At 44.0% G+C, this 216,721-nt stretch overlaps 12 protein-coding genes across 25 annotated transcripts; 7 read left to right on the top strand and 5 right to left on the bottom strand.

Annotated features, from left to right (window-relative positions):
- Positions 1 to 1,613: 1,613 nt before the first annotated feature.
- On the top strand, positions 1,614 to 8,188 carry f10 (coagulation factor X). Its single transcript, XM_088912485.1, has 8 exons — positions 1,614 to 1,837; positions 2,192 to 2,352; positions 2,484 to 2,508; positions 4,653 to 4,766; positions 4,860 to 4,991; positions 5,830 to 6,026; positions 6,876 to 6,993; positions 7,446 to 8,188. Exons 1-8 carry the CDS (start codon positions 1,777 to 1,779, stop codon positions 7,997 to 7,999), a joined length of 1,362 nt encoding a protein of 453 aa, XP_088768611.1. The 5' UTR covers positions 1,614 to 1,776; the 3' UTR covers positions 8,000 to 8,188.
- A 49-nt stretch (positions 8,189 to 8,237) lies between these two features.
- On the top strand, positions 8,238 to 20,615 carry prozb (protein Z, vitamin K-dependent plasma glycoprotein b). Of its 2 annotated transcripts, none has more exons than XM_088912483.1 (8): positions 8,238 to 8,448; positions 13,688 to 13,851; positions 14,740 to 14,764; positions 15,739 to 15,852; positions 16,591 to 16,725; positions 17,478 to 17,590; positions 18,340 to 18,457; positions 18,693 to 20,615. In XM_088912483.1, exons 1-8 carry the CDS (start codon positions 8,238 to 8,240, stop codon positions 19,223 to 19,225), a joined length of 1,413 nt encoding a protein of 470 aa, XP_088768609.1. In that variant the 3' UTR covers positions 19,226 to 20,615. The 2 variants fall into 2 exon arrangements, with proteins under 2 accessions (XP_088768609.1, XP_088768610.1); XM_088912484.1 differs by lacking the exon at positions 8,238 to 8,448 and adding an exon at positions 11,262 to 12,122.
- On the bottom strand, positions 20,616 to 32,859 carry pcid2 (PCI domain containing 2). 2 transcript variants are annotated; one of them, XM_088912487.1, is made up of 16 exons: positions 32,809 to 32,859; positions 30,123 to 30,303; positions 29,622 to 29,716; positions 29,368 to 29,457; positions 27,493 to 27,566; positions 27,069 to 27,156; positions 26,456 to 26,475; positions 25,806 to 25,860; positions 25,466 to 25,569; positions 24,424 to 24,499; positions 24,194 to 24,335; positions 23,233 to 23,333; positions 22,551 to 22,624; positions 22,095 to 22,220; positions 21,059 to 21,182; positions 20,616 to 20,849 (listed from the first exon to the last, which is right to left on the bottom strand). In XM_088912487.1, the coding sequence occupies exons 3-16, from the start codon at positions 29,655 to 29,657 to the stop codon at positions 20,760 to 20,762; spliced, it is 1,200 nt and encodes a 399-aa protein (XP_088768613.1). In that variant the 5' UTR covers positions 29,658 to 29,716; positions 30,123 to 30,303; positions 32,809 to 32,859; the 3' UTR covers positions 20,616 to 20,759. The 2 variants fall into 2 exon arrangements, with proteins under 2 accessions (XP_088768613.1, XP_088768612.1); XM_088912486.1 differs by having other exon boundaries at positions 26,456 to 26,497; positions 27,091 to 27,156.
- Positions 30,819 to 56,363, top strand: cul4a (cullin 4A). 3 transcript variants are annotated; one of them, XM_088912479.1, is made up of 20 exons: positions 30,819 to 31,441; positions 33,992 to 34,107; positions 38,225 to 38,329; positions 41,604 to 41,672; positions 41,957 to 42,030; positions 42,341 to 42,503; positions 43,088 to 43,177; positions 44,338 to 44,420; positions 45,579 to 45,646; positions 46,075 to 46,193; positions 47,270 to 47,462; positions 47,799 to 47,903; positions 48,385 to 48,495; positions 48,896 to 48,981; positions 49,213 to 49,320; positions 49,416 to 49,529; positions 50,729 to 50,834; positions 51,620 to 51,792; positions 52,569 to 52,721; positions 53,898 to 56,363. In XM_088912479.1, exons 1-20 carry the CDS (start codon positions 31,306 to 31,308, stop codon positions 53,991 to 53,993), a joined length of 2,268 nt encoding a protein of 755 aa, XP_088768605.1. In that variant the 5' UTR covers positions 30,819 to 31,305; the 3' UTR covers positions 53,994 to 56,363. The 3 variants fall into 3 exon arrangements, with proteins under 3 accessions (XP_088768605.1, XP_088768608.1, XP_088768607.1); XM_088912482.1 differs by having other exon boundaries at positions 30,820 to 31,441; positions 38,225 to 38,284; positions 41,605 to 41,672; XM_088912481.1 differs by lacking the exon at positions 38,225 to 38,329 and having other exon boundaries at positions 30,820 to 31,441; positions 41,605 to 41,672.
- A 5,809-nt stretch (positions 56,364 to 62,172) lies between these two features.
- lamp1a (lysosome associated membrane protein 1a) lies at positions 62,173 to 76,588 on the top strand. Of its 2 annotated transcripts, none has more exons than XM_088912477.1 (9): positions 62,173 to 62,533; positions 68,189 to 68,304; positions 68,580 to 68,796; positions 69,807 to 69,968; positions 71,200 to 71,402; positions 71,744 to 71,866; positions 73,565 to 73,631; positions 74,201 to 74,368; positions 74,741 to 76,588. In XM_088912477.1, the coding sequence occupies exons 1-9, from the start codon at positions 62,473 to 62,475 to the stop codon at positions 74,878 to 74,880; spliced, it is 1,257 nt and encodes a 418-aa protein (XP_088768603.1). In that variant the 5' UTR covers positions 62,173 to 62,472; the 3' UTR covers positions 74,881 to 76,588. The 2 variants fall into 2 exon arrangements, with proteins under 2 accessions (XP_088768603.1, XP_088768604.1); XM_088912478.1 differs by lacking the exon at positions 62,173 to 62,533 and adding an exon at positions 65,878 to 66,134.
- A 1,803-nt stretch (positions 76,589 to 78,391) lies between these two features.
- grtp1a (growth hormone regulated TBC protein 1a) lies at positions 78,392 to 102,730 on the bottom strand. Of its 2 annotated transcripts, XM_088912475.1 has the most exons (8): positions 101,847 to 102,730; positions 99,307 to 99,458; positions 95,465 to 95,623; positions 91,553 to 91,677; positions 88,456 to 88,552; positions 81,501 to 81,673; positions 80,454 to 80,639; positions 78,392 to 79,416 (listed from the first exon to the last, which is right to left on the bottom strand). In XM_088912475.1, the coding sequence occupies exons 1-8, from the start codon at positions 101,930 to 101,932 to the stop codon at positions 79,324 to 79,326; spliced, it is 1,071 nt and encodes a 356-aa protein (XP_088768601.1). In that variant the 5' UTR covers positions 101,933 to 102,730; the 3' UTR covers positions 78,392 to 79,323. The 2 variants fall into 2 exon arrangements, with proteins under 2 accessions (XP_088768601.1, XP_088768602.1); XM_088912476.1 differs by lacking the exon at positions 95,465 to 95,623.
- Positions 102,731 to 111,586: 8,856 nt separating this feature from the next.
- On the bottom strand, positions 111,587 to 119,106 carry adprhl1 (ADP-ribosylhydrolase like 1). 2 transcript variants are annotated; one of them, XM_088912473.1, is made up of 7 exons: positions 118,734 to 119,106; positions 114,952 to 115,116; positions 114,722 to 114,847; positions 113,962 to 114,102; positions 113,734 to 113,861; positions 112,874 to 113,006; positions 111,587 to 111,849 (listed from the first exon to the last, which is right to left on the bottom strand). In XM_088912473.1, exons 1-7 carry the CDS (start codon positions 118,945 to 118,947, stop codon positions 111,692 to 111,694), a joined length of 1,065 nt encoding a protein of 354 aa, XP_088768599.1. In that variant the 5' UTR covers positions 118,948 to 119,106; the 3' UTR covers positions 111,587 to 111,691. The 2 variants fall into 2 exon arrangements, with proteins under 2 accessions (XP_088768599.1, XP_088768600.1); XM_088912474.1 differs by lacking the exon at positions 114,952 to 115,116 and having other exon boundaries at positions 118,734 to 119,063.
- Positions 119,107 to 120,429: 1,323 nt separating this feature from the next.
- Positions 120,430 to 137,136, bottom strand: dcun1d2b (DCN1, defective in cullin neddylation 1, domain containing 2b). Of its 3 annotated transcripts, none has more exons than XM_088912472.1 (7): positions 137,118 to 137,136; positions 131,978 to 132,194; positions 131,226 to 131,394; positions 130,064 to 130,194; positions 127,024 to 127,106; positions 126,067 to 126,163; positions 120,430 to 125,704 (listed from the first exon to the last, which is right to left on the bottom strand). In XM_088912472.1, the coding sequence occupies exons 1-7, from the start codon at positions 137,118 to 137,120 to the stop codon at positions 125,625 to 125,627; spliced, it is 780 nt and encodes a 259-aa protein (XP_088768598.1). In that variant the 5' UTR covers positions 137,121 to 137,136; the 3' UTR covers positions 120,430 to 125,624. The 3 variants fall into 3 exon arrangements, with proteins under 3 accessions (XP_088768598.1, XP_088768596.1, XP_088768597.1); XM_088912470.1 differs by having other exon boundaries at positions 137,114 to 137,133; XM_088912471.1 differs by lacking the exon at positions 137,118 to 137,136 and adding an exon at positions 135,366 to 135,458.
- Positions 137,137 to 137,830: 694 nt separating this feature from the next.
- slc9d1 (solute carrier family 9 member D1) lies at positions 137,831 to 161,983 on the top strand. Of its 2 annotated transcripts, XM_088912468.1 has the most exons (13): positions 137,831 to 137,899; positions 140,776 to 141,364; positions 143,126 to 143,305; positions 144,427 to 144,618; positions 145,051 to 145,179; positions 145,680 to 145,772; positions 148,980 to 149,166; positions 149,693 to 149,810; positions 152,373 to 152,568; positions 153,549 to 153,699; positions 153,832 to 153,911; positions 158,067 to 158,216; positions 159,331 to 161,983. In XM_088912468.1, exons 2-13 carry the CDS (start codon positions 140,924 to 140,926, stop codon positions 159,442 to 159,444), a joined length of 2,031 nt encoding a protein of 676 aa, XP_088768594.1. In that variant the 5' UTR covers positions 137,831 to 137,899; positions 140,776 to 140,923; the 3' UTR covers positions 159,445 to 161,983. The 2 variants fall into 2 exon arrangements, with proteins under 2 accessions (XP_088768594.1, XP_088768595.1); XM_088912469.1 differs by lacking the exons at positions 158,067 to 158,216; positions 159,331 to 161,983 and adding an exon at positions 155,162 to 155,293.
- Positions 161,984 to 162,832: 849 nt separating this feature from the next.
- Positions 162,833 to 188,872, top strand: tfdp1b (transcription factor Dp-1, b). 4 transcript variants are annotated; one of them, XM_088912464.1, is made up of 13 exons: positions 162,833 to 162,996; positions 163,876 to 163,980; positions 165,276 to 165,368; positions 170,560 to 170,626; positions 175,865 to 175,968; positions 178,524 to 178,645; positions 179,430 to 179,595; positions 180,076 to 180,222; positions 181,714 to 181,782; positions 184,170 to 184,321; positions 185,042 to 185,208; positions 185,696 to 185,774; positions 187,322 to 188,872. In XM_088912464.1, exons 3-13 carry the CDS (start codon positions 165,357 to 165,359, stop codon positions 187,464 to 187,466), a joined length of 1,230 nt encoding a protein of 409 aa, XP_088768590.1. In that variant the 5' UTR covers positions 162,833 to 162,996; positions 163,876 to 163,980; positions 165,276 to 165,356; the 3' UTR covers positions 187,467 to 188,872. The 4 variants fall into 4 exon arrangements, with proteins under 4 accessions (XP_088768590.1, XP_088768591.1, XP_088768589.1 ...); XM_088912465.1 differs by having other exon boundaries at positions 162,844 to 162,996; positions 165,280 to 165,368; XM_088912463.1 differs by lacking the exon at positions 162,833 to 162,996 and having other exon boundaries at positions 163,769 to 163,980.
- Positions 188,873 to 190,907: 2,035 nt separating this feature from the next.
- Positions 190,908 to 199,863, bottom strand: LOC148835700 (potassium-transporting ATPase subunit beta-like). The gene is made up of 7 exons (XM_088914810.1): positions 199,752 to 199,863; positions 196,225 to 196,353; positions 195,131 to 195,244; positions 194,694 to 194,893; positions 194,297 to 194,353; positions 191,756 to 191,851; positions 190,908 to 191,069 (listed from the first exon to the last, which is right to left on the bottom strand). The coding sequence occupies exons 1-7, from the start codon at positions 199,861 to 199,863 to the stop codon at positions 190,908 to 190,910; spliced, it is 870 nt and encodes a 289-aa protein (XP_088770936.1).
- A 2,004-nt stretch (positions 199,864 to 201,867) lies between these two features.
- Positions 201,868 to 214,275, top strand: grk1a (G protein-coupled receptor kinase 1 a). The gene is made up of 7 exons (XM_088913605.1): positions 201,868 to 202,793; positions 204,952 to 205,079; positions 206,542 to 206,699; positions 207,417 to 207,500; positions 208,580 to 208,704; positions 210,966 to 211,167; positions 211,786 to 214,275. Exons 1-7 carry the CDS (start codon positions 202,092 to 202,094, stop codon positions 212,076 to 212,078), a joined length of 1,692 nt encoding a protein of 563 aa, XP_088769731.1. The 5' UTR covers positions 201,868 to 202,091; the 3' UTR covers positions 212,079 to 214,275.
- The last annotated feature ends 2,446 nt before the right edge of the window (positions 214,276 to 216,721 follow it).

Genomic DNA, 216,721 nt, shown 5'->3' with positions numbered 1-216,721 from the left:
TGAATAGACAGGCCTTGTTTGTATGTCTTTTTATGGGCCCATAGTGTTGACAGTTACAGCAACACACAGAAGAAATCAAATCTGTTTCAAAAGCAGTTGTCTTGAAAGATCTTTCAAATACAGCCAGAAGGCCGTGTGTCTTTTTCCAAGCTGATACAACACAAATCTGGGTGATGTAACAGAGGCCATCCACTTCATTGCAGCAACTATCTCATCTAAATATCCAACTCCCAAAGCAAGGCTTTTATCTGTCTCAGATCCGTTACATACTGAAGGCAGAGGAAGGACGTCAAGGCCAGGAGGAGGAAGTGAAACATTGACAGGAGGTTTTGGGAAACTACTGCCTGTCAAGGAGGAAGAATCTCCTGCAAACGTCTCAGCAGCTTCACACCATACGATGACGACATGAGACAGGAAGGCAGGGACAGAAGAGTACTGAGCTCACTCAGTAGGCCCGGGGCCTCAAAACACTGTGTTGCTGGATTTCTTGATTTGCGTTTTTCCCTGTTGTCATACCTCTTTTACGAAAAGGTTTTTAACTGGGAGGCTTTATCAGCGTGTGGGGTACAAAGGAAGCAGCAGAAAGAAAAAAGTCCCCAAGATGTGAGAGGAAGGCTCCACAGCTGAAACATTGTGTTTTTTCTTCCTTCTTTTTGCTTTTCAGTGTGGCATTAACCTCTCCTTGTTCCCATGAGCAACTGCTGAAAACGTGATCTTTTCCATGGAGCTGAGATTACTGACAGGAGATCGCTGACCCTCACAGAACAAACACTACTGTTATTGTACTGTGGCTGACTCGGAGTTCGGACAGCCAACTTTTTGCAGTTGCTCTAAAATGTTCACATCTCCAAAGGGTTTGATGTTCTCAAGGGAATTCATAAAACCTTAATGTTCCCCCAATTTAAAGTGTATGGTAGCATTGAACTTTTGACAGTCCACATTTGTTGACAACATCATTTTTAACTACAGTCCCACACAATTAAGAAATCAAGCATGAACAGTAAAATTTAACTATCACCACTGAAACCATTAAAACCATTAAACTACTAAAACCATTCAAAACTATTCTGAATTCAGAAAATGTTTCCAAAGTATTTTTTGCTGCTGTGCAGCTTTGGTACAGTAGGTTTTGTTTATTCCATCTACTTAATACAGTATTTGTACAATGTGGCCAATACTTTTTTTATTAGAAATACTCTTTTTTTAGTAATCCAATAGACTAGGATATCATAAAGAAAAGAAAAAAACCATGAAGTAAAAATCGTGGGGTTTTTTTGTGCTTTTAGACACACATTTGATTTCAAAAGAAAAGAGCTTGCCCAGCTCAGTTCGTCTATCTTTAAAGCGCTTACACGGACTGCAGGAATCCGACAGAAGAAGAAAAATTGACATTGTACTGTAGGTCTAGGTTTGTCTGCAAAGTACATTAGCTGAACGAGCACGACATACAGTAAACGCTAATGACAGCAGAGTTTGACAAAGAAACGGCATGTCATCGTGTAAAAACAAGCTGCTAACCTTGTCCTGCTGAGGAACAGGACAGTACTCTTTGTGAGATACAGTACTGGTCACAGATAAGCAGAACGAGAAGAGCTAGCGATGGCGCAATCAGACCCACTGTGTTCTTTTCGTTGGTAGGAGAAAAGGTCCTGACGTGGAGACCTGTGCGTTTTCACTGTTTTTAGGCCTCTCTCGTTTCCCCTGTCATGCTGATCTTTGAACTTTTTGCTGCCATCTGCCTTCAATCTGGAGGGCTCGATTCCTAGCTAAACTGCAATGGCTCGGCTTTTGCAGATCTGCCTTTTCTTCGCTGCGCAGGCATCAGTAGGAGCCGAGGGTATGTTGGCTTTCGTAATACTGTCACAAGATCTGTTATTTTTCTTTGTTAAAATTCTTTTTGTTCAGCCGGTGGTTTTTTTTTCCCTCGGATGTTTTTTTTTAAACGAACCTTAGTAGAAGAACCCAGCTCACAGTTTGTAACTATAGTCTGGGATGACATTTGGGGGAAAATATTTAAAGAAGTAGTTTAAGGTGAGCCATGCTAGAGGTATTTATCAATATTTGATACCTAAATACAATTGTAGGCTGTGGGCCAAAGAAGATTCGCATAACTGCCACGGCTAGTGTTTTCTTTTTCGACTGAAGCGTGAAATATCAAAGTATAGTAAATGGACATAGCCTGTGTTTTCAGTGTTTGTGGACAAAGAGAGGGCAAGCCAGGTCTTCAGCAGGAACCGCCGGGCGAACACTCCCTTCGAAGAGTTTCGGCAGGGCAACATAGAGAGAGAATGTCACGAAGAGAGGTGCAGCTACGAAGAGGCGAGGGAAGTGTTTGAAAACACCGAAAGAACGGCAAGTACAGTTCTGTGCAAAAAGGGGCGCTTAAACGGTGGTCACTTGATTAATGCCACCATAAACTGGAAGAAGATGGGCTTTCTTCGTACTGTACAGTACGTGTGACACGTTTTTTTCTCTTTTCCTAGGATGAATTTTGGAACGTGTATTTTGGTAAGAACCCCAGATATGAACATTTGTGTGTCATAAGCTTTATTAAAAAAAATTTAAATACATCGGGTCACAGGCAAGGTGGATTAAATGAACACAGACCGTCAGTTACATGTGAATCTCCAGGGTTGTGATATTTGGTAGCTTATGATCTCACACCTGAACTTGGTAAATAAGTGTGGCGGTTCATACTGTATTTCTCTCTTGATTCGTTATGTGAGTTAGTGGATGTTAAAATATTGCATTTTAATGGAGGGAAAGTGAGAATCAGTGACATTCTGTCCCTGTGTCCATGCAGTACTGTACGTTGGCACAAGGAGAATTAATGCAGTCTTGAAAATACTCACATAGTGTCAGCACTCCCTATTCTTTTGTCATCAAAATGTTTTATATAGAACACTAAATTATGAAGATGTACACTACTGGGGAATGTATCTGGGTAGTTGGACCAATGACATTAGGAAGCACAACAATTAGTAATTATCCCTTAAATAATTGTAAAATGCAGATTTCAATGTACTGCTCTTAATGGAAAAATAAATAAGGAGTTGATGATACAGCCTCACAAATACATTTTACTGAAGGATCAACACAATGTTTGGGAAAGACTGAGTGCATAATCCATAATGTATATTCTATAGTGTGCTTATTTCAATGAAAAAAACAAATTACTGAAACAGAAACTGCAGAAATAAACAGAAACTGCAAAAAAAAATTACACTGTTGGAATCCATTCTGGATTAATTTAAGTGAAATGCTTAGATACAGACTGATGTATCCACCCTTTTAAAAATAGTAATCTCTTATTTGTTTATGTTATTTTCTTGTGTGTATTGCATGATATTTTAATTTTATATATCAAAGAAAGATAAGCAAATGCCAGACATGTCTGAGAATTAACAATATATTGTAGGAAAGTGTATTGGAGGAAATTGGTTTTTAATCTTCTTTAAACACACAATGGTACTAAATCATTTAAAGTTGTTTCTAAAAATTAAATAAAAACGGTATATCCATTGGATTTTATCATTCTCATCGTTATTCTCCCCAAGGTTTCTAAGAGAAGGAAATGCGACTAAACTGGGCCTCTTCACTTCCCTCTCTGCCTTGTGTTGGTAGATGATTGATGATCTAAACTGGGGCTCCATTCCTCAGATTCTCTGGACAGGCTGTCTCTTAATCAAACCGCTGCTGGGCTTGAGGGCAGTTTAGACAGGAATGGGCTCGTTCAAGGAGAGCCTGGAAGGGGTAACTCCTTCAGAATTCTGAATTCTGTGAGATTTTTATTATACATTTGCTCCAAAAATAAATATACTAAAGACCTGTCCCAAACAAATATATACAGCATACAGTACATAGACGGTGATAAACTAACAAATGCATTGAAACATTCTGTGGTGAAGAATTCCGTCTTAAGGCGGTCTCAACCTCTGAATGCAAAATAAAGCAAATAAAGGCTAAAGCTCAGTGAGTCCAGCTGCAGACTCATACGGATGGAGATATACTGCACCTGGACCTCACAGGATATCCTTAGTAGATACCAGGCTTTGCAGGGGATGTTGGCTAATCTCTCAGCTATGACAGCTAGCAACCTCCTCTGTACCTCCGCTTTGGAAGAAGGAAGACAACAACAGAGAAAGTAAACACGAAATGAGATAAATGGCTTCCTGAATGGCCCTGCAAAGACCAGTGAGAATAAAATCAAATGGTGCCATAGGGCTGAGAGAGCACAATGGCAGAAGGTCAGAGAGATGTACAACCAGGAGGAGAATGAGAATCTGAAGTGTAAATTAGCGGAGTGTGATCCTCTGTGTGGAACCAGTAATACACTCAGATTCAGTCCAGACAGCAGACCCTCAAGGCAATTTAGGCACATCAGTAGAATCAACTTGCGATCAAGTGATATTCAGCAAGGAAGAGTGAAAGTATTTTTCTTCGTGAAGAACTTGCTGACTTGATGGGGGGCAACGTGTTGTGCAATAATCAAGAGTCTTTGTAATTTTCCAAGGACCATATTGATGAGGGTTAAAAGACACTACCATTCCGTGTAGTAGCTTCTTGTTTCCAACCAGCAGTTGTTTTCACATTGTGTCAGTCTACACACACACGTGTCATCATCTCAGAACTCACAAACCCCTTTCCCCCAGACGGCGATGCCTGTAAATCCCAGCCCTGCCTCAATCGTGGGAAATGCAAGGATGGCATCGGAGCTTACAGCTGTCTCTGTGAAACTACCTTTCAAGGGAAGAACTGTGAAATCGGTAGGTGGGCAAGTACACTATATTATAAACTCTGAACCATTAATCATTCTGGAGTCTGACCCTGATCTGTGATCTTTTCTGACCCCCAACCAGAGATTCCAAAGCTTTGTGAAAACAACAACGGGGGCTGCCAACACTTCTGCAAAGTGGTAGATGACAAAGTCACGTGTTCCTGTGCCACGGGCTATTACCTTGATGAAGACAGGAAGAAGTGCTTGTCTGACAGTAGGTATTTTCAACACAGGACAGATAACTCGCACGCCGTACTTTGTAAAAAACAGTACCTGTAGCTATATTGTATTTGGGATCACTTTACACACCAGTAATACAAAAAAATCGAGCAATTTATGAGGCACTGGTACAGCACTGTAAAACTGAGGAGCAGAAATTCCATTCCAGTGGGCTGCCAGTTGTGAGTTGCAGGGTGATATGGCTGCTGGCCCTAATTTTTGCTGTTATAAGAGGGATAAGAGCCAGCGAGCAGAGGTAGAACTTCTCATAATGTCGGACTCGATCCCGTTAATCAACGAGCACTTCAGAGAGAGCAGACAGAGCAAGAAAGTGGCAGCACAAATCCAGAACTGTCTGTCATCGGCAGTAATCAGTTTATTACCAAATCAAAGTTGTTGTCAACTGGCACAGTATACCATACAAGTCTAATTCTGGGAATTTGGAAAATGATAAAAGGATAGTAAACACTGATGCACAGTAGGTCTAACTGCTACTGTTCCAAAGTGGCTTCTGTCTCTGATATGGGTTTTCCTGAAATTAATGTGATGAAAGATTTGTTCTTTCAGCAGGGATTATTGGCACGCAATTGTGAAGGTGTATGGAGCTCATTATGAAACCTCAGAATATTGTTACATCAGAGTCTCATTGTTTTTGTTTAATCTCAAGTGTTACCTGGGGCGCTGAAAAAGAAATAAATGACTAGTCATTTCGTAAACAGGACTGCAGGGGCTCTTTGCTACATGCTGCTACACCAAACATGTGGCTTTCACCTGAAAGTCCTCCTAAATGTTCAGTCATGAAATTCAACTTTCCTGCTTTGTTTCCACTACAGAAGAGTTCCCTTGTGGCGTTCTGAAGACTTCACTGACCAGGACATCCTTAGTAGATACCGACTTTAGCAATGATACAGAGATCCTGAACAGCACGGTCACACCTGATATTGAAGATCCCATTATATTAAGCAGTGCCAACTCAGATGGGAGGATAGTCAATGGAAATGAATGTCCTCCTGGACACTGTCCCTGGCAGGTGAGTAGGTCAGGCAAAAAAAACACATCATTTTAATACTGCCAAGATGTGAATGCAAAGCTTACGAATAAAGCTAACATTTTACAAGGCTGTTTGTTAAAAATTCTGAACCCCGTACAAAAAGGTACCTTCCAAGGCCATTGTAAACTACTTGTATTTCTTCAGAGCACACTCCAGCAGCCAAGCCACAGATAGATTGCTGTATTTTTTCTTCTATCTTTTGAAGGTGGACTATAAAGAACACCAGGACTGAAAGAAATAACATATATACTTTCTATAATGATCAGGAAATTAGCAGTCATCCATTTTTCCTCATGCATTTGCAAGCTGCTTATACATATTTGTTTTGCTGCAGCACTGTATATGCATATTTGAAGACATGCAGCTCAGATGTTTTCTCTCCTTCTGGTACTCTCCACCTTGTCCTGCTTTGATCTCTGTGTTAGTTTCTCCACACGCTGCTTTTGGCCGTGCTGATCGTCTTGCTTCAAAAGAGAAGAAGCACAGAAAGCAGAGTGGCTGAGAGCACTCACAACAGGATATCGAAGGAGCAGAGATAGATGCTACAACATCCTTTTCAGTTGTTGCCTTGTAAATTTGCAGTCCCAGGTGTATAGTTGAACTTGTTTTTCAGCCAGGGGTAAGTCAGACAACTGAATGAAATTAAGACAGAATTTGAATGAAATTAAGAAAAAAAATGAAAAATAAAAAAACCACCGGTTATGAAGAGTACATAAAGCTTACAGGACTGAACCAACAATACACTACCTGGATGCAAATTGTAAATAATTGGTACAGTATGTCATTTGCTCTTTCATGTTATTTTTCTTTTTGTTTTTACTTTTTTAGGCTCTTTTAATAAATGAGGAGGGAGTAGGATTTTGTGGTGGGACCATTCTGACTGAACATATTATATTATCAGCCGCGCATTGCATGAGAGAGTCTAAGTCCTTTACAGTAAGGCTTGGTATGTGTCTGTTTTTTTTTAATTATATTTGAGGATTCAATAGCGTACAATGTTTGTGTTTCCTTATCTAATTTTTCCTCTTTCAGAGTGAAGTATATTTAATCAGTCAGTATATTGTTTAGACCAATAGTCAAGTTACATTGTAATAATGAGTTACCCAGTTCACTTGTGTGAAGCCGTTCATACAGTGTAAATGGAGTTTGTTTGCCCTCAGCTCAGCGTGTTAAGCCAAATGTATTATGATGAAAACATAAAGCTTTTTTTAACATATTGAAAAACAGACCTAATATGCTTTAAAATAAATATTCACTGTTTCTTCAGAAAAGGTACCATGGGAACTTTGATTTTCCAAAAGTATTGGCTAATAATAATATATACAGCACTAGAACAACTGTTCATATTTATGCCCTAAATTTCATATAAATTCCAAATTTAATATCCCTAAATTTCAGGGGACTATGACACAGAAAAGACTGATGACAGTGAGGAAACATATCCCGTGGAGAAAGTGATCATTCACAATAAGTACGTCACGGACACCTACGACAACGATATAGCCATCATCAAGCTGAAGGCGCCCATCAGATTCACCAAGTTCATCATTCCGGCTTGCCTTCCTGAGAAGGATTTCGCCGAGAAGGTCTTGATGAAGCAGAACGACGCCCAGATCAGCGGCTTCGGGCGCACTCACGAGAGAGGCAGGCAGTCCACCATCCTCCAGAGGCTCACAGTCCCCTACGTGGACAGGCACGTGTGCATCGAGTCCAGTCAGGCCCTGATCTCCGCTAACATGTTCTGCGCTGGCTATGACAAGGTAGCCAAGGATGCCTGCCAGGGGGACAGTGGTGGTCCCCATGTCACACAGTACAAAGACACGTGGTTCATCACTGGGATAGTGAGCTGGGGGGAGGGCTGTGCCAGGGAAGGCAAATATGGGGTCTACACACAGGTGTCCAAGTTCCTCCCATGGATCAAAGCAGTTATTAAGTACTTCGGTAAAGCATGACCTTGCCTTTGCTTCTGATTTGTTCACGATTTTACACCGGGCAAACAGAATGACTAATACTACTAATTTCAGTATCTGATGAATTGAGTAATGTGTGAATTTTAAGCGTGGCTCTGTATCTCAGTCTTTTTCCATGGCAGTGGAATAACCCTGAAAAGAAATTAAATGAAGATGCTGTTTACAGAAAGCATTAAAGGTCTCGTTTGCTGATTTTGTACATCTGGGGCTTGAATACCGGATGATTGAAATGTTAGCGGTGCTTGGTATGTCAGTAACACATCTATGTAATACACTAAAAATATATCCTAAACAATGTGCTTTTATCCCTTTCAGATACTTGTTTTGCTGTGTTAGTTATGGAACGTGGCTGCCTTCCTCTAGTTCTCCAAACAATAGCAACGTCCTCTACACATCACCAGTTTCCCAGTGCTGTTTCACTCCCTGTGCAGGTGAATTCCTTCATGCCAATCTAACATCCCTGAGAAACTGCAGATCTCACTTGAATGATACACTGATGGGTGTATTGGTGATAGGCTTCTACTTTATCAATTTCTACATAGAGCTAAATTAAATCGAGCGTCTTTCTGAAATAAATCTGACCTGAGATAATTGCAAATGCAAAATCATCGTAGACGTGACACATTCATCATCAGAATGCTGCTGGTTCCCAGTGAGGGGGGCCCCCACCTGGAGCCTATCTCAGGGGAACAAGGTGCACTCCAGCACTACTCTGTGAATGGAATGCCACTGCGTCACTCACACTACACACAACTGTGAGACCCTGGGAGGGTCGGAGTCAACCAGAGAAGAGCCACACAAACACAGAGGGAACATGAACTTCAGCCAGATGCCTCCCCAGTCCAGAGCTGAACACAAGACCTACAGGCTGTGAGGCAGTAGTGCCACACACCAGCCCACCATACTGATCAAAGGACTTTTATAAGTGATTTTACTCATCAGAACTGAAAACGCTGAAATAACAAATTCATTTTGATTTGTGTCATGTCATGTCATTTGCCAAACCGCTTTATACCGTACGGTGTCGTGGGAAGCCGGAGCCTACCCGGCGAGCAACGAGCGCAAGGCAGGGTACACCCTGGACAGGACGCCAGTCCGTCGCAGGGCCAGTGCAAGCCAGTCATACATGGGGACAGTTTGGAGGCCACGGTAAAGGCCGAGGAGAGAAATCTGGCCCGGACACCGGGATAACTCCCTACTCTTCTCGAGAGATGCCCGGGGATCTTTAATGACCACTGAGAGTCAGGACCTCGGTTTAACGTCTCATCCGAAAGACGGCGCCACTACAGTATAGTGTCCCCATCACTATACCAGGGCATTAGGACCCACACAGACCGCAGGGTGGGCACCCCCCCGCTGGTCCCACTAACACCACTTCCAGCAGCTTTCCCAGGGGGTCTGCCATCCAGGTGCTGACCAGACTCAATCTTGCTGAGCTTCAGTGGGCTGCCGGCTGAGAGCTGAGAGCTGCAGGGAGATATGGCTGCCGGCTGATTTGTGTCATTTGAAATTAAATTAGATTCTAAGATTTCTTTAGAGCATAAAGGAGTACAAAATCAGCCCATCTTTAGGCCACTTGGTTCCTACTATCTTTTTGATCCTTGTGCGTCTAACAGTATTTTCAGCTCTAAATGTCCTTGTTTGTCACTATCCTAGATGTAACAGTGTCCCCTGGTTCCTTTAAACCTTTAGAATGCCTCTAATTGATTATTTTGTCAGTTTCATTTTTTAAAATATTTTTTGTCAAATCTTTTCGTCTCCTCTTTTGCAGGCTGAAAATGCCAACAGAGTCATTTTCAGACCATTGCACTCCACAGTCCAAACGGCTCCTGACCGTTATTACGGTAGTTATTACAGTTTCTTTCCCCTTTTAGTCTGGTAGTTTTAAGGGGACATAGAAACATTGGAGGAAATGTTGTACTGGTGGAAGAACCACCTCAGAGTGATCCTAGGAGTTATTTTAACCTCTTTTATTTCTGTTAAAGAATTTATATATATTGTAATGATGTTTCCTGACAAAAGGGAAGAGTCCCAGTTCCTAAAACTGAGCCCCACATTCTCATTGTGGTTCAAATGTAGAGAACATATTTTACCACTTTCCTCTCGTTTTTATTGCATTATTGAATTATCTCAAAAAAAGACTTTGACAAGTCTACATCAACAAATCTTGTCCATTTATTTTCCTCTTCAAGTTCTCTTCACGCATTTTGTGTGAAATTTTACTGTTAATCCATTCCGAATTCCAGTACCCGAATACCTGCTGTTCACAAACAATATCAGCGGGCTCATTCTTTATTATAATTGTACTTTCTGGAATTTATTTTCTAAACCTGTTCTGAATGACTTTATACAAACACAAATTAAAACATATAAGTAATCGTACCGTGATATGGCTCTAATCTCTGTCGCTCCAGGGGGAATGATCATTGTACAAAAAAAATGGATACCAAAGGTTCCCAGTTACAGGGGTGATCACAAAGTCATACAACATATAAATTCTGGCAAACTACACATTTGCAGCAAAAATGTTTGAATACAAGTTAAGTAGTTTGTTAAAAAGTAACCAGGTAGCTCGGTTCAAAGCTAGATTAGACCAAAATTCAGATCCCTGTTCATTAAAAACATTGAATTCAGGAGAAATAATAGCGACTGAACTCTGATCTTGAATTGGTCGATAGAACTGTATGTTCCAGTCAAACAGACCAGCAAAGCAGGTAGCTTTTAACAGAAAAACAATCCTCAGCCAGACAAATGATTGCTTACTGTTAAAGGTCAAACCTGGAAAACAGGCAGATCTTCCCATTTAACCCCAGAATACATACAGTCTGGAACCAATTTAATAGAACATAACATCAATATCACTACTTTATCAACAGCACATTTTTCTAAAAAGTGAAAAGTAGTTTTCCGTGGACAAAAACACAGTGTCAGTACCAAAATTAAACTGGTGTTGCATGTGATGTTCTGTGCTTGAAATGTCCTTTGAGAAATATAATTGCACCCTTTCCTTACATTGAAGTGCGCATTGCTTCATTTGGTGCACTTCACATGTGTATTCATTGTACTGTCTTTACACAAATAAAACTATAATGGGCAGAAATGAAACCTCGATAAAACATGTACACCTTACATGAGCAATGTGTAGGTGTTTCATCATAAAACACACAGTAGAAAAAATTACAGCATTACAAGAAATTAATATTAGGCACAAATCTTTTTGACATCTAGATAATCATGTACTAATAAAAACACCCAAAGCCTACAGTACATATATTCAACCACTTGAAAACACTGACACCAACTGGACAAAAATGCAATTTACAGGAGGATAACTTCTCACAATTCTCTCCATGTACATTAAACTATGTCACTGATCAGGCTGAATAGCAGTAGCAGGGGTGCAATAGGATTATGTGAAATGATTTCTCACTATACATTTTCGTTAGACACTTGCTATCTTTAGGATTTACAGTATATTTATTTCTTGTTTATTTAGTTCTGTTTACAACTTACAATTAACTGAACATCTGAAATGTCTGACCGTAATAAACTTTATACAGCACCCTTAAAGGTGGCTTCTCGAAGCTCTTTAAAGAATGACAGCAACAATGAACAACTTACACAGGATATGCACGATGAGAATACCCAATGAGTGGAGACAGTAGATAGGGGGACTGAATACAGTAGGAGCACAGGGGTAAAGATCAGAACCTGTGAACCTGACTAGATTACAAACTATACCAGATTCTAGATTATTTTAGCTTCTCTGATTTAGTGTTATGTTTAAAAACAAAATAGTGCAATGTTTATAATGGTATTACTAAGGATATTCTTTCTTTTCTATCAGCAGTTGAAAAGCAATGTTTTAAAACAGTGAGCAATGTAAAGTCCACCCCTGCTTTAAACCAAACATTGCCCCCATGCAGAAAGGTTTTGCAATACTCTGAGTGAGAATTGGTGATCTTTGTCCTCAGAGTGAAGGTTTTGTTTTAAGCTCGTTGTACAGTAGCAGCTGAATAGATTGGTGTCATCATGGTGTCTTGGGACTGGTTTTTATGTTTGACACTTGTGGGGTTCTTTTCCATAACTGGTGCTGATTATGAAGGTAATACTTTTCTATTGCTATTTAAAAATGTTTTTGTAACGTCAACATACGTATACACTAATGACATAATGACTACATATACACTAACAGTGCAGTGTGTTACAGTTGGCATGACTGATTCTTGGATTTAAGATTTTAAAAGTAGTGATCAGGAACAGTAAAGCATTTATTGTGTTTTTGTTTTTTATTTGATTCTTGTAAAGAGTTTTGAAGAGTTTTCACTTTGAAACGAGATGTAAGCTTCATGAATCTCTAAGCTTCTTATCAGGAAATTTTGTGATTTTGTGTTCAGCATACTAATTTCTACTGTTAAAGTGTTGAGTTTTTTCTTAAGTCAGTATTGCTGACTTAAGAAAAGTAAGTTGCACAGTACAGCAGGAATCATTTCAGAGTAAGAGATCAGACTTAAACCAAAAATGTTTTTCTCAAAAGTTTTTTTTTATGTTTTTGGTTTCTTTCATTTCGGTTTTAGTTCTTTATGAGAATATTCCACTGGCCCGTTTCAAGACATCTTTCCCGTTTTCATTTCGAGACAGAAGACCTCAATGAGAGAAAGACAAACACAACAGCACATTCCTGTAGTCATGAGAGAACTTTGCTGCTTTTGATTTGGGATTGAAAGCTATTGCATGCTACACCTGACACTGAAGACGATCGTCTTCGTTCTGGTCTGCATTTGGCACTGTCACACTTCACTTATAGTCTGTATATACCACTGCATTACAGTACAGTGTGTGTATATCATCTAATACATTCAGCAAGAGAAACACGAGCATCTAATAAATGGACTTCGGGGAAATAAATTGTAGCAGCTACACTGACATTTCATTGAACAGACATGGCAAATTCATGATGCTGATCAACATTTCTCATGAGCTGGGTTAATCAACAGAGAGTGGAAATCGCAGGCTAGTTATAAAGGGACTTTGTGCTTGGGTTCACTTCCCAGCCTGCTGTCTGCACGGAGTTTGTATGTTCTCCCTGTGCTTGTGTGGGTTTCTGTTTGTGCTGGTAGGTGTCTGTGTGCACTCTTCGATGGACTGGAGTCCTGTCCAGGGTGTGTCCTGCCTTTGTGTCCGTGGCTTGCCGGGGCAGGCTCCAGCTCCTCGTGGCCCTGTATCGGATAACGCAGTGAGGAAATGGGATGGATGATGTTTGTAAAAAGGAGATAAAACTCAATTGTTTGGTAGAACCAGAAAATTTAAATTTCGGCATCCGCAGCTAAATCGACAATGTAATTCAAGTAGGCTGCAAAGGAACGCGTAAAGGCTGAAAAGAGAAGAAAGGGAACACACCACCCGAAGAAGGCCCCACAGCCGAAATGTTGTGTTTCCTTTCTTCTCTTCTCAGCACGGAATAAAGCTTTACGTGACCCTGAATCGACAATGGCAGGGAAGTGCCATGTGAGAACTCTTCCCGGCTGAAGGCACCGAGTCGGGGGTTTCGGTGTTTCTTGGTCGTGACACAGACAGTCCCCGCTTGATAACGTTGTGCACTTGCCTCACGCTCATTGCTGTGGTGCTGTGGAAGGAAACAGGTCACTGCAGAGCGTCACTTTTCTTCAGTCTTTCAGACCCCGGAGGACGCCGCCCAGATCTTCCGAAGAACCAAGCGTGCGAACTTCATGCTAATCGAGGAGATACTAAAGGGCAACTTGGAAAGAGAGTGCCATGAAGAACTCTGCACCTATGAGGAAGCCAGAGAAGTTTTTGAAGACACAGACAAAACGGTTCGTATTTTTCTTCGTGCATGGACCAAAGCTGCTTTGTTCAGGCATTGTGTTAAACCTACCTCAAATATGTGAAAAGCAGATTAATGGTACTGCTAGTGGTAATGGTATCTGCAGTAACTCACTCGCTGGCCTGGTTAAGCCCTTTCCTCCAGGGGTTACAGACTGTACAGATGCAGGCACAGGGCCAGCGTGCAATTTGATTCAAACTATGGTATTAGTGTGTATGCGCTGTAGGTGATTTAAGACAGCCCTCTTGCTTTTGCAACAGCAAATGATTGTCAGGATATAAACTAAATGTCACACATGGATTCAGCAGATTGAAAGTATTATGATAGTTTATACTGCTATTACCAATTGTACAGTAAATACAAAAAAGGTATGGATGGGGTCTCAGTGTTGGCAGCAATGGCACAAGTAAAGTTTATTTCTAAGTTGAAAATTAGAAGAAATCTAACATTTGGGCTGATGAGCCTTCTTTGGATGTCATCCGTTTTTTTTGTGTGTAATTATTATCTGCAACGATCTTATTACTTTTTGAGTATTCCAATTTGTTCAGATACATTAGGTATCTAATTAGAAAAAAACTACAAACTTTCACCTTAACTACATATCTCTAATTTCTGCCCTTTACACAGACTAGAGTAAAACTTGAACCCTACAGTAAGTCCCATAAAACATTCCCAAAGCACAACCTGTTCCACAAAACTCCCAGCACACCTTCTAAAAGTCTGTGATCACCCCTCTTTGCCTAACCAAACCATAACAGAACTGTGCTGCTGGCTATTTCTAGAAATTATTTTATTCAGAGTGTCTTCAAACAGAGTTGTAAGGTGTAATGTCCTGCAGAGTTGAACTAAAGTCTGTTTTTTTGTGTTTGTTTTCTAGAACAAATTTTGGGCAGTTTACAAAGGTATGTTTTGTGTTCTTACAGAAAGAAATGTCGGTGATGTTTCATGCATATCTAACTTTCTGGATAGTGACACACATTTCTTCAATATTTCTTATGTAGCTAAAGCGTATTTACGGCATTTCCATATTTCTCTCCTAACCAGCTCTTTAGCTCATTGAAAGTGCGCTTCTCATAATGAAAAATAAAGATTCCCTAGAACGCCTGTGAGAGGCACAGTGGAGCGCTGGCTGGCATTGCTGCCTCACGCCGGGGTGCTGTCTGTGTGGAGTTCGAATGCTCTCCGTGCGTTTGTGTGGGTTTCCTCCCGCAGTCCAAAGACATGCTGGGACGTTAATTGGCATCAGGGATAATTGGCCCTGGTGTGAGTGCATGCCCTGCGATGGACTGGCATCCATCAGTTATTTATCACGTATTATACTGATCCACACAGGGCACACCATGCACCGACACTTAATGATAACATACTGTAATGCAGTATAATATATAGATTATATACTCATATAATGTGTAGATATATATTTAATTATAATGCACCGATAATACACTAAAGACATTTTAGCTTAATTGAAAAGCAAAAAAGGGCCTTTAGCTCTCATGACTAATACCTTATTACTTACAGCCGAGATTTTCACTCCTCGTGCTGAAGGGCTGCTTTCCTCCAGATTTTATATCCTGTCCAGGCTGGACCCCGCCTTGTGCTTGTTGCACGCTGGGATAGGCTCTAGCAAACGGACAGATGTATAGACCAGATCTATTCATCGGGATCTGTAGGTTGCATTCCATCTGAGCGCCATTTAAGAAGTTATTTCCTTAAATACTCATACTCGTTTTCCTTTTTAGTTGTTCATAATCTCCAAAAATGTTTTGGCCTGCTGAAGACAGGAACGGTTTAACATTGCTGTGACTCAAAAGCTAAATCCCGGATTCTTCGCCCTTTGACTTGAGTGTAGATGACGCTGTTTCCCTCTTCCCAGATGGTGACCAGTGCAGTCCCAACCCCTGCCAGCACGGAGGGACCTGCACTGACCGGGTTGGAGGATACGAGTGCAAATGCATGGAGCTTTACAGGGGGGCGAACTGTGAAACTGGTAAACACTGTTGAACTAAACAGCTGACGCGGTATTGGTAGCTACACTGTTTACTGACTGGGAATTAATCTGTCGACATGAAAGCTGTTCCCTCGTTTGCTGTCTATCACGGGGAAAAAAATGTAATACTGATCCATGTCAGTGATGAACACTGTCCTGGAGAGACACTCTCCAGGAATCGTGGCTTTATAGGTTACACCAACACCCCAAGACTTAGCACAATTTAACTGTTACCAATTCAGCAAGTGATCTGTTAAATTAGTACTATAAAGGTCATAGGTGACGCTAATCAGAGGACCCTCCTCAAGGTACCAGAGGCCTGTTAATTGAGCCCAAGTTCTTGCTTAATTCATCAATGAGGTGCTGCCCACCTTTACAAATAGCTCACCTGTAATCCTATCTGACACAGTAAGGGTCGGGACTCCTATATGCCATGTATTTGCTATATACTGTAGCAAGTGCATGTGTTGCTTAGGTCCATTCAGATGCAGTCGATTTTTTTTTTACAACCGCAGCAACACCATTTATATTTCTGTTCGTGGTCCCATGTTGTAAAAGGCAGTTTACACCTAGAGCCAGACTGTGCAAAACAGGACAGAGATGTTTACTAGCTGGAAGATGAGAGGATGGGTTAGAACGTATTGGTTTTGACTACACACGTTTAAACGTCCTGGCCCCGGTTTACGAAAGGTGGGACATGTGCATTCCTGTCCTTGTGTCTGTGTGGACTGATTACAGATGTGTCACAGTGCACCATCGATGAGCCCCACAGCTGTGAGCAGTTTTGCCACCCTGAGTCCTATAACGCATTTGTCTGTTCCTGCACCAGAGGATACCAGCTGCATTCAGATGGGAGGTCTTGTATCCCAACAGGTAGTGTGAGCCATACAGTACCTACTGATCGCTTTCCATTTGTTTTGATGACTTTTTTCATTATTCAAGTCAGTTACATGAAGAAGTTTTAGCAGAACTGTGAAAGGCAAAAGGTCCTCATGACTGAGTAATTCCTTATTACTTTCAGCGGAGATATTCAGTCCTGGCCCTGGATGGCTGCTCTCCTCTGCACCTTAGAGGAAATTCACAATCCTCAAAGAATAAAGACCTGGAAGCAGAGGCAGTACAGATCAGTAAATACACAACAGATGCAAGTCAAGTCATTACCAGTATAAAGCGGAATGACACCTGAAGACAGGGCTGCCCTCCAGGTCCAGGACTGAATATCTGTGAACTAAAGCAATAAAAACAGACCAGCCATCAGTAAATCAGGTACAGCAGTTCTGGGGAGCAAAACACTTGAAAGAGCGGTCATGTACTACTGACCAATGAGAGCTGGCCAATGGCATAGTCAGGCTGGGCCATTTGAAAGGGTAAAGATATGCAAGACAGAGTGTGGATTGAGTTTATTTTGATAAGGTTTTATCAAAGGGGTTACATTCTACCTGCATGTTTCCAATTAGTGGACTGAAATGTGCCATCATCTTTCAGGTGTGTGACACCTCTGGGTTGGTTATGTCACAGAGCAACCTTCCAACATAATTACTTTTCACTGAGATAGAGTGTGATAGATGAGTTTTCACTGAGAACAACAGTAATGACATGGCTGTTCGTGTGACGTCCATCGACAGTGAAATTTCCTTGCGGGAAGGGGCATCTCCTAGCCATTCCTGAGGGCAGCGGAAAGGCCAGATCTTCAGAAGCTGAGGCTCTGCTCTGTCCTCAGGGACAATGCCCTTGGCAGGTGACACCAACACATTTCATTATTACTCATTCAACCTTTATTCTTTCTCCAGACATAGCATTCCGATAATGATGACAGAAACAAGGCCAAGTTCTGAAGCTGATTGTAGTTTTATATTTGAGGCCCGTTTTTAAATTTGCAGACACGGGTGTTCCCCAAGGACCAGGGTTGGGAACCAGTCTAATATATTATGGAACTGCTGTTGGGGATTTTTTTCCCTGCTTCCCCTTAAAAGACAGTCAGGAGTCCCTCTCAAAAGTTAAAAGAAGTTTGTATTTCATGCGCATGGGAAGCAAAACACACAGAGATGCTCGGTGTATTTTTCTCAAAGTAATTCAACTAGAACAGTCCTTAAATATTTTTCTGTTATCACACTTCTCTGTGCTCACAAGATTGACAGTTTTCCAAAACCACATCTTCCTCCCTCCCTATTTGCCAAAGCTAGCTTCTTTTAATACAATTGGTTACTTAGGTTTGCTTTACTATATAACAGTATAGAATTACAGAGTAGCCCTTGTGTCTAACAGTCTTCTAATCCAGTTCAAACCAGTTCTAAATGTCCACTTTAAAAAATATTGCATCTTCAGCAGGAAAAGTGTGTATAAAGTTCACAGAGATCCCCCCCAATACTTCTATGCTTTAGAGATTTCTTATCAGTCAGTCTCTCTGTCGTCTCTTGGAGGCCAAACAAACATTATCACTATCTGGTATGTTGCTCATATATAAAATGATGTCTCTTTTCTGGAAAGGCAATGCTCATCAATGAAGACAACCAAGTATTTTGCAGTGGAGCTGTTCTGGGGCAGTACTGGGTGGTGACCACAGCAAGCTGCATCACAGCATTTCAGAGATTTTACGTTTCTGTCGGTAAGCCTCCAAAACTCTTAGGTCCAAACCGAAATAAAGCCCAGACTTTGTTTGGTATTTTTTCTCTTCTCTTACAGCTGGCAATACACGTTCAGAAATAATCTTAGATGAACATGCAGTACTACCCACCACTACTAAGAGCTGGTGCAGCTACAGTAATTGTAGCGTGATGTTGAGGCTATTTTACTAGCTTAAGGTTTCCTACCAACCCCACAACTGTCCATTCTCTCGCCAGGAGGGCCGACCAAGGGTGGCGAGGGTCAGGGACAGATGTTGAACGTGTCTCGATTTGTGGCGCACGCGAGGTACTCGGCCGAGCACGCGGCCAACGATTTAGCTCTCCTCCGCCTGGAAACGCCCCTCGAGCTCAGCCGACGCGTCTTCCCCATTTGCCTGCCCGAGAAGGATTTTGCGGAGAACGTGCTGATGCTGGGGACGGGAGGCGTGAGTGGGGGGCCGAAGGCGGGGGACGCGGGGGGCAGGAACGCCAGCCTCTTGAACAGGCTCTCCTACCTTCCTCTGGAATCCTGCCGGGAGAGGCACAATTTCACCGTCACCAACAAGATGTTCTGCATGGAAGGGGCAGGGGAGGGCGGCTGCGACGTGAAGCCTGGCTCCCCTGTGATAACCTCTTACAAAGGCACCTCGTTCCTCACCGGCATCCTCACCTCCCCGCCCAGCGGCTACGACTGCAGGCAGGGGTACATCTTCAATAAGGTCTCCAGACACCTGCCATGGATTAACCAGCATACAAGGACCTCCACATAGCCAGCCCCGCGGCGCCGGGAAAGAACTGCTTTCACACTCTCGCCCGACAGCCCTGTGCCGCGCAGCGCAGGGAGGCCACGTGCTGAAAAAAGAGCCCAGGAAAACCGTGAGCGCTGACTAAATCGCTAGTGGATAGCTTAGAAAGGGAATAGTTTGTCATCGCCATGTGTACATCCGTGCAAACTTCAAGTGAACAAATCGACGAAAGGAAACCGACATTGATTTATGACCAGCCTGTTGCGCGGGATTTTACAGCAATGTCTAACTTATGGAAAGAGAATAAGATTCAAACTCAATATATATATTTTTTTTGGGTCAAACAATATTTGTTTTCTCCTTCTGTCAGGAACCGGTAATCATGCTATTCTTGTTATAAACTACGCTCACATTTTACAGCCACATACATTTAGCTACGGAATATAACTGCATATTAAACGATGCATCATTGACACAGGACCTCTTACTTGGCATGCTGAACTGTAGGGTAGTGTTGGAGATTACGCCTGTTGCATTTCTGGGCACATATTCAGATGCAGAAATGATCTTTTTTGATGCGGCAGATGACAACGATGACAGTACTCTTTAAAGAGGAACTGCAACTCTGTTTTTCTATTTTGGCGTTAGGAAGAGCATTGATGAGTGCATTTCAAACCACTCTGAAATTAAAATAAAGTAATGCAGAACCTCCAATTCACATCACAAAATAGACTAAATTTCCAGGTATGCATAGTGCCATATTCTACGATTCAGAACGAGGCAAGAAAACATCAGGCGATGAGAAGTGGCCTTATTACACTGTAAAGCAGCAGGCTAGTGAATACATCTCTTTTAATCCAACAGGAATATCATTCTAGACTTCGAGACATTTTTGCTGACAAATACAAAGTTACTTGTTAATTCTGCATGCGGATCATGCTGGAACGTTTCTGCAGTGAACTGTCTGCTGTACAACCTGTACTTATTCACGCGTACATCCCATTGCATTAGTCATTACAGTGACTAGTGAGCAGGAAGGGCCACTTCACAATTTGTGGGAACTCACGCTCTCGCCCGTTGCAAGACCAGTGGTTCGCAACAACATGGTGATGTACAGTACTTTCACAAAGTTCACGATTTTGTGCTGAATTTGCAATTTGTAAATTTTTTATAACATCAAATTATTTTTTTTAGAGATTTAATAACCGGTCTGAGAAACTGGGTCTGCAGTTTCTCTTTAATAGGTGCCAGAATAGAGTAATGCAAACCCAAGCCAAATGCTCAGTGCCCAGCACTCCACACAGCAGAGGACGCTCCTAGAACTGTAGCTCTTTCTTGTATTTCTTTAAGACTGCTGTCTTATCAGTACAGTACATGCGATGAACACCAAAAGAAATTAAAGTAGGAAACAAAGTTTTTTTTGCATCAATTATTTGCATTTTTATTTTTTTCCTCAATTACAGTAGAAATGAAAATAAAAAAATAGCATTTACACAGAATATACCCAATATCAGCTCCTGAACCAAACCAGTCCCCTCCTTGGCCACAGGTTGGGTGATTAAGACACAGTAGAGAGAGGAGGGAATGGGTTCTGTTTACTGACTACCAATTTCTGATGTTGGTGAGAGATGTAACCCTTGATGTGACCCTGCCAGAGACAAACCAGAAACAAATATCAAATTAATGGATGGGGGAAAAACATTTTATGCTCCTCTACCCATTCAAAGCATAAAATCTTTCAAAACATCCCAAAAGACTAGACAAAATCCCTTCACAGTAGAATCACAACTTGAGAACTAAGCTTTGGGGTCAAACTAATGTACTGTACAACTGACACAGGTACAAGACAGTTCTTACCATGTAAATCAAATTTGCAAGAATGCACTGGACTTCATCAATGTCCACATCTTCCACTTGCATAAACTTTAGAGCCACTAAGAACACATCCAGGGGCAGCTGGTGAGCTTTAAGTAACAGATACCTGAGAAAAACAAAAAGTTATACAGGTTTAGTGTGTTTACTGCAATCCTTTTGACACCCTATAGTCAGTTAATAAAACCTCAAAGACAAAACCCTAGTTTTAACCCTTTCCATTCAAACAAATGTTTCGATATTAAAAGAATATTCACAGAATTTTCCCAAACTCACAACTTTGTGCCATAAAACATTTCTTCATCAGTGTCTTATGATGTGGATCCTGCAGTTTTCACTGTGACACAACATAGTTCACTTGGGTTTTTTTTGAGTACCTTTTTAATGATCCAGAGATCACTGTTATGATATCTGAACCAAACCACAACTGCCTAAAACTCTGTGTTTCCACCGAACATGAAACATGTATTAAATGCCTGACTTAAAGAGGTGTTCACCTCCAAGAACACTTAAGAACACTGAATTCCTACAGGTATTACTAAGGTGTGTGACCACTAAAAGCACTGCTTTGCTTTGGGTAAGAATGTCACGTGTTGTTTCTAGAAAAAGACTCCTTTTCTACAGGCAAACAATGACACTAGTTCTGAGACAAAAGAACAAAGTATATTTCCAAAGGCCAGGAGGGAATATTTCAGATGGTGGGATTTTTTTCCCCAGTTAACAACCTGTTTTTCACCAAGCTGTCTATACATAGACTTAGCCGTATTAAGATAAGGGACCTAATTTTGCAGTGTATGCAAACTGCCCACCCAATAGTCACTGAACTGGATAGCCAGCCTGGCCACAATAAAAATGATGGCCAGTGGAATTTACTCCATTTACTGCCTTCCCTTCCAACACCTCTAAGAGCAGGCAAATGTGTGACACATATGGGTAACATGAAATGTAGCACGTTACAGCACGCTTTTTTCCCCCGCCATCGCTCAGCTCCAGTATGACATTTTTAGTGGGCTTTCCGCACACTTTCTTGAAGAGGTTCCTGTAGGTGATAATTTTCAGCTTCTCGAGGATGAGGAAGATGCCACAGCGGATGAAGAACGTCTCGTGTTTCACCAGTGCTTCGTTCAGCAGCAGCAGGTTGCCCTCACTGCCAACCGGACCCCAGGCAGAGAAGAAGAGAAGGAGGAGGTTAACGTGGCGCACAGGTACAAAGAACTCCAATGCCATCGGACAGAGCAGATTCCTGCCGTGAGGGACCAAGAGATCTATAATGGACTCCACAGAAACTGATACAGATCACCTTCTCAAAAAGAAAAATAAATGCAGCCTGCCACTTGAGTGTAAACGAAGTTTTAGATTTCAGATGGTCTACGGCAGGACTTGGGACAATCACAATAGTGTTAATTCATGTATAGCAGCTTATCCAGTTCTCCTGAGCAGAGACTTAGGTCAGGGAGGAGCTAAGCAGCTCTGTTACCTCACAGCCTTGGTAACATCCGCAAACTGAAGGAGATCGTACTTCCGGAGCAGCTGATGTGTTGGCATGTGACCCTGCAGGGCACAGACAAGCTCAAATCAGGCACTGGGAGAAATCAGGCCCGTCGTCGCTTCCCGATCTCCGTCCACAGTCCTCTCATGTGCTCTGGTGTGAGTCCAGGTTCCCTGGTGCGATTTCTGCCCAGACGACTGTGCCCAGCTTGCGACCCATTCTACCCGACTAGCGAGTTGGCACGGGACTCGGCTGTCCAATCTCCAACACGCCAGCGCCCGTATTTATGGCTAGAGATGTCACGTGACGGAACTATAAATTTATTTAAGAGACAGCTGCCGATTAGTGTTTGACTGAAGCCAAACTTAACGTGACTCATTTGCAGCGGGCTCCGTTTTTTTTAAAACTCGTTTTAAAACTGGGAAGGCTGAAAAATGTCCTTCAGAAATCGCTTCGGAGACAGAAATATTGTCAGCGGATGGGCACAAAGGGACCTGACTAAGTGCAATGGTACAATGTAGGTGAAACCTATAAAATCTGTAGTGTGACCATAAAAAACACTGCTGTTAAAGTGGTGCTCTGCTGAGCACTGTGAAATGCCCATCTCAAACAGACCCTGGCCAGCACCTGTGATGGCAGTGTTGTTTCCTTAAGACACAGCCAGACTCACCAAGAGCATTTTGACCGGGAGCAGATAGATGAGAATCATGCGCTTGTTCTTCTGACAAGACCGGTGGCAGTGATGAAAGGCAAACGACAGGTACTCTTCCGCTAGGGGCAGATAAAGACAAATGACCATCAGAAACCAAGCCTTCACAACACACCAGTTAACAAGCCTTAAAACCTGCAGGTCTCCTTGCTGTTTTTGGATGAGGAGCATCTTGCATTTAAACCAAGTCTTGAAATAGCCAAGAAATCCACAGGATTGTTCAAACTCAGGGCAGGGAGGTATGGAGAGGAGCTTAGTATGCAGTGAAGTGCAATTGTGAAAAAACATTGCCAGAAATTAAAAGATTTGTTAGCCAAAAACTGATTAAGTGAAAGAAACATTCCCAGTAATACAATAATTAGAAATGCATGACCTGAGATGATAAATTCATAAATTAATGATAATATATGAAGTCCATATAAAACACACAAACACAAATAAAATTCACATTTACATAAAACACAAAATAAACAGACGTAATTAAAACAAACATACAGAATAAAGGGAAAAGGCCACAAAAAAGGAAGTGCAGCTATTATAAACACTGAATGGTGATGATCGAATGTCTGGTTGGTGCTGATGGCTGAGGTTCCGAGGTAGATCACCGAATACATTCAGTATGTGGGACAAGATACTTTGGGATAAAATGCACAGACAAAGGCTACAGTTACACAACAATGGAGTACACAGATGGGGACTGTGAGGGATGGTGGCCAAGACTGGCAATATACTGTACACATAGCTATGCATGGACTGTGCTGTCCATGCAGCGACTGCGTAAAACAAGGATCTAATGTACATTAAACAAAGGATAACCTCGTCTATTACTGTATAAAAAGCTGCAGAGAGGAGCCCCAGTGGTTGCACTTGAAAAAGAGCTGCTTGACATCAGTCTAAATTCGCAGTCTAGCCGGATCCACACCTTGTTTGAAATCGCTGTCAAACATGGCTTTCCTCCCGACGTAGTACTTGTAGGTGACTCTCTGGGCGATGCTGTACTCGTCTTTCAGGTTGGAGCTGTCGATGGCCCTGATCAGCGGCTTGCACAAGTGCAGCTTGTTGATCTGGAACACAGGTGACCGGAGAGCGATCAGAGCACATCCCGCAGGGCGCGCGGCTGCGGCGACGCCCACCTCAAGACATCGGCCTTACCTTGAAGTAGATCTTGAAAAGCTGGTTGATGAGAAACAGCATCCCCCACTTTTTGGAGTCGTCAATGCCAGCGCGGCTGAAAAACAATCCAGCGGTTGAAACCTCTTACTCTTCCCAGTCCTTTAAACAGAAAGTTGCACTCGGCTGCATTTTATGGCTCGCGGTTTTAATCCGACAGCAAACCAGCGACAATGTTGCACCAAGTTCTGAAATCCTGGAGCAAACAGTGGTTACAGAAGCCTGTCTTCATCAGATCACTGAAGCCTCACTGGATCTAAGAAGTTGCTTCGTTGGAATATTTGCATTTTGTTTCTAGTCACATGTTTGGGATTTTATTTCACTTACAAAATACAGGGTTAGTCAAAACGCTGTCGACAAGTATAAATGCCAATTATTTTACTAAAGTTTTTTCTCCTCCCCGGATGGAGGAGGATTGCAAGGTAACTGTTAGAAACTTTGATATTCATGCTTTCGTCTGAAACCTTTTTTGTCACAGAAACCCAAGTCATTCATTTGCAATAAACCGTCAAAGTTGTCGACAGCATTTTGACTAACGGTTAAAGCTCCAACATGTGTAAGAGCTGGGAACAGACTGTTCACATTGGTCTTATTATTATGAAGTCAATGCAGGGTTTGACTGTGTAACTGCGGGCTCAACTAGAATATTCCAACAGGTGTGTGAGTCGCCAGAACCAGGACTGGGAACCGCTGCCCCTGGGTATCGGAAAAGGCTCAATTCTAGAGAGAATTCTAGAAAGAAAAGCGCTGAGATTGCACACCACTGCTATATGAAGTCTACTGTTCCCCCCACATACAGCAGAAAAAAGAGCTACCAGAAGACAAAAACACAAATCAATAGACACGTTCTAGGTCTGGGGAGCTGCGCCAGCATGCGTGGGCTGCAAAGGAACGAGTAAAGGTCTATTCCGTGCCGAAAAAGGAAAGAGACAAAACGTTTCGGCTGCGGAGCCTTCTTCAGGCGGGAGTCTGCTTTCCTTTTCAGCACGAAATGAAGAAACGACCCGCAGCGAGCGCTTCTTACTTGTCGCTGGCACAGATCCGGAAGCAGCTCATGAGCTGCTCGGCGGCCTTTTCCAGCATGTCCCCCACCTTGCCTTTGCCTTTCTTAGCCAGCTGCTGCTCCGCCTGGGGAAGGCACACACATTTTCTGCTCACTGCGGGCGGACTGCGGCGCGAGATTTCAAGCCGAAAAGTTGCCCCCGCCCCCCGAGCACTCGGTGCACCTCTTGGCCCAGTGAACACCGCGGATAACACTTTCCTTACCTCTACTGCACTGCCTCACAGGAGGAGAGCGCAAAGAGTGCTTTCACTGAACACCAGCTACGGTCACATCACGAAAGATCACATTTACAAGCACTTACATTGTTGGCGAAGATGCGGAGGTCTAATCCCACTGCATACATTATTGGCAGGGCCCTGAAAAAAACAGGCTAAATAAGAGACCAAAGACTAAGGCCACAGAACTCAACGTAGGAGGGGGATTATGGCATCAGTTGAGTTAAGGTTAGGGTTACTACTACAATTACTACTTGGTCTGGATCTCCAGAAAACAGAAATAATGGAGAGAAACAGTAGAAAAAAATGTAAGGAGCACATGAAGGCCAGCTGTGAGCCAGGAGAATGGAAACTGCCCATTATGTCTCAGTGGACTCACAAGAGAAACCTTCCAATAAGAAAGCAATTCTTTGTCCATGGATTTACTTTACTGCATATCCTTACTTGCACACAAACATGAGCACTGCACCAAACTTTGAAAACTGCATCATTCAAATAAACTCAAGAAGAACCGAATGATATTCATACCTGCTGATGATGTGAGCCGTCCCAAAGTTACAATCTTTAGTATGTTGAGTTTGCAAAATCTTTGGATCAGTTGTCTGATTTTACATTTTGGCAAGCAACTTATGATTCAAAAATGTTACAACAATAAGAATTTGTTATTCAAATAATACCGGTATCAGGCCGTTTGTAAAATGTGTTAAATGTATAGATGAGATTTGCTAGGTCTTACCAGTTTTCTTCCTTGTGAGCCTGGAATGCTTTTAAAAATGATGTAAAACATTAAGGAAAAAGAAGAAGCTGTTAATATCCAGGATTAAAGAGCATATCAAAAATATCACTGCACTATAAAAGTACAGATTTGACACTGGGTCTGAATCTAACACCTTTCGCTCAAATTCAATGCATTTCTGAAGAATATTTTTCTACCGTATGTACTGTAAGACAATACAAAGTAAGCAGTTCGGCTATGTCACACAGAATAGCCACATTACAAAAATGTAAGACATTTATCTCGAGCTGCCAAGTGAATTATACGGTAGCTCTTTGTTACTGCTATATTTTGGCTGTGACAACACCATAAAGGGGTTTTGACAACATCCCGCGGCTTAAAAAGAACTGTATTGAAGTAGCTTTTTGGTATGAGGTTGCATCATTATTTTGATGATGCCACAATGCTTTTTGGGGGCTTTCTTTGATGCAAATGATAAACTAATTCAATCAATCCTTCAGCAAAGGATTAATGTACTTATTCTCAGTAAAGTTCTGTTCACTGGTGTAAATAGCATTCAAACGGTCTAAGATTAATTCAAAAAGTTTGCAAGTATTCGAAAGGTACTGCACACCATACACTGTGTTAAAGGATATTGGACCACTACTGTCTGGCACTTGTATGCTTCCACAAAGTCGTGATTTGCTACAGCATATGTACACCTGGAACAAGAAAGAAAGGGACACAAGGTCTGGATTAACAGAAGGCCGTACAGCATCCTCAAGCAAATACTGAATTCTGTCCCACATTCCCACTGAAAGCAACTCCAAATCTGTTGTATTGACAAAGTTGGGCATTATTTCGTGAATTTCAAAACTATTTGTTTCTGCATGACCAGCATAATTCAGAATAATGGACAGACTGCCTAAGCTTCTTTGACAACCCACCTCTTGGTCAGCTTTAATTTGACTACGTCACTGTGCAGTTAGGCAGACACTAGGGATACTGTGGCACTTAGATACACCACGGTACCAGAGCCTTAAATCCTCCCGCCTTACCTCAGATGTGCTGCAACCATTTCATCATGGGGGGGTTCAAGAACCTGCTGGCACTTCTCCTCGGGGCTGGGGAGCTAAGAATTAAGAATTAGCATGCTTCTTTTAGCACACTGACATGTACCATCAGTCCACACAAGCCCCTGTATTTTGGCCTGTATAATTCAGAAGTGTCCCAAGTGCGTGAAGGGAGTTTTGGTCTCTCTAGTAAGTGAAATATATGGCCGGCTGTGGCCCATGAGAATGCAGGGCAATGGTATTTCCATTTCAGCTGATCAGTGAAGTACTTAACAAAACACCGGCTTCAGCAGTCAATGCAAATGTGTTCCAGGCGTTCAGAGATTGTCAGGATACCCCACAAAGCCTGCTGGATTGAGGCTCAACAGAACCAGGGTTGACCTATCCATGACACATGACGCACATACAGTATATGAACATAAAAGATCTGCAGCTCAGTCTAATAAAAAAACAATTGTTCACAGTTATACAAAACAGTAACAGTAAAACACAAACATGTTCACATCATTTTGTTTTACAATAATGATTCGAAATGTAACTTTTCGTCTAAAGTGTGAAAAAGATCTAGTTGTTTGGGTTTCAGGTTTTTGCAAACATCCATCCACCCATTTTTTAACTGCTTCTTTCAATTGGGGGCTGCGGAGAAGCCGGCACCTATCCTGGCAACAAAGGGCACAAGGCAGGATACACCCTGGAGGGGACACCAGTCCATCACAGGGCACACACAGAGGGACAGAGACACAGACAGAGACACCAAAGGCCATATTTACGATCAGGCAATGAACCTGCCAGTATGTCTGGGGGGGATTGTGGGAGGAAACCCACGTGAACACCCTTTTGTGATGATGACTGTATTAATGTGAAATTGTAAAACACAAACCAAAGAGAAGGAGGAACACAGACGACAACACCTCTACCTCTGGTATCGCTCTACGGGTTACTGGCCACGGGTTACAATAGGAGCATCATGCAATAAGGCTTCAACCCTGTTGGCAGCAGCACTCCAAGACTTCACTGCCTCCACTACCGGCACCACGGAGTCTCGGTGCAGCAACAGGATCATTTCAACAACAGATCTGTCTGTGCCACTGCGAGAGGCCAAGATCATGCACATCGTCGAGCAAGATCATCCTGAATCCTGCAGAGCACCATAGCCTAACCTTGAAGTCTTCCTATTAACCTACAGTATGTACAGCAAAATGCATTAACAGCTCCAGAGAGGGAAGAGAGAAACAGTTTCAACAAAACGATATATTAACGAGTTAATAACTAGGTTGATAGTAATAAAGTGTTGTTGTTTTTTTCTTTAATTTTTAACTGGGCCAAAGACGAGGTGTTCAAGTTTACATTGGAGCTCTTTAAAATTTTTGGAACCTCTGAAACTTTTTTCTTAACTTGAATCCCCCAAAAACGCCTTTTGACTAACCCACCAGTTCAGAGCCGTCAACAGTTGTTAACCAATCCGGTTCGCTGCAACAAACATGTTGCCATGGTCACAGTCCATCCAGACCCACCGCGTTTCATCGCAGGCGGACGGGCGTGTCGGCTAACAGCACAGCCCAGACTCCGTCCAGAAGTCCTTCCTGTGGGCCGAACGAGCACCTTAAAGGAATGAGCCACCTGGGACCCACCCCTGTCTTAGCCAACTCTAACCTTAACCCAACTCTGAAGCTCAATGACCCCTTGCACCTACTGTAACTAGACCTACCCCAGTCCCTCACCCTGATTCACTCGGTGCTGCACACGCAGTCGTGTCACTGACATTGACTTGGCCAATGTGACCAACGAGCAGGTTGATGTTTCATTGCAGGTTCCTGGCAGCTGTGAGGGCCAGTATTGGGACTGTACGGAACATCCTACCTGAAGCCTGGGGTTGGCCACATGGGGGTGTTTGAATGACAAAAGCTCAGCACAGAAGGCTCCGTCTCTGGTGTCAGTAGCTTCAAGTACCTGGGACAAAGGATGCAAAACTAATTTACAGCTCTCCTGCCATCCAGCCAGAAGAGGACACTGAAAGTCAAGGCAGAGTTATCTCACGATAAAAACAAGTCTATCCTCATTCAAGCCTCATAACATATTTTTGAATAGCTGTAAGGTCGTAAATTACACAATACCTGTTGGAGGTACTGATTTATTGTTATGTGTGCCATTGACGATATTCAAGCTGTTTTTTTTTTCCTGCGCTGATGTTGGCTCCGTGATGGAAAGCCTAATGAAAGAGGGAAATAGTTTATTCTTTTGTGAAACGACAAGCATGGACACATAATTATAAGATCAACCAAAATTATTCACGAAACGCGTGATTTAAACGGATAGGAGGATACGGCTTCAAACACAAAAATCATCTGGTGGGTAAAATATGAATTACCCTAACGTTCTTCACAATCCATATTTGTTCGCGTCTTTTACGCGTGCTGCGTTTTCTTTCGCAGAACCAGGACTTGCATTTCCTTTTGCAAGTTTTTTGTCACGACAACACAGTCATACCGTCAGTCATTCAACGACGTTTGGAAACGTTGACGTTTCAAAGAAGAAGAAAAAAAACCCACCGGTAGCGATGCCTCCTCAGTTACACGGTCACTAGACGCGTTTTGATTTCACGTTGGAGTACTCACAATTAGCATGAACACAACCCTGCATATACTTTGCACCTCCAATCCTATTTTTGTCCCGGCATCAGAGATGCACCTCCGCGACTTGGGACCGCTGCTGCACACACTACTGCAGCGAGCAGGCAGGCGCGTAAGGTCATGCGCACGATCTGCTTCCTGTTGGCAGCGTCCATGACCGTGCTACCTGTTAAAGACACAGCATTAATAATTTTAATGTAACTTTCACAGTCTCTGATTGTGCCATACAGCGCCAGGCGTTTTTTCTTTTTAGTAAGGTGTATGTGAAGTCTAAAATGCATTCATGAAATGTTCTGCTTGTGCTTAGGACGCCGTGCGAAATGCAAATGGTGTGTGGTGACAGCGAATCTTAATGCTGTCATCCAGTGTGAATGGCTCAGATCACGTTTTTTTTGCCTCAATATTGTCCGAGAACAACTGGCACCGCGTTCGTGTTCAGTATGCCCAATGATTAAGTTATTCTAAGTCTTTATGAATACGGTATCCCCCCTTTCAAAAAGAACTGTCAGGATATAGTAGGAGCATTGCAAGATACGGAAAAACTGTTTCGGGGTTTTACGAGTCCAGACCTAAACTATCTGGTGCAACTATATCCCTTTAATTTCTTTTTGAACTACTGTCAAGTGCAGACTAGAAAAAAAAATCCTCCCAAGATGCACTGGCTAGGAGGTGGAGAAAGAAGCCATTTTGTTGGTATTTGTTTTCCAAAGATGAAGCTGCTGAGATTGTTCAGTGGAGTTTATAGAGTGGAGTTTCCACATCCGTAAAGAACTGGCGATGGTATAATGACGAACTTTTTAGCGACAGAAAAGCAGGGTGTCGTGGATGTACCTGCCACAGACTGTAGATAGTTTTTGTCCTTTTTTTTTGCGCGTCGGTCAAGTGCAACGTACTTCTTGCTGCACCTACACGAGAATAAATTAATACTAACAGGTTCCAGGAGGCTCATGGCGAGGAAGTAATGTTGGTGGAGTACGTGACAAAAGCACATTGTAGCGACCTGTCAAGGATCGGGGATTCGGGACACCGGACACATGCATGATATAACAGCAAGCCTAACAATTTTCCAAGAGACTTCCTCTAAGAGACACTATCACTCGGGCACTTTGCACCCAGTTCAGAGGAGGAAAGTCTTCGCTTGCACTGTCCGTGCCGTCCATCTGTAACGATGGCAGAAGACATCCGCCACAGCACGAAGGCAAACTTCTCCGCGCTGGCCGAGCACACCAACGGCCTCACTAAAACTTCCACGCTCGCCTCCAAGCCAGGGGCCTCCAAGAAACTAGTCATTAAAAACTTCAAAGGTAGGTCCGGCGGAAAGGACGCGAGCTCCGCAGCCAGACTTGGCGACTGCTGGCAATTGGCACATGTGGGATAAACGGAATAAGCCCAGTTTTTTTTTTAAAAAAATTGTCTAGCTATAATGTATCCTTAAACATTTCTTTTGACTAAAAAAAAATAATACAATAGTAGAATTTAGCCAACTAGGTTGGTTCTAAACGAGCTTTAGCTGTTTAGCGCATCAGGATGACTTTAATTTAAATGCCTGGGACTGTAGTGGTAACTAGTGTCGGTGAGGTTGTTGGGTTTTTTTTTTGTGTGTGTGTGTGTGGCCTTATTACATAACAGTTTGGACTTAATTCCGTGCACATTCTAGAAAGGGTGCCGCAGAGGTCGCCATTCGTACAGGCGCACTCGGGGACGAGTGTAGACTCATTATTATTAACCACCTCGGCTTTAACTTCTTGGACGCCGCCTGGCTGACCCGTCGCTCTCTCCTGCCTGCGAGGCTCTGGAATGAGCGCAGCTCCCAGGGGCGCCGTGGCTCCGAGCCCCCGCACCCGTTCTCGAAAACTGAGAAACCGTTGGTGTTTTTCGCTCATTTTTACCTTCTTCACAAACCTGGCGTGCCTCGCAGCCCGGGCTAAGAGCCACTGCACTAGAGAGGATGTTCGTGCAACGTTTACAAATGGGGGGGGAAATGTGGATTGCTCACATTTTCTTCTTCTTATTCTTTATGCCCTCAATATACCCAATGATAGGGCCGTTTGTACTGAATGAGCGATGTAAACCTACACGAAGCTACACAGGTCAGAAGTTTCTCTAAATACATGAGCTGTACTGCGGTGCTGGACTCAGTGCAGCTACAGTACTGTACCTTACACCCAGCAACACCAACACAAGTAAGAGGGCACTTCTGTACATACAGTATATGTATGGGCTACGGGCGGTCTTTTTTTTCATTCCCCCAAAAGCTTCAGTTCATACATCTTTCCGGAGATGAGAAACCAGACAGGTTCTTTTAATATTCGTTTTAGGCTTTAGATCTTGAGGCTGGCCTGAATAAAATTCTGTTTGAAAAATTTGACGCCGCGTTGCGGTCAGTTTGCTCCTTTATGAACGTTACTGATTTAAGGACTGATACAAGGGATCCTTGGAAAATAATAATAGATACGGTAAGAGGTCTTGCCTTTATGCATTTTTGGTTTTTGTCAGTTAGTGACAAGTATTTTTGCACCCTCAACATCCGTGTTACTGATTACCGATTACTGAGCGCAGAGTGCGTAGAGTCCCGCATTTGGTCAGGTGATGGATAACGAATTCTAGTTAATTAAGGACACGGGGGAAATAACTTGTTTCCAGACGTTATGCAAATCCAGACAAACCTTACATGGACGAAGCTGGAATAAGAAGTGTCCATTGAACCGGAATGCTACAAAAGGAAAACGCAGATGAAGGTGGAAATCAATTTTCCCGGCCGGTTCCTGCCCTGTTTTGAAGGCGAGGGGCCGGAGTGTCGGACAGTGCTTCGGGGTCCTGGCTCGCTTTCCCACCGGTTATGGACACTTGGTGAAAGCAGCTTTGCACGTTGCAGAGCTGAAGAGGAAGAGGCACACAGGTCGTGTCGCACCGTAAATAACTCTAGGGGATCACTGACGCGATTGACGAGCCACTTCAGGCGGCGTCTCCCTGTAGTAGTGGGGGCTGCACACCTGCGTTTTTCTGGAAATGTCAGGTGCCTCTGTTCTTGTGTAAATACGTACTGTTTATTAGGCCGAGTGTACTTTGAGAAAGTTAAATGATTAATACTCCGGCAACGCACCTTTGTTATAGTTCAGCTGGGTAGCTGCGCCAGCATGCGTAGTCTGCGCATCTGTTATATAAACAAAATCAAAACACATCCCCTCCGGAGTCCTTTAGTCTGTTGACTGTGGTTTCAGTGTGTGTCGCCAAGCTCTTCATACTGCTTCCGGGCATTTTCAGCTGATGGATGTTGTCGAAAGTGGGACGAAGTTAGTTGTTGGCCTGGGAGTTACTGGTCAGGACTACCTCACTACCTGAGGATTATCTGGAAAGCGCTCATGGTGGGGCCTACCGAAGTGGTTCACCTCTGAAGAATTGTCCCCCTGTGAATGAGTAGTGGCTGTAGCCCATTAAGGACCACTTGTTACTTCAACGTCCTCGTTCAGAATTGCTATCTAGGCTGGACAATAGAGTACAACTCTTGCAAAGAAGAACAAGATCTGCCAGTTAACGTTTCTGGGTCTTGAAGTCAGGGATAATCTTTTGATTGTTACAGGATGTTGAGTCCAAGCTGTTATCAAGTTGATTATCAGGGTACATCCAGGATGTCAACACAAACCTGTTCCTAGCCCTGAGAGCCTGTGAGTCTACAGTATATTGTGGAAAAAAATGCGAGCATGCTATAGAAATACAAAAATTCTGTAAATCACCAGTTCTGAAATGAGGCTTATTTACTGACACTTTTTTTGGTCATTTTACAGTAGCACTCTGAACTCTGGTGCTCAGTGATTTCATGGGTGTTCTGATTTAATTTAGTTTTGTGTTTTCAGATAGACCAAAGCTCTCAGAAACCTACACTCAGGAAACATGGCTGAAACTTCAGGAAGCTGTCGGAGCCATACAGAACAGCACTTCCATTAAGTACAACCTCGAGGAGCTCTATCAGGTAAGTCTGTCGTTTTCATATCCTGAGCATAAAAAGATGAGCATGTATGATTTTACATTAAGCATGTATGAGTGACATTAAATATTGATTAAATGTTTTTCTTGTCATTTTGATTAGTCAGACTGTGGTGCGCTTGACTGTTGTATAAGCACTAAATCACCTCATTGGTGAGTGTTGATTGAGCACAGGAGATACAGGTGAAAGTCAAGAAAAACACAAGAAGGAACGTCTATGCCCTCTTTTATCAAGGGAAGAGTGCTTTTTCTCATCTTTATGTTGGAGACTGGGCTAAGTCACTTCAGGAGGACTGAGCAACAGTGAGTTTGCAAATGTTTGCATACGTCCGAATAGCTGATCGTGAAGCCCAAGCTTTATGGTCTTAGCAGGAGTGTCTCATCGGTACTGAAGTGCATTTGACTGATGGCAACCTGACTGCGTGGCACCGTGTTGAATCTCTCCTGTTGCCCATCCTGACATGACAACATTCCAGCAGGACAGTGCACATCCTCATGCTTCCTGTGAGGTGAACATGTGACAGTCATACCGTGGATACCCTTCACAGCAGGCTTGAGCCCCAGGCTTGAACTAGGACCATGTGTGACATCTAGCGCTAAACGACCAGTCAGCAGTTGAAGATTTCTTCCAGAATCTGCTGTAATGGAGTCCCACAAGACCGCATCTGTGACCTGGTGCAGCTCATAAATGTGCTTTTTACCTGACTAATGAAATGCATTCGTGAAAAACCAAATCAGCCTCTTAGAATTAGTAGGTTTGGGAAAGCACTTGTAAGTGTGGTATTCCTGTAGGTGAGCTGTACAGTGTTATGGTTAGAGTGTTCTGAAAGTTCAAATTCAAGTTCACGTTTATTTTTCATTCCAGCCATTTACAAGTATACATTGGAATGAAATATCGTTCCTCCTGGTCCACGATGCAAATACAGGCAGGACACAGACAGACATTGAAGACAGGATACACATAGTGCAAAGTGCAGATAGTGCAAATTAGGAAGCAATACATAATGCAATACACACATCACACTGGGGGGATTTAAACCCTGTTTCTGGAACTGGAGAGGGTGCAAGTAGATTCCAGGGTGTTGAGGAGCCTGACAGCCTGCATGAAGAAGCTGTTACAGAGTCTGGTGGAGCTAGATGGAGTCCCACAAGACCACATCTGTGACCTTGTGCCAAGCACGTGTCAGTACCAGCCTGATACTTTTCTCATGAGTGTCATGTCGTTACAATAACATTTTCGAGTGCAAGATTGTAATGTTTCTGTAGATAAGTTTGTGAATTTGTTGTAAGTTTCTTTTCATGTTCAGTATGTCTCCCAACTGCTTCGGTAACATTTGTTAATCGGGCCTGCCCACCAGTTGTTTGCATAGGACTAGATATGGGTGTAGACTTCTTTGCATTGAACGTTCCTGTCTTTCTCATTGTCACACCTGATGTGTTTCACTTTCAGCATTTTCCTACTTTGTAACTTACATTTTGTGAACATAGTTCACTCTTTCTTTAATGCAAACCTTTCCTAGGTTTTGTCCGAGTTAAGTCTGATAACTGGTGTCTCTGGAGAAGCCTGTCAGCTTGGTTGCCCACATTATGGTCACAGATGCGGACGGATTTGTTTCGAGTGCTAGACATCCTGTTTGCTAAGCATTATGGGCATATAAGTCATGTGATTAGTTATAGCAGCTGTATGGTGATGCTGAATCACTTCATGAGGATGGTAGACTAAACACAGGCTGACCAGAGCGATGGACGTGACACATTCTGACCAATACAGAATTGCAAAAGGCAGCACCCTTGTTCTGAGGTGTTGGTACCGCCAGCAATTTTAATTCTTGTTTGTAACCCAAGGGGCTATAGCAATATATAGCAATATCTGCTCTCTGCTCTCATCTGTATGAGATATTTAAGCTTTTTGGTTCTTTTTTTAATTCCTAAATTTCTGATCGGAAGGTACAGAGTTAAAAGTAAAAAAAACAAAAACAGCTGGACAGTGAACTGAAATTCTGATTGCTGTTTTTCTTGAAGCTTCGCTAAAGCACGGTTGTACTGTTTGTAGAGAACAATTCTGTAGATAAAAGTTGCACGCAGGGTGGTCCTCAGTTGCTCAGCTGGCAGAGGAGCTCACGTTTAGCCCAGGCTAAATCCAGAGGTCAAGGGTTTGAGCCTGGGTCATGTGACTCTCCAGCCGCCTGGGTCCTGCAGGCTCGGGGCCACGTCAGTGAGGGAATAGCCCCTCCCCCAGGTGGCGCTGTGCACCCTGTCTGAAGAGGAATGTGCGGGTAGTAGGCACCATCTACACCTCTTCAGTCGCCCCTTGTGGGTACAGGCTCCTCGTTGGAGCCGCGACAGAAAAATCTTTGGCAATTCAAGATCGTGCGAGTGGTAACAAATAAGAAATTGTTCCAATAAATCTCTGGTTACATACTGAGCTGCTTACTGTATTGTGAATAAAGAAGCATTCCTTTATTCGCACCAGACTTGAGCCCCATTCAGCGTTTTTGGTGTGAACTCGGACGGTATGTGACATCAGGAGATAAAAGACCAGTCAACAGTTGCATATTCTTCCAGAAGCTGCTGTAGGAGTGAAGCGGAGTCCCACAAGACCCCATCTGTGACCTGGAGCAGCTGTCAAATGTGCTCTTTACCTTTGCGTTTTTGCAGATGAGCAGTTTTCACAAAGCTGTTCTGTGGATTCCATCATAATGACTAATGAAACACATCTGTGAAAAACCAAATCAGCATCTTAGAGCTGTAGAGTTACTAGGCTTGGGAAAGCACCTGTAAACATGGTATTCCTGTTGGTGAGCTGTCCAGTGTTATGGTCCGGTCGTTCCTAGTATGTGCTGAGAAAACTGATCTCACATTTTGATTTTTAGTTCGTTCATATCCTGCTAGACAGTGTTCTGTTTACACTCTACTGTTGCTGGAGTACGGAAGCGTATTGCTGCTACCAAGGGAAAAAAAATCCTCACGGTTATCTCGTAATTACAAGAAGAATTTTTCTCGTAATTATGACTTCGTAATTATCGTGTATTTTATGTTCTCACGCGATAGCACAATTGTCATATAATACCTATATTGCAAAGGAACATGTTAAAGGTTTATTCCATGCTGAAAAGAGAAGAAAAGAAACACAGCGTTTTGGCTGTGAGGGCTTTTTTTCTCTTTATTTATTCCATGCTGAAAAGAAGGAAAAAAAGTTCCATGAAGCCCTCACAGCCAAAACGTTGTTTCTTTTCTTCTCTGTTCAGCATGGAATAAACCTTTAATTTATTCCTTGAATACTATAGCGCTTTCGGGTTCTCGTTGGTATGCGCCCTCGCGGCTCACCGCATCAGGTCGGCCCTCCACCGCTGGGGCTCGAACCCGGGTCTCCGGCGTCACTAAACAGGGAGCCAGCCGGCTGAGCTAAAGGGAGAACTCCCCTCAGCCCGGCAGCGGAGGTCCCTGCTATTCACCGCCCTGGCAGCCGGCTCGCACAACCCGTAATGTCGGCCGTGTCCGTTACAATACCTATATCGCTACGGGCAGACTTCTAGTTTTAAGCAGTGGAAGTGATTGCACATGTAACTGTTCATAATGGAACCATCAATGCTTTGATCTCTAAATCCCACAAAACAGGTCCTCATGCTTGTAATGATTCTGTTCATATTTGCTGAAAATGGCAAGATTTCGTTATGACTAAACCCCAGTCGAAATCCGTACAAATTCTGCAGCGCTGGACATTGACACAATCATTAAACCGAAAGTGCCAGCCAAGCTTCTACATGCATTCAGTGCACAACGTAGCAGGTTGTACATACATTGACGTAAGCATTGCTATAAGATAGTTATGCTATGAGATAATTTGTTATCTCGTAATGACGAGATAAGGGAACAAATTATTTTTTTTCCCTTAATGGCAGCAATGTGCTTCCGTACTGGAGTGCAAAGCGCTGGAGCCATGTCTGAGTTTCTAAATAAGACATGGACGATTGAGAAGTTGTGAGAAATGTTAGCTTTGTTGTTTACAACTGTTGATGTTTGTTTATGGTCATCTTTCATAAACAAGTTTTTAATTAAAATTATCTTTATACTAATTTTCATCTTTCTCTATATTTTCCTAGGCAGTGGAGAACCTGTGTTCTTATAAAGTGTCTCCTACGCTCTACAAACAGCTCAGGCAGGTGTGTGAAGGTCATGTCAAAGCACAGATCCATCAGTTCAGAGAATATCCTTTTCCTGGCTTGGCGAGAGCACTGAAACACAAGACGTAGTTTCAGTCCTCAGGGTTGTTTTGGTTCGGTTCAGTTGATTTTGAATTTGTCGGGGGACATGTTTTGGAAGTCATCGTGACTATTTGGTAACACAAAGCAGTGGGCGCTTTGAGACCCGGCTTACCTGCCAGCATGTTGCAGGGTGTGAAGCAGTGGGTCTCAGCCTCTGAAACACAATGTCCATCTTTCAGTGAACACATAACCACAGGCCCCCTCTTGCTGTATGGAATAATATATATTTTTTAAAAAACCCTCCAAAATACAAATGCTATTTGTAAACTTATTCTTACATCGATGAAAAATATTTTTTCGTTTAAAAACAGTGAAACGGATTGAAGGTAGTGTGATCTGAACTCGCAGTCAAGCTTCATTTGATTTAATTTATGAGTTTGCCTCAGACCTGACAAATGTGAGCTCTGCTGCATATTGGCCCAGATTTTGACATGTGGGAGAAAGGACGCCGCGCCAGTCCCTGTGAGCATCAAGTCTGTTGCGGTCTTTCTTTCTGATCGTTGGAAGTATGGCATACCCAGCCTCGCGCAGACAGGTGGGCGAAAACGGCACAAGGGTGGCTTGCCTGTTTTGTGGGGTAGACAGGAATGTATTTCAAACACAACGTCTCCAAAGAAAAACTGAGGGAAGATGACACATCTGCCTGAGACAGATTTTGTTTGGGTTGTGTTTTCTTCCATCATGGTATGAGGTTAATGCGGGGAAGGACTACTAAAACGTGTTAAGTTAAACAGCGGTTGATTCGATGGCTGGTAGCAAATACAATTCAGTGACTAAGACACCGAATATCGAGAGAAACTCGATTAGAAGGCGAGCCTTTTTTTTTTTTGCTCGTACATGGATGTAAAAAATGTTGCTTTATAAAAATGCCCTATGTATTTCGAATTAGCTGTATAGACAAACTCTCGCGCCTCCCTTTTGATCCTTAAATGCCTCCTTTAGTGGGGGTGCATCCCACCGGTTGAGAACCCTAGTGACTTAAGTCAGAAACTTGGGGGGACATGAGGTGTGTGGTGACCGGTTGTCACCTCAGGTTTGCACCAAAACGGGCACTTAGAAGCTTCATCACTTCATCGTGGGGAAAAAAGGCCAGACGCAAGCTATTTCTCCTAGTCGCTGACTCTGCTCCCTTTAACAGTTTCTGTTAAACTCACAGCTGCTTTTTTCCCCCCCTTCCGTTATTGCTTTGCTGTTAAATCATCTACTCTAGGTGTATGCAGTGTGCCATTCTTTTTCGTAACTTTAATTATTTGCAGTGCTGTCATCGAAAATAGTTTCTCCTTTAATAGAGATGGTGTGAGCGTGGCATCCTGGAAACATTTGGGCAGTTTCAGGTCGTCTCCCAGAGTCGAGAGCTCTTGTCGGAGAATGTTAAGGGCACTGTCACTCCTGACATTTTTTTTCTGTAGTGGATATGTTGGCTCTTGGGGATATCCCGTTGGAATTCTGGGAAGTTGTGTAGCAAGCAGAATGAGGTGATTCGGGGTAATTATTAAAATCTTGCCCCCAGCGGGAAGCAGCAAGAGCCCTCTGTAATTGACAGAGTCAGGTTTGCCCCCTTTTTTGAAGCATAGCAACCTTCACTCCAGATCAGAACGATCACACTGTGGAGGTGGTGTGTTAGTTCGTGTCCACAGTGCTTAAATAAAATCATCAGGAATTGCATCACGTCCCTCTGCTTTGTTGATTAAGGCCGATAAAGGCATTAAGGCTGATAAAGTTCCTAACTTGTCTCTCATCGTGAGATGGAATTGAGCATGGATCTTCGGAACACACCTCCCGGCACGCGTGGGATGTCTTCTTTTGCTTAATCCGTTCTCCACTTTCTTTACGTCTCAGAGGGACCGATCTTTGGGTACTTGGGCCGTTATCAGTGCTTGTGGCCGTAAACTACGAGTACCTTTTGCCCGCAAGAACTTGAGCTTTTTTTGCCTTGCGTGTCCCCCACCATTCCCCTCCCCCGGCCTGAGAGTAGAGCAGATCCCTGACTCGACCTTATCGGCGACCCTCAGGTTCATGGACGACAGCCCCCCTCGACCGCGATGAGCAGCCAGCGCTGAGGACGAGAAGCGTGAGGCTGGGGGGGGGACAGAAATTCTGTAGTACTGATGTAGAGGCCGTGCGGTGCAGGTCCGTGTGTGCTGATGGTCCACACTGCTCCTTTCTCACTCGTTCCTGGCCCCTAGCTGGAGGGCAGAGTGTGCTTATCTGTGGTCTGCAGGCCTGTGATAAAACAGCTTTGATAGGGAGAAGGAAGGGTGGGCAAAAGGTTAAAAGTTCATTTTAATTACTTCTTAGAAAAGCATGCTCGCTAGTCACTCACGCATCTGTCCCTAGGTGGCAGTATGTGCCTGAGGCTGCCAGCGTCTTAAAACGGTGACTGTTGTGTTGTCTCCTGCAGTAGTTGTGCCAGTTTCGCAGTTTCACCTCTCTTAAAAATAGCTTCATTCTCTGTGGTTCTCACACTGCTTGTTAATAGCATTTCAACCCAACCCAGTGTTAGCTGTGTATACATGATCTTAATTTTTCCACAATTTGACACAATTCAGCAAAGATTTTGTTCCGACTAATGAATGTTTTGCATATTTTTCTAAACCTTTGGTTATTCAACTAGTTGAGTTTAAATTCCCACTGTTCTTCCGGTCAGGCTACAGTACGCTGTGCTAAACCTTTGTCACATGGGATCTGCCTCAGCTGGGTGAAAGTGTTTCTTTTAGTGGTGAAAGACGATGGCGGAGGTAGTTTGAGTCACAACTGGATGTTGTGATAAGGTCAAGTCTAGAACTGCCATCTTGTTCTTGGAGATTGTTCTGACTGTCGTCTTCAGGTGAGGACGAGACCACACAGTTCCCCCCTTCCTGATGCCGTGGGATTCGAAGAAATAGATGTTTTAAGAGAAACATGTTGAAAAGAGACTTAACCGGGAAGTCTGAGGACATTCACTGACCATCTGTTCTGCAGTGTTTTCAAAACTAACAAACAAAACAGCACCCCAGAATGTTAAATAACAGATACTTCTGTCGAATGTGTTGCATTTTTGAGTTTTGGGACCCTGCTGTTGAATTTACGGTGTACGTCAGCGCAGGAAATGTTCCCGAATTTAGACACGCTGCCTTCACATCAGAAACCAGGGCTGAAAAACAAAGAACTAAGATTTTCTGGTGAGGGGGAAAATCCTGTGTAATTTTGTTTTTCTTTTCCTTAATATTGGTTCACAGATTCTTTGGACTATGTTTCTTTTCTAAAAAGGATGAATAAATGTTGGCAGGATCACTGTAGGCAAATGGTAAGTTGATTTTTTTAATCATTTTTTTCCGTCCTAGAAAAGAAGACTCGCAGATATGCTCCATTGTTTGAGATGACGCACATGGGCCTTCTTTAGAAATCTGTGGGGAACGCATGACTAATAAACCTCAGCACCGTACCGATTTTTAGAAATGTTTTGTTCTTCAGAAGAAAGGGCATTAAAATGTTGGTGTTTTAGTGTGACCTTTTAAGACTGTAGATTTTGGTGATAAGTTGGACTGTCATTACATTAAAATAATACATGTTTTTTCATGTTTCTTGCAGATCATGATAAGGAGCATTTTCTTGTTTTTGGATCGCACATATGTGCTGCAGAACTCCATTTTACCATCCATTTGGTAAGTCCCAGGTGATTCTGAAATATATCCTTGGCCATCAGCTGTGATTCGTGGCTCCGGCTGCGACACCAGTGGGGTTTATGACGGATTCAAACCCGTTTCTGGCCCCTTGTTGAGATCTCCCGGATGGTTCCTCGCTGGCTGATATGAAATAGAAGGCGGTATTACTGACGCGGTGACGTCAGTTGATCGTGTGGCCGCAAAACAGGAGCCCTTCTGCCGTTTGTGCTCTGAACTGCGAGCCGGACTCGGTGCTGGGCCCTGTCCCCATCTCTCGCTCCGTGGCTGAGCGCTGGCTGTCTCTTCGCAGGGACATGGGGCTGGAGCTCTTCAGGACCCACATCATCAGTGACCGGCTGGTCCAGAGCCGGACGGCGGACGGCATCCTGGAGCTGGTGGAGCGGGAGCGGGGCGGCGAGGCCGTGGACAGGAGCCTGCTGCGCAGCCTGCTGGGCATGCTGTCGGACCTGCAGGTGTGTGGGCGGGCCGGAGGAACACCCTCCCTTGCGTAAAGGGTTACACCTGCTTGTGCCGTTTTGTTTTGTTATCGCTTTTTTTTTAACCCCCACCCCCCCCAACATTGGAGGACTTCTTTATTTTTTTTTTTCACTCTCTTTTTGTTAGACAATAACAAAAAAAAATAATTCAAAAAACTAATATTCTTAACATCCATTAACAGCCATTCAAGTATGTCTCTAATGGGCCCCAGACATTCCTATGCTCATAAGGTTTCCCCTGTAAATTATAGGATTTTAATTTCATTGCTGATGTCAGGACTTCCAAGAAGTCGACAGGGAATCCCTGCTCAGTGTGGTATTTCCGGGGATAATGCTGTCAAGTTACTGCTCCGAGATGATACTCCTGCGTGCATGGGTGAACAGCACTGATGATGTTCACAAGGTCCAAATGGGGAAAGTTTCAAACAGCCCTATTTTCCTAAACTACAGTAACTAATGGAGTGACGGAGCAGGACAAATATTTTTTTCTTGTCTGTCTTTGAGGTTAAATGCCGACACTGTTTTCCAGATGGCGTTTTTTTTTTTCTGTTTCTTCGCAGGTGTACAAGGATTCGTTTGAGCAGAAATTCCTGAAGGAAACAAATCGTTTGTACGCAGCAGAGGGCCAAAGATTAATGCAGGAGAGAGAGGTAAATGTAACCCAGCTCTTCCATCGTGCATTTTGAACCTGTGACAGGAGGGAAGGACATGTTCACTGCTAAGGACACCAACTACATCTTGTTCAGTCGCTCTGGCTGTTGACACCTGCTCTGCTTGCTTAGTCACACACCTAGCAATCTTACTAGAAAAAGAAATTATAGCATCAGATAGATTAAGCATTTGTGTGAGGCGTTTTAGTGGTATTAATCCAGGAGTTCAAATAATGGTTTTATTTCATACATAGAAAATGCTAACAGTTGTTCATAGAAAAGCAAGAATAAAATGCAAATAATTTTACAAAAACTTTATGCCGTCACAGGATGTAAACTGAGCTTCCTGGACAATGCAACATTATCATCTTTCCATCTTAAATACTGATTTCATTTTATCAAGTCATAGTCCTTTTATACAGTCTCCTGCTGAGTTTTCACTTTTGCTGCTCAAAGAATGAGTTAATCCCCTTGCCTAAGGAATGCTGTAATGCCACTGTTAGTAGAGACCTCACTTGTAAAGTGAGACACCCATGCTCATACAAACTGCATTGCACGAAGGCACTGCAGCTCTGCAGCTGTTCTCATCCCTGAATGTAGGGACACTGTATACATGTCATACAGTATGTGCAAGGTGAGTCCCAAAGCATGTTCAGCAAGATTTATCTCTGGTGTGCAGTAAAGAAGGAACGTGGAGTTAAATGGAGTAAGTTTGGAAATGTGCAGTGGTAGAGGTTTGATCCCAAAGAGTTCATTTTCCAGTGGCCCCCTCAAGCCGAGCTGCTGCTGTAACTGTAGCTGCCTAGTGTGGGCTGGGTATTTCTCCACTGTGTCACCTGAGATGTAGTGCATGACCTCACAGGTGTCAGAGGGGCATCCAGTTACATCTTACAAAACATATTTTTTGTCATTACCTGTCAGGCGTGTGGAAAGCTGCTGGAGTGTAGCGTTGCAGCCAGTCCAGTGAGATTGCGAAATGCACAAGTAATGTTTCTCTTGCACTGTCTACAGTAAGATCGATTTGACTTGATTAAACTGGCAAAGGAGCAGGCGTTTGTCCGCCTCGAACAGCAGCAATAATGTATCCAGGCAGGGGGAGGGGGAAGGCAGGAAAGAACATAGGCTGTTGGCCACAATGTTAGCTTTGTGTCCCCCTGCAGGTGCCGGAGTATCTGCACCACGTCAAGAGGCGCCTGGAGGAAGAGAACGACCGAGTGATTACATACCTGGATCAGAGCACACAGTGAGTGCATGCTGCAGTTATTCAAAGCCTGGCCTTTCAGAAGGGACTGGGATCACTCTGATGGACATGATCTCTGGTCACCACCAGTGAAGGATCCTCCTATTTCACCAGTACCTATGATCACCAGTACTCATAATGTACCAGCAGCTTGATCACTTACACTGCCCCTGGGAGCTGAAGAGCACAGGAGAGAATGTCGCTGATTAACTTGGAATAGCCGGAATGCAGGCGCATTAATCGGAAAGCTAGGGATTTGTCAAAGAAACCCTGAGAGGGTCCATATCATTTGCTAGAATGAAGTGGGTGCAAGTCTTTAATCTTGGCATCTCTTTTGATGACGAGGCTCATTATGGTAACTCATGTGAGCTCATCTTCTCAGCCTCTGTGACGTAAGGCATGTGACTTTTACCAGGCGACAGGCGTCACATGCTGCTGTCACACAGGTCAGATTCCGTCGAGTCAGCAGAATGGTTCTCATCCGGTTGATCAGACAAAGTACTGTGGATGCTGAGTATTGCAACAGTCTCTCGGCAACATTTGGCCTTGATGTCCCGTCGCAGTCAGCGCAAACTTCACTGACTGCTACAGTATATGAAGATGTCCAGTTTCAAGTCATTGGTGAGAAGTAAATGCATGCGCTGTTCAAGGTGAGAAGAAGTCTGTGGGCTAAAACAAATGTCTGAATTTGCCCTAAACAAAAAAAACTAAACAGCCTTGGCACTGAATGAATGCACCTGACAAGAAAAGAAATCAAACACTTCAGTCTGAGATGTTGATATTTCTTTGATGGTATTTTGGTGTTGAAATGACAGCACTGCGGATCCTTATTTATGACAGTACTGTAGTGCTCTTGCCTTGATGAACACCAGAGAGGTTACAAAGAGGAGGAGACCGTTTGCCTGGTGTAGCTCGTGGGGTTGCTAGGAGTAGCCGACACCTTGACTTTTTTCAAGCTGCGACAGCGAGGTGTGAGTTCGTACTTTGAACATGAGCATTCGCGTCATTTTTCAAAGTCCAGGCTTGCTTTTGTTTGAAGAAAAAAGTGCTTGGAAAAATTGCGCGTTATAACTTTGTGTGTTTTTTTTTTAAAAAAAACGGTTGATGTGACGAAACGGTTGATTCGTCCCAGATTTTAGCTGTCTGTTTGTTTTTAAACAGGAAGCAGCTCATTTGTACTGTGGAGAAGCAGCTGCTTGGTGAACACTTGACAGCCATTTTACAGAAAGGTACATTCGTGACTTGCTTGTGTTTTAATGTAATAAACCCTTCATGAAACAGAAATTACAAAGGCCCCGCCTTTCTAATTGAATATTCATCCTGTGAATGAACGTGTAGAGAAGGCTCCACAGCCGAACCTTTCTGTCTCTTTTCCTTTCCTTTTGGCATGGGATAAACTGGTGCGAATGTAAAGTTAAGGACGTAAAATTCATATTCTGCCGAAAACGAAGAGCATAGTTATGGCATCATCCCAACAGAGCTCTCCTTTCTTCGGCCATTCGGCGGGGCGTCGTAACCGCAGGAAAGAACCGAAGGCCCCAGAGACACTGCCCTCCTACGGGCTGTGAGCCGCCCCCAAGCCCCCTCCTGCCTTTGGCTCCCTGGTGCAGACGGTAACCTCCTGCCCTCTCGCTGTCGTGGCTCTGGCCCTCCGCAGGTCTGGACAGCCTGCTGAATGAGAACAGGATCGGCGAGCTCACCCTGCTCTATCAGCTCTACGGCAAGGTGAAGGGGGGCCTCCCTGCGCTGCTGCAGCACTGGAAGGAGTTCATCAAGGTAGGGCTGCCGGCTGCGGTTCTGGTCGCGCTCCTAACGGCCTCCGTCTCTGAACTGGCTTCATCGCTCTGCTCTCCTCCCCACTGAGAGCTGCTGTGTGGGGGAGAGTACTGGTGCAAGCAAAGTGCTTCTGAAGTTGCACAGCTGATGAAGGACTTCCGTCCGAAACGTCCTGTTTCTCCAGACACCTTGTGTACTACACCATAACTTTTCTAACCTCTCTCTATATATACATGCACATGGTTAATAGCTATTATGCACGCAGATAAGGTAGGCCTAGTAGTGATTAATAAATGCGGGCCGCGAGACTTGCTTTTAGCCATGGTTGTGGCCCAGTTGATAAAAAAGGTTGAGAACCACTGATCTAGAGCCACAGTATGTCGAGGGTTGGGTAGAATTCGTTTTTTTGTTATCACATCATTAATTAATGAAGTATGCTATGGTCAGATGTTACGGATGCAGACTTTTGTTTGAAAAACGTTGGGTTTCACTGCTCAGGCGATTCTAAATTGGGTCGACTGGGAAGCTTCCTCTTGAATGGGCACTCTTTGCCGACGAGTATTCAACAGCTACCGCTATAGACGGGGAAAAAACGCCTGAGAATCCTCCATGTCGGCTCATTGACAAGCAGTGGATGGTTCATTTTGGGGGTAAAATCGGTGATTCATGTGGTCTTGGGTCTATGGTCTATGGCAGTGGTTCCCAGTCCTGGTCCTGGTGACTCGCATACTTGTTGGTCTTTGTTTCTGCTGAGCCCTCAGTTACACAATCAAGCTCTTCATAATTTAATAATAAAAGAATCATCTGAACTGTTTGTACCTAGCCCTCTCCTTCAATGTGTTGGAGCTTTGACCATAGTATTTTAAAATCTCAAGCTTGTGCCTAGGAACAAAATGCAGATATTCCAATGAAGCAACTTCAGTTAAGGCTTCAGTGATCTGATGGAAGAGGACTGGAATGGAAACTGGCAGGTGTGTGGGGCACCAGGACCAGGACTGCGAACCACTGGCCTGTGGCCTGCGTCCGCGCGGACATCGTGCTGTTGTGAAGTGCTGTCTGGCTCTGTTTGTTGCCAGAACTTCGGAGCTACCATTGTGGCCACCCCCGAGAAGGACAAGGACATGGTGCAGGACCTGCTGGACTTCAAAGACAAGATTGACCGCATCACCGAGAGCTGCTTCCAGAAGAACGAGTCCTTCGTCAATTCCACGAAGGAGTCCTTTGAGACCTTCATCAACAAGAGACCCAACAAGCCTGCGGAGCTCATAGGTACACCTGCCCCACTCTTCTTACCAAGAACCTGAAGTGTCTTTCTTAGGGGATAACGAGCAGCTCTTTAATCCTTTTGGTATTTTGACTTTTTCTCTGTGGAATGATAATGAGATTATTGACTGTTGCAGATCGTTTAGAACTTGTCAGGAATTAAGATAATTGAAAACTACTGTAAAGCAGTGACTGTGTTGTATAATGGCACATTTAAGTCATAAAAAATAGTGGGTAAAACAATACAGATCTAACCCAGCGTGTTCTTGCATTCTCCTCGTTTCTAACATTCGTAAAATGCTGAACTTCTCTTTGTTCTTCCATTTTTTTATTGGTCCTCAGCCAAGTATGTTGATTCGAAGCTGCGCGCTGGGAATAAGGAAGCGACGGAGGAGGAGCTCGAGAGAATCCTGGATAAAATCATGATCATCTTCAGGTTCATTCACGGTGAGACGGGATCTGCTGCTGCTGCTGCTGCTGCTGCTGCTGCTGTGAGATGGCGGTGGCCCGAAACGGAGACGGTGTCCAGCCCCTGCCTGAATGCGTGGGCGGGTGTCGAGACGTGGTTATTGACTTGAGCTTTTGCAGAACGTTTTCACTGTTGCTTTATTCAGATTAAACGTAGAAAATTAATCTTCAGAACATGTAACTTGGATGCCGATGGTTATTTTTTGGTCCGCGTTTGTTGGGCAAGTAAATGTTAGATCTTAAACAGAACTGTTGTTCTGATGGGCCGGGGTGTGTTCCGCATGTGGTGCCGCTTTTTTTTTCTAAATCCCAGCACACATGATGTCGAGGGCTGCTTTCTTTTCGATCGCTCTCCTTTCGGGGGCTTCGTCTTGGATGATCTCTGCCGTTTCTTGAGCTTGAGTGGTGTCGCAGTGAGTGAGTCCCCCGTGATTTCAGTTGTTTTCGTGCTCTTGAACAGGAAAAGACGTGTTCGAGGCGTTTTACAAGAAGGACCTTGCGAAACGCCTGCTGGTTGGAAAGAGCGCTTCAGTAGATGCTGAGAAATCCATGCTGTCCAAGTTAAAACATGGTGAGTGCTTGGGCAGTCCTTATCCAACACATTTATGAGAGCTTTGAACGAGTGCACGGAAGGTCTGTAGTCACTGAGGTATTATGGGACTGATGTGGCCAGTTAAAGTGTCAGAATGCAGCTGAACGTCTTAGCATCCTACAATACTTTAGACTAATCAGTGATATCAAGGCTGTCTTATTAGAAAAGCCCTTAATAGTGTCCTAGTCATTCATACACGTCTTGCAGTTTTTCCTGCGTTTCTTCAGCCAGTATTTCTAGGGGAGCATATTAGAAATGGAGTTGCCAAGCTCTCTTTTCCCTCGTGTACTGAAGTGCAGAGGAACAGCAGCAGCTGTGCTTGTGAATGCATGTGTTGTGGTGAAGTGGTTCTCTGTTGCTGTCCTTCAATCTTCCTCAGAATGTGGAGCGGCCTTCACCAGCAAGCTGGAGGGGATGTTCAAGGACATGGAGCTGTCCAAAGACATAATGATCCAGTTCAAACAGGTAATTCACCTTTTATAATGAGCATCGCTTCTACCTATGCTTTGTGTCCAGTTTATAAAAGCCAACATTAAAGTTATTTTTGTAGATAAAGAGCTCAGTTTTAAGTAGCTTACTTCATCTGCGCTGATGGAACGGCGAAAAAAAAGCTCTGAGTTGTTGTGGGTGACAGTATTTCAAAGTATTTTTAGGCTTGGTCTTGGAAAAACTGGCCATGTGTTTCTTTGTTTTCAGTACATGCAAAACCAGAGTGACCCGGGCAACATCGAGCTCACCGTGAACATTCTCACGATGGGCTACTGGCCGACGTACACCCCCATGGAGGTGCATCTTCCTGCGGAGGTAAGCGCTTGGCTCCCGGCCCTGCTTGCTCGCCGCCAGCCGGGGCCCTGCGGTGACATTGACCTTGCTGCCGCTCTGTGGCCCTGTCGAGGCAGATGGTGAAGCTCCAGGAGGTGTTCAAGACGTTCTACCTGGGGAAGCACAGCGGCCGCAAGCTGCAGTGGCAGCCCACCCTGGGCCACGCCGTCCTCAAGTCAGAGTTTAAGGAGGTGAGAACGGCCCCGACACTCACTCACTCACTCACTCACTCACTCACTCACTCACTCACTCACTCACTCACTCACTCACTCACTCACTCACTCACTCACTCACTCACTCACTCACTCACTCACTCACTCACTCACTCACTCACCTTCTGTCGCTGACTGGTGTCCCACCCTGCAGCGTGCAGGAGTCTCCGGCTTTTCGTTAACCTGGAATCGTCTCATGTCAAGCAATCACACCATCCGTGTACTTCCTGCAATGTTCCATCTCCTTCTCCGTCAGTCGGTATCTTATCACACGCTTGCAGAACCGTCAAGTGTTCTCAATCAAGACTTGTTGCTTAGAAATGCAGAATACCACAGCATCGTCGCCGTCATCATCGCTGTCGGCAAATTACAACCGAACACAGGCTCCGAGCGAGAGGAAGGCTTTCGGCCCGTCTCGCTGATCTCCTCGGAGGATCTGATCTGATCTAGTCGTTTCTTACAAGCCGCTAGGGTATCGGCTTCAGCAGCGTGACTGTGTAACCTGTTCCGGACTCCGGCAAGCTGAAAGTCAGGCTTGTTAACATGATGGCATATTCTAGCTTTTTCCACTCTTTTGTTTTTTTGGTACAGCAAACAGCAATAGGAGATTTCTATAAAAACAAATTCCATGCAGCATAGAAAATGAAACCTGAGAACATGCTAGTTCTTTAATATCCTATGAGCCTCGTACTGGCAGAGGCAAAGCGAGTTGAAAGACACAATAAACAATTTATAACACGCTGCAATAGCAGAGTATTGAATATCTCAACCACTTACTATAATCGCCCACATGTATTTTTAATTTTGGCACTTACCCACTAACAACCACAGTATGAGGCAGCCTTGTTCCCATCCCGCAAAACCATGGTGATGGGGCAGCGTTACGTGCTCATTTTGTGTCTGATTTGTGTGTTGCTCTAGGTCCGTACTTTAAGCACACAGTTTTACGTATGATATAATCTAACATGTATGTTAAAGTACACCACATAGAAGTGTTGCTCTGCTCAGTTTAAGAACTAGATTTAAAGTTTTAGTTGAGGCTGTCTGCCCGTTTGCGGGAAGGAGTCTGGGTGGAGGCGAGAGCTGACAGTCACTGGTGTCCATGACAGTCTGAGGGGATGATGCTGTGCGTGCTGGCACACACTGGACTGGCACTGACTCTGGGGTTGCTTTCACAGGGGAAGAAGGAGGTGCAGGTTTCACTGTTCCAGACACTGGTCCTGCTCATGTTCAACGAAGGGGATGAGTTCACTCTGGAAGACATCAGATCTGCCACTGGAATAGGTACACTGCCCCATAAGAGTGGCTTGGCCAGTTTTGATGATTTTCATTAATGTGGTCCAAAGGCCCTGAAAACCACCTAAAAAACGTCCCTCGAATTTAATTTCCCTTGGTTGCTTTGTATGCTGTGTTGGTTGTGTAAGTGTACCCATGCTGAAGCTCGTCTTAAGCAGCAGAGTATAAAGACAAATTGTCATGGGAGCAAGGTGTCTTTGTGCTTTGCCCTGCTTTACATGCAGATTAAAGTGCCAGACCTGAATCCGTGACAGTCATTAGTTACTGTCAAAGTTATATAAACCAGAACTAACAAGAAGTGGAGATCTAAGTAAGGATTGTTTGTTTTTTGTTTTTTTGTTTGTATTTTAGGTAGCCAAGAATCCCTTTAATTCTAAAAGACCAAGAGACGTGTCTGAGTCATGTCACCGTAATGTCATGAGTTTTACATCTGTGACATGAGCATTGTGAAGCATACTACTTCATTTGTATTATTTTGCAGGTCGCTGCACAAAAGATCATTTTAGTGATGATGGAAAGGGGTGGGAAAAGGGGAAAAAATGTGTATTTTTCCATGCGAGAGGGATAAATTGCAGTTCCACGGTACATTCTGCATTTTTCTAAAAAGAGGCTTAAAAAGGTTGAGTGAGGAGCTGTTTGCACGCAAGTGCCTGTGAACTGACACATCGGAGGCCGCGGTGTAACAGCCAGTGGTGTGAATGAGCTGTGTCCGAGGGCAGAATGTAATCCGGTCAGTGTTGCTCACCCTGCTCACCCTGTGGCTGTCTCCCCAGAGGACAGCGAGTTGCGGAGGACGCTGCAGTCTCTGGCCTGTGGGAAAGCCCGGGTGCTCATCAAAGACCCCAAGGGCAAAGACGTGGAGGACGGAGACAGGTTCCTTTTCAACGGCGACTTCAAGCACAAGCTGTTCAGGATAAAGATCAACCAGATCCAGATGAAGGAGACCGTACGTAGTTTTCACACAGTACTTCACCAATGACCGGAAGAACCCTTGTTCTCCGTGTGCATTGGAACAAGGTTTTCGTCAGTATGAGTTGAAAGTATGTTTAAACTAGTCAGCGGTACGTGCGTTTCTGGGGGAGAATGAGAATTCGTATGGTGACATTCCATGTTTTATCTCAGTTTAATAAACTGACTCCGTGTAAATTAAATGGCAGTTTAATTGAAAATCTGCCACCAGAGGAAGAGTAATTATACAGCACGTTTACGCAATAGGTTTTTGAGAAAAGCCCGATGAATTGTAGTCTTGTATTTCTAGCTGACAGGGTGTAATGCTGAAAGGATTAGGAATTTCCTCCATTCATCAGTCTGGTATCATAAATACCCCCTTGTTCCGTCTTTACTCAAGACTGAGCACCAGACTCCCGCTTAATGTGGTTTGTTCTGGAAGCTCTTATCACAGCCTGTCTGTCTCTGAGGACTGTGTTTAAGTTGCCTGTGCAAAGTTTTTAGTGGAGATTTGAAGGGGAAGTCGATTCAGGATCTTGAACTGCTAACTGTTAGTCATTTATAGGATTATGAGGAAATCTCAGTATACTTTTTGTGGTATATCAGCTGTAGTTCCAGTGTTACGCCGGAATGTTCTGGGCACTGCACGGGCCACCGAGAATTACAGGCCGTGTGACCTTTGTCCTCTGCCCCGGGCAGCGGCCCGGCCTCCGTGTCGAGGTGCGTTGTGACCTCGGCCGCGGCCCTCACTATGCCCTCTCTCCGTGGCACCAGGTGGAGGAGCAAGTGAGCACCACCGAGCGCGTGTTCCAGGACAGGCAGTACCAGATCGACGCCGCCATCGTCCGCATCATGAAGATGAGGAAGACGCTGAGCCACACCCTGCTGGTGTCGGAGCTCTACAACCAGCTCAAGTTCCCGGTCAAGGTCTGTACACTCGTGCCCTGCGGCGTTCGGTTTGCTGACAACGACGGAAGGGGACTGTTGTGAACAGACAACAGTCTGTTGTGAATTTAAAAAAAAAAAGGATTCTATAACCTGGGTCTCCTTCTGAGCTGACGTTTTTTAATAAAATGAGCCAGTCAAATGATGATGGGTTTTTCTCTCTTTTGTTTTTTTTCCATCAAAACGTGAAGTGTTCTGTTATATGGAAAGCATGACCACATTGCAACACTTCAGAGTGCTTATTTCTGTGCAGAAATGCCCATGTTTTGTTTTTTCTCCTGCTTGCCCATACCTTGTCCAATTTTCTGGGAGGTATCAAATAACTACATGACAGCTTGTTGTCCTTTAGAGACAAAATTGTAAACAGTTAAAGAATCTGATGCCAGTAAGTTACCCAACTACCCAAGTTACTTTGCATACCACAAAATGATAAGCTGATAAAGCCAAGTAAGGGTGAACCTGTCTTTCTGCATGGTTCTGCTTTCTGGCATTGTTTAAACAGCCAGGGCTAATCAAGATTAAACATCCCCGAAGTTTCCATAATTAGGTTCTAATGTGACTTGACCATTCTGCATTCACCCTAATGATGCAGTGCTTGCTACATCAGATATAAAGCAAGAGATTTCAGTTTTCTTATAGTCACTGGCCAAAGAAATCCTGACTACTCTAATCTGATCCGTTGGGTTTGGTGGCTTCATTTATTTTTTGATCAATTGAGGAATTCCTGTCATAGTCTTGCCCCTTGTAGAGGCAGGTTTCCAAAGTGATTTGTAGCGTTTGATGAAGATGATCATCTCTTGGTTGGCGAGTGCCCTGGGCAGATGTGCACCGAGATGAGACGGCTCAACGTTGCGCACAACCTAGAAAAGAGTTTTCTGTGCCGCTCAGCGTAGTGGCCACACGTGATTCCTGCATGTAGGGCAATTACAGCTTTTAAAATGCTTATCTCCAAACCCCATCGGCAGGCAGAGCTCGGTCACAAGACCTGTTTGATTTGATCAAATACTGGACATGCTGTCCTGTGCTATAGAAAGTACTTTCACTAGCATCTGAGAAGGAATCAGTGTTCGCTGTCCGGTCGAGAAATACAATGTGCGTTATTTCCTTGTGTGTATTGAAAGCTCTTTTGCTTTTGCTTTCCCCCGATGCCCGCTGCAGCCTGGAGACCTGAAGAAGAGGATCGAGTCTCTCATCGACCGGGACTACATGGAGAGAGATAAGGACACTCCCAACCAGTATCACTACGTGGCGTAAAGTAAGTGCCGCTGGCAGTCGTGGCCCGGACTGCGCTGCACTGCTGGGCGGCTCTCCGCGAGACGCCGGGCTGCTGTCCCGACAGCCCCGCCCCGCCCCTGCGCGCGCTGTCGGCGGCCGGAGCGTCGCGCTTGCTTTCGCTCCTCGATCCTCGGCTTTCACTGTCGTTTTTGTTTGTTTGTTTTTTTCTCGGTTCGCTACAGCTCTCGACCTTTTCTGGCAGAGCCGGCGAGAAACGGGGAACGTTCTAACGTCTCGTGCCGTTCTGCGCTAGCGGACCATGACTGAGGTTCGCTCTGCAGGGGGAGGGTGGCGAAGTTGGCGTTCGTGCTAGCTGGCCGTGTCGTCGTCTTCAAGTCGAGGCGAAGTTGCGGCTAAGATGGCGCTAAGATTATGACCTGCTTGCTTCTGTTAGGTGGTCTACTCTTTTTGTAGCATCAAAAGAAATGTATTGCTTATAGATGCAACAGATTCAATTTAATTTAATTTAATTTCAGGAAAATTACAAGATTTTTCATGATACACACAGACATCCTTCCACTTTCAGTGCCCGATTAGTCCACTACAGCATGGCCATGTCTTATCTCGGCTGACAGCGAGCACAAGGGTACGCCTTCCTGACAAACGCAGTTTAGGGATACCTGTTGACCCGGATGGCATGCCCTTTGGATTGTGGGTACTAACAGGAGTAGAGCACCTGGCGAAGACCCATGCCACCCTGAGGTGAATGTGCTAGCTGCACACAGAAGAAGTCTGTCCCCGTCCCAAGAGCTGCGAGGCAGCCGCGCTCCCTCTTTCCACATGGCTCACTTTATCGTGCCGATGAACACTTGTCATCGCCGGGAGATTCCACACATGCTTCGCACCAAATCGCACGCGCTGCCCCACTCCTGTCGCAGAGCCTGGGCGAGCAGCGCTTGTTAGCTGGTCTCCGAGTCCTAGATCACCCCACAGAAGCTGAGAGGGGCGGGCAGGCAGGGTGTCCAGCAACATAACTGTCACATGGTCACCTCGCAAAAAGTGTCTGTTACACGAACGGCACGAGGGCGTACGTTGTGCTGCTGAAACGTCGTCACTCCCGGGACTTGATCTAGGGGTGGTGACCCTCAGTCACAACGTTTGGCTTTCTGTACAAGCCCAGCTCATCACGCTCGGATTTCCCCAAGCGTTTGTCTTTTGCGCAGAATGATCTGCCAGTTTTCGTGGTGGTCTGCGCTACCTTGATTCATTGCTCAAGAGGGATCGCCTCTGATGCAGTGGACTTGACACTGCGGAAACAGCCCTAAAGGTGGAGAGGGATGTGATGATCTTGGTGGGTTTTTGTGACTCATACTATTGCAGGTTGCAATCTATTATCGCAAAGCACTGCCCGACAGCTTAGCCCAGCTTCCAGCACACTGCTGGCTCCAACGCGTTGTTCTCCTGACTAGCAGAGCACGGCGATTCCTCTGTTTGCCTTTCCTGCCACGCTACAGGGCTCGGCATTCAACAGGTTAAATCACCTCGTCACATGTTGCCCAATCGGCCTAATCGTCTATTGACCTGATTCAGGGCTTATGCCACAAAGACACACGAGGGTGTCCCAGTCTTTCTTCATTGATTTTGCCAATCAGAACGACAAAAATATTCAATATCCAAAACTGGTATGCTTTAGTATTCTAAAAATATGCATGTATAAGTAGCGATGTTTCTTTTGATGTCCAGTATATTCACACCACCCTTATTTAGGTGATTTACAGATTTGTGCACACTGAGTTTAGTTGTTGAGGTCCTGTTTTTATGGAGTTAAGAGAGCAGTAACTTTTTAATAATAGGATGATGAATCTATAATAAGCCTAAAAAGTGCCATGCAGATCAGGCTTCTCTCACAGAGATGGGTGTATCAGTTAGCAGCACATGCTAAAAAACGTTTGTCTTTTCTAGTGTGTTTCAGCAGTTTTAAGCCAAATCTTTTCGGATTGATGCTAACGAGCTGTTATTTTTATTGTTTTTCTCCGATTAGGTAATGTTGATCCATTACAGTTTTGCCTCTTGAAACATAAATTGTAACCTACAGGGAGAACTCTCAAGTGCAATTTTACTGGTTCACTTTCAGTTGCCCTCACGTGGGCGTGATGAAGATACTATTAATGTAATTGAAAAAAAGGCAAGGTCTGGTAATTGATGGTGAGTTTGATGAGCACCTTGGTATACACTGTATATATGTTGTTGGGTATATGACGGAGTTGATTTTTGAGAATTGTGTGAGTTTTGTTCTGGTGGTATATTGCAGAATGTGATCATGTAGATGGGTGGCATTAATAAAACTGCTGTATTTGCTAAGTACTGTATAATAGCATTGTGGTATTTTATTAAAAAAAGCAATCTCGGTATTTGGTGCCTTGTCTAATTATTCTTCATTGGTATCCATCGCTTCTACAGTCTCGTTAATGTAATCTGTTCCAACCCTTTACCAACATCCAGGTTGTGCTGTTAGGGAAACTGAAACATTTTACAGTACATGCACTTCTGTACAATGGAGAAACAAAAGGTGCCAATATTGCATAGATAATAAAATGAAGGAAATACTGTTATTCTTTCTCATTTTTTCTATTTTTTTAGCTGTTAGCTGCTGTGTATCTAGGTGGATGATCCTGTGGACCATACAAATTCTGGAATTCTGCAAATATAAAGTTTTTTCAGGGCTTCCTTTCCCAACAGATCTTTACAGAAAAAAAAACAGTTGTCAGGAATGTCTTTCTGTCTGCCGCCTGAGGATTGTGTAGAGTTCTTCTGCCTGTTGCTCCCAAACAGCCTTTTCAATATTAGCACATTGCTTTTTTTCCTAACAAACAAAACTTTTGTTTTAACTTGTTCTTTTTGTAAGTTCTGGTTCACAGTGCTCCAGAAATTACAATCCCATTCATGACGTGCCCTAAAATACCCATCATGTGACAGGCATGCTTCGTTGTGACTCCTGGAAGTCATTTGTCTTGAGAGAAGTCCAAGTTCTGAGGCTCATACACCAATTTAAATGTGTGCTCTGCATATATTATGGAACAGGTTTGGTGCTGTCAAATTGACGTATTTTAACCAAACAAGAGGGTCAGGTTGTGACTCTCCTTTGCGGGAACTCCCTTACAACAAAATGAGGCCTTTAACTGCACATCCTGAGGAAAGATTAACCAAAAGCCAAAGTCTTTAGTGTCAAGATGATAATTGCCTTGGTGGCATCTGTTACCTACTGAGCTTTCAACCTTTTTTCCCCCACAGACATGTGAAATAATTTAATTTGCAGGGGTAGTTTTAAAAATGTATACCACATTCCTAGTGTTGGAGGTATACAGTGATTAATTAGTTTGAAATGCTGCTGTTACCACTTAGCCATTCACTGTTGAATTGTCCAGAAGAAAAAGATGCAGTGTTTCAAGAAACCAGGGCACACAAAAGTCCATTAGTTGTATGATTAGGAAGACGTATACAGAAGATGAATCAAAAAAGTTGTTCACTGCCAAGTTTTGTTACTGTAATTATTTAAACATTTAAAGACATTAATAATTTAAACTCTACAAGGAATACAATGCCATTCTCAAAGTTTGATTTTTTGGGGGTTTCCAAAATACTATAATCCAGCCAAAAACGAATGGGACCCTGACCGACAAAAGGGTCTAAACATTTTTAAGGTGAGCAAAAACATCTGATGTTCTTTTAGCTACACTAGCAAATACCCCGACTGCACTTCTTTCCACCCTATACATTTGTTTTATTTGCAAGAAAATATTTGCAAAACTTAAGAACTGACCTAAAGAATTTAGCTTTATGAAGCTTCACAAACGTAGCCTTATTTTCACAGCATCTGCCTAATTGGGTTCTGGTTTTCAAATTAGATTTGCATGCTTCGTTTCAGTCCTAATTGCTTGGAGCAACAAATTAAAAAATCTAAGGACATCTCTGTTGGACCTTAAAATAAACGCTTTACGAAGTTTAAAACTCTGTTCCTTTTTTTTTTGTCCCTGCATGCCACCGTGGAATGTTAAAGACGGCTGCAGAATTTCTCTGCAAGATAAACAAACATAAGAAAGATTACAAAGGAGAGGGGGCCAGTGGGTCCATCCAGCCTGTTGGATAGGAGCCAGTAGATTCAAGGACCTCATCCATCTCTTTCTTGAGAGGGGCCAGAGTGTGGGGCTCACCAGCTCGGCTAAGCTGCTGCTACTTCCAGACTCCCCTGTGCGAATGTTGGTTAGCTGCCCCGTAGTTGTTGGTCACCTGCCAGCTGTGTCTCATACAACCACTGCACTCAGTCCAGTAAGAACAGATAGATCACCTCACTTTCAATTAACCGCTGATCCGGCCCATTCAAGTCTGGTGGCCTGGAGTCTATCCTGGAAAGCTCTGGGCAAACGGTGGGATACATCCTGTCCATCACAGGAGGCACACAGACGCAGACACGCACACTCACAACGGGGCCAGTTCTCCCAGAAGCCCATTAACCTACATATGCGCTATACTGTGTGTAGGGTGAAGTAGCCTTAAACCGAATCGTTACTCAAAAAGCGAAGTCTTGTTTCCAGCTAATTCTTCCTTCTTGTCCGGTTATTAACTACCTTTACAGATTTGTAAATTAAACTGAACTTTTGGGAAGAATGTAGAATGTACCAGTGTGCCTTTGGCCTGGGGCAGGAAACCCATGCGAACGCACGGGGACGATGTGCAAACCTCACACCGAGGAACTGCAGCTAGGGCCCCTGCCCGACAGCAGTGCTGACCACTGCTTTGCTGTGCTGCCCCCGTGGAAAATCACACCAGAAGCACTGCTTATGATCTGCTACTTGAGCACAGGAGCTCAGACAGATATGTTGCAGGAGTTGCCACCGACTTCTGCACCTGCCTGTGGACTTGGCTGCGTTGTCATTAAGGGATCGGTGAAGTGACGATTTTGAGGTTTTGACCTCGCGGCTTGAAAGACTTGCAGGAGCCCAGTGCATGTGTATCCCAAGAGACATCTGGGCTGAATGCCGCCGGCACCACGGTCCTGCTTCAACAGCCCTCAACAGCTCGTCTTCATTGTGCTCTGAAAAGAGAAGAAAGAAAACACAACGTTTCGTGTATTTGCTAAGTACTGTATAATAGCATTGTGGTATTTTATTAAAAAAAGCAATCTCAGTATTTGGTGCCTTGTCTTATTATTCTTCATCGCTTCTACAGTCTCGTTAGCGTAATCTGTTCCAACCCTTTACCAACAGCCAGGTTGTGCTGTTAGGGAAAGTGAAACATTTTACGGTACATGCACTTCTGTACAATGGAGAAACAAAAGGTGCCGATATTGCATAGATAATAAAATGAAGGAAATACTGTTATTCTTTCTCATTTTTTTCTATTTTTTTAGCTGTTAGCTGCTGTGTATCTAGGTGGATGATCCTGTGGACCATACAAATTCTGGAATTCTGCAAATATAAAGTTTTTTCAGGGCTTCCTTTCCCAACAGATCTTTACAGAAAAAAAAACAGTTGTCAGGAATGTCTTTCTGTCTGCCGCCTGAGGATTGTGTAGAGTTCTTCTGCCTGTTGCTCCCAAACAGCCTTTTCAATATTAGCACATTGCTTTTTTTCCTAACAAACAAAACTTTTGTTTTTACTTGTTCTTTTTGTAAGTTCTGGTTCACAGTGCTTCAGAAATTACAATCCCATTCATGACGTGCCCTAAAATACCCATCATGTGACAGGCATGCTTCGTTGTGACTCCTGGAAGTCATTTGTCTTGAGAGAAGTCCAAGTTCTGAGGCTCATACACCAATTTAAATGTGTGCTCTGCATATATTTTGGAACAGGTTTGATGCTGTCAAATTGACGTATTTTAACCAAACAAGAGGGTCAGGTTGTGACTCTCCTTTGCGGGAACTCCCTTACAACCAAATGAGGCCTGTTTTGACCTGGTGGCTTGAAAGACTTGCAGGAGCCCAGTGCATGTGTATCCCAAGAGACATCTGGGCTGAATGCCGCCGGCACCACGGTCCTGCTTCAACAGCCCTCGGCTCATCTTCATTGTGCTCTGAAAAGAGAAGAAAGAAAACACGTTTCGGCTGTGAACCCTTCTTGCACCCAAAGAAGGCTCCACAGCCGAAACGTGTTTCCTTTCTTCTCTTCTCAGCAGGGAATAAACCTTTACTTGTTCCTTTGCAGCCACCGCCTGCTGACGCAGCTCCCCACCTGAACTACTTCATTGTGTTCTGCCTCTCTGGGAAGGAAGTCAGGTTTTAAAAACCTTGAATCTTCCAGAACAGCATGTTTCGGTTAACAAAAGTGAAAAGCACAGAGCTCAGTTTTGCGTTTTGCAATAAAATAGATGATTACCTGTTTGCTGAATGTGTTCTGCGCTCCCTGGTTATGTATTTAAAAAGGCAAACACATTGCACAAATTTCTTTTCCATCTTTGTCTTTTCTTCGGTCGTGCTGTTCGTGAGAGAACAGATTGTTTGAGCACAGGTATCTTTCTTTCGGCACTCTGGCACATCACGTGGCGTTCTAGGTGTGGTCACACCTGTGTAATGATCCAGGGCCTCATAATGTTGTTTTTACTTTATGGAAACGCAGAACCGACAAGTTTCTTCGCAACGTTGCCTTGTGACAGCTCCACGGTATTCCCGTTCTTATTTCCCCAGCTCACGTTGTTGTGTGGGCCTTCGTCTCGTTGATGCAGTAACAAGCCCACCACTCCTTTCATTCTGCTCCTTTGCTGATTATTTCCAGTCCTTACGAAGAGGATCTACCACTCATCTGTTTTCCCTCCACTTATTCCAATATTCAATTCAGTTTATTTTTATATAGCGCCTTTCACAAGGTTGCCCCAAGGCACTTAACAAAGCTGTGTGTGACAGTACATGTCGTTGCAGTACAGGAAGAGAAAAGGCCAGAAGACGATAGAGGAGGAGAGGAACCAAAAACTCCTCTGTAAGGAGAAAAGAAACCTCTAGGGGTCCAAGGTCAGCTGGCTGCCCGACCCCTCTGGGCATGCTAACATTATACACTTCTACAAAAGTGCTAAATGTGGAGTATTAAGTCTTCCATCATGCCCTACTGTGTGCCAGTACCCCATGCAGTTCTCTGTAGACCGGCAAGTCCTTCTAAATGCCAGCTGTAATACAGGGTAGTGGGGGAGCAGGAGCCCCTCCCAGGAAGCAAAGCTGGGGTACACCCTGGTCAGGAGGCCCGTCCATCGCAGGGCACACACAGACACACACTCACACCCTCACACCAGGGGCAGTTTTCACACAAGTCACTTAACCCACCAGCACATCTTTGGACGGGGGTGGGGGAACTGAAGACCCCAGAGGTAACCCACACAAACACAGGGACACGTTCCCATCTTACTGTGACCAAGGTCACACCTCCATTTGTGGGACAAACATCTGCACTCCAAACCTTTCCGTTTCGTTTTTCATTTACCCTGGGACACAACGGGAAACGGAGGGTAAATTGCATGATATCTAGTGACCAGGTGATCAGTTACATAATTTCCAGATTTCTAGCGACCAAGGGGGTGCCTGTCTCTTATTCCCCGGTTGTATAATCAAGAATACTGTAACGCAACGGGGGCTCCGGCGGGCGCCCTTGCCGCATCTGGTCGGCCCCATCCCGACTGAGGCTCGAACCCGGGACTTCCGCGTCTCTCTGCAGCGACCCAGCCCCGTGAGCTAAAGAGAGATCTCTCCACAGCCCAGTAGCTGTAGTCCTGCTATCACAGGGAAGGGCGGTGACGTCACCTGCTCTGGTACGCCGGCTCTTACACAGTACCTGTCGGCCGTAAGCGTTACAATACAAAACCTGTGTTCAAAAACACACTTTTTTTTTCTTTTGGTCCGTGCGCGTTGGTGCTGACGAGAGGGACACTCATGGTCACACAGCAGCTGAGAGAGAGGAGGGGGGAGGTCGGTGCCCGAGCCCCACTGCGCTGTTTGTATGAGTCTAGTTTTGTGTCAAAGGCGTCCTTCCCCGACCAAGAGAGAAGAAAAAGACCCTGCGTACACACACAGACACACACACACACACCACCGCAGCCGGGGGGGGTGTCCAACATCCCCGCAAGTCTTCCAACTCCCAACTTTACGATCGCGACACGGCGAGGAAGACGCTCCAGCCCCCCCCCGGAGAGCGAGGCTCTCGCGAGGGCGGCGCGGTCCCGGGCTCACGTGACCGCGCGCGGGGGCGCGCGGGGGGGGGCTTAAAGGGGCCTCACGTGACTGGGAAGCGTCTTCCTGGTACAGCGGCGGACAGAGGCAGAGAGAGACGGCTTTCTGCGAGCGGGTCTGGGCCGGGTCGATCGCCTTCGGAGTGCGAGGCTGAGACGAAAACAGGGGGATACAGCTCAGGACGAGTGGGAAGGAGGCGCAGTGCGTGGCTCGGCGGCGTGGAGGCCCCTGCGTGTGACTGTCTCGTCAGCTGTCCCAGTCCACGGGGACCGTGTCTTGCGTGATCTACCGTGTCAGCCGCGCTCTGACGACATGGCCCAGCGCTCCGGCAAACGCACTTTCCTCGCCGGGATGGCTCTGCTGGCTCTGCTGGGTGAGTGGCGGTGGTCGTGCGTGGAAGCCGTGCGTCAGCCCGGTTGTTTCGTGCGACACAAGGGCGCAGCGGAGCCGGAGCCGGAGCCGGGCTCGGACGAGACGCGCTTCTCTAGGAGACCCGGCGGCTGCTGTGTAATTGGTTTGGCCGTCCGTACCGGATTGACCGGGCCAGCTAGCCAGAGCGCTAGGCTCTCTTCTCTCCCTCCCTCCCTCTCTCTCTCTCCTCCCCCACTCCCCATGTTTCAAAAAATAAAACCTGACATTGCGCGTCTTTAAGTAGCCGAGCAGTGGCATTTTCAAGGAGGGTACGTAGCACCGTGAAGAGAAAGCTGCCGGAACGCCAGCAGCGAAACGGAGCCTGCTTTCTATTTTCTTTTTAATAGAAATAACGTCCCAATAAAATAACATTTTTGACATTGAGTGTTGCATTAAAAAGAGGAGGAGGAGGAGGAGGGTGCAGCCGGGTTGTTTTGAACCCCCCCCCGGTCGTGTTAAGTCGCGACGTCGGTGGCGCTCAGGTGCGAGCGAGCGAGCGAGCCGCCTGCTGGCCGCGGGCGCGAGGAGGGAGCGGGGCGGCGCGCGGCCGGTCCATTGTCTCGGCGTCGCCTCACGTGACGGCAGAGGCGCTCGGTGGAAGACGAGGACGAGGAACAACAACAACAACAGCAGCAGCAGCAGCAGCTCCAGCAGCACAGTGGCCTCGCTGTTCGCCCTGCGGCGGCACCCGACCCGAGAGGGAGGGGGCTCGCTGGCTGACCGTCTTCTGCGAGCCGTGAACGACGTTTAATAACCAAATAAAAAAAAAAACGCCGGTTCCGGTTCGAGCTTGGACTTACTGGCGCTGACGCCTTTCCAATCACCGGAGTGCGTGCCTACCCGGGTGTAAAAAAAAAAACAAAACCAAAACAAAACCAAAAGGTTCCTGCTTTCTCGGAGGAGGCGATTAAGCGTTAAGGTCTTGAAATGCGCGTAGTGGGTGCCGGGTTCTGGCCCGGTTTCCCGGGGAAAGGGGTGTTCACGCACGATTTGAGCTGCTCCGATATCACTGGGCTCCACGCGTGAACCCGCCCCAAGGAGACGGACCCTGGGTTTTGACAGTCCACCAGTGACGGACACGATTCGTGACAGAAGTGACGATGCCCTGCAAACATACAGGGCGGTGCGGTGGCTCTGGGGCTCAGGATCTGTACTCTGTGGCTGGAAGGTTGCTGGTTCAAATCCCGCGGCCGGCAGAGGAATCCTACTCTGATGGGCCCCTGAGCGAGGCCCTTAACCCCAACTGCTCCAGGGGTGCTGTATAAATGGCTGACCCTGCACTCTGACCCCCAGCTTCTCTCCCTGTCTGTGTGTCTCAAGGAGAGCAAGCTGGGGTACAAATTCCTAATACAAGAAATTGTATATGGTCAATAAAGTGATCTTATCTTGGGCTTCAATTAGATCCAGGTAGTAAAAATAACACTGCAGAGATTCACTTTTTTTTTTGTCACCTGGCTTCTTCCACGTAGGCCTTTAAAATAGGAGGCGCTTCTCTCTTCCTCCCAGGAGATGTGAAGCTGTCCAGGTGTCTAGTTAATGTCGTGACCTCGTGAAGGGGCAGCCAGGTCTGGTGGGGCTGTGCGCTTGATGGAAAACGTGGTGAATGAGAGGCCTTATTTATTTTAGTGAAGTGGATGATTTTGAAACTGGTTCTGCCAGAGTTGTTTATCTTTCCAAGCAAAGGCAGGTATGGAAAACTGACCTTTTGGTATGTTGTTCGGAGGCAACAGGTTGATAAGTCTGTTGACATTGAATGTTCTAAATAAAGCTTTCTGCTTCTTGCGTAATTACAGCGTGATTATGAAGCGCACTCTTTATTACCACACCAGTCCTTACCCCCACGCAGGCCTGGTGATCTTTTTTTTTTGTGTCCGAAATGATATTTTGTGACATTGCGCTGCATTCCTGTTCAGTGTTTATTTTGATCTGAAGGTGAAGTTCTAGCGTGACCGTTCTGCGTCGGCTGTGACGCTTGACGTGCAGTTAATATGAAATCTGAGCTCTCCGCTTGCATCCGGAGCTGAAGCCCGGGCCGGAGGCCGCTTTGGAACCGAAGGATGGGAAGAGCTCTCGGAGAAATGGATCTGTTCCCATTTGCAGCGCAGAAATCGTGCAATAACTTTAGGTTGTTTTTTTTTTTTTTTTTTTAGAACGCAAGTATTATGAATATTTCATGGAAGCTCGGGTGCTTTTGATGGAGGGTCCAATGGAGCGCGCTCCTGAGTGGGAAGATGGTGATGGGGGTTGTGCTTGTCCGGGTGGGTCGGCCTCATCCCGGCGGTCCAGTGTGACAGACTGGGGACGTGGCCTCTGCTGGGAAGGTGGTGTCAATCGTTGTTGGTGTTCTTCTCCCCTGCCGGAAGCACTCGGTGTGAGAGGGGAGCGGAGATCTAGAATAAGTGCGCCGTGTGCCCCCGCAGCGGTTCTGTAGAGGCTGGAGGGCTTCTGCTCTGGGTACAGTTTTCCGGAGGCGCCAGGGGAACGTCTTCATGCAAGCGCCTTGCATCCTGCTTGCTGGAGGTGTGCTCCTTTAAACCTGTAACGGTCTCTGGGGCTCTGGACATGGGGGTTAATAACGGGGTTCGGTCGTCGGTGCTGTTGTTGGAAACCTGTCACTGACACCGTGTAGCTTCGTGTCGGTGTTTTAGGCCTGTTCACCTCCCTCAGCCCTCTGAGCGTTCGCCAGGGTTAGTCTGCTGACCTTCGGTGTGATCCTGCAGGCCAGGTGGTCAGACCTTGACAGAAGGGGGAGTTTTCAAGAGCCTCTCCTTCAGTTCTAACAAAAAAAGCCTGTTTTCTGAAGCTGGCTTGTGCTAGTTTAGGCTGGAAAATGGAACCTTGTTTGAGAACCAGTGTATATAAGCACTTGGAAAGATCCTTGTCTCTGCAGTGGGTACTATCCCAGTACTGCTTCTAGCCCCTGTATGTATGAGAATTTAGGGAATTGGCTCGTGGGTGAAGATTTGAGTGAATCGGTTCTGTGTGTGTGTGTGTGTGTGTGTGTGTGTGTGTGTGTGGATTTTGGTAAAAGGTTGGGCTTCTCCAGTATTTTATAGCTTTTGTCAAACATCCATTTAAACTTGACCTGTGGTGCCTTTTCAAAATCCTGCTGGTCTCTGTGATGTGTTTTGAAATGCGACCATTTGTACTCCTTGTCCAAGGAAAGTTTGGAATGCTTCTGCTTGGCTCCTGTCTTGGTCACTGATTAAACTACCAGAGCATTATGACATTTGATCAATATTGATCTTGTGGACATGGAGGGCTGGGTAACACTTCAAGCTGTGGGAGTCCGGTGAATGTAGAATCACTGGACTAGTATTTGGTGTTTCGCACACTAAAGCATTTAGGTTGGCAATGCACTGGCAGAACTGTACTTTCCTTCATGTGGGAAATCGCTTGAAGTGCCTCCTTGAATGCTCTAATCAAGTTTAGCTGGAGTTATTCAAATCCAAGGCGGAAAACATTCCCAGGATGGGATGCTGGATGTTAAATACTGCAGGGCGTCTAGCTTACGTCTCATGACCATGTCCTGTGTTGAAGAACTCTTTGTAGAGGAGTCTCAGGTGAGTGTGGTGCTGTTTAATGCGCCGTTCTGTTGCCGTTTGTGTGTGTGTGAGGAGAGCATGAATAACCGATGACAGCTGTTGGCTGACCTCGAGTTCGCCGCTTTGCTCCGGCTGGGAAGCCAGTATCTTGTTTAGTGGCCAGAGCGCGTTCCTTTTCCAACTGTTCTTTGACCAGAACTGCTGTTGGTACAGTGCCTCCTGCTCTGTAAGCAGGTTTGAGATCAGTGCCTTGCACTTAGAGGAGATGAGAGGAAAAGTTTTTCAGTGCAGCTTCTTTTAAAGGAAGAGACTTGGAATCATCGAGTGAAGAACTATTAGAAGTGTGAGAACTAGTTTTTTTTGCCCCTACAAGTGTTCCACAGAAATAGCGTGGTTTTGTAGACTGCAGGAATTCACTATTGAGTCACATTGTGGAGTAATAGCTATATCTAAATAGAAATCTTTTCATCTTTGTTTAGCATCGGTGGGTGAATGTAGGTTGTAGGTATCCAGTGTTTACATGTACAGTCCTCGCCCCCTTGTACGTGACCAGAGCTTGAAGGTGGCAATAAGCTAGGAGGGTGCTGGGGGGGGCAGTTCTGTTGCAGAAAGCAGTTCAGCAGCACAAACTGACATTGTGAAATGTTATGTGGAGGATAAGATATGGTAAAGAATGATGAGTTTTCATATGAAATTCCCATGGTCAAACTGGTTCCTCTCTAATAAAGCTCCGCTGTCCCTTCATTCTCTCCTTGCCAAGCTTGTGGTTCTGTGAGAGCTGGTGCTCAAAGCACGCTCACTAAGTATTTGAATTTGTCTTTCAAGGCCTGTTGGGATTGGGATTCAAAGGAGCTGCTCCAAAGTGCTGCTGTAGCTATTGCATTGTACCTTGAGTGATGAGAACACCGAGCTTACAGTTTGTATGTCTTTAAGCCTCATTTGGATCCTGCCTGTGTGATTCAGGCTGAAAAGCTGTTGTCAGCAGCTGTGGGTCAGAGTACAGAGGGTCATGCTGTTGGTGTGACTGCAGGAAGGCAGTGTCATGTTCCACATGTCTTCCTCCTGCATTCACTACAATTTGAGCTTGAACGTGAGGACAGGGCTTCTGTATTTGGAGAGGAACACTGATTTGTGCATTGCACAATTTGTGGTGGGACTCTTGGGTTTACAGTAACATGGGCGGGCTTTACTGGAAAGATTGAGCAAAGCAGCTACTGCTATTCAGATTCACCGTGAGTGCAGTACTGGCAGAACTGCACGTCCGTGATTAGAGACTTGCTGCCTCGGATCGCTTTGTAGCAAGTAGTTGGGTGGTGCAGGAAAAGAGTAAATGCAGCATGAGATTTATCCCATGGTTTATTGCCTCATGGTACCGTTGGGTTTTATAAACAACTGTCTGAAATCATTATCGTGCGCTGTTTGGATGGATGTAGTCTCTTCAGACCATTTTAACTGTTAAGAAGGTACAGTGCACTTGCCAAAATAAAAGTAGAGCACCTCAGTCCCTTTTGCTGCTTATTCTTTTGCTGGTGAAAAGAAGTCTTTCGTGTGTACTCTGGGCTGATTTTTAATTATCCCCTTCTGGACATGAGTTAATCCAATGCTTTACTGCATTACCCGCGCTTCCACACCGTCATAGAGCAGTTTCGTCAAGATGAAGGACACCGCACTGACGTTGCTCTCAGACTGGGCTTACTGCCTTCATCGTGGGGGGTCTGTTGCGCCCCCTTGTGTTTCCATCACAGACTGGCATTTCCTTGAACACGGCTAAATCTGCTTTGGCAATACTAGGAGTAATTGAGGGGGGCTTAATTTGAGCAGGGTTTTCTTTTTCATTTTCCCCCCCTTCATGTGGAGACATTTGCGTTTTCTTATCCCTAGATGGACTCCGGTTAAATTCTGACGCATTCAAATGCTTAAAAAGCCAAGAAGATTAATTCCTTTAAGAAACCTCTGGTGACTGCTGCTATGTAAACACCGGGGGGCCCATCCGTACCTGTATTCCCCAGGTCCTCTGTGGCAAGTTGGCCCGTTCCCTACCCCTGAAATGATCACCCTCTCTTGTCTTTCAGGTTGCCTGCACCCGGTGCACGCTGTGCTTCTGGAGGTGAAAGAAGGGAACGTGTCCTGTATCATAGCTGACCTCTCGGCTAACTTCTCCGTTCTGTATAGCCTTAGCAGTGGCATGGTATGATCCGATTCCGTAACAGATACGTTTCGCATACATCCCTAACTGAGCAACAGGTCCAAGAGCTTCATGGCACTCCCTCTTGGATAACGATAGACTAAGTAACTTGCGAATCGCACTCGTGTTGATAGTTTCCCAGGCTTCAGAAAATGAAAGTCATGAATGTGAAGAGTACGGTTGAGGCACTCCTGAAGTAAATTTACTGTTTGGGTTTTGCAGCAGTTAAATTGATGTTAACGTGTGCTGTGGGGCTTTGTGGTTTTGTTTTTTTTCAGGGCACAGCGCAGTTGGTCCTGCCCAGCTCAGCAGAAGTGGACAAGAGCAGCAGATGTGGGAATACTTCCCTGTCCCCCTTACTGGTAGCCAGCTTTGGAAATGGGCACTCTCTCAGCCTGGGCTTTTTTAGGAATGAGACCAAGTATGGCGTGGGCACCCTGAACGTTACCTTCAACCTCAATGACAACGCAACTTTTCCTGACGCGAAGAGCAAAGGCAAGTGGGAACATGTTGGTGTACTGTGATCGAGACGCTCGTGCCGACTGAAGGGCTGTGCCAGTGAGAACGGGCACTTGGGTTCTCCTGCAGCCTTGCTAATTCTGCCCTCCGTTACTCTGCTCGTATACCTTTGGAAACGCATCCTTCTGCGTTGACTTGAACATTACCAACAGTTTCAGGCAGGTTGGTTGAGGTGTTTCATACTGCAGTTCTACAAGGTCCAGCAAGCCAGGACCAGAGAGAGAATGCAAAGACGAATAGCTTTTTGAATATTTATTTAAGCATCTTTTAATTGTACATATGAGGTCTTGTTTTACAGAGCAGCCGCATTTTCATGGCAGAAACTCTCCCCCACAGGGTTGTGAAGAAATATTTCTGCATTGATAACATTAATGAAATGTGAGCTTCAGTGTATGGTCCCTAAATCCTGTACCAAAAGGGGCAAACTAGTAACAAACCCTGCTGGGTAAAGACAAGTTTAAGCGTGGGAACAAAGTACTTTTTTTCCGGAAGTGGAAGTGCAGTTTTAACTAAGTACCTGACTAAAAATAATTTGCTACAAATGTGGGGTACAGGTTTTTAAAAGAATATTTGAAACCCAACACTGTTTAGTTTTGTTGGGTTGCATGCCGGTAAGCTGGACTTGGCTTCTCCACACTGAATCATCTGCCCGAGTATTGATCAGCCTTTCGCCTCGCTTGACCTGGGTCAGCCGACCTCCTGCGAGGGGGTTGAGGATCACCTCGACCCTCATGAGGAGAAGCTTTCACACAGCCAGAAATGTGGACCCTGGTCACTGTAGAGCAAGTTGAGACCCGGGCCAAGTGCTAGTGTGGAAAAGGTTTTTCTTGAGGATGCATCTTTTGATGTTAACCACCTTTCCACCTCAATTTACTTTTACTTTTTGTACCGGTAGTAGATAATGCAGCTCTGCTTCGCTAGTGCTTTAAAATGTTGTGCCCTTGAATGTGTGTAATGTTCTTTCGCTGCCCCTCTTCTCCCTGCAGATCCACTGAACGTGTCAAGCAGCTCCACTGGTATCCTGGCTCAGCTGAACACGACCTACAGATGTATTAGCACGTCGCGGGTGGTCATGGACAGTGTCAACGTGACATTCACGAACATGAGGGTGGAAGCTTACGTAAAAGCCACTAACCTCAGCAAAGAAGGTACGTGCATTGTGTGTGCTTCTTGCTCCGTTTCAGTCAGGTTCCTTAACCTCACACACTTCACAAGGAAATGGTGCAAAGTAGTGCTGAAACAAAGTATGTGAAACGTGCACTTTACTTCTGTGGCTTTTTTTAAGGGCTGAGGCCGTCTGCTGCTCATGTTTCCACCTGAGATTAACTACTGAAGCGTAGCGATTTACCTGATGGTGGGACGTTTGAGTTGAGTGTGATCTGAGAAACCTGTGGGCGTCTGTGCCTCTAGACCAGTGTTATTGGCTCTGGTCTGAACTGTTATTTAATCTGTGGGTGTGAGATTAAGTAATGAAGAAGGTCTTCATAGAATTCCAGTGGCTTGCACATTATAAAATAGGTTGCATGCACTTGAACATTAAACCGCTCTGAAAAGGCTTGGGGTGTGTTTTCTGATGGAATATTCCATTTAAAGTAATATGAGAAATGCATAGAGCATCACAAAGGATTTGGGGTTTAAGGCTTAGACCCAAAAAAGCTCTTTGAAACGAGTGTTTTCCCATCAACCTCTTTATATGACTTTCTTGAAGCTGGATTACATTAGTAGGTTGAAGCATCCATTGTTCATAAGTTAAAATAGTTGGAAGGTGAGTTAAAGTGCAGTGTGAAATACCCTTCAGTCTTCCCACAAGCTATAGTCATAAGTCATGAAGGTTGGGCAATGCATTCTTAACATGGAGCAATTCAGGAACTTAAGCTGATTTTTACATGCACTTAAATAAACATTGTTAGTGTGACAGGTTGCGCTTTAAAAGTCATTGCCTAACACCGTACTTATTGTTGGTTTCTGAAAGTTTTATTTGAGATACTAGCTAGTCTTCTCCTTGTATAAAAGTGGAGTTTTACATTTTCACGGGTGTTAATTGTCATTTTTCTCTGTAACGATGTTGCTGGGAGTGGTACGGTTGTTGGGCCAGCAGTTTGGAGTAGCCTGTAAGGAGTATGAGTAGCTGAGCTGGCCGGAGTGGGGAATTAAAGGCTGCAGCATTAGTTGAGAGGCAATGGTATGTTAGCCATCCTCTCTGAAGCAGTTATTTTGAAGAGGTCTTTAAGACGTCTTGTTAAACCATCTTTAAAATAAAACTCAGAAGCCTTCTAGATCTGTATTCCTGATGGAAATCAGGGTGCTTCATATGTGAAGGTACGCTAAGATGCACCATTCCACATTGGCAGGACAATAAGGTACTTTTTATTTTTGTAGAAACTGTTTGCGCAGCAGATGCCAGCGCTACCACAACGTCAGCCCCTAAAACGACGCCTGTCACAACCATGCCAGCACCAACCATGGCCCCCGGCAACCCCTTACCAGGCAACTACAACGTGACCAATCAGAACGGCACCTGCCTTCTGGCTACAATGGGCCTGCAGCTGAACTTCACCTACTTCTCCGCTGTGCGCAACAAGGTACAGTGTGCCGCCCCTCTCCCTGCCTCCCCAGGGAGGCTGGTCTTCTGCTGGGAGTGAAGTCCCCAAAACTGGACCTGATTTTATTTTTGTACAGCTGCAACTGCAAAGGTTCAGTAGTGAGTGTGGACAGTGGTGGCTAGGATTAAATGGAAAAGATGTTTACCATGGTACAATGATGAAACAGTTTTGAAAGAAGTGTTAGCGATACTGTTTATTGGCCATTAACCATAGTGACAAGTTCCCTCAAGCTCAGGCTGATAAAAGTAAAGTCTGCCGTCTTCCATTGCATTGCTTGGTTTTGTGTGGTTTGTTTACTCTGAACCCCGGGCTCTTGGCAGACTGTGCAGGACATCGTGAACCTCCAGCCCAACTTCACCAAAAGCTCAGGGTCCTGCGAGGCCAGTTCTGCCACCCTGATTCTGATGTACGAGAGAACCAACTTGACCTTCACCTTCACTCTGGTAAGCAACCCAGTTGTGCCTCAATGCCCACATTGACAAAAGGCAAGGTTTACGTCTTAAAAGGGAGTCATGTCTCATTTTAGTTATGTTGTGGATAAACTACTTTAAACATAGTCATGCAATAGTGCATGCACACCAACACTCCAGCATTATTGATGTTTCTTCTGCTCCCACCTGAATTAATGTTCCTTTCTTGGTTAACTTTGCCTCTCGCTGTGAAAGAAATGTTTCTTTTCTGCCCGTTAATAAAAATGGAACATGTTGCTTGAGCCCCAGAAAGATACTGAAACCTTCACCCGCGTTGTCATGAAATCTGATTTATCTGGTGTAATCCAGAAGGTGGCAGCACGAACCAGTTTAAAATGGACGTGTGCACACTGCAGGGAACCTATCTGGTGTTGTCTGTTCTGATTTTATTGAACTTGTGTGTGAAGGATAAATGATTTCCTGAGAATTGTATTACATTTTATGTTTACACTTTAAGATTATAGAGAATTGTTTGTTTCAAAACATATATTCCTAAATGTAATTTCCAAATATACTTTAAACAGTTTGCACATTACTGCAGCACAGAGCACAGTTTGCTTCTGGCCACAGCTAGATGTCACTGTTTTATAGTTTGTTAGTTACGGTTGAATCGGAATCTCAGACTGAAGGCTGAGGCCCTCCAAACATCATCTGTTCAATCTGACTTTGCTAGTAGCCAAGCAGGTAGACAAATTACAGAGAATATAAACTAAATATAACTAGGACTCTTCCTTCTCTAAATATTTAAAAATAGATTTTGAATGCACTACCTCTTTAAAATTGCACGCTCTCTATGCTTTTTAGTATGAACTTTTTGTGCATTTCCCATTGTCCATGGCACATTTTCTATATAAGTATAGGATTTTCATTTATTAAAGCATTCTTTATTAATTTGGTTATCAGTGGTATATCTTGCATGTTTGTGCAAATATGATTTAATAGTGCTTCCTTTGCTTTTTTTATTCTCCGCTTTACTGAGTATTTTTTTAGTAACACTTCTGATTAAGGGCAGAGGCTTTTCTCTAACAATTCCAGTGTTTAAAGGCTGCAGTGTGTAATCTGTTCTGCTAATATATATATATGCAATGCTTTATTTGAGGCAAGCATCAACAGTGCTTTTGGGGCAGGGTTAACATTTGGAACACCTCGTGTGTGTGTGTGTGTGTGTGTGTGTGTGTGTGTGTGTGTGTGTGTGTGTGTGTTTACATATATACTGTGAAGTTCCTGATTCTATCAGATTTATGCTGAAATCTCTTGCCTCTGTGGCAGCCTGAGCTGGAATGTACCTTAATGCTATTATATTGCACAACTGTTTAACAACCAGCCCTCATCTTTATAATCGCATTTGTTGGAGAGTAATATATTAATGTAGGTACGTATAGCTTTTTCCTTTGCATCCTGTAATGACAGGACAGTCTTTTCTTAATTCCCATGATCTTAAGTTGGCACCTAGGATGTAAAATGAATAGAACCCTTCACAATAGCCACACCGTGTGTATTAGGGGAGAAATAATACTGCAAAATGACGGATCACCAAGCATTAGCTTAGGTGGGTGGATAAGACGGGTGTACGAGGTCATGCCAAGGCTTCTGCCACATGTGCAGCTGCTCATGTTGACCCTGAGGGCGAATCCAGTTTGGTAACACTTCAGTGCATCTTTTTTTCCCCAGAATTCTACAGTAAAGAAATACCACCTCAGTGCTCTCGGTGTCGATGCGTCCCTGCCGGACATGACGGGTAAGATACTCTACTGAGCTCTTTTAAAAATCGTCAGACTTGAACGGGTGAAAGTAGCTGCTTATTTTCCCCCCGTCTAACGGGCAACGGGCAACGGGGTCGGGGAGGAGTGGCGGCCAGGTAGGACGGGCGGTGTTCCTGGAATTCAAGAGTTCGGCTTTCAGTAGCCGATCCTCCCAAGACACTCCAGAGGGTCTAGCAACTGATGGAACATGATGGAAAGAATGCGTTGCCTGGTTTTGGGAGCGCAGAAAGAGAAAAGGTCTTCCAGTGTCGGAGAAGGGGGGCCCTGGGCATTAACTGTGCACCCCTGACAAGTTGGGGGGGGGGGGGCCAGAGAGCAAATCCACCTTTTTCAGGTGGGGAAGAATTTGCTCTTCTCCGCTTCTCCTTCGCTTTTTCTCTGCGGCTGTGGCACATTTCAACCACACTGTAACAGCCGCTACTCGCCACATCTGGCTGCGTGCAACGAGTGAGGCGATCGGCGGAACCGAGAGTAGAGACGTACCGTTTCGTTTCACATCGGCGCATCGACGTAACGGGCGTTTCTGTCTCCGCCGTGTCCGCAGCCCCCTTCAGCGCGAGCAACGCCACCCTGGACAACCTAAGAGGCACCCTGGGGAAGTCCTACATGTGCAACTCGAAGCAGACCTTGGTGGTTTCTGACCGGTTCTCCGTCAATACCTTCCGGCTTCAGGTCCAGCCCTTCGGGGTCAGCAACAGCCAGTTTGGGGCAGGTATGAACCTTCAGAGGCTGCCGAACGGGGGGCTTTGTTTTCTGGGTAATTTTTATCCAACGGGATCCATGGCGAACGTTTGATTCGACGGGATTGGGGTGTAGGATGTCTTGCCGAAAGGCCTCCAGAGGAAAAGGATGTCCTTTGAGTCGCCTCCCCCATCCTGTAGAAAAGAAATTAATTTTCCAAGATGCATAGGGTTGTTCATTCGGTTTATGCTTAAGAGAAACAGTGGCATCTTGTGCAAGCACATCAAGTGTCACGTAGCCTCTTCAGAACTGTTGCTCTGCGTTTCTCCCCTGGAGGACATGCAGGCGAGCCTCATGCTGTAGTTGCAGGTCTCTCTCCTAACCCCGGGCTTTTCTGTTGCAGTGGAGGAGTGCCAGCTGGATGAAGACAATATGCTCATACCTATAATAGTGGGTGCTGCCCTGGCTGGACTTGTGCTGATTGTCCTTATTGCATATTTGATTGGAAGGAAGAGGAGTCATGCTGGGTATCAAACCATCTAAATACATCGTAAAGTGATGTCAAAGATAAAGGACGGTCAACCACTCTTACTAACCAGACTCTCAGAAGAACGCAGTACAAGACCTTTTAATTCTATACATACATTGTAAGGGAGTTTTGTTTTTTTTTTAGTTGACCTAGGTATTGGCTTCTTGACACATGTATATGAAAATGCTATATTTATTAATGAGATGGAGCAGCAGTTTTGAATTGGCACTTTTTGACCTGAATTTGTGAGCACTTCTGGTATTGAGAGCACACCAGCATTGCTTGAACAGTGCTATTTCAGTGATTTATACATCCTAGGCGCCCATATGCTTGAGTCTCGCTCTGTTGTTTAATATATGGTAATGCTACACGTGCTCTTGAATCTGTAACAATTCCAGGTTATTTTGGTGAAACCATAAGAACTGACTAATCTTGATTTGTACGTTGTCACTTATTTTCCCATCTTATGGGAGAGGAATTTTGCAGTATTTTATTTAGAGAAAATAAAACGCACTTATCATTAATTTGTAAATTTTGGAATAATTCTAATGTTGGAAGTGCTAGTTCCAGGAACAGGTCAAGGAAAAATCTTCATTGCACCACAGGAGCTATCAGTTGTGGGGAAATTCTGCCTTTTAAATGCACCCCGTTGCTGTGTTAACTGTTAAGGTTTATTTTTCCTTCACCAGTTTGCAATTCTGATTGGTTTTTCTCCTTTAAGTTATAGGGACTTGGTTCCCCTTTTGGATGTGGTGTACAGTATAACTCCTCAGGCCTTCTTGCTCCTATTGGGTTTGTTGCAGTTACTTTGACTTTCCGTGCAGGCATTGATGGTAACAATGCTAATAAAAGGATTTTGGTTTGCTTTTTGTTCAGCGAATGTTTTTTTTTTTTGTATTTCGGTTGACGTACATAATGACTGACTGCTCTTTTTCCACACCAAGGGGCTAGTAGGCTCCTTAAAAGGGAATTCTTGAATGTCTAACCTGGCTTTACCAGTATTGGCAATGCTGGCTGTTGTACCCCCCTCCACCCCACCCATCAGTTTGTTGTTGGAGTTCAAGTTAATGCCGTTAGTCCCGCTCGTGTGAGAGAGCAGTGTCCTGATCCCCTCGGCCCGGTGAGATCGTGTGGCTTTATCGGACCCGAAACTCTTGATGAAAGGGGTTGACTTTGAGAACACCAAAACATCCTTTCACGGCAGGACAGCGGCTGTAATGAAGGTGTGTTCAACGCCAGGCACCTCTGGGTGGCTTGTATCTGAGATCTCCGTTTTATTCGGCATCATTTTAAAGAAAGGTGCTGTGTAAAGGACTGCGAGTCCCTGTCTTGACCCTCCTCCCGCAGTTGTCTTGACTTGAGCCTGGGTTGCAGCCTGTGAGCTGGCGCTGTTCAAGACCCTGTTTCTCGAGCTGCCTGCAGGTTCCAAAGCCACTCGGGTCAAAACGATGAGCTTTGCGTTGCGCAACATGCGCTCTAGTTTTAATACAGACGAAGTGTTTAACCCTTGCCCAAATCATGTCCCGAGAGAGTGCATGTCGCAGAGGAATGGACAGGTGGATGGGGTGCTTACTAAAAGATGTGAAATACCATTTTCACTAATCCCTGGAATATATTAATTATATTCCATTCTAGTGAATTTTTTTTTTTATTTTTGTAGGGAATGCTTCAATCTTTTTCTATATGCATCTCAGTGAGGTAAATAAAGATGGATGACAAAGATCTTCCTGCCTTCAGTGTAATTTCTAAGCTTTCTGCCTCAAGACGTATACAGTATGTTAACATATTGTGGTGTGCTTATGCCTGAACTTGGACAGTGTGGTTTGGCTACATCTGCATTACAGCCACCTTTTAAAACTAATCGGTATAGAAATGTTAAGTGAAGTCATTTAGAATCCATTTAAAATTCAAATGCCTTGTAGCTCTGAAGGACCATAGTCAAGCCACCAGTGACCAACTGATTTGGCTTCATTTAAAACTTATCATAGCTCTTATTCCAATTGTTTACACATCGCTTTAAAGGTGTTCTGCAGTGCCTCCTAGTCTGCTCCAGTACCATAGCTGACCAAATGTCAAATTATACTCTGGCTAAAGGATTTCCGAAGCCAGACCCCTGCTGCCTGTGCAGTAGGCATCACTGTAGGGATTTAAGCCGCAGTAAATTCCTCTTTAAGTGACTTTGCTTACGAGCATGTGTGAAATACCAGGTGGAGCTACTTCAGATTGTTTTAATCTGTTCCAAGCTTTCAACACGGGGAACCATGTTGACTTCTGCCACTGTGCCGAGAGCTATGTTCTTGGTTTTTTTTTGCATTTGATTACAATTTTAAATAACAGGAATTGATATCCCTACAAATTTCAACACTTAAAAAAAGTTGTGGAACAACTCCTGCAAAGACTTGACTTGGCCACTGAATCCCTGAGAAGAATCTCTTGTGTCCAGTTCCACAGAATCCTATCCATTTACTGAAGGTGATTACAGAGCAAATGACGATCTCCATCAAATTACTAAGCAGGTTTACATCTCAGAAACTTGAGGTTATCTAACTCTACTCGTCACCTCAAGGCTGTGTCACTTCTGGAACAATGCAATTATTTACCATTCATCCTTCCATTTTCTAACTGCTTACTGCTGGTGAGAGCTGCAGTGGCAACAAGACAAGCAGGGCAGATGACTCCCTTTTCACCAGTAACAGTCTCCAGCTCCGCCTGCGGGCCCCCTCAGAGGGAGAATCACACGAGTCTGTCCTCAATCTGCCCTGGGCTCTCTTCCCTGTGGGCTGGGACTGGTACACCCAGGAGCCATTCTCCTGCGATGCCCAGGCCACCTCAACTGGCTCCTAAGCCCACCACCCCTCCAGAGAAACCACAGCTGCCGTGGCTTGTACCTGCCCTCTCATTCTGCCCGTGACCACAGGTGCGGATGGGGCCGAAGAGGGTCGGGAAAACCAAGAGATTCGTTTGAGAACTGTGCCAGTGTGGTTCGGTACCGAGTCTGCATTACTGCAGCAGCCAAGCCATCTCGCCCTCCTGAGCAAGACCACCACTTGAGGCAGGGGCTTGTGGCTTCTTCCTTCCCCTGGAGAGAACAAGCCCCTTTCCCAAATCAGAAACCATGACTTCAGCTTTGAAGGTGCTGACCCCCCATCCTGACTGCAGGCCGTCACAGTGGGCTGCAAAGCTCTCCAGTGCGCACCAGAGATCGGTTCACCTGAGGCAAAGAGAACGGCAGAGATGCAGCCTTCCAGTCCCCATATTGGATACATGCAAAGTCTCAGCTGCACTCTGCTCATGGAGATCAGGACCAGGAGAAGAGACCAGACACACCCTTGGCAGAGTCCGATACCTGCCTCAAATGTTATTTGCTCCTCTTAACACAAATAATGTGGACAGAGCTCTCGATCCATGAATACAGATGTAAGAAGGCACAGGCAAGTGGACCAGCGCCCGCCACCCCCCCACAGGGGTGGCAAACAACCCTGCCTCCACCAAATATCCATCCGCTAAAAAACTACAGCAGACAAATTCATGACTTAATTTTAATGCATATACAAAACAAATCTTAAACAGTGTCCTGCACACATCTACTGAATACAAAAAGTACAGCAGTGCTACATCCATTATAAAAAAGGAATCCTATTTGATAGGTCACGCTACATTTGCAGAAATAAGTATTCAGGAGAAGAAAATTCAAGTATTGTATACATCTAAAATACAGTACAGAACCTTTATCAGATTCACTATTATAAAAGATTAAAAGGAAATCGTCACTGCCTCACCGATTGTAGACAGCATATAAAAAATGATAAAATTTTCAACCCTGAATGGTGCAGATCTTTTCTTACATTAAAAAGAGCAGTCTGAATAGATAGAAATGTCACAGATCTTAAATCATGTTTTTTTTTTACAAACTAAAACAGAATTAAAAACAAATATACAATAACAGTCTGGGAGTGATACAGTAAAAGATCTCTCCCCTAGCAGTGCTGATTGATTTAGATACATAAACTGAAGGGACTGATTTAACTTCAGTGCAGGGTGCAGGTAGATGACCCAATGTTCCAGATCGACAATGGTTGTTAAATGCCATATTAAATATCCTTAATGAACTCTTATGTTCTACAATAGGTAAAGTGCAGAGGCATGAAGATTAAAAAAGAAAAACTTTTATAGAGATTTTTTTTACCCTTCAGAAGTACTCTCTCGGGCTTAAGACTAGTCACAATCAGCATAAATCACCAGTCCACATCAAATATTTACTCATTTGGTTAAACTTATAAATATCTATTCATATACTACAGTGCAGATTTTGTACAACAATCTTTTGAAAGGCCGTAAACTGGTCAGGTACCTAACAGTCTTGGAAATTGGTAAAAATTTTACACTCAGTGCAAAAGATATTGTACTGGAATGTTAAGAATCTTGCTACAGCATCTAGTTGCTCAGTTTGGAAGCAGTCACTGTTCCTGGGACAGGATTCTGGCTCTGCACGTCTCACGGAGCTTGTTGACTGTTGTCATGGAAAGACTTCCAGGCTCTGTAAAGATTTTCTGAAAAGAGAAACATGGCTGTTTATTTCCACCTTGCTACAGGAATGCAGTATCACAGGAGTAACTGTGTCATAAAGCAATTCACTCATAGTTCAACAATTGTGAGGACAAAATCATTTCAGATTGAGGAAATCTGATCATTTTGAAGTATTAAATCAGTGCACTCAAGAAAACGCAGAACTGCACATATTCATTATTTTACCATTTCTTCTTGGTATTGGAGCACAAAGTTCGGCATAATTTTCAAAATGGACAAAATGCCGAGCTTTTCCCCAACACCACATGGAACTCGCATAACATTTTCCAATCTATACAGGCTTATTCACGCACTGCGACTGGGAGGGAATTCAGAGGACGTGCACAGGAAGACCTCTCCTCAACACCCCACAAATCACACTGCTCTGTTCCTAGTTTCACAAGACTAGGCAAACCTAAAAGTCAGCACGTTTCATGAAAGCAAAATGCAACGGTTCATTTCAAATCTCCTCTTCAGCACCACCACCTGATTTCCAAGTAAGCCGACAATTTCAATTGGCATTCATTTTTTTTATACCCTCTTCTAGTTTGGGGGAAAATGCCAGTGCAAACCAGACCGGGGGGATGAGGAACGTATAGCAGAGTCCGCGGGAGAGTTTACTCGCACACAAGTGCTCAGCAAGTCACAGGTCTAGCTGTTGCAGGGCCAGGCCACCCTGGAGAGCAGGATCTCACCCAGACTTCAAGCACTTGGCCAGCTGGGCACCACTGCTTAGAGAATCCTCCTCAGCCAGTTAGCACCATGGACTACAGTCACAATCTGCCTTCTGAGCAACTGCCATCACCAATTGAGCCCCAAGAGACCCCTGTTTGTCACTCCCCCCCCCACACACACAGGAAAGCAAGACCCTCCAGAATGCCAACGCTACAAAACTCCAAGGGTTTTGCTTTGCCATTGATAGACGTTTTGGCGTAATGACAGCTAACCCGTGATGCAAACCCAGCGTGTCAGCTTGCTTGCCATCTTTAGACGCCATCTTCCCCGAAGCAAATAAGCTCACCTGCATGAACGTGTGACAGTCCTCCACAAACGCCCCATGGATGATCTCCTTGAACTTGTCACAGATGTCGGGGAAGTTTTTGCCTTGCAAGATTAAAGCCTGGTTGTGCTTGATTAACGTCAAGGCCACGCGGAAGATTATTTTTGATCCCTCGTAGAACATGCAATCCCAGATTCTCAGAACGGTCTGTGAAGAAACGGAAAGTCGACAGGAGTATGAGCAATGCAGCGAGGGGCGAGGACCAGTCGTTGCTGACACTTTGCAGCTGCCATCAGGGAGGCTGGAAAGAAAGGGACAGCAGCTGCCAGAAAATCAATTAGAATTCATCAAATAATGATGCTTTAGTCTCTCAAGGGACACGCACAATTTACTTCCCATTGGCCTCATTTGTGAAGAATCTCCATTACTACCATGTAATCTGCACAACTTGATGGACAGCAATATGGAATTTAGCACCCTAGCAACTCTCTCGCCATACGTTTCATCTTATGGATGATGGGTTCAAGACACTCTAAGACAATATTGACATTTCACAGAAACAAATTGATAACTTCTTGCTGGTTGTGAATAGGTTTCTGGAGTGCTCTTCTGGAAACTGCTGTCCCTGATGTAAATCCAGTTACAAGTATTACAGTTATAAATTAATAAAATAATCTGACCCACTGAGAACATGGTTGGAACACCAGCCTGCAGACCCTACAGGAATGTAGTTGGAGACCTCTGATTTAGACTAACCAGCCAGGAGCCAGAGACTTTGAAACAGTTTCCCACAAAATAGTTCTTGGGGAAAAGCCAAACTCCAGTTGATGTTAAAGGGACAAATGCATCAACTTAACACTTCTGCTTAATCAGACCTACAGTACAAGACGTCAAGAATGGGTAATTGCACATTTATTTTTAAATTAACATTATTTTGAAAACTAAATACCTACTTAGCCACCTGTATCTCAGATAAACAGGGCTCTTCATTCTCAGCTGTTCTTACAGCTCTCTGAGGTCGAGTTGGTTCGGAGTCGGGGTTCTGAACCGCAGTCCAGGGGCTCTCACCTCCACAGGTAGGATGTCGATGAACAGGCAGATGAACCACCGGGAGACCACCAGGGTCCACATGACGTTGTGCTGGACCATGATCTGGGACACTGCTGGCACCTTCAGCCTCACCAGCTCACCCAGCACCTCCTGGTCCGTCTTCAGGCCCAGCATGGCAGGAGTGTAATAATCTGCGGGAACACCAGTTCAACAAGCCCGTCAACATCGGTGTGTTTCTCCAGCCTTCGCTCCCCAACCCGAGGAAACGACTTACAAGGAGGCATGACACTTATTACACAGGCTGTAGGAATTCCCTGGGAAGGGGAAAGCACCCTTGTTTTGCTCAAATATTATACCAGAAAATGTCTTCTGTTTGGGAAGCATTACAGGCTTGTCAAAAACTTGCTTTTGGGCTTTGTAGGCCCGCAACCTATAACCCGCTCAGAAATATTTGAAATGCTCAAATTAAAAAAAAAAAGATCTTCCTTCAGATAACTTGTAATTTGGAGTAACCGTTACAGAGATTGATTTCGAGACGCTCTTTCACAGGGTCATTTGTTTTGTCAAATTCCAAAGAGCCCAATTTATACATCAATAAAACCGTCCTGATCTTGATTACCCACAATCTATACAGTTGCAGGCAAGGCCATGTTTCACAGATGAGGTGGTGTTATTCTGGAGCACCCGTAGTTCCTTTCTTTCACCACACTGAACCTTCGCACCACTTCAGTAAAGATTTATCTTGGTCACATCTGTTGAAATGTATAACTTTAAAATAAAACATTATTCAGAAGCTCTCCTGGCTCACTTTTGCACATGCAAGCAAATTCTGAAGCTCGGTGGAGGTGGTGTCGTGGCCTGGACATGCCTGGCCTTCTCTGGACCCGCGTCACTCACTCATTATTGATGTTGTAACTAATGGTAGCAAAGACAGAATGAATCCTGAAGTTTACAGAAACAGCTTACGTGGAATTACCAAGTAGTTCACCAAGAGAAGAAAACTATCGTCCTAGACTCTCCACATTTAAATCCAGCTGTCCTGTATGTGCATTTTACATGCTGAAGAAAAACCTCAAAAAGAAAAGTTAGAATGCTCCAAGAAGAGACAATAGGGGCCATTTTCGTTGCCTCACTCGAGGCTTAGTGTTGTAGCCAGGAAAGAGAATTTGAGCCGGAAGCTGGCAGGAGCTTGAGTTCTGTCCCTGCCGAGGTAAACCCCACAATCCCTCACCCCTCTTCTCTCCCAGGAAAAGACAGCTACCGCAGACTAAGCTTCCATTATTACACTGCTTTTAATGAGATTCCCTGGAGATAAAGTACGGATTGCAGGACCACGTGACCCTGTTCCTAGTTATACATAGCTTGGGGTGGGCCGTCCACAAATAGAACAGACTGTAGTGCCAGTGCGAAGTGCTGTTCACAAGCTCTGTGCCCTTCTCAGAACAACTATCACTATTTCTTCACAATACTCAGGGGCTCTGCAAGCAGCTAAGGATGTTTTCCACATTCACAGACAACATAAAAAAAACAGCTGAACACACAGACCCGCACTGACATACACATACAACTGAATCTCGGTGCGAAGAACTACCACCAATCGAAAGATCTTCGGAAATACTTTTTCCAATCCGCACCGCTGGAAATTTGTTTTCAGCTGCATTTCCACAATTGTTTTTATCCTCCTTCTCTGTGCATTAGCAGAACTCCTCCCTCCACCTGTACCTCTGCTTAGAAAGAAATCCTTACAAACGCAAGAAATGTAGGAAACTTTCTCTTAGAAACCTTGAGTCCATCGAGGGATTTGGTTTTTCCTTGCATATAATTTTGTGAAGTTTCAAGAAAGAAGGAGAGGAGGAAAAAAGATCCACAGTATCAAACTCCACCTTCTCGAACAGTGGCATGCTATGGGCATCAGAGCACACAGTAATATCATTTACTAAAAACCACTGTTCTTCTATGAAAAGACAGACAACACCCAGTGCATCATAAACAATAAGAGGTTTTAAGTGCTGACTATTGCGCTTATGAGCATTAACATGACAGTAAAGGAAGTGACAGCTGACAGAGAGTAAGAACATTACACGCCTTCAGTTCAACTGAGGTCCTAAGAGCTTTTTACAACCGACTTCCCTCAAGACACGGTGGTTTGTCTCTGTACTGAACAAAACTAGATTCAAAACTCAGAAATCCTCTGCTGTAGTGAAATGAATTATCAATAGAATTCAGTTGAGTGTAGCTAAAAAAATTCAGAACAATCATACTGTGATTATATCTAGAGTGAAACCAATGATGTTCTTTGATTCCTTTCCTAACTTTAATACAGGTTAATTGACTTGGAAAGCAACCTGGAAATGAAAGATTCTTGAATGTTTTTGAGAATAAGTACTGAAAGCAAAACCCCCACAGCCCCAAAGTTATACAAGCCCGTTTTTTTTTTACTTCAACACCTGGGACACAATGTTTAAGCAACGGTTTACATAAATGTGATCATTTGATGTCAGTACAGTCTGCAATTCAGACACGTTTAAAAATAAATCTGAAATAAATACAGAAAACATTTTCAGGCAGAGATTGGGGACATCCTCATTTTAGGAAACATCTCACAGACATTAGGAAAATTCAATTGAAAAACCCCAGTAGTCATTAGCATGCTTAAAGTTATACATCTCACTATAAATGTTTTTCAAACATACTTTGAAGGAAGCTTTTGACTTGCCTGGACCCTTAGGTCTATTGTTACACAGAGGCAAACTAAAAACTGTGCTTCACAAGGGGTGACTTTCTTTTACATAAGCAACACACAAAAGCTGTATTATGTAGGTCCAATTTGTTGTCAGAAAGCAGCCCATGTCTAAAGTATGAAAAGAACAAAAAGCTGAACTGCAAATCACAATGAAATGCTCTTTGCATTCTTCAGTCCAGGTTCAGAAGAACAGAGCTCCTGTGACTAGAGGCATGTACTGTACTCCCCGCCGAAGTTGGATGCGACTGTCAGAAACAATCTTCTGGTGGAGAAGCCAGGACCCTCAGGGTCCTCATTTGGAGACCAGGCTTAGCCCAGCAGTCCAGTGATGCTTTTGTGTTGGAAACTAAGCCCCAACGACATTTGACACAAAGACCCCCGTTACCCACAAGTCCTAATTAATGTCTGGACCCCTGAGACACAAACTCGACTGGAAATAAATTCCAAACTTATTAGGTTATGAACGAACAAAACTAGAAAGAATCTTGGGCATTTGTAATCCTACTACTTTAACGAGTACCCTGCAATAATCCCTTTACCACGGTAATCTGTGAAAGTCAGATTTTACTTACTTTGGCCGTAGCTACAAAATTATGCTAATTCAAGCTTCTACATACTGTATTACTCACGAAAGTCGCTTCTAATTAAACAGGTTATTGCAGCGCCCCTGTATGATGATTAATGAGACATAAGGAGCTCGCTGAACTGCTGAGACTGTGGCTGTGAACAACAGCATGGCATAACAATCGCACATGCAGGACAGGAGGAGTAGCCCCCGTGCTCACAGCATTCGGACATCGCATTCGGCATTCCGGTTTCCGTGAGAATTCGGTGACCCAGAAGGTGCAATTCACCTGCTGCAGCGCTGTGCGAAACAATGAACAAGAAACTACTGTTTTGCACATTTATTTTCTTCGCGTGGTTTTTGTTGGCAGTGGCATCGATTTTGTCACCTTTGCCTTACTTTAACTTCCCCGATGTGACGATGGAACTCTTGCCTCGACCTCTTTTCTGCGACAAAGATTTCACAGGAAAAAAAAAAACTGGTCAGCGATCAGTAACTGCCCCCGACCCGTTTCTCATCGTTCCACCATGAATCAGAAGCCTCTACACTATGTCCAGCCCCCTCCAGACGTGGAGTGAGTTCTTCACTGAGCGGAGACACACAGCTGGCCCAGTGAGCTCCAGATAACACACTGGCACATCTAGAGTACAGCAGGGCCCTCTTGACTGAATGTCCAGACTTGTCTGTCACACCCAGAAGCCAGTAACACACAAGTGATAATACTTAGAAGACCCCAGAATCACACTGTATAGAGCTGGAGCCGATACCGTCTCCTGTACTGTAGCTTGAGCAGCAGCAGAGTCCAGAGGGTTAACCACAGGCAGGCTTAAGGATCTCTTGCAATGGAGAAGGGCGAGGGATTAACCATTTAACTCTTTCAGTGCTGAACACAGAGAATATATCCAATATCTAGTCGAGGAAGACGCCTTGCTGTTGGGATAACCGAATTGATCCACACCCAATGGTATTCATCCAGATCACCCTGACATAAATTCAGATCTTCGTTTCAGAGGACAGTGAACTTTTTAGCAACATGGATCCAAGTTTAATTTTGTCACGATGGTAGAAGTCAGTATTATACAGTATACTGCATCACACGTTCCTTATATTTCCTGTATCTTCACAAGTAGGCACTTCTACAAAGCAGTGCATGCTTAGGCTCATTAGAAAGATTGCAACAAGTATTACATGATTTAACGTGCTCTCTGTGAGTGTACACTACGAAAGCCTAGTCCAACAACCCTGAATCCAAGAGTCACTTTAAATACTAAATGTCCTTCATTCCATCAAAACTTGGAAACTGCCTCTCTGCATATGTCCGCAAGAATATATGTAGCAGTGCATCATTTAAACATTGTCTTTCCTTGTATGCATTCCTGATTTGCATCTCAATCTCAACCATTAACAATATCAGCAGGGAGGGAACAAGGATGAAACACGCTTTCTGCCAAAAGTCCGCAGAGCCATTGGCCATTGTTCACATTGCAGGTGTCCCATAGTGCCTTGCAGGAGATCTGGTATCAAACAAAGGAGCAGTCAGGCTCACAGGTGTTGCTGCTGTGTGACAAGTCGAGGCCATCCTGACTGACATGAGTACAGCCTCCCATGGGGAAACATGCCAAATCTGTCATTGCCTCCAGGAAAACTCCAGTCACAGTCCGCCTACGGCAAAGCCTCAGACGTCAAGAAAGATCAGAAACACTCATTTAACACGGGGCCGATCAGATCCTGAAATCTGGACAGTAAACATTCTTTTTACGGCTGTTCAAATCCATAATAGTTATCCAACAAATCCACAATCATAATCCAGAACTTGGTACCTTATGTTTCACACGGATCCACTTTCAAGAAACCAGGATCTCAGTGCGAGATTATTCAGTGACTCTAAACCCATGTGGAAAGATAAACACAAGGGGATATGGAAGGATTAAATCATTTTGACATCATGACGTCCCATGACAGCTTGAGAGAGATCAATCTTCATTTTGTTATTTATTTGAAAACTGTTTCTGGGTTAGAGGTTTTGGGCACATGAACTCAAGTTAGGCCAAGTGCTGAGGAGCAGTGTGTTTCAGCCAGTCCCCAGGCTGCGAGAGGACTCTTGCCGCTGAATGAAGTTCAGAAGGGCCCGTCAGCCCAGGGGGAGTCAGAGACGAACTGATAACGTGGTTGACAGGCAAGGCAGCTTGAAAGCCTGCATGTCTCTGGCCCAGACTGTGCACGTGGTCAGTATCATGCCCGGTGAGTCTAGAGTCTGGCAGTTTAATCCAGCAACCCAGCTGCTACAGTATTAAAACCTGAACTAGAATATTTCATTTTCCTCCTAACAGGAGGTATGCTCCGCTCAACCAATCATAACGGTTACTTTTTCCATAAACTCAAGATGCCCACCTCTTCATTGAAAATCTTAAGAGGATATTTTAAAATTTTTGCTAAAACTTTTTAGTTTCTTTTTAGGAAAACGGTACCAGTTTTCAATGGTACCAACAATATAGTACATGTAAACACTGACATTACATTTTTTAAAGTTGGTCTGATGCAGTGGCCTGAGCGATGCCGGTTAAGGCAGAAACACAAAGAGGATGGTGACAATGACTCAGGCTGCGTACTGTGTGCACACAGCTCTCCTGCTAACTTCCCAGCTCCTCGTCCTCCTCAATCATCTCGCGACGCAACTCACAGCACGCGCTGTGAAAAGCGCGTCCTCACACCACACCACTGAGGGGGTTTTTAAAACAACCTCCTCGGGTCACTCTTTCACTCCTCCAGGTCCTCTGGTTATCGTCCAGTTCCAGAGCTTTCAGCTTTGCAAGTTTAAAATTACTGCTGAGGTGGTTGACGCGTGATTTCATGACCGGAGCAAGTAAGAAATATTAATTCAACATTTCAGATGTATAAATCCTGCTCCAGGGAGGCTCTCTGGAGCTCATCACACAGGTCACCTGCAGATATTAGTGCTGTAAGGCCTACCCTGTCAGCTCGGGTTAACATGCTTGAACAGAGCAAGGTCGTCTGGGAATCACCCCTCAGCTCACCCTCACCACACGACAGCTGTGGGAACTCAATGTGCTTAAAAGATTTTTTTGGGGCCGTGAGCTTGCGTTGCCTTTATGCCTGGTGAGAAAATGAATATCGATCCAAATAACCAGTCAACTGCAAAAGATGGGACACTTAGTGTTTCAAATGTTTTTTAAATCAGAGAAGGGCACCAATTTAATTTAAATATTTAACTTGAATACAAACGAGAATAAGGAAAATAATTCTTCCCATTTCACTGAAATGCACGAATTGAAAACTGAACTTCCCCAGGCCTGTTTAAGCTTCATCATGTCACGATATCAGTTATCAACAGCAGAATACAGCAGAACTGGAAGTAGAGTCATGTTAAAAGGAGAAATTAAATCATTTCTTTTATCCATCACATAAAAAGTCATATGATGTGTGTGTGGGGAAAAAAAGAAGACAACACCCTGTCTTTACAATCAGAATATGGCAGCTACTTACTTACAAGACATAAGCTCAGGCAGAAAACAGCTTCTAGCAGTGACAGAGAAATGGTACTTAAAATTTGACACGCCACAGGAAGGCATCAAGAAATACTGAAAATAAACATAGCATTCGCCTTTCCCCCCAGTAAAACAGGTAATTCACTGCACTGCTCTTACCAGGTAGTATTCGTCCCAGCAGGGCCTCTAGCAACCAAAACGACTTCTCTTCATCTTTGGTGACGATGATCAGGTATCCGGTTATGAAATTCATGCCCTGTAAATAGAACCAAACCGGCTTCAAATCGGGGCAGAACCAAAGGCGAGCGTCAGAGCTACTGGAATTGGGCAGATTCATCCGACTGGAAAGGTGTTAATGAAGCATCTAAACACAGTGGATGAAAAGGTGGACTTTTAAACCTGGTGCACTGGGGGCTGAAAAGCCGCTTTAATGAGATATAGCTTCAGAGCAAAGGTTGTCAACACATTTATTTCGGAATGACGCAGGTGCCAACGGTAATTTATTCGAGTTTTTAACTAGATTTTAGACGGAGGACAAGGAACGCCGCAAGCAGGCGTGACCCCCAGAATGTCCAACTGAGCCCGGCGGTAAGGAGACACATGAGATAAAGTGGGAATTACAGTGAGCCCCAACCCGGAAAGAGTCATCGCTGAGGTGCTGTTGAAATGAAGGGGACTGTAGAGGAGGAGGAGAAGCAAATGGGGCCACTCTCTGCTCCGAATGTGTTGGAAAGTTCTAGGACATTGCCAAGTCGTGTTCTCTGCAAGCGTTGACATGAAACGGCAGGACAAAGGGAGGCTCTTCCAGCAGCTAATGTGTGAAAGACATCCATCAGGTTATTTCTGAAAGGTTTTCCGCAGAGGGAGAATTCCTACATCCCCCATGTGTCAGTGCTGGATTGACCATCAATGGGTTTCGGGATTTCCAATACCGGAATCAAGCTTTAAACACTCAGTCTGTGTTGCTCTTGGTGAAGGCTTTCTAATTTTAAACTGGAAAAAAAAATCTTCAATGAAACTTCCCCAGGCGTCAAAATAGCACCACACTGTCTGGATAATAACAATTACAGGTTTCTGACACTAGAAGACGATTGGGGCTGAAGCTTAGTTTCAGGCTTGGTAATTATTTCAGAGTTAAGCAGAGGTCTCTGGCCAGAGTTTATCCTCCATTGCTCTGAACATGCTAATGAAATCAGTAAGTAAAACTGATCTTGGGGGAAAAAAAAAGAGACATTTAAGTGTCAGATTGATTTCTTACAGCCCTTTCAAAGGGCTTATCCACTGAAAAGAATGCATTAACACGACTACAAGACATTGCATAAGATCTTGCAAATCACACAAACAGCCGGGTCTGAAATGTCAACAATTAGAAACAAATTACGAGGTGTGCTGAATTCACTCATCCAAGCAGTCATACTCCTCCTCCAGAGCCTTAAATCAGCCCTTCCTGCCTCCGGCACCAGCGGTCACGGGGAGCTGCAGGGCTCGCTTCCTTGTAAGGACAGCACAAAGCGCAGAGGAGAGGATCACCCCGTTCCTCCAGCCCGCCGTCCTGCGCTCATTGCGCTGGTGCTCCTTGTGCCCGTGCTGACGGCTCGTTCAGCAGCGGTTCCGCAGGGAGCAGAGCACCCAGGCTCTCGTTTGTGAAGCGGTGCCGTGTTGTGTGCTGACGAGTGCGTTTTACATCACATTGTTCACAGAGTACAGCCCTGCTCTGCTGACTGAGAAGGGAGAACGAGCAGTGGGAATGCTGTCCAACAGTGGACTTTAATCCTCTGAAAACTGATCTGCCCGATTCACTGACAATAGAAGTCAACTGAACCAAAGGTCTGATATCCTCCATCTGCTGAGCACAGCACAAAGGGCCCCTGCAGAGCCCAGCGTTTTAGGCAATGACACAGAAAGGTACAAATGCACATCGACATCATCCTGAAATCAAGCACTTCAAAAGATTAATGCGTGCAATAGTATTTCCCTTTGTTTTGTTCCTCACTGATTATGAACATAACCATTGTATTTTGTCCTTCATGGAAGGACGCTCTCAGCAAGGACTGCTAGGTTTTCAGTGGGTCTAGAATGAATAAAACTATTTTACACAACACTGAGAGATTAAAAACAAAAAGGGTGAAATAATGTGATGTAAAAATTATGAAACGGTTATGAAAAGGCTTTGTTATAAAACCTCCTTTTTAGGTCAGCAGCTCAAGTTTTTCAGCTGCCTGTCCCCAAAACCACAAGGAAATTCATCCTCTTCACAAGACTGGAGTCTTGTTTGAAGAAAAACTCAGCCTTTGTTCCACAGGTGTTGTACTGGCATTCAGATCACAGGAAGGGACACACTTTGGAAGGAAAGCACAGGAGGTTAATCACCCTCTGTGCTTCAAAAATTTTGCAAATGCAGAAGTTATATGCAATTCCCTGGACAAATTTAATGGCTATTGGCATCAGCACAGGACACGTCACATTTCCTGCTGAGGTTAACTTTTAAAGCATCTCAAATCGGTTATAGGGTGTGCCCTGCTGGAGGGTTTGGAGCGAGTAGTGAACTGGCCATAGAAGATCTGACATCTTTCACTCAGAAGAAAGGGCTCCAAGAGCATACGAATAAAAGCCTGAAATATAGGAGTCCATTTATATAGAGCAAAATCTAATTAAACAGACAGGGTTCAGCACACTAAAAGGTGAAAAAGTGAAGTCTGAAGTTCCTGCTTTTATGAATGAGCAGATAATCTGTAGTTGTTTATTTTAAGAGTCAGATTAGGGACTTCCAAACTCGATGAATAAAACAGTGATAGACGGGAACCACCAGCAGTGATACATCAACATTGTTCCCGAGTTCTGCTTTCCACTGAGCTGGGACCTAATTTTATATTTCACAGCGAAAGGTGTTTTATGTAGGTGCATCAGCTTAACTCAAATGCAGATGAAAACATGCAAGAATGCACTGGACTGAAATAGGTGCTCAAATAACGAAGATATTTGGTCAAACACTTTTTTTTATCTTCATGTCTTGAGTCGCAGTTTTTTTTGATGTTACTTATAAAAAACGAGTTTCCAGAGTGAAGGCACTGACAATAAAAAAATGAGTTTCCAAAAAGATTAAGTCTTCATGTTTTTTAGAAAGACTGCACTGCTTTCCTTTAACCAACAAGGGAGGGGACAGTTAAAAAGACTCCTTAACAATGCAAGAGGTTTTCAGTGCAGAACTCCAGGATGCCGAGAACTGATTGTAGAGCACAGGGACGTTATCACATACCTGACAGTACCCCACATTCTTGTTGTGATGGCCATAAGCTACCAGCACATTAAACAGTGCGTGCTGCAAGCAGGGCTCAGCAGTTTTGCGGAACTGGATGTTGTCAGGGAAAGTCCTGTTCAGATCTGTAAAAGAGCAAAACAACGCCATTAAAATATTTCAGCATTCAACCGCCGAGACTGACTGCTGGTGTTCTTGCACCTCTCCAAACAGCAATTGAAGTGGAAGAAAAAATGTTTTCTAGATTTTCTGCATACACATACATACTGTATATTCCAACCAATCAGCCATCTGGGATCAAAAAGCTTCTCATTCCTGGTGATGGTCACTACAACCTAGAGCTTATCCCAGAACAGGGGCTGCACTCTGAGGAGGAGAGAACCAGAGCAACTGGAAAACAGGGAGGGGATGAGACCTCTGCCCAGAGCAGAAGCAAGCTCGGGTCCCAGCAGCTGTGAGGCTGCAGCGCTAACCGGCCCACCTCTCAGCCTCACGGGCTGCTGTACGTGAGTATTCACTCATCCGAACAAGAGGCAGTCGCAGAGCACAGAAGATGAAGATTAATCTATTTGTTCGAGGTCAAGGAAGACCAGGCAGAGTCAGCACTCTGCACTATAGTGGGGAAAATCTGCACAACTGGAGAATCGCTAGCAAGTGTGGGAAGGAGTATGGTATTTACTAGGCATGCATCTTTGAAGAAACATGAAGTTCACTCCAGAATCCACGCATGGATCATGGATTACTTAGGAATGGAGTATTTAATAAGTTCCAAATATATAACAGCAATTTTCCTTAACGGGACAAAGTCTGTCTTGAAAACGTTGAGGGGTTCAAAACCTGAAAAAAATTTACCAATATACCGCCTAAACTGTATTTATTATTCCATAATGTCCTAAAAGAAAAAAAAAGAACTGAAAGGGTCTTAGAAAGATGTGAAGAAAGTTACACTGTTCTTCATGAATCTGGAAATTTACTTTGAACACAATTCAGTTTTCATCTTTTTTTAATGTGCCTGTATTTTTGTCACAAAATGGAACATGGAAATCCGACTTCAGCATTGCCAAGTCTGTCCTGAAGGCAAAAGTCCTTTTCAGAAGTATAAGCATAACCTGGTTTACATTCTTTAAAGGCAGTTTAGCCACAACACACTCAGTTCCTATCCAATGGGGACACGCGTCTTCATCCAGCAAAACCAAATCACTGATACAGCACTTATGCTTCATGAAGCAAAAGGAAAACAAAGTGACCAATACATACAGTACATGACATAAAGAAAAATCCAACCAAATTCATTTCCTGAATCCCTGGACTTTTCACAACACCAGTACTGCACTGAAAAATCAAAATAACTGCAACAAATCCACAAAGTGATTAACAGAATAATACCAATCTTTTTTTGTAGCAGTTATGCTGACATTTCATTGCATGGATAGATACACGCTGCTTAATCCTGCTCATCAACAGGGGATTTAATGTGACCATCTCAGGCTGGTCGCAGGTGTGGCCACAGATGAAAGCCACCAACCCAAGAATCAAGCTCTGCACTTTGCAAGCGCAGTTTTGTAGGATTCTGTCCCATTCCTCTCATAGACCCTTGACCAGCACGTGCCCATCTCCGACATCCAGGGTTGGCTTTGTGCCAGCTCATCCCAACAATGCTCAGTGGGGTTCAAACATAGCGAGATGAGCATCTCTAGTTTAAGCCATCACATTGCTTTCTCCCTCGGTACCCAAGCAGCATGGGGACGTCCACTGTCCCCGCTGGAATACTGTCAGCCTACAGGAAGGACAGCAACGCCCGTCACTCTCGGTGATCAAGATCAAGATCTCAGCTAGACACTCCTGCCCAGACCTCCCAATCGGCTGCTCTGTTAGAAACAATTAACATCTCATTCTGCATGTCAGCGCTGCTCTCACTGACACCCATCTGTGTGGCCTACACAAGCTTGATTCAGCGCTCAAGAGCACTTGGCTGCACTTCTATCCAGAGTTCTGATACTCCCGTATCTCCAGACTGTCTGATGGCTGTGATCACCCCCAGATGACTAGCAATAGTGTGCAGGCTGAATCCAGCCTCTCCAGCACACGGATGAGACTAAACTATTCCCTTGATAAGCTGGACATACTTGTTACTGTCTGGGTTGATCTTTCTCGATTTTACCAGGCTTAACCTGCAAACATAAGAATGCTTACAAATAAGGAGGGGCCACTCAGCACGCCTAGTGCGTTTGAAGCATAGTTCAACAGGTTTAATCATGTTATGTCCTGTGCCCAATTATCTGACTTTGCTGCAGGAGCACTAAATTATTTCATTAGTCATTTAAAATCAATTAAACAAAATGACACCAAACAAGATGTAAATCAACTGCACACTTCATTTTTCTGAAAACACACTTGCTTACAGTATATACATAGAGCGATATGTTTCTATTGACGCTCAGTATGTAATATGCTCTAGATGGCCTAGCCTAAATTACATGGTGAGAAAAAGACCAGAATCTAATTGCATAGTTTTTCACCAACAAAATGTTCTTTTAGAATGTCACTGCCTGCCTCATACCTCTAGTTTCACTGGAACATACAATGGCAGAGAGAAGCCTGTCCAAGTCTTTCCTGGGGTCACGGCCCTGAGCACACTGACGATTGCAGGGTAAACAGAAACCAGCCCTGAAGTCGAGGTCTGAGCTCCCCTTCTGCACAGACTCCAGGCAAGCTTACCCACGGCCACACTTGTTCAGGTCAATCAGGCTGAGTCATGTGACAGAGCAAGGGTGTGTCTTTGTGTGAGTGTGTGTACTCATGTGCCGAGTGTGTGCTGTTTGCCTTTGACTTCAGCGACCACATGAAAAAGCTTGTCCTCTTTCAACCATAGGGCTTAGTTAACCTACTTTTTACGCAGATCAAGGATTTAACCTTAAGAAGCTGATAAGCACTTCTTTAACCCATTTGCCGCCTGGAGCTGCACAGCAAATAAAATCAGATTTAAAGCTGAAATGTCACGCTCATTTCCCACAATGCATCAGCTTGCAGAGCAGCAGGTGACAGAGTAAGGGACAGAATTGCAGTAAATGGTAACCCTCCAAATACCATTCTTAGAAAAACATCAGCCTCCATCAATTTTTCCATAATCATAATTCTTAAATAGAAGGTTAGCCTAATGTTGATTGCGGGGGTTGCAATACAGGAAAAAAAAATGACAATTCTCCCCAACACATTCAGTTTAAAGCGTTCATGTCTTCAGTAACAAAAACCTCTAGGGCAGAGAGCAGCTAATGATGAAGGTTTCTGTGAAAGAGCTGCGTGATGAGATCCTGAAGCCCTCTGTCGCACGTCAATCAGAAAGACCCCCAGCTGTCACTAACAGGTTGGTTTATAATGCTGCTCTGCTCTACTTTCAACAGGCTTTGACCCTGTGGGTTAGTCTGAACCTCTGCTTCTCCGTCAGGCTGCACCGTAGTCGCATCCACACCCTTTTTATGTTAATGGTGGAGCACAGCTGCCAACTCATGCAAATACAGTTTTGGAAATTCCCCTTTTTTTTTCCTACAGTCAGGTTTTACAGTGTAAAATGGTAATCAGCATTTGAATCATACACAATGACTTTACACACACACCTTTCCCGGCAACAGTTTCTGAGCTGCCTTTCACTTCATACCAAAATGAAAAACAGCTCATATTAGCAAAGATAACATTTCTTTGTTTTTGATAAAAATTGTCCTGTCCACACTGGCTCAACGTAGAATTACTCGGTTCCCAATGTCAGACGAAAGACCGGACCTTTAAAGAAGGCGTGCTAAATCAGATGAATCAGCCACATTTCCATTACTTCCTCAGTGCAGCCGAACCCAGCGCTATCGGAGCAAGTCGGACGAGACTCCTCCTCTTGCGAGATTTGCAAGGCAGAGCTCCTACCTGTCTTGATGGTGTCCACCAGCTTGGCGTCATGCTCGGCCTCCAGCAGCTTACGGTAGTACCCCGGGTTCTTCTCCATCTGCTCCTGAGCTCCGCTGGCCGTCATCCAGATGAGCGAGCGGTGCTCGTTTGGAATGCCTTTCCGGACATACCTCTTCACTGGCAACACACACACACACACACATCGCTCCTGGTTACACACCATGGCAGTGACACTGGGCCAGCTCCTGCTTGAGCACCAGTTTTCATCCTACTGCACCTACTCACTGCTAGGCCTGAGCTTCTCAGGTCAGGTAGAAGAGGGCAGAGTCAGTAGGTTTCGCATGACGACAAAGCATGGTTAAACGCACAAAAAAGAACATTTTGCATAGTTCTATCTTCCCAAATAACTAGCAGTTTAGCGCAGAGGCAGAAAAGTGGAAAAAGTACACATCACATACAGTATATGTAATCCATGAAGCTGCATCAGTTTTAAAAACACTGTACCTCATTTATCGATGTAATTTCAAGAGCGCGAGATGTTACATATGGTCACTGCAGAGACCCATCTGTTTCATTATTAATTCAAGGAAATGACAAACACACTGAAACGTCAGGATATTACCAGCATAAAAATAACACAGGACAGTGCACAGCACATAGAGACTACAACTGAATGAAATTGGAAAGAAGCTATCAGACTCAGGGTTGTAGCAAAGAAATAGAAAAACTGTTGAAATGGACTCTTACTTGGAAATTCTAGTAAAACTAGAAATACTGCCTTTCTCATTTCATGTATTATCCTGTAGAGATGAAGGCCAACTTCAAAGTATCTAATCAGATTATGTGTTTGTTTTCATCTTATAAGAAGCAATATTCTTCCATGGCCCCATGGATAGGAAAGAATTAAAACCTTGCAGTTCATTCCTGGATTAGTTATTCCCAATGGTAGCTGTTCAGAAGACATTATCCCCATGAGCTTTAGGATAAACATTCACATTCACCTCTGAACAGAATATGTCCCTATGATGAGCCCTAAACAAAACTCTACGTAACATAACAAGACCACATTATGCCTCATAAAAGTCACCAGAATGAAAAACTACCCAGGTAAACTCAAAACGCTTTTTCACACCATATTGCTATTACAATATACAATATCTCACACAACAGACCGCTGCTTTATATATATATATAATATTTTTGTTGATGTACAACAATACTTACAGTACAGGCAGCAGGACACAGAAACCCTAACATGTCTGCACCTATGTTAAATGTATCCATGCCGAGTATTCTGAAGTTATTTACTGTAGTTGTCAAATTATGTGGTAAAATATTGGTTGTCAAAATGACCAGTTTTATACACGTGAGATGCAGAGCAAGTTGCATTCACAGAATTATTCAACTACAAACACTCAATGAAAAACACATTTTATGCGCTGTGAAACTCAAAACCTTGGTTCTTTCTTCAGTCACACAAAGGAAACTTTGCAGAGTGTTTACCCTGACTGTGGCAGAGGTTTGATTGTTTAATGGCTCACAATTCACAGCCATTTCTCTGTGAGATGAACTTTGGGCAGCGTCCACTTAGATCCTTCACTGCAGTGTCTTTTGACATGACTTTGCAGGCCCAACAGGAATCAGAAACCCAGATTCAGAGCTCAGTGAATATCTACTGGCAGGACCTTCTAGTCTCAACAGGCCATAAAAGACTAGAAAAGAAAATGTTGTGAATGGGTTTTAGCAGAAGAAGAACAGAATTACAAGACATATTAAAGATGTGTGATTGAAGAAATCTGCCTGATGCTCAGTCAGCTTTGTATCTGCATTATACTCTGCAGACAACAGCATTTTCACTGACAAGCCCAAAACACCTTTATATGCAATTATAGGTGCTTGTTGAAAACCATAATGTGTAGCTCTAACCCCTTACAATGCAATGTTCAGGTACAGTCTGTAGAACACTGAAAGGCAGGCTTCTAGAATACACAAGAACACCACGCAATAAACAGAGAACAACTTGGTGAAATTTAGCATTACAAAATGCCTGCTGGAAATACTGTGCGTTAATTTGAATTTTTCAAAGACACAGTAGCACACTGCACCTTTTCAGAACACATTAAAGCATATGACCTGATAGCAATAAAAATATGCAAACGGAAAATCTACATAAACAGGGACCAGAGACAGTGAATTTGAAAATTAAACCTAGTTTTCTCATACTGCACACGGAGAAAATGTATTATCTTCCTGTAAGCATACTGTTATTATTGCATCTTATACAATGCACATTAATTTCTTTTAAAATCTTGCATTTCAGTTGAGTTTGTCATACACACAAGTGCAATGAAATGCTTATTTGTACATATGCTCCAATACAAAGACATTAAAGGAATCACCAAAAAACTTTTTTTTTAACCTACACCTAAAAAAAAGACACATCAGTGTGAGCCAGTGGTGGGGGTAGAGTTCGGTAATCTGACGGTCCGCGGGAAGAAACTGTCTCTGAATCTGGAGGTTTGTGCCTTTATGCTCCTATAATGCTTCCCAGAGGGAAGGGGGGAGAAAAGTGAGAAACTAGGATGACTGGTATCCTTAGCGATAGTCCCAGCCTTCCTGAGACAGCGAGTTGTGAAAATGTCCGCAATAGAGGGGAGCTGTACCCCAGTGATGGACTGGGCTGACCTGACCACCCCCTGTAACTCCTTCCGTCAGACAACAGGCTGCTGCCGAACCACACTGAGATCCCACACGTGAGCACACTCTCAGTAGCGCACCTGTAGAAGGTGGTAAGGACAGTAGAAGACAGACCACATTTTTCCAAACGGCCTGAGGAAGTAAAGGCACCATTGCGCTTTATTTGTAGTTCCAGTTACATGCTGGGACCATGTTAAATCATTAATGGTTTCTCAGACTTCAAATGTCATTAACCTCTCTAAGCAACAATAATCTGAAATCTAGGTTCTCCAATTCCAGCTTAAACAGCAAAAGGGAATTTCACTTCACCCACAGAAAGGACTCAAGCAATATGTCACTAGGACTAAAACTCTAGTCATTCCTATTTTGACGAAGCAGTGCAATGGTGGAAAGCTACATTTGCTTAACCTTTTAGATACAGACTTTTTAAAACATATGGTTTTAAATGTTAACTGCAGCAAAGGGTAAATTATTTTTTTAAGGGCATCCACGAACAAAACATAATGCCATAAATTCAAGGACATACATCACATGGTGCGAGTCCCAGATACTAGCACAGGGAGGCCTCTGTCTCGTTTACTACGCAACAACAGGCCCTATGTGGGAAGGCAACGTAGGCAAATAGAATGATATGATATTTTTGTCAAAAAACTACAACACACTAGAAAGCCATTTAGAACATAGCATACAATTATGGTCACAAGGATACAAAAAATACATTATTGCTCTGGAATCAGTCCAGAGAAAAGCAATAAGATACATTCCTCCGCTTAACGAAATGCCCTACTTTGACAGGTCGAAAGAACTGACACTTTCTATTCTTGAACGCAGGAGGCTATGAGAACAGATCTGACAAAGTCAACACAAGGAGGGAAACATGACCCGCAAGAATTAAGTGGAGGTGAGAACAGGAGGCACCTGCTTAAACAAAGGAGGTGTTGTAGGAGCGTGAAGCGAGGTATGCTGCCGGGACTGATAACTGGCCTTTTTTCAAGAAGCAGCTAGATGAAGTCCTCACATTAACAGGCAACTAGCAACCACAGGGATCTGATGGGCCAAACGGCCTCTCGCTTTTTAACCGGTTATATTCTCATATGTGTTGGAGTCAAAGAAATAGCTCTGCGTCCAGAACTGGCAGCAAGGGTCTGAAGGAGGAAAGTTACCTTTCAGGTTTCTCTCCACATTGCTCTTTCCCTGTAGGAGCTTGGACCACTTGATGGATCTCCTGGTGAGGATCTGGAGGTAGGTGGACATAAACTCCTCATAAGAGCCATAATCAAAGTCTTCTGATCTCTCAAAGCCGTAGGGATCAATCCTATTGAAACAAAGAGACACATTGTAAACTGGGGACGGGATGACAGAGCGGTGAATCATTAGGGAGAAACGCACATTGCTGAATCGCCCTAGTCAGAAGTCCCTTATCCTGTGAGGGTCGGTTCAGGGGAGAGAGGTGGAGGGGGGTGAGACGATTGAGTCTCCATTAGTGAAAAAACGCTCATATTCTCCTTGCTCAACTATTTATTATGCCGATGATTTAAGAAAACTTAAGCTGCCTTAAAAAAACAACCCTATTGACCACCAATTGCATTTTACCCTTATTTCAAATTACACTGCTTGAGAAAAAAAAAACAGAATACAGCCTATTGCCTTTAAGGGTGAATTCAGTTTTGCAATTAACCCATGTTCCTCCTGGAGAAACTAATCTCCTTTTTCTTCGGGATCAAAGATGCTCAATAAATTCATCTAACCTTAGGGCTCAACTGCAGGTACGGTATGAAGAAAAACATTCTGCTAAAAGTTGAGTTAATTTAAACCATGCTTGGGTCTGGAGGGTTTTAGTAACAGATGACAGAGGCGAGAAAGGAATGTTCAACAGGTTTTCTCCCTTGGTCCCACCGACGGGATGCCTGGCGTTTCATGCAAGGTGTGATCCAGCTCTGAAGGCCAGGGCGTGGCCTCCTCTGTCAGGAGGAAAGAACTTTGCCTTTTCAGTCTTGAAGACTGCAAACGGGCCTGATGCAAACATTCCATGATAGGTAACCCTGCAGACGACCTCAGAACCAACAGAAACACAAACCAGAAGACACCAACGCAAACTAAGGGTAAGCACACTGAAAACGCAAAAGAGGAGGAAAGTCTTTATAGCAGGTTTTGTTGGGAGACAGGAACGAGCCCCCCCCAAGACATAGCTGGATAACATCTTCATATCCATTAACTACCGCACCAAGCAATGCATAACAGGCCAATTGGCCTCTTTTGATCTGCAGACTTCATGTTCACGGGCGCCCCCGTCCTCAGACACAATGGGATCTTGGCAAGGCCTCAGTCTCGCAAGAATTCTAGCCAACCGGGACGGCAGACATTTACATAAGAAAGGTTACAAATGGAAGCACGCCATTGAGCCCATCTCGTCTGCTTGCCCGCGAGCTGCACTGTGCCGTCTTTTACCGTCCTTGCATTTCAATTCGTGTGCCTTTCAACGGCGTCATTACAATCCTAAATCGGCTCGTATTGGCAATGGGAGTTCCACTCAAATCCAAAATACAGAGCGCCTGGTGTGCTCATGAAATTTCATGACTTGAGCTCAGTATTTTTATATCCCAGGGCACAATACTCCTCAAATAACCGACAAAGCTATTTGCTTACTATTAAAAAGTAAATAAAGGTAATGGCGTAAAACCTACTTTCTAGTGTCAATCTGATAGACAGCCCAGGAGAGATGCTTCAAAGACGATCTCAGAATGGTGTAAAAAAATCTTCGGAATTTGCTATGATACGGTTCTAAAACGACATACTCCTTATACAAGATTCAAAACCTATATTTAAGTACTTCCGAACAATGTAGAAATACTACAGTATATGTACCTTAGGGAACACTTGTACACATGGTGTTCACGATATGAGAAGCTAATTTGAAAACTACATTTACAGTTTATTGAACAGCTCCGTTTAATTTCAAACTCGCAATACAAATATTCCAGCTTCTAAAAAGAAATATGTAATACACCCACCCACACTGCGTACGGTTATCTTGTGTTCTGGACTGCATACAGTACAAGCTTTGGTTATGTTGTTACACTCTGGAGCACGCAGATCGGACTGATGTTTGATGTAATTCTAGTCAGTTTAAGATGAGCCTTTTCTAACCTACCTAAACACCTTTTAATGCCATATAATCAAATTGATTCCATTGAATATACGTTACTGGTAACTAAAATTACTCTGAATAAACTATAAAATGCATGATAAATACGTATAACATGCAATTCTGTATTTACATCAGCTCATTCTGATAAGCATTTAAAAACCTCATCCTTTAACAAATTATGTTCAGTATTTGTATTCGTATTCCGTTTACTAAATATTTTACTGCGCTGCTGTAAACCTGTGACCATACGCCAATAGAGTATTACAGGAATTTCTCAAATGCTTAGTGTGGAAAACGCTCACTTCTTTCACATCTGACATATCAGGTTAAATAACGGATTAAAATAAAAAAAAGACTTATTAAAGCGAATTCAATAACGTTAAGCACGTCACACGATTACCTTGACACAAATCGCCCTTTGAGCAGGTAGTTTGAAGTAGAAATGAAAATAAATCGCGACTCTGACAGCAGCGCACGTCTTCAAAAGACATTAAACCGTATTTTGACGCTCGACTCGGCCTGATGATAAAAAAAAAATATCCAAGGGAACTTTACCTTTGCACCCGATCTTTCGCACTAGTTCTGCTTGTGTCAGCTTCGCCGCGATGCGCTCCGCGTGTCCCGTTCGCTTTACTCTCCATTGAAATCAGGAGGGCGTTTTTTTTTTGCAAAAAACAAAAAACTAGACTGAAAAGCAAGCCGGCAAAAATAAAAGTCCTCGTGCTTTACCCGCCCCCCACCCTCCCTTCCGGACTCAGACAGGTGAAGTGTTACAGCAGCGGCCCGAGGCGAGTCCCAGTACGGTGCTGTACGAGCACCTCCCAGGCAGGAACTGGAGCCACAGCTCGATGGGCACTCCAAAGTTCACGGCAGAAGTGGGGACGGCATTTGAGTAGAAACGAGCAATGCCAGCTGCCGCTTCAGATACCGGCAAAAGCACACGTTTACACCTGATCATCCAGCTAGCAGGCTCACCTAGGTAAAATCCACGATGCAAATTTTATAAAAAGCCAAACAAACAAGCCACGACGTCCTGTGCCTCAGGTTGTTGTTTTTTTTAACCTTGCCCGTGTCCCACTCGTAGTCCCGTCTGCTCTGCCCAACAGTGCACGCAGCTCTTAGTCTTCACCTGTCGTTTTCCACCTTTGCAAACCGGCGACGCTCATGGTCTTGGTCTTGGTCTTGGTCTTCTTCTTCTTCTTCTTCTTCGTCTTGCAAGATGTCACTTTACGGAGAAAGACAGATCTGACACGATTCGTCCCTCTTCTTCGACCTGCGACTGAAGTCTTTTCTCGCCCCAGCCCCAGACCTGTCGGCCGGTTTCCTCGCCTCTCCCTGAAACTCCGGCGTACTTTCCGCTCGGCGACCTAGCTCCAGACACCCCGAGGACGCCGGGCACCTGTCCGTCAAGGGGCAGGGTGGAGCTTGTGGAAACAGCCAACCGGCTACACATCACCCTCCTTCAGCTCTCAGGGCTCTCCCCCCCCCCTCGTCCTGCTTCATCCCATCTACGGACAGGAAGTCATCTGCAACCGGATCCAATTAATCAATTGTAAAGCGCGGTTCAATACACCGGACACCCCGGTGAGCGTTTCCTACCACGGAGGTGGGCACATCACGGTTCCCATCATGACGAAAAGTAACTTTGAAAATCTAAATATACGTATAACCTAACCCTCCAGGCCCGTGTTCCCTCTAAACCAATCCCACGCATTTTGTAAATAGAAACCTGGCGCTCCGCCGATCACGTTACCTCCCCACGCCCAGCGCAGCAGGCGGTGCGGACAGGTAAGGCACACCGGGGTGCGCGCCTTCAACAGTACCAGAACTCCGCTGGAGTAGTTCTGCCGGAGAACTTGGCATAAATCTTGTTTTCCCTAAACTTCTTCTTTAGAGATGCGAAGTCTGCCAGCGGTATTTATAACGAACTGTGTCCAACTTAATCCCGTCGATTATCCCCCTTCCTGCTGAAACCTAAACGGATTATCCCAGTTTCACCCATATTAATTGTTTGTCGAAGCATTTTTGACAAATAATTGAAATGAACATTAACGACACACTAACTTGACTTTATTCATAATAAGTGATTATTTGTATAGTGCCTTTCATACATTTAAAAAGGGGAGAATACAGGGACAACAGCTGCTAGTACAAAAGGAAAATATAGAAAGTAGATGAAGGAACTGTACTAATTATACATTTCAATAATTATAAATCAATAAGAAATGAATAAAACAATACTGAATCAAGTATACACAAAAGTACTCCAATTAAAAATCAAATAAGAACTAGAGAGCATCAGTAACTGTAATATCAAATCGATTAAATATATTTATAAAATCCTATGAAAAGGCTATAATATAAAACTAAGTTTTTAAAGTTTAATGGTTTAAAATGAAGATGCATTTCTAACAAAAGCAGACAGAAAGTTCAGATCATTATGACAAAGCAGTTTTTTACTGCTGTTTAAAGTTTTACTCTGGGAATTCACAAAGGGACAGTCTTTTCTACTGAACTTCACAGCTTGTACAAGCTAATAGGGAATTAAAATTGCAGCAGCCCAGTGAATATTAAATAAAAACATGAACTGCTTTCTTAGAATCATGAAATGATTTTTTAAAATATCTTTAAGATGTTAAAAGATCCATAACTTAAATCTATAGTTTAAAGATAGCTATATGCCTCTCAAAACTTAGATCACAGTGGAATAACATTCATATTCTCACTTCAGATTTGAACTTAAAAAAATATCAATCTTAGCTGTCAGCTTGTAACAAATTCTGTCTGGTCTGAATTCAGACAGTTCAGAAACGTTTGAGACATGTAACTTGATTTCATCAAGAGTCTTGACTAAAGCTGAACTAATAATATCAGCAAGTTTCAAAGAGATGTACAGTAAGTATGTTGTATGTTGCTCAGTGAAATAGTTAAGAGTTCACACCAGGCTTACAAAAGCATAGAACACTGGACCTGGAAGGGAACCCTAAGGGACACTTTGTATTCATCCTGATACATGCTCTCCAGATGAAATAATGTACTGTCTTTCCTTCCAGTCTTTGCAACAATCCACTGTTTGTTAGGTATGACCTTAACCAGTTCAGAAAAGTTCAACACAGAATTATTCATTGCTTAATAAATAAGAGTAAAATAAAGCTCTTGGATCTGCATTCATAAGTAAGATAAGATCAGTTTATTACCCATATACAATTTCTTATATTAGGAATTTGTTTTTTTCGCATGCCCCAACTTGCTCTCCATGAGAAGCTGGGGGTCAGAGCGCAGGGTCAGCCATTTATACGGCGCCCCTGGAGCAGTTGGGGTGAAGGGCCTTGCTCAGGGGCCCAACAAGTAGGATTCCTCTGCCGGCTGCGGGATTCGAACCGGCAACCTTCCAGCCACAGGCGCAACCATTTGCAACTCTAACTAGTAAACATGTACAGGAGTCTATCCTATGAATAACTTTTCAAAGATTGTATTAGTTTAGAAATCGATTAATTTTCATTAAGCAGTATATTTTTAAACATCTAAGCTAACATTTTGAAACCTATTTAATAATTAAAGACTTTAGGTTATAGGGTTTATGTAAGGGCTTAACAAGGACAGTTTTAATGGCAGCCAGAAATGTTCACATAGACAAAAAACAGTTTTTTTACAGCACAAACATAATTGCATGGATAACTAAAGAACTCCTTTAAATTTCTGTTGTATCCAAAGGACAAGAAATGGATTTAATCTTCCTTTCAGTTGTATTTATGTAGAATGTATAGTTTCAGATATTTTAACTGAACAGTCTTAATTTTAAGGATTTGGACAGATTTCCTAAGAAATTAAAACAAAAACGGTAAATAGGAAAATTCTGAATTACTATATATTTGTTTCTGGATTTTGTGCTGTTCTTGAAATTACGTGAGACATCAAGTAATTGCAGAATTAAACTGATACCCCAAGACAAATTTAAGTGTCCTTAAATAAGCTTAAATTCCATAAATAAAGATGAATAAGTATCCTTATTTGTCTGTACCATTGTGATACACAAATTGTGGCAGTTCATTGTATCAAAATCAGTAAATATGTGGACTTTTAAGCACTAGGCTGCAGCAATAGACCCTTCTCTACTTCATACAATTTAGAGATTTGTCTTGTCAGTGCTTTAAAGAAAACACTTTTTAAAGAATGCAGTGCATAAATACAGGTAAATGCATGACTACAAATCTGACACAACAGCTGCCTGGGCTGTTGCGTTTACTCTGTCATTATTTTGGAGTCAGCTTAATGTACTATATTTCTAAGCATTTTGTCGCACAGGTGTATGTAAAAACTGAATTCAGGTCATGTGAAAACAATTTCCCAAAAGTTATGAAGTTCAGTTTTTTTGCACATGGACCCAGTCACCATAATTTAAACAAAATAAGATTCAGCTACAAAAATAAAAATGTTTTTTTTTAATTATGTGTATTGTTTGTTGCTTACCAATTGGTTGGGACAAAGCATGCATACTTTTAAAAGTTTTGTCTGAATATAGAAATAATTAATTCTTCCCCAATATCTATTACAGCTGTAGTCTGCAGAATATTATCACTACAATTTATATAACAATGTCGGACGGTTCTCGTTTTCGTTATAATGTGACAAGATTATAAAAAAGCTCATGCGTGTATGGAGCGCCATCTGCTGGGTGAAATGTCAAAGACGTTCACCAACTCTCTATAAGGCGCTGAAGTCAATCTAGAGGTGTGTCGCAGGTGCACTTGTGTTTCGTGATTGTAACTCTAACAATATGCTTCTTCATGTGCTGTGTTCGCTGTGTCTAACTTCAGTGGGTAGGTCAATTTGCAAATGTTATGTAAGGAGGGCATTTCATTTCAAACAACAAGTTATTATACAACAGGGAAAAGAAGAGAAAATATACATAATTAATTCGATAAATGGAAAAAAAACGACAAGAAAAAGGCCATTGAGCACAACAGATAAAGGGTGTACATATACTAAAGACGTTTGCTTAGTAATTTGCAGATGGAATGCCACAGCATTTAAATATCCACAGCAGAGGGAGACAGAAGGGGGGTTTTGTCTCACATTGTCTGTTAGCGTTTTTCATGGCGGTATTGAAATGAGAAGGAAACAGGAGGTATGAAGAGAAGTGTCTGTGCAGGGATGCTAGAAACTCCTGTGGAAAAACTGTGTGGCCAGGAAGTGCTCCTCCTGGAGCTCTGAGGTGTCAGAATAAACAAGCGAGGCCTAGTTTCACCTTCTGCGATCCTGGCTCCTGATCCTGGAGAGCTGCAGTCCTGCTGCTTTACTGGAAACCCAAACCCCAGGTTGAGTAAGACCTGAAAACAGTGGTCGCTAAGAGTAATCAAGTCCATAGCTGATTCAGTGAGGTCATCAGGAGCCCATGTAGGAAAGAAAACCTGAATACTCTTCTCTCCGGGACCTGGAATGAGGATCACTCCTCTTCAGTTTACAGGGAAATTATGTCTCCAATGTTCGCAGTTAGTACTAGCTGAGAGATAGTCTTCTACCTCAGTCACCGACAGGTACTGACAGTACACTAGGCATCTCATTGAAAATAGCTTGAAATGGGCGCCACACATGTGGTCTTTAATCTTGTATATTTGTTTCTGTGTGGGTATAATTTGCAGTCGTGATTCAGCTATGTGCAGTTTGCGCGAATGGTGTTCACCAAGTGCTTCACCAATATGACTTCAGAACAAAATATCTAGACATTCTCCTCACAGGCAGAAGATGGCTCGGAGTGAGCATGTTATACATACAGCAGGTCATTTCAGCACCCTCTGTGTAAGACCGCTGCCTTGGTGTCTTGCGTGGATGAGACACATGTGTGAACACATTAGGTTGAAATTGGAGAAAATGGCTTTATCCATTCGAAACAGCCCTTTACAAACTGCAACCAGTTGCCTTGACAGGAAACAGGGAAGTGAAAGCAGACATTAAAGAATGTCATTAGTTTTGGAATATACATGCAATTTACTTTTTGCACAGAATATACAATATATCCTTTGCTTGTAGAGGAGTACAATAATTGCAGTCATTAAAGCTCCTAATTGCTGCAGAATGTTAATGCACTTCACAGTTATCCTAATGTAAGAGGTGCAGTATACAGTCTGTTTCTGATTTTTTTCTCAGTGTGAAATGATGCTCTCTGCTTGTTTGGGTCTGGTACTGTCCTCCAGTGTTTTTCAGCTTTGCTGAACAACGAAACACTTTATCACCCAGTACATACAGCAGGGTAACCAGAGAATGTATTCCTGAACAGAACTTAGAGGACTGTGAGGAGAAGGAATTGTTTACTATTTCCATTCCTGTTTCATTCCTCTGTGCTCTCACATAATGGGCTGATTACTAAAGATTATATTATGATGAATTATGCTAAAGATTATCATATGAGACGTTTTAGTTTAGTTTCCATTAGTTTTTTGATTAAGTGCTGTTGTCAACATTTTACAATTATCCATTGGAATGAAATCATAGGTGGATTATTTTGCTGTTGCTATAAATTGCTATAATTTTTTATTTTTTTAATCAGGTAGGGAAGCAGCAATTATCAGAATTTTGGGGGGATATTTTGGAAAGCAAATATAATTGACTTATAAGTTTAACATTCACTTACATCCTTCATGATTACAGTGAATCAGTGTGGCAGTGAATAAATGCATCAAAGTACAAATGGTGTCATACTGTATATGGATTATTTCTGTGGTGCCCAAAGATTAAAAGGTAAAGGTGTCAGTGCACCGGATGGTTTTACGTTTGAAAGGAGTTTCCAATGACACTGAGGCATCGCCGTAACTCTCTGCCTTGTACTTGGGACTGTCTCTATGAACAAAGCTGGTCTTTCCTCTTCCTTCTGTCAGCTGCTGATCTTGCACAGCTGGCACAGCAACGCTGAACTGTCTGGATCTCTCACTGTTGTCAGATCGAACCATAGAGCTTGGCGATCGAACCGTAGAATTTGCTTTAACACTGACAGTATCATTAATATTGAAGCCCTCCTCACTTTTGTCTGAATAAACACCACCCCTTCCACCATCAAGTAGCTCTTCTGATAAGGCTGTGTCTTGGAGATGTTTGTCCTTCTCTCCAGTAGCATTGCTTAATATGTCTGGATGGGCCACTTCATAGTGAGAAGCCATGCAAGAAGTTGCAGGAATTGGACCGTCCTCTGTAAACCTCTGATGTTTTATAGTGTGGGCCACAGAACCAGAGGTGCTGGAATGTGAGGATGGGTTAATTCCCATGAGTACAGGCTGGATGCAGTGGAAAGCTGGTGTTGCTGGAAGTCTGGAGCTGTCATCTTCAGATTCTGTACTTAGGGAGGCTTGTGTTTGATGTGGAGGGGGAGATCCACTGTTCTCCAGAAAAGATCCTGTTGGAAAGTTTGTTTGGGTGGCCCAGGAGGGGATCTCTCTGTTCTGAGTAGATTCGGTTTCTGTCTCCTGTTCAGTTCCTTGCTGTAAACGTAGACTGTGGATCCGCTCGTGGCCAAGCGCTCTTGGGGATCGAGTTCTGCCCGCCTGCGGTTCAAGCCGTGAAAGCTGAGGGCTGTTTGTAGAGTTTAAGGGATTGTGTCCCAGAGATTCATGGGTGTGTTGTCTGGAACCAGCTGCAGGGCTTACACATTGCACAGATAAAGCAGGAATGGCATCCGAGGCCCCAGCGACTAAAGAGCCACTTAGATTAGAGAGCAATTCAGCCTCTTGCTCTGTTACATCTATTTTAGGCTGAGCTGTGCCCGAATGACTGGGAATGACCTTGGCCGTACTGTGTGGCTTTGTTTCAGTACTCTGTTTATTTTCGCCCTCTGAACATGGTAAGGGTCTGGGGGCGCTGGATGCTGCGGTACCTGGGACACAGGGGCTTGCCATGTCAATCCTTTTATCATCAGTGGCAGAAGGGACCGCACTGGAGTGTGGCCTGCACCAGACTGCAGGACGGGAGAGTATGACTGGCAGGGATAATGTGGGCCCGGCCTCCAAGCTCTCCGTGTTGTGAAGGATTGCAGGCTGAGTCCACATTTCTGCTGTCATCAGCTCCTGCAGCTTCACCCTTCCCCACTGAACTGGTTGTCTTTTTCTGGGATCGTCGGGCTCCCGTTTTGGGGCTTTCCCCAGCTTGTGTCCGGCTGTGTTACTGTCCTTGCGACAGACGCCGATAGCCTCAAACTTCGCCATCAGCCCTGCCAACGTGGGCTTCTTGCCCGCCGGATGGCTTTCGGAGGGCTGACTCGGTGTGGGCTTTTCCATGCCCTTCTCCTTTTCCTCTGCGGATGCAAACCTGGCCAGCATTTTCTGAACCGTGCCTTTCGGGTTCGCCCTCCTCTTCACCCCCGCGCCCCTGATCTCCAGGCTTTCTCTCCTCTTGGGCAGGTCCCACTTGGTGGCTTCTCCAACTCTTTGTCCCCAGCCGCCCCTGGGCTGGAGAAGCCCAACCTCTCGGCTCCTCTTCCTCTCCGGCTCTCGGTTCTCCCTCATGAACTTGGACTGGAGCAGCTGGAAGGCGGTCGGGCGTTTGACGTTGTCCTTCTGGGCCTGGCTCGCGCTGGGCTTGTGGCCGTGGCCTCCTCCTGGCGGCCTGCTCTCCTCAGCCGGCGGCCGCGGCGCAGGGGGGCTCAGAGACTGGCTCAGGTACTGCAGCAGGCTCCGGAGAACCTCGCTGGCTCCAGAAAGCGCTCCCCGGACACCGACCAGGCGTCGCAGCTCGGTGGGATCCACAGCGAGGGCTCTCCTCTGGGGTGTGGTGTGCGTGCTTCTGTGTGAAATAAAGATCTTCTTTTTGTACCGGGTTTTATTTTCTTATCGCGAATCCTAGTGACGAAAGGCTGAAAAATAACACTCTGTCTGGATCCCAGACACCAGTGGGTCTCCAGCACATCGTACGGGTTGTGGCCGAAAACAACTTTTTACACCAAACACAGTCTGCTAAGTTAACAGTTTGATTTGTATTTCTTGATCATTTTTTTTCATGAACAAAACCATTAAAACTTTTAAGCCAACTGCTTTGTAACAGTCCTAGATGGGCTAATCTAATTTAAAATGAGGTAGTCCAGGAATAATCCCCTAACAGGACAGTTAGAGGCTGGGAGAAATGCTGATTATTATCGATGTCTGAAGGCGTTTATGAAAGTGCTCTTGTTAATAGTGCACACGTGGGTCATACAGAATGGGCAGTGGATAGACTGATGATGGAAAATAAATGAGATAAAGTTCATTGTGGTGTAAGTACTGGTGGACTGATACGATAGAAGGCTGTCAGTCGGTGACCTGAGGTCACAGGGCATTAATCTCATTTAGGAGAGGGCTAAGGGTTGGGTGAAGACCACATTGCAGAGAGGAAGCCAGTGAAAGACTCATGTTACCTGAGATCACTCAATTTTTACCATTTAGCTAAGCAGATTGTAGTTAGAACCTTAAATATGATTTAATGATATCTACTACGGTGAAGGTTTTTTGTAACCCAGCATTATCTTTAAAGAATATGTTAAGAATCATACCAGTGAATTTTATGCCCATGTCAATAACCTCTTCCGCAGTTCAACACAAGGTGTTGTGCACCATGAATGGTGCTGAAATCAGTCATCTGGAGACATACCCCCCAAGTAATTTGTAGGTTTCACAATTGAGAAAATATCAAGGTCTTTCCCATGCCAGATGAAGAATTTGGTCAAATATTTCTGAGAATTTGAATGGAAATGCAAAGAGCATTTATTTCTCTTACCATCATATCTGGGGACAAAAGAGAAACATTTCAGACAAATGCATACTACAGGGAAACAAAAAGAAATGGCTTGTCTTGCACTTCAGCTTTGAGGTAGAAGCCTTGTTGAAGTTTCGTATTCATAAACACACCCAGATACTTGCCATGTCCAACAAAATTAATTAACTACAGTATATCACGATTGGGGCTTATCTTTCCAATTGTACAGTAACGTAGCCTCTAAGAAAGTTTAATTGGTAAAAGGTAATTCTGAGATACTGTAATACTCTTTTATGTCTAAAGCGACAATCTAGAATCAACATCTAATAAATAACAACCACAACTAGACAACCACGGTCTTATGATCTCCGAACTCTACAAGTGTAGATGCATAAGCGAAAATTGTGAAACTGCACAAATTGTGAAGGAGAAGTTGCCTATAGTGTTAAGTGAGCTTCAGTGCGCAATAGCTGGTCAGATTGGCCCTGTGAAAAGCTCTTCTAGAGGAGAACGTGTGGTGTCTCAGAAGCTGAAGCCGACAGTCTGTGAAAGGGGAGCCAGGCACATTCAAAACGGAACACAGAAATAATATTTAAAAAAAACATCTATTTAATCAGAGAGGCAGCAGGGAAGCGCACAGCCCCGTTGGTGATGGGCCGTGCCTTCCGTGGCCCAGAGCAGTTTGGTTACTTCTCGGCGCTGGCGGCCTTGAAGAGCTCAGCTCCCAGGAACTCCAGCCTCTCCCTCTTCTCCAGGCCGCGGTACAGGCCTGCCGGCACCTGTTCCAGTCCGTACCGCAGTCCGTACAGGCAGCCCGCTATCGACCCCGTAGCGCCACTCTCTCCTTCGCCGAGGACAGGGGAAACGCAAGCGAGACGTGACGTTACTCTCGGCGCTGCCTCCGGGCGGAGCCGCTTGCCGCACAGCTCGGGAGGGCTCTCGGATCGGCGAGGTGTGGAACAGGCGCGCGCGAGCGAGGTTAGCGCGAGGGGGTCTTGGCTGGGCAAGGGGAGCGGCGGGTGTTGCGTGTGAGGAGCTGCAGAAGGCCGAGTACAGCTTTTATCTGTCAGTGTTTCGGTCGCGTGTTGTGTCCCCATCATGAGCTGTGAAGCCAGGTAAGGTCCAAACTGAGGGCTTGGCCCTGTTAATGAGTTTGCTCCTGCCGTGGAGCTGAACAGCGTGTTTTTACCGTGTCGTGTGGCCACTGGTGTGTCCTACTAGGGCAGTGGTTCCCAGTCCTGGTCCTGGTGACTCACACAAACCTTTGGATTTTGTTCCAGCTGAGCCCTCAGTTACACAATCAAACCCTGCATTGACTTCATAATAATAAGATTGATCTGAACTGTTTGTTCCCGGCTCTTACGCACGTTGGAACTGTTACCATTGTATTTTGTAAATGAAATAAAATCCCAAACGTGTGACTAGAATCAAAATGCAAATATTCAGCTGAAGCAACGTCTTAGATCAAGTGAGGCTTCAGTGATCTGATGAAGGTGGGATTTAATGAAAACCAGTAGGTCTGTGGATGACCAGGACTGGGAACGCCTATACTAGAAGATGGAGGTCTGTCAGCCACCAGATATGTTCAGCTTAGGTCTTAAGGACATCTGAGGTCCTTTTAAATATCTGTTTCCCATGTCTGTTTCTATATTTCTCTTCTGCTGTATTATAACTAAAAAACTGAAAACAGCCTACTCCACATTACAAATGACCGTTGTGTCTCTCAGGTGTCCAACGCACAATGAAAGCTGTGCTTCCTTTTATACCACTCGACTGATTATTTTTTGCCACCGAAGCAGCACATGTGAGCTGGCTGTTTTCTTGTCGGTCTAGACGAGTGCCCTGCCTGCAGACCGTGGCAAACCTACCTCCGTGAAACATGGCCCGCTTGCACAGCTCAGTCCAGTCAGAGCCGGCTGCCAGGAGGGCATCGTAGGCGATCATGGGGGCGTCGTGCCCCCTCCTCCCCCCTCGGCCCTCTGAGCTCCAGCGCTTGTATATCTGTAAAAAAGGACACAAACCACACCCAGCTCGTTAGACCAGCAGTGTCTCCTCATCTAGCATACGAGCTAATCCTGCAGGAAATCACTCGGCCACCTGTCCTGGCACAACATACAATAGGACGGGAAAAAGACCAGAGTCTATAATACAAGTTAGAAGGAGCTCTATTATTTCAAATATGTGTTATTGGCTGGTTTCTTTTTACCATGCTGTCAAGTTCTCTGGAGTTTCCCTAGGGTGATGTTTGGACTAGCAATAGTGACTTTTAATGAGCGCACTGATTGCAGACAGAAAATGTATTTTTTTCTGAAACGTGTAAGAAATGTGTTCACATGCCTGAAAAAACCTCCATTGAGGTTTTCTTCTCCATACTGTGTTTTTTTTTATTTCAGTACAGTGGATTTCATCATCTTCATATGAATGAATCTTCATCATCAAAAGGGTCTGGAAGTAAATAATAAATGGTGCCTATCCAGTCCAGAGAATTACAACAAAGTAGAAGACTTAAAAAATAACAAGAGATTACATGTACTAATAAAGACATTTTCAAGTTTTGAATGTCATATTTGTCACTATCTAGACCATTCTGAATTAAGATAAGAGCTTTCTTGAAGTTAATTGATCAGAGTACTCAGGTCTACCTCTTGTGATCTGATGCTGCCTGCATGCCTGACTTCAGATGACGGAAGGAAGTATCTGAGACAACCGTTCTTCATCTGCTTCTTACCTTGTCCATTTCCTCAGCATCATGGCGTTCTGGAAAGGCCGGCTTGTCCTGGTCATCCCTCTCGATTTCTCTCTCCTCCAGGTAAAACTGCCATTTTGTCTCAAAGTAAAACCACTTTTCCTGGTATTCTTGGAAAAAGAAAAGCACAGAGGCCCCACATGAAGCCTGCTTTGACGGCGGCACTCCTGAGTCTACATGGGTGGATCCCTGCGGTTTTGTGGAGCCTACCTGCCATGTGTCGGATTGTTTTCCTGCAGTACTCCTCCGCCATGGGCAGGACCTTCATCATATCCCTCCCCCATCGCACCACGGGCCTCCCCTGCACGGCGTACGAGGCAAAGAGAGCCGCACACAGAGAGCCCAGGAACCCTGCCGCGCAGACAAGAGCGTCACAGCAACTAGTACTGACTGAGTGCTGTCGGACTTTACTGAAAATGTGCAAAGACTGGACGTGGCACTGCTAGTTTAGAAATGAGTGTCAGAGTCTTTATCATCACTTCCTGGATGAAGGGAACTAACATGCCTCTGCTGCGATATTCCCAGTCTTAGTTTCAGACTTGGATGCAAAGTCAGTCTACTTTGAAAGACAACCTACACTCCTGTGTATATCCAGAGCAGTCGTAGACGGCCTCTCAACAAGACACGAGCTTGATGGACTCTGTAGCTATGGTTTTAAATAGCTTCGTGTGAAGCTTGAACTGCAGTGGATTTGCTTTATTTTTTAGAAATGAATGGAAATGGGGAGGAATAGCATAACAGCATCAATCAACACACTGGCAGTCCTGCAAGGAATTAAATGACTTTTACTGCTTGTTGAACACTGTCGCCATTCTCATAGCATGGAAAAGTACACAAAGGCGTAGCACGTCAGCGAGCAGTGCAGGATAGTGCAGCTGGGAGTGCACCATGCAGCCAGCTCATGTGGTGCAGGTTACCACTTCCTTAGATCCAACGTCTAATGATCTCGGAGAATGGCGATTTGCCGTACCTGTGGGGTGATTGTGGGTCATGCGGCCGATCTCGATGCTCACTTCCACCAGCGTGTCCAGCCTCTCCGGTTGCCAGTATCGCATGCCAATGCACATCGCCTTAGTAGCGGCCCCAAACCCCGACCCTGAAGGAGGAGGAAGAGGAGGCAGCAGCCGTTCAAATCTGGAAATGAACAGCCTTAATCGCACAGCTGAGTTTTTTTTTCTCTTTTTTTCCGTTAACTCTGACCTCTCTCGTTGAAGGGCGTGTGCCAGGCCAGGAGGTAGTTGTCTGGTTTGAGCTGGGAACATCCCTCCACGGTGGCAGGGTCAGGCTGTCTTCCCTGAATGGTCACCATGGCCTCCACGTACAGCCGCACCAGCTCCCTGTACAGGTCCTCCAGCGACCAGTAGTCTGACCCAGCACAGAGAACGGCAGGGTTTGTTTTATTCTAAATAAAATTTACTGCACAACATACATCAGTCTTCCCATGAGTGTATACTCTCCCAGAACATCAAATCTCTACTACGTTTTAGAGATGTTCTTGAAAAGGTGACTGTCCTATCTCAATCAGAACAAGTGGTTGCTGGGGCTGGATTTTCACAATGAAAGAGTCCCTGCAAGCCGTATTGCTTGCTGGAGTCCCAGTCTCTTTTCCCTGTCCCGGCTCTGAAACTGCAGTCCTCCAGTTCTCTGCAGGAGCCCGAAGGAACAGGGTTTTCCTCCCTAGTCCCTGTACAGGGTCTGCAGTCTCTTCCAGCGCTCCTATGCCAGGGAGAAGCCCCATCAGCAGTGCTTAGGATGAGCGCTGACTTACTTACAGCATTTGTGGGATCAGGTCAGTTTTTAGGGCCTCCTCTCTCATATTTGATTGACACTGGCTGCCAGTCAGTGGTGAATAGACTCAATCCATTCTATCTTTGAAGGCCTGTCTTGTTGAAATGAAGTGGAAGCCCCAATGCAATTGTATTGTTTCAGAAAAGTTCTTGCTGGTTTAAAGACCCCCTTAACATAGTAAATAAAATAACATCTATATGGTGTTCTGCGCGGGCACGTTGGGGAGCCTTCTGCTGCCGCAGGTCTGTCTCTGTCTGATTGACCCCAGAGGCTGTGGAAAAGCAGTATGCATCTATCCAGTGCCTTGCCAAGCACTTCATACAGCATGTTTCAGATTCCCATTAAATGAAAACTGACATGCCACGCTAAATTTAGCTGTGTCTGCAGGAGATAAATTGGAGCGCTGATTGGTGGGGCAGTGTTCCCGACATGACAGGGACCCTGGAGAGGAATGAAAAATAGCCCTTCGTCTATCAGACGGGTTGTGGTGGCGATCAAGAAAAGACAGAACAAATGACCTGACACAAAACTCCAAAGTTTGACGCTGACAAAAATATTGTTTAGGGCATTTTTACATCTGAATACGGTATAGTCTCCATCTTTATTTGGCTCCTTTTATACAATTAATTAAAACTACAAATACTGTATCACTAAAGCAGTCAGAAAACTAGACTGATTAGTACAGTGATTCATATTAATAGTGTTGTTTTTATTGAGTTGATCTGATTCTGCCTGTGTGCTGTATATTGGAGAGGGCACAGTGTAGAACAGTGGCTAGATTCACAGTTAATTGTTAATTGGGTTAATCGGTTAAAATTGGCTTCTGTAAAATTGGCCCTGGTTTTCCTGGGTATTGATTATCCTCCCTTTCTGAACTTAATGGTGCAAATTCCGTAATGTAACAAAAAGCTGGCAGATATCAGAATTGCCCTGTTCAAAAGAATGAAAATGAACAGAAATAGTATAACAGCATCAATCAACACACTGCCAGTTTTTCATAGAACTAAATTACTTTAACTGCTTGTTCAAGATTATTTACTATGAACATAAAATCCATATTCTCCTGTTCTTTAGATACAAAAAACAGTTTGATTCTTACCATGAGTGACTCTTATAAACCTACAACTTAGCCTTTGTTAATGTGAGTTAATACTTTTGGCCAGTACATCCATCGTCTCTTCAAAAGGTGAATGAGACTAAGACATAAACGTCATGCAATATAGTTTCTAATGTGCCCCTAAAGGTCAAGGCCTTTGAAGAGAGCACAGAGAAAGTGTTTATTGAAAGCATTTGGTGGGGAAGACTTGTTGTGTCTGTCATGGTATTTCCTTTAGGCAGGGAGCCTGTCAAACCAGAGGGAGAATCTCCTCTGAGGGGCTGCAATCCAGACTAAGAGCTGAGAAGAGCACGCTGGTCCTCAGACACACTAGAGCTCATCTGGTTGTTGCCACACCAGGAGACCCTCAGCAAGGTCGCTTCTGTAGTCTGCTTGGTTGACGTGCTCTTGCCTTTTCATACCCAGCTCTGTTCTGCTCTTCGTCTGGTTTAAGTTCGATTGTTCCATTCCTTGATTTTGTTGTCAGCTCTTTCAGCACTCACTTCCTGGTTTGCCCAGAAGAGCTAGGGACCTGTGTCAGTGCCTCACGGGCTTCAGGACCCAAGGCTTCTTTCAAGCACACAGCACACCGGAGCTAAGATGTGACAGAGACTGGGCACCCTCTCCTCTCAACGCCGCACTTGTAGGAAATACTGAAACTGCAGTACACAGGGCGTGACATTCAGTGAAGCTATGTCAAGAACGAGGATTCATTACACTGTAACGTACTGTACTCGGTTGATGGGGTTTCAGATAAAAACAAAAAGAATGGCTCAAAAAAGACAGAACCTTAGAGCTGTATTTCTGTGCCTTAAGACCCTGTTATACTCAGACGCTGTCACTGCCTCTTTTCGGGTGCAGCGCTTGATGAGCGTGGTCAAATGAAACCACAGCGCGGCACTCGGAGTGGAATTTTATTTTATGTGCCCAAGGTCACGTCAGCACTCACCCACTGTTTATTGTTTGCTCTTTAACTGTGTGTGCTTCACACCGACGATATGCCCTTCCCAGCCCGCCTATTTTCTGGCCCCTCGTATTTCATGGAGGCACTAGCATCAAAAGCATGTGGCAGACATTCATCTTATTATATGAAAACGCGTAATGAGGTGTATTAGAAGTTACATCATTCATGTCCTAAAGATGATACATTTGCAGCTGGCGAAAGTGGTAATTTACCAAAGTGGCTTTTGATGCCTGTCAGGCACTTGTACTAGAAAACTGGGAATATACAGTAGAGGTTCAGTGGGCGGGCTGATATTTACAATGCTACAAGACATCGGTATTTAGAATCGTTTTCTCAGCTGTTATTCAGTCATCTTAAGATCTGAACCCCAGACCGTTCTAAGATAAAGACACTCAGAGGATTCTACGTGACTGAGTGGACAGTCCCCTCTGACGCCTCCTATCCCTGCAGGTTTTCAGTCAGCTCCGAGACACTGTGGAATTGTTCCAGGATCGCCCTGCCAGTTCCCTTAGGCACAGTCACAGTACTGACTCTGACACCCCCTGCCAGCTTGGCTCACACAGTCCATCCCGTACTCTGGGCACAATCCTTTAGGGATACAGGAGTTACCCAATTTAGCCGTAAGTCTTCCATGAAGAGTTCTCTAAAAAAATATTGTGCCTGTGTACAATCCATGTGAGCCCTGGGCTCCGAACACGGTCTATTTTTAACTGCATTCCTTTCAATACGCTATATCTTCGACAGATTAGAGAGGATTTTCTGGGTAAATGCAACAGTACATTTTACAAGTATGCCTATTCGTTGTCTCTACGTTCTGAAATTAATTTTTACCATGCTGTTGTCAACATTACATTTTTCTGTCCTGCTCCATTTCGTAAGAAGGCATTCTTGATGCGTTCTAGGAAAGCTTCGTCCGATTCCTTCCTGACACAAGGTGCGGCTTCAACGGGCTCTTGGACTTTTCGTTTTAGCGCGTCCACTGGACGGAATCCAGAGATCGTAGGCTTTTCTGTCGGGTGATACCTGCTCCTTGAAGAGAGACTATCGCGGTGCGGTTCCTGCAGTCCCTGAAGCGTGGCGCCGACCCGAGGGTACAGCAGCCAGCGCCAGTTCCCTAGCCTTCTGCCTGCTCACCTGTGATCAGTGCTTCTGCTGTCGTCATGTGCATCAGCGTCCCATCACTCAGGGGCCAGTTGTCCTCATCCACGGTCAAGCTCCCCATTCCTCCCAGAGCCGCCAGCTCCTCCTGGATCTGTACCCCAGAGGTACAGCTCTCCCACTTGCCTTTCCTGTAGCCGAGGGCATCGCCCACCCCGCCGAGCACCATGGCTGCCTGGAACTTCTCCATCTCGGCACAGCCGGGCAGCCGATCGCCTCCCTGGTCGCTTCTTTTACCACCTTCTTCTCTCCCCTCCCCTCCTCCCCAGCAGTGTTTTCTGCTGCTATTGAACCGCGGGCATGCTGCCTCCCTTGCGCCTGTGTTGTTTTAACTACCCTCACTCGCCCACCCACCCCCCCCCCCCCACACACACATACACACACACACACACACACACACACATATCCCCCACCTCAGCCTTTATCAGGGCCGGTCATTGTGAGGCGGCGTGTGCCCGCATCAGTGTATCAGGTGTCTCCTAAAAAGGCAATCCCCCAGACCTTTGTGAATCTGAAGCTGTCAGCTGGCTCTGTATCACAACCAGCCCTCGACAGCTCCCCACCCCCACTCTGGGGGATAAGAATGGACCATTACTCTGTCTCTCAGTTGTCTGTCACCAGTCATTAACATTGCTCGCTCAAGGGCAACTGCGTAGGACTGCAGGGAATGGACACTTTCTGTGGGATTTTCACTCCTTGCTACACTAGGCCCCACAGGATGGCCACAGGGACTTTCTGTTTAGTCTGGTTTCAGCAGCTGTATCTCGTACTGTAAATCCTAAACCCTGTACTGTTCAAGGAATTACGCAGAACCGGCAACATAAGAAACGTTACAAAGAGAAGGTCGTCATTTTTTTTTTTAAATTCTCTCTTTTCTTAACATTTGTGCAGAGCCACTTTAAATTAGCTGTCCCCAGTAAAAAAAAGACAGCACAAAACTTTCCAGTAGAAACCGAGTGGAGAGGTGTCAAGGAAGTTAATTATTTTGACCCTGACTCTGAAGCCCATTTCCAGCAATTCAATCTCGAGCATCTCAGCAGCCATTAAGGAAAGCACTGCGGAATTTTGCCTTTAATCTCAGTGACATGGTTGAGTGCCAAAATACAGCAAAGTGGCATTTTTCCAGCCCTTTAAATGTTTGGCTGTACTGTGTCATACAGTGCTTCTGTATTATCCTCAAAAGCTAAATGAAATTTCCACCAGGGAGAGAGCATAGTGCCACAAATACTTCAGAGACAACAGCACAGGGTAAAGAAATCCTCTCTTGGATGTAAACAGGTGATGTTAAACAGTGGATTGAAGGAGGGGGAGTTTAGGTTTCATCTATGGGAATTGAAAAAGTATTACAATCAGTACTACCAAGGACAGAATTACCAAACTGATATTCCTGGATTTAGCTAAATGTGGATTTCCTTGCTTTATTGATTTGTTGCTTTCAATTGTGAAACTGCTTCTGGTTATCCGTGCGCAGACTTCCCTACTTCTATTGTAAAACTTCCAGCAGCGGGCTGGGTACATCGCTCTGGTTCCTGGCCTTTCAGTTTTTTGTTTCACCAGAGTAATCAATGACTGTGACTGAACCGACAGTTCTCAGACACTCAGGCTGCCCGTCAATACTTTGAAGGAATTTACGAAATGGATAAAATTAAAACAAAACTGAATGGCCCCGCAGTCTTTTGTTAAAAACATGCTTTATTTAACAGGTTTCCTTTTCCTTTAAAATAACAATGAAAAATAAAATATTTTAAACACCAGCAATTTAATCTTTAATTGTATTTACAAAAGCAGTAATACTGATTTTAGGCTGCACTTGATTCGGTACACACTGACAGCAGTAACTTCACTCAGGGCACTTTATGCTTGTTACATTGCAGTAATCCAGGCCTTTACAAGTGTTACAACAGAGCTACAACTCAACTTAAAAAAGAAACAGGGCAAGTAAAAAAACGATACTAACGTTGCGGTTTGTGTGCTAAAGTAGACTTAAAATAACCTAAATGTAAACACTGTAATAATGCATTTTATTTAGAGGTATTATCATCAATACCTAAGAGAGGTGTTCAAAGAGTTTTGCAACAAAGGTATGTAGAAACATACCGCTATTCATTGCAATGCATTTATCTGACTTATCCTTCAAACTAGCAAATCCTGACAAAGAGAAACCTCTCCTAACTACTGCATTAACCTCCTGCCAGTGGTGCTCCTCAAGGAGTCTTCATACTGGAAATCTTACACCAGGCAGGGCATACAGTAAGTCAGGATGCCAGGTGAAACAATAACCACTCAGGGCTACATCTGTGCTATAGCATGGATGGTTCAGCTTCAAGCCCACCCTACTGAATGAATGGAGGCTTGTGAAACCCTGCACTTTCCACACACGACCAGCCATGCAGCAGAAGACTGGTCAAAACCCATCAGTTTGTTTTGTTCACGGATGACAATGGACCTGTGATTGTTTTTAGTGGTGGGATATAATTCCTCAGCAGGGTCACTTTTAAATCTCAGCATACCATGGCCATAATTTTAATAAGCGCTATAATAAGCAAAATATCTCTGAGGGTTTAAATGCAGGGTGCTTGCAGTGCATTAATTCAGCCCTGGTGTCAGTTTGCCAGACGTGAACTCAGAAGTGAACCCTTTTGGTGTCTGGCTGCACTGCGTCATGCCGTTCTCAGTAACCCGACAAGGCACACGCTCTGCTGGATCAGCGTAGAAGAGCTCCAGCACCTCTTTGCTGGATTCTGGCAACATGTGCTAGCCGTCTTGTGAGCTGAAGTTTTGGTGCACTCATCTGATGGGAATTTGTACCGCACCACAACGTCCAAAAACGCCTTCCGTGTTTCAAACAAAAGACCTGCCAAGCTTGTGTGCAATTCTGCAATGCTGGTTAGACAAACAAATGTAATATTTTTCACAGCAGAGACATTGTCTGCTCTGTTAATGTGTAAGACTTGTCTGGACCCAGGGTTGTATTTAATCATTCACTTTTGATGTTTATATGCCTGTAAACATCCTTTAATATGGCAACTGCGAGGTGGTGAATCTGCATTTCACTGCCCCCTTACGTCAAAATGTGATTATTGTATGTAGGGGAAAAGCAACCTAGGGGAAAAAATCAATCATTAACAGATGCCAATACAAACTTAATATTGAGTATGAATTATAAACACAGATTTCAATAACGCATATGAACAGCATAAAAGTCCCAATCTGTGCACACAAGTACCAAAACTTTTTGTACACCCCTCAAATTTTGACAGCTGAAATCCTTCAATTTAATTCCTCAAAAACAGCTAATGCAGCAATAAATAAGGTTAGTACCAATATCTTCCAGATGTCAGTAACTGATTCATCAGCTCACAAACAATGGACAACAAACGAGAAGTTCAAATTAATATGCACTTGGCTAAACTGGTATAAATTAAGCATAATTCCACCCCATTTGTGTTTATACTGTTTTTATTTTCTTGCTGTCAATCTGATTGCGCTCCACTGAAATTAATAACTGTAGTGTAACGCGTCTGACTAGCTGTCTTCTGTTAATGCAATGACATCTAGTGGTGGAGACATTATGGGGCATCGGAGATCAGAGAGTTTTATTGCCAAGATGAGCTGGAAAAGCTACAGACAGATCCTAGCCCACAGGAGAGTCAGCAGAAACACAAACCAGTCAGGGGAGTCAGGAAGAGGCAAACCCAGGACAATGTACAAGGGTCCAGTAAGGGCGAAAGGTCAAGGCTTGTCAGACTAACAAAATGGCACCACTTTCAAAGTGAGAAGGTTTCATCTGCACTGATAGCCATTATGACATCATAATTGCAATATGAGAAGGGATTGTCGAATCAGCTGCTGTGCTGTGGTCAAACAAGCCCGCTATTATATGAAAGTTAATACCTTCAGATTACTATTTAAGAATTCTATCAAGATAATTACATCACGGTATACACTGATCTTGGATTACATAGATGGATCTATGTAAAATGATGAAGCTTTCAGCTGGAAAAACATGTTAAAATAATCAGTTATTCCTTATTTTAGAAACATAAAGTATATACTGTATGCAGGTTATGGGGCTGACAGAGAGATATCCTGGGTGTTAACTGCTAGACAGAACTGTGTTCCAGGTTCTCAGACACAAAATAAGCTTTCTCCAGATTTCAGATCTATTTTATTTGCTTGTAGATTGTGTATAAATCACCTTGAACGTGTTGAATACAAATATTCCTGAATGGTTTCTTGTAAGTCCCTTTCATTCACCAGTTTATTCCAATTCAAAGCAGGTTTCAATCTGAATAACACAACCAGTTGCCATCATCTTCTGCTGGTTTAAATTCAAAGCTAACAAAGCTCATCAGTACAACCCAATGATAAGCAGGCACTTTATAACCCAGATAGATTAGTCACTCCAGCAATGCAGGACCAGCATACAAATTCTCATGAGGAAATGGAATTCAGCGCGGCCCCTATTTAAGCAATTTTGGTGTTTTCCGAAAAAAAAAAAACCCACAATGAAAAATGCGGATATTATGGATCTGGGCTTCTTGCTGCTCGGTACTTATGTTCAGTGCAACTTTTGCTTCACAGCAGCTCACCATCCATCTATACAGGTGGGAGACGAAGACATTCTAAGAGAGCAACTGGGAATGAAACCAGGGGGTTGTTGCAGAGGGTTGACATTATTCTTCAAGATTCATATTGTGATTTATTTAAGTTGTTTTTTTTTTTTATTGGACTGTTCAAGTAAAGATACTGGGGACATTTTTAACTTGATTGATACAGTACAAGAACATGTACGCAAGACGTGATTTAGATTTTAATGGAGAAAAAACTGTTCTGGGTTCTAGATATATTTCTGTGTTCAAGTAAGAACAGGGGATAGTGTCCGTTGTTGTTGGCAAATAGCTGATAATTTAAGCAGTTTAACTAAGAACTTGATATAAAATGGAGTTATTTTTCTTTACCGTTTATCAGGTCTTGATATTAGGTTTTATTAAACAGAGTAGGTTTTTTGCTGAATCTTGGCCTACTATTTAAAAACCTGCTTTCAACATGTATTTTTCCCCAGACTTTTTTTCTCTTTTTTTCAGGTCTAACATCACACTCCTTCACACTGCAACATGACAAACTGTGTGTTTCAGTGGTCATACCGCTGAACGTGGGCGAGGTGCAGCCTAGTGTGTAAGGCTCTAGTCTCGTAACCGGGTGGCAGATTCAGGCTCCTGCTGGACACCCTGCTGTTGTACACTGGAGTGAGGTACTGTACCCCAGCCACTCCTGTCCACCCCGCTGTATGAGTGGGGACCAGCATTGCTGGGAGTACACCCTGCAGCGGACAGGAGTCCTGTACGGGGTGATGGGTGGGGGAGGTCACGTGCTCTCTTGTCCACGTAATGCCATGGAAACCAGGAGCCCATGTGGACCGGAGATGGAAATTACCCCATCAGGTGAAGAGGACAGAGCTCTGCAGGATGTGCATATTACATGAAAGGCTGTTCAGCCTGAAGAAGAAAGCGTGCTTTAAACTGACCAGTATCCCTTTCTGCTTGGCTTAAGACGGATTACTTGAGTATTTGATTCATGAGAGCTTCGATTAAAAAAAACCCTGCTCTAGTTCAGTTACCAGGCTGTCTGGTACGCCAAACAACTGCGGAAGCAGGAGAGAACGCTGTTATGTTTATGAACGGTACAGCTGTGTTTCAGCCGACAGGAGCTCGCTGCAACCTGCCCGTTGAAGTGGCGATGACTCCAAGTTACGGAAAGTCGGGAGATGCCAGATTCGATATGATCACGGCCTACATTAATAAGCGGCGCTTCTCACTTGTTTCATGCTCGGCGGTCTTAATGCTGTTTCCCATTACTTTGTTAACCTAGAAAGAAAAGCACACAAAACAAAACAGCTCCCTGCAGCCCAAACAAAGCGTTCCTCGTGGTTAACAACGTGTTAAATTCCCTTTATAGGCCAAGGAACAGACAATAACGGGGTAAGGCCGGCTTGTTAAAATTCGGGGAGACATGTTAGCCTGTTACGTTCATGTAGGTAGTAACTGAAGGCATGATAATCCACCAATCCAGTCCAACACCTGACTGGATCGTTTGAGAAACAGCGGCCCTTCGGTCTGTACCAGTGTAATGGTAGTTCCTGCTGTTTCATCCTTCCAAAAGTACAGCATCACCCTTCCTCGCTGGCTGACATTTAAAAAGGAAAAAAAATGAAGCATACTGAAGAGCCGACTCTTTAATTTACACCACAAATGCTTTTCTTCTTCATATTTATATATGTATATACGCTTTATATATATATAGCTCTCTATATATCTATAGGTACAGTATTTTACAACTGTAATAATCGTGTCTGCTGGTGTTCACCTGATCTCAATGGCATGCTGTGCTGTCTGAACATCTCTCCGGTTAAGAAAAAAAGGGATCTGTAGTTCACATTGTTCCAAAGTATAAAAAAGACATGCAGAATCTACATCCTATATCATACAGCCATTGCGATATTTTGAAAGGTTTTTGTTTTTCCTGTGTTGTCCCCCAACCCCCACGTAAAGCAAAGAGCTATCTTCTGCACCCCCCCCCAGCCTGCGCAGGCAGAGTCTGTGCGCCCGCCTCCTGTTGCCTCGTCCTGTGAAAGCAGCGCGCCGGGAGGCCGGGTCTCAGGGAGGGGGCGGCGGCCTGTTCGTGTGCCGATCTCCATCCTCGCCCCCCGCCCCGCCTCGCCTCGCCTCACCTCGCCCCCAGCACCGCGCACACGGTGTGGACTTCAAGTGTTTTTTTTTTTGTCTTCCGAAAGAAAAAAAAAACAGAAAACCAACGACAAAAATGAAACGACGAAAGCAACCCCCTCCCCGCCCCGGGCGCCCGCGATTATACAGTTTTGCGCTTGCCGCCGGTGACGATAGGCCGCGCGAATTCCACGAAGTCGTCAATGAGAACGGGCCACGCACCTGCAAGAGGAAAACCAAAATGAAAAAGGCGAGGGGACTTTTCATTCCCTCTTTTGAGACGCAATGCACTGCCGTAAAGAAAGCAACTCGATTTACCCACCAAATTTAGATCTTCTGTCATTACAAAAACGCCGGCTTGAGCAAGATTGTATACTACAGATAAGAAAGAGATCGGATTTTCTTTTTTGTGTCGTTAGCCACAATGTGGAGAAAGCAAACCTGCGTAGTTTTATTTACAGAAACCATGGATTTAAACTCATCCAATCAAATTGACAAAAAAACCCGTCAAAACACAGCAAAAGAATACTCAGACTAGCTCAGAGACAATTACAGCCTTTACAGTACAACCTTAAAATACTAACCTTCTTCATCATAGTTTGACATGTCATCTGCGATCATGTTTCCAAAGTCTAAAAGAAGATTCCATGTGTCTTTGGGGATTGATCTTTTGTGATGTTCCTACAAAACCAAAACAATAAATTTTAAAACAAGATGGCTGTAACACATCTATTGCTCCTTAAAAAGGGACACTATACAGTGATCTTTAGGTAGATGCAGATGAAAACCTTCTCTTTGTCTCCATTAAAACAAGAACTCATAGACTCATAAAACTAAGTTGAAATGACCCTGCCAGAGTGCTGATGGCCCTGTTTCATTCAAGGGAAGAACTCCCATTGTCAATGTGTTTATTCCTAGTATTAAATACTATACACACGTCTGCATGTCATTTCTGTAAGCCGTATGGTCAGAAGAATGAGAGTCCTTCACATATATATCAAATGTAACTATACTGTACATACGCTTATATGTTCAGTTGATGACAGACGCTCATTAGCATAATGAACTGACTGACATAGTCAATGCCATGCCTAATTTGTAACACATCAGTGTACCTGCTACAGAAAGATTTTGTGGTTTTCCTCATGATAACTTTTGGAATTTACCACAGTTGTGAATTGAGTTTCTTTTGATGCTCAGTATAATTATCACCATCATACAATCACTTTTACAAGCCTTAAGTAGCTGTTCTCTTATTACATTACAAAAAAACGACATAATATTATACTTTTAAAAAGCCTTTTTAAAGTAGCCAAGTACTGTTCATGTCTTTATAACTTGTAACGACTCCACGCACAAGTACGGATGCCCGTGTGGTTTATCAAACACACAAAGGTGGCAAAAAAAGATCAATTCAGCACCACCACCACAGAGTTCCTTCCCCTCTTTGAGAACCCCAGGAAAGTAACGTCAAGGCACACAGCAAGACCACAATTCCCCAAAAAGCAAACTTGTTAGCACCCCTCCCAAGAGCAACTTACCAATAAAAACCTGTTCCAGAGGTCGAGAAACTTAAACCTTCCTGTCAATACTAAATTCCAGTAGGCCACTGCCATTTCTAAATCTGAGAAAAAAACAAGAAAAAGATATGAGTGCTCTCACGTATACACCGATAGAATTATGAAACTAACCTACTACAGAGTTCAGCTGAAACATCAAGAAGTGTCGTGTGGTGTAGAACCCATTGTGCTTTCAAGGTAGTGTCTTATAAAAGTGAAAACTACCTGGTGTGCCTAGTATTATCTCAAAACAAGCCTGCAATCTGTGTGGTACAGACTGGAAAAGTCATGACACATGGGTGGGAGTGCTGTTCCACCAATCAATCTGTACAGCTGCTGCTGGTGATACCAGGCCAGTGCACTGCATTCATCTTTCTCACTAGTCTTGAGGAAGCCTGACTGTGTGAGCAGCAGCGTTGGAAAGTTGAACCCAGAACGAATCCTAACACTGCTGTTGCAGGATGGAGCAAAATGCTGTCGATATAAGGTGGTGTGCTGAGTCGCTGGCCTACATAAGCTAACTTCTAAATCTGAAATACATATCCCAGCACAGCATTGCCCCACAGTCACCCAAGCAATGCTTCTTCCTCACACACAGCCCTTGGTGACCTCTCTGTGGTTTCCATTATATAAACAAGCTCTGCCACTGACAGAAAGAGAACATCTATGCACTTCACGCAGTCTGTGGACTGCTTCACGCTGATTGCTGAGCTGTGATGTTACCACAGTGGAAGCACCTGATGACTGTTTTCAGCTTTATGGGTCTTGCACACCTCCCAGTGGCTTTAGCAGTCCTGGCTGGGCCGCTGGAATCTACTGATGGCGGGAGAGTGGACTCTGAAAGCCCCAGTGAGACTGAACGGCAGCACTTCGAATGTGCGTTGCCTGAACCGAGGCATGGCTACGAACCTGTGCGCCTTTTCTTGCTCGCACATCACTTTCGGATGTTAAAAGTGTCTTCTTAGATGAGTGCTGTCACATTTGTCCTCATGTCTTGCTACGTCGGTAATAAGGATTGCAAAAGAGGGACATGAACTTTCACAACCTCACATGACATCATACTTTCACAGGCTGGCGTCCTGCAATCCGCCATCAGTAGTGAAAGTAAACGTGTTTCTGAATATTGAACAAAACAGATTTTTGCAAGGCTACAGCTCAACCGCCACACTATTCATATTCCTCCATCCACCCTTTTGAAAGGTTTATTCCTAATTTTCCCACCTTTTTCAACTGAACTTTTTCTACTTCTGTGCCTCGCTCATGTCTTGATATTTATGGTCACTCTACACTCATGTAATGGGTTTTGGGTATTTTCACACATTTTTCTCCCGACAATGTTTTTGGCTGCTTCCACTGAACCCAGGTCCCACAGAGTTCTCCATCTCGTCTTCGCGAAGCTTTTTTCTTTCCTGAAAAGGGTCAGTTCCCTCAACTTCCCTGTGGGCCCTTACCTTACCTCGCAGGACTGGACTCTAAAAGCTCCAGCAATATCCTTTTGTGAACCGCCGCCATCGAAATTGAACACTATGTACTTCATGGGGCATCAAACTACAGTAAAACTACAGTAGCGCTCTGAGCCAGCAACACTGCTTTAATAATCAAAAGGCCTGGTTACTGCAACAAATGTGTCCATTCAGAGATAAGAGGATTCTGTAGCTAATCCGCGCCAAGCAGTCCTTTGTGCAAAAGATTGTTTCTTTTCCTTCATTCAGCCTTTTGGGGGACCATGGTGTTTACAGCAGAGTTAATATTGTGAAACAGAGCTACAGTACCAGCTCTGTGTGTGAGTAAGCAGTTCGTCTGTGGAAATACTTCACCACTGCCTGAGAAGTCAGAAACGTCAATTGGCCCTTTTAAGCTACAAAACAGAATTAGGACTAGTTTCATCGCAATTCAAGGTAAGATCTTCTGCCATGCCCAACTATTTGCCCTAGTGCATCACTTTCCATAACTCTAGGCCTCACGATAGTTCTCAGGCCAAACCAGCTGCTACACACTCTTCAGTTATTTTCCATCACTGCCTCTTAACGCATCTAGTTGCACTAACCCTGAGATTTAGTGCGATTTAGAGAGCGAAGAGGTGTGTGTATGCCCCAGAACGGGCCGCTATCAGGCCTGCCTGCCAGTCGCGGCACAGACAACGGCCCCCCTGCACTGGAGGGGGGGGGCACAGAAGGCACTGCGTGATAGGGAGTCTGGCACGTCACAGGGGGCCCAGCTGGGGCTCGGCCTGGCTCCGCAAATAAGCCTCTGCCTTCGGAGCCACCGAGAGCCCTTAAAATCACACTTCACTGCGCTCTGCACTGTGATGGGGAGCTGCAGCCCCTTGGCCAATTTGCCTGTCATGAGCCGAACCCCAGGAAAATCCCCAAATAATTAGGGGACGGAGCCAGGCTTGCTGAAGCACACTGCGGTTCACAAGTTAGGCAGCGACCGTCAGAAAGACGATGATTCGCTGTAACACAGGCTGCCCAAGGCAGGAGTCAGACACGGAGGTACACAGGCACAGTTCCATCTTCAGGATATCAAAGTCGCACAGGCACGGGCAGCTTAAATCACAAGAGCTGTTCTTAAAACATAACGGCCATCAGGAAGTCGTTATTCTGTAAAGGTAACGTTATCGTATCCAACATTTCTGCTACAGAAAAGCAGCTTGCCTCAATCATCCATCCTGATGCTTGGGGACAGGAGAGAGGGATGGGTTATTTACAGATTTGTTTCTTGAGGTCAGCAGATCAACCGACCATCAGTGACCCATCAGGACAGTCTCCCCTGAAGGTTGCTACTGTTCCCACATTGCAGAAGCCTTCAATGGTTGGGAAATTCACCCACATTTAAACTTCAAATTGTCTACAGAAAGGCTGCATTACGCAGCATGATCCTTTCTGAAATGAAGGGGCTCAGGTTTACTCAAAACCATTTCGTACATTTTTTAACTTCACTTTCCTTCCAGATGTTAAAAAATACTGGAAAGTGTCTACTGCAAAAAAGAAAGAGAGAAGGATTAAAAAAAGACACTTACCTAAGCCCTTCTGTCCGGGGTTTTTAGCAAAATTAAATGTGAACTGATAGAAGTCTTTGAACTTTCCTGGGTCTTTTAATTCTTGCTCTAATCTTGGGAGGAGTGCTTTAAGTTTATCTGGGCTGTCGCAGCTGTGAGAGAAAAAACGAGACAAAGAAAAAGCAAGTATATACTGTAACTGGTCAAACCAGCAAAACAAAGGCATAACTATACTGACATTCTATATATCTGAAACAGCACGACGAGCACCCACATCTGCAGCGATAGTCAACAGCCTTGGTCTGATTCAACTGAAGCTATTTTCCTTTTAACCACCAAAAGGTCAGAATACACAGGTATATATAAGGCTCTCTTGCTGTTGTTTAAATATTAAGAGCTCCGCATGACATTAGTTTATGAACCTGTCTGACCATATTAAGGAAGTACTATTCTCTTTCTCTCGTTTGCAAAAAATTGTATAATTTATGCATTTTTGCCTATCAAATTAGTAGATGTGAAGTGTCAAATGTATCACAGAATATTGATTTTAGAGTGCATAGAGAGCTGAAATACTTGTTTAAGGAATATGTAGGATGTGATTTTCTCTTTACAAAATAAAAGATTAGTGTAAAATACTTCATAAATCAGTCCCTCATTTAGGTTTTTGTTGCTGAGGAATAATACTTCACTTCACTGTAAATGCAACTGAAATTTACCATTAATGTCTAGGGTTGAATTTTTGTTTGGCATAATAGAGTTTATAACATAGAGTTTTATAAATATAGAGTTTTTGCTTACTTATTTAGACATTGTCATTTAAAAAAAAATTGATTTGGGGAAAAAAACAAGTGATATAATATGTGGAAAAAATGGAAAAATGAAATATTGGCCTTGTATTAATCAGCTGCAAAGCAGGGTATACGCCATTTTCCTTTCCAATGTCTTTCTCAAAAACACCCAATGCAACTTCTTTATAATGCACAATTAAACACTTCTTTTTTTTTAAATGTGTGGCACAGAAGTTCCGTGAACTAAAATTATATGTTTGTTACAGTGGCATTCATTCTCTTTCCCTTTTCTGAAAATAATGTAGAAATAATGCCAGCGATGGCTCTATTCTATTGTTATGGAGCCCTCAACTGCTGAAATTACACATTAGGCAGATCTGACAGCAATTGCTTACCCTAGCTCTGACATGCCTTCCACAAACTCCTTCTTACTGAACTCGCACTGGGTGGCAGCTCTGAACTTCCATGCTACGACCAGCACACTGATGCTGGCTGGGTCCAGGTTCAGATCGTCACAGAACTGCTGGATCCCGTCGATACCAATCTTATTTTCATCCTGAGGATCTGGGGAAACACACATGACACTTCACTGCACTGCGTAGTGAGCTGTGGGATAAAGTGAGACCTCTCAAGTCTCACTTTAAGATGCGACAACAAGGTGTGTTACAAAAGCACATCCACAAACGAAGATGAATCAAGAGCAAGACAATGAACACCTAGTTCTAAGCCTGAGAAGCCAACGAATATACAAAACCCAGGTTTATTATACAGTCCAGACCCTACCATCCGTATTCCCAGAACTGATCAATGAACGGCAGGATTTAGCAAAGCCCTTACTTTCCATATAATTAATTTTAACAATGAATTATACACACAGGGTCAGCTGAAAGAGTGCATCTCAGGCACTCAAGCACATTTAAGGAAGCACATTTTGTAATGAAGATCCAAAATGAATTCAATTCAAAACAAAGCAAATCATTTAACACATCCCCGATGGACTGATTTTATATGAAACCAATTGAGAGAGCAAAAGAGAGCAAAAAAAACATTTAATCAATGCCTGTCCAAAACACACTTTAATCAAGGTTCTGAAAAGCTAAGAGACTTACCACACACTTTTGGAATCAAAGGGGAAAACAATACTTGCCTTTATACCGGTTATAAAGCTGTTCTATTTTCTTCCGGTCTACTGAGTTCTTCATAGATTCTTTGTAGTACAGATCTGGATTCTGGAAGTAGTTGTCTGTCGCCACTTCTAGTTTCCAGTCATTCTGGGTCAGGCAGTATACAGCTGTCTTCTCCCCAGACTGAGTGAAGGCCATAAACTGGCGAACCTTGTCCTTCTGCGATGACTTGAGCTTATGCTGCAAAGCACAAACACACGCAGAGCCCGGTCAAACAAATGTTTGATTGTGTTCTCCGTAAACTGTTTATTTACAGTTTGAAAAGGCCTTCCTTTCAGGCAGTAATTCTCTCTTATTTGAGCTTTCTGCCCCTGCCTACTCCTACATTTTACAAGTCACTGTTAAAACAGGTTCCTTCCCACTCTTACAGCAGCTTAAATCTAATTAAAAAGACAAAATATTTGCGACTTTCAGATTAAAAGTAATGCTGCAACTTTCAAATAGTATATTAATGTTGATAATCAATAATAAGATGCTTATTATTTTAATTTACTAAAAGAAAATTTGTACTTTATGCTTAAAACCCTTTTTCTCTTTACTAATAGTGTAATTTAAGAGTAGACCTTCATTAAAATACACATAATCTTGTTCTTCTTAACCTCAAGATTTATTTTATTTAAAACAAGTATACACAGAAGTATACTCCAAAACATTTTAGTCTTTCAGTTTTTATTCTCCATGTAAGCTGTCATATTTTAAAAAATGTATTTTGTAAGCTACTATATGAGCTGCTTTCAAGTATTCAAAACAAGTTTCCATCTTTTTGTGGAGCACAAGTAGCCTCACACCTGAAGGAGAAAAAACTAAACACCTAAGTAAATGAGGGTACTTAATCTATAAACACAAGAATAATTATTGCACCAGAATTGTGATTTTCTTTTAATTACAACATTAAATGTCAAGAAGGTGTAACACCATAAGGTAACAGTTTTTTGCCGAGATGTCTTACATTACAGAGTACAGTCCACTGAATTTCATATTTCCCTTAAAGCACGATGTGAACTGCCAACATGGTGTATGTGCTAAATATCCTGTATATTTTTAAGACGGGAAAACAGATAAAAGAAACCTTTCAGTTTTAAAACAAAAAATAAGGCTCAGTAAGACTGAGTAACCTCTTCGCCACCACACCTTCACACCTTCATATGGCTGGCAAACATCATACAGACATGTCCACACTGAGCTTGTCTGTTAGGGTACCCAAGCACTTTCTTGTACACTGAATTGGCAAGCATGTAATTAAAGGTTCTTGTGAAGGAGCTATTCTATTTATAACATTTTTATTTCCAGTCTTGATTTTGTTATGTAGAATGTGCATTTGAATTTTGAGAATGCCAGAATGTTATTATATTTATTAGGGTATGGTGTTTTTATTATTATTATTATATATTAGGGTATGGCATTTTAATACTTCAAGCATTTGAGGGATTCATCTATTTGCTACTACACTAATTAAAACAGAGTATGTGACTTTTGCATTAATTGCTCATAAGGTATGTTGATTAAATATTTCAGCCTGTGACACTCAGACCTGATCTCGGTGGTATTCTGAGCTTTCCACTCTAAAGAGCTGTAAGCTGTAAGATCTTTCCAAGGACATCTAGAGATTTCAGGAATAACATCTGAATGCTTTACAAACGCTCAGAACTCATGTTCCAGATTATTTTACATTATCACAAAAGTTCTCAGTCATTATTCCTGGATGAATTGCAACACGCACACAGAATAAAACAATTCTTCACAAATGACAGTAAATGACAGGTGCAAACACCTGTTTTTATGTTACACACTCGCTGCTCATTCAGTGCCCGAGAACCTTAGCCGTCCATGAAAGACTTTACTGCTAAGATTTTATGCCAAAAAAGGGACTTTGTGTCAATGCAAATTGCATCACAAGAGTAGGTGGCTCTTAATTTGCCAACCTAATTATCAATTGGCATCATGACTACCTTTTTTTAATTAAAGACCAAAATGCATACCATTTTTTTATTGTGTACATAGTGGTAACAGCATATATTTTTTAAACATTTGGAAGAACGAAGCGTTTCATGTGTCCTTTGATTTTTCCTTGAGAATCCACGTTATAAACATGCAATTCCGACTTTAATTAGGAGACGTTTACAAATGCGAAACAAAAAGCCGTCTGTGAAGAAAAAGCATTTGTGAGCACAACGAGAAAAAAAAAACTATGTTCAGAAAGCATTAGAGTGTGTGTTCAGATTCAGAGAAAGTGAATTGGACCACATGGAGCGGCGTTCTCACTGACTCCTGCTTCCTCCTCGCCTCTTACGCTGAGTTGAAGAACCAAGGACAAGCTGCTTGTTTCTCATGCGTGTGTGTATAGCACACGAAATGGGCCTGCATTTACAGTCAACGCGGTTATTGAAAACAATCTAAAACCCATTATTGCACAGTGCAATCCAATTTGGTTTTTTTTTTGCCAGTCAAGTGAAATTTAAAAAACAACATTCTCTTCAAAATTGTTTGCAGACTAGAAATGAACTGGAGCCATCCTCTTTTATTAGAGGCTAACTCCCGAATCTGCAGGTTTCACTAGAGGAGATTTCAAGCCCCTCGGCCTCAGGACTGCAGTGGCTTGCCTGGAGGAACTCGGGCTCCCTTGTGACCCTGTGCTGGATGAAGAGGTCAGAAAGTGGAGGGATGTTATTAGAGCCCCAGAAGCCCTCTAGGAAATTTCCTTGTAATGCACTGCAGTCAATATGTGTACATAGGAAAACAAATGTCAGGTTAATTTAGTTGACTAGGAAGCAAGAGGATTAAAGCTCCTAGCTTATCCAAGAAATATCATATTGTGTTTATTTTAAAAACATTCCAAACTGTGCTGACAATACTAAGTAAGCTTTGCTTAGGGGAAAAATATTCTTCCTTAGGGAGGTGTCGAAACCAAAACTGACTTCTATCATCAGTGTGGACAAAAGAAAGCCTTCCAGTGTTCGAGAAATTCCCAATAAGTCCCAATAAATTGATTACATGTAGCCATCTCGTGCTACTTTGGGGTTTTGCTTATTTCAAGGGCATGCGCACTGTCCTAAAGGGTAAAAAAAGACAACACATTCTCCCTTTTTTCTGTCAACAATCTTTGGTAGACTGAGAGCCACAAAACATTCTGGAAAAGGCTTAAGTCAACACACTTCCTGAATTGCAAAAGAAGCAGAATAAAGTTTAAAACATTTTGTGGTGGAAAGTGTGTTCACTTTCAATGAACACTTCTCCAATTCAGGGTCACGGTGGCCTGCAGTCTACACTGGGAGTCACAGTAAGGTGGGAGACAGTCTGGACCAGACGCCTGCTCTTGCAAGGGCCAGTTTTTACAGAAGACAATTAACCTACCAGCACGTTTTTAGACCGTGGGAGGAAACCGATGCACCTGGAGGAAGTTCAATGCACACTGAGGAAACATGAAAACTCCAAAATCCACTCGGGATTGAACCCAGGACCGCGGCACTGCAAGGCGGCAATGCCAACCACTGGGTAACCATGCCACCCCATAGATTTCAGACCAGTTCAAGCCTCAAGTTCAAACATGCACAATGGCAGCAGAATTTCCACTCTTCGGATTGGAAAGTACCCTGCACTCCGCAAATACTGGTCCCAGTACTATTTAGGTATGGATCAATTCAGCTAGCTCTTCTTCATCTAAATGTACAACAGGGCTGGTGTGATTCGACTTATGATATCCGGCACCGTCTTTGGTCCTTCTCTTGCCACTACATCATTGCTCTGTGGTTGAGGGACTGGTAGCCCCTAGGTACAGTATAGGCGTTACAGAACAGACATAATGCCAGAAACGTAGGAATCAAAAGATTCAGTGGAAAGTGTTTACGTTCAAAGAACTAAAGCATAACTCTCTCAATAAACCAAAAAAAGGGGTAAAAACTAACTGCGTGACCGCATCGCTGCATTTTGACAGGTGTCGAGCTTCTCACTACTGAAAAACGGACACAGACCTCCGGCACAGCGCATTCAAGGCAGTAAGCGATACCTGATACAAATATATCGATACTACAGGAGAGCGCCGGGTACGCGGGATGAGACAACACAAGGGAATGTTGCTTCTGTAAGAAAATATCCATCCTGCATCGGAAAGGTGCTGGAAGATACAAAGATGCCGATCACTAGTATTTAATGTAGCACTACACATAACGCTCCAGATTTCAAAAAGACAACAGCAGGCGCTTCCAAAGTTTTTAGCCGTCTGCTCGCAAATATTTCCCTTCTCTATACAAGACCTCCGCTTCAGGACTTAGTATTTATCAAACACGAAAACCAGACGTTCCTATTCCATTGACCAATTGGTGACAGAAATGTAGAATGACACAACAAGTTGGATCTTTGTTAATTTCGTTCGTGAACTCACTATGAAGTCAGTTTCTACTTGCTACCGGACCTCAGGCATGCAATACTCACGGTGCAAACGGTATAACCGATGGCAAATCTCCGTTACCAAATGCTCAGGTTAGGGAAGTTTCAACAACAATCAGAACAATCCTAACACGGTTAGTGTGTGTGATTATTGTCTGAGAAAATAACACTATTAGCTAGCCGGCGAGGCACACGTTGTCGGTATAGAGGAATAACGGTATAGAAGCACGCAGCTGCAGGATTTAATTAGGCATGCACTGCAATGTGTCGGTAGTGAAAACACAAATAAAAGAGCTGCAGATGAACATCGGCGCTGCTCCGAGGCTCCGGGACGGCTGTAGTTTCGTGGTCGCATGGGTGGAAAGCGACAATCTCAACTCGTCCTACTTAACTACCCGGGCTCAGCCTACCAGCGACCCACTTCCCGACTCTCTGCAGCCGGCCAGTTCTCCTACCCCAACTTGCTTGTAGACCAAAAAGGGAAAGGTACGTGCCATGCAACTGCTGGTGTCAGCTCTCAAAATACCGTCAACTCTCTCTGACCTTCCTTTTCACAAACTGCTCCCGCAAAACACACCTGACAATGCGACACTGGCCAAAGACACCGCGACCACAACACTCCCTGACTGCCTAGCGCAGAGCCCGTCCCGCTTTCCAGCGCTTCGCCCTGCTGCCGCGGCTCATTCGTTTGTTTGGGTTTATTATTTTGATCTTACCTACCATTTTATCACCAGCTGTTTGACCAACTTGATTGCCAGTGGCTCGCCGTGCGCTTGCGCACCAGCCTCCGGGGACTGCGCCGCAGTGCTAGTGGGCATGCGCAGTCGAGGAGTGAGAAGTAGGGAATTGTAGTCTTTTGTTTCTTCCAGCAGATAAAACTCGGAACATAGACATGGAATGGACATACCCTACATCAATGTCTCTGAAATGACCGAATTCAAGTCACACACTATATCACTTATAAATACAAGGTATGTAGGTGGAAAACGAAAATATACACGTCTAAATTTTCCTTTTGCCTCGAGAGTTCATTCAAAATTTTAGGTGGATTAAAACTCGTGTGCGGTATCGACGATAAAAGACTACATATCCCAGCAGACCGTTTCCAAGGATGGACCCTGTTTATTTTGATTGGGGACGCAAGACAGAAAAAAATAATGAATTTGGGGGAAAAGTGGGTTTAATTTTTAGTTTTAAATCTAACGAACGTGTGGTTCTCACACCGCTACTCAAAGTTCAAATATCCTCAAATAAAAAATCACACCTCATTGTAATATAGGCCATTATTATTATTATTTTATTATTATTATTGTTGCTGTTGTTATATTATTTTATTATTATTGATGCCTATGGGGTATTTTTTAACCTATTTTAATGCGAAATTGTAGCTAAATGGGTTGTGGCGATGCCCGGAGACCTATAGCCTGGGTCCTGCTGGCCGTAGGTGATAGTTATGTGCTGTCATGTCAAACAGCTGAGCTCCGTAGCGCTGGCTGACGATGGTGAGTTTGCTTTCATAAACTATCGGGAGTATCTCATTCGCGGGACTGTTGGAGTGGCTCAAGCTCTATTTAGGCAGGAGCTTGACGTTACTTCATTTCAATAATTGAATCCGTAGACAATTACATTTTTAGAGCTGCTGCTGACTTTTTTATAGCTAATTGCGAAAGATCCCTTTTTTTAAAAAACAAATCTGTTCTTATCAATAGGTTTCAGGCGTGATTTTGTATTTCCTCAAAAGGGGGACTGGTATCGGCAGTGTTGGAGTGTCCAAATTGCTTTTTTTTTTTAGTAGAACACGAACTACTTTCTTATTCTCGATTTACCTGGCTTTGATACTGAACCCCCCCCCCCCCCCCCTTTCTTTAATCGTCTTCCAGCCATAAGGCTTGCAAGTTAAGACGGGTTTTTTTTTTTCTGGAGAAGGAAACCAGGACATAAACAAACAAAACTGCTTGCGAGGTCCCCAGAACCAGAAACGCGAGCTGTCACCCCAGCATTGCGGGTTATCAAGATCAGTTTTATATCGGACGAAGGTTTCTGTTTTGATCCCGTCTGTCTGAAAAGGCATAGTCTGTTAGCCTGTCTGCGTCTGTTGCTTTTTTTCTGATTCAGATATAGTTAATTCAAATATAATAATTATTCCTTGTCAATAATAATAATAATAATATACTTTGATTTGGTTGAAATCGGGGGGGTGATTCTTTAGTTGTCCCTTGACACGAAAGCGCTGAGAAAACCTGATTTTAAATGTAAAGATGTAGGACGAGGTGGAAAAGGAGACTGTTCTCCACGTATCTTTAACTGAGAAGTATACCGCCCGTGTGCCGGTGGCTGTTACACTTAACGAGTGTATTGCAGTGTACTGGGTCGTTTTCTGAGGTCATGGCTACTTTCGTTACACTGTCCGCACTACAGGTTTTCCGTGATGGGGGTGTGCTAGTCTCTGTTTTTTACAAGGAATCACAGAGCGTCATTGAGCTGAAGCGCAGCTACGAGGACAGAATACAGTACGAGGTACGGCGTCTGTTTCTGAGCTGGGGGTAAAAAGGCAGGACTTCCAAACTGTTCGTGTATTGACGGAAATGTGACAAAAAAAAGTTGCATTCGGAAAATCAACAAAAGAGTTGCGTAAGACTTTTCGTTTGGCTGGTCCAGAAGCTGAAACATACCTTAAAAACAATTAGAAACTAAACGTACTGTAGAGTCGCAAAAAAAAACACAACGAAATCGCGTGAAACGTGTCCAACAGTTGCAGGGGTGCAATCGGAGAAAAACTTTGTTACACTTCTATACCAGAGTAAAAGAACAGTAAAAACGAGAGGGGACAATTCGCCCCCATTTAGTTCTGTTGGTAGCTAATTTAGTTCCAGTCCGCTTTTTGAAAGAAGCCAGGGTATCAGGTTCAACAGCAAGGCTAGGTGGCTTGTATCACACTAAAAAAAAAACGTTGGGTAAAGACTTGCTAACTGTTCTCCGTTTTTTAACTGCGCTTCCACGTAGAAACGACTCTGTCGTTGGCCAAGTTCGCCATCCAAGAATTAGAAGGTCTGACTAAGGGAAGGGGAAACACGCGATTAATTTCTTAAATTTATTCCATTCTGCGTGCATTCCTGGTCACAGCTGTTGCGCCTCTAGAACGTTTTGCGTGTATAAAAACACGCAACATAGAAAACCGTAGACTGAAAGACCACTGAAGATTCCCCTTTTCAAGGAAAAATAGGCTAACTTGCGCAGGGAACTCATTTTCAAAATCGAACACTTGATGTATTGTTACAGGCATCTGGGACAGCTCTCCCTCTAAATCGAGTGTCTCATGAGGCCTGAGCATGCTACAGCTCACAGTGAGGCAAAGACTGCAGGGCAGTCAGAGTTTATTCAGCCAGCTCTTCAGTACACACCCAAGTCTTGCTCTACAAACAACCTCATGCCAGCTCACACTGTGCACACCCTTTATATCCCAGACACACTAATTTACACATACGTACAGATGTGAGACTTTATTCACATATGTGTGGCAAGTTTGCAGAAGTCTGAGGCTGCAGAATCTAAATTGAGGTGCTTTGTCTTGACCAGAAACCAGAAGATTATCACATTTTTGGATGCCTTTCTTTCAAATAAATTGTTAAAAAAATCAATACAAGGATGAAACCTCGTGATTTTTTAAGAAAGATATTTTCTGAATTTTAAGGAGGTAATTGAATGTCATTTCATCTTTTCTAATGACCCTGCACGTCTTGTCCTCCAAGTGAAGGCCTTTTAGTTTTGGACCCTGCAAGCTTTCTACACTGTAGGCGTGCTTGTAAGCGGTAGCCAACTTCACCTTCTCAATTAAAAACAAAACAAATCCAAATTTCTTTTCCACTTCATTTGGTGAAAACATCAAATGGCCCCATTTTCTGAAATTGTTATTTAGGGTCCCACAAGAAGGTAAAAGCATCCAGTTATAAAGAGATAAAAATGGCAGGTCTGGTCTCATGTCTTCCAAACAGAGAACGTAAAACACTTTAAAAGATCTCAACATTTAAAAAGGAGAATTCTTGGTCCCTAATATTTGTTTCATCTTCTGGCTTTGTTTACTGTAGGCGCAGCATATCCTGCTGGCACACGTTTCTGTTTGAGGCTAAAGAGAACAGGTGTTATATACCGTAGCTGCAGTCGTGGGCTTTACTCTCCTTTCTCCAGGTGTTGCTGTTGGGTGCATCAGCTGTTTGCTTTCACAGGAGACACTCCTTTCCTTTGGGAGCTCTGGCCTGGTGATCTTTAGTCTTCCAACTGCAGGCTGCTGCGCTCGTAGGTCTGTGCCTGGATGCCGTTGTGCCCACGAACCGAGATTTCCGTACACTACAGATCACGCTTGACTCTGCTTCCTTCGCAGCCGGTGAGAGGACGTGTTCGGAACGGTTTCGGTCGTCGTCCCACCCGGCAGGATAAAGGAGGGACGATGTAGTTGTGTGTCCGGTCAGCACCCGCCCAGAGCCTCGCAGCTTTCGGGACTGTGAGCCGGGCCAGCAGGGAGGAAGACGATGAAGGGCCTGTGTGTGGTCTTGCTCTGGCTCCACCTGGCCGGGGGGCTGCCTGGGGCCGGCCGGGAGCACGACGAGGTCGCCAAGCAGGTCATCAAGCTGCACCGCGGCCGGGGGGCGCCCGTGACGCAGGGCCGCCGGTGGGTGCTGGAGAACTGCCGGCGGCTCTCGGGGCTGATGAGGCAGAAGAGCACCGTCATGGAGAAGCTGGGGGCGGCCATCGCGGCCGTGGAGCGGGACCGGGGGCTGTCCGACGCCGAGAAGCTCTTCCAGGTGCACACCTTCGAGATCTTCCAGAAGGAGCTGAACGAGAGCGAGAACTCCATCTTCCAGGCTGTGCACGGCTTCCAGCGGGCGCTGCAGGGAGACTACAAGGACGTGGTCAACATGAAGGAGAGCAGCCGGCAGAGACTGGAGGCCCTGAGAGAGGCGGCCATCAAGGTCAGGGTCAGGGGGTGGGCTGAGAGAGAGGCAACATCTTATCCAGAGTGGGATTTGCCACTGTACTGCAATCAAACATCGCTTTATTAACCCTATACAATTTCTTGCATTAGGAATTTGTCTTTTTGCACAGCCCAGCTTGCTCTCCATGAGACACACAGACACACAGGTAGGGAGAGAGCCTGGGGTCAGAGCGCAGCGTCAGCCATTGTACAGCACCCCTGGAGCAGTTGGGGTGAAAGGCCTTGCTCAGGGGCCCATTCCTCTGCTAGCTGCGGGATTTGAACCGGCAACCTTCCAGCCACAGGCACAGATCCTTAGCTACAGAACCACCGCTCCGCCACTCGAAATGATCATTTCCAAGCTCTTAAATTAAAATGGCGATTGGGGCTAATTAATACAGTACGGTCACCCCTGGGTAAGCGATTCTTAGGTTCCTCTTAGTTTCCACTCCCCTTAGTTTGTCGTTGGCACAGGCATTGTAGTGCTGGTGGATATCAATGTCGTGAAATAGCAACTGTCACAGTCAGAAGGCGTCCAGCGGCCCTTGGTTAATAAAGAAAGATTGGTCAGCAAAATGTAGTGTGGGCTGCCACCAGCAAGTACATCGAAGACCAATAATGTGCTTGTATACATGTCCCCTTCTCCCACGTTATGGAACAAGTCCCACGAGTTCTCTGGGCTGCTCCCCTTGTGAGGTAGCTGGCATTGCAAGAGTGCAGTCCTGGTTCTGTCCAGCAGATGGCACTGTGCTTCACTTTGCAAGATTATGAGGACTGTCGCTAGGGACTTGTGAAGTGCTGAGCAGCCCGAGAGATCTCAGGGATTTCATTGTAATGTGCTGGGTTTTGCTTTCAGTTAAACATTTAAACTATACATAAATGTCTTATTATTATGCAAAAATCTTTCTGATTACTATGTCCGCATTTGGTGAAATGGTTTAATTTGCTTTTGTCATTTCTTCTTGTAAATACAGTAATGAGATTTTTGTTTTTAATAATATTATATTATATAGCATTACATTTTAGTGAGTTTTAGCCTTAGAATTAAGTGAGCTGGTATCGTGGAGTCGTGGTTATGGGCTCAGAATCCCATGTGGGGACCCTGCTTCTACACTCTTGAGAAACTTATTTTTACCCACATTTGTTCCAACAGACTCAGTTTTATTAATGGGTACTGACATTGGAATGTAACAAAATAGCTCATTAAAATCTTTTGTTTTTTTGTAAAAGTATCAGCCAAAAAAATAATTAATAATAACATGAGATAAAATGTCTCTAAAAATAAGATGACAAGCTCGGAAGAAGAGACAGCTTTACCATTTAACGTGATGCAGGACATTGTGCTGTAGCAATACATGTTATGCCATTTACTCGCTGCCTTAAAACGGAGATCACATGCTAGTTCAGAGGCAGGAGCAGCAGGGAGAGGAGAAGATAAATTGGTAGGGATCTGAGGTCAGACACTCTAGTCCAGGGGCAGGAGCAGCAGGCAGAGGAGAGGATGAGTTGATTAGGATGTCGATCAGACACTCTGGTTCAGAAGCAGGAGCAGCAGGGAGAGGAGAAGATAAATTGACCAGGATCTGAGGTCAGACACTCTAGTCCAGAGGCAGGAGCAACAGAGAGAGGAGAGGTTGGAGTTGATCAGTAGGTCAGGTCGGACGTGAACTCCTGTGTACCTAACTGGGAGGCCAGAGTGTTGTGGGAGGCGTGGTTCGCCAGCAGCCTGAGCCTGAGCCCTGTCTCTTGGCGAGCGCAGGAGGAGCAGGAGTACGTGGAGCTCCTGGCAGCAGAGAAACACCAGGCAGAAGCCCTGAAGATTATCCAGCACCAGAACAAGAGCATGTCCATGCTGGACGAGATCCTGGAAGATGTGCGGAAGGCAGCAGACCGGCTGGAGGAGGAGATCGAGGACCATGCCTTTGACTACAACAAACTGGTAAGAGCAGCCTGGGTGATGGGGAGGTGGGGGCAGTGGTGTCATCTCGGGCAGCATTGTTAAAGACGACAGGGTCTTCTGGCTTTTGGTTTTCCTGCATGATCTCACACTCTGAGCTGCTGGTTTATTAAACTGAAGTCCCTAAATCTTTTTTTTTATTTACATGTCCCAAGCCAGTGAGAATACCCACTTACTTTATTTATCATACTTGCCAGCAGCCATATCACCCTGCAACTCACAACTGGCAGCCCACTGCAGCTTAGCAGGTGTGAGCCTGGTCAGTACCTGGATGGGAGACCTCCTGGGAAAGCTAAGGTTGCTGCTGAAAGAGGTGTTAGTGGGGCCAGCAGGGGGCACTTACCCTGCGATCTGTGTGGGACCTAATGCCCCAGTACAGTGATGGGGACACTATACTGTAAGAAGGCACTGTCCTTCGGATGGTCTTTCGGTAAAAGGTGCCGCCTTTCGGTAAAACCGAGGTCCTGACTTTCTGTGGTCATTAAAAATCCCAGGGTGTTTCTCGAAAAGAGTAGGGGTGTTACACCGGTGTCCTGGCCAAATTTCCCATTGGCCTTTACCAATCATGGCCTCCTAATAATCCCCATCTCTGAACTGGCTTCATCACTCTGTTCTCTTCCCCACTGAGAGCTGGTGTGTGGTGAGCGTTCTGGTGCACTATGGCTGCCATCGCATCATCCAGGTGGGGCTGCACACTGGTGGTGGTGGAGGGGATCCCCATTACCTGTAAAGAGCTTTGAGTGGAGTGTCCAGAAAAGCGCTATATAAGTGCAAGCAATTATTATTATTATTATTATTATTATTATTATTACTTTTAATGTTATCACTAACATTATTTATGTCCTATAAAAACAGATGTGACAAGGAGGGCAGGTGGGATAGAAACCAGAAGATGCTGTGAAACACTTGCTTTCTGTTCTGGTCTAGTATATCTGGGTTGGCTGTGCTTGTGTTTCAAGCATGCTCGGGAGTTAGACTGTGCTGTTCTGAACGGTCTCCTGTGTTGGCCGACCGCACGCTCCTCTGTCCCTCCCGAGACGGCCGGCGTTCGCCCTCGGGGTGAAAGGGGCGAGGGGTCCCCTCACGGCCCTCCTGTCTTTCAGATGAAAGGGGTGAACGTGGAGGCCGTGCTCCGCGTGGAGGAGGACGAGGAGGACAGCCAGAGGAACGCGTCCAAGCGGGAGGTGGAGGACGACCTGGGGCTGAGCATGCTCATCGACTCGCAGAACAACCAGTACATCCTCACCAAGCCCCGCGACTCCACCATGCCCCGTGCGGACCACCACTTCATCAAGGTGCGCCCCCCGGACCCCGCCGCCAAAGCCAACCTCATGGCATCCAGGGCGGGGATGTCTTTCCTTAGTGGGGCACCCGTACAAACTGGATTTTAAATGAAATCGGTATTTCTTAAAGGAATCAAAGGACGTGGTATGATCTGGAGACGCACCGGTAGTAGCCATAGAGACCGTCAAGTCTTGAGATCGAGCATTACAGTTCTGTCAAGCAAGAGGAATCTTCCTGATTTTGCGATGGGGGCCCCCAGCCCCTGTACAGGAGCTCCTCCTGCACCAGCAGTTTGCTCCACTGGCTGCAGAGGGCCTCAGGAGTAGGGAAACTGCCCCCCCGATTGGACCAGTGTGCCTCGGGCTGAAGAGTGCTGTCAATAATTATTCTCACGCTCCTTTGTGTCCAGTGGGTTTTATTTTGTACGTCTCTGAACTTTTCAGGATATCGTGACCATAGTGATGCTGTCTCTGCCCTGCGGCTGGCTCTGTACGTCCATCGGCCTTCCCACAATGTTTGGCTACATAATGTGTGGAGTTCTTTTAGGCCCTTCAGGGCTTAATAGTATCAAGGTAAGAACTGGGTTAAATGAGATGCCTACCTCATTCCAAGTGAGATACCTGTCTTTAGCACAGTGTGACGTGTGGTCAGTCAAAATCAGAAACAAGTACCTCTGTATTCTTATCTAATGAGTGAAGAAAAGGTGTTTAATGTGTATAAATGTGTATGGGAAATAATATAATTAGGGGTCTGCTTGTGATTAATGATAGGTCTGTGCAATTAACTTGATAATTCTTCCACGTAAGATCTCAACTAACATTAAACAAGAAGAAATTCTCCAGATGTTTTTTTCTGCCCTCTAAAGCTAAAAATGCATTTTGTTTGCTGAGAAATAAAAGAAAGAGGTTGTTGCTTTGTAGATGGTTGATTTTTGACTCGTAATTCGACTCTTCCATTTGTAAAAGTTCACTTCTCTTCCGGGAAAAAAAACCCGGAAATTCAATAATCTCTCACCTTTTCATTTCCGGCTCCATTGGTGATGCCGAACTCAATGCGTGTGGCTCCCATGCAGTCCGTAGTCCAGGTGGAGACACTGGGGGAGTTTGGAGTGTTCTTCACCCTGTTTGTGGTAGGCCTGGAGTTCTCCCCTGAGAGACTACGCAAGGTACTGTATGTTGCACTCTTTTCTCTTCACCCTTTCTAATAATTAAACTGATGCACAGTGGAGGAGCAGCAGCAGTCAGCTTTACCAAAGAATCTAGTTAGGATTGTTCTTTGGGACAACAAAATGAGCTCAGTCGTGTGATTTCATAATATACCAGGTGCTCAGTGTTTGTATGATATCTGATCCTCGGATTGAAGAGCTTTTCAAAGCAAAGTGATTTTAACTAACCAAAGGAAGGCAAAAGATGCAACCATGCCCTCACTGAGTACTGAACAGCAACTGTTTCCTGTCAGCATGGCTGAAGGAGGCCTGTCTGTGGCCCTGAGAATGACATGTTCTGCCAGCCACGATTAGACCATAGAAGCCAGGAAACCTGCTTTGCCAGCAGCCATATCACTCTGCAACTCACAACTCGCTTGAAGCCCATGAAGCTAAGCAGGTGTGAGCCTGGTCAGCACCTGGATGGGAGACCTCCTGGGAAAAACTAAGGTTGCTGCTGGATGTGGTATTAAAGGGGCCAGTAGATGGCACTCACCCTGTAGTCTGTGTGGGTCCTAATGCCCCACTATAGTGACAGGGACACTGTAAAAAGGCGCCGTCCTTCGGATGAGACATGAAACGGAGGTCCTGACTCTCCGTGTCATTAAAAATCCCAAGTCAGGAAAATGCATTAATTAAATCCATTAAAATATAAGGAGAAAAACGTACCCTTTTGTGTATTCAAATTAGATACTTCAGTATGTCAGGATATGTAAAGAGAGGTGTGGCAGATAATTAGCATTCGTTCAGGAGTCTGACAAGTTCCTTGATGAAACCTGTTGTTCAGCCCATCCTTTTGTCATTACTGCTGCTTTGGTTTTCTTTTTTGTTCCTTGCTTGATGAACTCAGACCAGCTGCACTGCATTGGAGTGCTGTTGTCAGTACAAGCGGAACCCCATTTTACAGTGAAGCTTAGTTTTATTTTGCTTCTAGGCATCATCTCGGGCATTAAAAAAAAATGCAAATCCAGTGCTGTGAAGATCCCGTGCGAGAAGATCATCAAGAATAAACTAGTGTTTCTGAACTGAGGATTGAGGATGTTGCCAGCATGTCATTGTTTAAGACATGAATACTATTGTGTTCCATTGACAAGGCGCTGTTAGCAGCGGCAGGTGATACATGGAACAGGTAAAGGTTTATTCCGTGAGGAGTGGCTAATGAAGAAGGGAGGACAAAAGAACGAGTCGTTAAGAGGAGGAGGGGAGCGGGGAAGAAGAGTGTCACCGGTCAGGGAGAACTGGAAGAGAGGTGTGAAGTCAAAACCTGCAAATGAATAGGGAGGAGTAGGAGGAGACGAGTCTGTCGTTGAGAGACGGGGGAAGCCGTGATCCTAGTTTCAGGATCATTCTGGTTTCAATGGTACTGTAGGTGATGTGTGATGGCCACAGTTGAGTTCACCACGTTCACTCGCACACTCTTGAACTTGAACTTTATTGCCATATGTAACCGGTACATGTACTGGTACAATGGAATTCTTACTGACAGAAAGTCTCTCGATTGTTCAAAAAAAATGCAGACAATGCATTTAGGCAATATACAGGCAAACAGTAGACAATATACAAGTAAACAAGTAAACAGTTTGAATGTAAAGAATGCAGACATGTAAACAATAACTGCAGATGTGCAATAAATAAAATAACAATGAGGTAGATGGTGTCAGTGTGGTCCGAGGGGCATGGCCAAGTGTGTTCGCCAGTCGCACCGCTCGTGGGTAGGAACTATTGAGGAATCTGGTAGTCAGTGTCCGTATGCTCAGCACACACACAGGGAGAGCCTGCAGACTCCACACAGAAGTCAGCCCAGACACACCTCAGAACCACAGCCCAAGGGCAATGAGGCAGCAGCCCTCGCCACCATGGCACCTGGGCACGCCAGGTCGATTCCTGCCCTCCTAGAAGATAAACATTGCACAAGGAGAGGAGAGAAAACTGATTTTTCTTTTCAGTTAGCGATGACTCAGATCAGAACCACCTGGTTGCCCGTTGAATACAAGCTACTCTGGGTGCAGGCCCATAGTCCGTGTGCTTTTGTCACCCTTGCAGCTTGTTGACCTACATTTTTGCAAATCTGAGTCACATTTCGCTATGAAAACTAAGCAGCCCTAAACTAAACTAAGAAGCCCTCTTTGTCTCTCCTCGCTGAGTTGAGTTGCTTGAGTTGAGAATTTATGTTGCCACTTCTTATCATTTGGGAATATCGAGGTTCTTTAGAAAAGCAATGGAACAGAATTCAGCAAAGGCAGGCTGTCTTACCTACTGATAAGCAGGCTGGTTGGCACACTGTTGTTACAATATGTAGCTCTGTTGGTTGTTTGAAAGCTTTGTTTTTTCTCAGTGCTACTGCTGTGTGCATTTTGTCACTCCCCCCCCCCCAAAAAAAAAATGAAACAAGTCCTTGCAAAACAAGGTTGTTGTTGCAAAAAGAAAACATATTTGCCGATCTGTGGATTTGGTTCATGCTTTGATGTGGGAAGCTTTTGAGATGCCTCCTTTGTGCAAGGCAGTATATACTGTAGATCGCTCTGTACAACCTGAAGACCTGGAGTATTTGATCTAGTAGGTCATAAAAAATAAGATCTTGTGTGTTATAATGTTTTCCTTTTTAAACTTTTTAAAAAGGAGAAGTGTTGGTTTGCAGTGTGTGGGCCATCCTGTTGTTGCATGGCATATTCAAGCTCTTACTGGTCTTCCTTGAGACAGCAGAGGGGTCCTCATAACATTGTCCAGGAGGATGCGGGGTAGAGGTGTCTGGTGCAAGAGACTCCTTCCTTTCTGCAGGAAGAGGTGGCTTGAGTCAGGAGAGCCCTAGGAGAGCCATTCAAGCAGCAGATATTACACTGACACTAAATTCGAAACCACCGCAGTTTTTGAAGTGCACGGTGGATTGGCTGTTTGCCCCTGGGTTGGATTCTGGGCTTGGACACCTTTCTGCAGTGGACTTTCTGTTTTCTCCAGGTGCTCTGGTTTCCTCCTGCTTCCAACAGACTTACTGGCCAATTAATCAGGTCTGTTATCCTGCCGGAGCTGGGTGCTTCTCCTCGTTGGCCTGCACTAGTCAGAAACAACTCCTGGAATGCCAGCCCAAAATAGTTAAGATAAGGTTAAGAAAAAGAAGAAGGCCAATTTTCTCCTTTTTATATCGGTGTTTTTTGTTTTTTTACTTTCCAGGTTTGGAAGATCTCTTTGCAAGGGCCTTGCTACATGACGTCGCTGATGGTGGCGGTTGGCCTGCTGTGGGGTCACATTCTGAAGATCAGACCCACGCAGACGGTCTTCATTTCTACCTGCCTCTCCCTGTCCAGCACACCGCTGGTCTCGCGCTTTGTTGCGGGGAGTGCCAGGGGTGACAAAGAAGGTGCCCTCCCTGTTTCTTGTGTCGTTCCGAATATAGGGGCGCAGAGGCTGTGGGACAATCCCAGAGGAGACAGCCAGGAGCTGGTATTCGGCTGTGTTGGCTGATACCTAGGCCTCCTGTAGCGTGCAGGGGACAAAATCAGGGAAGTCAGTAGTATAAGGAAGCTCTTTTAGTGCGCAGACCAGAACTTTAAAATGATTAACATCTCAGTTAGATATCAGAGCGCCAGTCATGTGTCTTTAAAAGAATGATGAGGGGCCAGCTGATGTAAATTGGATTTAACGCTACATTACATTACAGAGCCATTTCCCTGAAAGCCAAACTCATGCTCTTCTAAACTTAAATCAAGGCTTCTCTACGTAACATTTTTGGTGGTTAAATTATTAATTCTTGAGGTACATATTTCATTTACTGGGTCTTTTATGTTTTTGATATTTGATATGTCCCTGGGCGGGACCACGCGTGGGAGTTTGATTCAGCTGATCAGTCACTAGTTCCAGATTAATGTAGCGCTGTGTCTCGGCAGGGGAGATCGAGTACAGCAGCGTGCTGCTGGGCATGCTGGTGATGCAGGACGTTCAGCTCAGTCTGTTCATCGCTGTCATGCCCTCTCTCATCCAGGCTGGGGTAGAAAACTTCGACAGGTGAGAGTCCCATTCGGCCCTGTACCTGGCTTTACACTTCAGGGCAGTGTTATGCAGGTGTAGTCTTCAAGAGCCTGTGGCTTGCAGGTTGTGTGAATGGCTTTCAATGTCCCATTTATGTTCATTTAAGACCTAAAAAAACAGGTAATTAAATGAGGGCTGGAATGTTAATCTCATGACCCTTTGACCCTACAGGACCAGAGTTGCCCATAGCCACTTCTGATATGCCAGGGGTGCCCGACTCCAGTCCTGGTTTTCAGTCCAGCTTGACTCTTGATGTAATCGTACTATGATGGGAGCAGTTCCTGCATGAGAGACTGCTGATCTATAAAACCTGCTGGACTGCCGCCCTCCATGGGTTGTGCTAGGCAGCCCTGTTGCATGCTTTTTCTACCCTCTGAAAGGTCGGCACAGTAAATTCTAGTGCTTTTTTGCGGTTTTCCTGGGGTTGTACAAAGCTTATACTGTACAGTGCATTAGCTTTGCTTTGCAACAGCTTCCCTTGGTTTGCATCGTGTTTTACCAGCCCTTTACATGCCTTTCCTATGGTTTCAGGGTGCTCCACCTTACCCAGCCTTTACCATGGTATACTGCACCACCATACATGTTTCAGAGTAGCTGCTACTCCCACATATAGAGCTGAGTACACTGTCACGGAAGAAAGGGATTAGGATGAGACTAAATAAATTGTTTTCTTTCACTTCTTATAATCCCGTTTATTCTTACATTTAAAACTTTTTTAATACTGTATGTATTTTTGTATTTTTATACATAAGCTTGAGAGTCCTGGGTTTAAAGAACCATGGCAATCAGTAATTCCCATGAACTAAAAAATTTAAAATCTTCCTCTGGTACACTGATTGTGACCTTTGACTCCTCCATAATGTGTAATGCAAAACTGTCTTGTAGCTCCCAGGTATTCTGGTATACATACAGGTATAGAAAACCATATATATAACCCTACAACCTACAACTGGCAGCCCACTGCAGCTCAGCAGGTGTGAGCCTCCCCAGTACCTGGATGGGAGACTCCTGAGAAAAACAAAGGTTGCTGCTGGAAGAGGTGTTAGTGGGGACAGCAGGGGGCGCTCACCCTGCGGTCTGTGTGGGTCCTAATGCCCCAGTATAGTGATGGGGGCACTATACTGTAAAAAGGCACCGTCCTTCGGATGAGACGTAAAACCGAGGTCCTGACTCTGTGGTCATTTAAAATCCCAGGACGTTTCTCGAAAAGAGTAGGGGTGTTACCCCGGCGTCCTGGCCAAATTTCCCATTGGCCTTTACCAATCATGGCCTCCTAATAATTCCCATCTATGAACTGGCTTCATCACTCTTTTCTCCTCCCCACTAATAGCTGGTGTTTGGTGAGCGTACTGGTGCACTATGGCATCATCCAGGTGGGGCTGCACACTGGTGGTGGTGGAGGGGAGTCCCCATTACCTGTAAAGAGCTTTGAGTGGAGTGTCCAGAAAAGCGCTATACAAGTATATAAGTGCAAGGAATATTTATTATTATTTGCTCTAACAGAAGACTCCCTTTTCCCTTTTGCTGCTCACTGACAAACTGATTTACAGTTCCCAGAGCCGATGGGGTGAAAGCTGGGCCGTTCCCACTACTTTGAACAGGATGGATTGCTCTAATGGAACGTGCTGTTCAGGGTTATTCTGGGAGAACGGTGCATACTGTATGTTCTCCCAAGACTGAGCTCCTTTGCTGTTTTGCCAGCTGCTATGGAAACTATAAAGGTTTAGTGTCACCTTGAGGACACACAACGACCCCTCCGTGAATCTCACACAGCCCTTCTGACACCAGTCTATTGGCCATTTCTGTATCACCCTGTCGACCATACACTACGGCGCCCAGCACTCTAGAAGAAGGTTTTCTGTCTGCTGACATTTTAAGATGAAGAAAAGGGTTAGGGGTTAATGCTTCCCTTGAGGTATTTACCAGGAGGTATTCCAGCCCTGTTTAACTGGTTCAGGTTGTTTCCTTTAAGCCTTTGTCTGAGCCTGGTTCTTCAGGACAATGCTACGAAATGCAGAGGTATTCAAAAGTGAAATACCACGTAGACAGGCAAAATTATACTGTAGTCCTGCAGCACATCATAAAAGCAAATTCTGCACGATCAATCATCATTACATGTGTTCTGTGTGGTTTAGTGGAGTTGATTGTGTAAATAGTTTACGTATAATCTTTTGAGAGTCATAAATATAATGGCTACAGATATGTGTGGTGTTGTATCAAAATATAGTAGCTGATGCAATTTCAATTTTCTTGTTTCATTTCCTACTTGGTCAATGGACCGTAATGTGTGTTCTTTATGGTGTCTTAACTTTCCTATTCAGGTTTATTGATGCAGTATATGAACTGTTCAAGCTCCGATAGGTTCTGGAGATGCACTTCCCCAGGATGACTAGAATATAATCGACGAAGAAGCAAATGAATTATGTTAATACATCTGGGACGCTATCATTCCTTGTCCTCACATTGGCACTGCTGTAATGTATTGTAACATACAGTATGTGAAGCTCGTGTCTAATGCTTCTTTTTTTGGTTTGCTAGTATTTTCATGGAAACCCTGCAAATACTGCTGCTCGTCGGTCAGGTCCTCTTCTCCCTGGCGGCCGTCCTGCTGGTCTGCGTGCTGACCAAGACCTATGTCATCGGGCCCTTTTACAGAAAGCTGCACGCAGAGTGCAAGGGGAACAAGGAGATCCTCGTTCTGGGAGTGTCTGCCTTCATTTTCCTGATGCTGTCGGTACGGTGTGTTTGTGCTCCATTCCTTCAGCGCTCGCTGGAGCGCCTAAAGATAGTGTATGCTGGGATAACGGCTGTTTTGTTTTCATGCATTAAATTATAGGGACCGTGGCTCATCGTCAGATGTATGTGCACAGTTGAAAGCAGCACAGGTAGTCGAAGTCTTTAAATAGGCTTGGTAATTGTCCTGTATGATATGATTTACAATGTCTTGCAATTATACCAGAAATACAGAAACTTAGTTGCCATTTTATTAAGTGGAAATGCTCCAGTTTTTTGTTACCTGAGTTCGTATTCAAGTTTATTGTCATGTGAAATAAATTGAAACAATGAAATGCTTACTTGCAGGCTTTCCTCACATGGCAAATTACAGAAAAGACGTCATAACATTGGCATAGAAAATGACGTAACAAATGACATCACGGTCCTTGGAGACAGGAACAGGGTAGCAGCTATCATTTTTAACCAGCTTTTAGACCGCAGCGGTGTGCAAAATTCAAGTGGTGGAGGTATTTTGAGTTCAGTGCAATAACAGAGGGGAGTAGGTGGGAATAGGAGGATTTGAGAGGTGGGGTTTAGGAGTCTTATGGCTGTGGGATAGTGAGGTAGATGCTTTCTTTGAACATACAGGTTCAGGCTCTTATACTCTTAAGTCTCCTGCCAGAAGGAAGAAAAGAGAAAAGTGCATTCCCAGGGAGATTTTGTTTCTGGGTGATATTATTCGCCATTCTGAGGCAGCGTGTGGTGAAGATGATCGGAACGGAAGGGAGTTCTGTACCAGTGCTGGTCTCAGCTGTCTCCACCACCTTCTGTAGTGGTTGACAGTCATGAGCTGAACATGAGTGGAGCTGGCTAGGGTTAGTATTCCTCTGGCTAGCGGACTGAGCATCTGGGATATTTTTGTAAATCTTTACCAGAACGTGCGGATGTGAGGCGCTTGAGAAGGAAGGATACCTTTAAAGGTTGTTTTTGGTCCGGCAGGTGACGGATTTCCTGGATGTGTCCATGGAACTGGGCTGCTTCTTAGCCGGAGCGCTCTTCTCATCGCAGGGTCACCTCCTGACCACGGAGGTCATGTCCTGTATCGAGCCCATCCGCGATTTCCTCGCCATCATTTTCTTTGCGTCCATTGGTGAGCGTGGCGGTTCTCGCTGTTGATATTGATATTGATCGATATTAGCTATTGATAAATACCGTGGCGCTTCCACCGGTTCTGCAGCCTTCCTCCCAGCACTCCTCCCTGAGCTCTTGTATTTTTTTGCAGGTCTGCATGTGTTCCCCACGTTCGTGCTCTATGAGCTCACAATTCTGCTGATTCTCACCTTCTCCCTGGTGGTAATGAAGGTAAATTCCACTCTGCTAAATCTGCCTTTTACACTTATTAACCCGTGCACTTATTTCTGTTAACGTCACTTTTTAAGGTAACCTTTTCTGCGTGCTGTTGTCTTCAGCTCAGCGCCGCACAACATCTTTTGTACTGGCCTGTGTCACCTGTGTCGCCCACCCTCCTCCCTCCCTGTATGTCACATCTGTTTTCACACAGCCTGTTAGTTACTGGCAGCTGTATTTGGTGCCCGAGACCTGCAGCTTTTCCAGGTGATCCCCTGAATCAGTCAGTCAGTGAATGGGTTGTGTGAGGTTTTGTCTGCCGCTGTTTCAGTAGAATTGCCACCCTCCTACTTAATCTCCTGGCTTTCACAGCTCTCTCCTGTGTATTAGTTTAGCAACAGTAGTGTAATATTTGTAGAAAATCAAACTTTTTAACTGTAGCGTGGTAAAGTCATACAGTGACACCCTAGGAAATTATTTTGACACACCTTCTGAAATTTACGGTGAATAAGCGCCAGTTTTCGATTTGCTGGCTTTGGTATAACAGCCCCTGAATACAAACTAAACAGCAAGCTAAAAGTACATATAAATATTCAGTTGTAATGGCTTGATGTGTTTCCAGTTTTTTTCTTTGGCATAAATAATTCTGAAGTCTTTTCAATTCCAAATTTCAGTAATAAGCTGGGTTCTCAGTTTATAGGAGTGGTCGAGTCGTGTTGAGTTTCATTATATTTTTTAACATAAGAAAGGGTAATGACACAGGGGGACATGTAGCCCATCCAGCCGGTTTGGAAGCTAGGAGCCAGTTGATCCTAGGATCCCATCCAGCTGTTTCTTGAAAGAATCCTGGTTATCAGTTCAAATGTATGGCTGGGTAGCATGTTTTAGACTGCTGCAATCCTCTTGTGCTGCTATAGTAAATATGTACAGCGCCTTTAGACAGTCAAAACACCCTTTCCAAAGTAACACTTTTTGTGGCCTTACAGCCTGAAATCAAGACAGATTAAATCAGAAGTGATTTTATCTTTATTTACACATTGTAGCACATGCCCTATATGTGAAAAACAAATGCTCAAACAATCTGAAAAGTAACTACAAATAAAAAAAGAAAGAAAAATTGGTTGGGTACATTTACACACCCATGGGGAAATAACAAATGATAAGTTAGCTCTGGTGCATCCAGTTGCCTTGGCAATCACAAACCATCTGTTTGACCAATTCTAGTGATTTTGATGATTTTAGAATAAAATCAGCTGTTCCTATAGGTCTTCTCTGCTGGGCAGTGCATCTCAAAGTAAAGAGTCAACTGTCGGCAACAAGAATCTATCGAAAGACCTCTGGGATTAAGCCGAGGGAAGACACAGAGCAGGAGGTGGACCTATAAAGATTTGAGAAGCCTTCAAATATATGGTCAAGAATATTCTCAAGAAGTGAAAGGTTCATGGCACCACCTAGACCAGACCAACAGTGCATACTTCCAAGCAAGAAGGAGACTAATGGCAGGGGTTATGAAGAGGCCAATGGCGACTTTGAAAGAGCTGCAGGATTTTATGGTCACGACTGATCAACACTATCACAAGCACTCCACTGGTCCGGCCTGTATGACAGGGTGACATGAAGGAAGACATTACTGAAAAAACAGCAACAAAGCACTTTAGTGAAACTGCAAATGTGGCAAAAGGTTTTGTGTGACAAAACAAAAATGGAACATTTTGGCCAAAGTAAGAATTATTAGGCTTGGTGCAAACCTACAGTACCACAGTACATCACCCTAAGAACACCATCCCATCACCACCTGTGAAGCATGGCAGTGGCAGCATGATGTCAGTGGGATGTTTCTCATTGGCAGAGACCGAGGCACTTGTCGGGATAGGAGGGAAAATTAATGGAGCAAGGTACAGAAATGTCCTTGGAAAAACCTGCTGCAAGAAAGCTGAAACTGGGAAGGAACTTCATCTTTCAGCGTGGAAAAGACAGGGAACTTCATCTTTCAGTGTGACAAAGACAAGGAACTTCATCTTTCAGCATGGAAAAAAGACAAGGAACTTCATCTTTCAGCATGGAAATGACAAGGAACTTTATCTTTCAGTGTGACAAAGACAAGGAACTTCATCTTTCAGCGTGACAAAAACTCAAAGCACTCAGCCAAACAATGATTTGAACAGTGGTCTTGCAATTGGACTGAGCTTGAACAGTTTTCTAGGGAGGAAGTCCACCCAATTCCAGGTGTGCTACTGTATGTTGGTACGGACCAAACCAAACAGAAAAATGGCTGTGATTCAAGCAAAAGGCACTTCCACCAAGTATGAACTCAAGAGGGTATACTCTTATCCAGCCCATTTTTCTGGGTTTTCATTTGCTTGTCATTTGTTGTGTTCATTCCGTAATTACTTTTCTGTAATTTTACTGAAGAAAGTACCCTTTTCATTTTCTTAATTACTTTTCAGAAAACACTTTTCTGAAATTACTTTTCGGAATGAGTCAGCATTTGTTTCTCGCTTGGAGGTTGTGTGCTAACATGTGTAAATAAATGTAAAGTAAATTCAAGTTTTAATGTGTTTTGATTTCAGGCTGTTAGGCCACAAAATGTATTACTCTGGAAAGGGGGTGCAGACTTACTGTAGGCTCTGTATGTTGTATGGTAGAATATTAAGAGCCACAGAGCGACTTTCTCCAGCAATCGCGTGCAGGTTATGCTTTAGGCTATGTCTTTGATCTGTTTCGCTGCGGTCTTTCATGTTGGTAGTCGCTCATATCTGAAACTTTTCCATCCCAAACGTCTGATGAATGAAGTTCCTGTGAGAGGTCTAAGTACAGCAGCTGCCTTTTTCTTAAAAGACATAAACACAAGAACTCAAGCACAGTGTCCAATTTTAGATCCACTGGCTCTTCAGCAGTTGGAAAGCAAGGCTGGGATTAGATTTAAAGTGCAGAGTGTTTCTGCACATACAGGAAGCAAAGTTTTGGCTGCTGGATGATATGTCTGTATTTCTTCTCCTGAAATTGTCCCGGATAGCTTGGCAGCAACAGACACTTTAAGAGTAAGGCATTTGAAATGGATAAAGCGTTTTTGGGAATTGTATAGAAAGACTTCTGAAGCAGTGTATGGCACAGTGGTGCAGTGGTCAGCATTGCTGCTTTGCAGGGCTGGGGCCCAGGGTTCAATTCCGGACCTACCTAGAGGACTATCTGTGTGGAGTTTGTATGTTCTCCCTGTGTTCACATGGGTTTCCTCCAGGTGCTCCGGTTTCCTCCCAGAGTCCAAAAACATACTATTAGTTTAATTGACTTCTGTTAAAATTGTCCCTAGGTGTGACTATGTGCATATCGGTGTTTGTGTCTGTGTGTGCCCCACAATGGACTGGCATCCCATCCAGGGTGTATTTCCTGCTCAGCACGTATTGCTCGCTGGCAAAGACTCACTAAAATGGATTTAGAGGTTAGAAAATGTATGGATGGATAGACGGACTCCTTTTTGCAGTCAAATCAGTGGGAACCTCTGCAGAAAGCAACTGGTTTGTGATGAAGAGGGATAAGCAAATTTGATGGGTTTTTTTCCCCCATAACTAATTAGTGAGTAAGTTATTAGCCAAGTTTCCTTCAATAACATTTCACTTTAGCAGTAACTTCTCTGGGTGAAAGTGGCATTTAATTTGTGTTTCTTGCTGTCTCTGGAATAACATTTGTTTCTCCAGCCTGGAGTGCTGCAAGTGACAAGAATAACAAGATTTTTTATGCTTGTTTTTAGGGCATCAGAGGTGTGTGTAGGTGGCTTCCTGAAGCTTAGCTTTCTAAGATAACCCCTACAGGATGCTTTTTTTGTTTTCTGAGGACCTCTTAAAGGAACCAGTCTTTCAAAACCTCAGAAGTGGGTCATCCTGACTCCTGGCTGCTTCTGAAATAGATTATTAGATGGGATTAAAAGAGATCCTTCTTGTTCTAAGCACCACCAAAGAAACCCTTTTAAACACTTAGCTTTTGTTTTTCAAAACCACAAAACGTGTAACAGTAAATTTGAAATGAATTTTGTCCCAGCACCCAGTCCCAGTGGCAGAACATGCAGTGTTATCGCACGTTTGGTGAGTTCTCCAGAGCAATGAGTATTAGATACGAGTGCCTGTGCCGGTCAGCTCTTTGCGGTGCCTCACTGTGTGTTTGTGTGCTTCACAGTTCATCATCGCTGTGCTGGTGCTCTCCATGATCCTGCCCCAGGGTAGCCAGCATATCAAATGGATTGTGTCCGCGGGACTGGCCCAAGTCAGTGAGTTCTCCTTTGTGCTGGGGAGCCGAGCGCGGAGGACTGGCATCATCTCCAGAGAGGTGCGTTTTCTACGACATCTCGCGACCACTTGCTGTGGCTCGGCCAGCTCCTGCTCACCCACAGAGTGCAGGCCATTGCACAGTAAGACATAACGACTCTGTCAGTCACTCCAAAGGCCAGTCATCCTAATGCTCAGTGTAACAGCACTTTATGTATTTGTGATTTGTAATTGACATATTTAAACGTATGAATTTATGATGCACAATTTTCACAATGTGTGTTTTGAGCTTTGGAGCAGAAGGGATTCTTTTTCCTGTCACGTGCTTTGCTTTTATCGCCCATGACATGTTATCATGTAGCTAGAAAGCCTGCAGCTGATGGGGAGAGGAAGCTCGTGCAATAAGGGCTATTTTAGAAGTGCAGATATTTACAACAAAAAAATGATCAACATTTGAAAAGGCATCCTATGATGTTGCATAATGTGCTATGCCTCTTGCAACTTCCTTCCTTTGTGTTACATTGCTGGACCTGGTATCTAGACAAGTGGAGATAGAAGCCTTTATTCTAAATGAACGGCACTGGGTACTGCAGTAGTGATTAAAGGAGATAAAAACACTTAAGTGATTCTTTTTATTCATGCATCTTTATTATTTGTTTTTTTTTAATTGTGATGTAAGGGAGTGCTCTTTGCCAGTATCAATGGGTTGCATATTTTTAAAAAAATGTTCCATCTCAGAGAATTACAAAATTAACCTCTTTATGTGCCCAAGTCCTGTTTTTAATATTTTGCTCGCCAGGGCGTGACCAACAACAGAAGCACTGATAACTGCACAAAACAGAAAAGGGAATGCAAACAATACCCAGGGCACCGATCAGGCAAACTGATTTGACTAATTCTGAAAAGGGGGACGGTTTACTGCAACATACACTGCATTTATTGTCTCATGTAAATAGGTCTGTCGCCCATATCAACCCTGTCTAAAGGATATTTTAGCAGTGTTGGGTTGCATTCTTTTCACAAAACCCTGGAGTTCCAGGTAATGGTTAAGCCCACTGTAGAAGGTACTCTGGTGGCTGTAGCACAGAGAGGGAGGAGAGCTCGAAAGAGGGAGGAAGGTGGTGCTTTGTTTTTTCCTTCCTTGCGTTCTGTGACGGCGCTCTTGCGTGTTGCAGGTGTACCTCCTCATTCTGAGCGTGACCACCCTGAGTCTGCTGCTGGCGCCCGTGCTGTGGAAAGCTGCTACGCTGAAGTGTGTCCCCAGAGCGGAGCGCTGGACAAGCACCTGACTGTCGCGCCTTTCCTCCCGCCGCTCCGGATCTGGGGCCGGTGCCGGGTCTGGCTAGAATTCTGTATCCCGATCATCGTTTTCATTAGGTTGGACCGGTCGCCGTGACAACGCGATGCTCTATTTCATGAGACACTTAACTTTCTGAATGTATAAGCAGGAGACCCTGCAGTTTTGACTGCCCTGGCCAAAGCAGCGTGATGAGAGAGTTTTGATCAGTAATTTCGATTTAGTATTTTTGTACAATGTCCAAGGTGAAACATTTGCGGTTTCTGGGAGTGATCATCCTGGGTAAAGTATGACTTTTTTCAAAGTAACATTAAGTCTTGTCAGTTCGAAACTGATTTAATATATACACCGTGTTCCTGAACAGTCAAGAATATGTGTGCATATAATTTGCTCTTATTTGGTCTGTCTTTAAATTATTTTGACCTAAAAGTGTTTGACGTGCCCTACTCCACCTAGAAAAGTCTGTAATTTTGAAAAGTAAAGAAAACTGTAGAGAAATATAATAATGCTGTACAGGAACTCGGAAGCAATGAAGAGGGGCCACCTGTTAAAGAAGAAACATCTGTAACAACGTGGACTGAAGATCCATTGTTGTCTGTCATGCATGATATGTCCATGTTCACACATGGAGGGCCTTCAGCTGGTTGAACAAAAGCAGAAGGCAGGATGCACCAGCTTGTATGTAAATATTGGCACTTTTAGAGCTCTGATATAGCTTGCTTATTATGTTTGACCTAACTTGTCTGAGCAGGTGCTTCCTGTAGGATGTTTTTAATGTGAAACATTATTTGAACCAGTATAGGAGAGCTAATTTGGGGCTTACAATGTTTGTGATTTGTAGGGTTGAGTCAGTGCAAAGGTCTATATTTTTATATGTCATGCCTTATACCTGCTGGCATGAAAAATAGTTCTTGAAATTCCTAATCCTAGCCACAGAGCATGCAGGCGAAATCAGTTGCTAATGTTGGATGACGCTGTTTTGAAATAATTTCTCTTGAAAGATTGATCAGGTTCAAGACCTATTCTTTTTAAAAAGCATCGTAGCAGCAATTTCACATTAAACTTTATTTTTTTTTAATACTGTCAGAATTCCTTAATTCAGGCTGCAAATCAGGCAGTTTAGTTTAGGTTTAAACAGTTAATTAGTTTGATGTCCTCTATCTTCCATTAGATTTAAAAGACAACAGCTAAATTAGGAAGAAAGACAACAGGTCTTCGATCAAGATTGCACGCTTCTTTTACCGAATGCTTGTTTTAGAGTAATATTTATTTTATTCTATTTTCAAAAGAGTGGAGCCTTTCCAAATTATGAATGGCATAAATGATTGGATTAAAGACATGGTCTGCGCTGTTCCAAGGCTGTCTTTGATCTAAGTTATCTGTCTAAATCTTTTTGTGTTGTCTGAGCCCTTACGGTCTGAATACTTCAGTTTACATTTTTCTGAAAGTGCCTTACAATACATTCCACATCTCCCTTGTGTTACCTCGCCATACACTGCATGGATGTCATGGTACTTTTAATATGCTTGCATCTACATACTTCTTACTCCTTAAACTTCTTCAGCGTACTGTAAGGGGGCTCTTAATTCTTTGACAAGGGTTTTCTGGCCTGTGCTCAGTATGACGTAGTTCCGGCCAATTGGCCCGTTTTCCCGCTTGCTCACGTCTAAAAGGTTTGTGTGTGTTTTCCAGATGCTTTAAGCATCCGTTACAAAATCTGGACTTTCTGCGTTAGTCCAGTGCAGTGCAGGTAATAACATGACAGTCATCCTTCTCATTCTAAGCACAACCAAAGAAACCCCTTTAAACACTTGGCTTTTGTTTTTCTAAAACGCAGAAATGTGTAACAGTAAATTTGAAATGAGTTTTGTTACCAACAGTTGCCTTTTTGCCAATTCTCTTTTACATCCTGTAAATGTAAAGCGCTTTGCTGCTAAGTGTTTACACGGCTTTCTGCTGGGATACAGATGAGCATGGCTGCTCTTGCTTTGAATGCCTACTGGAGGCACTGATGATGCTTTGCTTTGCAGTGCTTTGGCAGTCCGCTTGGGAAGAATTGTGTGATTACAATAAAAGGACTCATTCGGGACCTAGAGCGTTCATGCTCCTCAATAGATTGCACTTGTGAGTTTTAGGAAGGTACAAAAGTTTTATGAAGTTAAGTTAAGGTGTCAGGTGTTGTGGTGTTCCAATTTATATAGTGCATCACATTCTGTGACTAATATTTTTGTAAGGGGAATGTTTAAATAACTTTATTCAGAAATGAAATATAACTTTTTTAAAAAAACAAAGTGGTAGCAGTGATTATTTTATTCGGATGAATCAGATTTCAAGCACAAGCGTTTTAGGAATCTTTATTTTTTATTGGTTTAGAAAATGGTGTTCAACAATCCAGACTATGTGAATTTATTTTGTTGTTCCATCTAATGAAATGTAACTTTTTTCATTCCACGCATATCAATGTGTAAAGTGCTGGGAAGGATTAGTGGATGAATAAAAATAATAATAAAATAACATAACATTGGAATAAATGTGAAGTATCATTGTGATTTGTTAAAGTGCTAAACCACAAAGCTGTGAAAGTAGAGAGTGGAATGTATCTTATTTTATTCCATGATGTAGATTACTTTATTAATAACCTCAGTTATTTTTGACTTCAAGAAAGACTCTGCAACTTTCCCCAAAATGCAAGGAATCGAGTTGAGAAGCATACACAGCAAGTGCATTCTGCACGTCCTATTGCACAGTGAGCGACAGAGAATGCTGTTTCCCTGCCAGCATTCCTTGTTAATATTCCAGTTAATCACTGGGATTACTTTAGGAAAAACTGCCCGGTTGCTTTAGCTAAAGGCTTCATTTTAATAAATAACAATAGTTACAGTATTATGCCATCTTATAGAGAACTTAATTACACCACTTCCCATTGTAGAATAATTTCCTATCAATTATTTCCGGACGATCCAGCTCTGTTTAGGTTATTTAACTTAACTCTCAGGTGTAATTTACAAAAATTCCTAGTGTTTTGAACGGGTACGTTATCCTTGGACACCTCGGGCTACTGTGACATTTACTATGGAAATCGGATACATTTTTTTTTACACATCGAAACCCTAACAACAAAAGCCAATCCGATCCCACCAGCCACCTCTCCACCACCGACTCCACTCCCAGCTCCTCCTCTATCCCATAACCCCCCGCGCCAGCTGCCTCCGCCAGAGCGACGGCTTTACCGCCAGCCATTGCGAGAGGAGGAGGAGGGGGGGGGCGTGGCCTCCCCCCCTCCCCCGCCTCCTCCCGCCGGCGCGATGACGTCGCCCCGTGCGTGCCCAATGGGCGCGCTCGTTTTGTGGACACCGCCAAGATCAGTTTTGTCGGCCGGAGAGCAAGGAGCAGAGCGAGCTGGAAGAGGCAGGCTCGAGTTTGGAACCTGGCGCTGACAGGTTCTAAGAAAACACCGGAGCGCACGGGATAAAAAAAAACATTCCGTGGGTGGAATCTCCCGCGCCACGCCGGGGCAGGATTATGAGCCTCGGGTTTTGAGCAAGTAAGTGGCGGACAGACCAGCAACCCCCCCACCCCCCTCCGGCGCGGCGCAGAGCAGAGCAGAGCGTTTCGTTTTACGCGAGGGAGTAGTTTTGACACAGACGGCTGAGGCGACATTGCGGGTGAGCGCCGGAGGGGATCCGCGAAAGTTTAATCATTACGCCAGGATTGCACGCGTGCGAACGGGGACGTGGGCGATGCTGGCCTCGCCGTGGCCCCCTGAGTGACGAGGGCTGCAGTCCCGGCTCGGTGTAGCCAAAGGTCTTTCCCCCCCCACCAACCACCACCACCACCACCTCCCCTAAGTCCTCTGCAGTGGAAGTCGGTGTGATCCAGGTCCCAGCTGGGCTACTGAAGGGCGGAACGACCTGGGCTTTTTTTCTGTGTGTGTTTGGGGTTTGACGTCCCGTTTCAAGGTAAACACAAACGTCTAGCTTCCTTTGCAACGACCCCGACTCTCTGCCTCCCCAAGCACGAGTATAACCGTGGTCTCCATGAAACGAGCGATCGGGAAAGAGACGGACTAGCCGCCGTGCCTTCCCTGCACGCTTGACCCCGGCAGGGAGACGACCCGCTGGACAGCCGCCGGGACCCCCCTCGGCTGTCGCCACTGCTGTTGTGGGCTGTGCCGCCGGCCCGGGCGCCGGGTGGCATGCCGGAGCCGGGACGGGGGCTCGGAGCAGCGTGCGGCGGCGGCCGTGAGAGCCCAAGATGGCAAAGCGACCATTTTGTCGAGGACGGGATTTCCGAGAGCACGCAAGGGCTGCGTTTTGAGTTTGCGTGTCGGCGGTTTAGCTCGGGGGGTGGCGGGGTGGCAGCCGGTGTGGCGTTAATTCTGACAGAATGGCAGACTTGGCCCTTTTGTATGTTTTCTCTTCAGTTTGAGGTTTCCTGTTGGGTGTACGGATTCAGACCACCTCTTCCTCTCCACTGCCAGCCAGCCAGCGCAGGAGCCGGAGTGCAGCTGAATGACGCCGGGGCAGTTGTAAGTTTGTTGCAGTTGATCGAAGATGGTCGGTGCCTTTTTGTTTTTGGTGGGGGGGAGGTCGTTTTATTTTCCGATGAGCTGGCGAAATGAATTCGCGTGGGGTGTCACATCGTAGCAATCGGGGCGTGCAAGTTCAGATGTCTTAGATTTTTGCTGTAACAACCTTTTTTTTTTAAAAAAAAAAAGAGGACGTGCGTTTCCGCGTAAATACTCTATTTTTTTTTTTACCGAAGGTGCAATAGGAGGATTTTCGGGCAGTTTTGAAGTGCCCCCCCCATCACGGGGATACGTACTGTACCGCCGAAGCAGGTTGCAACAGTGGCCGGATTAGCCCGCACTCCCCAGTTTCCAGAAACGCGTAGGCCTCACGTCGTCTTGTTTTTCCGAAGTTGGGACAAGCCGGCACGATCCACCCGAGTTTTGTTTACGGCGTGGAAGCGGGCTCCCATTTTGGCCAGGAACGGGTTTTGTTTATCTCCCGACAGTGTGCACCTTTCTGTGTTCACAACGCCCGTGCCCGGAGGAATGGAGATGCTGGCGGCCTGCCTGCTCGGTGAAAGGGATTCAACTTCTTTGGGGAGCTGGTGGGGGTGCGGGTATCTTTGCAAAAAAGCAAAGCAAACAAAACAAAGTGAACGTCGTGCTTCCTAAAAGGGTCAGCGTTTTTCTGCACCGTGCAGGGCGGTGCGCGGCTCTCGGGTGCTGTGCCCACGCGTTTAAAACGATACTCTCTCAGCTAGGACAGACCGACCCGAGGCCTAGCGCTAGTAAGGCCACTCATGCTATTATGCTATTCAAACGGTCAGGCTGACACCCGGACGCGGCTTGCATGTCAATGACGGGGGGCTCGTGTCCCTTGTGCGTTAAAATGGACACCGCTTTCCCCCCGCCGGGCACGATCTGCGCCTTAGTGGCAGCTTGGTAACCTCCTCCTCCTCCTCCTCGTCGTCGTTAAGGAGAGAGTTTGTCTGTTGGGTGGTGTTGACAGTGTTCAGTCTGGCCTAGAGGGGGGGGGCAGCTGTTGAGCTCAGGGGTCGGGGAGGGGGGGGGCTCTCAGTGTCTGGTGTTTTTATTAGGCGCCCGGTACCTTTCTGGAGGGGGTCCTGAGGAACAAGGCCAGGGGGCACCCTGAGCTTGTTGTTCTTTTTTTCCTTCCCTTTTCCAGCTGAACTAAATGAACACCTCTCTCGAAAGGTGAAACTTGCAGGAGGGCCGGGGGTCCGAGTCCGAGTCCGAAACGGCGCCCCCCACACGGGCGGGTTAAAACCAAGGCTGACTTCTCTCTGTTCCAGGCAGGCCTTCGCAGAACACCCTGAGCCGTTTTCTCTCCCTCCCGAGACGCCAGCCCATCCCTTCTCCCAGGACCCGGTATCATGGCGAAGGATGTGAGTGAAGGGGTGGGGAGTACACGGGCAGGTACGGGCCGCGCGTCGGCTCTGTGGCCAAGAGGCCTGGGCTCTGCGCTCTGCTGTTGAGATGGCAGGACCTTCTGCCAGTGGGAGGGGGAGAGAGAGAGAGAGAGCTCATTCCTCATCCTCACTCTCTGGAGGTTCTCTGTACCCAGAAACGTCGAAGCAGAGCGTCCTGTGTCTGTACAGAGCCAGCCCGCGTGCGTGCGTGCGTGCGTTTTCAGTAGGGCTTACTAGTCGTTGACACGACCTCGCATTTTTTTTTTTTATTCCGATTACTTCGCTCCAGGATTTCGGTCACGTGGAGCACCAGCCGGAGCGTTAAACCCTCCGTGCGCCAGGCCGGGTTCGGCACTCTCTTCTTGCAGGCTCGTGGCCTGGGTAGCAGCCTCAGCGCGCGCCTGAGCTCTGCTGGAGATTGTGGGTTTGGTGATGGCAGTCTCGAGCTGCAGCGCAGAAGTGCTTCTTTTGTGCCCATCTCCTGTGATGGCATTTGTCGGCTGCTTTGTGTCAGTGGTTTACTTGCCTGTGTTGCAAGTTCGCTATATTTCCCCTAGCAGGCGTGCACGTTAGGACATATAGTAGCTGGTTTTGTTTCTGCTTCTTAGGTTTTGCCTTTTATAAGTGCATTTGTATTCAGCCTTTTCTGCCAGTGAGAAAGTTGAGATTTCTCAGGACTAAACTATTTGAGTAGCAGGTCAAATGGTGTAGGTGAAAGTACTGTAATATTTTTTTAACCACGTAGTTTCAGTGCAGTTTTATGAAATGAACAAATCTACAGCCTTGTTCTTTTTCCCCCGAGGTCTGCTCTTGTGGGCTTAACATGACGGATTGTCAGTCTTCACACTTGTGTTGAAAATGTATTTAAATCAGATCTTCCCCGATATGATGATAAGGATATTTTTTTCCAGGGTGTTGCTATCCATTGTTATTGTGGAAGTGCTGTCTGCTTTTGCATAGGCTGTTTGCATATTGTCGCTTGCAGTTGTGCTGGCTGTGCTGTCAGCGCTGAGCTGGTGCTTGAACTATTCCTGATACCAGAAGGGGCTTCTGCAAGGAGCAGCCTTGGTTTTTTTTCTCGGCCTCCCATGGCAGGAACTGCTTCTCGCCCTGTTGCCTGACGTGTGGCGCAAGTACCGTTCCCTGCTGGCCACTCTAATGTGTGGGGGGAGATGATGGGATAACCCCACAGCAGCCTTGCCCTGCAAAGCCCTTCACACACAGACACACAAGTCCTCTGGCACCTGTTTTCCACTTGCTTTTATGTTCGTGTCCCAAGAGCAGCGACCCTTTTTATCACCTGCTGTCGGTGCCTGGGCCCGGTTTCTTTCTGAACAGTCCTTGGGGCATTGTCTGGTGCCGTGTCCTTGCATTCCAGCTAGTTTGCTCCTCAAAAAAAACTCCTGTTGCTTTACAGGTGAACATAATTTTGTTTTCTGGTTGTTATGGTCTTATTAATGCGGATGGGCACGGTCACCAGCTCTTTGGTTCTCAAAAATCCTTCTGTATTTGCGATCATGTAGTTGTTAAAGCCGAGGTGATGGCATTTTTACTTTGGAGATCACCGTAGGAATGCACGTTCCCAGTGCCAAATAACTGGGATGTCTTGTTCCGGAGACTCTGCGGCCATGGTATCTGACACTGTTAATTACAGTTCAGTTGCTTTTGACATTGAACCACTTGGCAAAATGAGATCCTAATCTGAAAAAAAATCGAACCCGGCAGCTGCAAGACTCTCAACCGGCGGTGTGTATTTAAGGATCGGGATTGCGTTTGTAGTTCGGGAAAACGGGCTCTCCAAAAAAAAAAAGAAACATTTAACCACATACTTATTTCTTACTATTAATAAAGGTCATGGGTGGGAAGGCAGAGTAATGCTTTGCGAGTGCCAGCACATTTAAAGATGTGCACCTCAGTGGGCGTCTGTGACTGCTGGAATGAGCAGAGTGCCCTCTTTCAGCGTGGTTTACCAGCCGCGCCTCAGTCGTTGCTCTTGGAGGCAGGGGTATTAAAATTAGCACTGGAGGAACCCGAGTGTTCCTTTGGCTTGGTTTAATCCAGGTCAGCTTCCTCGTTAAGAGGGCCTGGGTTGTTCCGAGGGAATGAGACTCCGTAGCGGGCACAGAAGAAGGAGAGAGTGAGGAGGCGGGTGGCATTTTCTTGCCACCCGCCAGCCGTGTGTGGGTGAATTGAATTGTCACTTTTTCACCGCATTTTCTTTATTCGTGTTGTAACTTCCACCTTAAGCACTTGAAGGGTGTAGGCCCTTATTCTGGCAGAGCGGCATGTCGTCCTGCCCTGGATGATCGATGCATGTCGGTAAAGAACACAAAACTGGAACTGTGGGGGAAATGAGTGACAGGTTTTTTGGGGATCTTAAAATAAATGTGCCGTGTTAGCCAGTGCTGCTTGGATGCTTCAGAAATCTCACCTACTAAAGGCATAACATGGGCTTTGTGAATCCCAGTCGGATGATTCGGTGTTCATGTTGCTTCCCCTCCAGACAGATCGGCAGTGCTGCTCCTCTGCACCCAAAAAAATCACACCTGCTTTGATTTATTTCACAACGACGACACTCAAGCATGAAAAGACCTCGCAGAGAAATTCGAAGAGGGTCCCGTTTTTGGCTGAATAAATGTGGTTTATACAAGGTTGTTATATTATTCCAATGGAAACCCCATATGAGATTTTTGTTTGGTCTAAATAGCACTTGGAGCAAGTTAGCGGTCATGCCTGTAACGTCCAAAGGTAAAAGGACAGATTTTCCAATGTGCTAGAAATTGTGCATCTAGTTAATAATACTGAAATATGTAAAAGATTTGAATTGGCCTTTCCCATCTGAGAGAGGCGAGAGTGAAGGATTCTAGACCAGTTCTAGACCGCAGCTCTGCAGCACTTCTGGTGCGTTTGCATTGACTCTAGCCAAGCAGCACTGAGTGGTAAGCTTTCAATATTTATAGGGGTTTAGCGTGGCTCGCTTGGCTGTCGGCAAGATATTCTGCAATCCATCCATTTCTTCAGGTTCCGTTGTAAGTTGGTATCAGTTTTGATTTGTCGAACTTCCACGTCGGTCAAAGCCATGATATTCTTTTTGCTGATATAGACGGAAATTATTGACTGCACACATGACTTTAAACCCTCTTGGGTGAAATTGAGATTTCTTTTTTGCACAATAATTTTGGGAGCTTCCTTTGTACCTCACTTGATATTCTTCCACTGAATCGTGTATCAGGAACATGAGTTACATTGGCAGTATTTGTCCCTCCTGTGTTGTTTTTCATACGGGGCACACTGTGTGTAATCTCTTACGGAAATGTTATTAAAGGCAGCATTGCAACACGAAGGTTTAAACTACTTTTTAATCTTATAAGTATTTGCGTTAGCAGTTAGCATTTAGTATTTGAGTTAGCTCCTTATTGCTTTGCGTGTAGATTTTAGGTTTCCTTCCACTTTATGTGTATCTCCGGGTTGGAACAACATTTTAGCGTGAGAACCTTTCCTGCTTAGGTTGTGCTTCTTGAATGTTTTTTGTTCATTACACTGTATTTAGAGATGGGCGTTTTACTCATCCTTCTCTTTTTCACAACACCGTTGGGCATGTGGGATAATGTTGACCATGTCAAGTCAAAATGTCTCGGCGTGGAGACGTGCGTGACCTCACTTGCTAGTTGCATTTTGATTCCTCATTTTTCCAAAAGGGGAAAGGCAGATTACATGTTATTAATGCCTTTCTGCATTTAAGTCGCTCTGCTCATTATAAGGGAGTCTAGTTTTGTGTATCCACCCACGGAGATTATGGTATTTTTACAAGATCACTTTATTAGCTATATACAGTTTCTTGCAGTAGGAATTTGTCTTTTCGCAAACCCCAGCTTGCTCTCCATGAGACACACAGACAGGGAGAGAAGCTTGGGGTCAGAGCGCAGGGTCAGCCATTTATACAGCACCCCTGGAGCAGTTGGGGTGAAGGCCCTTGCTCAGGGGCCCAACGGAGTAGGATTCCTCTGCCGGCTGCGGGATACGAACCGGCAACCTTCCAGCCACAGGCGCAGATCCTGAGCCACAGTGCCACCACTCCGGCCACTAGCTTAGAGGAAAAACTCAAATTTTTCAAAGCTGTCAAGTGGTAATATTGTGGCAGTAGTTTCTTCTGAGTGCAGTTCCACAAACTCAAAGCACACAATACACTGAGGAGGTGAAACGGAAGTGAAGGGGGGTCGAGTCCAGCAAACAGACTTCATTACATCAGGAATACAGTTGAGGGATCTGGAAGCTCTGAGACTTGAAGCAAGCCCTCCGATCAGCGGCATGCAGTTTCCAATCTGCGTACAAGCAGAGAAAGTCTCTGCTCCTGGCCAGAGTCCTTCACGGCTCCTCTGTGTGTCATGATCGGTATCTCCTGTTTTGCAGGACAGCTTTATTGGCCCCAAAAAGTTTTATTGGGTGGATGGGGTGAAAAAACCACTTGCCCGTTAGTTTTCCCCCAACTTCGAATAAGCACCCCCTGAAACCGTAGCATCATAAGCATTCTACATAGAGTACGCTGAAGTAGCACAATTCGGTAGCCATGATTAGTAGTAATTCAGTTGTCATATTTTTTCTTCTCTTCTGCTTTCTGTTGTAAATGAGCAGCCCCTTCTTACCAGCACTGAGGGAAACAGTGAAGCACAGGTAGCCGCTCTGGGCCTCACTGCGGGCTGAAATTGGTAAAGCCACTGCCTGGAGCACAGGCTGGGCTCGCTGATGGCGGGTTCGAGCCCGGGTCGTGCCAGCGACCGGCCGTGACTGGGCTTCTCTGAACGGTGGCGCTGAGCGTCTCCTAGAGCAAGTTTCTGATCTCAGCCGGGCAGCGCTCTCTCAGGTGCCGGGTGACTCCTGCGGCTGCCCTGGTGCCGGCAGGCCGGTAGGTAGTTCTGTTGATGGGTGCGCCTCTGCATCAGTCGGCACTGAACCTCCTCGCTCAGTGAGTTGCAACTGATGTGTAACAAGACCGGTGGCTTAAAGCACTCTTCTTCATTTTCTCATGTGCTCAGTTTCAGGGTGCGCAGCTTTGAGCCCATAACAAAATGGTAATTCTGTAGATGCTAATTTTTATTATTGTTGCTGCATTTTTTTTCCTGTTAGGCTCTGTTGAAAACCCATTGCTCTTTTTCTTTTCTTTTCTTAGGCTGGCCTAATTGAAGCAAATGGAGAGTTGAAGGTTTTCATTGACCAAAATCTCAGTCCGAGTAAAGGTAGGTAAATGCCATTATACAATGACTGGGGAGTATTGCTAGCCTTAGCCAATTATCATATAGTAAATCAGTGTCGGATTAAGGTTAAGCCTGTAGTTTAGTATCGGTGATTTTAAGACATGCAAAATACATCTTTGTGTAACAGTTTCTGTAAGTTGATCATTTTTTAAACTTACATTTGCGTAGAAAATTCTTTGCTCTTGTTGCCATAAAATGTTAGTGATCATTCAGTATTCATGTGGCATCTTGTTGGAGGAATCTGGACTTGTTCTGTCTTGGTGCCATCAAATGCAGACATAAGCCTTTTGTCAGAGCAGTACAAGGCTTTTCTGTAGGACTGAGATGTGCTACGTGCAAAGGCCAGTCTAGAATATTTTTGATTTCTTCATAAATTCCGGAGTTGACTTGGCTGTTTGGTATGGTGCATTCCATATCGCGCTGGAAGATCCACCTTCTGCAGCTCCGCCTATGATTGGATGCATCACTGTGCTTTATAGTGTTTTTGTTACAAGACTGCTTTCATTCTCTGTTCATGAATATCTCCAGTCCTTGTACTGCTAAAACCAGTATGTCATGTTTAAGTCATGTTTAACTGTCAGCACAGTGTTCTCTTTGTTGAAGGCTCTCTTTCATTCTTGGAGAAAAGGTTGTTTTAGTCCTATTGGACCACACGGCATTGAGGAAGGATACTTAAGATTCCTGTTGATATTACTTGGCAAATTGGGTATTGCTTTGTTTCATGCTTGCGTTTTAAAAAACGGTTTAAATGCAAATAGCTCTTCTCTGTTCAGATGTCTTTGGTTAGTTCTTTGTTGAGCTGGCTCGAATTCATGGGTTGGTTCTAGTTGCACAGATGACGGTCTTTGTACTAAAACTCTCAGGATGTCCTCCTTGCAAGCTATTATGCTGAATCTGTTGGATAGTTGATCATCGCTCTGTGGATTTTGATGCATTGGTTTCATTAATAGTACCATGTGGACAATCGCTTCTGGAAATCTGCTGTGAATGCACTTCTCAGGTGTGGATTCTGCTCCTTTATCTTGACGCTTCAGTGCCAATTCTCACAACAGCACACATTGTATTTATATTCACACCAGCAGGTACACAGTGTTGGAAATCATTGAGGCAACAGAAAAGTGTGTGTGTGTATAATGCAAAACAAACAAATGGATACAAAGCAAGCACAGTCCATTAATGTAACATGCAAAAATAATACTCGGAGTATTTGTGAGCCGCTTTGCTTGTTTTCAAGCTCCCCGTTACCTTAATGTCGGCCCACGAAAGCTGTTCCGAATCACGCAGCACTTTCCACCTTTATTCCACGTTGGTCCCCTCGAGGTCAGAGTTTGTGCTGGTGTGCCTCTGGAAGAAGCATCCACTCGTTGCTCTGCGGCAGCTCTGCTCACACGCAGTCTCTGCTGGGCCGTCGCCCGTCACGCGGAGAATTTCCTCTCCAGGTTTGGGTTAGCTCTCTCCGCCACATCTCCCGTGGACACGCGCGTTGAACACACCCTCGGTAGGCTCTTGCGTGTGGCACTGGGCGAAACCTGAGGACGGGCTGAGACCTGTCGGGTGGGATTGGCTGTGTTCCGCTACAGCGTTCGTGTTGCTGCTCTTAACCTGGGCGATTACTTTCCCGGTGTCCTCGTGTTCACCACTCCAGTCACTGCCTGTGCTTACATAGGCCTGTGCTGCTTCATCTCGGAGTGTGAATCTTCACTTGAACACATCCGTGTCGTAGGCAGCATTTAATTTTAACACGAAGTATATTATCCCCTGGATTATTGTGCATTATATATCCCCTTTGGTTTTCAGTTACTTATGCGTTTGTATATTACTGAACTGAAATTCAGTTACATATACTGTATGTTGGCGGAAATTGAGAAATATATTCAGATTTATGGATCACTTAAAACATCAGCAGGCATGTACAATACATACACATCATGTTTTTGTCTTTTTCTCTTCAGATTTTAGGATTGCGTAGCCCTTTTCGGTAGATTTGGGTTGGATATGTTTGTAATTTCTAAAATGTACTCCTCTTTAAGCTTTCATCAATGCAGTTGACTTTCTTTTGTAGTTGCATTTGTTACTCCATCTGCGAGATCTCTCTGCCCCTTTTTTTTTGTTCATCTTTCAGGCATAGCCTACTACATAGACCAAAAAGCCTGACATTAACTAGGTTAGTAAATCACTTTTAAAGTCTCGCTGGCGTTTGTCCTTTAGCATACCTGCCAGACAAAAGTAATGCCGGAGTACGAGTGGAGTGTGTAGCAGTTTACAGAGCCAGTCCGGGCTGACCAGTCATTCACTGGTTTCACTGGCCTTGACTCGAATCTTTTAGAGTGACCGGTGTTTCATGCTTTCAAAACCTTGTTTTGGTCTAAAGGGTCAGTTTTTCAGAAGGGGTTTTACATTCCATTTTTTTGAAGATTGTAGTCTCTTAAGTTGTTATAATTTGTTTATTATTGTTATTTTTACCCAGACAGACTTGGAATCCTAAGTGGCAAAGCAGTCTGTTGATGGTGCTAGTGTCACTAGGTGGCATAGCTGCCTTGCTCTGTAGCTGGTTTTTGCTGGCAGATGTAAGCAAACACAGAGGGAGGTGCTCACTCGCCACGTCAGTCAGGCGTCAGCCTTTCCTTGGTCTGAGGATTTTTACATGTTAACGTCAGCTGCCATTATTTTGTATTTAAACACTGCTTCGCTCCATGGAGGTCATTAAGTTCGATATCTTGGCTGTTCCATGCTATGCTCTTAGAGTTACACTGTTCTGTCCTTGAAAGCCTTTCTTGCACAGCCAGGTGAACTGCACTGAGACCTAGCAGGGGACACCTACTAACCTTAGGTGGGGCTCGTTTCTAGCTATGCTTTGTTGCTGCATGCACTGTGGATCTCTGGATATCTGAGTATGTATGTGCATTCCTGCCTTTTAAACAAAACAAAATGGGCACACAAATTCCGTTGCTGATTATATTCCGGCCTCTTCCTTGTAGCTGTAGGCACCGTCCTGCCCACAGCTTTCATTCCAAGTGCAGTGTTTGATTGTAGTACTCTTTTCAGCACGTCCAGAACTGCTTGCTGAGAAAAAAAGTCAAAATATACAATTTCCTAAGATCTAGGATAGCTCGAAGGAACTGTTCCACTCACTAGATAAATCTGTACCCTGACTGATGCTGGGTTATCATAAGTCTTTTTGTGCGGATTCTAGATCAGCAGGTGCCAATTCCAAGCCTGGTAATCCACAGTCATCTTTTCTGGTAGTTCTGCTTCCTATTATTTTTAGTTTTGGAAACTCCAGCGTCAAGATCAGCATATGAACTACAGTGCCATGAAAAAGTATTTGATTTGATTTCCTCTATTGTTGCGTATTTGTCACACTGGATGTTTTCAGATCTTTAGACAAAATCTAATATTAGATAATGGGAACCTCAGTGAACAAATAACACTTTTTTATTATTATTATTTCATTTATTTAATAAACATAGTTATCCAACACCCATATCCCCTGTGTGAAAAAGTAATTGCCCCTTTACACTGGTTGCGCCACCTTTAGCTGTAACGGCTGCAATCAAACACTTCCTATAATTCAATATCCGTCTTTCACGTCGCTGTGGACGAGTTTTAGCCCACTCTTCCACGCAGAACTGCTTTAATTCAGAAGCATTGGTAGGTTTTTGAGAATGAACTGCTCGTTTCGGGTCCTGCCACTACACCTCTGTTGGGTTTAGGTCTGGATTTTAACTGGGCCACTCCAGAACTTTACATTTGGTTCTTTCCAGCTATTCTGATTTGAATGTGGACTTGCTTTTGTGTTTTGGATCATTGTCTTGCTGCATGACCCAACTGCACTTCAGCTTCAGCTTACGAACAGATGACCGGGCATTCTCCTTAAGAATTGTGTGATACAGAGCAGAATTCATGGTTCCTTCAATTATGGCAAGTCGTCCAGGTTCTGAGGCAGCAAAGCATCCCCACTCCATCACACTCCCACCACATTTGACTGTTGGTATGATGTTCTTACTGTGGAATGCTGTGCTTGCTTTATGCCAGACATAATGGGACCTATGTCGTCCAAAAAGTTTCTCTTTTGACTCATGTGTCCATAGAACATTCTCCCAAAAGGATCATCCAGGTGCTTGGGGACCATCCAGGTGCTTCTTGGCAAATGAGAGATGAGCATTTATGTTCTTCTGGTTAGCAGTGGTTTCCACCTTGCTACTCTCCCATGAAGCCCCGTCTCTTTCTGATTGTGGAGTCATGAACACTGACCTTAGCTGAGGCAAGAGAAGCCTGAAGTTCTTTGGATGTTTTTTTAGGATCCTTTGTGACTTTATGGATGATTTTACGCTGTGCCTTTGGAGACATTTTGGCAGGCCAGCCACTCCTGGGAAGATTCTCTACTGTTCCAAGTGTTCTCCATTTGGAGATTGTCTCTCACTGTGGTTCGGTGGAGTCCCAGAGCCTTAGAAATGGCTTTGTAACCCTTTCCAGACCAGATATCAACAACCTTTTTTCTGATCTCTTCAGAAATTTCCTTTTGATTGTGGCATAATGTGCTTGTTGAATCTTTGTGCTGGGAACTTGACTGCTGGTAAGGGGTCAAAATACAGCATGTGAGCTTTATATTGAACAGGTCCAGCTGTAATCAAGCTTGGCTGTGTTCAATCAGCTGACTCTAATTATCCCTTTAATCGGTTTGAGGTATACCAAAAGCGAGCACCGCACTGATTGCAGTGAGGTTGGAAAGTCATTGATGGCTCGTAGAGGAATCTTTAGTGTTCCGCATAAGTGTGGTTCTGAAGGGAGAACTTAAATTGTGGTTACATCTCATAGCGTATTTGTCAGTGGAGCTAACAGAATTGTTACTTAAGGCCAGTGTGTATTGAAGTGAATCCCTTCGGGTGTTCCACACACTGAGGCAGGAGCAGAGGGTTGCTGGATGGTAGGATGGCTGGTTTTGGAGTGGAGACAAGATGGAGGTAGCTAGAGAGCTGGAAGGGACTTGAAGACTGGAGATGTGTTTTTATACCAATATCTTTATGATATTGTATACGGTTTCCTTTCGTGGTGAGCTTTTTTTTTTTGTTCACTTACTCTTATTGCTCTTTAATGATGGCTTGTGAATGTTGTTGAAAATTAATAAAAATGAGGAGGGGGGAGGAAACTCACTGACGTCTCATCTTTACAAGCTTGATTCCTTTGTCCCCGTCCCCCCCCCCCCCCCCCCCCCCCCAGGTGTGGTGTCGCTGGTGGCTGTTCATCCCTCCACGGTCACCATGGGGAAGCAGCTCTTGCCGAAGACGCTTGGACCCTCCAACGTCAACATCACGCCGCACATGGTAGGTGCCCGGGCCGCCGTTGACTGCGAGTCTTCAGTACCGTTGCTAGAGTAGGAAGTAACTACTTTGAGATCCTTATAAGTCTCCGAAACTAAGGTGGTAGGGAGCGAATGTCTAATTTATAGTGTAAACGAGCCGCCCACTATGGGAGATGTCTCAACTGATTAAGCATCGTGAGCGATTCATTTTTATTTAGCGGTTTTTGGTTTTCGTTGCCATACCCGCCTGGCCCAAAGTCGCCAATCGTTTCTTTGCGTCTTGGCACCCTGAAACAGCACCCATCCTGCACGGGGCGAGTGAGGGTGAGCTGGCAAGGCTGAGTCTTTGGACCTTCTGAAAACGCAGCAAGGCTTGTTGGCGCTGGTGAGAGAAGCAGCAGATCCCTCAACAGCTGGTTGCATTCTGACGGGCAGGAGAGATCTGGCCAACTGATCTCCACCGTGCGCTAGGAGGCACTCTGCCAGGATGGAACTCCTGCCCTCTGGACCACATAGGCTTAGTCTGCACTCAGAGCAAGAGTTTGTCCTTGTTAAATCATTAATTTTGAAGTAAATGCTTCTGTGTCGTTATCTGGGTCGTGCTTTACAACAAATTTTATCAGGGCGTGTGGCGTTTTAAAATGCCTTTTCACCGATTGTTTTTGTTCATCGTGTGACGTTTTATCGAACACCCGGTCGAGGAACTTTATAATGGTAATACGAATCCCAGAGTTTAGAGATCACCTTTCAGCTCCAAATTAAGTCACAAAATACCGCTCCGTGTGCACGTGCTGTTCCCCGTCTCCACACTTATTATGTTAGGGCTGCCCATCGTCCGCTGAGTTTACTGCTATGGTAGGCCCTGAACACTTGCTGACTCGCTCCTCTGACACTCCTCCAACTCCAGAGGTTTCTCCTGGGGTCCCACGGAGTAGGAGAAGTCAACATTCCAGTTCATACAGTTTCAGAAACCTGTTGGAGGCCTCCAGTGTATCACAGCAGCACTTTAAATGAGACCATGTTTAACGTTCTGCAGGTCACCCCTAGATGACCAGTCGTCATTAACTGGTCGGCAGTTTCATGCCAGTAAATCCCAGTTCAGACTGTTGGAAGCCCTTTGCCGATTTCTCGCAGAGCTCACGGGAAGGGCTCCCGGAGTCCAGCCAGATGGCAGGAGCTGGCATCGCCAGCAGCAGGCGGGCACCTGTCTTGTCCTTGTGGAGTCTCAAGCTGAGGGACCCCTGCTGGGCCCCAGTCCTCCCCAGCCTGACGAGCGCTCGATTTAAAGGTTCGCCGGCAATTCGGGAGTCCTGCCTCAGCCGGAGTCGCAGCGTGATGACGGCCTGAACTGGCAGCGAGAGCTGCAGGGCTCAGCATGCATGTCGGCCCACTCGGCGCTAGTGTCTTTCCCATCGGAGCCATAGGAGAGCTTCGTGGTAGTGGAAGACTTCATCTTGGGGAAGCTAAATTCTCTCATTGCTCTTACGACATATAACAGTAAAAACTTTTAAGTTGATTGCCATTTGTAAAATTCTGTTTTCCATACAGTATTTTAGATCTTCCCTATTTTCCCTCATGCATTATCCATTTGTTTCTGAATTACGTGCTTTTGTTTGAACCATATACGCGTGCAATATGCAATTGTTTGGTAACTGAATTCTTCTACCATCATCTCTGTAGGTAATGTCAGATTCCACGGACATGCTTGATGCGAAAGATTTTTTTTGGTCTGCTCTTTTCCTCAACTTCGTAATTGTTGTCCAGCATGCATGTCCTCCTCCTTAACGTTGATGTTGGGGTTGTTGTAAAACAAGTGGGGGTATTACTAAAACAATCACCCAGAGAAATAAAGGGGGTTACTAGGATTTTCTGCCCTCAAAACCTTGACCTGCACTCCACCTGCATTTCCATGGTCCAAGACCTTTTCCTTCTTATGAACACAAAGCTAATTGCTTAGCAATATGTCAGTTCTGCGTTTAAATATGCTGTCTTTTAGGAAGTGTGCATTCTGAGATTGCCAAGGCACTGGACACACTGCTAAGGTACCCTGCAGTGATAAATCTAAAGGTGTTTAATGATAATGCCTCCATTAACATTGGCTGAGGTGACCTGGGCTTTAAGCTGATAAAGGAAATCTTCTTGTCAGCACCGAGTAATGGGGTCAGAGTAAATACCAGCATCATCCAATTAATGTGCTAATGTGTTCTTGAGTGAAGTAAGAATCTACTAAGATCCCTCAACTGGAAAACCTTAGGTGCACAGCTTATTCCCCTAATTTAAAAATAATTCAGAATTACGTAACAGGATTTAAGGGACTTGCATCTGAAGGGATTTCCTTTTGTATTTTTAATTCATCCCAATGGTTCGACCAAAGCACTCGTAGTAAAACGCCCTTGGCATTCTAAAACTTTCTTTCCGAGATACTTGGGGTTTGATTCTGAACAAATTGAGAGGCCGGAAATGCGCGTGTCCCCTCACGCAGTGCTGTCAACGAGCTGCGAGCGAGAGCCGCGAGAACACCTCGGTCGTTTCGCCGTGGTTCCGTGGCGTCGGCGCTGAGGTGCCGTTTCTCCCCAGGTGATCAGTACCCCCCAGCGACCCGCGGGCACGAACGCCATCCTGGTGGGCAGCTCCAACACGCCCGGCGGCCAGTTCCTGACGCAGAGCCAGGCGGGCGATGCCTTGCCGTGGCCCACGGGGTGAGTGAGCCGGGCGGGGTGCCGGGGAGGCGGGCGGCCCCCCCGGGATGCAATTCGGGGGGCCTTGTGTTGTCCTTGCCAGCCTTTAAAGGGCCACAGAGCCACCGCACCGCCCAAAGGCGCTGGTCAGAAGTGGGATTCGAACCCACGCTTCCGTTCGGAGACCAGAACACCCATTGCGATACACCCGTATATTGTGTCCCTCCTACGCATTCAAAATTAAGTTGCCCCCCCATCCCGTCTTCGTAGGTCAGCTTCTCATGTAGGAAGCATGACGAGTGGCGGGAGGGACATTGTGATTTCACAAAACGGGGAAACTCCCGCTGCTGTGTTGTCATCCTTCGGATCAGATTTCGGAGAGATTGGATGTGCCCTCCTCAAATCTTATACAAATCCGAAAACCATCTCATGCGGTTTACTTTTGATGTGACAGAAACGGCTACTGGGACAGAAACTATTCTCGGCTGCCTGATATTTATTGATTTAATGTTTGTGTAGGACCAGTGCAAGCATGGGTTCTTAAAACCTGATCTTGAATTCTGTTTTAATGCTTATTTAAAAAAAAAAAGACTCATTTAAATTGAGATTTCGACAGCAAACTCTCTGAAAGTGGAGAGCAATGCCCTGTTGCAAAGCTTCTTAACAAAAACACTTCAAGAATTGGTCTGACGCATCCTTAACTTGTATCCATGCCTGTTTTTAGAGAGCGTTGTTAGAGCGCAGCAGAAAACGGATTGTAACCCCTGATCTCCGGCCTCTCTGTTCGCTCTCTGGGTCTGTTCAGGAAGCGGAGTAAGAAAGGCGAGAAGAACGGCAAAGGGCTCAGGCATTTCTCCATGAAAGTGTGCGAGAAGGTCCAAAGGAAAGGAACCACGACCTACAACGAGGTGGCGGACGAGCTCGTGGCCGAGTTCAGCAACACCGACAGCCACATTTCACCCAGCGACTCGGTGAGTGCTGCTGTCGAGTTACCCGAGAGCCATGGAGATGTCTCGGCTGCAGGTTTCGTTTTCATCAGGGTTGTTGGCTGAACAGGCTAGTTGGCATCTGTTGGGGGGGGAAAAACTGATCAGAAATGCTGAACATTGACAGCCTCGTTTCAGACACTGTGCGCTCAGGCTTTGTGTTGTAAGGCATAGAGCTACATGTTTCCTGATGATGCAAAATGTCTGTTAAATGTTTTTACCAATGCGGGGTGACTTGTTCAATACGGGTTGCATATTGCATTGACTTATTATTTTGTAGAACTCAAATGCCATAGATCCAGTCTTGTATTGGTAATGTGCATCACTAAAATTATTTTTAGTGGAACTTTTTCACAGTGGATGTCAAGATGTTTGAAAGTGCTGTGTTTTTTGGATCATACCTATTAAATCTGTAAAGTGGGTGCCATTTCTGTGAGGCTGAAATTCTCGATTCTGTCATGGCAGCATGTCTATGACCAGAAGAACATTAGACGCAGAGTCTATGATGCCTTAAACGTGCTGATGGCAATGAACATCATCTCCAAGGAGAAGAAGGAAATCAAATGGATAGGACTCCCCACCAACTCAGCTCAGGAATGTCAGAATTTAGAGGTATGAATGCAGCAGAGCAGGTGAAAATAACCTGCGTTTTATTTTCCAGCTGTAATTTTTTTCATTTTTGATGTGCAAAGATCTGTCCTTGATCTGCTCCTTTGTAGGATGTTATAGATCTGGTGTGTAGCCTTTATTTAAAGATGACATTCTTCTGGAGCTTGGTCTATTTGGCAAGTTTAAATACTAAGCATGAAAAATGTATAATTCTGTGCATGTCTCTGAAAAATACAGGTATAAGATATTGATTCAAGATTTCTTTATTTGCCATATACAGCAAGTGTATTGGAATGCTTACTTGTTCAGCTGTACCCAGTAACATTAGAGGAAAAAATACATGTACAAATGACAAACAGACATGGACAATATGTTTAGACAATAGACATGATAATACAGCCACGACAGGACATAGTGCAAACAGTGCAGCACCTTAAAGTGCAGGTGCTCATTTGAGCTGGTTAAGATGTGGACTGATTAGTTATTTTTGGTGTCATGGATTAGTCATGAATGTTAATGCTCGAGTGACTTTGGTTTTATAAACACTAATTTACTTCAATAGGGAACAAATGAGGCGATTTTAACTTTTTTTTTGTCAAGTCTTGAAAATCAAATAAGCACAGAAAAGGAAAAAATATCAAGTTCTGGAGTGATCGAGGACTGAAATTAACCTCAAGACACCTCCAAAATCGGTGCTTGATCTTTGTGATTGTTTTTTTACACATCCAGTTTGACTGCCTCAGAAACGTTGGGTCTCAAGCATCAATTAGTAGCTGACAGACTGCACAGTGCTGCATTGATCGAGTCATGAGACCTCTCTTGCTGCCCTTCCTGCAGGCTTACCCTGACGTGACGGCAATTCCCCAAGGATAGTGTGCTCAGGCTGCTCGCGGGATGTTATTCTTATCAGATGAGAATCTGGAAGACTAATTCTCCAGATTTAAAACCCCATTGAACATTTGTGGGGTGGGCTAAGACACTGTGCATCATTTAGGGATCAGAGACTAGTAAAAGAGTAGACTTGCATGTCCAGTCTCTGCAAAAATGCAGCAAAAACCTATCCAGAACAACATCTGCAACTTTGTGAAAAGCAAGTGAGTTGTGCTGCATGTATTGATTTTGGCAGCGGCCACACAACCTACTAGCCTCACCGACTTATCCTGTTTATGCCAGAATGTTAATCAGCGTCGTGAGTTTTGCTTGGTCAACAAAATGTGCCTTCCACAAAAAATCTTCGAGGTAATTTTGGGAATGTTGTCATAAGTTCTTATTCCTTCTTCGCCGAAGGAGGAATGTCAGACGCGTCTCAACTTGAGAAAACGTGTTGCTTACTAGCAAATGCTGCAGCCAAATATTGTATCGCTTCAGAGAAGTGCAGTATCCTGCAGGTTTATTTTATGGGTTGGGTATGGGTTTATGGGTTGAAAATCACTAAGGCTGCGTTAGTGACACAGGTGCCCGTTTGCTTGCCGTATAAAAATAATCTTTTTTCAGGTGGAGAGACAAAGGAGGCTTGAAAGGATAAAGCAGAAGCAATCCCAGCTACAAGAGCTCATTTTACAGGTAAACAGAAATGAGAGCGGTGGCTGTCTAAGCCCTGCTCACGATGACTGTCTGTGGAAGTAATTAAAATCTGATCCATTCCTTAAGTGGTTATTTCAGTGAAAACATTTCTGGGTATACCCTGTTAAATGTGTGCTCATCTGAAAAGACTTGAAATCCGTCTTGAGTTACTATGCTTCAGCACCACCAATGTGACTGCCCTCGTTTCTTTGCTTGTTACTTCTTGCTGATCTGTAAAATCCATAAAATGCAAAGTCCTTATATAAAATGGCTTTTCTAAATCCAGCACTGTTGCAGTGGTGATTTCGTGAGTCGCTCCAGCGTTGGGAACAGTTTCACACTGTCCGGGTTACTCAGGGCGTCTGGCCTGTCTCTCTGCGGTAGCTTGAGTTTGCTTCATGAGCTGACATGTTGGTTTCTGTGGAGGAAATTGTGTGTAGGGTATTGTTTCATTGGAGTAGTTTTTGGTAATCCCGTGCATTGCTTACAGCATGTGTAAACATTGTGCACATGACCGTTCTGACTGCCTTCTCTGGAAATATGTAATTACACTGTGTGTTGTGAAAATGATTATCAGAAAGTTTGTGCTAAGCACATTTCAAATGGTACAAGTAAGGGAGCTGCGTCGGCATGCGTAGGCTGCAAAGCAACAGGTAAAGGTTTATTCCATGCTGAAAGGAAAACAAAGGACAACATTTTAGCTGTGGAGCCTTCTTCAGTAGCATAATGTGCACACCTGAAGGTGGCTTCACAGCCAAGACATTGGAAACACCAGAATGGAATAAATCTTTACCTGTTCCTTTTAAATAGCACATAGGGCCTGGGAAAAGTAACCCCTTAAAGTTGTTTTGTTTTCTGTGTTTGTAGTACTTGTTCTCTGATGTGAGGGAGGTGTGAAGTGAGGAGGTGAGGCTGTTAAAATGCCTCCGTTTCACTTTGTTGAACCAGTTCCCATTTTCTCCTGATCCTTCTTGGCAAGGGACGATGCCATCTGTTGAGAGCAGAGACTGGCTCGGTGGATCTTAGGGCACGTTTGGCTCTTGCCCGGGAGTCTTAAGTACAGCGACGGCAAGAAGGTTTGCCTGCCTAACTTTCTTCCCGTGGTCACATGGGTCTCCTGCCACGACTGGGAACTTCAGTGGCTTCTTTGTAATGTTCAGCAGAACGTAACCAGAAGCACACGTTTCTAAACCCGCATTGGAAGGTTCTAAAGTACTAAACGTGGTATACTGGCAGGGGCTTGGCGCATTGTAGAAAGGGCGGAAATGAGATGTACTGGTTAGTCCTCAATTGAGCGATATTAGGTTGTGAGCGTCTTGAGTTTTTCCATGTGCTTGTAGTGGGAGGAGATTTGTGACTGCTGCAGCCGATTTAAACGGGTCTTTAGACCTGAGCGGTGTGGTATTTTACCATTTTCCCATGATTTTCTTTTGAAAACATTAGGCCTCCACCAAACATCAGTGGGCATCTACTGAAATTCTGCACTACCTTTTAGCGTTTCTGCTCAGTAAGGGGAGCCAAATATATAAACAGATCAATACTTGATCTATTTATTTTCCTGCTCAATCGGATACAGGGATGGTATTTCAAGGCTGTATTACCTACCCCTTGGCACAGTGTTGCCTTGTGAAGCCAGCTCTAACATGGCCGATACACGTGAAGAGACAGATGATCAACTTGTTGGGACACGTCTTTGGTATCCAGTAGCCTACAGCGATGATTCATTTCCCTTCAGTGTCTTCCTATTGTTATTGTGAAGTAGAATGCAGAAGAGATTCACTGGCGTCAGGCTGGAGAATCACAGGCATCAAAGTAGCTGCGTTAGCCTTGCTCCTCTCCTTTTAAATACAATCACTTTTCACTGCATAAAACCCTTTGCCCATTTTTAATGTTAAGACTATTTAAACGCTTTCAAATGTCTGTGTAAAATCCTATTTTTTTTCTTTATTTTGTTGTAATATTGATCATTTGTGCTTTATGCATGCCTAATTTGCTAGTCTTTGTGGTGTCTGTTAAAAGAAAATGGCAAAATACACTAATAGAGTATATAAGTGCAAATATAAAGAGTCACAACAGTAGCAGTACTGCACCTTACAGTGGGCTATCACAATGCTGGCACTATTAAGATTGGGAAAATGAGTTAACACTCGTGTCCATTTGCTCAAAGTGAATCTCAAAATAGGCAATATACAGAAGAGAGATATTCAGTACCTTTATTGGTGTGTTGAAGTAGAAATTCTTAAATTCGTGTTTGTTTGAAGGATGTTTTTTTCCATCTTTCCATCATGTGACTGCTTGTCCTCCTCGGAGCAGGACAGGTTTGGGGTGCAGAATAAGGGACATACAGCGCTCTCGGTTTCACTCATCCCGAGCCTTTTCTCTTCCAGCAAATTGCCTTTAAAAACCTCGTCCAGAGAAACCGCCAGGCGGAGCAGCAGATGAGCAGACCCCCTCCTCCCAACTCGCTCATACGCCTGCCGTTCATCATCGTCAACACCAGCAAGAACACGGTCATCGACTGCAGCATCTCTAGTGACAAGTAGGCGCCGCGCTAGCTCCGGGGCTGCTCGGGTGTCAGGTCTGACAAGACTGCTTACGGTCTTCCTAACAGTGACTCGAGTAACACTCCCTAACTCAAGAGGAGGCCATGTGCTTGTTTGGCATTTTCTGCTTTCCGTCTTGCTTTCCTGATATGTTGGAGCCTAAAGTCTTGCCGAGCAAGTTGGCTCTGTAGTAGATCGAGATGAGGTCAGCCAAACTCGCCCTGATCTCCTGGGCCTCAAGGAAGGTAGTAACTCTTAAATCAGCAGCACCCCATCATAGGAAAAACCAATTAACTCTGCTCTAACGAAATACTTCAGTTTTACTAGAGTGTGACAGTCAGAATGATGTTTCAGTGCAACATCACTGTTCAAGCTTTTAAGGAGGTGTCAAGTAATCTTTCATGTAACTATTTCAGTGCAGACGTGGTTTGGATTTGACCTAAGTCTCCCATAGCAAGAAGAGCAAATGCTTGTTGAACCAAGATCTGGAAACGGTGAACAAGTGACAGTTGTGTGACAGAGTTGACATCGAGCATTTAAATGTAAGCTGTGATGTAAAACTGGTTCAGACAGGTGTATCTGAGCTTTTTAAGTGAGGCAGGGATGCATCTAGCTGACCAGTTAGTGCAGCGATATCTGTTGTTTTATATTATTGATAGTAACGCGGGTTGTAGAGGTTCATCTTCTTTTCTCTTCTCCTCCTTTCCCCTTTACAGGTTTGAGTACGTGTTTAATTTTGACAACATGTTTGAGATTCACGATGACATCGAGGTGCTGAAGCGGATGGGGATGGCCTATGGTTTGGAGTCAGGGAAATGCTCTCCGGAAGACCTCAAAGCAGCCCAGAGCCTGGTGCCTAAAGCTCTGGAACCATACGTCATAGGTCTGCTTCCCCGCTTCTTAGCCATTCGCCGCTTCACTCTTTCATTGTCTGTGCCGTTCGTTCTAATTCCTTTTCGACAAAGTATTAAGTCTTTTAATACTTCAGTCTTCCGAGGGACTGAAGGCAAGAAGCAAGAGCTAGGCTTGGTTTTGTAGATTTTCAGCGTGAGGCTTCATTTGTTAGAAGTGCCTGTACCACAGTGTGTGCATTCAGATGTTATGTCTGTACGGGATAGTAATAGTTCTCAGCAGTGTTTAAAACCTTTCCCTTTTAACTTATTTCCACACCTGTCTTGCTAAACGTACGCTAATAGCATCAATAAACAGTTTGTTGGAGCAATGGGACAGACATACAATGCTAGAGAGCCATTGTCGCTGTGCTTGCTAGAAATCACACATTAGTATGCATGCAGGGGACTGGAACGGTCCTCAAGGATCGTGCCTGAAGGATTTTCCTGGTTGTGAAGAGCATCTCTTTTCTCTTGCAGAAATGGCTCAGGGATCAATAAGCAGCGTGTACAGTTCTGTAGGCGTGTCTTCTAACGGTGGCCAGTATCACACTGGCAGGTAGGTGCTCCCTGTGCGCTTTCCGGAGATGTGGCTTTGTAATGTTTCAGACAGTTCTAGATGGCTGTTAACAGACTGTAAAAAGCCAGCAGCTATATCACCCTGCAACTCGCAACTGGCAGCCCACTGCAGCTCAGAAGGGGTGAGCCTGGTCAGTACCTGGATGGGAGACCTCCTGGGAAAGCTCAGGCTGCTGCTGGAAGAGGTGTTAGTGGGACCAGCTGGGGGCACTCACCCTGCAGTCTGTGTGGGTCCTAATGCCCCAGTATAGTGACAGGGACACTACACTACACTATTTTACATCGGGGTGATATGCTGCTGCCTGCTGAGTCTTATTATGTTGGCATGAATTATGTCATTATCTAGATACTTCATTATGTCTTCTAATACAGCCACAAGACAAACAGTGTTTATGAACTGGTTCTCTTCATATCAGATGCTAGGAACCTATAATAATGTGCAGGGTAGGCCTAGATTTGGTAGCCTGAGCACTTGAAAAAGAATTCTGAATTGCTGAACTAGAATGAATCTGTTCAAGTAAGTGCATTTCTTTTAGAGTAGCCAAATATTTGCGTTATTCCCACTCAAATTACCCGTTATGTGTTTTGCACATCTTGCCACTGTGGCCAGAGCAGCTGCACCCGGGAATGAGGAAGTGTGGGCAGGAGTAATCCATTGTCACTTCCTGTTGTAATGCTTTTATCTAGGGTCCTCATAATCTCCAGAGCTTTCAGTTCTTGCATCCGGTGTTTGACATTCCCTGTAGCTCTGGAATTGTTCGGTGTTCAAAGTGAAGTCTAGTAGATTGTATAACCTTGGTTTTACTTCCGTGGGCTTGAATCCTGTTTTGCACGATCACTGGAAGATCCTAGCTATTGATTTATTACTGGGAAAAACATCTGACCCTGATGATTTAAATGCTCTTAATCCCCTTACACTGGAACCTCACTTTTAATACAATTACTCAGACCTCATCACTTTCCTACATCGACTTCAGGCATTGTCTATTTTTGGTGGGCTCCTGTGGAAAATATTCGAAATAGCCATTTTTAAGCCCATTTACAGTTTCACCATGATCATTTTCTTTGCTTTAAACATTTGGTTTGCTTTGTTTTCAAAGTTCCAATAGATGAAAAATGAAAATGCTTGCAGTGGTCTTCAGGGCTTATTTAAATTTTTGTCCTAGTCGGCTATACAAAGCAAAGAACTGTCAATCAGAAATATTTTTCATGTTTGCAAACTATAATATTGGCCGTTTAGTTGTGCTTTTCCAAAATCTTCTCTAATGCATGGCTCTCATACTAAGTTTTATCAACACTATGATGTAACTACAATGAATTACACAATGATTAATTATTCAGCTGGCAGACATGGCTGGGGGGGGGGGGGGGGGGGGATGGTTTTGCAGTTCAACTTATCGGTAGGATGGTTTGTCTCCCGTACAGCGGTACAGCCTTCAACGCTGGTGTAGCTTTCGTGAAGAGCAGCGAGCGTGCTGATGTGCGTGTGCGAGCTGTAACTCGCCCTGTGTGTGTGTGTGTGCGCAGCGACAGCGGAGCAGACGGGACAATGGCATCCAGCTCGAATGGCTCCCACTACAGTGGCTCCAGGGTGGAGACGCCCGTGTCCTACATGGGAGACGAGGACGACGACGACGAGGACGACTACGATGAGAACGACGACGAAGAGTAACCCCCCCCCTCCCCGCCCACCCACCAGGTCCCGGCAGCACAGCGGCCGTCGTCAGGAGCACCCCCCTCCGCGCTGCACTCTCTCCTTCGCCTCCGTTGTTTGCATTTTTGATTATTTTTTTTTCATGGGTGGGTTTCAGACGTTTGTTCGCCTGAAGACCAGCTGGAAAAGACTGCTGGGCTTTGTTAGCCGGAGCTGCGCAGGCGAGGTCACTCTCCCGCCTTGTATCTTTCTCCTCTGCTTCAGTCGCCTTCGGTTTGGGTCGCGGACAGCCTGCAGATGAGGTGTAATATTAAGGCTCTAGGCACTGTAGCGCCGTAGAATGCACTAAGCCCTGTGATGTTACCCTAGAGGGGTATAGCATGGTTATACCTAGGTCAGGTTTTCAAGGAGCAAGCTATTAGGAAACTAGAGAAAGAAAGATGTAGTTAGGAGTCATGTGTGGGTTTATTTTTTTGGATTGTGTTCATTTGAAAATCCTCTTCCTTTGCCATTATTTTCTTTTTTTACTCCCAATTCTTAATTTAAAGACTTAAAAGGGGATTGCTTCTAAAATGAACGCAGATCAGGTTTGTTTTCCCACCCGAGACGCGTATCAAATTAAGACGCGCATCCCAGGAAAGCGTTTGCAGGCGAAAGAGTGGTTGGCTGTTTTTGGGATTGTTGCCTCCAAAGATTGATCGGCGAAACCTAAATGTTCACATACCTTAGAACGTGTGGCCGTTTTTTCTGTGAGGTTTGTTTGGAGCAGCTCCTTCATGTATTAAGTTTTGGTGTATACATTTTGTTTTGTAAAGTCGATTGAACGCCTTTTCCTTTTTCTCTTCCATGTTTTTTTTTTTGTTTTGTTGACTGCCATTTTCTGGGCAGCTATATTTGCGAATCTGTTCAGTGTTTGGAATGGCTAGGTTTATAGAAGGTGCCTGATTTCTCACAGGCAGAAAATATGAATTTTGTGGTGTTTACATGCATACAAATCTCTCCTTTTAAAACAAATGTACTGACACTTAAGTACCTTTTCATGTAATCTAATATAAGTGTGAAATTAAATATAGAGAATGTTTTAACAGTTTTTTAACTCGTTTCTTTGGAAGATTTTTAAAGTTTTATAAATCAATTGCTGAACAGGTAGTTTCCTTTTTTATATTTATATATATGTGTGTTTATATATATACATATGTGTATATATGTATGTGTTTATATACACCAATTTCTTCACAGCTGCGATAATGAAAACCAGTACTCATGGTCTCTACCAGCTCTAAAGACTCAAGTCTTTTTTTAATAAGACAAATGAACATTTCTGTAATCTGTTGGAGAACAGAGAGACTTAATTGTCTGATCTGTTTAATTTGCCACTGTTAGTTTTATTAATAAACAGAGCATGGGCATTTTTTTTAAGAAAAGGTTTTGTCGTCTTTTCTCAAGTTGTTGTATCTGCATTGATTCTCTTTTTGAAATTGCAGAACTGCCGCTGGACATTTTGTTTTTGTTGCTGCTCCTTGGTTTTTACGCCGCACTTCAACATGCCGTTAGAAGTGACCATGACCCAGCACTTGTTCGGCATGCGAGACTGCGGCTCTCCGAATGAGTCGTCGTGCTTTTTTGTGTTTGTTTTCCTGTAGTCCCATGGACAGTACTCATACAGGAAACAGATGTGGAAACTGGAGCAAAGTACAGGGAGAATGTGCAGCCCCCTCAAGTTGTGCACACTTTCACCTTGAGACAGCTGACTCGAGATGATACTTGGCGGCTGCAGCAAATGTATTGCAAAGAGATCAATTTGGAAAATTGTGCTGTTTTGGGGGGGGGACCCCAAACCCCAAACCCCAAACCCTTTACCGTTACCGTTAAAAAAAAAAAGGCTGATCCATGCATTACAGGTGCAATTTTCCTCCACTCTGGCCAGCTGAAAGTGTGAAGTGTGAAGTGTGAGATTGCAAGGGGTGTGATGAGGGCTGGTGTGATGGAGAGGTTGTGGCTTGGAAGGAGCCACAGCTATATGCAAGAAAACTGAGGCTCCCTCTTGAGTTACCTGTAAGACTGCTTTGACTGCTGACTGCTTAGTCCCATAAAATGGCTCCTGACCCCACACACTGCTGATGAGGGTCTAAGGTGCAGGAATGCTACACAGGTGCTTTTCCTCTGGGTGGGGAACTCAGACTGGAGTGTTTTGGTGACCTGTTAACCTTAAGCTGGTTGTAGAAAAGTTACTTGGAAGGTTAGCTACAAATTCTAAATTGGTCTGAGTTTTAATTTGTTTCAGGGGAATTCTAGTCCATTTCTATTAATGCGTATTACATTGTCGGGAAAACCAAACCAAGGAAAACAAAAGTAGGAGATGCTTTCTGGGATCCTGTGCTTATACTGTTACAACATTCTGATTATCAGCTTAAATGCAGTATAAATACTAGATATATAAAATGAACAGATTGCTGGAAAAAAGTGGAAAGTTATGGCAAAGTGGTAACATTGAGAGCTTGCAAATAGCATTCAACCTTAACAGACTATCGTACGAATGCTTCTAGATGGTCGCTTTAAAAATGTACACTACCCAAGATTGCTTTGGAATAAAAATTTGTAGGGTGGAATTAATACACTTTAATATATTCACATTTATAGAAGATGCTCTGTTCGTTGTTTATGGAGTTCAAGTGTAGAAAAGCCTTAAGATTTTTGACGAACATTTTTGCGAGTTGCTTAAGTTTGAGTACCAGGTGAAGTTATTTTGGTAACACTTTATTTGTATGTTGCCGCATAACGGCTTCATAATCCCTTCATAACTGCTACACAAGACATTGTGATCACGTCCATAATGATTCATAGAGACGTGCAAATGAGGTTAATGTGTGCATTAGAGGTCATGACATGTTTCTAATAATGTCGTGATCTGTGCAACATACAAATAAAGTGTTAATTATTTCTCCCTTCTCTCATTATATTCCTTTCAACTTATGTTCACGGTATGTTTGATAGCATTTTTTACCAAATTACATTTTAGCCAATTTACCGAGTTTCTCCACCTACTAGTTTTACTATCTGCGTATAAATTAGAAGTCAAGATGAATGAAATATGCCTCGATTGTCACAGCATTGATTCCTTCAGTCGGAAGCAAAGGGAATGAGCTGTACAAAGGGAGGGGTTTCCATTTGGTTTAGACTGTCTGCAGCCTTCGGAAAATGAGACTTTGGATGTATTAGGACAGAATAAGCATAAGCCTTTCTTCTTAAGAGTTTTAGCCTTCATCTAATTTCAGTTCCTAGCTCTGTGGCCGTGCACAGCACGGCGGCTAACCTGCGTAATTTAGATCATTTCCTTTCGCTGCAATTGATCAAACCAGCACTTGGGCAGCCTGTGTCCTGGGGCACTGGGCGTCGGAAGAGGCGGGTGTCGGGTCGCGCGCCGTGCCTCCGGGCTGTGGCAGCCTGGCCCGCTGCCGGCTATGTGCTGATCTTCACGCTGAAGACCACCTTGCCCTCGTACGGGTCGTGGATGTTCTCGCAGGAGATACCCTTCCCCACCACCCTGCATTCGAGCTTCACCACCTTGTTTCTTTCCATGCTGTTGAACTTCACGGCTATGAGAGGGTTGCTGTAGTGAGGCTGTGGAAGCACGAAGCAGGAAGTCAGACTCGGCTTTCCAATGTTATTTTTCCTTTTAGTCATTTAGCAGTTGGAATAATTCTACACTCGTTCGATTTCTACACCTGGTTTAGGTATACAGTTTCAAAAGGTGGCAATCATGTGCGAAGTGTGTAAGGGTCCCGTCTACTGGGCGGTGCGGTGGCTCTGTGGCTCAGGATCTGCACCTGTGCCTGGAAGGTGTCCAGTTGGTATCCCGCGGCCGGCAAAGGAATCCTACTCCGTTGGGCCCCTGAGCAAGGCCCTTCACCCCAGCTGCTCCAGGGGTGCTGTATAAATGGCTGACCCCGCACTCTGACCCCCCAAGTTTCTCTCCCTGTCCGTGTGTCTCATGGAGAGCAAGCTGGGGTATGTGAAAAGACAAATTTCTAATACATGAAATTGTATATGGCTAATAAAGTGATCTTATCTTATCCCCCTGCTCATGTGTAGTGCCCCACTCTACAGAGGGGGTGGTGCTGTGGTGACAGATTACTTCCCCAGTGAAATTAATGGGAAAGCGTAGTGATGCCACATGTGTGAATGAAATATGAACAGAACAGTAGGATTAGCAACCTTATTCTTTACTATTTGGTAATGGGTAAATAGTAGAGATTATTCATGAACGTTTTACAGTTTAGTTAAAATGAATTGGTCTTTCAGCTTACCTGAGCTAATTTGCCATAGTAGGGAAAATAAGATAAGTCAAAAGTGCCGTTTGTTGGGAAATACTCCACTCCATCTAGGTTGCTGGGGCTCCCCTCCTGTTAAAGGAATAGCAATGTTCTTTGTAATGAATGAAAGCTTACTTCAGTTGTATTACTGTTCAGTTGTGTGCAGCAGATGGTTCATTGTTGGGCGGTTAACTTGAAAAGCTCCTGTATTCAATTTTCAATTTTTAAGATTCCTGCAGACATTTTCAACAATTTGTGCACCACTAGGGAAACCTGTGGATGAAGGGTTTTTCTTTTCGAGAAGCACTCAGGGGTGTTTAATGAGCCCTGGAGTGTCAGGAACTCAGTTTTATATCTCATCTGAAGGACGGTGCCTTTTTTACAGTATAGTTCCCCCATCACTATACTGGGGCATTAGGACCCACACAGACTGCAGGGTGAGCACCCCCTGCTGGCCCCACTAACACCTCTTCCATCAGCAACCTTAGCTTTTCCCAGGAGGTCTCCCATCCAGGTACTGACCAGGCTCACACCTGCTGAGCTTATCAGGCTGCCAGTTGTAGGTTGTAGGGTGATATAGCTGCTGGCAGTTAGTAGTTAGTTGGTAGTTAATCACTGCAAAGATCTCATCCAGTCACTACTTGAATGAATCTTCAACGACATGGCTGGGTAACTTGTTCCATTGTCCCGGAAGATTCTGGGTAAAGAAGTGCCTGCTGTTCTCAGTTTTAAACGCACTTCCTATAGTTTCAGTGATTGGAAGCTGCTGTTGGCTAGGATGCACAGTTAAACACAATAGTCCTCCAACTTGTTCAGGTCCAACCAATTACAGATTCGCTGGTTACTGTTTAAACCTGAAACAAGAGAAGGTCTGTGATGCCAACAACACGAAAAAAATCCACTCTCTCCCTGTCAGGACATTACAGGTAAGATAAGACATGCTAATTACAACATTTAAAATGGATGAGGATCATATTCAGTTTTGATTGTTGCTAATTGTGTCCCTCCTCCTTTTTTCTCACATGGTGAGGAGTCGTGTGGCAAGGATGCAGGATTCGGGATGCATGTGAGCACGTTTTTGTGCACGTCTGTCTTGTCTGCATGGCCTGCGTGCCACTGCAGACGGTCACTAAAAAGTGAAATGAAGCCACAAAAATAAGACAGAGATCAGGTCCAAAGAGCCAGGCAAGCAGAAGACCAGTTAGAGATGTCAACAGCAGCTTTGGAAGATTTGCCAAGTTCTGTGCCTGAGGATTGGAGTTGCTGTTGATATGTTGACAATATCCTGGTCCTCTAGGACTGAGTGGCAAGAAAGGTACCTTTACTGAATAGGGCTCCATTTTCAGCTCCTGTGAGAAATACTGCATATGTGTGGCAGTAGGATTAATGGCCAGCTGAGATTCAGCACACCCCAGCTGTCAAGCAGGCCGGTGGCTTCATCATGTCAGCAGGGCCTGGGAAGATTGAGCCGCAAATGGATATCGCAAAATACTGGTGAATCCTAAAGCAAAACCTGCTTGAATCCCCCAGGACTCCAATACTGGGTTGGAAATTCCCGTATTAGTATGATAACGACTTGAAGTACAAGTCTAAAGGCAGCTGTACTGCTCCAACGGGAACGGAGTGGATGTTTCTGAGTGGTCCCATCAAAGTCCTGACACAAATCCAACAGAAAGAATACAGTGTGGCTTGGTGATTGCAGTCCATCAACCACTCCCAGTGAACTGGTCAGAACTAGAGCAGTTCAGCCAGAAGAATGAAGAAATACTGACAGCAGTAATTGCTGCCAAAAGAGCCTCTGTCAAGTCCTGACTTGGGACTTGCGCAATCGGCGAATTTCATTTTGTATATCACAGTTGTTGCTATAGCTGATATTTAACCTCCTTCACATATAAGTGTTCAAGTTGGTCATACATACATAACGTTCAAAACAAATTTGGTTTAATTAACTGAAAAATTGGACACCTTGTAATTGGTCAAACTGTGATGATATTGGCAGGGGTGAATATATTTATGAAGAGCTGTGGATGCCTTCAGCTACTGGAGAATGTTATTGAGTGTGACTTGTAAGTGAAGGGTCAATGTCCTGAGTGGTGAGTTGTTCATCACTACTGTCAGGTAGGTGTTGCATCCTTGATGTGTTGTGATGAAGTGAATCAGATCCTTGATGTGTTGTGATGAAGTGAATCAGATCCTTGAAGTGCTGTGAATTGGAGTTACAAGTGAACAGCCCAAAAAATTCTATGAACCATTTCTTAGCCAGTGCTCTTCTCTTCAGGCTCTGTAGTTTTTGAGAAATTACTTGAGTGATACTATTTCTTTTTTTCATATTTGGGGGATAAATATTTGCCTGAATGATTTTTCAACAATGAATCATGTCAACAATATGCCATTGTACAAAAATCATTTTTTTTCACTTGAGTGATCTTTTACTGCAGATCAGAAATGAAATAAATCTCTGGTGCTTTGCTTTTGCAATGTGTTTCCTGTATTCAGTACTTCTCAACAATATTGATCTCATAGTTGTGCACTTACCAGCACAGTGCAGTTGACATAAGGAGCAACTCCTTCGCCAGGCAGAAAATTAATGATCTTGCAATAAAAAAGGAAAATTAAATTATTATTGGCACAAATCAGGAAAGGTTCCTTTCATATAAGCATTCCTTCCTTTAATCACATTGAAAAGCTTACTCACAACATGGCCTGTTCTGCTTTTTTGCTTTCCCAGATAAACGTAAAAAAGGAAAAGACATATTTTTCTAGAAATACCTTTCCTTGCACTTACAGTATGAGATTAAAACAATTCCTTTTGCGTATGGAAAATACCTTCAGCGTCTTTGCAATTGGAGTATTCAGAGTTTCTAGCTGAGCACCTTGGAACTGCTAATGTGACTCTGCAAATGTCTAACCTGGGTTTTGAGTGAAAACGTACCCTGTTCATTTTGATGATGAAGCATGGTTTCCCATCGGGGTACCCAAAAGTAGGATCGGATATTCCGGAGCAATTTCCCAGCATCTCCTGAGTGAAGACACAGGAGGTCTTGGTGTGGTGCGGCCCAAATGTGTCCTGCTTGTTGTACTTGCCTTTCTCACACTGCTTACTTTGATGGTACTGAACAGTCTCGTTATAGGCTACAAAGGAAGAGAACGAGCAATTTCGTTACATACTTCATTGTCCACACATGACACTGTATTTAGCTGATTCCTTATAGCCTGATATGGAATTTCATGATATTCAGTTATCAAGCAGCTGTGAACAGCAGTGAGTTTCACGTGATTGGATTTCACCTTGTGTTGACTCATACACAATTTGTCTGAAGTGTCCTGATTTCATGGGCAGTAAATTTATTATATTTTGGAAAAACTTACGTTTCAGAAACACCTTAAGGATCTCAGCCATTTTCGTCCAGCTGCTCTTGTCAGACATGTTGTAGTAGATCTCCAAGTCCTCATCACCATAGACGTCTGGCCAGATCATCACTCCTGAGGACAGGAAAATGAATGGACCAGCTTATACATTATACATGATCCAGAGCAATTGGCTGGAACACCAGCAATGCAAGGTTTCAGCTTAGTTTTTACATTTTCTTTGTAATCACATCTTCAAGTCAGGTTGCACGAAACAAAACAACTGGAGACTGCCATTTCTAAAAAAGGAGAATTGCTCAGTGTATTTTTGTATGAGCAGATGTTGAGCCTAAGGCAATGATGCTCTATATAGAATGTCAATAAGGTACTAGGTTGCTTGTGTAAACGTTAACTTAGACAATAGTGGAAATACGTATCACTGAGGCAGACTGGATACACAATTTGAATGCTGAATGAGAATTTCCCTTGAGCCGATATTAGAAATGGATTTATTATAATTTTCCTTAACTAGGACAAAACTCATTTCACGTGATTTGTTTCTGTTCATTGTCAGCAAGGTTTGATATTTCGTGCTATTTTCCAGTCTTGGAGATTGCTTCAGAAATCCTTCTATTAATTGCAAAACCTTTCCAATATATTCCAATAATAAAATAATAAAGTATTTTGACAATTCAAATTCCTTGAGACTATACTGTGTAATTCTCTTATTGTATTTCTTAAGTTTGATGTGAATTTAAACTCCAGTGTGTCTGACTTGCATTTCACAAGGTAAAGTTAACATTGGTTGCTTGTAGGATCTGTGCCGCATGTTAAGCAATTATATAGTGCACTGCCCTTTTTGTTACACTGCAGAACCTGCAAGACTATAGCTGTCAGTCGTGACACTGGCACAGAGAATTGTCAGGTATGATTTTGTCTGTTCAATCAGAACAGAATTTTGAAGTCTCTCTTTGCAGGTGTTAACCAAGCTGCAAAAATCACTCACTCTGATTTGCCCCAACCTGACTAACATCGTGACACGTTATTATTATTCCTCATGATGGGTTTGTGCAAACCCCCATGCAGGGAATTCATGAGGTGTTTGGGTTCCTTACCTGGCGATTTTAACCGGTCCTGATATGTTGGAGTATAGGGATTCATCGTCGACATCATAACGTAGATGGCAAGGGAAAACAGGGCCGTCATCACAATATAGAACGCCACATAGTAAAGGCTAATGTAGACTGCAATGGGAGAAAAGCACTCGTTAGCAATAAAATGCTTCTATCTACCCTGTGCTATAGCCTAAGTGAATCTGTGAAATGTTTCTATAATACAAACTAGGAGAGGATGGTTTGAGTATATTCTCTGTTCCAAAACTGATTGTCAAAGTTATTGGACAGCAAATGATTAAGCAGGTGGTGAAATGATAATGTGTGTATAACTGCACATTACACAAATCTTGAATCCTTGAGCTGTGCACTAATCAAGATGAACCAATGTAGGCTCTTGTTCTCATTTATGATGGTTACTGACCTCTTCTTGTAAATTCAACACCGGCTCAATAAGCAATTATGGAATTTTTGCTGACTCTAAAAACACTTCTTATAAATTAGCATCAGTTGTTTTATAGCTGTTTTCCTAAGAGACAGACTTAAGAGCTCACATGTAGCTGTCCTCTGCAGAGGGTGCACCGACGAATTATTCAAAGAATGTCTCGTTGTGTCTTCTGAGATTACGTTTGTGGTTAGAGCACCTTCCATGAGTGTGAAGTGTTGCTGCTGTTTTCAATGGCTGTTTTACAAATGGGTAGTTACTTCTGCGATTTTTAGGTCATACTTTTAATATATCCACCTTGCAAAAAACAGGAAAGGAACTTAGAAGACAATAGTTCCTTGCAAACTACACTTGAAGAGGCTCTTTTGTTTGAAAAAATACACTATATATATACGAAAGGAACAATAGGAATTAATTGTGCATCTGTGACGCCTGCTTTGCACCAGGTTTCAAATGGTGTCCTGTGGGATTCTGTCCCAGTCTTCTCAAAGATCTGCACTAGCCTGTGCCTGTTTAGTGGTTTCATCCCAGCTCTGCCCACAGATGTCCAATAGGGCTCTGTTCTGCATGGTACGGCACCCATGACATAAGTGTATATCATTCACCTCTTGTAATAAAGCCGCATGAAGATGTGTGATATTCTACTAGAATCTTCAAGAACACAGAAAGGGCAAGAAGTGAAATTCCACGAAAATCCAAGTAGTGCGGTGCAGACAGTTTGCCATCTGTAAGTAAAATTTGAGTACTGTAGTAAACAGACTCTCCTGGCTGGACCATCACACAGTTTGCATAGACTGGGCTCCATTGTAGACAAGTGCCTATGGAAGGCACTGTTCTCAGGTTCTCTTGATGAACAGGACTTATTGGTTCATTTGTATGTTTTTCTCCCTTGATTTCGCACCAACAGAGTTGGTGTTCAACAGAGTAGATCACCTCAACATCTGAGCCCAATCAAAATCTAGTGTTTGTGCTCCTAAGGCATTTGAGCGTATCGCAGTCAGTCATTATTGATCAATTGATCAAAAATGATGCCAAATACATTTAATCAAAATCTAAGTTTCATACATTTTATGCTTCGAAATCCATACAGTTTCTTCTGATACTCAGTAGTGATTTTCAGTTAACTTAATGACTGTATTTAGGTAACTCCAGTGAGTGGGTAAAAAAAGGGATTAAATGTAAATATTTTGTTGCAGAAATAGCTTGTGTGGAATCCTCACAGAGACAACTTCGAGTGGTGAAAAGTGAGAGACCAAATTAATTGAGGCTCGACCGATAGTAGTACAACCAGGGCAAACAGAAAATTTCAAGCAGATCCTGGAAACTATCACTTATCTCAGCGTAAACTCCACAATTTGTAAATACTTTCGAAAGAGATAGCGGCAGGTTCTTGGGAAAGGAAGGGCACTGTAAGGTCGTTATGGCCACACTCGTACTTCAGTTTTCAAGTGTTCTTGAAAAATTACTAGAATGGAATGGGAGCTCTGTTTTTCACGGTATGGGCTACAGCTCAGTCAACTACAGTTGAAAAAAGAGTATATTTAGGATCCACTTGTTGTTTTGACCTCATACCCAGCAGTGTTTAGTATTTTTACAAGGTATTCCAAATGCTAGGTTATTTGGTAAGGTGGTAAAATGGGATTTTTAGTATCTCCTACAAAATGCACTCATGGACTTCGAAATGTTACTGCATTGTTTTTCTGTGACATCCTGTGTAAGAAGTATACAAACAGATCATTAAAGAGTGCAAAGAGCAAAATGGTATAATGGCTGCAACTGAACTTGGAATGAAATGACATACATCAACAATCTGCCTTGTTGTTTCTAACAGTAACGAGATATGTTCGTTAGGTATAGTCTAATGGTTTTGAGGTGGTTTATACAGTGATTGAGTGCAGCGCAAGGGAAAATCATCCAGAAATGCCTAGTCCACAAATCATTTTTTAAGTCAGATTTTACATAACTAGATTTACATACTGATGTAAATGTAATGTAAACAGTAAAGCCACTGACTAGCCATATTCCTACCTACATGTTGAATATAATTGCCATTTCCCCCAGCTTTTAATTTTGTAAACTTTCATGTGAGAGAAGAATATGAATATGGGACTGATTACATGAACCCCAATCCACAGCAAGTATTAAATGAGCCTTCTGAGTCCCAGTGGTCCTACAGTGCGGAGCTTGTCCTGATGTCTGGGTTTCTCTCTGTTAAGCAAACAGAGAGCACATGGCTCCTTCCCCAAATGGGACACCAATCCATCACAAGCAGTCCAAGCCCTAGCAGTGCTGGTCCCCACTTATGCAGCTGGACTGGAGGTAAAGTACCTCTCTCCAGGTACCACAGCAGGGACATGAACCCACAGCCCACCAGTCAAGAGTTCAGAAACTTGTCCACTCCGCTATGTTGCTCCCATGAGCCAGGGATAATCTGAACAAAAACCACATTGGAGAATTTCTGACAGGAACTGACCACAATAGTTATGGTTGCGTTTATTAGATCATCTGAAACCTTGAAGACAATAACTGCAATCGTCTGCTATATGATTTTCATCACACATCATCATCATCCTAGTATTGCATCACAAAGTCAACTAAAAAATATGAAATTGTGAAGCAGTACAGAAATATTTTTAGATTTTGAGTATATAGCAGTTAGATTTTATTAATTCAATCCACATAATAACTACCTGCAGTCTGTTTTTAGTGTTAGACTAAATATTATTTTTACAGAAATGATTGATATTTCCTGAGGAAACAGCTATAAGAAGCTCTAATTGATGGCTTTAGTTGTGAAATGACAGCTAAGTGTAAGTGTAAATGAGAAATACAGCAGTAACACAAAATCTCTGTGCAATACCTGAAAGAACCTTAAATGGTCAATTTCACCTGTCTGTATGCAATGAACAATTCAGGGAATTTTATCGAGCAGCAAAATTGATTATAAGCGTGATGAAAACATTCCTTAAATATACGGGAATAGGTTTTTCTACAGAGGTCCAGATAAGGAGAGCTTCAAAGTTTCCAAATGCTGAGGCAAATGGAAGGTCGTGCCCTTGAGGCCCAAGCAGACACACAGACGTACCCCATCTCAGTGGCGTCCTGCCCATGAAAGTCTTGTTCTCCGAGTTCCAGATGAAGTGCCCAAAATCTTCACATCGCTGGCCGCAGGTCCGCTTTTCTTTCAAAGTTGCCATTTTTAAAAACAAAATTAAGTTTCACAAGTCCAAGGGAGAGAAATTACGCTAGATGCTAAACTGAATCCACAGGGGTTATTTTAGTTGTTGAGCTGGACTTTTATACACTTTCTGAAGGGCAAAAGGTGAGTAGGCAAACATCAAGTAACCAACAGTGTTGACGCACAGTCAGATTTTTATCTCCCACAAACATCATCAAGTACAAAAGAGCCATACTGCCTTGGGAGCCCTTATACATTCCCTGAGCTGCCACTCAATTCACTGCTTGATTTACGCACAACAAAAGTTTGCAGTTAGTTTTGTGGGCACAAGCTTCCCAATGGGAGGACATATACACTGAAAAAAGTACCCAAAATTTCACGCTGCAACACTGAAAAAAGAGATCTCTGTAGAATCGGTTTCTCAAGTACTTGCTTCTATTTATCAGCTTGGGACGGCTCAGTATTTAGTTGGAAAACTTGCAGTGACATCCATATTTTATTGCAAGCTGGGCTTTTGGGAATGGCTCGTGTATCTGATCAGCTTGGCAACAAGATGCTAGACCTGGTACCCCTCACACCTGCCGGTTTTCAGTCCCTCCCTCCTTCATCAGATCACTGAAGCCTCACTGGATCTAAGAAGTTGCTGCAACTGAATATTTGCATTTTGGTTTCTAGTCACAAGTCAGGGGTTTTAATTTTACTTACAAAATACAGTGGTTATGCTGCAACATGTTTAAGAGCTGGGCACAACCAGTTTTTGTTCTTATGGCATGAAGGTTTTGGATTGTGTTTGTTTGTGTAACTGAGGGCTCGGCTGGAACACAAACCAGCTGGCGTGTGGGTCACCAGGACCGGGACTGGGAACCACTGCTCTGCAGAGTGATTGAAGTGAACCAGTGAATTGTGAAGATACTGTCAGAATGGAGACTAGAGAAGACCCATGCAGCAGGAACGATCTATCATTGTTTGTTTCAGAAAAGGTCTAGATATCTGACCTACTGTGAGATTTAAAAAACAAACAGCATATCTAAATGCATATAAACTTGTACATTTGTTAATTCTATATTTGGTGGAGTAATTAAAAGTATGTAGGACATTTCCACAAAATTTAATGTGATGTTTTCTTCTGCTCTTCACACTTTAAATCAGCAAATGTTCTTAACCCCTGCCTCAGATGCGCCCTCAAACTCCTATAATTTTCACCAGTGTGAGGACAGAAGTGGGTTAGATAATACACAGTAGAAAACTAGAATAACTCAGCCCCTTGGAGCTATAATTTTGGTCACAGACATATACACTGAAAAAAGTGCCCAATTTTTTTTCTGCAAAATGTGACATAGTGATATGATTCCACATTGCTTACTAACACAACAAATGTTATTGGTTCCAATATTCAGTTCTTGTTTTTTTAATTTGTGTACTGAGCAAGAACATAATACTTTGATTCATTGTTGTGTTCTTGCCCTATTTTAGTAAAAATGTCAAATTAATTACAAATGGTCCATGAAAAAGGAATAAAAATGTGTGTTTAAGTTAAATTAAAACTGATGTGTCTTGTATGAAAAATGTTACTACTTACATTTTTTTTTTAAAGTTTGATGTTGGCCATTCCCAGATATAATTTAATACGACCAATCGGCATTATTTTATTGGGTATGGCTACAAAGGGAACAGATTGTCTGGCTCTGGATCAGACAACTGTATAAATGAAAGAAACCTGCTGTATTGTAGCATGGCGAGATCTCAGATCTACGCCTGCAGACCCTTCCTGTTCTGATAACGGGAGGAGCAGACGAAGGAATGTGCTTGGAGAGGAATAATTAGTGGTTATTATAGGAGGTATTATACACTAAGTGGATTGAGACTTTAGAAACATGTTGACTCAGGGATATCTTTTCTGTCTGTCATTCGCTCACCCTGTTGCTAAACCTCTCTATAATATGTTTGCAGGGACTGGACTAGCGCTCTTGAGTGGGTAGACATACAGTACGATCCAGGTTTAGGGAGTGATGAGGGGCTGGGATCCCAGTGCTTCCTTTTCCTTATTAATGAGAATTTGTCTTGACTGACGGACCTTTAACCTTGCAACGGGCTGATCAAGGGCCTCCGGGGGCCCCCTGAGGGTAGTTCTTGTCAGCTCCGGAGAGAGAGTCCCCTCTCCCTCTGCGCCTCGCCCAGTGCCGGGCTCCCATGCGTGGGTGTTGAGGCAGAGCGGACACAGCCCAGCGCAGCAGAGAGCTCCCCGCGATGGACATAGGGGGTCTGGAAACGGTGGTGGCCAACTCGGCCTACATCTCGGCCCGCGCCAGCTTCGACGGCAGCAGCAACGCGGCGGCCAACCGGGACAAGAAGTACCGTGCCAAGCTCAAGCTGCCCCACATCACCCAGTGCGAGGACCTGAAGGACCAGCTCGACCTGGAGTTTGACAGCATCTGCTGCCAGCAGCCGATCGGCAAGCGCCTCTTCCAGGAGTACCTGGAGACCGTGCCCCAGTACAAGCCTGCCTCCAAGCTCTGGAAGGACATAGAGGAATATGACACGGCCGAGGACAAGGACCGCGTGCAGAAGGCCTCCAAGATCATTTCCCGGTACATGGAGTCGGATGCCAAGCAGTTCTGCTCTTTCCTGCAGGGCTCGACCATCAGCAAGGTGAAGGAGGAACACCAAATGGCCAAGGACGACCTCTTTGTGGAGAGCCTGGAGAGCACCCTGGCTTTCCTCAGAGACCTTCCTTTCACAAACTACCTGGAGACCATGTACCTCAAGAGGTTCCTGCAGTGGAAGTGGCTGGAGGCTCAGCCCATCGGCGAGGACTGGTTCCTGGACTTCAGGATCCTGGGCAAAGGAGGGTTTGGGGAAGTGTCCGCCACCCAGATGAGGGCCACGGGGAAACTTTACGCCTGCAAGAAGCTGAGCAAGAAACGGCTCAAGAAAAGGAAAGGTTATGAAGTAAGTGACTTCCTTTGTCGAAAAACTGGTTCCGGGATACATATCATAATTAGGATATGACCTAACGGTTTGTATTTCTCTTCATAGGAATTAAGAACTTCATGTCTTTTGTCTGTTGTCCAGTGTCTGCATTTATTTTCACAAGCTTTTATAGGAACTTGATTGTTAACTTCAGTCATGTTTTTTTTTCACTCTATAGGGAAACTGTTTACCTGGGCCTGCAGTGTATGGGGATGTGCTGACCTCATAGAGCAATTAATTACAAAATCATTTGTTTGCCAGAGTCTCCATCCCACGAGTACAGTTCCTTGTTTTTCTCAGCATTATCAACATCAACTGTGCCTCCGTCTTCTTTTAACAATGTACTATCAAATGGAAAATAGGATTTTCTCCGAATGGATTATTCTTTGCCCTTTAATTTGGTTAAGGAACAAGATTCTGTATTTGAGTAACTCATGGATTTAATGCTATTGAATCGTGTTTGGATTATACTTTCTGCTCTCCTCCCATCCTGGAAAGGCGTGTATAATAATAATAATAATCCAGTTCCACAGGGCATCAAAGCACTTCGCATATAAGATGAGCCACACTTCATTAAGTTTCTTGCCCACGTCAATGCAGAAATCATATTTCTGTAGCATTTTTTGGACAGGCTTTGGTTATTTGTTGAGAATTGGAGTATGTAGCTCTTTCTTGTGGAATGACTAACAATTTAGAATACTCTATCTTATCAATATTACTATTAAAATTCCATTATGGTTAAACTGGGGGCTATTATATCACTCTTGTGCTTTTAATATTGGCTCTGCACTACAGTTTTGTAAATGATTGAATTAATCGTTCTTTTGGATTGACAGTACTAATGTTATAGTGCTGTTAAAAGTCCTGCATGCTTCCTCAGTGTTCACAGGATTTCACATTTTCTATTAGGGCTCCAAACTTTTTTGGTCTTTGGAAAACTCTTCCTGACAATATTAAAAACAGACCCACTGCTGATGCTTTTAAATCTCATCTCAAAACTAGCCTTTCATTTCTAATTTACAGAAAGTACCTTGAGAATGCTCTGGATTGAAAGTGCTAGGATTTAAGGGTGTTATATAAGATTGGTGGTTTGGTTGGTTGATTGATTCATAGATTGATAGGTTGATAGGCCAGGTGGACATCCAGAATTGTTCATTTTGTGTTAAACAAAATGCATTGAAGTCATTAAAAAAATATTTTACATCCAAAAATTAAGATACACCTAAAAGCTTCAGTTACATTTTAAATGAGTCCTCTTACCTCTTATTTTGGAAATTCCTCTCGCTACCTATTCATCAACATTTCGCTGGAAGTGGTGTAACTGGATCAGAGAGAATGTAATAAGGAGCCCATAGGAGTGATTAAGAGACACTGCTTTAACCTTCTCTGGAATGTCACCTCTAGACAGATTAGTGGGGATTGTCATGTTGCACGGCCATAGTGAGTGTCCATGAATCCTACTGAGAATGTCTTTGGTTGCTAATGTATATCTTAGTTTTGTTTTAAATGGACCAGAGGACATCAGATACAAAAATGCATTTAACACTGAAAGCAGGAGGCACTCCATTATACTATGGGCTGTGGGAGTCTACCTCAAACACCATGTGGCTGAGGAAGTTCAGCTGAGGAAGACTCAGATCACATTAGCTTTTTTCAAGCAAGGAAGCTGGAGAGACCGACACTCTCATTTGTATATGCACTTCTCGTGTTCTTCTGCAGTTCTGGAGTGTTTGTGGAGCTAGTTTTCATTTCCATGCCTGGGGCTATATGAACAAACCTATTGTTTCTTTCAGTCAGGCAGTGGATCAGGCAGAGTTCAGGAAGCTTGATGTCCAGGGCTAGTGTGAAGTCTCATAGTGAAGTCTTTGGCCGGGGAGGACAGCAGAGATGGAAGAGCTGTATGACCTGCGGGAAAACCATGTTAAATCTTGAGATGGTGTGTGACTGGCATGACCAGGTAACACTAAGAGCTATGGCAGCTGTTATCACGAATGACTCTAACTCAGTGTAAAGTACTTGAGGATGATGGTTACCACGCTGTGTATAACAATATTGTGACGGAGGCTGCAAACGCACATCCAGCAGATCCACCGAGGCGCAGTCCTGTCACCCTCATGCCTGCTGTGGGCTCTTGCAGGGTGCAATGGTGGAGAAGAGGATCCTGGCCAGAGTGCACAGCCGCTTCATCGTCTCTCTGGCCTACGCCTTCCAAACCAAGACAGACCTCTGCCTGGTCATGACCATCATGAACGGAGGAGACTTGAGGTAAAATCCATCTCAAAGGTGGTGCTGTGCTGCTACTGCATCATGTGAGGCAGGCCTTCTGGTGGGCGTGTTCTTCAACCATCAATACCTGAAGCAGGGGAAAGCATCTGTCATGTAGCAGCCCAGCACACAGGTTGCTGGGCCACTGGGGTGTGACTACTTTGTACAGATTAACAGTGCTTACCTCTCAGCAGCTATGTCACTTTATTAGGAACAGTCTCAAAGGGGTTGTCTTCCAGTCAAAATAGAGTACACAAATATTGCATCTTAATCTCTGCTCCACCACCTAGCAAGACATTGTTTCTGTCTGAGCAGACTAGTACATCCTTTACCTCTGTGTCTTCTGGAAACAGGATCCCAACTCTGTAGTGAAAGACCTACTGTACAATAAGCCACTCTAGCTCTGCTGTTCGGACAACCAGCTGACATCAAGAGTTCACCATGACTGAATACAGCATCTAACACCAGACTGAAAGTTACACTTTAATTTAATTTTATTGCCCATGGATTTGAATTGCTTTAAGGAGAGAAGCTGTGTTTTAAACAGCAATGCAGTTTGCTTTCAAGCAAACAGGTTACTTGGTGTTTAAATTCAAGGCAACCTGCTCAGTGAAGTAGTGTTACTTGCATTAGGACTACTTCTTGTTCAAAATCCTTTTTAGCAATATCAAAGAAGGCATCTGGAAACTTTCTAACTGGACTTGGTTTTGGGCTCGTTTGAGGAAAGCTGCTTAAGTGAAACACCAAGCTTGAAGAAGCTACCTCTGATAAAGATTCAAATTGTTAATTTAACTAATTATTTTAGTCTTCTAGATAATGCAAGTAAGCAATTCAAAAAGCAAATACAAAGTAAGCATATACAGATAAATGAACTGAATTTAAATTAAGGGATTTTACGTAAAAAGAGCACCATGCACCATTATTACTTAATTTAAATTTTAAAAAATTTCACTGCAATACAAAAAAAGACTTTGGTGCTCTGGAATCAGTCTAGACAAGGGCAACAAGATACAATCATGAAATTAAAGGAATGTCCATCCCCGACAGGGCAGAAGAACCGAATCTTTAGAGTTCTGAACAGAGAAGACATTGTGATCTTTGCTAGACCGTCTTGCACAAAAAGGTTCAGATGATATTGATCTCTTCTGCAGAAAACAATACAATACAAACCTAAAGACACAAATAATAGTTAAGGGGAAGTGCATTTAAAACTGGGAACGGGAGGCGGGTCTTTACACTAAGGGTTGTGGGAGTCTGGAACAGGCTTTCCTAACCGTGTGCTCAGGGTGACCCCCAACTTCAGGAAGAGGCTAGATGAGAGGCTCAGGTGAATTAACTGTTAGCAATCAAACCAGCTAAATAGGCTGCAGCAACTCCTGTCGTTTCTTAACATGCCTTATGCTCCTATGAATGGCGCTTGCATGCTGTTTAATCCGCTCAGATAAAACCCTCTCCACGCCAGGTACCACATTTACAATGTGGACGAGAACAACCCAGGGTTTGAGGAGCCCCGAGCCTGCTTCTACACAGCGCAGATCATCTGTGGAATGGAGCATCTCCACCAGAAGAGGATCATTTACAGAGATCTCAAGCCAGAGAACGTGCTCCTGGACAACGATGGTAAGATTCAAACAGAAACCACGAGCACATTGATCCACTGCTCTCAAGGCCTGTGGTCTCTGGAAGGAAGTCAGGTAATATCCACTCTCTTTTATCTGAAAAGCCTCTCTGGCTGTCCTCCAGTTTGTGTAAAGGACCAAACACAGAAAAAAAGCCTTTAGAAGTTTTAAGAATAACTTTACCCGAGAATTTGTAAATACCCCAGCAATGTCTGGCACCCCCTGAAGGTCAGGATGGTGGGGTACCATGGGTGTTGGAGCGTTCTGTTATTGTGGCCTGTATTAGTACTAGTACCATTATGAATGATCACTGCACAGCTGACTCAGAGTTTGCAAGTGTTTGTTGCTTTATTAAATCCCTGTGGAAAAGTTGTGTAACTTTTTTTAACAACAACGTTGTTGAAGCCCAAACCCTGGCCTCTATAACACCCTTGTGCCCATTAGCTACTAAGTACTAAACAGGCTAGATGGCCTGAATGACCTCCTCTCATTTGTAACCTTTCTTATCTGTTATGTTCTATGTTCTTCTGATTGTAATATATCAATGTTGCCATTCCTTTGCTTATGATATGGTGATGTAGGACCTGTTTGTTCACTAATCTATGTGCTTTAATATTGTATCTAGCACACTTAACCTGATAGAGAGGAATCTGACAGAGGGTTTACATTAGACTTAACGCTGTTTCAGCTACTCTACTCATTGAAATCTGGTCTCCAGGTAACGTGCGTATCTCTGACCTTGGTCTTGCTGTGGAGCTGAAAGACGACCAAACAAAAATTAAAGGTTATGCTGGAACTCCAGGTAAATCTGTTCTTCGTGCTTCCGATAAAACCCTTTAGAGTCAGGTCAGAATTCAAACTTATTTTAGAAAAGTCCAAAGATGACCTTGTTTCTGAGGCCTTAAAAGTTCCAGAGTTAGTCCATTTCACCTCCATTGGTTGGAGGTAATAATCAGTAACTCTGAAGTTAAATGTGTTTTAATGCTTTCAGTCTAGCCCCTGAGTTGGTGTTAGTCACACGATGAGACAACTTTGTGAAGGTGCAGATGTGGTCACTTGTTTGGACATCTTTGGACTTAAGGCTTCTCTTGCATGGGGATTTATCATACCCTTCAGCTTGTGAGAGAGTTTTCCCTCCAGTGTAGAGTTGGAGAGACAATATCATGCTGTGTCAGACAGAAGATGTCTCTCTCCAGCGCTCTCTGTGGTAATGTGTTGGTTTGTTTAAGTACTTTCATTTCCTGTGGAGAGCACTCAGTAAGCTTCTTCATTGTGATCAATTGTGTACGTACACTATGATGTGCTCCAGACCACTGTCCATAGGTCTTGTTCATATTAACATTCTAACCTACTTCTCCAACACCTATGATCATGATTTATCAAAACTGAATGGCAGGAAATGAAATCAGAGTGAGGCATGTGTCAGTGATCTACATAAGTCAGTGTATGTGCTTCTCCCATATTGATTCCCCATCACACACAGTCAGTTCAAAAAGTCTTTTCAGTAGCTGTATTACAGGGAGGTGGCATGGCAAACAATGACCACTACAGAAAATCATTCTTGAGGAGGAGACCTCAAGAAACTGGTGTGTGATGTCAGGGACTTTCTTATTTTAGGGTACAAATGTCCTGTGACTATGGACTCTTTTCAGGATTATACAATATAGGTGCTTAAGGGCCTGATTGTTCTCTGGTAGTCAATCCAAGGCAGATCTTAATGACATAATAAACAGACTTATTATGTCTATTTTGGTTCAAAAGTTCAAGTTTGAGATCCAGTCTAGTTTGTAACGGAAAGGCATGGGCAAGATGAGGAGGACTGATGTTCCCCGTAGCTGGAGTGAGGTTAACGAGGTTAATGATGTCTTCCTGCTCCTGCAGGGTTCATGGCACCCGAGCTGCTGAAGGGCGAAGAGTACGATTACTCAGTTGATTACTTCACCCTGGGAGTGACGCTGTATGAGATGATTGCTGCCAAGGGTCCGTTTCGAACCCGAGGAGAAAAGGTTCTCTCTCTCTCTGCTGTTATACTGTTTCTCCAGCGCCGTCAACATCCCACCCTTCTCTCACCCCCTCCCCTGGGGGTGTACAGATTGGAAAACAGGGAACAGAGACATCTGCAATTTCAGATCATTAGGATACCCTTTTCCCGAACATTTGGAAGAACAAGGCAGAAGGAAAAATACTATAACTTGCTCCTTCTTTAAGAGAATATTTTCTGTGGAAAACATTTTTTGACTTTAGGATATGATGCCTGTTTGGATATAGAAGGCTCAATTTCTCTATTAAAAAAATCCACCCTAGTGAGCTGCCTTCCTGCGCTGCTGAAATAAGAGCTCATTGCCGCAAAGCTGGGAAATGCAGATTGTGCTTTGCATGCTCTGAGAAGCTTATCACAGTCTTCATGCACGCTCCCCTTTCTTCTTCTACCCTTCTGATTCCCATCACGCGCTCCGTCCGCTCCACACAACCTGTGGGCACGCTAGTACAACTTTATTAACCTTCACGAGGCTTCGGATCTCCTTGTGCTGTGCTAACAAAGGCAGTACAAACAGGCGATACGTTCAGACCTTTTCCACAGTGCATTGCGTCACGACTGTGACGCATAACGTCCAAACTGCCAGATAAAAAGGTTTAAAAAATGATGCAGCAAATTAAAAAATATTTATTGATTAGATATCTTTATTTTAAAATGTGTCATTTTTGCATTTTTGTTCCCTGCCATTAGGCACAGTGGCCATTTGATATCATCTATGAGGCGATTTGGAGCTTTGTATCAAAATTTTCATTCAGCAATGTGATTAAAAAATAACTTGCCATCTTATACCGTAAGCGCGCTCTTTTTTATATTTGTTGTTGTTTTGCCCCTGGGCAACTTTAGTTGTTCCACTGTTATAGATTTTTTATTTTTTAGCTGTTAATGGAAAAAAAAAACACTTCTTATTTGGAACCGAAAACAGCTTTACTGGAAAATGCTGTGTCATTAGAAGTAAAAAAATAGCTTATCCATTTCTAACTGGGCACACTGATGGGACTAGTTTCTGTTTCTGCTTACAAAAAAGATAAATGGCTTAAAACAGCTTACATTTCTGCTCAAGCCTTTCATAAAGCCTAAAAACAGCTGGACCTTTGATCTCCTATATGTTATACTGAGTAAAAGTATCCATATACTGTATATCCCAAAATGTTTATTGTGCAAGATTATATGAACTCCAAAACCGGAAGCAATCATTCTAACACCTTGAGATCATCTTTGATGAAGACATTACACATGTATTCTCAAAGAAATCTCCCTGACTTTCACACAGAAGGCCCCGGCATGGCAGTGTTGTGTGAAACGCACTTGGGCACTGCTCACACTACTGATGCCCAGTCCGCCGAGGTGCCTCTCCCGAAACTCCAGGTGTGTGGTAGTTTTGGGATAACTCCCCTCCACCACCACCAGAGACCTGCACCCCGTCCTTACCTGACAGCAATGCTCTGTCACTCTTTGGCGGCTCCACAGTTAGGATTTGCACTGGCAAAGCACCAGGCTATAGGGCAGATCATTGTCGCCCATTGCCTATACTGACTAAAATCTGTGCTTAACCTTTATGTTTATGTGATTTAGTTTGTGTGTGCATTTCGAGCTTAGCAGTCCTAGTACCAGGGTCCAGAGTTAGTTTTTTCTATCTGCATTTTTGTCTGATCTTGGTTGTACGATTCCGAACTTAAACATAAAAGCCTTCACTTGTAAGCCTACAGACAATACTGTGCTTCGTGTTAAAGTAGCAGAAATGTTGAATGTACTCAGAGCTCCACGCAGAAGCTGGACAAATGATATTTGGCCTGATATTTTCTAAACAGCTAAGTGGAGTGATCTGCTTGTGAGAAATCAATTTGGTTTCAGTGAGGAGCACAAATTCTCTGCCATCCTGTGGTATGTGTTGGGTATTACATCACTCATGAAGTTGCAACCGAAAGAGCACGTATCTGATTGCATGTGTATTAAAATAACTGATCATCACATAGGCTGAAATTTCATTAGATTTTACATTAATCAGGCTACTTAATGAATGCTGTAAAATGTCCCATCTATTAAATCCTCTTTTCTGTTCCGTTTGTAGAAGTACTCATTGAGTGCTTACAGCAGAGGCTTTTCCTGTATAATACCTCCCTTCACCCGAAAAAAAAAACAACTAACCTGATTGGATGTTTCCCTCACATTTGACTTCTGCCTTCACACAGCACAGGACAGTGACGCAGAGCTTTGTTTTGAATGCCGCAGGTTGAAAACAAAGAGGTCAAAAAGCGAATCTTGAACGACCCCGTGGTCTACACAGAGAAGTTCAGCGAGGAGGCCAAATCGTTTTGCGAGGGGCTTCTGGCGAAGGAGGTGGAGAACCGTCTAGGGTTGAAGAATGGGAACTGCGATGAGCTCAGAGCACACCCTTTCTTCAACAGCATTAACTGGAGGAAACTGGAAGCAGGTACTTTAATAAAGGATAGGATCATTTGGTTCAACACAATAAAGAAAAATAGATTATTTGATACACTCCAATTTACATCATAGAATATTAGAGAAGACATACTCCTCTAGACGGACCACTCATTTTTCGTTGGGTCTAGTTCACCTAATAACACCACTTAAGATGAATGGCGAAACATTAGAAGTGGGAAAAAATGAATCAGGTCACCACCGACTGATTTCCTTGAAATGGTCGATTTTAATTGTGTGTGAAACTGTGATGTGAAAGGTCGTTTCACCGCAGGGTAAGAAACACTCCTGATGTTTGACGATGGCATGTACTGCATCAGAACATGAAAATGAAAACAGAGGTGTATTCCCTTAGCTCACATTGTGCTGATCATTGTTTGATCTAGCCTCAGTCATTAGTAGTCATGGTGGTTAAAAGGTGTCAAAGCACACAGCCTCTTCATCTAACGATCTCTCTGGGCTTCACACACGACTCGACATTAGGACCAGCTATTCCGAACTTGCCAACAACCTGCTCTTCCCGGATTAGACAACGCTCTCTTCTCTTCCGGACGGTGTGCTCTTCCGGGGAAATTTCACCATTCCTCCCCCCCCCCCCTTATTTTTCCAGGTATCCTGCCGCCCCCCTTTGTTCCGGATTCGAAAACCGTCTATGCAAAGGACATCCAGGATGTGGGAGCGTTCTCCACGGTGAAGGGGGTCACCCTTGAGGACAACGACAAGGAGTTCTTCGACGAGTTTGCCTCAGGGAACATCTCTATACCCTGGCAGGAGGAGATGATAGAGACTGGCGTGTTTGGAGAGCTCAACGTTTGGGGTGAAGGTGGAAAGCTGCCCAATGACTTAAGGAGAGAGTCCATCCTAGAGCCTCCACCTAAGTCTGGGGTGTGCACTGTCTCTTAGGGATGGGGTACAGGTCTTCAGCTACGCTGGTAATTGAACCTTCTCAATTTCTCGACTGTTGATTGGTTAAGAGAGGTGGCATCAATTCAACAGGGTCGTAGAAAGGCAAAAAGTAACAATTCAAAAGCAGCTACTCTTACACACATCAATTAAATTTTAATCACTCCATTTACCTTGATATTTTTTACTCACTCTTTCAATGATTCACTAGACAGTAAGCGTATGCCCAGCTGGTGGAGATGGACTCTTATCTTGCTTAGCTTTTAAATTTGAGGTTATCTCATAATAAGGGATCAAAAACTGAAATGACTTGGAATCCACTTCCTTCTTCCCTAGGGAAAAGCCATTGGTGAAAAGCTGATCACAGCCGGTTTAAAAAGCACATCTTTTTCACAAGGGTCGTATGAGCGAATTCCAATTTGAGAAGCTAATGCTCTTGCAAATATAAACGACTATAATGAAACACTACTTTAAGGCAGATTTAAACAACTGTGACCTGTGATCTGCGAAGCCACCAATATGAAGAGCCAAAGTAAAGGTCTCTGCAGTGTTGCAAACAGCATTACATGAAACAATTTGCTCTTGTCAGTGCTTACTCCACCTGGCTTTGATCATTCGCCTTCTTAAATGACTACCTACCATACGTCAATCAATAATTGCGCCGTTTTGTAATGTTGTTCTCAAACGTCATGTCTACTTCTTTTTTTAAACGTGCGGTATTAAGTTGTGCACTTTCAAAATGAAATCCTAAATGTTGAAGTAAACTAATCAACGATAAAGAAGACCTCTTTCACTACAAGAATATCCTAGCATCTAATTTCAGAATAGCTTCCTGTTGTTACAGTGCATGCAATTTCTGTTCCTGTCACAATGTTTAAATGCTTAAGACAGGGGAAGAGTCTGGGTTTGCTTTTATTAGAACACCACTGACTACGAAACAACATAGAATCATCTTTGTCTCTGTTGTGTAGTATGAAGGTGCTACCAAGTTTGAAAATCTGTTTATGTTAATAAATGAAATACTTATGTACAGTGTGTGCATAAAATACATATGGGAAAAACAGCATTTACTTGTTCATATGTTCAGTTGTAAAAAGTGATTGTTTTAAATAGAGTTTGGTAATAAAACTAAAAGTTTCTTATTCAATATTTTCACATTGAATTGGCCCTAATGCAAAACAGCAGACACAAAAATTATAAGCTTTTGCTGTTCAATGTTTTGCATTCCAGAGTGATTTTACATTATTAGATATATTTGTAGTTTTTTTTGCAGTGTTTGGGATGTACCTCTGTTTTTATTTCTTATTTTGATGTTAACAGTTCTTCAACGCAATCCTGTGTGTGACTTTCATTTGCAGGTTGTGTAGCCTCTGCATCACCATTAAGACTGTTAATAGTGCAAGAGACCAGTCATGTAGCTATCATAGTACAAATGTATCATACAATGCTACTTTAATCGTTATGTATGGACATAACTTGTTTGTTGTCTTAAATACAATGAAAACTGGTTAGGCTATTATTTATCTTGATTTTTAATTAAATATTTATAAAGTAGTTTGACCGGGTAGCCAGACAAACTTATATCTTGTGTGATGTCTTGGCTATTTGTGTATCCTGATTTATTTTCACAAGATGAAAAATCACTTTACTCTACTGTCCCATCACAAGGGTAAATAAAGAGATGACAGACGATCAGTCTTTTGGGGACTATCAATGGTTTCTGAATGAACATAAAATTTTGAAAGAACACACTGGTTGTGAAACGCATGGCCATATAGACCTTGATTGTTCTTGCTTAAATGCTGCTGGCAAAGTACCTAGTTAAAGTTCTTTGGTACATTTAAGAGTTTAAAGTTTCCAGCCAACAGATAAACTAAAATCAGATATATAATGGAAGTAATAAGGCCTCATTTTCCCCACTGGCTAGGGCACTGTCTGCCTCACCAGATATGCGCTAGCCTCACAGAGTGGTCAGTGAATTCTCCTCCTGGGCAGAAACACTCCCCGGGTGAAAACAGCCCAGGGCTGCACAAAGACAGCAGAGGGGCTCATCAGCCCTGCTCGCTAACATGCAGGTTGCCAAGGTGAGGAGAAATTAGAGCTGGGCACTGCCTGATTTTCCACAGGAAGCTGTAAGTGACCTATCGTTTGTGTTTGCAGTAGTTCTTGGTGTGTGTTCATCAGTAGGCTCTGAAACACCAGTGCCCTGTGAAAAATACCCTCCTGTCTTCCAGGTACTGTTTACATGGTGAAGAAACATAGCTCAAACACCCATTGCAATGTGCTTTGGAACACCTCTGTGCACTGATAATATTTTTTTTTCTCAAAGGCTAGAAGAGCTAAAATAGTTAGGTGCTTTCATTCTTTTTAATAATGCAATTTCCACATACCTGCTCTACTTAGAAAAAAACAAGCAAATTGTAACACGAAGAAATATAAAAATAGTGTTTTATGTACACATCTTCTGTAAAATTAAGCAATTATTTTTTGCTTTATACTGCACTATGTACTGTATTAAATACCATAAATGAATGTACAGGATGTAAAAATGTTAGTCTTTGTTGTTGATAAATACCTATGTATAATTGTAGTTAGATGTATATGTTCTGCACACCCAGAAAGTACTGTATAGCTATTTTCCTTTCCATATTGTATTACATACAATGTGACCTTTAACATAGAATTGTACAGATGGCGAAGCAGAGTTACAAGGACAGACAGGAATTACGAAATGCCTTGTACAATATAACTGGTATTTCTACAGATAGAATAATTTTGATGCATATCATTAGGTTAACTTTTCAAGCTATTGAATTCTGGTTTTCTAATGCTTCAATACAGTTATAAAAAAACAAAAGAGTCTCCTTTTCCTCAGTTTAAAATCATGCTGTAAATCTCTTAGACTGTAAATTACGGGGATCAACCCTGAGAACCGATGTGAAATGTATTTCTAGTAGAATTTACAGTTAACTGAAGCAAATATTTTGCCAGAAAAGCACCAGTAAAAGAATTCTTTCAGTCTTGATTGTCCTTGGATATTGCACTTCCCGTGAGATAGGGTACAAGTGGTGGTTGCTATTATCACGGCTCGCTCTGACAGCGACAGTACACCTCCTTTCTGGAAATGCCTCAACACGCTCTACCCTTCACTAAGGTCATGTTAGATATGAGGCAGTGTAAAATTATTCAGATTTTTCTATGGTGTTTTCATACACTCAATTTTACTTCTCTGTAACTGAGCTTCACTGATTCTTGCAAAGAATTACACTTTCTATTACACAGTTCAGCAGCAAAGTAAAGAAATTCTAGCTGCACTGACTGCCTGAAAGTAGCTTTTAAAGGTATTTTAGGTATGAGGAGTCTGCTTCGGGGTAGCACAGTGGTTAGCATGTAGCCCAGATAGAAAAGGATAGAAGCAGATAGAAAATAGATGGATGGATCGACTTCAGCCTTCTAAAGCAGCTTCTCTTAACAGGAAGAACAATACAAGAAACATCAGGACTATTGTCACAAGACCTCTACAACGAATTACTACTGAAAGGGGACCCAAACTCTTCCATTCTGACAATGTGTAATGCACAATGTGGCTCGTGATCTGAAAAGTGCTGCTTCATTCCATCCAGACTCCTTTATAATGAAATGCACCAATAGGGGCTCTTGTCTTTCTGTGTTGAGTGCTATTCTACAGAAACTATATTATTGTATATTATTCAATTGTAGTTAAGCTAGGACTAGTATACTTAGGGCTAGAACTGAAACTGCATTTATCATTTTGAATACAACCAGTCTTAAGTCTTAAGCCTCTGTTCATCTCCAAGGACTTGAAATGCAGGCAGCATGTAAGTATTAAATGATTAATTACAACAGATATAATAGCGACCAAGGCAGCACTCCAGCTACACATTCTGTGAATGTAATCAGCAGTCTCAACTGCAGGATTTTCAGCAAATATTTCACATACTGTACAGTATGTTTCCCGAGAGTACAGTCTATCTCCAGTATATGCATAACAGGGGCAGCTGTTAGCTTGTGCAGCATCTTGCATTTAAATACCTTGGCAAATACAGGCAGAGTCGCCTCATGAGGTACAGTATTTTCTCCTGGTTCAGGTTTCTCCAGTCCTTTCACAACCCTCCAGTTCTGACCATCCAGCGGTCCAGATCGCACCCCACATCCAGTCAGGAAATAGGCTGCATTCTGCCTCGGCTTGCGGATGACTCACTGAAAATTCCTCTACGATCGGCACCACACCCGTGCACGACCGCGGCCTCAGAACTGGAGCCATGGGAAACGCCGACTGAGTCCCAAAAATAAATCAACAGAACACAGAGACACATTTCGTGGGCTCCAAATGCGGCTGATCTCATTCTCCTTCTTTAAAATGTTTTCAACAACTAATATCTGTAACCACTTGACCCCACAGTGAATTTAAGAATCTGAACTGCATATGAATACTCGCACGAATCCATTTATAGAGCTCTCTACTAACTGCCAAACCAACATACGTCTTGTCTGTTAAAGTTGCTCAACCGAGAAATATCAATATCAATATCATGTAACAATGATAGCTGTTTTTATCTCTTAGATTGTTGCAATGCTTTGCTTGCTGTTCCTCCCAGCATTGGTCCTGAATGGCTCAGATA

This window comes from Atractosteus spatula, chromosome 4, assembly GCF_055471065.1.
Source record: "Atractosteus spatula isolate fAtrSpa1 chromosome 4, fAtrSpa1.hap1, whole genome shotgun sequence".
In the NCBI taxonomy this organism is placed as follows: Eukaryota; Metazoa; Chordata; class Actinopteri; order Semionotiformes; family Lepisosteidae; genus Atractosteus; species Atractosteus spatula.
The sequence above is the reverse complement of the archived record's forward strand: the minus strand, read 5'-3'. Positions and strand labels throughout refer to the sequence as shown.

Excerpts from the sequence above, each read along its gene's own strand:
- grtp1a (XM_088912475.1), bottom strand. The coding sequence starts at position 101,932 with ATGGAGAGTAAAGCGAACGGGACACGCGGAGCGCATCGCGGCGAAGCT. Across the intron at positions 95,624-99,306 it reads TGTGGAGAGAAACCTGAAAG|TGAAGAGGTATGTCCGGAAA; the intron begins GTAACTTTCCTC and ends GTGTGTTGCCAG. Across the intron at positions 79,417-80,453 it reads ACTGTCACACGTTCATGCAG|AAAATCTTTACAGAGCCTGG; the intron begins GTGAGCTTATTT and ends TTCTCTTTTCAG.
- tfdp1b (XM_088912464.1), top strand. Across the intron at positions 170,627-175,864 it reads AAATCTCAGTCCGAGTAAAG|GTGTGGTGTCGCTGGTGGCT; the intron begins GTAGGTAAATGC and ends CCCCCCCCCCAG. Across the intron at positions 180,223-181,713 it reads AGGAATGTCAGAATTTAGAG|GTGGAGAGACAAAGGAGGCT; the intron begins GTATGAATGCAG and ends ATCTTTTTTCAG.
- f10 (XM_088912485.1), top strand. The coding sequence starts at position 1,777 with ATGGCTCGGCTTTTGCAGATCTGCCTTTTCTTCGCTGCGCAGGCATCA. Across the intron at positions 1,838-2,191 it reads GGCATCAGTAGGAGCCGAGG|TGTTTGTGGACAAAGAGAGG; the intron begins GTATGTTGGCTT and ends CTGTGTTTTCAG. Across the intron at positions 6,027-6,875 it reads CTGGACACTGTCCCTGGCAG|GCTCTTTTAATAAATGAGGA; the intron begins GTGAGTAGGTCA and ends TTACTTTTTTAG.
- pcid2 (XM_088912487.1), bottom strand. The coding sequence starts at position 29,657 with ATGGCACACATAACAATAAATCAGTACCTCCAACAG. Across the intron at positions 24,336-24,423 it reads TTTTCAAGATCTACTTCAAG|ATCAACAAGCTGCACTTGTG; the intron begins GTAAGGCCGATG and ends CCTGTGTTCCAG. Across the intron at positions 22,625-23,232 it reads TCCCGGTCAAAATGCTCTTG|GGTCACATGCCAACACATCA; the intron begins GTGAGTCTGGCT and ends TGTGCCCTGCAG.
- slc9d1 (XM_088912468.1), top strand. The coding sequence starts at position 140,924 with ATGAAGGGCCTGTGTGTGGTCTTGCTCTGGCTCCACCTGGCCGGGGGG. Across the intron at positions 149,167-149,692 it reads TGCCAGGGGTGACAAAGAAG|GGGAGATCGAGTACAGCAGC; the intron begins GTGCCCTCCCTG and ends GTGTCTCGGCAG. Across the intron at positions 152,569-153,548 it reads TCATTTTCCTGATGCTGTCG|GTGACGGATTTCCTGGATGT; the intron begins GTACGGTGTGTT and ends TTGGTCCGGCAG.
- cul4a (XM_088912479.1), top strand. The coding sequence starts at position 31,306 with ATGGCAGAAGACATCCGCCACAGCACGAAGGCAAACTTCTCCGCGCTG. Across the intron at positions 43,178-44,337 it reads GATTAATGCAGGAGAGAGAG|GTGCCGGAGTATCTGCACCA; the intron begins GTAAATGTAACC and ends GTCCCCCTGCAG. Across the intron at positions 49,530-50,728 it reads TCAAGTCAGAGTTTAAGGAG|GGGAAGAAGGAGGTGCAGGT; the intron begins GTGAGAACGGCC and ends TTGCTTTCACAG.
- adprhl1 (XM_088912473.1), bottom strand. The coding sequence starts at position 118,947 with ATGGAGAAGTTCCAGGCAGCCATGGTGCTCGGCGGGGTGGGCGATGCC. Across the intron at positions 115,117-118,733 it reads AGCAGAAGCACTGATCACAG|ACTACTGGTCGCTGGAGGAC; the intron begins GTGAGCAGGCAG and ends GTGCTGGGTCAG. Across the intron at positions 113,007-113,733 it reads ATGCTGAGGAAATGGACAAG|ATATACAAGCGCTGGAGCTC; the intron begins GTAAGAAGCAGA and ends CCTTTTTTACAG.
- grk1a (XM_088913605.1), top strand. The coding sequence starts at position 202,092 with ATGGACATAGGGGGTCTGGAAACGGTGGTGGCCAACTCGGCCTACATC. Across the intron at positions 207,501-208,579 it reads AGGTTATGCTGGAACTCCAG|GGTTCATGGCACCCGAGCTG; the intron begins GTAAATCTGTTC and ends CTGCTCCTGCAG. Across the intron at positions 211,168-211,785 it reads CTGGAGGAAACTGGAAGCAG|GTATCCTGCCGCCCCCCTTT; the intron begins GTACTTTAATAA and ends TTATTTTTCCAG.
- LOC148835700 (XM_088914810.1), bottom strand. The coding sequence starts at position 199,863 with ATGGCAACTTTGAAAGAAAAGCGGACCTGCGGCCAGCGATGTGAAGAT. Across the intron at positions 194,894-195,130 it reads CCTTAAGGTGTTTCTGAAAC|CCTATAACGAGACTGTTCAG; the intron begins GTAAGTTTTTCC and ends CTTCCTTTGTAG. Across the intron at positions 191,852-194,296 it reads ATGTCAACTGCACTGTGCTG|GAGGGGAGCCCCAGCAACCT; the intron begins GTAAGTGCACAA and ends TTCCTTTAACAG.
- prozb (XM_088912483.1), top strand. The coding sequence starts at position 8,238 with ATGATTGAAATGTTAGCGGTGCTTGGTATGTCAGTAACACATCTATGT. Across the intron at positions 13,852-14,739 it reads TTGAAGACACAGACAAAACG|AACAAATTTTGGGCAGTTTA; the intron begins GTTCGTATTTTT and ends TTTGTTTTCTAG. Across the intron at positions 15,853-16,590 it reads GGGGGCGAACTGTGAAACTG|ATGTGTCACAGTGCACCATC; the intron begins GTAAACACTGTT and ends GACTGATTACAG.
- dcun1d2b (XM_088912472.1), bottom strand. Across the intron at positions 131,395-131,977 it reads GCTTTATAACCGGTATAAAG|ATCCTCAGGATGAAAATAAG; the intron begins GCAAGTATTGTT and ends GTGTTTCCCCAG. Across the intron at positions 127,107-130,063 it reads CCCCGGACAGAAGGGCTTAG|ATTTAGAAATGGCAGTGGCC; the intron begins GTAAGTGTCTTT and ends TTTTTTTCTCAG.
- lamp1a (XM_088912477.1), top strand. The coding sequence starts at position 62,473 with ATGGCCCAGCGCTCCGGCAAACGCACTTTCCTCGCCGGGATGGCTCTG. Across the intron at positions 71,403-71,743 it reads TCTCCGCTGTGCGCAACAAG|ACTGTGCAGGACATCGTGAA; the intron begins GTACAGTGTGCC and ends GGCTCTTGGCAG. Across the intron at positions 74,369-74,740 it reads CAACAGCCAGTTTGGGGCAG|TGGAGGAGTGCCAGCTGGAT; the intron begins GTATGAACCTTC and ends TTTCTGTTGCAG.